Source organism: Fistularia commersonii, chromosome 33 (genome assembly GCF_037954325.1).
Source record: "Fistularia commersonii isolate RoL2024-O1a breed Wild chromosome 33, RoL_Fcom_v1.0, whole genome shotgun sequence".
Lineage (NCBI taxonomy): Eukaryota > Metazoa > Chordata > Actinopteri > Syngnathiformes > Fistulariidae > Fistularia > Fistularia commersonii.
In genome coordinates, this window is record NC_141316.1 from 4,008,291 (window position 1) to 4,296,648 (window position 288,358).

The 288,358-nt window shown below is 39.9% G+C and overlaps 2 protein-coding genes across 12 annotated transcripts; both read right to left on the bottom strand.

The window, feature by feature from the left end:
* Window positions 1–37,313: 37,313 nt before the first annotated feature.
* Window positions 37,314–185,900, bottom strand: cacna1g (calcium channel, voltage-dependent, T type, alpha 1G subunit). Of its 11 annotated transcripts, XM_086141011.1 has the most exons (38): window positions 185,750–185,900; window positions 170,435–170,568; window positions 154,096–154,193; window positions 133,451–133,610; window positions 131,205–131,499; window positions 129,953–130,045; window positions 128,341–129,202; window positions 126,803–127,203; window positions 114,747–114,898; window positions 114,086–114,271; window positions 111,617–111,731; window positions 110,397–110,552; window positions 108,383–108,448; window positions 101,845–101,938; window positions 100,674–100,852; window positions 99,877–100,203; window positions 98,855–99,031; window positions 98,042–98,142; window positions 91,167–91,290; window positions 87,524–87,592; window positions 84,498–84,682; window positions 76,059–76,185; window positions 74,461–74,586; window positions 74,290–74,379; window positions 74,006–74,198; window positions 72,303–72,353; window positions 58,096–58,247; window positions 56,853–56,962; window positions 54,670–54,803; window positions 52,301–52,371; window positions 51,083–51,161; window positions 50,728–50,849; window positions 49,173–49,589; window positions 47,461–47,613; window positions 45,453–45,575; window positions 43,403–43,610; window positions 42,187–42,356; window positions 37,320–39,050 (listed from the first exon to the last, which is right to left on the bottom strand). In XM_086141011.1, the coding sequence occupies exons 1-38, from the start codon at window positions 185,840–185,842 to the stop codon at window positions 38,064–38,066; spliced, it is 7,380 nt and encodes a 2,459-aa protein (XP_085997137.1). In that variant the 5' UTR covers window positions 185,843–185,900; the 3' UTR covers window positions 37,320–38,063. The 11 variants fall into 11 exon arrangements, with proteins under 11 accessions (XP_085997128.1, XP_085997127.1, XP_085997126.1 ...); XM_086141002.1 differs by lacking the exons at window positions 72,303–72,353; window positions 170,435–170,568; window positions 185,750–185,900 and having other exon boundaries at window positions 37,314–39,050; window positions 58,096–58,244; window positions 154,096–154,242; XM_086141001.1 differs by lacking the exons at window positions 72,303–72,353; window positions 170,435–170,568; window positions 185,750–185,900 and having other exon boundaries at window positions 37,314–39,050; window positions 43,403–43,607; window positions 154,096–154,242.
* Window positions 185,901–277,094: 91,194 nt separating this feature from the next.
* On the bottom strand, window positions 277,095–278,711 carry LOC147214723 (voltage-dependent T-type calcium channel subunit alpha-1G-like). Its single transcript, XM_086141012.1, has 3 exons — window positions 278,637–278,711; window positions 278,185–278,293; window positions 277,095–277,687 (listed from the first exon to the last, which is right to left on the bottom strand). The coding sequence occupies exon 3, from the start codon at window positions 277,675–277,677 to the stop codon at window positions 277,261–277,263; it is 417 nt and encodes a 138-aa protein (XP_085997138.1). The 5' UTR covers window positions 277,678–277,687; window positions 278,185–278,293; window positions 278,637–278,711; the 3' UTR covers window positions 277,095–277,260.
* Window positions 278,712–288,358: the final 9,647 nt, after the last annotated feature.

Below are 288,358 nucleotides of genomic sequence, written 5' to 3' on the forward strand. Positions count from 1 at the left end.
CAAATTGATATTTTCCCCTCTTTGCTGACGTCACCCCCCCCCCCCCCCCCCCAAAAAAAAAGGAGATCAAAACATCAGAAGGAGAAGCCTAATCCAGGGCAGTTTCAGAAATAGACTGCATACTCCTGAGAAATTGGATTTTTAGCTTGTAAACACTCAAAGCCATTCTCATGGAAGGTTGAGTGACAAAAAATATAGAGGAAAAATAAGTAAATATATATCCTTATTGGAACCTCTTTAAACAGAAGTCCAGCTTTGGGTTGCAGGTGCAATAAACTACAAACACGACTTTCGACCCCCTGTAGTTCCCTGTCGTACTTGTCAGAGTCAGCAAGATCAGAAAGCTCCGGCTTGATGTTTATCAGCACCGCAAGTGGTGCAGAGTTTGGCTTTTGTGACCCCAAGTCCACGTACGAGTCCACATACCCTCGCCACTTCATCCATTCGTGATCTATACCACTTATCCTGCGCTCAAGATATGGATATCTCACCGATCATTGGGCAAGAGGTGGGGTTCACCCTGGACTGAGCGCCAGCCAATCAAAGGGCCACATACAGAGACATACAACCAATCACCCTCTCATTCTCATGTCCCGGGAATGGAGGGTCCTGGATGTTTTGGACTGTGGGAGGAAACTGGAGGAAAGCCACCCAGACACGGGTGGAACAAGGATACGCCGCACAGTGAGGCCCTCTGCTGGAATTGAACTACAAAACTTTTTGCAATGAGTGGGGAGTTGTTAACCATTGCACCACCTCTTTTTTCCCCCTTGTAAAAATGAATTGCCTACCTCTGGCGTATTCTCTGTATCCTCTACTCTCACACAACTAACTTAGTATCGTCTTTCACAACTTCCATAAATCTTCTCTTTGATCTTCCTGTCACTCCAATATATTCACTATCCCTCCTCTGTACGCAACCCAACCATCTGAGTCTGGTTTCTCTGACCTCTCCAAAACATCTAACATGTGCTCTGATAGAATTATCATGATCCTATCCATCCTTTTCAGTCCCAAAGAGAACATTAACATATTCATCTCTGCGACCTCCAGGTCTGCTTGCTGTTTTTCTTCAAAGTCACTGTCCCTGGACCATGCAGTATCGCTGGCCTCACAACTGTCTCATGCACCTTTCCTTTCATTCTGGATTACCCCTGGAATTTTTCTCGACCCGTTCAGACCGGCTTGAATACATTTCTTCACCTCTTCTCCACAGTCTCTGCTGCTCTGGACTGTTGAGCCCAAGTACTTGAAATCCTCCACTCCCTGTAGCCTCACCATTCCACCCGGGTTCCTCTCATTCACACACATATACTCTTTCTTGCTGCGACTAACCTTCTTTCCTCTCCTTTCCAGATCATATCTCCACCTTTAAAGGTTTTCCTCAACCTCTTCCCTGCTCTCACTACAGATCACAATATCATCTGCAAACATCATTGTCCATGGAGGTTCCTGTCTAACCTCATCTGTCACCGCTGCAAACAAGAAGGGGGCTCAGAGCTGATCCCTGATGGAGTCTAACCTCCACCTTGAACTTCCCTGTTACACCTACAGCACACCGCACCACTGTCTCAGAGCGAGCATACATGTCCTGCACCAGTTTAACATCTTTGCCACTCCATATTTCTTCATATAATACAATAGTTCTCTTGGCACCCTGTTGAATACTTTTTCTCGGTCCACAAAGGCATGATGCAGGTCCCTCTGACCTTCACCATACTTCTTTATTTGCATTATCAAAGCAAATCCTGCATCTGTAGTACTCTTTCTAGGCATGAAGCCATAATGCCGTTCAAAAATGTTGTTTCTGCTCTCAGTCTAGTTTCAACTACTGCTGACTAATCTAACCAGAGGCTCTGCAGCTGCCTCTCCCAAACACTTCAAGACATCCATGGATATATCATCAGGAAAACTGCCTTTCCACTCTTCATTCTCTTCAATGCTTTCCTCACTTCACTTTCACTAATCTCCTATTCTGTGGTCTTTAATAGTCACCTCTTCTACCTTTGCCACTTCAAAGTACTCTCTCCATCTTCCCATCACTCTTCTACCATCTGTCAATACATTCCCCTCTCTGTCCTTAATCACCCGGACCTGTTGTACACCCTTTCCATCTTTATCTCTTTGTTTTGCCAACCTGTCCAAACTAAGATACAAGTCATTGCGCACGCTCTGTTTGGCCTTTGCCACCTCTCCCTTTACCTTGCACTGCATCTCCCTGCACTCGTGTCTGTTCTCTTCAATCCTCTCAGTGTCTCCTTCTTATTTCCCAACCTCTTTCTCTTTGTATATGGCACCTCCTCATTCCACCACAAAGTCTCATCTACTTTTCTCCCAGACGACATACCAATTACTCTTCCTCTTTACTCTTTCTTCTCCTCTCTCTGCTTCTTGTTTTTCCTCTTCTCTCTCTGCTGGGAATACTAAAATGCTAAATCAACAGAAACCAAAGGGGTTTGAGAAGGCTGGATGACTTTACCCAATTTTTTGTGAAACCAGGCCCACAATATATCTTTTGGTCAAGGCCCATTGATCAGTTTCTCATCTTGTCTCTTTAGCCACACCTTCTTAAAACAAACCTCAAAAGCAGTCAATCGTGGGATTAACACACATTTGTCCAAGGTAAGAGAGAATGACCCTCACATTCAGCTCGAATGCATATCATAATGACAGTCTCTGTCTTGACTGAGCCGGGTTTGACAGGGGATTACAGGCGCTCAGTGCACTAATCTCACAAACAAGATCTTAACATTGAATAGATTCACTGATTGACCTTCAACCCTTTAACTGGGAGGCTACGATCACTTGGGACTGAATGTCATTGTGATATCAAGTGTGTGTGAGACAGTCACTGAAAGCCAATGGCAGCTGTTCTGATTGTGGAAACTGAGATACTTTATTTAATATTAATCATACTTATTTGCATACACTGCATAACTGGTGGAGTAGTCACAATCTGATCTGCTTACTAAAAAATAAATCAAAAAAGAACCTAAACTAAAATAATAAATGCTACTGGTCTGTTATGTGTTGCTCATCATTCTGCATCCAATCTCACTAAACCCGCAGTCAGACATATACACCGATGGCTTCCACAATATCTTTTTGGCAGTTATTACCAGGGAGGTGTCCAATCCAGAAATTATCTAATTTAAACTCAAGAGGCACTGAGTTAGTCATGATTTGAAGCAAATTATTTTTACTGATCATACATACCTGATAAAGTCTGGCCTGCAGATTTAATATGCTTCGGTAGAAAAATGGGGTTTAACCCCAGTGTGAGGTGCAGAAAGGAGTGCGATAAAAGCTTACCCTCTGCTAAAATTAATGCTATTTTTTTTTTGTGGAAGGAAAATCAATACTACAGTTTATGCCGAGAGAAAGATCAATGGAATCCATGCAAAGTATATAAATATTTATATATATGTGCGTGAAATGTATATGTGTGTATTTAAATAAAAATTTAATATAAATACAAATAATTATATTATTTATATTAGAATTAATTATGATATATTATTAATAATGATAAATTGACATATTATTATTATTATTATTATTATTATTATATAAATAGCCCATAGATATCATGGATATATATTTATATAAATATAAATACATATATGTAAATAATTATATATGTATATATTCATATATTTTTTAACATACCCCGACAGTGATATCCAGCAGAGCTGTGTGTCCCTTGCCATTATAGTTCATGTGAAATGCATATATCATAGATGGCTGGCTGTATGACTTTGTCACAGCAGGGGTCAAACTACCTCTGCATTCTGTGTTCATCCTCCTAAAATGAGAGGCTAACTCTAAAAAGGATTAAAGCAGCGTTGATGAGCATCTATTACAGGCAGTTTAGGGCGGCATATCTGGTTAATGATGTTGTGCAGCCAACTGCCGCAGTCATAAAAGAATTTGCAAAATGACTCCTGTCTCAACCTCATTAACTGGAGTGAACACATGTAAGAGCTGGGTAAATGAAAAATGGCAAACTCAGTAATATGAATATTTGTTTTGTTTTTTTGTTAAAGGGCAACTAGATCACTCACACACACTTAAACATGTTTGCCTGTGATTTATTTTGACTAGACAGAGTCAGTGAATATACCTTCGAAGTGAATAGCAACCATGATGGGCACACACACACACACACACACACACACACACACGCACACACACACCTGTCGTTATAGTGTGAGTGTGCATCTTGGTGCCATTTGATGTTGAACGTGCACTGCGAGCATGATGCATACTCTTCCCAAAGTGCAGAGGGGACGGCAGCAGACGTCTGCTTTTGGTTTGTGCAGTGTGAGAATGAATCAGGTTTGTCAGCACAGCGGGGGGGAGGAGGAGGAGGAGGAGAGAGGAAGAAATGACAAAGTGATGTAACCATACAAATAAGCCACAGTGGAAAACATGATGTTGAAAACATAGCAAAAAATCCAATTATTAAAGCATGTGAAAAAGTTCTATATGGCATAAATCAATTGCCTTAAATATATTACATTGAAAAATAAAAAGAAAACATTGTACATTCTTTATTCCTGTTCTTTGAGTTTGATCTGTTTGACACGCCAAGGGAATAGGTCTCAAATATCTAAAGTTGGCAAGAGGGGAAAAACAAATAAAGCTCACACCAGGTTGAAATATGCCCAAACATAGAAAATGCAAACAATAAAATGAGTCCATATAAAGAGCGCACATTGGGGATACAGAAATATAAAACAATGTCAGTGGTCTTTAGTGATCTGGAGGACAGAGGGCAGAGTGGACCAGGTCCGGAGGGGAGCATTTGGGCCGATATGGACAGGAGGGTAAGACACCTAGTGGACACTGTTCGTACAGCAAGTCTGTGGTGTTTGGGGAAAAATAGATGGTCAGTGTGAAGAGAGGAAGATTCACTGCTTGGCCGTAAAAGACAGCCAAACAGTGAAATGTTACGATGCAGTTTTATAATGACCAATAAAGCCTTGACATTTTTCAGCTAACTTTTTTTGACCCTTTTCATCATTTCGGATTTTTAAACAAAGTCCTATGACCTTACTGAATTGAAAGACTCCCACTGCAACTATAAGACAACAGAAGTTTTTGGCATCCATTGAATGTATTGGATGCCTTCCAGGATTTAAATACACAGAGAAAAGATTCCTTGAGATTCTGGAGTGAACTCCTGTGTTTGTTTCCCCTCGGAACTCAATCGTTACCCCAAACTTTAAGAGAGTTTAAAAATACAAGTCGAATGTGAGCTTATGATTATATTTTCAATATTGTACAATTTCATGTAATTAAGAAAAGTGGTCTTTTCAACAGCCTAAAATAAGTAAAACAGTTACCTACCAAAGTCAATTCTTTATAACAACTCATTTTTAGACACTGATTCCAACCGCAGTCATTAAATCTCATTTTACCATCTGGCTGGAGAACTGTATTGCACAACATCAATCTTAATATCAGGGATCGTTGTCCTCGTCCAGAGAAAACATATAATATTTCAGTTGGAGGCCCAACTATTTCCAAATGCTTGCGTCATGGTAATAATATCTATCATCTTAATTATTTTATGATATGCTGCTTTATTCAAAACCATTTTATACATTATTTTTATGAATGCACAGAAACCAACTTGTTTTACAATTTCTGTGCAGAAAACAACCACAATATATGTTATTATAATTCAAGCAAGGTGTATCCTGACTATTATTTGTTGTTTTTGCCTATAAATGAAAAACTTAAAAATCTTCAATTTAGGACATAATGTGACTAATGATGAAATAAAATGGTTTATCAATTTACTTATTTGATCCATATTTTGAGTAGTGAATGTAAAAAAATACCTATAGCAGTTCATTAGTCTAATAAATGGCTTTTTCTGATTATTTACCACACATTTGAGTGGTGATTTAATCTCATTTAAATTTAAGTTATGGCAAATTAATTAAATTTAATTCAATTTGATTTAAGTAAAGTTAAGTCAATTTTTTTTTTTCTTTCTTTCTGTCATTCTTTGAATTTTTTTCTCCCCCTTACCATACAACCCATATATAGCGTTCGGTTGAAAAAATGTTCAGGCATAAGAAATAACACTTAAGTATAGTAGACAATACTCCGAACTGTAGAGCGTATTGGACAATGTGTCAAAACGCAAGGTCGTCACTTTCAACAAAACTTTCATTATCAGGAATAAATGTGCTTTACCTGTCAAATGAGGACCCTTTGACAAGCCAGTGGGTGGAAGTGTCAGGATAGCACTTTTTTTTTTTTTTTTTAGCGGAAGGGTTATTAATCCTGAGTGAGTAAATAAAGTCCATTTCTGTCAAAGTTGTCATTAACTCAATGAAAAGTGTTCTCAAGTATTAGAAGTCTTACTTCGCCAATGAAGAGACGTCTCACTCGCTATAGTCACAAGGACAATCAATCCTCGTTCACAACAAACACAGACACACATGTGCGCGCGCACACACACACTGTTCCATATGTGTGTAAAAATCATTTTGTCCTGGTTAGAAGGGGATTTCAGTCAACAGATTGTTTGGCGCTTCAGTGTATATCGGCTAAGATGTTCAGCCAGTTACAATGTAATCCTTTTTGTATGAAGAGGAAAAATAGGAGGTACTATTACTTAAAATCTGACAAGGACAAACATGCTTTCGCTTTTTTCTTGTTGCAAAATTAGTTAACATTATTCCAAAGATCTGTGGATGGATTCAAATTTGGGTCATGGGGCAGGGGAATCTCAAACTCCCTGTCCGGGTCCAGTCCTGTCTCATTTATAGATCAAAAACAAGTTCTGGGAATAAATAAAGGTATCAACAGAGGCATTAAAACAGCATCTCTGTCTCTCATGAAGGACAACTGTTATCAAAGTCTTTTTTTAAAACATTATTTTGCCTCGAAATGGGAAATAAAAGGTCTAAGAGGGAGGCACAGCTCTGCCTTTCTGCAGAATTGCATTGGCTGTTTAGAAATACAAAGTGGAACCCAAGTCTAAGTGAGAAACTGCTGGTGCGCTCACCCTCCTCCTCCAGCATGCTGCTTGGCAGCGTTACAGTTTGTGGACCATGAGCTGTGCGCGGACTGTGGGCACAGAGCTCTTCCCAGTCATACACCAGGGACCACAACATGATCTGACCGTCTGCTGCTGTTCCAGAACTCGCCTGGGTTTTCTCAGTTCAGCGCACAGATAGAAACGAAGAGCACCAAGAATAAAAGTGGTGTCCCTGCTAGTTAAAACACATTGCTGTGTTCTTGACCTCAACTTACAGCACAACAGTGATTCATTACTTTTTTTTTTTAATAAAAGTTCTTTAATATTTACTGCGACAGTGACCCCAATTGAGGTGGCATGTTTGCAGTTGGGATAAAGCAAGACAGAGTTGATGTACAATACCCTTTTTTACTGAAAATAAATAATACTGAGGAATGTATCAACACTGGCAATGAATAGAAGTCATGCAAATCATAAAATAATACATCTGAGAGCAGTTTGATGTATTTATCTAGCTTTTAGCATGATGAATAGATTGTATTTCCAGATAGGAGATCGTCAGTATATTTATATGCATGATTTGGATTTCCATTGACCTACTTTCATTGACGAGCTTAGACATTATTATCATTTATTGTAATAACATATTATGCTGTAGCCAGTGGCTCAGGACAGTGTTAAGTAAACAGTCTATTAACAATAAATAGCAGCAAAGTATTATACAGTGAAATAATGAAAGTGACATGAATTTTACTGTGGTGCAAAATGTCTTCATTTTAATAAAAAGTTATTGAATGAGTATGGGGGTAAAAGGCTGCATGGTGGTGCAGTGGTAAACACTGCTGCCACATATGAAGAAGGATGGTTCAATGTTGTTGAACCTGGGTTTCCTCCGAGTTCTCCAGTTTGCTCCCATCATCCAAAACATGCAGAACCTCCCTTGGAAACACTAAAGTGCCCAGACATGAATGAAGGAGTGGATGGTTGTATGTCTCCATACATATAAATCGCCCTTGTAGTATAGAGAATAAATTAATGAATTATTCAATATATTTAGGTAAGAGGAATGTAAAGGAATGGTATTCAGTATGAGAAATATGATATGATATGATGTGATATGATATGATATGGGGTGGGAGGAGTCAAAACACATCATGGCAACTTGACTATTCTTAAAGATGTTTTACCTCTCATTGAAGAATCAGAGACACTTCTTCAGTTCTTACAGACTGAGAGATTTTACAGTAGAGGACTGTCTCAGAAAATTAGAATATTGTGATAAAGTTCTTTATCTTCTGTAATGCAATTAAAAAAGCAAAAATTACTTTTCATTATATTCTAATATTTTGAGATAGGACTTTTGAGTTTTCTTAAGATGTAAGCCATAATCAGCAATATTAAAATAATAAAAGGCTTGCAATATTTCAGTTGATTTGTATTGAATCCAGAATGTATGACATTTTTGTTTTTGTAATTGCATTACAGAAGATAAAGAACTTTATCACAATATTCTAATTTTCTGAGATAGTCCTGTATACCTGTATAACAGTAGGGGCCAAGCCTTGGTCTGAGTTGAAAGAAAACGCAACGTCCATAAATGAGTTATTGTAAAGCATTCAGGTTGAATGGGGTTGCTATGTTAATGTGCCCGTTGTTATGGTTTGTGTTGTTTGGGTTACAGCCGTCATGACCTCAAAACTCAAATCCACTTCCTGCATTAAGATTATGCAATGATTGACCACGACAAGGATTACAGGGAACTTGTGTATATTAACATGTAGACATGTATTTACAAACACCAACAAATAAATGTGTTATCCCTCATAAACTTAGTGTGTGCTGTAGGAGTTGTATATTTGGACCGATTATTTTTGCACAAAGATGGATGGTACGTTGCGTTGTTTCCTGAACAAATATTTGATAAGTTATTGTACCCCAAAGACATGATTGCAGAGAAGGATTACCTAAATTGTTGACTTGAAGTTGTTGCTAATGTAGAACTTCTTGGAAATGTTCTGCAAACTGCCTTTTCCAACCTGAGCTCAGTTTTCTGTAATTGCCTTGGCAATGCTTGGCTACCCATCCTTGGGGTTTAACTCCTGATGGAGTACAGAGCCGAGATTTGTTTGGTTGTCGAGTTGGAGTTTGGTCAACCATTTACTCTCCTTTTCACCCTTTTCCGTTTTCTCTCCTAAATCCCATAGAGGTTAACATAATTAAAAAAAAAAACGATTGTGCGGAGTACACCACCGACATACAGAACTTGGTGAGAATACTTGAATGACCCTGGTTGGAAATATCCTCTGAGGACCTCAGAATTCTTATGGAGCACATCACGAGATAAACCTGTTTTTGATTGACTAACTTCCAGATGTTTTGAAGATTCAAAGCCACTGCGACTCCACAGCAAGACATTGTGTGATAAATCGCTGTTTTTTACTGTCTGTCTGTGAAACTCTTTAAGGTTACAACTCTGTCACATAGTACATCAGAATGCATGGAGAGTCATCTGAAAACTATAACTGTTAAACTATGTGTGATCTGAAGTGCATGCAGAAAGGGTTGAGTCATGGTGGGCTGGCGAGGGGTCCGTTGTCCAGAGCTTTTACCACTAATGGATGCAGGCACTGTGTGGAACAAAAAAAAAGAAGGTGACACTGATTTCTGTCTGATTTTTAAACTGATATCATATACGGCATGGCTGGTTTCTGACCGCCTGTTTTTATTCTGTTTCATTGTATCAATTTTTCAATGCTAAAGCAGCGCATAACCATAACAGAAAGTTGCCTAATCAATCATAAAAGTGACAGTTTGATCCAAGGGCTTAAGATATTCCCTTTTGTCAGGCTTTCAGTAACGTTGCAGCTGTTCTCATTTAGATACCTCTTTTTTTATATTCTTAAAGATACACCTGAAATAATGAAATCTGAGCAACAAGCAGGCAGTAAAGCTTGAATCCTCAACCTAAAGCTTCACCTGGAATGCAAATCAAAGAGTACAGTTGCTCTTCATCAGGAGTATCTTGCTGTCTGCCAAAAGTGCAAACGTAAATCAGTTTCTTTTTAAATCTCAAAACCATGAATGGTTATATTATATTTCATATTCAAATGCTGAAATAAGATTTATTAGAATTTTTACTTGGTATAAAACTTTCCTTTCAAACAATTTTCGAGCTCGCGGTTGATTTAATGTTACATACCACACAAAATGAACCCATATATTTTTTCTCTGAGTTGACCTCAGATAAGCACATGCTCTGTTTCAGGACAAAAAGCAAAATTCAGTACTTGCATAAGGTGCAGAAAACAAAGGTGTCTGGGAATTTTGCACAGACAATCAGCAGTGACATTGCAGGCAACTGTTGTTATAGAGACAGCAGAGGATCAGCCACCTTGGCCTTGGTCAAACTCTTAACAAAAATCCCATTTCAAGTATCGCCAAGTAGTATTAGTATCAGTCAAATTACAGAAGGAGAAAAATAAATATGTAAACATCATGTTTTGCTGTTGGTTTCTGACGAAAAAACTAGGATAATGGAAATAGACTAGAAGAGTTTGGCTTGAGAATGAGACAATTTGCAAGTTGGGTCTCATTGCCATGGCAACCCCTCCAGAAGTATGGGCACAAAATATCTAATTTGGGTTAGTTGCTAAATTTGGGAAAATAAGAGTTAGAGGTCTCTCAATTGGTTTTGTACCGCAATACCTGAGTATTTGCTATAAATATGTGCTGAAGTCACAAAGTTGTAAAAGAAATAAAGGGATGAATGAATACATTTTATTTGTAAATAAATTTAAAGAAATGTAATATTCATCCACAACTCTAAATGACAGAGTAGTATTGCAATCTGTTTTCTGAATATATGCTTTTATTAATTCAGTCTTTATCTATGAAGAGGGTTGGGAGGGAAAGCCATCCCAGCTGTCACAGAACCAGAGGCGGAGGAACGTAGATTGATTCCGGCTATATGTTGCTCTACTTTGTTATTAATGAATTCTCCCAATCACACAAATGGGCACTCAAATCTGCATGTGTGAAATGTGCGCATAGGATCTATCCAATGGACTCTTGCAGACTATAAAAAGCCTTTGTCCAGGTGGCACTCTATTTATCTCTACAGTGACTGATAAGTTTACCTCCCATTTAACCTCCCTTCCTTCTGTGACCTTATATTCACATGAAGCGGCAGAGTGATAACGTCCTCCATTTAAACACATCTTTCATCTTTGATAATGATAGGCTACTGAAAGTGAAGCAGTCCCAGGCATTCTTGCACCGCCAGGAAAATTGTGTCTGGATGCGGTTTTGTCCACTCAGGTTCTTGTGCAGATGGCCTTACGTTTCATTTTCTGTTATCCGCTCCCCTCTCCGTACCCCAGCGCCAGATAACATCTCATTTCCCTTCTTTGCTAGTTGTACAGAAGCATCTGACCGGCCTTTGTTGAAATCTGACACCTATTGGAGCAGAATCTTGACTAGTGACCGTTTCCTAACATGGTTGCATTCATCTCGCTTCTGGCACTTGTTCAAAACTCTCAACCTCTGTTTTGTATTTATTTTTCAATAGCAGAAATCTGTCTTCTTTCTATCATGACATGGTTGGGTGAACAGTAAAATAACCTTCTAGGATTAATGATGGATTAGGGATTACATTTTTTCAGGCTGGTGTGTTCAACATATTACAATAAGAAGGTTAATTTATTTTGTGTGTGAATCCATCAGATTTGTGATGTTAGGGCAGATATCCCTTGTTGCTGAGCTGGGTGAGTTTCCCGAGTGTTCTATATGGTGTGTCTGCAGGATTCGTGCGACAAAAATGTAAAGATCAATCTAACAGAGAAAAGCATTATCCAGGCGTCTAGAATAGTTCAATGTGTGGACCACAAATACACTAACCTATACAACTTCATTACGAGAAGAAAGTGCAAATTCAGGCCACTAACATCGAATCCACAATGCAAGTGAGGGACCAAAGTAAATAATCTTTTCATCAATGGCCCATGTCCCATTCTCACAAAGACAAAATGACATTCCTATAAGCTTATTGATTGGTGCTTTGAATGACGCCGCTTTTTAAATCAAACCCATGTTTCCCAGACTGAATGCAAAGCAGCGCAATGACCCTGGGAAGGGCAAACCAAAACATTTTGCTTTCAACTGCATCAATCAAGATTCAAGATTCAAGATTCAAGAAGTATTTATTGTCATATGTATAGTGTGGAAACAGTGTTTCCCTGTACAATGAAATTCTTACTTTGCTGTCTGCATTTCATTTGTGTTTGTATTGATACTCAATAGTGTAAACATCACTATAAATATGAACGTGTTGGAAGTGCAAAGGTAAAATACTGAGTGCAGTTTGGTGTGCAACTCACAAAGTGCAGGTTTAAGGATGAGTGCAGTTTAAATGGTAGTACTTACATTTGAAAATGAGCTCAGCACCGGCTGTGCTGTGCTGCATGTAAACCGCAGAAAAGGAAGAAGAGTGTTGACTGTTTAAGAACCTGATCCTTATCCTTATCCTAACCTTCTTTGTATCAGGGGCTAGTCTTGTGCACGAAAATGTTACCGCAGTTTGAGGTGCGGGGGTTCAAATAATATATTCACAATATTTAATCTAAATACGATTCCACTTTAAATTAGGCAGTTACAATAATTTTGCACTATAATGTCACTTCACCGTAATGCAGTCTGCGACGTGTCCTGCGGTTTCATTGTTTGCTCATTCCTCCCGAAAAAGCTTTCCAGCGACTTTTGTTTCTGGCTCATTTGTTTCAAGGGCTAGCTTGTGGTAGCTGATGTGTGAAATGGCACGGCAGGGTTAATTGCGGCAGTAAGGTGGTAACAGCAGTTTATCAAAATAAGATCCGAAAGGTCTAATAAAAAAAGAAAAAAACTATAATTTTGTAAGGAAAGATTTTCTTTGCGGATCAGTACACAGATGCATAATTTTGCCGGTGAATTACTGAAATAATGTGCTTTACAGGTATCTCTCTAATCAGAAGGTTGGAGGTTTGATTCTGCGTTGCCCTCAATGGCCTGGTTAGATCCTTGCATAGCAGTTCCGCGGACATTGGTGTGTGTGTATGTGTGTGTTTGTGTGTGTGTGTATGTGAGTGTGCGTGAATGGCTGGATCCAGTGCAAAGCTTCCAAACAGCAAGGTGTGAGAGCGCTACATAAGAAGGCAACCTTAAAAAAAATTGTTTTCAAATCTTGGCTACAAAGGATCTGTTAGAGCCAAATATATTATATTTGGGATCAGGGATCAGCTCTGAGCCCCTTCTTGTTCGCAATGGTGATGGATAGGCTGACAGATGAGGTTAGACAGGAATCCCCATGGACCATGATGTTTGCAGATGACATTGTGATCTGTAGTGAGAGCAGAAAACAGGTAGAGGAAAATCTAGAGAGGTGGAGGTATGCTCTGGAAAGGAGAGGAATGAAAGTTAGTCGCAGCAAGACAGAATATATGTGTGTGAACGAGAGGAACTCGGGTGGAGCGGTGAGGCTACAGGGAGTGGAGATCAAGAAGCTGGAGGATTTCAGGTACTTAGGGTCAACAGTCCAGAGCAACGGAGAGTGCGGAAAAGAGGTGAAGAGACGGGTCCAAGCAGGTTGGAATGGGTGGAGAAAAGTGTCAGGGGTACTATGTGATAGAAGACTTTCAGCCAGAATAAAAGGAAAGGTGTACAAGACAGTGGTGAGACCAGCGATGATGTATGGACTAGAAACTGTTACAATGACCAAAAGACAGCAGGCAGAACTAGAGGTTGCAGAGATGAAGATGTTGAGGTTCTCTTTGGGAGTGACCAGGATGGATCGGATCAGGAATGAGTCTATCAGAGGGACGGCACATGTTAGATGTTTTGGAGAGAAGGTCAGAGAAGCCAGACTGAGATGGTTCGGTCATGTACAGAGAAGAGATAGTGAATATATTGGTAGACGGATGCTGGAATTGGAGCTGCCAGGCAAGAGGTCTCGAGGAAGACCAAAGAGAAGATTTATGGACGTAGTGAGAAAAGATATGAAGGTAGTTGGTGTGAGAGAGGAAGATACAGAGAATAGGGTTAGATGGAGAAAGTTGACTCGCTGTGGCGACCCCTAACGGGAAAAGCCGAAAGAAGAAGAAGAAGAAGAAGAAGAAGAGCCAAATATATTATAAGTGACTGCAACCAATGATTGGCATCTGATTCATCAGGTATAACCACAACTATGTGTATGTGTTGTGTTCACTGTTGTCAACTCAATTACAGTTAGAAGGATCTCATAACTGCAAGCCTAAAGTACAAAATGAATATGAAGACACACCCCTTCTATTTTTCCATTACATCTTTGATGAGTGCAAGCTGTTAGATATTTCTACTGTGTCGCATGATGCTACACAGAGCAAAGATACTAGATTCAGCCAGGTTTTGTCACTTATCCTGGCTAAATGTAGTGAATACTTAGTTGTACAAAAGCAGGAGGTTTCCATAAGCTTGTGTGCAGTGTTCCTGACACGCTCCAGGCCCTGCTAAAAGCCAGTCTAATTATTATCCTGCCTGATCTGATCAATGTAATGTCAATCCAAGATAAATGTACGTTTTCCAATCACCGCATGGTACTCTGTATCTTGGCTGTCTTTTATCAACCCTTGTTAAAAAATTCAAAGGTTTATTTTAATTAAATAAATCATTATCATTCATGTGATACTCATTATTACTGTCATACTGACAGTTAAATGTTTTTTTATCAAGATCAAAAGGTTCGACTGAATATTATTGGAGTTGTTATGCTACCTTCACTGTTAATTCTAACAGCATCAATAGGAATATTGGAGGCCTATGTCTTATGCTTATTTTAGTCAATCAGCTACAGTGTGTGCGTGTATGTCACGCATGTATGTGTGTATGCATATGTGAATGTGTGCATCTACTTACTCATTCATAAAGTCCATTAATGTCTGCTTAATGTTATTCTTTCAAGTTTAAATGGTTTTTCAAGAATTGCTTTGCGCAGAGAGAAGCACTTTTTATCTTGAATGCTTAATGGCTTAATGAATGTTTTCTCTCCACCACACAGAGGTTATATGCAAATTAAGATATTTTTTAAATCCTCTACTTTTATGTTGTTTCAAGTAATGTCCTACTTGGCCTGTCTTCCCTTTGTTTACTCTTTGTAGGACTGATATGTCACACGTTTGTATGTCATGTTTATGCCGTGTGTAAATGTGTTCATAAATCAGTCAGTCAAAAGAAAAATTAAGGTAAAATGGTTGCAAAAATGCTGCCTCCACATTTCCACGTTAACAGTCCGGCTCAATAGTCAAGGCAACTAAGTGTGCCTCAAAGGAGCTGCGCTCATCCTTCATGCTTGGTAACTTCAAATGTATCCACAGAACAAGGTCGATGGGCTCCCGTCTGTGTGCAGCATCTCTCTGATTTAATACAGAAGGCTGAGTCACGGGACCGACCGCTGGACGGCTACTGCCTTGAGGCATTTCCTGCGATGAGGTCAGATCACAACCTGGGTTTTGGTGAGAGCTGAGCAAGCTGAGTACATCACCATGATTTGGTGTAACCCACTTCACATCACAGGGAATCTTAAAACGTGCACAACAGATTCTGAACTCTAACCCAGTGGCCTCTGTTGTAGCACAAGCTGAGCTGAAGGAAGCCATGGTCATTGTAGATCGGCCCTGCTTGATCAAGCTATATTTTGATCTCTGTCAATGAAAATGTTTCTTTTTCTATCAAATGTTTCTTTGACTTAATTAAAAGATGCCAGTGCCGTGCTAGTATCAAAATTGGCCAACACCAAAGTGGGAAAGGATAAATTTCTTTTCAGCTTTGCAAATATCTTTTCTAAGCTTACGAATTACGCAAATGGTTTTGAAAACAAAACTTACCAAAGCACATACAATTTAAATGATTAAACTAAATTATGCTTATAATTTTGGAGCGGCTGGATCAGCTGGTTTGAGCGGTTGTCTTCGAGCCGAGCATTCCTACTTCAGTTCTTGAGCTCCTCCTTGCCTGATGAGGTATTTTTGCTCCCCTGGGTTTTGCAAGTGGCTGCCCACTTTTCATGGTTTTTACATGCAGGTGTCAAGTTTTTTTGCAATATGTATTACAGATTAACTACCAAAAAGGAACTACCAAAAGGAACTCAATGGCTCCAATAGTTTGTGGGGCTAATCCTCATGGTGTCTTCTCTTAACTCCTTCAAATTTTCACTTATTCCTCTGCTGTTTTTCTTTGTTTCAGTTGCATCCTGTTCTTTTCTGGAACAGTGATAGAACAAGCATCGCTGCATCTTATCTGACCTCTCGCTGTATTTTCTGCTCCATGAGTGTTTTGTAAAATTAGCTTTCACGTTGAATGGAGAGCCTTGTATTAAGTTAGTATAATTACTTGTTCGCAGGAGCTGAAACAAAATGAAAAAAATCTTTTAAGCCAGGCGATGCACTGGGAAAATGTCATGGTAACAGCAGATAGATATGCATGTACCGAATAGTAATTATTTTGTAATCACTGGTGGAGATTTATTTTTTTCAACCAGCATCCACAGTAAACCACGGTTTATATGGGCTGAAATAATTAGGTTGCTGGGATCTTTTCAAACTTCAGTTGTGCTTTCCGTTTTGAATGAATACAAGCACATTTCCCATTACAGGAAATTGCAATGTAAATTTAGCTTTTTTTATAAAAAAAAAACTAAAAAAACAAAAAAAAAAAGACGAAGCAAGCAAAAAGAAAACTTTTCAACTGGCTTCATGATTAGAATTTCTTACCTCCAAGGAGTTTGCAATATAGGATATATTTTGAATAAGAATAACCATTTCCAGCTGCCTTATTTTTCTATGTCTCTGTACTGTAAATTCAATGAGTTAAGATTCATTCCTCCGTAAACACTTCTGAGCTTTTGTCTCTGCAGTGCTACGATATCCAATGCATCCTGTGCATATTTATTTATACTCTAAGAAGCCATTTAAAGTTCCAGAAACAGTAACTCCCACTCTGTATTGTCTGCGTTTCTGTGTGAGCTCATTTCCCATAAGGAATAATTATGGAGAAGATGTATTAGGATTATAGCATAATATCATTATGCAATATGCAAATAGCATTATTTGCATGACAATCAGGAGAAATACCAAGACTGTAGTACAATACTGCCATGACGATGAAAAATTGTGACTTTCATACGCTACGAGGTTTAAAGACTTAAGGAAATCTAATGTTTTGACAGAAGGCTCTTCTTTGTGACTTGATCAAATGAGTCCATTTAAATCCCTCTGCTGAATGGATGACTCGGCATTGGGATTGCTGACACTGAAGATTAAATATGTGATTTCTGAAGAACTGGTTAAGGATAGATGAAGTAGGTGTTATTACGGGGGGGTTGAAGATGGAAGATGCTAATGAGTTGTACGGCTCTTGGACTGAATGAAATATAAAGTCAGTGCTGTCAGTCTTACTCACAGCTTACCATTGGAAGTAGAGCAGTAGTAAAAAAAAACATGTGAAAACCTCGGCTGTTTCAAAGTAAATTATATCGATTTAAGACCAGACGGGCATACATAATAGTCGAGAGGGGTTCTTCAACTGCAAGAAGAGGGAAGGCGATATTTTCGCAGTTGGGAAAGATGGAGACATCAGTTCATGCATACTAAAGACAAAGTTGAATTATTTTAAAAGAACAGAATTGTTTCTCTGAGGTATGCATTTCAGCACAGAAGTGATTGTTTATCTTTCCAAATGTAAGCAGAGGGAAAAGTTAAGAGTAAATGCAACTCATGCGGTTTGGGACAAATCATCTATTACTGGGGTTAGATCAAATGGATGAAATGAGATTTAGGGATACACCTTTTTAAATGTCAGTTACTTAAAAAAGGAAGACACTGGTCTGTGATGCTGAAACTCAGCAGATGGTTCCATCTCTCCTGCACATCTTTTCACACCTTTTCGCTCCAAAAGCAATCAGACATTGAAATGTTGTCTAACTTTTTGGCTGTGTGTTTTATGCATGTAACATTTTAAAAACAAAATAAAATAACACAGTGATTCATAACATTGGAGATCCAACTAGAACGCTGAAGGAGAACATACCTAGGTAATACAAGGCAACAACACAAAAGATGTGGGTCGAGACGACAGAGGTTTTAAATAAGGGGAAAATGAGCTGTGCCTCCTGGGATCTCTGACAAATAAGATGGACAGTCTAATGGAGCAAAAGCTACAAAGTCTTGAAAAGAAGGTGTTTTTCGATGGCCTTCAGACAGTTCAGGTTACTCATCCTTATTTCAGGGGTAATAGGAGAAGAATGACCGAGCAGAACGAGACTGTTATTCTCCTGCTTCCTATAGCAGGCTAAATAAATACATGGGCAAAATAAGACATAAAGTGGAGTGCAGTGGGCATCACCTCCTGAAACAACTCAATGGTATAAGTGGGCTTGGCATAAATGGCATATAGATATGGCGAATATATAGCATATATATATATATATATATATATATATATATATATATATATATATATATATATATATATATGGATGGATGGATGGATAGATGGATAGATAGATAGATAGATAGATAGATAGATAGATAGATAGATAGATAGATAGATAGATAGATAGATAGATAGATAGATAGATAGATAGATAGATAGATAGATAGATAGATAGATAGATAGATAGATAGATAGATAGAAACAGTCAAGCTCAAAAGTATTCATCCCCCAGAGGTAGCTGCATACCTTGACAGACTCTCTCTCTCTCTCTCTCTCTCTCTCTCTCTCTCTGTATATATTTATGCACACACACACAAACACACACACACACATATATATATTTATTATATTTTTCCCACAAATAAATACAGCTCTTCAAACTCATGTCCTACCTTTTAAAATATATGGATTAAATATTGTCATGTTTGCCTGGCTGAATCAACCATCACCCAGAGGCAGATGAACTTTTAATAATTCAGATTATTTTTTTGCATTACAATGAGCTAACAGTTGAAAGTGATTATCATTACCACTTTAGCAAAAGTTTGCAACAATCAGATTAGTTCCTCAGGTTATTGCTTATCGCGTTGGCCGAGAGCAGAAGTCGGCATTTTTGAACAGCAGTATTGCTTCATGCCTCGAAAGAGGACTACGGATGCAGGATTTGCTTTGAAAATGCCAATAAAAAAGTTTGGTGAAGGTCAGAGGGAACTGCTTCACGCCTTTATAGACCTAGAAAAAGCGTATGACAGGGTGCCAAGAGATGAACTACTGTATTAGATGAGGAAATCTGGAGTGGCAGAGATGTTTGAGTGGTGCAGGACATGAATGCGAGATGTGAGACAGTGAGGTGTGCTGTCGCTGCAATAAAGAAGTTCGAGGTGGAGTCAGGAGTCCACAAGGGATCGGCTCTGAGCTGCTCTTGTTTGCAGTGGTGATGGACAGGCTGACAGATGAGGTAAGACAGGATTCTCCATGGACCATGATGTTTGCAGATGATATTGTGATCTGTTGTGAGAGCAGAGAAGAGGTTGAAGAAAATCTTGAGAGGTAGAGGTATGTGCTGGAAAGGAGAGGAATGAAGGTTAATTGCAGCGAGATAGAATATATGTGTGTGTGTGAGAGGAACCGGGGTGGAACGGTGAGGCTACAGGGAGTGGAGATCAAGAAGTTGGAGGATTTCAGGTATTTGGAGTCAACAGTCCAGAGCAACAGAGTTCAGGTGAAGAAGCAGGCACAAGCAGGTTGGAATGGATGGAGAAAAGTGTCAGGGGTATTATGGGATAGAAGACTATCAGCCAGAATGAAAGGTGTACAAAGACAGTGGTGAGACCAGCGATGTTGCACGGTTTAGAAACAATGACAATGACGAAAAGACAGGAGGCAGAGCTAGAGGTCGCAGAGATTAAGACGGTGAGGTTCTCTTTTGGACTGATGAGGATGGATAGGATCAGGAATGAGTCTATCAGAAGGAACATGTTGGATGTTTTGGAGGGAAGCTCAGAGAAGCCAGACTGAGATGGTTCGATCATATACAGAGGAGGGATGGTGAATAAATTGGTAGATGGATTCTGGAACTGAAGCTGCCTTGCAGGAGGTCTCAAAGACGACCAAGGAGAAGATTTATGGATGTAGTGAGAGAGGATATAAAGGTAGTTGGTGTGAGAGAGGAGGATACAGAGGATAGGGTTGGATGGAGGAGGTTGATTCACTGTGGTGACCCCTGAAGGGAAAAGCCGAAAGGAGAAGAACAAGATTCAAAGAGCCATTGTCTCTTTCTTTAACCGCCTCAAGGGTGTAAACTGCAACACTGAAGATAATCCTTGAGACACACAAACACAACCATACTTGCACACCATGTGATATTTCTTCAAAATTGTTTCCCATCAAAAACTGAAGCTGTTGGTATTTATTGGTGGTACTCTGCAGCTGACAGGAGATGGACTGTGTTAAGCGTAACGGAATGGACCGATTTGAGCCCAGGCTTCAGGTCCCCCCCCCCACACACACACACACACACACACACACATACACACACACACACTTAACCTGCTCTATCACGCACAGGAATGAGACAAACTGGAGGATAGGCGTGTATCCAATGTTGGTTCATCGGACTCAAACATTTTTCGCAAGCGCAGACTAGTAATGACAGAGGGGACAGAGTGCTTGCTCTTGTTTTGGCGGTTTGCAAGTGTCAGCTATACTTCATCAATAGTATTGAGCTCAGACTATTAATCTGAAGGGAAGTAGAGATTGATTTTCCCAAAGGAGAATATGTCACATAGGATTTTCTGCTTTGAATAGTTCATGTGCTGTGTCTCTGTAATGATGAGAGAAGCAGCAGGGATGTTTTTGATGCTGAGAACTGACCTAAAGGCCAACTCTGCAGCCAAGACATCAATAACTGCACTCTCCTGGACTTATAAGTCTCTTTTCCCGCTCCTAAGGGTGGCTTTCCATCCCTACTTTTTCCTCTGCAAAGGATGAGCGCGCCCCCTCCAGCCATCCTGTAGCATTCATCGTGCAACATGCTCTTGTTAGAGGCAACAAGTGCAAGTACCTCCTGTAAATTTATGATCAATTTCATTACCGTGAAGTGTCAATGTAGCTGCAGATGGACTTCTTCCAGTGGGAACTCATTTGAACTAGAGGGCAGCTGAAAAGGGAATTTGATTTCCATTAATGCAGTATTTCCATATAGTGATTGAGTCATACAGATAGAAGTACCCTTTAAATGTATTTTAGATTCATGAGGCCATACCTTTATTGCTTTCTCCACGTCCAAAACCTCAACAACCTGCAGCTACATCAGCATTGTATTATTTGAATGGTATTTTGTCCTGTTAGGATTAGGAATGACCTCTATGACTCCTTTTACCGGCAACTGAGCCCCCATTGAAATGTAAGAGATGTAACTCATATGTCATAATACTCTCATCACTTATATATATGTATAAGTGATGAGAGTATTATTTTTACTGCATTATCGTGCCGCATCAAATGCATTAACTCACTGGCAAACAAATTAGGTATTTGGTGACGAAACATATTAGTCTGGCCCGTCTACAGTTCTTAAAGCACAGTAAAGTGAATGGAAATATGCAACACATATTTTCTTTCTTTTCTTTCGTTTGTTTGTTTTTTTTTCTTTCCTTTTTTATGTTTGCATCACTCCTATTATTTTTTCTATATTTTTTTGTTTTTTGCTTTTAAAAGTTATTTATCTATTTATCTCCATAAATAAAGCGTGTGTTTAGCGTGTGTGTGTGTGTGTGTGTGTGTGTGTGTGTGTGTGTGTGTGTGTGTGTGTGCGTGGGCCCATGCGTGAGTGTGGTAAACACTTGATGGGTGAACAGATGAAGAGAGACAAAGACAACAGAGAAATTTCAAGGTGAACATGAAGCTGAACAGAGGACGGAGTAAAATAACGTCAGCGATGAGCTGTTAAAAAGGTTAATGATTCACCAGCTGAGGGACAATTGATCCCTTGTAATCCTAAATATGCAGTGGGAGCAGAACCTCAGCGTAGTGATAAAGCTATTTCTGCAGCCAAGCCTTGGTCCGACAGGGTATACAGTATGTACTTGAGTGTCATATTTGTGTTCAAGTTTTATCATGTATATATGGTAAACACAGTATCACACATGTTCTTTAAAAACAGAAATACAAACACACCAACTGTGTAAATTGTCAGATTGTTGAGCCATATCAGAATGACTATTTATGGTCAGAGACACAAATCTGCTGCAAGCGAGACTCATTTGTTGACCCTAAAAATAACTTGCAATAAAGTCAGTTAAGTCGCTTTGTAAATGCCAGAAGAAAATACAGCTAAGCTGTTCACAGACTATATTCTGAATCTTTTGTCCTTGGGGGCTCAGTGGACCAAAGGAAGGAGAGATGCACATTGAAGAGCTGCTGTGGAGAAAGAGGATGACAGTAAGGAAGAGGTGGCAACTGAATCATAACAAGTATGTACACACATATGGAGAATTCTTAATAGGGCCTTACACTTATGTTTCTGTTCCCTGGTTGGAGAAGAACAGTGTCCAGGGTGCAAGCCTTCAGGGGCAGGATCATGTCTCACTTGGAGTTAGTTTTAAAGAGAAATGTTACACTGAAAAAAAAACAAACAGTTACATTTTAAGATCATCTATATATTTGATGCTATGAGAATGCTACCAAAAGATTGCCGTGGGAAGTTTTTGAAAGGTCCATTGATGATCATCTTGGCTTACCCTGCACCGAGTGCTGGGCAACTCCAGGCAACTTCAGTTGACATTGAGCGAGCAGTGATGTCGATCACCAGGCTGAGATCAGCAAAAAAAAAAGGTGCATCTTCTTACCTGCGTGGCCTAATGGATAAGGCGTCTGACTTTGGATCGTAAGATTTGAGTCCCTTCGCGGCTGCACTTTAAGCAATTTTTCCACTATTCTGACTCTAAACTACTGTACCATCCAAATCGTGCACACTTAGAACAGAATCAGCTTCATTCATACACAGTGGCATGGTTCCAACTGATGCTTTTTTCTGAAGTGAAATACAGTTTTTAAAGATGACAACTAAATAGCGCAATAATTAAGCCGCTGTTCTCTTTGAGAACCGGCGAGCAGATCTAAGCTTCCCTTGAGTGTCTCCAGGATTTCTGTTGGGGCAGGATATAAATACATATTTCTTATATTATTTTATTCCTTGCCTGGCAAGATAAACCTTGCATGTTCCACTGACAGTGTACCATGTGTGTTGCATTTTAAAATACAACTTGAGGCTCAGATTCCCCTTAAATCACTCATCAAGCCCAAGTGCTACGCATATCCTGATCTGACTCATGAGCGGCTCATGATTTTTTCAATTGACATCCACTTCGCTCTGCAGCGGTAAATGGGCCAGAGACATGTCAGATTAGGCCAGATTGGAAACGTAATTAGGTAATTCTCCCTGACACACGGTGCTTGCAATGTTTTAGAAATATACAAGAGAATTGATTCCTTTTGGCGGCTGTCACCGGCAATTGGTTGATTTTGTATTTAGACTCCATCAGCGGGTGACTGAAATTAAAGTCTATCGAAATCCAACATATATTCCATGTAATATCAATAGGTTTTTATGCTGTAATACCACAATTTTATTAACGTCAAGTTTACTTCAGCCAAAAAGCACTTCATCTGATTTTGGTTGGAGTGCCAGGCAACCATTGCACTTTTCTAAATTGATTTTTATTTAATATGTCTGACCTTAAAATAAGTTTCAGCAGTAGTATGGTTCTGAGTCTTGCATCCGAAGAATAATTTTGAATCTGATTATAAACTCTCTTTGTTCCAAACAGTCTTTGAAAGGCATCATTCTTATCGGACTGTAGTTTTGCTTTTGCACAGTATCGGAAAACATTTCTTTAATGTATTTAGAGTTTGCGGTGGATAACGGCTGACACCGCGGCCTCCACCTATTTTGTTTGTTTCGTCCCTGCAACCTCGCTCCTTGTGGAAGTGTAAAGTGAAAATCGCTCTCCATGCTGTGTATGTCCTCAGATCACCGCGGCTATGAAAACACACCCTGCCCTATCAGGACACTGAAATCCACTAATATTATACATAGGGAGGCATTCTTGTTTTGTATTCAGCAAAGATATAAAAGAATATCCCGAGCCAAAGCAGGGTTCACTCTCTCTGCAAAACATGAACTCCTGACAGTGATTTGTTTTCCTCATGGAAACAATTTTCAGAAACTCAGCTCACTAATGCCTCACTGCAAAAAGTCTCCAGTAAAGGTTCCTGAGGAAACTGCATCGGGCCCTGAGCAGGGTTTGGTCAGAGAGCAGCGCTATCGGTTTGAATCGGAGCTTCACTTGCTACTCAGCAAAAAGTTTCTCTCTTCAACTCTGGTAACGTGTTTAAATTGTGAAGATTATCAAGGCCCTTTTCTCATTACACCAGTCAAAATGTAGTAATGAATCAAGTGGATGAAAAGCTTAAGAGGGCACCGTCATGAATAATTCTCTCCCTGATTTCCTGTCTTCAGGCTGTGAGAGGCATATTAAGAAAAAAATGGCCTGCTGAACTTTCTGCCTGTCAGTAACAGTTCACAGTTTAAAATCGTGGAGTTGGACTGAAAGCCAAAAATGATAGGTAGGTCTGGATTTTTTTTTCCATTAAAATAAATGTATTACAATTTTCATTTTAATCCAAAATGAACTTTAACATCATTCAAATATGGATGTTTTATGTTGAACTCTATTTTCTCATTGTTTGTTCATTTTCAAGAGTTTAATGTTTTGTTAATTTTTTGAGGGGTTTAAAACGTTATTTATGTTTGTTCAAAGCTTGATATTCCACCCAGTTATACCAATGTATTCTGCTGCAATGTAACCTTGGCAAACCCATACAAAGGAACATATAGATTCAGAATTTCCCCTTTTTCTTTCAGTTGATCCCCTCAGGGGTCAACGTAGCCAATCATCTGCATCATCTCATCCTCTCCTCGGCATCTTCTTCTTTAATACCAACTAAGTTCATCCAAGCTGAAGATGTCCAAAGCCTCTCTTTCGCCTCCTGCCTGGCAGTTCCAGCCTCAAACTCTGTACTATGTTTACTGTACTACTCTCTATCCTGCTGATACTCCACGGTGTATTTACTGTTTGGCCCAGAAATATTTGGACAGTGACACAATCTTTATGATTTGGGCTCTCCGTGCCACCACATTGGATTTGAAATGAAACAACTACAATGGAATTGAAGTGCAGACTTTAAGGTTTAATTCAAGGGGTTGAATGAAACTATGATTAAACATGTAAGAATTGTAGCTATTTTTACACAAACGCTCCTCATTTCAGGGGGACAAAAGTAATCGGACAAATAAACATAACCCAAAGTAAAATGTCACTTTTAATATTTTGTTGAGAATCCTGAAGTCTTGAACTCGTGGACTTCACCAAATGCTGGCGTTCCTCCTTTGTGATGCTTTGCCAGGCCTTTACAGAAGCCGTCTTCAGTTGTCCCTTGTTTGTGGGTTTTTCGGCCTTATGTTTTGTCTCGAGCAAGTGAAATATATGCTCCGGCCATTGCAGAATATTCCACTTCTTTACTTAAAAAAAACTCCTGGGTTGCTTTTGCTGTATGTTTTGCATCATTGTCCATCTGTACTGAATCTGTACAGAAAGTATATCCCTACACACTGCAGAATTCATCCGACTGCTTCTGTCTTTTGTCACATCATCAATAAACACAAGTGCACGCCATACATGCCAGTGCCATCACACTTCCTCCTCCATGTTTTACAGAAGATGTGGTGTGTTTTGGATTGTGAGCTGTTCCAATTCTTCTCCAAACTTTCTTCTTCCCATCATTCTGGTACAGGTTGATCTCTGTTACATCTGCCCAAAGAATGCTGTTCCAGAACTGGACTAGCTTCTTCACGCGTTTTTTAGGCAAAGTTAATTCTGGTCTTTCTATTTTTGAGGCTGATTAATGATTTGTACCTTGTGGTGAATCCTATGTATTTACTCTCATCTTTATGGTAGACTGAAATACTGATACACCTACTTCCTGTAAAGTGTTCTTCACTTGAGTTGATGTTGTGAAAGGGCTTTTCTTCACCATGGAAAGGATTCTGCAATCATCCACTATTGTTGTCCTCTGTGGACATCCAGGCCTTTTTGAGTTTGCAGAGGTTTTGGTTTGGCCACTAATTTCTGCTATCTCTCTGATGGATTTCTTCTTTTTTTCAGCCTCAGGATATTTTACCTCACATCTATTAAGAGCTCTTTTGACTGCATGTTGTATGTTCACAGCAACAGCACCTGATCCAAACAGCCTTCTGAGTCAATTATCCAATTACTTTTGGTCCCCTTAAAAAAGAAGCGGATACGTATAAAAGAGCTGTAATTCCTAAACCCTTGCTCCAATTTGGATGTGAATACTCTCATATTAAAGCTGAGAGTCTGCACTTTAAGTCCATATTGATTATGTTATTGTATCCTGAATACGTTTTTGTAAGCAGCTAAATTTACAAAACTTGTGACAATGTCCAAATATTTCTCGGCCTAACTGTATATGTCACTTTAATACTTGCAGTATTACTGCTTGCACATGCAATATTTTATGTAAACACATGGATCTGGACAATATTCCTGTTGCCTTACTTTTGTCCTTCATATAACATTTAGCTGTTGATTTTATCTATTTATCTGGACCACATGTGTGTCTATGTGTGCATGCTTGCAAGCAAAAGCTGTGTGTATGCGTAGTGTGAGTATGTATGGGAAAAACACACTCTAGGTGCACTCTAATTTTGTTGTTTTGCACTTTACAATGACACTAAAGCTATTCTATTCTATTCTATTCTATTTTATTCTATTCTATTCTATTCTTCTAACACATTTCCTTTGACAGTTAAGTACTTAAAATCATTTGCCCTCTTTTTATTTGTTGTCGAATATCACCTGTCAGCCTGACAGGCTTTGTACCATGACAGGTACAAATTATATTTAGGATTTTTCACAAAATTTTGAAAACTATGGAGATAAGAGTACTTAAAAAAAAAAAAAAAAAAAAAAAAACGATGATCAAGGAACCAGTTGTCCTGTTCTACAGTACATCCAATGTGTGCAAATTGAGGATTTTTCAATCTTGGCATTTCAATGTTGAAACAGCCTGCAAACTGAAAATTGCTCAATTGAAACAGTTTCTGCTCTTAAACAGCAATATCTTAACTTTTATAGCGAGTTTGCGGAAGTGAAGGTTAAAAGGTTTCACTACTTATCACTGGCGCTCCCTTGCTGTGGAATCTTCCCAGCTACTTACATCCTTTACTGGCCTGTAATAAGTTCTTGGTCTTCTTTTTCCGCACTTGTCATGGTTTCCTTTCATACTAGATGAAAAGCACCCTTTGGTCCAGGCTAGACAAAAGCTTTACAGAGTATAAGTCAGTCTCATACATCATAAAATCTTCATTTTTGAACATTATTACAAGCCGAAGCAGCTGCTCTGTGGGTTTCATTCAGAGCTTCTGTCATTTGTGTTATATGTATTGGAATTTATATTGTTGTCATTGATTGCAACAAAAACACCAAACATAACTGACAGAATGTTAGTGGCTATGCAGTGTTGGAGGAAATGGGTTGAGGCCCAAACAACTCAAGGCTCATGTGGCTGATTTTGCTTTATCTGCGTTATATATACCACCATTTTGACATGTTGTTTCCGCATCAGACTAGCCAAGCATTAAGCGATCTCAGTAAGTGCACAATATTTATCCATTTATGATTCTTACAGCGCAGCAACAGTATTGCCAGGAATACTTGAAAGTCATTTCCGAACTCAAATGTCTTGTGAAAAAGACAGAAACGCCCTGTGATGCCGAGGTGTCCCACTGGTAAAGCTGCATAGCAGCCATTCGCGAGAGCAGTCATCTCTTAAGACTTTTCCCAGCAGAGTCGTCTTGTTCTCCTGCCTGCTTTCTTTGTTTTCACTTCATGTTCTTCTACCTGGGTTCCCTCCATGGCTTCTGTCTTCTCTCCATTCTCTTCTCCGTGTTTTATCCGTGCTCGCCTGCTTGGGATCACTACTTCGTTCTCTATGTCTTCCCTCCATGTCTTCTTTATATTTTCCTGCCTGGTAACCATATCACAACACCTTCCCGTTAGAAGTAATGGAAACCCCAAGAGATTGTGACACCTAGTCACCTATTCACATCTAATACAATGCTGTGTATAGAATATAGTTGTAACGCAAAAAAAAATACAACTCTTTCACCTGCGGCTGTCGTGTTTAGGAAGGTGTGCTTGATCCAGACACAAGGACACTCAGGAGGTAGGGCATTTTAAGGGGTTTATTGAACGAGGAAGGTGAATGGAGAGCTGTGGCGGGCCGGGTTGTTTCCTGGAGTCTCAGGAACTAGTGAGAACGGGCGTCAGGAGTCACAGGAACAAGGAGCCGGCAAGGAGCGGGGCCGGCCATCAGGAAATGGTGAGGAAGTGTAGGGAATTAAATGCAGGGAATACTGGAAGACGCGAGGAACAACCTCGTGTGTCGGCATCTTCAGCAAGAATCATTCATCTGCTCAGCCCCGGATCCCAATCTGCACTGCGATACAGTAGCCCTACCATTAATTTAGCCGCCTCAATAGATTGCAATAATATTGATGTGCTGCTGCAGTCACGGTATTTGAGCTTTCTTTATACATCCCTGCATCCAAACTGAAAGTGAAAACACAAAGACTCATTTGTATGGATGAGATGTCCTTTGGGGAAGTTTTATTTTTGTGTGTTTTTATTTACTATTCCCTTTGAAACTAATAAGTGAAACAAAAAGGGTTAGACACACCTCACTCCTTTAGCCAGTGTACAATATTGACGGCTTCATTATTAACAACTGCTTTTATTTGTTTGTTTATTTGTTTTTGTATGTAAGCCTTGGGATACAGAGTTATTTGCCCAATTTTCAGCTTTTTAGCGCAGATACCTACACAAGGTCAGTCTGCTCTTTTTACAGATCATCAATCTTCGGTCTATTCACTTATACATAAATGTTTCTTTATTAGGGCTTGCCTTAGCATTACATCACCCTTAGCTCCATTGTAGAAAATACAATATATATTTTATAGAGTACCTATCTGAGCTGTGATTTATTTTAAACCTTCAAGATAGATAGATCGATAGATAAATCTGAATTATCTTCTAAGAGGACAGTGCACAGTGTTCTTTCGCTGCTAGCTCCAACTAAAGAGGACTAGAGGTCTTTAGAGGACTGAAATAGGATGAGACGGCAACCATATATACAGAAAGTATGTGCCACCATTTGATTAAATGAATGTTGAAGAACAAAAAAGTAAAAGATAGTGGATAAACTCCTCGAAAGACTGAATGGAAACATTTCACAGTGTCCTGCCCCTGGTCATCTTCACATACACGCACTCACACACAGAAATGTCTGTAATTCAAAGCAACTTTGATCATTACTTTGAGAAATTCACAAAAAGTTTCTGCAGCGCCTCTTTGAGGGAGCAGATCATTACTGTGTTCTCTCAGTATCACAACAAGGTCGGGTATCCCGTGTAATAATGTGTGTTCATACAAATACAAACTCTTCAGACTTCAAAAGCTTTACTCCAGGACATCAGTGATATATATAGACAAAGTAGAAATCTACAGAGAATTGCAATGAAAGTAAGGATAACAGTGGCTGAGGGCTGAAAGATGTACAATTAGTCTAAGTGATACACAACCAATACATCCGTTTATCAAAGCTGAGGCCTCACAGACTGTTGGAATTGATCGCACTGATGTGGATTGAATAACATGGTGACTTTTGGTCTTTAATTGTTTCCTAATTTTTTTTTTATTTACTTCTTTTATTACTATTTTTTTTTCAGTCACAAATTTCAGCATTTTTTTACTGAAATTGTACATAGAGACAGACACAATTCCGATATTTGTATTTTAACTGAGATATATGTTTGGTGTGTTTTGGTGTCATGGTAAAAAACTGTGCTTTTCGGGAAGTAGCCAGTCTCACTTATTTTCATTTCAATAAGCAAACAATTTTTATAAGTGTTTCTCATTGTAAAATATTGTTTCTTTTGTTTTTTTTCTTGTATATATGCACGGTATTTTTCAGACTCTGAGTCTATATTCCCCACTCATACCAGCTGCTGAGGCTTCATTCATACGCTATGTATAAGTATATGTATATGTACAAAATATGGCCAAAAGTATTTGCTCACCTGCTTTGCCTTGCATATGAACTTAAGTACCATTAAGCTCTCCATACACTTTTCTTGAGATAATCTGAAGGCCACATGACGTTTGAAGGTCTATAGCCACTGACTAAAAAAAGTTAGCAACCTCTTCGCACTGTGCACCTCAGAATCTGCTGACCTCGCTCTGTCAGATTATGTGGCCTACCACTTCATGGCTGAGTTGCTGTTATTCCCAAACACATCCGTGTTCTCTTAGTACAGCTGACGGTGGAATATTTAGGAGGGAGGCAATTTCACAACTGGATTTGTTGCACGGGTGGCATCCAATCACAGTTCCATGCTGGAATTCATTGAGTTCCTAAGAGCAATCCATTCTTTCACAAATGTTTGTAAAAAAAAGTTTGCATGCCTTAGTTTTTGATTTTATACACCTGTGGCAATGGGAGTGATGGGAACACCTGATTATTTGAATGGTTGAGTGAATACTATTGGCCATAAAGTGTATATGTATATGTATACATAAGATATGAATGAAGCTCCAGTAGTGTGTAAACACACACACACACCCATACACATACAATTGTAAAAGAGGGGATTTATCTACCCAAACCAAAACATCAAAATCAGTGCCATTGTCGGAGCAGGAGAGTGACAAGGATCTGGGGTGCTGTCCGAGGTGCTGATCTTACTGCGGGCACCGCAGGCAGCAGGGAGCTTTCCAGGCGCAATACCAGAGGAATATAGGGAAACACTGAAATGTAAAATTTTTCATTTTTTTTAACTTTTTTGGACCGTGGGAAGATACATACACACATGCACACATGTATATATATATGTTTGGATTATGTCTAAATATTTATATATATAATTTATATATTTATATATATATGTTTCCAGTCACAATATCGAAGGAATGAAGTGAAACACTGAAATACACTGAAATATAAATATATATATAAATATAAATGCATGTTTGGATTTTATATTTATATATATATATATATATATATATATATATATATATATATATATATATATATATATATATATGTATATGTATACATGTTTCCAGCCGCAATTCCAGAGGAATGTAGGGAAACACTGAAATATAAAATTTTTCTTTTTTTTTTTTTTTGTTTTTTGGGATCTGGGAATATACATACACATATGCACACACATATATATATATATATATGTGTGTTTGTGTGAGCGTATGTATACATATATATATACATATATGCATGTTATATATTATATCTAAACATTTATTATATATATATATATATATATATATATATATATATATATATATATATATATATATACATGTATATGCATGTTTGGATTATATCTAAATATTTATCTAAATAATATATATACATGTTTGGATTTTATATATGTATATACACATATATGCATGTTTGGATAATATATATATATATATATATATATATATATGCATGTTTGGATTATATCTAAATATTTATCTATATAAATATATACACATATATATATATATATATATAGAGAGAGAGAGAGAGAGAGAGAGAGAGAGAGAGAGAGAGAGAGAGAGAGAGAGAGAGAGAGAGAGAGAGAGAGAGAGAGAGAGAGAGAGAGAGAGAGAGAGAGAGAGAGAGAGATGCATGTTTGGATTAGATACATGCTGAATTTAAATAACCACTATCTGGACATCCAGGCTGATCAATTTAGCCTCTGATGTGGCCTACATTACCTTCACCTTTATTACTTGAAAGGAATTCATTGGAAGAAATTGAATCTGCAATGTCAGAAGAACTGAAAGCCGGTCTGACCAAGAGTGCGCAGTTGGTCCATTTATTTATTTATTTTTTTTAATCACAGTATTGAAATGCACTTTTTTCAAATGAGGGCAGACAAGGCGTAAAAGTAAAGAGAAATATGATACTTAATTCCCACATCTAAAACAATCTCATCTGTTTTTAAAACATTTTAAGTTGCAATAAAGTTAGAAAAACATTTTTGAATAAGCTGCAGTGTCAAAGCAAACAGAATAAGCCAGTAGTGCCGCTGAATGTTGTCCCTATGCATGATAATTCGGAGCCACATCATTCAGCGGTCACCCACAATTCATCCCCTTGGTTCATGTGGTTTGGGACAAAGGACGAACTCTATTTTGTGTAAGTTCACTTGCACAAAATAGACAATTAATAGAAACTTCAGATGTGTGCACACACCCAGAAATCCCTGTTGTGGTCTCAACCTAAGAGTCAACATGAAAAGTCATCAACAAGAGTGTCTAATATCAGAGTACATCAATGTTTGTTTGATGTCAAATGCATACATTTACTTATCAATGTCTATCTGTGTTTGTCTGAATGAATTCATTTTGTGGTTGTTTGTTTGATTGTTTTGTTTTTTTTTATTAAATAAATATACTTAGTTAGCAATGTGTATGTCAGGGTATCACACCTGGGTCCAATTCGTAATCGGCGCCAGCTGCAGCAGATGCCCCTAATCAAGATCCCTATAAAGGGCAGCGGCATGCTCTGCCTGGCGCCTGGGGATAGTGGCTTTCACAGACCACTGCGGAACCCTGCCACGACTGGACCCAGCCGCTCGGTGTAACACTGGACCCTGCCGTGACCCTTCCTGAGATCCAGTCGTGACCCTTCTTGCCTTCACCCCCCCCTGTCTGGGGGCCCGTCCTGCCTGCCACCCGTCCTGCAACCCTGCCTGCAACCCGTCCTGGTAAGACCCAGCCCTGTGCAACTCTGTCTCGGGGCCAGGGGCTTACCAGCGACACCCTACCTGCTGTTCCACATAATAAAGCGCTTTCAACCCAGATCCTGCTCTGAGGTGTGGTTCCCTGCCCGTGTCCGCCCCTGCGGTTCGTGACAGTTTATGTATGTATGAATACATATATGTCTTTGCATATGAATGTGTCTATGTATGTAGTAAATGTATACTGCTCAAAAAAATAAAGGGAACACTTTAACAACACACTGTAACTCCAAGTCAATCACACTTCTGTGAAATCATAGTGTCCACTCAGGAAGCAACACAGATTCATTTTGACTTGTTTTAAGGACATTACATCAAAGTTTGATCAGCCTGGAGTTTGTTTTTACACTTTAATTTTGAGTGTGATTCCTAATCCGGACCTCCATGGGTTGATACAATTGATTTCCATTGATCGATTTTTGTTGTCCGCACATTCAACTGTGTAAAGAGCAAAGTATATCATAAGAATCTCATTCATTTAGATCTAGGATGTGTTTTTTTTAAGTGTTCCCTTTATTTTTTTGAGCAGCGTATGTACATAGTCATACATTATATATATTTAAATTTTGTGTTTATGTATGACAGTGTGTACGTATGTGTTTTTATCAAATACATTATCAATGTATGTGAATTTGTTTATCTGTGTATGATGTATTTATGAATCAATGTATGCATGCACGTATTTGTGCTGTTTTTATGTTTGAATGACAAATGCTTAGTAAGCAATGTGTATTTGCATGTTTACATGTAGGTATGTGTATGGGAGCGTGTTTACACATATGCGGGTATTTATAGAGGCAGGTTTGTCTGTAGGAGTATGTTTGTATCTTATCCCTTCAAGTGTTTGCATTTGAAAAAAGCTGGAACTCTTATTTTGTAGATATTGAAACAGTTATTTTACTACACTTTGAAAAACTGAAAGAATTTAAAGCTGTGTGCACAGCAAGTTACTCTGCTCAAGATTTTGAGCTCCAGCTTTACGTCTGAGCTCCTGCAGTCATTCATGCATGCTTTGGAGAATTTCATCAAGGTCATCACTCATCCACATGAGTGTGCAGTGGACAAAGTCGATCCTTGTTTTTCAGTCAGGGATTTTGAAGTAGAGATTGCTGACCTAAAGGCCTCGGTGATGCGGATAACTAAGGTAAAGTCACTGAATGAAGATTTGGAAAGACTTGCACGACAGCAACCGGAGCAACCTGCAAACCAGCTGCTTTTCAAAATTTTGGAACACGCTTCCTGTCTTGCTACACACTTCAGCATGTGATTATAATGACCACATTTGGCTCTACGTGTGCATGTGAGCAGTCATTCTCAAATCTAAATAACATCAAGACCAACCTATGATCACTTTTAACAGATGAAAGCCTCAATGCCTGCATAAAGGCATTTTTAATTATGTTATACAGCACTTGACTAATAATATATAAATTATATTATTAGTCAAGTGCTGTATAACAACATAATAAATTGAGAGACTTTATTGTTGGTCTTATTTGAAAATTCACACAGTTGTATTCAGCGTTAAGAAATAGAATATGGCTGTGACAGAAATATACGTCTGAGTGGACCATGTTCCATGCTTCGGTGTCTGTCTGGGAACAAACCTTGGACAGATACTTGCAGGCCAAGCAGCTTCGTAGGTCGCCGAGGCAAAACTTATTTGGGAATTGAGGAGATTCTGGTCCACCATCCAGTGGTTTGGGAGGGCGAAACAGTGCACTGTCAAAGCTGTGTAACGTGAGAATGGTGCACTGCTGATCTCAACTATAGATGCTACAGATTGGTGGAAGGCATACCTTCAAGACCCTCTCAGTCGGGGAAATTTGGGGTGGGTCCACCTATTTCTGTGGCTAGAAGTTGCCATGGTAGTCAAAAAGCTCTTTGATTTCAAATATAATTTAGTTCATCTCTGATGTCTCCCTGAAATCCTGAAAGGGGAAATATAGCAGGAGAGCCGCGACAGGTGAGACAGGAAAATCAGCATGGGAATATAGAGAAGATTAAAAGAATTGAACTCTAAAGAAAGGAAGAATGAGATTGAAAGCTCAGTGAAAGTGAAATAGATTGGTTTTGAAATGTTTCTGTAGGTGGGTTTGTGTTAAAAGACTTTGTGGGTGTGAAGTTGGAAACACATGACAAAACTTTAGCTATTCCCTAAGAGAACACAGGAATGAAATGGGAGCATAATGTTGTTGACGTTAATGAGATCATATGTTGCAAGAGATAAATGCTGCTTTTCCAAAACCTCTATTTTCCTCACTTGCTACCTTGGCAGGCATGCAAAAGAATGAAAAACAAACAAACAAAAAAACAACTCTCTTTAAAAATTCACAATTAAAGTTCTAAAAATGTATGTGGAGGCTCTCAGTCATCTAGGTCATGGTGAATTCTTGTTGAAAAGTATTTGTCGTGAAATGTCTTCAAGAATTTTCAAGTCCAGTTTCCACTACAAGACAATTTCAACAAGAGCTTTCTATTAAAAATGTATATCTTACTTTCATTAAAATGAACAGGTATAATTTTTGAAAGAACTTTTTACCATAAGCAATCACAATAAGCTGAATATTCATAACTAATCCTTATCAAAGTATTCACTGCACAACCTGAGACCTGGCTGCCGCTCATTGATTTGCAAACAAGAGCAGTTGTTTGCAGGTGTATATTTCAGGTGTTAAAACTGAAAGCTTGTTCTTGGGTAGTAAACACAGGATGGTGTATATATTCTTATATTTAATGCATTTGATCATCCCTGGTTGGGTTGCCTGGGCAAAGGTATTCAAATCACTGATAATGTTTCTAAGTTGCACCAGGAGGTGTTTGTGGAACCAAAAAGTTCTGTTTAACATTCAGAAAAACAGGTCGTTCTACAAATATGTCAAAAAATCAATAATAAAATTTATAGTTTGAATTAGATCTCAACATATTCTGAAGCATTTTTTTAAATTTCACTAAAAATCACCATTGCATTACATAATAGCATGTTTCTAAATAAAAGGTCTTAAATGAAATCCAGTCTTTACATTAAAATAATCTGTTTTCACAACTGACAAATAGTTGAGTGTCACCCTTACTTTGGGTTTGTGTTGATAGTATAAGTGTTGCACTATTACTATTGATGCTAAAATATGACAACTGGTGCCACATTTATATCCTGCTGACATGTCAGAGCCCACTGTGTGTCTGTGTTACATCACCCTCGTGGTGGCACAGCACTTATGCAAATGCTCATTCACAGAAGTTAAAAATAGCCTAGTTATGTATGGATTTATTCATCTCTTCAAACATTTCAGACTGCATAAAAACAGTCTGGAAGTCAGTTCTTTTTGCTGCCCCTGCTGGCAAACCAAGGTCTTACACGACAGTTATGATGGCAGTTATGATGACACAAGAACACTAAAATGACTGAAAAAAAAAATATTATTTTGGAATACATTTATCTGATTTGTGATTGAATCATTGTGTCCTGTTTAATGTCACAGTTAATGTCCTTTTATGAATTCCCCTCATATATTTCATTTATTATATTATATAGTATAATATTTTCTTATAAGTAGGATATACTTATAAGTATATCCTATTGTGTTAATGCATATAAATACTCCCTATCCACATCCTTTTTCCTTTAAAACATTTCCTTTCTTTGTTGTTTTTACTCCTCACCAGTGTTACTTTCCCATGCATGTTTCTGGAATGACATTCCTTTTGTTACTGAATCATTGTCACAGTCCAAACATAATGCATTCCACGGTGAACACTATGTTTTATTGTTTAATTGCGTAAAGAGCTTTTTTGGCCGCATTATCTATTTGATTTTTTTTTTACAGTGTGAAGTAAAAAGGACATTGTGAGTCATGGTCTGATATCCAAACAGATCTATGATGATGTGGATTGAAAAATACCGAAAACAAAGAGTCTGCCTTACGTTTGCCCCTTTTTCACGGCGCGTCTCTGCAAGCATACTTTTTGAAGGTACGTTTATGGGTTGAGCGTCACATGTAATTTGAATTTGTCTCTTTCTTAATCATGGTGATAAATCATTGTCAGTTATGATCTATAGACTGTTCTTACCACGGGATGCTGGGAGGTTCATCTCAGGTCAGGTCATTCCTGTGAAATGTGATTCGTGTCCCGACACTCGATGAAATACGAGGAGTGGACATTATTACCCCCTCCAGAAGGAGATTTTTTGAATGCTGGCAAGGTCTCTCACTTTTCTTCTTTCTTTTTGCACACACGTCTTGCACACACATATGCACGCATGCACAAATGCACGTACTGTACCAGTAAAAAGTCACACATAGTGTTGGGGGAATTTCACACTTCTTTGGAAACTCCAGTCATCAATCAAACACCATGGTCTAATATTTGTGCTTAAAAATCCAAGCTCAGTTTAATGACTTGTTTTTTTTTTTTTTTCATATATTTATATATATATTTATATATATATATTTATATATTATTCCTACAAATACATGATTTTCAGCACTTTGAAAAACGTTCACTGTCCTCAGTAAACCAAGAAAGCTAGAAATATTCTACAGTGAAAAATAACAATTAAAAAAAATAGACAAAGACAAACCATTTTGACAAAAAAAAAGAAAAAAAAAGAAAAACACCAAAATGAAATAAAAAAAACAAAAACAAAAACAAAACAAAAAAAACAAACATACTGTACAAACACTATGGCCCAATAATTTAAGAAAATAGTGTCTCTAAAACGTTCATATTGCTTTGAACCTCCACTGACTGGGCAAAGTCCACCCTGTGCAACACCAGGCAGTTTGAAGAGCCAGTTCCAGATGTCACGCCAGAGGTTACGGGGTCGAGCTGCAGCCAGTGGCATGCAGGCATAGCAGAAAAGAGTCACCTTGTTACCTCATCTCCGCTCCTGTTTTGGCAGTAACAATACAAAAAAAGACAAGGGGTGGTAACACTACTACAGTACTGCACTCCATGGGTACCATTTGTTGTAGTTGTACCATTACTCTTTACACGGTATCACTACGACTATCACCATCACTGATACACAAAGTGCATCGTGCGTTTGTGTGTGTGTAGAGGGCTATCTGCTGTCCTGCCGCCGGTGCATCTCTGGTCATGTGTCAGGGATCAGTGCTCAGGATTGGTCTTGTCAAAGGAGAAACTGGGAAGAGTCAGTAGCTTGGGGTTCGGAGAACCGCCGTCCTGCCCTGAGCCCTCTCCGACGCCGAGGTCAAAGGAGTCTTTGGAGTCACTCGAGGGCGCTCTCCTCCTCAGGCAAGTGTCCCGGTTTGGTAGAGGAGGGGGCATTCCTAACCCGCCTACGCCTCCGAGCCCGCCCAGGCCTGGGTAGAGGCCAGGCTCCAGTCTGTCAGGGGGCTCCACGGAGATACAGGGGGGGCTCATCTTCTTCTTCCGGCGTGGCGAGGCCACTGAGATCTGAGTGGAGGTCTGGCTGTGGTTCTGCAGACTATCTGCCCTGGACACGAAGCCAGAGGAGGTGGATGTGGTGCTGCACGGAGGGCTGGACTCGGCCAAGGAGCAAACCTCCACGGAGTGGCGGCGCGGGTCATCCAGCCAGGAGTGAGGGCGGGGGCGGGGCAGCAGCGCGCTGCGGGCCTGCGTGTCGGCGCTGTGGAACCTCTTCAGCTGCCGCAAACACACGCCCCGGCTTTCCTTGCAGCCGGCGTAGCTGCCGTAACCCTCGCTACCTCCACCGCATCCGTCGCCCCCCAGGGCCTGGGCCTTGAGGGCTTCATCGCTGCCGGCCATCCCCGCGCGGGTAATAAGGGACACCTCCTGATCCGCCGAGGCCTCGTCCTGTTGTTGTAACCCAGCCGGCAAGAGCGGGGGAGGCGTGAAGGAGGCAAGGCAGTGCTGGGTATGCACGCTGCTGGGGCGGGGCGGTTTGGGGGAGGCCCCCGGGGTGGCAGGGACCAGGCAGAGAGCAGGCTGATGGTAATGATTGCGATGGGTACAGGGTGAGGGAGTAGAGGTGGAGGAAGATGAGGAGGAGTGGGGTGGCGGGAGACCCAGAGCAGCCGCATTCACAAGTCCTTCGCTGCTCTCCCCCCCGTCTGAACACAGCGCCTCCTGAGAATCAGTGGACACTGCAACCTGGAAGACCGGGCATATCGAAGGAGGGATGGAGGGGGGTGAGGAGAGGGGATGAGGTGGTGTCGGAGGGATTCGGGGATGAGAGGGAGGGATACTGGTTAGTGTGAGCTGATGGAGATGTGAAGCAGTAGTGTGGGAGAAAGTTCACAGTCTGTTCAGCACTTTCTAGCCCGCGCCAGGGCTACTGCGGTTTTGAGGCAACTTCAATTTCAGACCTTTGAAGACTTTTTTTTCCTCTTTCTCATTGTGTACGTGTCAAAGAGATATTTTTTTTAAAAAGAATCTAAAACAGACCCCGCCAACCTGTGGCTCCCGAGCCGCTCTTAAGTTCATGTTGAATTTTGTATTTGTGTGTTTTTTTACTTGCGTAATCATGTGCCGCTCCAGCAAAAAAAAAAAAACAAAAAAAAAAAAACACAAAAATTGACATGAACATAAACAGCCGCATGTGGCTTGGGAGCCACAGGTAAATATCTAATAATAGACATTACCAGCTGAGATATCAAATTGTAACAAACAAACAAAAAAAAAAAAAATTCTTAATCAAAGAGGGTTTACTGGAAATGCAGCATCATACTGTGCCCTGCTGAGTCCACAGGTAAAGTTGCATTTGCTGAAGGCAGCCTTGAGGGTTTTGTCAAGAGACAATTGGCAAAGTCTCTGCAGGTCTCTGCAGATTTGTTATAGAATATACTGTAATTTCCGGACTGTAAGCTGCTACTTTTTTCATAGGCTTTGAACACTGCAGCTTGAACATTCATGCGGCTAATTTATGGATTTTATTTTTTTGGACTAACAAGCTTCATGCCGCCAACACATTTAACTTCGTCGGCGACAACGAAAGCGAGACCGAGGATGTTTGTGACCAAGTAATTCTGAGACTGCTCAATCTCGACGTCTCGAATGGTTTTAGTGCGAAGGAGGAAGATGAAGATAGCGATCAGCTGGAGTAGGACAAAGTGAAGATAGAAGATGGACTTTTCCTTCTGTTATTTATCATTAATCTTTTTCATCAGCCGTGTTACAGGCACTGTTCATAAAAAAGCATTTCCGGTACATTATTTGTGGACCGGTATATATTTAAGTTTTTTTTTTTCTTTGTAAATATCTCATGTTACAACATGGATACCTGCGGCTTAGACAGGTGCACCCACTATATGTACACCTATAGATATTTTTTTATTTTTTTGCTGGTGCGGCTTATATTCAGGTGGGCTCAATTGTCCGGGAATTACGGTAAATATGGTAAACCACATAAATGGTAGCACCGTTTTATTTAGAATTAATTATTATTAAATGGGGTTTTGACAGAGGAGAAGCTTATGAAGTGCAAGCAGACGTGAGTGGATTCTCAGCCAAACTACCTGACCCTCCAACCTTTGACCTTTCACATCAAGTGCCCAATAGGTGGCACCGGTAAAGAAATAGATGTCTCTTGCATGTAGAGGCCAACAGTCAGAGGGTGAACATATTACGACTCTAAGGGAAAGAAAGTTTGTCAACAAAATGGTCACTAAAACTCTCAAAATGTCATCAGGAGCTCATGACAGGCTCCCATCCATCCATCGAGCTTCGGGGAAAGTAAATGCACTCGAATTTGGTCAATTAAAACATTTGTTTGCAAAGTGGAGACAGCAGGAGTTTTTAGAGGTCTTGAAGAGTGATTTTGGATCGATGGGTTTTCCGTGCATGAGCTTCAGTGGCGGCACCACAGCGGCATCTAGTGTTCGGAAATGAGAACAGTGAGGGCAGGCCAGACACCAGCCACAGCAGCAAACCTCCGGGTAACCATGACAACAGAGCCGACTAAAGAAGGCCTACAGCGCCCTATATTTCCAAAGTTTACCTTGGAAATACCTACAATATCTGTAACCAGGTTGACATAGGTGTACTAAATTGAACGACATTTTTTATAAAATGATAAATAAAAGTGCATCACTGTCACAGTGTGTGCACGGAATAGTCAAATGCACAAGTTGTATGTTTTTTTTTTTGTTTTGTTTTTGTTGTAATACCCTGAGTTTTATAGTAGCCAGCACACTGTTTCACAGGTTCTCTCTTGTCTTCCTGTTGGTGAAATCAAACCTTGTCTGGTTTGGATACATTCAAGTAATTCAATACAGCTTTCTAGATTAAGAATCTAGAAAAAAAAGAGCCTCACTGAGGAGCTTTGTGGCTGATGCTTATCAGGAGGCAAACGTCTGGGCAAATGAGTGACAACAGGAATTGATCAAAAAAAAAAAAAATGGAGGCCTGCTTATGTGTGTGTTTCAATCTTTCTGCCTCTCGGGTAATGAGAATGAAGTCCTGTGTTTCTGAAAGGCCCCCATTGTTGCTAAAGTTGGCTTTTTCCTCGCTGTTTCAGAAACAGGAGTGTCTGTGTTTGAGTAGCAGCTTGGGGTCGGGCGGTTTCGGGGCCCGACTGAGCTGAGATCAGGGAGTAACGGGTTCGATGCGGGACATGAGACGGCAGGTCAGTTAGTGTAACAAGGGAGGATGGAGAGAAAGAAGGGAAAGAAGTGAAACTACTGAAAATTAGAAAGAGCATTAAGAAAAAAGAGCAAAGTTGAACCTTTATATGACTGCTTTGTCAAGAAAATGAAAAAAATATGGAGCAGTGAATCCCAGACGCCAAAAGATGGAAAAGCTGAAATTGATCTTTTTTTCATAATTAGTTGAAAAATATAGCATGTTGAAATGTACTTATTAATTGATTCCAATTTAAATGTATATCTTATTGAAAGGGACTTTCTTTTTTAGTTAGCTAAGTTTCAAAATGTATATAATATCTCCATACTTACTGATATCCAATGAGGGAAAACAACTGGATGACATATTTAGATTTTGATTTCATACTTACAATCCTGTCACTGCAAACCAGTGGAGGCAGGCACATTCATAAGAAATTCTGATTTAATACTGCTTTGGAAGGCATACTTAAATATTAATACCTCAAGAAAAACACATGTTTTCAAGCTGGAATTTCAATTATGTTTCATGAGAACATATTTGGGCCTAAATATTCCCTGTGGAACATTTGTTATATGTGTTTATCAGAATATAACTGTATTTTGCTGTCAGAATGAAACAAGATTTATGAAGCAGTGGTGCGCTCGTGTAAGGAACTGCTGGTCACCTGTCTGTGGAGCGTGCGGCTCAGTGTGTGTGTGCGTCTGGGCGGGGGGAGTCGCGGTATACTCTCCGAGTCTGAGAGGCTGTGGGGGCTGATGGGCCTGAAGAGGTCTGAGGGGACGGTCAGCTGCTGGGAGACCTCATCTGGCTGGGAATGCACAGAGGCACTGGAGCCTGGGAACAGATTGAAAACAAACACGCCAAAACATAAAGAAAAAAACCAACCCGAGGGTGAATTATCTGCATATATGACTGATCGTTGAACAGACACATAATTGGCACGAGTGAAACACTGAAAGGATACTTATTGATACTTATATTACCTTGTAATGCACCTTATAAACTACAGATTGTAACACATGTGTTGAGTCTCAGCTATTGTAGGTGTTGTATTCTTTTTAACATCCTTTCAAAAGCAGATACGCGTAACAGCCACGCGCCGCGATTGTACTGAACTATTTCAAATTACCGCTGATGCTGTAGGCTTAACAACAATCAAATAAATAAGTTGTTCTGTCAAATGGCAGAGAGAATAAATAAATAAAAGCAACTTTAAATTAGCTTAGAGAGGCACTTGTTAATGTTAGTAGTAAGAGGTACCAAGTAGCCAACAGAATTTAACTTAAGAATACATATATTATTGAAGAATAAAGTAATACAGGACTGTCTCAGAAAATTAGAATATTGTGATAAAGTTCTTTATCTTCTATAATGCAATTAAAAAACAAAAATTACTTCTTCATGATATTCTAATATTTTGAGATAGGATTTTTGAGTTTTCTTAAGATGTAAGCCATAATCAACAATATTAAAATAATAAAAGGCTTGCAATATTTCAGTTGATTTGTAATGAATCCAGAATGATTGTTTTTTTTAATTGCATTACAGAAGATAAAGAACTTTATCACAATATTCTAATTTTCTGAGACAGTCCTGTATATACCGACACCCCTTTCAAGTAAGTTTGAAAGTTTAATTTGATATTTAAAAAAAAGAAAAAAAAAACCTAATTCATGTTTATTTTTGACTACAAAAACAAAAAAAAAGGATTGCTAAAATAAAATCTCAAATATCTATTTCAGTTTCACAGCAGAATGCTTTGTTACCCGCGTAAAACATTAGCATATAAAACAAGAATTCTGCAATTCCGTTTTAATCTACAACTGATTCTTTTTTCCTAATGGGTCTTTCTTAAAGAAATAAAATTGCAAGAACATTACCAGAGAGGGCCTTGTGGGAGGCCATTATGTGCTGTTGCCCCAGTGTCTGTGCTCGCAGCTGTGGTGACGTCGGGGCCTGGCGCCCACAAGGCTTTGGAGGGAGAAACATATAGCTATCGTTGGGCAGGGAGTGCGTGCGTCCCACCGCGGCCTTCTTGACGCTCAGCAGGTTTTCCTCGGGCGGCTCCCCAGGATCGAGCCGCTCCTGCTGGGGGTAAAACAGACAGGAGTCAGCTTTCCCCCACCGGAGCGAGGCGAACAACGTCTACTTTTTTTAATCTAGCCACTCATTCTAACAATTTCTAGAACACACGATGGACAGAGAGGCAGCGGTTGTCAGCAAACACGGTAAACACACATTTCAGTTGACTGGCTCAGAGCTGCCACAGATCACAGAATCTAGACCTTGCTAAAATTTAACTTTATTTTCCGATGCCGGCAGTTATGTCGCCGCAGGAAAGCCTGCTCCGTGATTGTGTGTCAGCTGGGGCAGTGTCCTTCAGCTTGACACGTTACAGGACCGGTTTGCATTCAACACAGATACTGGAGCTCCCAGCGCACTTTTACACCCTCGCGGCAAACACATCGATCATACGACAAGTCACACAGGAGCGGAAACAGTCACGCTAGAAACCGACACAAAAGAATACTGACAGGAAAGGACTGCGAGGAAAAAGACAGGAGGGGGGGGGACTCACATTTAAAGCACATCGGGAAGAAAAGACGGGGAAATCGAGAGAAATAGGGAGGAATAGACGGGGAAAATAAAAATACACAAAGGAACGGACGCAGAGGAAAGAGAAAATCAGAGATAAGGAGAGAGAGCTGTGGACTGGCGGGTGAGGAAGCGCACTAACTCTACTGGACTGGAAAGTAACACACACCAGGCTGGAAAGGTGGAATGACAAAGTCGGAGTACACACGGTTAGATTCACCATGGTCTTTCAAAATCACTTTACCTCACCTTCCCTTTCTTTTTTTTCTTTTTTTCAGTCCTGGAGTCATCCAATTATCAGTGATTTCACATCATACGCTGTCTTTTTTGGCTGCTTCTTAGAACTGTTGATATATACAGGTAGCTTGATTTCGTGCCATCAGCGGCCGGAAAAGGTTGCGGTGACCCTCTAAGGGAAAACGTGACTATAGGATGGAAACATCAGCCTAATCGGTGGCTAATTACAGCTTGATAGGCATATAATGATTCGCTTCATTATCAATTTGGGATGTCCTTCGTCAGGATGAGCGGATCCTCCGGAATGGGATTTTACAGTTGCACGTAGGGGAGCTGTCCGTCTGAGCTCACACACACGGCACACTTTCACAAAATAAACAGTCGGGGATCGTTAAAATGTCAAGAAGACGAGACCGATTTTCCAAAGGGGTTTATTATTTATCATTTAAGACATCTGAAAACACTTTTGTGCTGTCACTACCTCAGACATATCTTCGAGTTTGTCTTTTAACGGCCAGTTCATTTGCATGACTCATCCGCTTCAGTTGAAGTGGATTTGCATTTGTTTCTTTTACACTGATGGATATTTTTATTCACGTCTTATTCAATTGTCATCTATGTGTGTTTGTATGACATTTATTTTGTTTTTTTGCTTTTTTGTCCCCTCGCTGATCGGCCGCCGAGGCATGTTTTCAAAGAACGTGCTCGCTAACGTGTTGATTTATGAATCTTGTAACTTGCAAGTGTCTGACTAAAGAAATTGCCTGAATCTTTGGTAGGAACAAGTCATAGTTACCGAGTATTTGTATTAGAAAAAAAAGAGAAATCACATGATTTGACTAACTTTAACATAGAAATTACTGCCAATTTTTTTAATAATAAATGATGAACACACCATGAATGTGGTTTCACTTTTTCACAACGGGGCTTGGTTTGGCCAGTTACGTTTTTTTTTTTTTTTTGCCTTTTTGAGCTGCCAAAGATAATCCTGATAGTTGGGGTGAGATAAGTGACTTTGGAAGATCCTGGACAGGAATCACGACAAGATACTGCTGAAGGGAGGAGGACACGGGGTAAAAATTCCGAAACTGTCAGTACGTTGCGTTCCAGGCTGGTAAGAAAGAAGGGGTTAATATCATCAGGGGCCGCGTCTTCTGTCAGAGCTAGGGACCAGGATATCTCAGAGGCCAGAGACAGAGCTTCCATCTCCGCTAGAGGGATCTAGGCAGGAAGAGACAACGGCTGGTGAGCAGAGAAAAACAAATGCAAGCTCTGAGCAACATTTACAAACAAAAGGATTTTATATAAGATCAAAAGCAGTTGGAGACATATGATGGAAACTATATATACATATAAAAGACAATGACAACAAGGGAAGAGTACAACTATGAAACCATGTGGGAATGTATTGCTTTTTTAACCTTGAAAGTCAAGTCTTTCAAAGTATTTCCGTGTCTTTTTAAATCAATATGAGCACGCGCATATGCACAAACTGGCATACATCCACACAGACACATGCACAAAGACATGCAAATTAAATTGTGCTGTTAAATAATTGTCACTCAGCTGATGATGCAAATTACTTTAAAAGTGAAAAACAAACTTATAGGCTTCTAAGTGGAGTTCTGCAGAGCACAGGCACAATGTGTTTCAATGAAAAACAAAACAAAAATTAAATGGGCAAATGGGCCGTCGGTGCAAACCGAGTATGTATAAGGAGATCAGTTACTTGTAATTATAGCATTCAATTGCCACTGAAAGATTGAACAAGGCAGATGTTTGTCATCTTACTATAGCTAATCAAAATGAGGAGGTCAATGTGAAAATGAGGCGTTCGGATACATCAACGTGAAATACGTTTCTAATTAATAGTTTATACCTTGAGTAATGTCACGGCAGTTTAGAGTATAATTCGACTATGGAGATGGTTTAGAGGTGAATATATACACATGTATATGCCTGAGCGAGTCTAAGTCAGAGAAGACATGAGGAAGGGAATGAGATCATGGCAGGGGCTGGATGTGATGAATTGCACCGCGGTGAGCTGGTCAGAATGGGGCAAATATCCAATATGGAGGACTGCCAAAACTGAAATGGTAATGGCTATAGGGCAGCCTGATATTTAGAAGCAATCACATAGTCTGCTCCCTATTCTGACAACAGGGATTAAAACCCCCCACAAAAAAAGAAAAAAAGGACAAAAATTAAGAAATCTGTTCAGGCATTTCAATTAAATCCTAATTCTCTTACATTTGATAGTTTGCAGTAAAAAAGAGTATGCAGATTAGAGGGGTATTTTTGCGTAATAAATGTGTTTAATACAACACATCATACATTTATCAACAAAAATGAAGGAACTGTGCAGTTATACACATTTATAATTACTGCAATTGTAAATCCATACAATAATTGGCATCACCTATCAGATAAACAGTATTAAGTAACTCTTAACGCCATTTTAATTTGGCATAACTTTCTTTGGCTGATACTTTTAATGCATTTCAAAAAGTGTAACTACATGGCTGATTTTATACTAGTACTGGATAAGCGCGTGATTAGGTGTTTGCTGATATATCAAATATGAAATAATACTGAGAAGTTAGATGTTTACTAATAAATTACTAATGTAATAATCAAAAATGTGTTCATGGTAAATCAAATGTCGAGACGAGGCCGTATTATGGAACCGTGCATTACGCAAAACTTGATACACAAATTTAAGTCCAATTAAAAATCGTGCAAAATGTTACAAAGTGACAGCAGCTAGATTACAATAAGGGTTTTTTTGATTAGTTAAGGAGCACACAGTCAGTTTTACAGCCTTTAAACAAAAAACCGACAAGCAGGTTAAGGACCACTCTGAGAAAAAAAGTGCAAAAGCCTTGACTTTCGATAATCCCTCATGAAATTTGAATACTAAAGAGTCGCTTAAGAAAAATCTCACAGTAAAGGAGGCCCTTGTGTTTATATTTAACAACTATATATATTTAGAGTCTATTTTTGCAGTACGTCCTCCTGCATATGCAGCCCTACATATTGGAAAAACAGGTTCAACTGAATGAAATGGAGGAGGTGAGTCATCAGTGGTTTCACTGTTGTTATTAACCTTCTTGTCTGTGCTGTGCTTGCTTGGCTGGGGGGGCAGGGCGTAGTAGTGGCAGATAGAGCCGGACAGGTTGTCCATCAAACTCAACTCCCCCTCCATTGAACCCTGGATCACCAGGGAGACCGAGTCAAACAGCGCTCTCCGTTGGACAAACTTGGATAGTGCAGAGAGAAAGGACAGTGGAGCAAGGGATACGACAGAAAAGAGAGTCAGAAGGAACAAGAGCCGATGAAAAAAGAAAAAAGAAATAACAGATATACATGAAGAAAAAAAGAGCAAAAAGAGAAAGAAAGAAGGGGAGAAAGACAGAAAAAGATAGTCGATCAGGTAGAAACAAATACACGCACATATAGCAGACACACATACACACACACACACACACACACACACACACGTGCACAATGCAACAGAAACCCATCCAAGTAGGTGCAATAAACACAACAAATGCTGAAAATTATTAGCCGAAAAGTACTAAGGTAGAGTATGTGTGGAAGAATAAATACATAAATAAATCATGTTTTTTTCAGATACCTATATCATAACCTTATTAGAAAATACCCCAATACACTAAACCTTTATTTAATGTACTACAGTAGAAAGAATACCATCACTCAGATGAAGTTTTTTTGTTTCCACTCCTTGCATTAACTAGCTGTCACTTCTTTGGTTTATTCCCAACATTTAGCCACATGAGGGCAGTACAACCCTGCAGCAGCAGAGGAGGCTCAGCCTGAACTTTTGGAGAGAGACTGAGGAGGACAGAAAGCATCTGAGAAGAGAAACATAGCGATAGTAAGGCCTCTATTTCCTATCACTAAAAGTTCCCCGCTATCTGGAAATAGCTGTTGAAAGTGAACAACAAGGCCCTGTGGTCCGGCTTTCCCATGGCACTGTGACCTATCTATGACTGGCATGTCCTCTTTGGGGACCAGCCACACACACACACACACACACACACACACACATACACACAAACACACACACACACATACACACACACACACACAAAAACGCACCCTGGAAACCACCCCGTTGAGGGTCAGTATAGTAAACACAAAATACATTTTCTCAATGTAAATAAATTATTGACTTTGACATGAGGAAAACAACCTGGTCTGCATTAAAAATACAACATTTCAGGGACTCTCTAGTGCTAAAATGCTCGAAATGAATAATAGGACTTCGACCTGTAAGCTCTAACCGGCAAGTTTAAAATTAAAGAACAACAAATACGACCCAAGTTGTGAATAGCGAAAACATAACTACATTCTCTTATATTTTGAAATGATGCCAGACTATTCGGCCAACGTGTCCAAATATGGACATATCTGCAAGAGTTTGCTTATATGTGGGATAAATTTGTTGCATGGAGACTGAACAGCAGACACCACGGCCAAGGACTCCATTATTTCAGAAACCACGCGGTCTGCCGAGGCCCCTCGGCGTGGGCTGGAGAGTGAAATTGGGGTTGGAAGTCCACAGACAAATAATGAATGGAGACGAGGATGTTATCTGACTGGCCTCAGAGCTGAAGTAACCTCAGAGCATTCATCGTGTCATCCAGGGTGCAGGTTTGGATGATGAGCAGCAGATCCGTAGCAACCAGTTTCAACACTACTAACCCAGGAACGCATTTCCAGGAAGTAGACCGGTAACTTACTGAGCGTTTCAGCAGACTTACACACACAAGCGCCACAACACAGATTCCTCACCTCCATCGGGTTATCGAGGCACAAGTGAGGGTCCTCTGTGATGTTAACTGAGTCTCTGGGTATATCAGCGGTGGGTGAGTCCATAGGACCGTCCCGTTCCTGCTCCCTGTCCCCTCCTCCTGGGGACCTCCACGGGGAGCCCCCCGAACTGGACCTGTCTAAGCCCAGAGGGTTGAGCTGTGGCGACCTCGTCGCCGCGTCCCCTCCGTCATTCTGCAGATCCAGTTCCATCTCGGCCTCCAGCTCTGCCTCCTCCTTGGCTTCCTTGTTGCTCTCCTCCAGGTGCTTCATCAGCACGGCGATGACGACGTTGACGAGGACAAACTGGGCGGTCAGGACGAAGGAGACGAAGTAGATGGGAGAGACCACCGTATTGTAGCAGGTGCCTGTCTCCTGGGCACAGTCCCTCAATGTGTCCTTCAAGAAATGTGGAAATTAGACTTGGTTGGATTTTCTTTCTACTGACCCCAACAAATGATGTCCGGGTTACTTATTTTTTCATGCTCGACTCTTTTGTAACTTCCCCTTTCGACATGTTTATGTATCCACAACTATTTGCGTCACCTACTCATCATTAGTTCAGATTAGAAATTAGAATCACTTTGCAAATGCATTTATGTTTCCCCAAATTTCTTCCCCACATTTCACAAGACCAGCTACTTTGTATTCAGGGTTTTTAGCTTTTTTGCACTTTTCTTTAAATACTACTTTTTACAGATTTGTTTCCCTTTCCTGAACTATTTCTATTTCAGCTTTCATCTGCATGAGTGCTGTTTAAAAACGACAGTACAGGACATTATAAAACAAGTGATCACCTTTCATATTCCTGGTGTCTTTTATGCATACATATTCATTCATCCATTATTTACACTCCTCATCTTGCATTTAGGGTTGCAAGGGGGCCGGAGCCCATCTGCAGTTGGGCAAGAGCAACTAGTTGCCAGTTGGTCAAAGGGCCGCATATGTAGCCCTTCACTCTCTCATTCACATATCGGAGCAATTTAGGGTATCCAAAGAACCTACTGCATGTTTTTCTAATGACCAAACCAGGGACCTTGCTGCTGTGAAGCATACAAGCTAGCCACTGCACCATTGAGATATCCATATATATAAAATGGGGGTGTGCCTGAGGCAAAGAATGATGGTTACTTATTTAAGACTTGAGTTAGAAAGAGCATGGGAAGAGAATCTCATGGTATCAAAACAATCACAGAAAATATTATTGTGATGTCATAATATACGGTGTTTTACAAGTATCGTCAGGTACAATGCCCATTAACGCCCCCCCACCCAAAAATACATCACTGAGAAAACAGAAGGTTTTGTTCAGGCTTGAGATGCATTTGAGAGAAATTGTATCGCAAATGTTTTAAATTATCATCAAAAGAGCAGCCAAGTGACTAGACGCCTAAAAGCAGGGCGGATACTGGCTTGTACATAACGGTTTGTAGTTGACATTCTCACACATTATCACTGAATCTTCCTCCTGTGTTCCTGCTTATTTTTTTATGTTCAGGTGCCAGGGGTAATTTCAACATATACCAGTTCGTTTCACCTTCATTATGCCGTTCCAGTTGTCTCCGGTGGAAACTCTGAAGAGCAGCAAAAAAGCCATTCCAAAGTTTTTGAACGTGGCGTAGCGACCCAGGCCTTCACATGGGTGGAGCTCGTCACAAACTGAGAGGGAGAAGGAGGAGGAAGGACAAGATGACGCGGGACGCCGACACCGAGAAGAGTCAAGGAGACACGAGATGGAGACTTTCTGAGTTTTTTCTTGCGGTGTGACCACATCGGCCGAAATACAGTATGAGTGAAGTATTTCATTAAAAAAACCTTTAGGGCTTTAGCTACATCTATTAATGCACGTTTGCCCGACTGTCACTATACAGTACACATATGACAGCTCTTACTCAGGTCGCCGAAGAGCTCGACTCCCAGTGCAGCAAAGATGAAGAACAGAAGCATGAAAAGGAGTCCCAGATTTCCCACCTGCAGAGAGAAAACAGGAAGTGAGAAGTATTAGTCATAAGAGAGAAATCCCAGGCAAAATAAACCAATAACGCAGAGGGAAATAAACAACTCATCCAGCGAGGAAGCGTGCGGAGAGCAGAAAATGTAAGCGAGGGGAAACAGAGCATCTACTTAATATTGTAAAAAGAGGTAAAAAAGAAAAAAATAAATAAATGACATGTAGAGGCGTGTCAATCATGTCAGAGGCAATATAATGTAGCAGGTTTAATACAGAGGGGGGTTCAGATAATGAATAGTTTTATGGTTTACTGCAGCTGTCGTTGCAAATCAACATGACCCAAACTGCACACGCGCTCTGCTCTCAGATTTAATAATTACGAACACTTTTGAGAAGCTTATGAGTGAAATTAGCCGGGGACAATCTCTCTTATTCCATCTGAGCTAAGACAGAGGTGCTATCAAAGAGAGCCGGGAACAGAAGGCTGCGTTTTATCCCAACAAAACAAACACTGCGCAAGTTGTTTTAAAATATCAAAACTGCCACCGCCGAGCCCCGGCAGCCATCAGTCAGAACAAAGACCCAAGATGCATTCACTTTCATCACAGCGGGAGGCTAGCGATGCAAACAGGAGCCTCTAAATTTGGCATTGAGCTCACGGGAAATGTTGATCCCCAGCAACGGAACAATGATTATCCCAAAAAAACAAATGATCCTGTGCGAGGAATTTTTAGTGTTTCGACCCTACTGAGAATACAGGAGAGTAAGAATTTGGAATTCAAGAACAGCAAAGCAAAAATTAAGGAATAATAAATTTAAATAAACATATAAATAAATAAATTGACAACATTGAAAAAAATAAAAACATAAAAATAAACAAATAAATAATCAGGCACTGGCTTTATTTCATAAATGGTTCTTCTTCAAATGACGTTAAACTAAAACTTAAAATTGAACAAAATCAAAATCAGCACCCATCATTTATTGTATCGTGTTGATTTGGTAAGTTTTGTGTTGGAGGAACATTTACAGTCACACAGAAATATTTGAAAAAGGCATGCAGCAATGTTTGCATTCTGTGTAAGGACAAAGTATTCATGATGGAAAAACATAAACATTAATACAGTAAAGCCCGACCAATGAAGTGTTTGGTGTGTACCTGAGGCAGGGCTTGCATAACCGTGTCCAGCAAAGCTCTCATTCCCACCGCCATCTTTAAGAGCTTTAAAACTATGGAAAAACACACACAATGATCAGTCACATATGACTTCAGAAACCGTTTAACCTTAACATTGAATTTTGTCGAATTTCATGGAAATGGATCTTTTCAGGGAAAAAAAATACTGTCCAAATGGATCTAAGAAGTGCTCTAAAGGTTTGTGCAGATGCTGACGTTTTCCTTAAACTGGTAATCTTTGGCCTCGTCTTCAAGTACAATTCCATGTATGTCTCCATTATGGGATATATTAATATTCCATTTGCAAGATTGTTTTGGAACAAGTCAGCGAGGTCCAAAGGAGAGGGCGTTTTCTACTAACTCTTGGATTAATGGCGCTTGACACCCAAAATATTAAGTGTCTAAAAGCTAAAAAACTTTCAAGGGTTTATAAGTCTTTGTCTGAATTGTTTGAAAAATAAATAAAAGACATAGTGCTCAGTCTATCACGATCCGGTGCATCATTGCCAAACATAACAACAGTAACTAAGGGGAGTGAGAAAAGACAGAGCTATTGTTACACATCTTAATCAAAATCAAAGCTGATGAAATGGAACATGGATCACTTTGCATGTTATTACGTACAAGTGAAAAAGGAAAAAAAAAAAAAAAAAAGACACAATTTGCCCTGTTCTCTGATTGGTTTGGAAGTGACGGATTTTTCAAATTTCCACTTTGGGTACGGGACACATGTCGACACCGATTGGACTAGAAACAGCGGAGAGTACAGTGTCGGCCCGGCAAGGACACACACTGACACTTTACTCGGGGGTGTGAGCTTGAGCCTGGCCTTCTGCTTAAAAATAATCAATAACAATTTCCATCCCTCTACTTTTATTATACACCCAGCAAGCAGACAAAGCATATGTGCCTCCCTCTGCGTCTCTCCCAATTTGACGTTCTCCTTTTCTTTCCCTTTTGTTTTCTCTTCCCTTCTTTTGTATTTTACAACCTGGCTTGATAGTATCAGAATCATCCTTGCACATGGGCGGTTCAGCGTTTCCATCCGCTTCTTTCCTGCCAGGACCATCTCTTCAGTGCCACAATCAGATTGCACAAATCCAGTGACGGATTTTGGGACAACAGGATGTGTCGCATGGAGATTTCCAGCATTGCCATGATAGAGGTGACCTGGCATCTCTACCCCCCCCCCCCCCGCGCTGAAACAAAACCCTGCCGAGTCTGACATCTCCTATGACGCGTTCCCTGACATTAACAATAAGACGGCATCATCCCTTGGACCAATGGAAAATGAGACAATGGGAGTGGATGCCGATGAGATGCAGCCGCAGACGTTCATCATAGACCTCCCTGCCACTCAAAGACGCCACACCCTTAATTAAACATATTAATCCTTAATGTAATTTTAAACCGATGACTCATGTTGAATATTTCCCCTCCATGAAAAGAATGCAACAACTGTTTCGTTGTTCCATTTTGTGAACATGTTTATTATTGGTGTTAATCTGGACACTTTAACATTAGCGGTTCAGTTCGTGCTGATGATATTCTGGAGCTCAGGCGGTTAATCAAGGTTTTTTCGGCCCCAAAATCTTACCATTTTGATCAAAAGCAGCTTCGCCGAAACAGGAAAAAAGAAAATATCCTATATTTTCAATGTAATTTGGTCAATAATAAAACAATAGCCTCCTAACGGAAAAAAAAGTCTATTTAGAAATGTCAGACCGGGCGGTATTTCTCTAGTTTTCTTCTTTTTCTTTTTTCTCTAAGTCCGTTCGTCCATATTTTGTTGCAGAGCCAATCTCAATTTGCTTTTTTCAATTCCAACGAAGTGGCCTTTGTGAAGGACACAGAAAACCTCCTCTACATCTTCCTCGCTTCTCTCTTCGGCCAAACTCCCCCTCTCCCATACGCACAGATATATCCTCTTGTTCATTTATCTCTCCTTCACTTCAGCTGAACTTTCTTTTTCACACTAACATCCCCTTGCCCCTCTTTCCAACTTCTTTCCGTCCCCTTATAATCTATTTTGAGGTCAGAAGTTATTAATCATTTCTGCTTTTATTCTCCCCTCTCCCCTGTCGTCCCTCATTTATTACATATTCCCTCCATACCTTGTCTCAGTTTCTCGCGGCCTAATTCACTTACTGTCACTGCGTGTCTTAGCTCTGCCCCACCCTCGGCTATCCTCCCCTCTTATCCTTCATTCTCGCCATCTCTCCTCTGTTTATCCCCTCAGCTTGTCAGCTGGCTGTTTGACCTGGTGTGACCCGCCTTGCAAAAAAAAATGACAGCGAGGTGAGTCCCCGGGCGGCAGAGGCATGTCAGGGGGTCGGCGTCAAAATTCGTACCTCGCGCAATCCTCAGCACTCTCATGATGCGAATGATGGTGGGATTGATGGGCAGCGAAGCGTTGACCTCGATCTCCTCCAGAGTGATGCCCATGATGGACAGCAGAACGATGGCCAGATCCAGCTGGTTCCACCTACACGCACACACAAATCATTGGTCACTGACTCATTTCCTTTGGCAGAGAGGTGCGAAGTCGCACGGCGGGGAGTCAAAAATCTGGCGACCTTCGATTTATTAACCAGATAACTATCCAGGTTATTACTTCTGAGAGCGTTCCCGTTGCTCTTCCCGTTCCAAAAACACTTGTCAAGATTGAAAAATGTATTTTCAATGATGTCATGGAGGTTATGCCTGATGTATGATGTCAGTAAACTTAACCGTTAGGCTCTGTTTATAAATTTGAATAGTTTGGTGAGGAAGGAGAAGCACAGCGTCCAACAAAGGAGACGATGGAGAGCATTTTGGGAAGTGTAGGTTGTAATAGTTCACAGGAATGATTAAGAAAAAAAAAGTATGTTTTGGCTCTAAGATGGTGACAGCTCTTACTTTTAATGTAATGTGTGTTCAGGGCTTTAATACAAATTCCCACTTCAACACAAATTGCTTGGTTTTATTAACATAATAACACTAAAAGAGACAGCGAGAGGGGAAAAAAAAAGAATCAGTCCACTTCATTGGGTTGGAAATGTATAATACTTCTATCATCTTTGGACGCTGTCCAATTTATTAGACTCCAAGCCTCAGAGTAAAGTCTTTTGTTAGCAAAGTGTCTTGTTGTAGGAGCTAATCACATGAAGAACAAAGCATGTGATGTAAACTGCCAGTTTCCACTTGGGCTTATTTCTGGGTGGATAATGAGTCTCCCTGGATATTTTCTCATCCTCAAATCCAACTTGCCTGCAGTTGCAGTCCTTTGTGAAGAAACAAAATCCATATTTTCTTTTTTTTTTTTTTTTTTTTTTAATTTTGAGCCTGCGAATGTGCGCGTTTGACACCGAAAGAATAACGTGTCAAGCATCACTTTAACGGTTCAGAAATAACCGAGTCAAGCCCGAACCGGAGTCCGGCGCATAAAGTTACTGAATATATTTGGATCCGGACGAAAGCTCGAGGGAGTGTGTCACCGAGAGGTGAGGCCAGTTAGCATTACGGGAATTGTATAATGCCGTTTAAGTATTTCACAAAAATAGACGGCCTTAACAGACCAAGAGTTAATTGGCTCGAGATAGTTTTTGCTTTACTTGAGATCATTGCGAGAAAACCTGTGTGTAAAGAATGTGGAATGAGCAAAGTTTAGAACGACATTAGTCATTGATAAAGTCTGTCTGGTTCAGCTCTGTCAATTCCATGTGTCGATTTCAACATTTGGGGTTAAGTTGAGTTGTGTGTGTGTGTATGTGTGTGTGAGAGACAGAGAGGGGCCGCTACATCCCATTAAGTAGTTGAAATTCATTATAAATCCAAATTCAACAATCTTCAAATGACTCCTCTTAGTCTTATGTGTGTGTTGTGTCTGTGTGGGTCTGCATGTGTGTGTGTGTGTAGCTGTGTGAGCATGTTCGGGCGATATATCATTCTTAACCCCTGCCAAAATGTGGAAGGAAAAAAAGGATGATGGTCAACTCAGACACAAAACTACATGATGTGATTCCTGTTGATCAGATGGAGTCCAAGAACACGCCTTCACTAAGGTGTGTGTGTGTCTGTGTGTGTGTGTGTGTGTGTGTGTGTGTGTGTGTCTGTGTGTGTGTGTGTGGCTGTGTGTTCAACGGTATTAATGAGATGTGTGGCAGTGCATGTTTGCTATGCAGGGATTTAATTGTGTTGGTTTTGGTTTAGTTTTCAGTGCTAAACCAGAAATATCAAAGCTCTGAAATCATTTAAGGTTGTGTGCTTTCTGGACGTTCAACAAGTGCGTATAGTATATACCTAATATATACCGTTCCCATGAAGATCCACCCAACAAATAAATTAAAGCTCTGCTAATGTTTTCTATATGACTTTTTGAGGAACAGTAAACCTATGGAAAAATCAAAATAAAAAATAAATGTAAAAAAATAAAATAAGAAAAAATAACATAAAAATAAATAAATCAATACACGTAAAAAGTCAAACCCGATGTAAGGTGACAGATAATAAAGAAAGTTTAGTACATCATTCATGCGTGTATCGAAATACTGACTTGTCCTTGAAGAAGCGTCGGAAGCCGAAGGCCACCAGCTTGAACACGGACTCCAGAACGAAGATGAGAGTGAAGATGTAATTACAGATCTTCAACGCTTCGTCAAGCTCCTGAGGATGAGGATGTGTCGTTTAGGTCATCGTGACATATCACCACATCTTTACAAAGCATTACGTCAAAATGCACGGTCGAGTTTCGAGCGCACGTAGTCGCACGGGTGAATTTGCCGCAGTACAATCTGCATTTAAGGTCTATACCTGCTATGAAAAGGTTCTGTGATGCAAACCCCGCCGCCCTTCCTCGGACAAACCACATGACTGTGAAACAACTCGCTGCGCTGTCTGTTTTAACAAGTGACCTTTAGAAGAGAGACGCACAGGGACCGGCGCGGCGGCCAGCAGGGATTTGCCCATAGCCTCACTGGTGGCCATCCATCCACTCAGTTCTTTCCAGCAGTTCCTTTTAGCCGTCGTTCTCTGCGTTCTAGCTAATTCTCTTCTCCTCTACAAGAACGTGTAGAATTTTAGTTTGCCAAAGCGTATTCATTTTCATCGACTAAAGTTCAAACTTAAGCCCAAGAGACCGCGAGAGCCGCTTAGAGCTTTTTCGGGGGGGGGGGCGAATTAGGTTTCACTAACAGCACTATTTACGGCATTGTCACTGCTAGTAAGTTACCTCAAAGGGAAATATAAATATCGCATAAAGTAGACATGAGAGAGTTTTTTTCTGGAAAGGATGCCAACAGCGAAAGACATTGTTGAGCTGCAATAAATAAAATGTGGAAAGAAGTACTGGGTTATATCGAATACTTTCAACTTTCTGCTTCGGGATGAAGTAATTGATTAAACATGAAAATAAATATCAGCCTGACAGATTTTTTTCTTCCATTCAGGTAAAGATAGTCTGCAACCACATCAAAGATAGCATGAATAAATGTGGGTTCATTGTTTAACATGAAAGATATTCTGCTTCAAAATAGATTAAAAAGAAAACTGTGGCAAAGGGACTGCTTTCTTTCTTCCTTCCTCCTTTAAGCTTTTTTGTCAGACAGGTGGTTTTTTGAAGAAAGTAACATGAGGGGCTACGAAATGAGAACAGAAAGAACGAGAGCAAAAAAAAACCTTTCAACTCGATGCCGCGTTCTTTCTTTTGATGCGTTCCGAGTTGAAAATTTCCACGCAAATGAGTATTTCCAAGCGGGGGTTACGGAGATCATTTGGACAAACAAAGCCCCACGTCTGACCTTGGGCTGCTGGTAGTGTTCCATGGACATAGTGATGACGTTGAGCCCGATGACAATGGTGATGAAGAGGTCCAGGTAGTGGCTGGTGCACATCTTGTGGATGATCAGGCGAGTGGGGGAGTAATCGGAGTAGTAGGGTTTACTCTGAGCTTCTGTTGGAAGTGGGAATTGGCGGGGGTGGGGGTGGGGGTTTGGGGGGAACGGGGTAAGAAGGGGAGTTGGGGGGGGGTTGACGTTCATAAAGTGAGATAGGAGGTACAGCAACGGGACACTGAACAGACCACTCGAGTTAAGAATTGGAACCACTGAAGCTGTTATTAACGGAAAAAAAAGGCGGTTATTGAAAAACAACATGAGCGGGGTTACTTCAAACTGTTGACTCACATTACCAACAGGAGATATAGAGAGATTATACAAGAGGAGGGCAAATCAGCTCAATAGACAGACTGAGGGAGACATTCCAGCCAAGCCCTCCTGTAGCTTACAGTCACTGCAAATCAAATCAAATATAATCTGCCCCGATCAACAATTATTTTAATGAACTCTCCCCCTGAGTGTGGAGGGAGATAAGCAGCTCAATATGTGTAAGTGTGAGAGTTCCCTGAGGAGATGTTTTTTTTTTTTTACATTATATTTAGTGCTGGCACATAACCGTTCCTCCCTCTGTCTCTCTGATCGCCATGTGCATTGGCCTCTTCTTGTCTCTCCTCCCGTGAAAAGGACATAAAACATGAGATCTGTTCCCATCCATAACTCTGCTCCCACCGTCCAGAAGGGGGATACATGGATGGTTGCCGGGATGAGGAGGAGACGGGAGGCTAGACCACTCTATCATCAGTGAAGGCGAGGCTCTGGGACATGTGGGGAAGTTAATGGCGTCGACACGCTCAAAGGCGAAAGTCCTTTGGGTGTTGTCGGATCTCGCTCTCCGCTCAATTAGTCCCAGTGTGCTGAGTCTGTGGCTGTACCGTTCCCGCGAGGGAATCTGTCTCATGGTATGTACCCAGTGGTTTCCCCATTGATGCGGCGGAAATTAAAGGGTATGAGACACTCGCAGTGGCTGAGGTGTTGACCCAATAAAAATGCCCGCTCATCTCTACTGTTAAATATACAGTATAGCAGCATCATTGGTGATTCCCTGCCGAGTCGTGTCTTGCGATAAACCCAACCAGGGTCACACTATAGCAAGTGGCGGGTTGAGGAGTTCTGATACATTACTACATGCTAACTTTCAGAACCGGTAGCGTTGTTTTGCCGATGACGGTCGCACGATTTTAAAGTTTTTCAACAGTCAGTTATGTACCCTGACGGCTTGGTTCGTTCACTTTTGCGGTTTTCATTTCATACAAATCTACAGGTTTTTAGGAAACCTGTGTCTCTCGATTTGATGGTTTTCTTATTTATTTATTTTAACTTGGGACGTGAGCTCGAGATTGTCTTGAGTGGATATATAACAGACAAAAGCAGAGTAACGCTTTTGTCCGTGTGACACAATGGCGTGGACACTTTTAAAGAGAAACAGAACCATAATGAGTAAGACATTACTTGACTGCTGTTGCATTTTATATTTATAGCAAATTAACAATTTACAAAAGAAGACTGCATTGCCTTAGCAAGAGCGGGAGTCTGCATTGACAGCTAATTACAATGACGTAAGTCAAACACGGGGGTAATATTTTACTGAAAATCGAATCAGATTGAAAAGGCAGACAATGCGTATTTTAGAAAAACCTGTTTTGAAAAAAGGGTCCTAGTTCTGTTTGCTGTTAAGTTGAATCAAGGTTCCTGCTACAATGCTGCTGAGGTTTGGCAGAGGTCTCTACTTCAAGACCGTTCTTCTTAGTTCGTGTCCGAGGTCGTCTTTGCTGAGAACAACAGTTGCACCTGATGCTAATTACCAATATTGAAAACAGGGGAACCGAACTTGAAGGATCAGAGGGAAGTCCGTGTTGAAGTGGCTGCTCCCATGGAGATGTGCGTGCTCAAAAGTGAAAATAATCTGGCTTCTGGTGGGCTTGTTCTGGCTTTTCAAATAAATCCACTAAATCAGGATGACATACTCAGGCATCTGCTGTGCTTTTCAGCACATCACACCCTACAGTTTTCAGCATGGAGCAACACTCCACAATCGACACGGCTTGATTCTTCCAAATATGGATAAACTCTGGGACATTTCACTTTACGGTCCAGAGATCAGACTGTGATGAAGTAGGTCTGGTGTCGCGGGTACGTTTTTCGATGCTTGTTTCTTAGAATCGGGTCAGTTGCGCTTGTTGGTCACAACGGCTAAGAGCTCCTCTTATCCAAATCGTCCATCGTCTGCGGGTGAGGAAACGTTTTACTTCGTCCTACTTTCTATCTGCAGGTGTACAGTGTATTCATTTGCTTCCCTTCACATCCTCCTTCATTCTCCCTTGTTAATTTACTGGTATTGCTTTGTTTATCAGGACCAATAAACATTGTGATTGACATACCCTAGCCTACATGGGTGTTCAAGGTTGACCATGTTCCTGATAAGCTGCCAATGAAATCTAAAACGAATTTTAGATTGTCCAAACCTTTTTCTGTTGTTGTTTTCAAGCAAGAAAAAGAGGGAAGATGGGGAAAAAAAGCAGATCAGAAACCAATCATAGTGACTTTGTGAGATGATGAACAAAATTAAAGAAATACAAGAGACAGATCTTTGAGTGTTTTTTTGAATTGGAGCGATTTTTAACTACCGTTCGCTTTGTCGCGCGTCGTAGGAATGTTTTAGAATATGTGGAACAGTTTCATTGTGGTCCTGTTTCTCAAATGCTAAACGGAAAATGTATTCATTTTTTTCCAAACAGAATAAAATGATAAATTTCCCTATAAAGCACAGCAGCTACTAAAAATGGACAAAAAAAACACTCCGAGTGAATGTATAAACACTTGTGAATCGAAAATGAAGATGTTTTCATCAACATTCTGATCCACCCTTTGTATACTATCCCATAAAACATGATGGTGAAAACTCAGCTATTGATTCATTTCATCTGAGAACAGGCCAAGGGACTCTTTTCTATGCATCGCCCTTAATCATATGGATGGCGCACGCTTTGACAAAAGACAGTGGGTAAGAGGGAAAGCAATGGAAAAAAAAGAGAGACAGAAACCTTTCGGCTAAAGCTCAACCAGACTCTCCGGGGGAGAAAGGAAAATGTGAAAGTTTAGGAAGCCAAATTACACCGACTACCCTGACTTGACTGCTCATTTCATCTCCACAGGGAAACAAGAGACCTGCACTTAAGGGGTTTTATGGCCCCTGGCTTCGGTTGTTCACGTTTCAGTTGAGGTTTAGTAAGGTAGCAGTGGACCAGCAAGAGGGATTAAACAATAATGAGCAATTCCTTTCCCTCAACCCTCCTCTCCAGGCAGTTTCTCTGCTATCCTTCACCAATGTGGTTGGTGTAGCCTCCCCTCCATATCAGGCCACCGTCATGTGGGGGAAACACAGACACAGAGGGTTAACAACCTCTCGGCACCACATCACTATGCCAGCTTTTCATATCCCTTTGCAAGCATGCATTTTAAAACTGTTCTTGAAACAAACTTTTTGAGAAAACCAGGACAAATATCATTTGGGAATTTAGATCTTGTTGTTCTATCGTTGCAATGCCTGTACATTTTTGGGATCCGCGACCAAAATGGATGCCATTTTCGTTAATGCTCATCACCGAAAAATGAATCCCATTTTGTGTTTGCTTGTGATTAACACAATTTTTTTGTTTGTAATTGTTTAAATTATTATTATTATTAACATAACCGTTGTTATTTAGCTGCACTCTTGTAGACTTTACAAAGATCTGAACCCCCTCACTGATGATCTGCCTGGGGTCCAACAGGCAAGGAAAGAAAAAAAAAGACATAGTCATATTTAAAATTTTCCCTGTCGAAAACCAACCCCAAGAGCCCAAGATTTTGATTCCATATTCATCTTTTTGATTCCATGTCTTACCTCACCTGCTTTTGGGGAGGGGTGTGTGTTGAGGGGATTGAATCAGGCTCAGTCTTGGAGTTGCTTTTGGACGCGGCCACGCTCAAAAACATAATTCATACATTTCTAAGGCGGTCTTTGTTGGGAAATACAGACACACCGACTCTCCTTAGTTGTGGGACCGATGAATTAGAACACCACAGCACAGCACTATGGGGTATTCTGTGACCGTGAGCACAGGCTGGGTTGACTTATGAGTCTGGAACAGGGTGGGCTTAGGAGTTCCTAGAATGTGGTGATCAAGTGAAGGCGTCTAGAGGAGGTAGTGACGGGGAAAAGGGTGTTGTTTAGGTAACTCTGATGAGGAGGAGGCCTGGCCATGAACAACTATGATATGATGAATCTCCCCTAAATATTTCTGGAGGTAGTAAGTTGCATCAAGGATTCATAGTTTCCAGAACATCTTGTATTAAGAAATGTGGAGGACTGAAAGATTTAATGCATTGGATGACATGGAATGACTACAAGAGACTTAAAAATCCTTGATGATTAAAGAAATGGCAATGAAACAAACAAAGAGCAGGGCAAAGGCCTTAAAAACAGCAATGGTGCATTTTCAAAGATAAACGACCCGAATTAGAGATTAGCAAACGTTTTCAACGGAATGTTGACATTTTCATTCATCTGGGGGAAATTGGGATGCGGCAGCTGCTTTTATGCCCCTGTCCTAAAAGGTGACTGACTCACTACTAAACATTGAGACTCAGTGTCTGCTGGGAAATAAAGATGACAATAAAAAATAAAATCAAATGAAAAAAAAAATTAAGAAAATTAATAGATTTAAAAAAATAATAAATTGATAATCAAAAAATAATATATATATACATATATATATATAGAAAGAAACAAAAGAAGCACCCTTAATTTGCTATGTCTGGTTTTCCAATGTTTAAAATCCGGCAAACACTGAGTCTAAAAGAACAATTGTCAGCATAAACAGTTACTGTCAAGCGGCCAAAAGAATAATCAATTGGAATTCCCTGAATGCTCTGCTGCGATGCTCAGATATAAAAGAGAGAGTAAGAGACAATAGTCAAAGGGGAGAAAGAGACAAAGACATTAAGAAAGAACAGAAATGACTCAAACTGGGAAATAACAAAGAGGAGCAGCAGAGCAAATTGAGGAGTCCAGAAGAAAAGAGGCAAATAAATAAGACATGACATCATTCAAAATGACAGGCATGATAACCCACACGCTCATCTGTACTCATTCAAACACACGGACACGAACACACACACACGTACACACGGGACGCATAGACACACACACTCACACACATAGCGCTGGTTAACGTTGTAGACTGACACACCTCTTTCTGAGTCATACTTGAGCATGATGGACCAATTGAAATGGGGGTTTGGATGGTGAAGGCAAGCGATTGGACGGCGTGAGTGGAGGGCGAGTAACAGGGATCAGACTGATGACAAAGTACAGACCGATGGGAAGCTCTTTAACAGTACAATGACACAGCATTTTACCCCTTTCTTCCCGGACGGAGTCTATGTGTAAATCCACAGACACGACATTAAGTCAAACACAGTCCACGATAACTTACCACCACAAAGAGAAAATCACCGATCGCGGTCATAAATCATATTACTATTAAAAGTGTGTTCCCTTTTTGCAGTTGTTAAGCTTTTATTTGATTCAGTGTCCCTCCTTGCTCCGTTTACACTTGAATGCAACACTGATCTTAGATCAGATCGGGCTTTCGTCCATCACAGCATGAACCAGACACTGGATAAACTAGGATCTTATGATATTTCCTGATTTCATCCACCATGTTTATGGTAAAATAGCTCACAGGACTATCAAGACCGACCATCATTAGTATTTCCACCCTCTGATACCTACTAACCACTGAAGAAATGCACGTAGTATGACGGCATCAATATCTGCAGGAAAAAAAATGGATCTGTTTGTAAACTGACGAGGCAGACCGTTGCACAGGACCTCTGGCCATTAACCTGACACTAATTACATCAGAATTCCCAAAAATGTGTAACCGTCAATGAATGCAAACATCAATTTCAAACAGTCAAAGGTAATTCTCTGATACTTAGAGCAGCACAGTTTTGTGGCCACTCATTTTATGATTCTTGAATTTGAGAGTTGAGAAAGTATTGGAAAATGTATGTAGAAAGAAGGCAGATAAAGAAAAGATTGGCAAAGCAAGTTGGGAAGATCATTAAATTTGACCATAAACAACAGGGGTATTAATAATTATTTCGAAAAAATAGAGGGTCAGCGGGTGTTTCTTTGTATATTATCAAAGATGTATATTAACACACTTTTGGATGATTGAGTTCTTTAGATTAAGAAATTGATAAATTTGAGAGATCAAATGATTCTGTCCTGTTTTTACCTACTTTTGTCCATCACTTTGGTCAACTTTAGCTGAATTGAAACAAATATTGATATATGTTTAGTTTTGGTCAAAATGCCGTCACGATTTTGCAGGGACTCCAAACATTTGCTAACAATGACCCAAATACACTTACCTGAAGCCGATCCCCAGATATCAGGGGTTTCATACAGACACCAGCTTGAGACCCCAGTGTTCCAGTGTATTTCCCCCCATGTGTTTTCTTTGTGATTCCAACCGTGTTTTTGGATTTCTGGACTCAGCCCTTTCCTCACCCATTTGGTCACTCCTGCTTGTCTTTTTTGCTTTTTGTGCTCTGACCGCAGATGAAATAAACCAACTCTGATTTAGAACCTCAAGTGATGTCATGCTGCAACGGAGTCCAGAAAAGTCACAACCAGTTACAAACACATATTCATCTTACCACGCTATTCTAGACAGTACATCTATCACTTCAGTTTGGTTCTTTGACTGTCATTCTTTTGCGATCATTAAAGATGAATCATAAGTGATAAATAAAAAACAGTTGAGATGTCGCATTTCGTCTAATATTTATGCTTATGTAATTCTAGTAAGTACTATAAAGGGTCCTGCTAGACTTGGCCCTCAACCACCGCTTGGTGGACAAATATTTAAGTTTTCAAGGTCACGTGAAGAAACTATATACTCTCCAGAGGTTATGGCGGGGGTAATCAATGAGTGGGAGTGTGAAAAATGAGTTTACGGCCTGACGTGGGGTCCAAGAACCACCTGATGCAAAGTAGAGGTTGGTAATTTGCCAACACACAAGGATGATGGCAACCTGCGTGTTTCCTGCAGCATTTTAGCGCGGATTCAAACCAAAATCGAAGTAGGAATGTTCGGTTCCAAAGACGCTTGCTCTACCTCCGGCTCCACGCCGCCCCTGAACTTCAACTTCATAACACCTCTTATACCGAAATGCGATGTATGCCAGTTGATACCAGCTCTAACAGTCATTAAACTCGCCACACTCTACTTGCCTGCAGCGTTGGTGAACCGCAGGCATAAAATGCCCTTTCTGATATAGATGATTAAAGACTGGTCTCAGATCAGTGGCCAGTGACAGACATAATCTGGAAACTCCCCGGGCCAATATCCAGAGCTCTGCACTCCATGGTTTGTGCAGATGTGGCCGGAGCAGGGTTCAGGTTGCTAAATCATCCGACTTACCGCGGATGATAAGCAAGCTTTGACAACAATACACTTGGGTGGTGTTTTGATTACAACCTATCAAAGTGATGCATTTCACAGGGAGATTTAATTTAGAATAAAGATATCAGTGTGCCCAGAACAATTCTAATTCTAACAACAAAACACAAGAGATCATTCATCCAAACTGTTTTGCAGGAACAGTTATTTCAAAGAAAATAGATAGTTAAAGAAATGTATTTCAGTCTACCATAATATGATGGGTGAATATATTAGTTTCTCAACTTTCTTTCAACAAATGTTGCAAGTATTTTGGGAATCCCAATACCAAACAAATACACAGTAAAAGTAATCCCAAGAAATCACATTCATCAAATCAAAGCTATTTTTGTTTTTTGTTTTTTTTTAATTAGCTGTTTTATATTTCCATTTTCATTGTTGTTTTGTTCCCACCCTATATACTTTCATAATAGCGCAACTAGTATATCCAAGAGTAAAAAGTAAATAATGTGATAGCTAAATAAATAAAGAAACAATCACTGATATGTCGTGCGTGTGTTTGGTTTCTAACTAATTCCGACACAAGTTCCTTGAGCACATTGATGGGCTGAACAATCATAAAAATCAATGAAGCTATTTAAAATGATTGGAGGTATGGATTCACCGTTTGCCGCAAATGAACAAGCAAGAGCAGCCGCCTTCCTCAACAACGCAATGCAAAAAAAAAGCACATCCATTCCTGGTAATGTGGTGAGACGAGAGGCCAAATGTTCTGAGTTCAGAGGGAAAATGAATAAAGAAACTATAAATGTCCAATTCAGCAGATCAAAAAAAAACAGAACGGCTGTCAACTGCATCTTTAAGACAGAGTTTAAGGTTTTTGAGTCCCTCACGGACAAAGTCAAGGTAGTGAAGGAAACGTCAGCTCTTTCGTTACTCGAGTAACCAACGTGCAGGACTAGGCAGCGCTGCAGTTTAAGGCAGTCTGCCGCTCTACCCTGCTACTCTTCTTGACATTCTTCTTGATTAAATATTCACAGCGAAACGTCCCACCATGAAACATTCATCAAGAGGGTTGTTGGGGCACTTTTCTTTTTTTTTTCTTCTCTACCGCAAACTACTTACAGCTTTTCAGTCAAAATAAGTAATTACTATATGTTGTTTTGCAACCCATATTAATGAAACATACTGCCCTTGGTGGATATTAATGAGCTGTAATAATCATTATATGACTTTTGATTTTCCGTCTTTGACACAACAGCCACTCATCAGTCTCTTTGTTGTCACCTACTCGATGTGTATCACTCATCAGTCACTCACGGCCCTGGATTTATGAACGGCTTCATGTATTTGATGTTTCCAGAGGGCAAATGGGTTTCATTAGCTAATTTGCAGGATATGAGATCGATCAATCGCGCGGTCGAGTCAGACTGTACTATTACACATTACTGGTCAGTTGGATGGAAACAAGATAATGCGACTCCATGCCCCTCCAGCGCTGGCAGTGACATGACTTCCTTTGGGCGCTAACACCCATAAAAAATTCAGTATATGTTACAATTTTCCCAACACTGCACTGACACCATGTAAAATCAAAGTCGCGCACCCCAAAGGTGCAACTTCAAGGTTTCGTACCGAGCCAAAGACTACCTTTAAATCCTTCTCGCTCAACTTTCTGCCTCAGTATCACACCTCACCCCTGAGATTTTTTCCCAACTCTCTTTCTCCCAGGTTTTCCCAGCTCTCACTCTGACTCTCTCCCTCCCTAAAGATCTAGTGTTATTAATTACAGCTCTATATCTGAAGGAATATAAGACAGAGAGAGGTGCAATGTGAGACTTCCGTTAGATTCATCTCTGTTAGCTCTGACCCAGTTACAGCTAGGGACCGGCACCAGCTGGGTTGTGTGTGTGTGTGTGTGTGTGTGTGTGTGTGTGTGCGTGGGCACGTTTGTGCATGTTTAAGATAGAGAGACAGAGCAAGAGAGAGGGAGAGAGAGAGACAGAATGAAAGGGAGAGAGCAGATGAAAAACAGCTATAGATGTCAAGCCCCTTTGCTGTGGTCCTCAGATATATGATGTTTGAGGATGTGTCAATTTCAACAACATGAGAGAAAATTATCATTATCATGATTTTTTTCTCCACTTCTTTTTGATCACTGGCTGAACATTGACAGAAAATATTTCCACAAATTACAAGATCTTAATTTTTTCATTCAACTGAAGTTGATGAGGGTTTAAGTATTGGCTTTGCTATAGTGACAGTATTGAAGGCATTGCAACAGCACAGCTATTGCAAATAAAGCACAAAATCACAAGCGCTATTTAAGTCTCAAAGTGCTTTTTGCTTCCATTCTGAAGAAAAATTATTCCAGCCTGTAGGTGTCATACTGAATCTGCCCGCATAAATTTAATAGGATCTTGCAAGTAAACAAACAATGCCCCTTGGATGCCTGTTAAAGAGAAATATCATTCTTTACTGGAAACTCTAGGACAAATCAGAGGAGAAACATTTAACAGTCTTTTGTTCTTTTGTTTTTAAATAAATAAAAGTTGAACTATCCAGCGGCCAATGTACAAAATACCGTTTCAAAAACCATAACCATTATTATTCATTAGTTCATTAACCATATCGCTTAACTCTACCCAGCTGTCATTAGGTAGGGTTACCCTGGACCTGTTGCCAGTCGATCACAAACACAGACACAAAACCATTCACTTCCTCGTTCTGGGCATTAAAGGGTCTCCAGTGAACCAAATGCATGACTTTGGATTGTGGGACGAAAAAGAAAAACATCGATAAAGACATGGGGAGAACATGCAAACTACCATGCCACCCATTTTATATATATATTATCATGATAATTAATATCATTCGGTGTTTTGTGGAGTTTAAATATGTATACATCTATCCAGACACATTGTTTTTATTCGGAAAAATTGAGCTCTTGTGCTCGACGTGAGGGGCAGGTGTTTAGATCTGGTGCGTTCCTCTGGGAGCTGACCCAGCCACAGCTACTTGGCGAAAATTGTTGATCTGTCCAGCCTGTTTTGGGGGTCCAGAGCCATCTGCTCAAATGGCAGAGACACAGATCCCTCAGACTGACCTACAAGAGCAACATGCACACACACACACACACACACACACACACACACACACAGACATGCTCAGACTCACAGCGGCGGCGCTTGCTGGCATGCTTGTTTTACCCACCGTCTATATTTTCATCTCGCCTGTCTACCACCTTTGCACTGCGTTAGAAGAAGTCAGCGAATCAAGCAACAACTTTTGGTAACCTTTTTCTCTTTTTTTTTCACTTTCTTTTTTTTGTGAAAATTGTCGTTAATTGCGAAGTACTGTTGAATTACATACAAGATTCTCAACAATTGTAAAATCATATTTTCCTTCCTGGGTCACCAAATCCGATCAACTTCCTCCATCTATCCCTATTCTCTGCATTCACTTCTCTCACACCAACGAACTTCATGACCTCTTTTTCTCCATCCTTTGGTCTTCCTCAAGGCGTCCTGCCTTAGTTCCAACCTCAACGTCCTTCAACCAATATGTTCACTCTCCCCTTCTGTACATGTCTAAACCATAACATTCAGGCCTCTCAGACCTGATCTCCAGAACATCTAACCGGCCCTCTGATGGACTTATTCATGATCCCATTGATCCTCCTCCCTCCCAAAGAGTTATTATTTATTAAGCATGATATTTTTCTCCACCTGTTCAAACCTGCATGTTTCTTCATCTCCTCTCCACACTCTCGATTGCTCTGACTGGTAGCCCTAAGTACTTTAAATCCCCTTCCTTTCTTACCTCTACCCCATGTAACCTCGACGTTCCACTTGGGTGCCTCGCGTTCAGTACATAGTTTATTCTGTCCTGCTGTGGCAAACCTTTATTATTCCCCTTCCCTTCCAGCTCTCAACACAGATGTCATCTGCAAACATCTCAGTCCATGGAGATTTCCTCTGTAACTTCATCTGTCAGCCTGTCCATCACCACTGCAAACAAGAGGGGCTCAGAGCTGATCCGTGATATAGTCCCACTTCAACCTTGAACTCGTCCGCCACACCAACGGCACACACGACATGCACAACTCTAACGTACTTCCCAGACACTCCAGACTTCCTCATATAGTACATTAATTCATCTCTTGGCGCCCTGTCATAAGCTTTTTCCTAGATTCACAAAAGTGCAAATGCAGGCTCCTCTGACCTTCTGTCAAAATTGTAAAAGCATTTACTGCATCTTTAGTACTCTTTCTTGCGGTTACAAAAGAGAAATTATTCTAGCCAAAAAAAAGGGAAATCAGTTTACATTATGTTTAAAATTCAGAAAAAAAGCATTGAAGGAAGTATAATAATTTGACAGATTCATGCAACTGAATTGAATACTTAATAATGAATATGTGATTTTACTTTAAGGTTTTATGTACTACTTCCCTCCCAGAGCCAGCTTGAGTTTTCTAACTCTATCCTGAGTTGTACATCTTTACTAGTCAAAGTATCAATTGTGACTGTTGAATTTATTTAACACTGCTTTACACCTTTGCTTCTTTTGTAGTGGCCAGCAGCGGACAACTTATGCAATTTTAAGTAGAGATCTGCGGCAAAATGACCCCGCATCTTATTGGATTTGTACTTCAATAAAGATGGGTTTCTCCAATCATCTCCTCTATTTGTTCTCTTCATCCTTCTGACCTCTTCAATCGGTAAAGCCAGTGAGGCGCAAACTGTAGACTCCAAACACTGATGCACAAACACACCTGCCCCCGCCACACAAACTGACCACCCAAACAAAAATGACAAACTGTGTGGAAGCTATATCTGATGTGATTATTTTTGGTATTTCCCAGCAGCGATGTAATTACCTTTGGGAGAAAATATAGCTTGTCTCCCCGGGTAAAATGCTGCACGGGATAGAAAGAAAAGGTGTGGCGGGTCCTGCCTTCCCTTGACGCTCATCCAGAGGGACTTGGGGATGAGAAAGACTCCTGCATATTTTACAACCTCTTCTGCCACCATCTGCTCCATGACACACTCACGCACGTGCACACACATCCATACCAATACCCTCCGGCATGTCTGTTTCCCAGGAATATGCCTCTATCAACCAAACGTAGCATGACGCACAAACTTGAGGCAGACAGAAACCGTAGCTGTTTAATGTGCCCCTCAGTAGCTGCCGCCAATCATTTTTTTTGAAATTGCCATGGAAACAAGTTGGAATACTTGTCGTCCAGAAAACCAGTCAGCAGTGAGACAGGACCTGTGAACCTTTATGCACAAAAAGAACCAACTCCTGTTAAGAGCCCACTGCAGTGTCTCTTAAAATATATAAATATGTAAGAATAATAAAAATAAAAAATGCTGTAATATTTGTGCTTTCCAGTAAATTGGTCATGAGATTTGGACACATTTATACACTTTGGCAAGATCATCCTTTCTATTTTAGATCATGATTTAATAATTGAATCCCCCTGATGCGAGCTTTATCATTTGTCAACAATGAAACAATTGTAAGTCTTCATAAGTCAAACCAAGCGTTTACACCATGACATGAGAAACTTGCAGCTAAAAAAGTGAATAAATAAAAAAAATCATTAAAAAAAAATTGAGGTAAAAATGAACTGGAATTTACCACGATTTATTTACTTCAACTGTATTTACATATTGTGGCTAATAAAGTTTTTAACTTTGCATAGACTTAATGGAAAAGTTAGGAAATCTATTCATATGACTCGAAAGCAATTAATTAAAGATTGTGGATTAAAAAAGTAAAAATTTAAAAAACTATTCTGGACTGATGTCCTTGCACCTCCTGATTGTATTTTCTGGTCTCCCAGGCTGCGCTGTGTTTTAAAATGTACTCATCACACTCAATCAAACAATTCAGTTTTACTAAAAGTGGTTGATAGACAAAATTAAGCGAACTTCTAAGCATCCACCATGGTTCATTGGCTAAAATCTGGGCTAATGCTTGGAGCTGCTCTACTTGCTAGAGTGGTGCCTGAAGTGGTGTGAGTTGTCTGGTGCAAATACTTGAATCTTAAAAATGATCGGGGTGAATAAAGTGACATTTCGTTGAGGCATTCCTGACAAGCATCCCTTATAGTCATTGCTTCAGTCACATCATCATGTCATTATTCTGAGTTAATGTTAACTGACAGTTTCATGACTTTTAAAATGCTACCAGTTTGGCAGAAGCAAACACGCCAATCCAGGATGATGAATATGATACATGTTATGCCAGCGAAATAATTCACCTCATGATAATTTTAGCATTTGCTGTCCGCCAGTAGTAACTAGAACTCCATCATTTTCCCCTTGCAATCTAATTAGACCATTATTGCGTTGTCTGGTGGCGGTGGTGGTGCAGCGGTGCAGTGTTTTGGACAGTGGATGGATCGCGGACGGTGTGAAAGAGCAGTGAGAGACAAAGCCACGACAGAAAAAACAGGTAACAGCATGTCCAGCGGACTGAGGGCTGATGGGAGAGAGGCAGGGGGGCGGGGACGCAGGATGGGGCCCTACCTCCCGTGATCATTGAACTGAGAACCCTAGCCATCATGGCGGGTGGTCGTGGCCAGTGGCGGTGAGGGGTGGGGATTTAAGGGACAAATAAAACATGCTGGAAACTCTGTACCTTTTAAAGTGCCTTCAGAAAGGGCCCAACTCACCCCCGGAACCATTAAATCTAGAGGAATGAAACTGCGTTAGTCAGGAAGAAGCAGAAGAAGGAAGGAAGGAAGGAAGGAAGAAAGACAGGAAGGAAGAAAGGAAGGATGGATGTAAGTTAGAATCAGAAGAGAGTCAAAGAGAAAGAAAGAGGGAAAGAGGGATGGAGTAAGGCCAGAAGGAAGCAGTGAAAGTTTAAGCTGGTTTATGTTCCTGTGTCTTGTCTTTCCAGTAATTCTGAGTCCAGTTCTTTGGATTGACACGATACGATGTTATTCCACGAAGCTTCAACAAACCACTTCCAAAATCATACCAGTACATCCTATTTTCCCTTAGGAAACTCGGTATTTATCCACTTTTAACCCCAGACATCTCGATACTGTTTTATAAAATTATTTCCTGGCAATAAGACAAAAGACACCGGGAAAATCAAACAAACAAAAAGAGATACACAGCCAAGAACTAACTGGGGAGAAGCAAAACAGGAATGCTAACATGTAACTATGACAGGTTTTGTGTACTTTCAAAAAAATCTCTTGAATATAAAGTGTTCATATGTTTGGTAGATAGAATGAAAGTGTCTTGGAGAGTTTCTCCCCCGGTCAGGATTTCTCAACAGATGCCTCCTGAAAAAAGCAGGATCAATCTCAATCTGTATTTCTCAAGAGTTAGACGGAAACATTCTCACCGTCATGTAAAAGAGTCGTATCGAAGGAAATCAAAAGAGGTATTTTTCCAGCATCGGGAAACCTTTGGGGTCCACTGCTCCTTGTAGAAATGCAGCAAACAAGTGCCTTTGGGATTGCTAAAATACTGTAAGTATCGGCACTGAATCACTCGAGAGGTCTAAAGCTAGGAGAAAAACTGTACTTTGGGCATAGGAGGCAGTGGAAAGAATAAAAAAAAAAACAACCAAGCAGTTTGTCACCAACTCCTATACAGCCGGAGGGGAGGGGAAACAAGCTGTGAATTCACTTTATCTCCTAAATATCTCACCCAGTGATCTAAGATCTTAGTTGAGGGCCAGTAAGGGGAAACTCCACCTCCTTTTCTTCCACTTTTAGTGTATTCCTGCCCCCGCGGCTGTACTAAACCACATGCAGAAGAGGGTAAGGGAGGGGGGGGTCATCAAGTTTTCGATCAGGGCGGTTAGTGATCAACCACTTCCCCCCCCTCCCTCTAGCTCTGTATACCCACCACCATGCAAGCCCCGTTTTTCGGCACTCACTGGACATGCTCCGAGGGCCCATCCCAAGCACGGCGTCTACGGTAGACCAGGCGGGGGGGTTGGGGGTTGGGGGTGGGGGTCGAACTAATATTAGCAGTCAGCTGTCCTCACTCTGCAAACCAACCAGTTAAAGAAGCTTTTCTTCAGATCCAAATCGATCAATGAAACAGCGGAATTGAAGAAAAACCTTCAGAAACTGCGTTCAAGTTAGCAGAGTTTGAACAGGTGACTTAAGAGGTTTGGTTTGAGGAAGTGGGGTGGTGGGGTACTACCGCAGGTTAGCAAGTATTTTCGAAACTAGATCACTAATTGCGTTTTTCTAAAGTCGGCCAAACCAAATCAAATTGCAAAAATCAAAAAAAAAAAAGAAGGCTCAGGCTCAAATCAAGCAGGACTCAGAAAGATGTGGAAAGACTACCGACCAGCCAGCTCCTTCTCCTTACTCCGTCTCTTTTTCTCCATGCGTTTCAGTCTCTTCTCCTCCCTGCGCTTGGCCTCCTCCGCTTCTTGGTGGCGCCGGCATTTGTGGAAATTCTCCACCACCACACCCACGAACATGTTGAGCACGAAGAAGGCCACGATCAGGAGGAAGGAGATGAAGTAGAGCAGCATCCATGGATTGTAGTTCATTACCGGCTGAAACACAAGCGGAGGTATTTTTCTTACCGATACCTTTTCATGAACCGAGACCTTTTGCTAAGCCGAAGGCAAGCGGTGGAATATGTACCTGCTGGTCAACTCCCACAGCATCCAGTCCATCATACATAATATCCACCCAGCCATCTTTTGACGCCAGAACAAACAGAGACATCAAGGCCTAAAAGACAAAGGAAGCGGAAGTGAATTGTAAACATTCTGTTCAGTGTTTTTCTTTGTTTTACCCATTTAATAGTTTTACCTGTCCCAAGTTGTCAAAGTTGTACTTGTGTCGAACCCATTTGTAGTTGGCTTGCATACAATCTGATCTGTTGGTGACGTTCCTTAAATCCTCTCCTTGACACACGAAAAACTTGCCCTTGAAGAGCTGAAAGAAAGGTTTGTGTTTAATACTGCGGAAAGACTGAGTCCATGCTGAATTGTAAGCATTGTTTGGTTCCACCGTATGAGTGGCTGAGGTCAAAACTGGACATTGCAATGAGTAAAATGTTTACTTTCTTTACTAAAGCATGCATTGTTCATCAACTCCCACTATTTAAATAGCAATGTATCTTACATACCAACAATCTATCAACATAAAATATACTATAGAAAATGTTTCTATTATATCTTCTTTTTATTTCTTTATTCCAACCTCTCAATTTCCCTAGATGCAAAACAAGAAATGGCTTTTGTTTGTTCCATTATAATAAAAGTGATAAACTCAGAGGGATTGACGAAAAAATGCAAGGTGACATTGTCAAACCCGGGAAGGAGAGTAAATTACTTTGGTTTCTCTGAGTTGAATTCTGATCTCTATGTGTACTTTTTGTGTGTGGTACAATCAGTATAGCCGACACAACAGGCTTGACCAATAAAGTGCAAAGCAATAACCAATTACAGATGAAAATCATGACAGATCAATCAGTTTTTTAAAGTTCTAGCACTGACACTTGGAAAAAAGTAGTGCAATATGAACTCTAGTGACACAAATTTATTTTGCAATTAATCTGTGTTTCTGTTCATAGCAGCTATCATACTGTTTCACAGTAGCTACGAGTCATATCCCTTTATGCAACGACAGTCGAAATTGGAACAGGAAGTTCGAGAAGCCATTGGAAATTGCAAACGATAGGGGGCAGAGCATCATATTAATCTAACAAAGTTTAACAAATTTTATACAACTGGGAATATTACTTGCCACACATCACATTTTCTTCCTGCTTCAAGTAAATGCAGAGCGCTAGACTTAACATTAGATGTAAATACACAAGAGAACCACATGCATGTACGTCATTGCCAAAAAAAAAAACACTCGCCCCCGATCTTGGTTATGACAGGCTTGACGCGGGGCAATAGCTGGAATTACATACCTACCAATTACAGCTGAGGAGATGAAGGTCACGCAGTGATTACCCACACATAACTTTTTTCTGAGTCATTAGGAATGGTGGCCTGACTTGTACAGTAGCCTTTTACTAAATGTTAGCTTCCAAACAGAGGCACGTGGTGTGATTGCAGTCATTATCCCTTCATGACACCCCGATACCCAAATGGCTCATGCATATAAGCATGGTGATGTTAGATGGATGGTGGCCTGAGTTATGCCAAGGGCACTACACTCGTTAGTGCTGATAAGTCCTTGGGCTGTTAGCCATGAAAGCCCTCATTATGACCAGATAATCATACATTAGCTCAGCTCATGAGTACAGCGATAATGCAAAAACTGGGTACTGATGAGATAGTTTGGTATTTACAACATAGATGACGAACAATCGAAGCAACTCTTATTACAAGTTAAACTGCGGCTTTAAGTTACAACTTGATATTTCGTTGTTTCATTTGTTATAGTCCTCTTACCTGTACTCCCAGGATACCAAAGATAATGAAGAATGCGCAGCAGATGACCACAATGTTGCCAATGGGCTTCAGTGAAGACATCAGGGTCTCCACAACCAGCTTCAGTCCCGGCGCTCGGCTGATCACACTGAAACACAGCGCCGTAGGGATACTGGTAACCTCCACGGACTTGTAGGATTTGTATGAAATTTGAATTTGGACAACAAAAGAACAGCTCATACCAGCTGGAGAAGGGATGCCTCAAGCTTTTCCAGCCCTCAAACCCTTTATCTCCTAAGTCCCACCTCACCAGCATATATGTATGCATGTGTACGTGTTAGACTTTTATATACTGTATAAATATATATATACCGTAATTTCTGGACTATTGAGCGCACCTCAATACAAGCTGCACCGGCTAGCAGATCGCTATCTTGGGCTTCCTCCGGCGCACTAAAACCGAAAAAGTCATCATTTCATCGGTCCAATGTAACGAGGATAAATGTTTTAGCTGCGTGAAGCTCATTACCCCCCCCCCCAAAAAAAAAAAATCCATATATTAGCCGCACCTTTGTTTGAGTGAAAAAAGTCGCGGCTTATTGTCCGGAAATTACGATGTATATATATGTACATATAAGTCTAATTTACCAGTTCCATGGGGAAAAACATTGCTTCCCCTCACCTCTATTACCATTCTTTTTAACAGCCAAAGAAATGGCACATTTGATTTAGCCAATGGCTAATGAGCATGTGTAATTATTGCAGGCATGGCGTCCGGCCCTGCAGCTGCACTCCAAATTATGTACAGCCTGCCAGCTCAGTTCATACACATCATCTGCACACACAAATCGCCTGCACTAAACTGCACGCACCTAGTCACACAATCGATTGATTAGATGATACAAGACAAGGCCAGAAGGGGAAAACAATGACACTGATACACAGTCAAAGAGGCTGTCAGGTTGATGATCTGCTTTGCCTTTTTTTGGCAGTCTTTGTCCGCATTGTATGTTTCCTCCAAAGGTGACAGTTGAGTGAAACAAGAGTCAATAGCACATTAGGAGTGGACATGAGATAATAAAGAGAAAGGGCTAACCAAGGGCTCTGATCAATAGGCCTGATCAGGGAATAACGAGGCCATTGCTGCACTTCATTAGTTAGCACTTGACTGACTCTCTTGATATTCCATTGAAAACCTCGATGCAATGCAATACGGCTGCTGCCGACCTACTCTCTTTCCAAGGCTGCAGCTCCAAGTATCTCCTATTGAGATCAATTCATCTTTATGTACGGTTCTAAAATGTGTTACTTCCCAATTGATCCAAGCGTTAAGTTACGTACGATTTTGTTGGTATTTCCGAATCAGGAATGTACCTATAATTTAGGCCGTTATGGCATTTACGCTGGGTAAAGTAGAATTATTGGAAAAAAAATGACTCATAGAAATAGCTCTCTTTCTGGCAAATGTTTTCATGTATATTTCAAACGTGTTATATTTTACTCGCTCTCGACCTACTTAATGTCTCTTAACAATGGAGTGGGTTTATGCATGGCAAGCAATGTGTCAGTCTCATCTTGTAATACAGATTTGTTCAATCAGGATCTTCTTCCTCCTCACTTAAATCCTGCTCTGGAGTTAATCTTCTCTTTACTTGTCGGTAACAAGATATCAAAACCAGGTATAGGGTTTGATGCGTCTGGGGAACAAAAAAGGAGATCGACCAACCGGCGAGAAAACATTTGGTGCTGGAATTGCTTATTTGCTGGAGTCCTTCAGCAAAGCCTTTGACAATAATGCGAGTCTTAGAATACAGGCATTTTTCCTTTCCAAATTATGGCCCAAAATTTATGGCTGCACTGGATCTCTTTGGAAATTGTGAACTTCATAAATGTTCTTTTAAATCTGTCGACTAAATTTGAAGCAAAATGAGAGAAAAATTAGAAAAGCAAATGCACATGAACAAATAGGAAGCATTAGAAATGTAAATCGGTGTGTTCATCATTGAATGACAGCTGCTCGCTGGCTCACTTCCTCAGATCGCAAACTCAAAGCAAACTTATTCAGCATCACGACGTCCCCACATCTTTATTCCTTGCATATGAAAAAACCCTGAGTCAATTACCGTCCCTAGTTGCGTCAGCGTGCATTGTAAGTTTCGACAGACACCCTGAAGTGAAAAGGCGAATGAAGGTGGTGAACGGACAACAGACAACCCCTTTTAGTACAGACCCAGACTGACGAAGAACAGTGGAAGCGATCTGGTCCATTTGTAATTTAAAAAAGGATAAGGATACGGATAAGGAGATGCTGGTAGGAGGAAAGCCAGCATCAGCTTCATATAATCATCACACAGGTGACAAATCACCCATAATGAATACAGATGCTCTCATGTCGAACAGATGGGTCAGTCAGCGTGTTTAATATGAAATGAATGCAAATCAAATGCCATCGCCTTTGCACATCCGCTACGTTTCAGAGACCGGTAGCATCTTTGCCAAGATGCAGCTGCAACAACATACTCAAACACTTTATGGTGGGTTCTCCATAATTTCTTACTTTTCTTTTTTTGTGCGCAGGTGGGGTAGAGCAAGAAGCAACCTTGCATCACACCTGCTTATATATTCTATCCTCCACCTGCACATCCCTACAAGAGAACAAGTAGGGCAATAAGTAGCAGATGTGTTTCCACAGTGCAAACAGTGGGTGCAATTAAACATCCCAGGAAGATAGAAATAGAGAATGGAGGGAGGAGAGGAGGGCTGCTAAGTTGCAGGGATGTTGAGGGACTAAAAACTGAAGCATTTTGCCGTGTTCTTACTTTGCGTGTGCTTCTAATTTTGGTGTCTCCGTCAACCTTGCCGGATAAATTCCTCTACGTTCCCTTCGCTTTAACCTACAGGCGTCCTTCCTCCCCAGCCCTTCAAAACTTTTCTTTGCTCACAGATCCGTTGCTAAAGGAGCAAACAACTCTTAGTCCATGAATTAAGGTATTGTCCAAACATAATAGACATGTCTTGAAGAATGGTAATTATGGGGTGAGTTAATTGGCCATGGTCGGCCCTGTCAGAAATGAGGCATGGTGGCCCAAAACGCACATTAACTACCCAGTGGAAGCCTCGGGGGGGTAATTACATTATCAACAAGTGAGGGATGAGCTCAAAGAACAAGATGACAGGGGTCAACAGCAAGGGAACGTTAAGTAATAAAAAAACAAAAAAACAACAGTTGGCTGACTAACCTCGAGATGGCGCAACGTCGGCCAAGATTCTGGCAGATACAGTTAATGCTCATGCAAAGACAGGGGTGGGTTGAGAGATTTTGAACGGGAACTTGTGGTTGGTGTCATTTCATATAAGAGTTGTTTTTGATAACAGCGGTTTTAACCTCTGGCTTTTTCACACTGGCAAGCTGTGAGCCATGTAGCTGCAGGTCTGATGCGTAGCTTTTGAGTGTGTGTATGCACACACAAATGCACATAAAAAAAAAAAAAAGGCCCGAAATCCATCAATGTATCTCCGACGAGGTGCGGCCTTTCTCACCAAAGCCCTCCGGCCGATTAGAAGGCAGACGCATTCCAATAATCCCATACAAACTCCTCAAACTGTCAGAAGCTCAAAAGTTGGCTACCTAAGTGAGACGCTGTCAGGAGTTTTTACACTGTGAGCACATAAATGGTTGTCGATTGATTATTACTCACAGGTCAGCGGCAGCATTTCCGATGCCTCCTGTGTGATCCCAAACCCTCCCCACTCCCCACAGACCCCTCTGTGCTGCCAGAGGCAAAAACACAGACAAGCTCATATTTAATTTATACGCTCTGCAAGTGTGAGCCTGCCACAATCGAACTGTGATGGCAGAAAGCTGAAATTGAAACTAACAAAACATTATTTTACTCTATGGATTGCAAAACTGAATCGGACACTTTTTTTTCCACCATTTTTCTTTATAGCTTTAGGTGTTTTGGTAGTATTAAAAATGCAGTTACATATAATTGCATGGCCTCTCGCTTATTTTCTTTTTTTACATGATTTTTTTATTGATTGTTTCAACACTAACAGAGCAAATATGTCTCTTTACTCTCTTGTAATGGTGCAGAAATAACAATGTGTTTAATTTTCCTAGTTAAGAGACTCCTGGCCAAAGTGCAGCCTCTTTAAATTTTCCTAGGGTAAAGCTATAACACCTTTTTTATTTTATTTTTTTTTTTTAATGGAGAAAGTACATGGTAATTGGAGCAGTCTTTTGTTTCGGAATAGTAGAATTGTATGGACACTTTCCCGGTATAAGCAGCTTAAAATTTAACGGTAACTTTATGATTGTCATCCTACATACCGTACAGTATGTGCTGACTCAACCAAGAAACTGCCTTTCCACTCACAAAGGCGGCTGGTAATTTTCTTTATTTATACTTTGTACATATTTAAGGTTATAATCCAAAGTCTTTCATTTTGGAATATAATGGTACATGTATTAACATCAGCAGAATTTTTAACTGAGACCTCAGAATTTTTCATTTGAAAATACTGCGGTATAAAGGGCTGCATTGAGATTGCCCACTCCTTGAAAAGCCCCCATTAAAATGATGAATTATGAATCATTTAAAACTTGCAGGTTTTACAGAAGAAAAAAGCTTGTCGAACCTTGTCACTGGTATCATTAGAGTATTCAATTTTGATACAGTATACTGGTTTTCCTAAGTTATTTGCATTCAGACAAGTACGACAATTGGAGAATATCCATCCATCCATCCACCCTCTTTTGCTTATCCTGCACTCAGAGTCGTATATAAAGAAACAACCATTCACTCACTCACTCACTCACTCACTCACTCACTCACTCACTCACTCACTCACTCACTCATTTGGGGCAATTTTCCAAATTTTTATCCAATTAAGCTGCATGTTTTTGGACTGTGGGTGGAAACTGGAGAACCTGGACGAAACCCACGCAGACACGGGGAGAACATGCGAACTCCCCTTCTCAGATTCAAACCAGGGTCCTTTGTGCTGTGAGGCATTTTTTTAGCATCTTAATTTGATGTATTTCACGAGACATTACTTGAAGTAGATCGCAGTAGGTGTGAGACAAAATTCATGTTACTGTCTTATGGAAGATAATCATAAATGGCATTTGTATACTAAATGGATGCATTATTTGATAATGTCAATGAAACATGTATATCTCAAGCACTGCAGCATCAGTCTACACATTAAACTATTATTTTTGTATAGTACTGAAACATTAATGATGAAATTAATGCAGCCCCTATTTCATACTATGACACTTTGGTTTTGATGCTTGTAGTTACAACTGAACCTTAAAAACACATCATTTAGAAACAATTTAGGAACTAAAATGGCAATGAAGCTATTTGGGACGCACCCAAGACATTCGCTAATGACATGCAAGCTGACCGCACGTCATAAAATTGAAATGTTTCACTTTTGGTTTCCCTTGTCTGTTGGTAAGACATTTGGCACCTCAGCTGTGCTGCCAAGCACTTCCCTTTGTCTTTTCCTGTCTTGCTTAGTCCTCTAGGCCTGCCTTCGGTATGTCTGACTAATCCTATTTCTCCTGCTGTCATTTTGAATTTTCGTCAAACTGATGATGAGACTTCCCAGGGAAATCCCTGCCCTTTGCTCCCTGGAATATTCTCACCAAACTGAAAAATTATCCCGTTTCCTCCAGTAATCGTCGCATATTTTCTAATCTGACTTTAAAACCTTCCCCTGTTCAACATTAATACAGTCTCGTCCCTGCTGCCCTCTGGGGATTAAACAGGGCAGAGCACACGGCTGAGAGATTTCGACAGGATCAGCAGCGGTTAGGATCAGGTGCTCTGTTTGAGTGTTCAACTTGTCACACTTGTAAGAGATCTAATTTACAAAGCAAGCGCATTCTCTGGAGGCTAATTAAAATTTTACTCTCATGGGTTTAGAATGAGGTCGTTTTTTTTCAGCTTATTAAGTACCAAATTACATTACAAATCATGAAATATTTTGTGCTCCATAAACCCTGAAGGGAAATCTGAAACTAAAGGAGGGCACCATGGAAACTATGACTAGCACCCCGGAAACCACCAATCGAGACTGGAAATTTAGCAAATTCTGTTTGACAAGACATTTTACAAATGAACCTCCTGCATTCCGCTGGGTTCGTTTTGGGGTATTATGTTTTGAGCTCACAATGACTTATTTATAAAATGCAAAGTCACTGTAGTTTAGTGTGAGTAGTCCCACGATTGTGTCTGCATAGTTTTGTAATACCATGTCCCCAAATGGAGATTACGGACTTAATATTTTCTTGAACAATATCGCCAGCGCTGATCTTTAACTTTACCTTGGATTCCCTTGGAGGATGAATTTGCTGCACAAATGTCATTTAGATACCTTCCCTTGAATTAACGTGCCGCACAAATAAATTGCTCTCACACGAGAGATGAGAACGTTCTGGCAAAATTCAAGACAATCCTCCAAGTTGTCTCATTGCAGAATCACCCCCTCCAAAAATACCCAGCTTTGAGTACATATTCCATATGACGTAGAATATAAACATGAATGCTTCTAACCATTCATAATCTACTCCTCCAGCTGGCCATTAGCAACGGATGCAGCAAACTTTTGAACTCATAAATTGGATATATTTCTGTGAAAATCCCCCCAAAGAGCTGTAGTAGCTCACTATTTTTCTAAGTGCCAGGGCAGCTGCTTAAGAGATGAACTGGACATTTTACATATTCCCTTTTCTTTGTGGTGCAGTGAAGCACTAGTTAGACTCTAAACAAATGATCAAATGATCAATTTAAAACAAATGATCAAAACACAAATAACACTACAGGTCTCACGCATATTTGCATGATCCGAATTGTGTTTTGGTCAGTTATAATTGATAATCTTAGCAGCATGTTACATTTCAGCAAGATGGTCCCTCGTTTGATTCTGACAAGTGACATCTCTATGTTGTATTTGTATGATGTCCATGTGTCTGGTTGGGACTCAAACCGTTTTTTCCGTTCTCCTTCCACAATCCAAAAATATGCAGTGGGTTCATCAGAGATCAATTTACCTTGGTGTGTGAATGAGAGATGGAAGAAGGTGACTCAGGTGATCTCTTTAACATGGAGGTAAAAAGAAATATTTTTAGCAACAAACAACTGGAGATTATTAACTCGCTGACTGCACTGGATAACATTGGCACACTGATATTTGTTGGAACGATGACACAGCCTTAACGGTCCAATGATTGTCAATTTTCTCTTGACCAAGTTCAGAAACAAATATTTGCAGATAAGCAGCTTTTAACAGCAGCCAGGCAGGTGCTGAGTTTATGTGCAACCAACCCATCCATGTTTAATGGCGTGTATAGCAGCACATCATCAGCATAGCAGTGGAAGCTGGTTTGAAATGAGCCTAGAATCAGACCAAGCAGTATCTTGGTCTGATCCAAGCGTTTGTTTTCATGGAGTGAAAACAACGATGGGACTAGAACAGAACCTTGTGGTACCCTGTGTCTCAGAGGAGGAAGCTCTGAGAAGGTATTATTAAACAGAACACTAAGAAGTCTCTCAAAAGATGTAAATTATACTACTGGAAGACTTGAACTTGACATGCCAAAAAAAGTGCTCCAGTCTGTGAAATAATACAATGCTCATGTGAAAGTCTTCTCATAATTTAACTTTATTTTGGTGCGATATTATCAATTATATGCTAAATTTTAGATTTTTTGTACAAGCACAGTATACTTTGAAAGTGTGCATAAAACTGCAGAATGGTTAACCTTGTCCCTTAATAACAAAATTTGCATTCAATGCAGATGTAAAGCAAACATTTAGAAACTCTTCACATTGCACAGCCGGACAACGTCAAGCAAGTAAGTCAATCGTCTTATTTTGTCGAGAGATTGGTCAAGTTCAGAAAAATATTTTTTGCTGCTCTCCTCTGAAACCGTAATAAGTATTCAGTAGAGGGCAAAGCCTCACCTTCAGGTGTCGAGACATCAAGCATGCAGCTGTGAGCCCAGTCAAGCGTGAAAACACACACAAGCAAAAGGCTCAGCACACACAACCACAGTGGGTTTTTTTTGATTCACGAAAAAACAATGAATGTAAAGCACTACTCTGATATAAAGCTGTCTCTGCCAGGGACAGTCAGTACAAACCTTGCTTCCATTCCCTATAAATAGTGATTGTAACACCAGCTCACACTGACAATAACCAATGAATACACATCAAAATAAGTGACTGTGCAATCTTGTTTCAACACACACATACATTTGAAAAGCTTCCAAATAGTGTGTGTGATATTTTGAAAAGCCACAATGAATCATTAAATAAAAAAACATGTATACCCGGGTGCTCTGTTAATGGCTTTTTGGTGTATGAATTTAACGCTGGCAACTACTGTTTGCATTCTAAGTCACACATCTGAAAATGTGGGCTTGTAAATTCCAGCATCACTCACCGTAACGGCCTCAAGGTTCTTAGTAGCCTCAGGACTCGGAGCATGCCCAAGATCTTTGTACCGGAGTTGGAAATGAAAGACACCAGGATGTCAATGACCGATATCATCACCAGCATCCCGTCCAGAATGTTCCAGCTGCTCCTCAGGTAGGCTTTGTCACCGAAGCACCAACCCAAAGCAGCAATCTGGGCACAAACAAAACGCAGAGATATGCACTTTGTTTTTCTCATGGGAGAATGGTCTTGTTTGGATATATTAATGATGAAATATTAATCCAATATGTTAGAATAAATACATTGCTTATTGAAGATATATTTGGTTGTGTTTGGTATCTCACCATCTTGAATGTTTAATATCTTATATTCACAGTTTATTTACTTTTCAGAGATTGTTTATTTGCAGCTTAGCAGCGGAGTTCCTAGAAGCCGCAAGCTTTCCACCATTTACAGTTCAACAAGTACCACTTTTCTTTTATTCAAATGTAATTTGCATTCCAGAAATTGATTTTTTTTCCCTTTTTTTTTACCTGAAATTTATTCAATCAGGCTAAACAGGCCATCTTTTCCTTTATTTTATTGCATATTTCATGCATTTCTAAACACCTACTGCAGCTGAATCAGGAGAGGGAGGAAAATTGATAAAATGTATCATTTACATTTCTTTGCGCACATCAATGTGTATCAGTGCACGTTACAGGAAATATGTGTATGAGAATTAGAAATGATGATTAACACTGCAGTGACAGTTCAGACAGAGTCTGCCAACTTACTCATTTGTGTAACTGGATTTCAGCCTACGAAAGCAACCGTCGACTTAAAGGAATTTTACATTATGTTTTTGAAAATAAAATAAAAAGATGCCTTTTGGATCGGTATACGGAGATGAGAATAGAATCTGCGTCACCACAACTGAGTGACTCAAAGACCTAAAAAGCATGAGCTGCTCACATCTGTATGCAAGATGATAAGAAAACAACTCTTAAGATGATTGCTTTGGAGTTTAGGTCAGATCAACTGACACTGCTTTCCTGTCTACAACAGTAACAGCAATCCAACAGTAAAACACTCATCTGGTTACCATAAAAATGTACTTGACATTTAATCAAAATTTTCAGAAAGTCTGCAGAAGAAAATACCAATCGATGCCTGATTCCATCCACTGCTTTAATGAAAATACTAGGAATTAAACTGTTGGGACAAGAGAATTTTCTGGGTCAGTCCTCTGTCTTGAAGAGCTAGCCATGGTATTTCAGTTTACACTAATTCAGTCCAGATAAAAACATGTTGATTGGCTACAGTTTACAATCCTGACAGCATATTACTTTGTAATTCAAAGAAGGTAAACAGGTTTGTTTTTTTCCCCACCTGAAAAAATACCATCTGAATACCATCTTCATTTTCTTTTATATTCAAATATATATCAAATCTGGTCATCATGAAATCAAAATAAAATATCTCTGTGTCCTTTTTGGAAACATGAGGTGTTTATATCTTAAAAAATAGTTCAGTCTTCAATGTAAATTATTAGAAAGAAGTGTAAACGACTTAACAGCGATTCCTCTCATCACACAAGCTATCTTTAAGTCTTGTTTGAATCTAGGTTCAGTTGATACTCATAACAGTTTAGTCACTGGGATCTTTAAACTATTGAAGAGTTGGTGTTTTTAATGAATTGTCACAACATTACCCTGAAAAACAATGAAATAAGTAACTGATAAAACATATACAAATAAATGAATAAATAACTTACACAGTTCTGTTCAACAAATTGTGTTGTTTGCTGACATTTATCCTGGGTTATAAATCTCTTGGTGACACCTTTGGCATTTCAGTGAGACAAGCCACCTCTAATTTCCCTGGTTTCATCTTTAAAACTGCATCGTATCAAGTTACCACATTTTAAAATGCATCACTGGACTTTCAGTTTGATGAAATATTTATATTTTGCTGTTTGTCTACATTTAAAGACCTTGGTAGTTCTTCTGCCTCTGGCAACACCACATAAATCAATTAAATGAAATGAACGGATCAAAAGTTTTCCTGATGTTATCAAAGAAAAGAAAACACTAAAATCCCTTGGCTACAGAGTAAGGACGATCATTACACAAAGAATCAGTGATTGTGTGTTTTTGGTTCTAGAAACATACACCATCATTGTGTGCCTTACAGGCACATGGACCATAAATGGACACAAAGGGTGCAAATGAGTGACAGCGATGAACTATCTTTCCCCTCTGCCTCCTCTTGCATTACCATTCACAACTGGCCCATTTGAATCCTGGCGAGACAGTACTCTGTCTAAATTTATAAAACAGCTCTGAGAGTGTGCATGCATATTTTGAGAGAGAGAGTGTGTGTGTGTGTCTATTTGGGTCCCAAGCTCCTTTTTTTCTCTTCTGTTCCCTTTCCCCCAGCTCATGTCTGTTTTCCTTTGTGTTTTGGGAGTTTACTACACACACGGGTATCTTTGCAGCTTTATACCTGAGTCATTTTGGGAATGCGGTTCGAGTTTCCATCGCTTACATTATCAGTGAGTACATTTGTTGTGTAGGTTTTTCAAGGCTGCTAATTTGAGACAGAACTGTTCTCCTAAAACTCATGACATACCTCATATTTTGTTACACATTAAGACACCTTGCAAAGATAGAAGTTACAGAAGACTGAATTACAGGATCATATAGAGACATACACTTTATACGGTCACGGTCAGCATCCCTTTTACCCAGATATCAAAATTTAGAGTAACTATGACACGATAAACCGCATTTTGGTTTTTCATCTTAAAACATGCAGGCAGGAGGTCTCAAAGAAGACCAAAGAGAAGATTTCTGGACGCAGTGAGAGAGGATATGAATGTAGTTGGTGTGAGAGAGGAGGATACAGAGAATGCGGTTAGATGGAGAAGGTTGATTCGCTGTGGTGACCCCTGAAGGGAAAAGCCGAAAAAGAAGATCTTGAAACATGCAGGAGAATTGATTGATCGATTGTGCAGAGATGTTGTGAATCAGTCGAGATACTAGGACTTACCTTGACAGTCATTTCAGCAACAAATATGGCGGTGAAGATGTAGTTGGACAATGTTAAGAAGATACGCTCCTGTAAGGCAAAAAGAAAAATACTAATTATTCCAAATCAGTATTTTGATGGATCATTTGTATTTCATATTGTTATGAATCAATATCTTTACTGTCTGTGTGCAGCGATAGGTGGTGGTGTTGACGGTGTTTGTGTGAGGGGTTGTTCTTATTGGGAGTTCTAAAAAAAAACAAAGGGGATTATTTCCCTAAAAGTTTTGAGATGCTTTTTTGATGGATGGATGGATGGATGGATGGATGTATAGATAGATCGAGTCTCGGTATTAGTTAGCATTCCTGCCCTCAGCCATTTGGGGGCTGAATGTTCCTCCTAAACCGATGCAAACTGGGCCTGTGTGTGAAACGCTGAATACTAAATTATCATTCTCCTTCATCTTATTATTATTATTAGTAGTAGTGGTAATCGTAGTAGTATCTACTTCAAGGTTACAAGGCAACAATGGAGTCTACCTTATTATTTTTGTACAATGTTTTTTTTTTTTCACAGTTTAAAAAGTCCAGTGTATTTACTTGTCATCCTCCAAAATATTTGATGAATGCATTGAGTTCCATGTCAAACATACATTTTAACAAAGCCTTAGGCCACGATGAAATATTTGTCTTAAAGCCATTTTTATCGAATAAAAATTGTGTAAAATAAGCTTTTAGATAGATGCAGCAGGACAGCGTGATGATATCACCATATAATGTACACAAAACTGCTCTCCAATGCTTCCCTGTTGCCTGGGGCAGCTGGCAAGCTGAAGGGAGACTGTTTACTAAGCTAAACACCAACTGAAGAGTGAAAACAAGAAGACTAGCAAGAATCAGATCCCTTCGTCTGCTGCTTATTTAACCTACTTCCCCACCATCTGGGAAGATGCGACCCTGGTTTAGGTGGCTGTCTTTCCCACGGCCCCTGGCATCCACTGCACATGCTCAGAGAAACATGAAATTACATATGCATAAACAGAACAACGTCAGTGCTGTGGTATGTTTTTTTAATTTTTTTTTTTTTTTTTTTTTTTGCAGGAACGGCATGCATGACAGCACTACAGATAATTGAGCTGAGCACGAGCTTAAGATCCAGCCATTGCTTACTGCAGCCGATATGTTAACATCACTTCCGTGCTTACTAAATGTGTGAATGTCAACTTTGTTGAGTCCTTCAATGTTTCTTTCGCTTTTGAATAACTTTTTAACATTAATATGAGTCATCGATTTCAGCTAAAAAGCAGCATTTCTGTATTATTTTGCAGACATGACAAACAAACCTGCATCTACTCATTGCATGTAATGCAGTCAGAAAATCTCAAATTACTTCGACAAGCTGGTCTGTATTGACTATACAAAGGAATTTTAATTTCTATAGTTTGCTTATCCCATCCTAATTGCAAAGAGATGCGGCCCAAGTCTCTGCTGAGCCTGAATATGTTTCCATTTTCTGGAGCAGAATTCTGTAATTATACTCAATTGTTCAATCTGTGAACAGAGAAAATGTCTAGAAAGTGTACTGATCTGCAAGGATTTTAGCAGTTTTTGGTTGTTATTTTTTTACCTATTTATTTATCTATTTTTTATTTTCTGGCCTGTAAAGAAAAAAAAAAAAGTTGTTTCATTATGTCACGTTGTCTTCCGATCACTGACTTAACTGCGTTTAACTGGCAACAGGAACCAAATGCAACTGATGGCATCAGGAAAACAAGGAATTCCTTAAGATAAAAGTAAAAGCTCTCGTTTTTGCATATGATTTCTTATCTATAATTGTAGTTTCCTTCTCAGCTTGAACTAGCATGCCTCAGTCAGCCATTATAACGTCAGCCAACAAGGCTCAGCAAAATGGTAGATCTTTATTCGTTGGACTGCTCTGAACATTTTGGAAACAATAACCACTACCTCACTTCCAGGAGGTAATCTGCAATCACCGCCTACAGGTTGTCCTTGCCAGCCCCGCTCACTGGTAGTCAAATCCTGTCTGACTTTTAAGGTACTAAAGATCCTATAACCATAACCATATAATGATAGCGGCAATTTGGAAAAGTAGATCCCTGTGCAGCAATTTGCCTGTGTACATAGAAAAAAAAAAAAAAAGGTCTCGCTTAATGCCACTTTTAATCATACGATTACAAACTTCCTGAATTCCTGGCTGACAGAAAGCGCAATCCACAGACTCTGGACGATGATGAAAGCTTTCCTGGAAGAGATATCCTTCGTATGTTGTACCGTCTCTCGGTCTTAATCTTGTCTGGAGCAGATGACGTGGATAACAAATACTTAGTTAGATTGTATTTTATACTGCTGAGGCTGCTATAATTCAATTTGGAGCTCTAGACGCTGATGTATTGTCCCCTTTCTCAATTAGGAAAAATAAAACATAATTGGTGGTATAATCACCCCCTATCATTTCCACCGGGCGACACAGAGATAGTATCCAGGCAACATCGAGCACCAATCCAAAACAACAACGGGTCACTGGCCAAATACAAAACTGCTTGACATAACTTCGAGGACGATAATCAAATTATTCATTCTGTAGGCTAGAATAAAAATCTTTGACTAGACAAAGTCTGCAAAGCATCCTAGGTGAGGTAACTCCCTGCGACAGAGTGTATTTGTTACTAACGGAGGAGCAATAAATGATACATGGTTGGTTGTTATATGGGGCTAAACCAAAATCAGGCAGTAGAAATCGATTCACAATCAGCTTCATTAATTCATAACACACACACAAATAAACATTACCATGAAATACCCGCCTAGTTAAATGAGATGCGGAGCGGAGAGACGCGGCCCAAAAACGTAATGACTGCTCATTTTCTTGTGGTTGGCTGTTTTCTGCGTCATGCACTTCATCTCATTTGAATAATGGCCTCATGGCTCAGACTGGACATGCACATGGGTACGTGATGTGCATTTGCGTGTGCGTGTTTGCACGTGTAGAGGTGAAAGAAGACATCATCTTATCAATATGTGTGTGTGAGAGAGAGAGCTCTCTGCTCTGATGAGACTGAATGGCGTTATGGGGCGGCTCCCATTTGTTAAATATCGCCTTTCCTGGACATTAGCCACGTACACTAGCCAAAAGATAATTGAATCAATTACGATGGCACCGTCTCCTCCGCATTTCAGCTGCAAACGCAGCAGAACAGAGCGAGCAGGACTGAAGCACAATTAAGCCTATTTGCCAAACACCTCGCCCAGCGAGGAGAAATAAATAAATAACCATAATAAAACACTGATAATGATTGTGTTTTTGTAAGTAGCAGCTGCTATTGCTGGAAGGAGGTAAAGATATGCAGTTCGATGTTTATGCGTGTGTGTCTCTGCAAACCAGCCAGCCAACCCTCCTCTATGTGAGATGGTGCATTAGCTCAGGGGCGATGATATGAAGGATGCAGGCTACACTTAACCAAAAACTATAGGCCTGCAAGCAGAAAGGGAGGATTTCCCTGCATACAGAATGTTATGCAACAATCCTCTTCAGACCAAAAACTCTCAAACTTTGCCTCTCAGGGCAACTGCATATTAAAGTGTTTTCAAAGTATACAATGCAAATATTTGTTGGGGTTACAAAAAAAGAGAAAAAGGAAACCTACGGCACTGGCGGGGTCGATGCGAGGCCTCTCCATGGCGATGGTGATGCAATTGAGGAATATGATGACTAACACCACATGGTCGAACATCTTGTGCGTAATGATTCTGTTACACAGGATACGAAACCTACAAGAAGATAAAATATAAATTATTACTGTTCCTCAGTGGAATGTTCTGCTCATACATACACACACACAGACATATACAGTATATATATATATATATATATATATATATACATATATATATATGTATACATATGTATACATATGTATTTACTTAGGGCAATTTTTAATCACCATTTTACTTCGTTGTGGATTCAGTGCATTTATGATGATGCGGTCAAGGACTTTAAGGGTCTTAAGTCATTTCATAAGATGAAGCACAGGCAGACATACTTTGTCACAGCCTCATTAAAAATACAGAGTACTTAGATACTTGTGGTCTTAATTCATGGCTCTGAGTCCTGTTTGCTGTGTAAAATATGACATATTTTACCGTCTTCAAGGCCATTCATTCAAATTTCCACTTCCACACGTAAATATGCCATCCAGTTCGACAGAGCTCGTCTTACGGACTGTAATTTGTAATGAACCGCTGTAGAATTAGGAGTCATTAATTATACCTGACTTTCATTAGCCGACATGAAAAGATACCCAGGCTTTTAGCTGGTGACAACAGAGCGAAAGAAAAAGAGGAAACACTACACGCAGCTCCGGGGGAGGGCGGGGGGATTAAACTGTACAACAAATCCACTTTGATGGCTCATATCGGTGTAAATGTTGAGCGAGGGACGGATATCGTGTGGCTCGGATCTGAATTTTCAGCTTTATTTGGCAATAGACTACTACTGTGTCAACACACGCCGAGCGTGTTTGACTGTGATGATTATTATTCATATAGCTAATTCCCCCTTGACATTTGCACTCCAGAGGTGCCTTGCTAAAGAATTCATGTGTTTGACTCATGCAGGCAAACATGGAGGATACAGTGCATCTGGTGCCATCTCTTGCTCTGTGGTTCTATGGGCCAATATCTGGCTGAGTGCTATAATGCAATGACTTCCAATTCATTCATGTAGAGACACACTGACACACAGACACACAGACACACACACACACGAAGCAAAGTGAACCATTGAGTCAGACCTGCAAAATATGACATTGTGATGTGTTTGTACAAAAAGATTTACCTGTCGAAATAAAGTCATTGATGTTGATTCCAAAAAGAGGACATATGGAGAATAATACAAAATACATATAGAGGGTAATACAAATACTATATATATACACTGCTCAAAAAAATAAAGGGAACACTTAAAAAACACACCCTAGACCTAAATGAATGAAATATTCTTATGAAATACTTTGCTCTTTACACAATTGAATGTGCTGACAACAAAATCACACAAAAATGATCAATGGAAATCAATTGTATCAACCATGGAGGAATCACATTCAAAATTAAAGTGTAAAAACAAACTCCAGGCTGATCCAACTTTGATGTAATATCCTTAAAGCAAGTCAAAATGAATCTGTGTTGCTTCCTGAGTGGACACTATGATTTCACAGAAGTGTGATTGACTTGGAGTTACATTGTGTTGTTCAAGTGTTCCCTTTATTTTTTTGAGCAGTATATATTATATTACATTATATTATATTATATTATATTATATTATATTATATTATATTATATTATATTATATATAATATGTATATATATTAGTCACACACACACACACACACACATATATATATATATGTATATATATATATATATATATAATATATTTAAATTATATTATATTATTATTGTCCATATCAAGGTGCTCTATGAATTCTAAAATGTCATTTCTGTAATAGAAAGTTATAAAACATCTTGATGAAATATCTATTTCAATAATGGTAGGTATTTGATGTGTTGAGATGACACCAGGAGGCAATTAGTCAGTGGAGACGAGCGAAACTTCTTCTACAGAGTAAAGAAAAAAAAAAACGCACAATGCAGAGAAAAGAGAGCGTAATTCAATATTATATTACAGGACACCGCAACTAGAACGGCATGAAGATTGCTGTGAAACCTCGAATTTCATTTCGCTCTGCGAGTCTGTCCGTCCCACTTCCATTAATTCACCCTACTGTTCCATCACTTTTGGAAATAGCAGGCAAACAACCAGTTGAATTGTGTGGCGTAGGATTGATATGAAGACTCTGCTTAGAAGCAGGGGTGCCTAATGATGCATTTCCAGAGCCATTTTTGAAATGATAAGATGAATACCGTCATAAAAGCAGCTTGAGCTACATGGACGGTTGGTTTAATTTAATGAACAAGAACACATGCAAGTCTTTTGCTGAGAAGAAACGTGTTTGATAGAGTTGAGAGAAACTTTGGTCGCAGCATGCTTTGTGTTTACATTAATTCAGAATAACCGCTGTTTTTGTTCCCTTTGTGTTCCGTCTCTTAATGTTTATTCTATGGCACATTCCTCTGCTTTGGTAATCTTAAATCGAATCACTTGTGACCACAGCAGTGTTTAATTTGTGGTCATTGTTAGGTTGCCCAGACTAACTTTCCATGGCGACTAAATCCAAGGACCCGGTTTACAGCACAATATAAATATATTCAAACCATCAATCAGATTGGATTTCCCATTTAAGTGTTAAGAGGTCTGATGCTTGAGTCTCCCTCCCTCTTTCCACAAATCACAATTCAACTTCAAATAGCACTGTAGTGTCATGAAACCTGTCGTCAGTTTTAGTCTGAGTCAGCTGAAAAAGACCTCAACTACGTCGGGGGATTTGTTGCAAGCTACTATACTGTTCATTTATATAATACTCCAACTGGACACACGTGCATTTGAGTTTATTGTTGTCAGGCTTTTTTAGTAAAATGAATCACCATCTGCCATCCATGACGCCCGTTTACATGAGAAACAGTCCAAAAAAAAGGACAGAGTATGCCAATCTTGAGTCGGTTGGCCAGGAGGTTTCATAAAAGTATAAACGCCCTCTGTATTTCTGATGGCTGAGAGACTTTGGATGATAAAGTTTAATGCAGGAACAAAAGTGGACACCAAGGGGAGGAGGAGAATTTGAATTAGGTGATTTGATGGAGTTTATAGATTTAATGGAGTGTTAAAGGGACTGAGATATACCGTAATGAATTTGAGAATTAACTACGGACTACTTTGTGAATATGAATCGCCAGTGCAGCCTATTTTTTAATTGATGTTGCCAAAGTTAACAGTCCCAAGCAAATTACAATGAAAGCTCCAAAAATGATTCTGGTGCATGCAAAAGTTTTGTCTAAAATGCTGAATTTCAATGCAAAAACATATTTGTTCTGAGACATTATCAGTTCTCAACAAAGGGGGGGTTCTTTAATATTATAAGATGAAAATACAGGTACTAGTACTCTCAAAGTCCACCAAAACGTCAGGGGATTTGGAGACCTGCAGTATTAGACCTTATGTTGTTGAAAGTAAATTTATGGATTACAGAAATGTTCAATCCACTTACCGCATAGTCTGGCTTTTTATTTATTTATACATTCATGTTTTATTGTTTCTGAATCTACGCCCTGCCAAATGCAGCTGTTTTTTTTTTTTTTTTTTCTACATTGATGTGTTACAGTGAGACAAATTTAGTATTCTGTGAAAGATGCTGTTAGCGGCACAGTTCCCCGTCCACAAGGCACATCAGTATGGGAGGAGACACACTCCCGAGACCAACCCCCCCCCAAAAAAACAATCTCAAAATACATCTTGAGGCAAGTGAGATGCTATAGCTGGCAGGGTAGAAAGAGCCTGCGAGCTTCTTGACACTCACCTCAATTAACCCGCCACTAGCGCAAATCTTACAAGCAATACAACAGATGGATTTCTCAAAAAAAAAAAAAAGAAAAATGTAAAGCCCAGGGCTTAGTCTTACACAGATGATGCAGCATCAGGAGCAATTAGGTCCGCAGTATCTTGTTTAAGAACACTTTGACAGGTCGGTGAAGCAGCCGATTAAAAAAATGGTCTACTGTATCAGATATGCCTCCTGTGTAACAGGTGGTGACCTAGCTGCTCATCCAGGACAGGGGCCCCATTCACACATTCACACATGCAACGCAAAACTGAAATGATCTGGGCTTTATCCAGATGGGATGTATGAGCAATAGGGAGATTAAAACGGTCTTAGCCAACCATCTCCCCTTGTGCGAAGTCTGCGTTGTCACAGATTCAGCCCACAGAAGTGCTTTCTTGAACAAATTTGTGCAATAGGAACAGGTGCTGATGTTAATGTTACTGCAGCAAAATAAACAACATCACTGGAGAAGAAACATCACATCAGCCAGTGACACCAGAGAAACACAATGTTCACCCAAAATAATCCCGAACTAGAGAGATGACAAAATGCGGTCCAGTTGTTATAAACAACTCAATGCAGTCACTGCAGTTTGGAATTTTGGGTGATATCCTGATCACCTGAGACTGAGTGCTCTCCAAAAAGTCTTTTCATGAAGCTTTGGACAATTGGTCGGGGGAGGATCTCCAAAGTAGATTACAACAGAGGTGGCGGGAACTAATTTATGTTTAAAGATATTTTAAATTAGTGTAACCTCCCCATCTTTATGTGTTTTACCATTTTTCTTACGCCAACAGGGAGAGAGGTTGTGTGCATTACTCAGAATGCAATACCCAGAATTCTATTCTTGTGCAATCCAAACAAAATCGGAGGTATAAAGTGCATCACCTCCTGTGTGTATGACTGCCTTCCAGGAAACAGCTAACAGATGCCAAGACCAGTTAATGTTTTATTCAGCCATAGGTTCAAACATTTTTATACTTTGTCATTTGGCAAAGGGAAGTAGCAAAACTGAAAGTTTCGACATAAAAATGCCACAGATCATTACTTTCACTGTTTACTGTAGTTCTAAATCTCCTTCCCTGCTGGTCTTGTTCTATTCTTGTCTGTAGTTTCTTATCTATAGCCAACATGACCCACTCCTGGAACAAAGTTTAGTATAATTCACATTATCTAATCATATATTTTATATGCCATGCTCTACATGCCCTGCATTTCCGTCTGCACATACATCCACAGACTTTGTTGCTGATAGGACCCGTGCTTGCAGCGAGATTATTTAATTGCAGCAACTGTATCCCAGCATGTGTACGTATATACATTAAAACACACCCTGCAGTAACCATCAGTAAAATCAGCAAGCACAAAAGCAGGTCGAGGTGAACTCTGATCCAAGAGAAAACAGCTGGACTCCAGCCTCCCACCAGCTGCTGTCTCTTGATGTGATTGTGAGCACAGAAGAGTATCCATGATGGTTGGAGGCTAGAAAGGGCACCATGCTGGGTGTGTGTCCTCAACATCATTCTCACCCTTGCCTCCCCCCATTATATAACAATGACTAGCACAATACCGAGCACGAAGCGGTCGGGGCCAGATCATATAAAAATGTTCAAATTCTACTGGTTCACTGAAAAAAATCAAATGAGATGTTTTTCACACTCACACTGATTGCCCCTTACCCATTATTTTGTATTTTGTTATAAAAAAGAAAATAAAAGGTTGTCATAGGAAAAATGGGTTCCATTGAAAGCAGGATTAACAATTGAAATATTGTATGTTTGCACCCACTGAGATGTTTTTTTTTTTTTTGAGGAAAGAAAAATATGTAGTAAATAAGACATTACATTACATTACATTACATTACAGTCATTTGGCAGACGCCTTTATCCAAAGCGACTTACAAAAATTGCAATTCAGTCACCAAGATTCGAAGTACCAGTAGTTGGAAGTCAGAAGTGACTAATCAACTACCCATTTCAGAACCATATACATACATACATTCATTTTATCGTTTTTGTTTTGTTTTTTTCAGGGGGGTGGGGGGCTAAGTGCGATTAGTAAGGTAATGCTTTCTGTGGGGTAGTGCTTAATAGGGTAGCGCTGTTCTGACCTTGTTCAGGAAAATGGCTACAATATTCAAAGCTACAATGGTCAGTTACATGCAAATCTTTGAAATGCAGATTTCTAATGACCAAATTGAAATGAGCACAATTAACTTTTGTATATTGGTAGAGGGAGAAGGATTTGGCAGCAACCATTCCTACCACGCCTTTACTGACAACCCGAGAAGTTGCCAAAACGCACTATTCAAATTCGAACTCTTAGATCAGCAGTAAAGTAAAGGGAAACTGATTTTCAAGTTGAGTGCAGCGTTGCAAACTTTTCACTCTTGCACCTTATTTATTTTTAAAAGTAGGTCTAAGGATGTAGATACTTCCTTTGGTGCATATGAGAGTCATTTGATTTCAGACGCTGAAATGCTCAAGGCCTGAAACTTGCGGTTGCTAACGTTAAAGTTTCCGATGGGTGGGTGGGAAGTTGTTTTTTTTTGATGTTTAATTAGCATGTTGTGATGCTGTAATGGCAGTCAGGAACCCAGCGTACTGCCTTCACCGGCACATCCTCAAAACAGACAACAGAGACACCCAGATCAAAAGCCCTCCAGGGCGAGGGGGTGGGAGTGCGGGTGTGGAGCGAAGGGAGGAAAAGGAGCGACGGATTCGGCACGTGGCTGAGATAACATGCAGATCCCTGCCCTCCCTCTGGTCTTGCGCACTCAACCCTGACATGGCAGATATTTGCAGACGGGGGAGTTCTGCAGCGAGAGTATTGGTAAGATTCAATACTATAAGGAAATCCATTTTAAAAAAAGACTCACAAACATAAATTACTCTCAGTGCTGCAAAACATCGGTATTCAAGGGTTTCCTCCAGAGAACAACAACAAACCGTCAGAGTGCAGCACTCCCTGAACCTCTAATTGTTTGGCAAAAGCATGGCGGAGGTCTGCAGAGCTGTGAAACCTACCTGGACTCTGGGGGGAAGAGATAGAGCGACCAGGTGTCTCTCTGTCGACACCATTCCGGCTGTTTCTTCTCCAGCCAGTGGAACAATCGGCCGAAACGACCCTGGGGCGAGACAGTAAACGTGGAAGTTTTTTTTTTAATTCTTTCTTTCTTTCTTTTCTTTTGTTTTGCAGTAATGCACAAACCGGTCTTAAAAGGGAAAACTAATTAAAACGGCATTCATCAAGTAATTCCTCCTCATCAGGTCTTTTGGTAATTTGAATATAAAAGAATGTGGCAAGACACGTGAGTCAAATCACGGAGTGATGTGATGTTTATTTACAATGTCCGATACTACATTATTCAGAATATCTATGCAACTCTATATTAATATAACTTATTATTAACCTGGTCTATAAATGAACTTAAACTTAGTTCTAATTCCTGAAGCTTAGTCTTCTTAAAATCTAATCTCTCAACAACACAGCAACTCATTGGCAGCAATTTGCAGCTCGGCCACTCAAATCATCCATTGTTGGCGATGGAACGTCCGTGCAATACGGGAACCGGTTGGATTAACCAGTGACACAATCCAAGCCTACCGATTCAGTCATTGGCAGGAAGACATACTCTCTTTTCTGGATGCACAAATATGAATTTGCAGGAGCCAATTTTGAAGACTAAGATGTTACACCTTTAAAAAGGGTCTCGTTTTCATCTTATAAAATGTGGCTTGGTTGTAGCGATAACATCTGATTGTATGAGGGTGGGCAATGTAATTTTGTCAAGGAAGAGTCCAAAGCGCCAAAAAGTTTTAATAATCACTCTGACTAACCAGGTTCACCTCCTCCTCGGCATTTTCATCTTCAGTGTTGTCTTCCAGAGAGACGTGGGTGGGGCCGACCACCGACGGAGTCCCTTTTCCGTTGCAATCGCTGTGCTCTGTTCGAAAATTGCCCAGTGAAGGGGGTCTGGAGCTGTGCATGCTGGCTGAGCGATACAGGAACGGCACCTGGCAGAAAAATCAGAGACGGTTTTTAAGTATACAAAAATCAATTGTAATTGCAAATTGGTCTTCGTGAAGACGTTTGCAATAAACATCCAAAACAACAGGTGAAGAATCAAACAGAACTTTAATGGGATGGAACTGCGCTAAAAAGAAGAAAAAACAATCACAGACAATTATCTGGATTTGAATTTACTCTTTTTACTTGCAAACGACCTGAATGCGATGTATTTTTCGAGGCTAATATTATCTATCTGGTACAGTTTCATATTTGATGGTTTGAAAGTGAAAAGAAATCCCGGTGTGAACAAAGTATAAGTTCAATTTCCCCTTCGTGCTGCTGTTCATTTTTCCCGCTGGATTACCAAAGTTGAGACGATTTTTGAAAATAAAATATTTTGATATGTTTAACAAAGAGCAGTGCGACCCTTGACCCATTTCTCTGCATGCCCAAAGCCAGGGTGCAACCCTGAGAGCAGAGTTAAACACAGGTTCAAATTCAACAGTAGTTGAGTTTAGTTGATTCCGGAGCCTCAGTGAGAGAGCCATTAACTTAGTTGAGGGCTTTCAATTGCACAACCAGACAAAATTGCACACATGGCCATCCAGCAGCCCATCAGAAAAGGTTGATGCTCTGAGCTTTGTTTTTGTCCACAAGTGCGTGAGTAGACTGAGATTCAATGTGTCCTCCCACTCTAGTTGCCCGGGGTTCAGTGCAACATTATCTGCTGCATGACATTCTAAGAAAATGTTTGTTGTGAGTGCATAAAAAAGATGAAATGTAATATAATTGGTGCATTATAGACCGTAGATATTCTGTCATTCACATCGACAACGCCGCAACTGTGTACCTGCAGGAGCGTTTCAGGAGGCAAATCCATGGAGCTCCTCGTCTCCACTGACTCCATCCGCCGATGTCGGGGCCCTCTTAGCGACTGCGACATGGAGTCTGTCCTGGCTAGAGATGCATCATCGTCCTCCATCAATCCGCCTCCGCCCTCGCCACCTCCCTCATCAGAGCTGGAGCCTCCCTCTCCTGACAGAAGTGAACGTCGCTCCCCTGACTGACGCTTCGGGCGTTTCAGTGACGGAGCTCGGCTGTTGGAGCTGGATCTGCGGCTGGTCCTGCCACTGCCTGAGCTCCAGGGAGCATAAGGAGAGGCGCTCCGGGCACTCGTCTGAGTGAAGATAGTGGGATTACATCCCAGATGTGAATAATCAACCACAAATGGTATCAAACTTGTACTTATTGCCCTTATAGCGTTCTTTCATGCAAATGAATCAAGCTGGATTGGAATGACGCGGCTTGACAGGAGCTGAATAGAATAGAGACTCCATGCTGACAGACAGACAAGAACAGATGTGGCGATCTTGGCTTATTCTCCTTTATCCAATCATCAATTTGACAAATAATGAGTGGCAGCAGCAGTGCAGCCCCCACTAGGGGCATGCCACATTAATCACAGTCAATCCCTCAGCTCGCTGCACATCAGTGAGCCACACAAACTGAATTCAATGAGACACGGGTGGTGGAAGACCCCGACACTTCCTTTTACACATGTATTAATGCGGGGAACAGAGTTCCTCCTCCGGTGAACTGGCACATGATTGCAATGTGTGTGTGTGGGGATCCATAAAAAACACTTACCGGCGACTTTTCATAGGAGGCTGGGTCTACGGAGACGCTGCTGCCTCGGCGGGACTCATAGCCCAGGATGGGGTCGCCTCCGGCAGGCAGCTTAGGGATGGGCATGGGGGTGGCCGCAGTGTGGGTGATTAACGGAGGGGTTAAGCTGGTTTTCAGGTCCAAATGACCATTTACAGGCACTATTGGGAACAGAAAAGTAACGTTTAGAGAGCAGAGGAGGCATATGCTGGAGGGGAATTAAGATTATGGCATGTAGTGACATACAGGAAAAGAAAAGTATGAGGCAAAGTTAAACAAAAGCATAGGAAAAAAAATCAAATGTTCTGACTGAATGAAAAAAAAAAGAAATGGCAGAAATGAGGCAGCAAACAAGGATGGGTGTCTAAAAGTTACACCCTCGGTTATGCAACACAGAACACTTAAAAATGGATCCCTCAAACAGTTATTGAGCAGCATGAATATTTCAGTGGGGCATTAATCTTATGGGATGCGTGGGAGAGGATATTATGTTTGGCAGCGTCACAAACACACAATATGCAGAGGGTAATGCAACTTTAATAAAGCTAATTCCCTCCATCTTCAAACCTTGTATCCAAGGCTGAGCAGATGCATATTAGACTCTTCCAGCTACATAAGCAGTTTTAAACGGACCATCTGAAGAGACTGACAGGGAGGAGATTCTGTTTGTCGTGGAGTTGCGGTGTTTTTATTTGGCTTTTCATCCTGTAAAGACGGTCATTAGAGGGGATGGGAACCGGTGTATGAAAAGTTACGGACGAGCCTACAGGCTCAGTCTGATGATGTGCAGGGGAGGCAAACTGGCACGTGCCCGCTCGTGCGATCAGAAGCCACGGCTGAGGAAGAGACACTGACCAGGTGGAGGGAATGTTGATATATGATATACTTTGCCGCTCCATCACAAACGCTGATATTTATGTTTGCAGGAAGCTAAACACGAGTAGTCTCCAGGGATTCAGTCGAGATCGTGATGAAACAATGCTCGCAGTTAAATGTACAAACACGGGCGGCTCAGATTTTGCCAGTTGTTGAATTATGGGGTGGGGGGGGGTGTTGAGGTCTGTCCAGTGTGTTTGTTTCCAAGCTTCCCCGCCTCCAGCAGCCATGTGATGTGTGCGGTCCAAACACAGCACTGTACATTTGCACGGCTCACCTGCAGAGGCTGACAAATCCTTCTTACTGCCATTGACATCCTCCATGCTGCGTGCAAAGGAGTCAACCTCGGAACCTGATTTAGAGGCGTCGCCCTTCAAACACAAAGAAATAATATATATAATTGAGGGGAAATGAAACATGAAAAGGTTATTTTCACGAAAGAGCCGGGAAGCAAGTGAATTGATATCGCCTAATAAAAAAAGAAAAGAATATTCTTCTTCAGCCTCATGTCAAAATTATCAACCAAAATTAGGGCTGTCACAGTAGCCATTTGACAAAAATGTAATTAGTTATTACACTCAGGGATGTCAAAAGATAAAGCATGAAGATGAGCAGTTATGCTTCATCATCAACAAATGTTATTTTATTCTACAGCATCTCTATGTGCAGGTACATGTGCAGTGATAGAACAGAGGGCACATTGATCAAACAAATGCTACTTTAATATGTCACTCAAATATGTAGGTGCTGGAATCCAGTCAGAGCTTTTTGAAATGCTCAGATGGCAAATTTGAACTAAATTTGAACTTGAACTAAGGACTCCATTCTGATGACAAACTAAAGGTTTTAAGTTTTTTATGTTGTACCAGATATTTCCCAATGAACTAAAGCAAGAGGGGAATTCAAATTCAGAATTCAAATGTCCATTGCTCCTCATTTCAATCCATTTCAATTGGATTGCATTTCAATAAAAAATGACTTGTGACTCCTATTCGGTCGACCTGGAATGCTCATTTGGTGACAGCCCTAATCCTGCTTGTAATTTGGTCTTTTTTACTTCAAGAGAGACACCTTTACATACACAGAGAGGTACCACATACTGTGTTGTCATGCAAAGACAGTGATTGGGTTTCACTGAAAAAGCACACTAAAACACAAGCGGTAGTAAAGATGAAGGCACGTTTCAGAGTTAATCTGATCAGTATGTTGTGACTGGTGTAGAGAAACAAATTCCCTGCTGCCAAAGAGCTTCGCACAACACACAACCCACACTCATCCACACACATACTGCATACATGTTTATGCCTGGTTTAAATCTCCATCATTGTTGTAGACCATAATACCAAAGTAAATCTTGGTTTCTCTTTATTTTCACTGGCTCTGTGCTCTCTCTCTCTCTCTCTCTCCTTCTCTTCCCTGCCTCCAGCCTTTTCATTCAAATTACATTCTATGCGCACACCTACTGCAGTGAACCTCGCAGTCTGCTTGTTTTTGTTGCACCATGCCAGAGCCTGCAGACTCTATTCATATGTTGCAAGGATGCCAGGTGGATGAAGGATTCATTTGATTCTGACCTGTTGAGTCAGAACCTCCACAGTAGCACTGTCTCTGGACATAATTCTCATGCTACACCCTTGAAACTAACCACCACTACTTTATATTCTTTTTCTGAGATTGACAATACAGGTGGAGGTTTGATCAGTCTCACATTGTCTACTTTTTTAGACATACGAGGTGATAAAAACGATTCAGTGAAATTTGTGGGTGTAATTGAATTTCACATTGCTCTTACTGGACTTCAGTGAGACTACAAATTTTAGTCTTCGGCGAAAACAACGCTTCAGTTTTAGTCATTCCGATCTCCAATCTGATTCATAGGATCACGCTGATGAGGCAAGTGGCCTGATTCTACCATCATGGGTGGGATTTTAAAGACCCTCAATCCGCTGAGGGGAGGAGGGAGGAGAATGCATCAAAACAAGATTGCCCTCGTCCTCCCAGAGAAGCTGTTTTTAGCCTTGTGATAAGGTGGTGATTGTGCAGGGGGTACCCAACCTCTTGGTCAATGTCTGCTGAGATTGGCACCGACCCCCCTCCAACAAATGTGTGTGCAGTATATGCAGTAGAAATAACGAATGAATGAATAAATGTATGTTGTTTAATTTAGTTGTTTGTTTTTTTTCCTCGCAGTCTGTTGAAGGTTGATGGAATTGAATGAAATAAGTAGGCGGATTATCAACACTTCCCTCTGTTGCTCAATCCAACGAACCTAATTCACTACTTTTCAGATGTGTATGTGTTTGTGTAAATGTGGGTGTGTGCGGTTACTATTTGTTAATGTTTAGGGATTAAATCTAACTAATAATAATAATAATAATAATTATAATAATAATAATATCAACTCAGTTTGGATTAACCTATAGCAATTAGGATATTACAACTAAGGGCATTGAAGCAATTAAGAATATATAAATAAGTATATATCATAAAACAATGAGATCCCTTAACATATAGTGAGGTAAAACTAAAGACAAATATACTTTGATGAAATAAGGGACTGATGTAAAACACGATTATGATGATATTAACACAATGCAAAGCCACATTAAATAAAACTCAAATTATAATTTAATAAATTCGAGCTGAGTCCATTAAATGAATTCTACAGTCTGTCAAAAGAGAGCACTTGTTTGTCTTGGTAAGATGTTCCACCTACAAAGAGAATAACTATAAAAAATATATATATACGGACCATTCAGTGAACCAGGCTTTAGCAGTCTGAGGGTTTGGACAAAAAAAAAAAAATTGACACTGACCGCAGCATTACAGGTAGCCAGTTATAGGATGCCAGTACTGCGGTAATAAACAGTAGTGGAATAATTCTACCCGACATCTTGCAATATCCTGGTTGAATAAAATGACAGTATACATTGTAAGGCCACACAGTTGTCACCCCCTGAAGGCAACAGGGTGCGGTGAGTTTTGCTTGACTGACCTGTTGATGGTTCATTGGGCTTTAAAAAAGAGGCACATGCTAAAAGATTTAATTTTGTATTTTGCAATGGAATTTAGGTTACAGAGTAGGGTTACATGGAAATTAATGTTTTCCAATCTTCTAAAGTCAAATCACTGAAATTTGAAATGTGGTCCCCTTTTCACTGACTTTTAAAAAAGTAAAATCATTTATTTATTTATTTTTATTTTTTTCTCACAGGTATTTGGGACCAATAGTGCATACTGCTTGAGTATGAAAGGTTAATCACTGATTTACTTCACTGATCGTGCAGTAATATCCAGCTCATGCAAAGACAGCAACTTCATTATTCACAATTACTCATTTTACTTGGCATTTCCACTAGAGACATTTAAGCTCAACTTATGTTATTGTCTGATGATATTGATGTTATTGTTATTTTCCCTTTCTTTCTAATATGGACACAATAATGTCTTCTTTATTTGGGCATGTATTGGCATTTTAGAAGCAATTTGACTAAATACAGTCTACATTATCAAACCATAAACCATACTGTATCTTTTGTTGACTGTATCTTTACAGTTCCAAATTTTCACAATATCAATATAGATGTAGATATACAGGTGGATGGATGTAATAGCTGAAGAAGGGGAGAGCTGGTCTCAAGGGAAATCCCTGCTCCTGAAATAGCTGAGCTATTTAGATAGTTTGTTTACACTCTGCAATCCTATTTTGGGCCGGGTGGTGGGAGTAGGAGATGAGCCAGACCAGGCCCGTTGCTGATAGCAAGACAATAATAGACACCAGTGGGCTCACTGGTTCAAAAGTATTCAAATCTATATTGATATCAGCGTTGATAGAGGAAGTAGGCTTGTGTGTGTGTGTATGTGTTTGCACACGTGCACGTCTGTATCCATGTTGGGGAGGTCATGTCCCTCGAAGATGCTGAACTTGTGGGATCCAACATCTTTGTGAGATCTAAATACTTTGACTCTGCATGTGGTTGTGTTTGAGGGTTAGGATATTGTTTAAAAGTCTGACAATTGGGATTTTGGTAGGTGTTCAGGCCAGTGAAGGTATTCGGTCAGTGATATGTCCTAATATATGCTTGCATTGCACAAATTAAGGTTGAATGTGTTCATATATGTATTTGTGTGTGTGTGTGTGTGTGTGTGTGTGTGTGTGTGTGTGTGTGTGTGTGTGTGTGTGTGTGTGTGTGTGTGTGTGTGTGTCCATCTGTAGACATCCACCAATATGAATGCATCACAGTTGTACAGCAGTAGTAAGCTGTAATCTTAAAACTACCTACAACACCGTAGGACATTAAAATCACATGACTGATTATTTTAATGACAAATTAAATTGGCGTCTGTTTCCAATGACGATTCAAGTTTACCCTGTGTTCTAAATGTTATAATCAGTGGCGATATTAAAATAAAAGAATACTGACTATTTTAAATGATCCCACTCCCAGGACACAGGAGGGAGATTGGCCTGAAATAGTGCGATGGAAAAAACCCCCACAATGAACCAACACATAAAAAAAGTAGAATGTGTCCATCACAAGTAAATATGGTATATATACTGCTCAAAAAAATAAAGGGAACACTTAAACAACACAGTGTAACTCTAAGTCAATCACACTTTTGTGAAATCAAACTGTCCACTTAGGAAGCAACACTGATTCATTTTGACTTGTTTTATGGACATTACATCAGCGTTGGATCAGCCTGTAGTGTGCTTTCCCCTTTTCGTTTTGAGTGTGAACTCCATTAGTCACACTCAATTGATTTCCATTGATAATTTTTGTTCGATTTTGTTGTCAACACGTTCAACTATGTCAAGAACAAAGTATTTAATAAGAATATTTCATTGATTCAGGTCTAGGATTTGTTATTTCAGTGTTCCCTTTATTTTTTTGAGCAGTGTATATTTTGCATAGGATCATTAATGACAAAAACTTCGGACAAATATCCATTCAATACTCAAAATGGTGAACCTTGTTGTGGTACTACTGGCCTTGCCGGGCAGCATGTAGTGAGGATACTTCCTCTGATGAACATCTGCATGAATTTTCAGTGGATCCATCTGACTGTATCGTTTAATTGTAATGTATATATGAAAACATGATTTGACATTGACACTCAGTAAAAATGTAGTCAGAGTGATAATGGCTGTGCCACAAGCTTTGCTTAAGGATATTTTTGGATTGCAATTGAATTGATTAATTGGCACTGGCATTTCAATGGTCTTTAAATAGTGGATATTGGATTGAGATTTTATACTTGACATTGTGTGAAATACACAGTACTACAAGAACAGAGGGAACACAAAAGAATGATGACTGATTTAATTTCAGGACCATTCAGCAAAATCTACACAGGCTCCCCAGTTCTTGCCCAGGCCCCCTAAGGCAACTATATAAAAAAAAAAAAAAAAAGGAAGGAAAGTTAACCTACTGGATAGGATTTGCCTCAGTTCTGGACAGTGTTCAACAAGGCCTCATTCCTCAGAGTGACTGGGCCTGCCTCTCGAGCCTGAGTCATGCAAACACAGTTGATCGCCCTTCTGCTCTTTTTTTTTTTTTTTTAACTCTCATCCTCCAGACCTGTGGATTTATCTAAGTGTTGGGGGGCTCCAAATAAGCCAGCAGCCTCATCTCGCCATTCCCTCTCCCCCCTCCTGACCGCCACTCAGTCTCTATCTTCAAGCCAGATAAAACAGAGACTAAGAGAGGGGAGACTTTTGGCAGCACCGGTGAAGTGTTCATACCCCAAGGCTGCAGAAGGGTGGAGGGCTGCTGGGAGGTTAGCGATCAATCTGAGGTTGAATGTGGAGTATGCTTTTAAAGAGGATGAGAGAAAGAAAACACGAGCGTAGGAAAGCGATGAAAGTGTTTAAGTACCACCCCTTCATACCATCGCCTTAACCCCTTTGGAACAGTCATTCACTGCATAGGTTAGTGTCAGCAACATGGCGTCATGCAAGAAGCAGGGTTTGAGGGCTTTCAGATGCCACACTGCCTCCGGCATAAGCATTGAATGTCCTTTGTTTTTTTTTTGTTTTTTTTGTAAAAAAGCTAACAAAATGGAATTTTGGGCAAACTGCACAGAAAATAATTGGATAGTGTTCTATGGGCGTCAGTGTGCAGGGAAGTCATTTTGAGGATGTGTTTTTGACGAAGGCATTGAGTGCTACTCTTATGAGACTTCTGCTGTCACCTCCACACATTTAAGTGCAGTGTTTAAGGTAAAAGTCATATTTTGTTTAAAACCTTGTGAAACATGGGCTTTTTTTTCCCCCATTTTGGGATCAACACAACTTGCATGTTGTATGATGAGCTTAGCTCTGGTATGTGTGAACTAAATAGTGTGATAGCAGGGGAGGGCCGCTTAAATGAAAGAAGAGTAAACCATCAAATGTGTTGTGTGATTGATATTAATTAAGAAAACCCTTTTTACAGCTCAAAGCTACTTAACTTAGACAAGGTAAAGTTACAGAAAAGGCTATGCAATAAATGAACCGAATATAACATACATAATACATAAACACACATGATATATCCATCCAGCCAATCAAATGGGCAAAAGTTCTGCCATTAATAAAAATTAAATAGATCATTAATTCATATATTTGTTTATTTTGTTTGTGTTTTTATTTTGGGGGGGGGTTAAGACCTGGACCTTCAACCTATGGTTTTTGAGGCACTCGTGACACACCTGAAAAGCCTCAATGGAGAAGGTCTGGGACAACAGAGGTGGAGGGAAGTCAGAGGGGAGGGTGAGGTAGGGTGGTTAGTAAAGAAGGTGGAGGGAGGGCAGAGCTGCAGTGCTGTACATACCCCTGAGTCTACAGGCAGCTGAATTAGGCTCAGCTGGGCATGCAAGTCCTCCCGCTTCGACATTTCCTATAGTGGAAGTGTTCGGTGCAGCCGGACAGGAAAGGGAGGCGCACACAGGAGAAGAAGCACAGACATGATACATGGTACCACAGAAGTAGACATAAAGGAACAAGGAGAGTCAGGCTGCTGTAAAAAAATGTCCTTACCATGCCATAGCAACATATTAAAACAAACATTCTCCATTGCACACGGTGCATTAAGACCCAAACATCAGCAGCGTCAATAAGAGGTAAGCGTGAGGTGGCAGAAGATTCAAAGTGAACAGACACTATTTTTGTGATGATTTATTGGTATGCGTATGCATGTATGTTTATATGAATTCATGGATGTATGAACGTATGTATTTATCTGGAGATCTTGTGAAACTGCACTTCCCATACCAAACGCATGTAAGTAAAGGCCAGTGGCCTATCGGCAATCAACAGGCTAAACAACAACCATACTTATTTAGTATGCGTGGATATACTGCTCACTTTTGTGAAAGGAAAAGAAGAAAATAATACGTTTGCTTTTCCCTATTGGGTGTGGTTGCACTCTTCACAGTGGGTATTGGAGTGGCAGATGATTATTACATATGGAAAAAGAAGAAACCAAATATATGCACTGAAAGGATGGGAGAAAGTACAGTTGCAAAAGGGGTTGAAGAAGAAAAGATGGAAGAAAATAGAAGCTGCATGTGGTTATTTTCTTTCTTTGTTCATGAACAAATAATGATTCTGTACATTATTATAATATCCCTGTGCATGTTTGTGTCTCAGCTCCAGAACTGTGCATCTCTCCCGGTTTGGCTCACATCATTCAACGGCCCGTTGCTTGGCAACCTTGACACAAGGAAAGTTTGGCTGACTAAAAATAAACTTGCAGAAAAGGGGAGGCAAAGTTGAGAAGGGAGAGGGAGAATAAAAGCGACAGCTCTGTGATGATACAGGAGAGCAGAGGGGAAGAACAGAACCCTCACTAATAGACCTAAGGGCTTTTTACATTTTATTGAGTGTTTGTGTGTGTGTGTGTGTGTGTGTGTGTGTGTGTGTGTGTGTGTGTGTGTGTGTGTGTGTGTGTGTGTGTGTGTGTGTGTGTGTGTGTGTGTGTGTGTGTTTAATGTGGATTTCTCTCTCTTTCCATGCCTGGCTGTCAGCAGGACTCACACTTCACTATCAAAGATAGGATGAACATTCATTTGTATTAGTTTTTATATGGAATAATTTTCATGCTGTCGGCTTGTGCTGTTATTCACAGCTACTCAATATCCTAAACTCAAAACAACAGCCTTTGCTGACAACAATATCCTACATGACCACATCCTGTTGGCAAACTATTAGTAATATCTCTATCTTAGGGCAAAATAAACATAATTAAGAGACTGAAGAGAAACCGAGTCGGTGGGAAATATGGGCCGACTCACCCTGTGCGCTTATGAAGTAATTTATGGTATTTTAGTCGTGGCAAATGAGTTGGACAATGATGAGAGGATGCTGAGAAAAGGCAAATTTAGAATATATGTATGCATAAAAATTCAAATGTCCTTAAAATATCCCACTGTTGAGAGTGCAAGACAAGGTTAACATGTACTGCGCTCTAGGATTTTTCATAAGTAGTCATAGAAACCATCTTTTGGAGGTGCCTGTGTCTTCACTGGGAAAAAATGTACTGCACTGACTAATTTGCCCTGATATCTCAATCAGAATTTCAACTAGGAGGGAAAAAAAAAAAGAAAAAATATGGATTCATTTTCACCCTCTGCAAGAACTATTTGTTTCGAGCCCTGGAGGAAAGCCATATCTCTGCAAGAGTAACAAGTCAAGATAAACAATCTCATTAGTGGCTGATTCCTCAGGCATGCTTTTAAGAAATGAGGATTAAAGAGTGAGTTGTAAGCAAATAGCTCAGTAATTTAAACTGGATGCTACCTCTGCGCTCGGTAAATGCGGCGTTTGTGTGTGAAGGGACACAATACCTCAGTTTGGAAGCCCTCGACCAGGATGGCCACCAGCAAGTTGAAGAGAACATAGTTGCCAAAGGTCATGAGGGCAATGAAGTAAAGAGCTGCTATAGGAGAGGTGGAGGCCATGCCGTTATATAACACCTTGTTCCAGTCCTCCTGGGTTAGGATCTGGACGGGAGGCGAGAACATTTATGGAAAATCATATTACCGGACAGCCATCGTTTGAGCACTTTAAGTGTATTTGTTTAATATTCGATTGTTGTCTTGAACCCCTCACGCCTTACTGATGCAATGCCATTAGCGTGGCATATCATGCAGTCATCACCTCTGATAATTATCCCTTGTAAAATGTCCGCCTAAAATTCGCCACACTTTGGTACGATATGAAACTAAAGAGCAACTTACATGACCCTAACCAGTGTGACACAGCTGCTGAGATCATCATAAAATACAACACTATGAGACTGAACCTGGAGAACACAATTTTATCAATGCAATGGTTTGCTGCTTGGCCTCGGAATTGAAATGTATTACTTTTAAAAAAAACTGAAGAAACTCATTTTCACTTGGCTTGTCTACATATGGTTTTGGAAAAAAAACGAAAAACAAAAAAAAAAAAAAACTAAATACCCTATTACAATTTCTGTTTTTAACAATGCAAACCTCCTTAGTTCTGGAAAAGAAAGAAAAATAAGTAAATGAGAATAAATAGATAAAACAACATGGAAAATGTACCCCTGAGTTTTAATGTGAAAAGACCAAGAAGCACATAAATGATCATGTCACAGCATGAGAACATGCGTGTCAGTAAAATGTTCTATTCTGAGAGACATGATGACACTTTACAACGTCCTCTGCACGACATTTCACTGAATTATATATGGACACTATTAATGGTGACAAATATTATACATAGGTTTCCCAGAGAAAATGGATGGTGGTTGGAGCCTATATGGGGTCAGTGAGTTGATATGCTAATCTAAGATGACATCATACAAGACACAAGACCACTCCGTCTAACTAACATACTGGAAACGGAGAGAAAATGTCTTGGGAAAAATGAAGGAGATGGTAAAAGGCAATGAGATGGGATGGATTTGGGTGTTTTGATATATTTTATTTACCAAAGGGGAATTATCTCCTCAATGTGACATGAGGGACCGGCACATGTCATTCACCAACAGAACTTAATGCTACCTGCTTGAAGACTTTTCTAGGAGAACAAGACTCACCTGGAAGACAGTAACTATGGCCCAGAGGAGAGAGTCAAAGTTCTTCCTGTCTGGAAGGGTGTCTCCGTTCTTCTCTAATCCAAACCTACAACCAAACAGGTGCATTCCCAGGATGCTGAGGAAGAGAAAGACGGTACACACAAAAAGAAGAGGTGTTCATCTCACTAGAACAACATCTGCATACTTTAGTACTGTTAGTTTTAATCCTGAAAAGATGGGGATGTGACCTTAAACTAATTATACTATATAGTTAACTATACTGCTCAAAAACAGAAAGGGAACACTTGAACAGCATCATGTAACTCCAAGTCAATCACACTTCTGTGAAATCAAACTGTTCACTTAGGAAGCAACACTGATTCATTTTGACTTGTTTTAAGGACATTACATAAAGGTTGGATCCGCCTGTAGTGTGTGTTTACACTTTCATTTTGAGTGTAACTCCATTGGTTAGTAAATTTGATTTCCATTGATATTTTTTGTGTGATTTTGTTGTCAACACATTCAAGAACACAAAGAACAAAGTATTTAATAAGAAAATTTCATTCATTCAGGTCTAGGATGTGTTATCTCAGTGTTCCCTTTATTTTTTTGAGCAGTGTATATACTGACTTATAAGTCCAGAAATGTCATGTGTCCTGGTGTCGCCTCTTCAACTTCTCACCTACATGCACAGTGTGGTTACAACATGGTTTCTAGGGAAAAAAGTTAGACAGCTCAGAACATTTTCCTCATTTCCTCAGTCATTGAATTTTGACAGCTGTATCATGGACCGAGTTTTCTGCTGTGTCTCGCCAAGACACTTGATATAGAGAGTTGTTCTTTTATCTGTGGGAGCAGGAGATTTCTCTTTAAAACCGCTGCAACCCCCGTCTTTTCTGTTTTTTTTTTTTTTTTTTACTTCTTGCATTTCAGCAGATGTAGAGAAGAAAGAGATGAACACTTTCTGCTTCCATGCTCCGTGATGAACAGCTCCAATCACAATGCCTTTCTTGCCTTACACACCGGACGCATGGCTTTTCTCATTATCTTGAAGTGCACTTGGCAATATTCTAAACGCTGATTGAAGCAGAACACATGCTGATGACTTGATCACCTATCATGGCTCTGGTCAATACACTATTTTATGAACCAGCATCTCCATTAATCAGATACTTAAAAAAATGTGAGGGATCCCTGTACAGGCCTCTGCTGCATGAAGTTTGCGGATCCTCACTGAAACGCTCAGATGCAGGGTTCTGTCTCGGTACTCTCTCGGCTGAACCTAAAGTTTTCATATTTCCCATGAAGCATATGGTAAGTTAACCCTTCATTGATTCATATTTTCAGTCGATGTTGAAGGTTTTTGCCATGAACACTCACAAAATATGGAAGTTTATTTTTCATATTTATTCATTATTCATGTTGTTTTTATATTTATTCATTATTTATGTATTTTTTCATTCATTCATATACTTGAATGAATGAAAAATGGGAGGGAAGTGCAAGTTAAAAAATGTCCAGGGTGTACCCTGTCTCTCGCCCGATGACAGCTGGGATAGGCTCAAGCATCCTCCACGACCCTAAGTGCACGATATGAGGCAGAAGATGGATGGATGGATGGAAAATAAATAAATGATCCAATAAAAGTTGGATTGCCATCTAGAAGAGCAGGAAAGTTTTATACCTGGCTATACACACAGCCGAAAAAAGAAATGATAAATATTAAAAAAAAAAAAAAAAAATTAGCAAACCAAAACATTTATGCTAGTAATTAGAATAATGAGCATATAAGAGTCTAATTTATTCAAGGTGTCTTCCTTTTTTAAGAGAGCTTGTCTTTTTTTCTATCATCCATTGCACTTTATTAAATATAATGAAGAGTGTAGTTTAAAGATGCGTCAGATGAAAGGGCCCCTCAGATAACCTCGCTCAACGACTTGCTCGGCAGAAATTAAATTTAATTGAGAGTTATTATTTTATCTGAAAACCTGACTGCATGTTGTGCATCACAGGCTTAGACAAAAAGAGGGTTCGGCTACAGCCGAAGGGGGGGAGGTTGTTAGAGAAAATAAAGAACCACTTTTCTGACATACTGTAATCTAGGAGTTGAAGTATTATCTTCTCTGCTCTCTTAACACACGACCACAGCTGCGCTTTGATTCTGTTCCCTTGTGTTAACAGTTTCATCTACAATGCTGATTCCAGGGCATAAGACCCTCATCCCTTCCCTTGACTTCCTGCTGGAATTCATCTATCCTCCTTTTTTTATTTATTTATTTATTTTTTTTTTAGTAGCTCAGAAATTAGTTCTTAAGAAGTTGGCAAGATTTAATGCATTGCTTTTGTTATTTTCTTTTCTCGCTTTGAATGGATGGATGGATGGATGGATGGATGGATGGATGGATGGATGGATGGATGGATGGATGGATGGATGGATGGATAGTTAGGTAAGTACGTAGGTAGATTTTCGTTCCTCTCTTTTCTAACCTGAAGATAAAGATGAAGAGCATCAGCAGCATGCAGAAGGTGGCAACGTTGTCCATGGTCTTCATCAGCACCACCAACTGCCTCTGAAGTGCCGGCATGAATCGGACCAGTTTAAGGACACGCATCAGTCGGAAAGTCCTCAGCACAGACAGGCCTCCACCCTGCTGACCCACGATCTCCCACACACTGAAGGAAAGTACACAGTCAACTCAAAGACGCGAAATCCGATAAGAAGTCAGAGTTCATTTCAGCTCTTTTAAGTGAAATCAAACCAGCAGAAGGCGCTCAAAAGCAGAATTTAATGGAAAAGAAACAAGATCTATTTCTCTATTAAGGATTTGGTTCCTTTTGCAAACAGAGCCAACCATAAGAGAATTTGGAAATGAGGAAGTTCATCGACTGGCATTTCATGATGACCCAGTTTAGCAGAATATTCCAGGATGACACTAAAAACCACAGCAAATCACTTAAGAGATATTTGTACTAGTCAGACCTTAAAAGATCATTCCTGGAGTGCTTCAAAACCAATTTACCGAACCGAACATTTTAGCTATAGTGTTTGCATAAATGGCAAGGTAAGGCTTTTCTATTATGGGTTGCTGAGAGCAGTTTAGCATCGCCTTGAACAGTACGTCTTCGATTTGAATTCGCAAGAGCTCACCTGATGACGACAATGATGCCGTCAAAAATGTTATACGGGTTCTTGATGTATCCGAACGGCCCGTAGACTAAAATCTTCAACAGCATCTCTAAGGAGAAGAGGCTGGTGAAGACAATGTTGCTGATCTCCAGAGCATTGGTCAACTCTTCAGGCTGGGGAAAGGAAAACGGGGGAGAAATTAAGCGATTTCTTTTTTTATTCTAGATCTTAACAACACCTATGCTGAAAACTGCGCCCCGCAGGTAACCAGCATCAGAGAAAAAAACATCCTCCGAGAAATGAGGCGTTAACGCAACAGCCTGAGCTACGTAAGCCTTAGGAAATATGATAATTTAGATTTAAATATGATAAATCCTCCTTTCACATCCTTTGGCTCTTGTTAACAATACACATAGCAACCGTTATCTGGCACCAGGACAGACGTATGTACGAACACAGTGCCGCTGCAACAGATGCCTGGGACGTCTGCTAGAAACCCATCGGGGAATTGCGCTGCCACTCATATGTAGATCAAACAAACCCTTGTGTGTTCGTGCGTGTCCGCGCATGTGCATTTGTGCACACACAAACAAACAAACACGAAAAAAATAGAAAGCAAGGAACGAGACTCAGCAGACACAAAGCAGAGATAAAAGACTCGACCGATCCAAATAAGGCACCCTATGTAAATTAGACATCTAAGTGGGTATCTGTGATTATTGACGAGGAGAAAAGAATCGGTGCAAATATTGCTGTGTATCCGTGGACTGGGTATCACCCTGGCTTCATGAAGTCTTTCATCTCTGCGCAATAAACAGTTTACGCGACTCAAACATGGTGTCACGGATATACATTACGCTGACATGACACAGAGAATAGAAGGTGTCAGAGGCCTGATCCCTGTCCTCGATGTGCGAGGCGGTATGCATACAGTATGTGTGTTACTGTTGTTAACTGTGTATATTTCAGTCTTAATGTCCCAAAGTGTGTATGGATAAATACAGACACCGTCCAGGCAGATACACTACCCCCAGGCTGAACCAGGAGGTAATGTAATGTAATGTAAACACAGTGTGTTTCATTAAGCCTGTCCTAGTGGGCTGCCACTTATCACTGTACACCAGCGCTGTTTAAGCAGCGATTGCTCAACATGAGCATGGATACACGGAGAAAGGAATACAGAGATTAACATCACAAAGTGAAAAACAGCTCTTCGTGTGGCATTACGGCACCAGTTTGTCTAGAGGAATTAAGCAATAGTGACAGAGTGTGACTTGTTTATTATGAAATATTGTCACGGCCAGTGCTGTTATGCTACATCCAGGTCATATTGAAAAAGATGCTGCCAGTGTGTGGCTTTAAAAGCATAATGGTTACACTTTCATCTTGAGCATGTTTGTGAAATTCAGGGAGTTGATATTTTTCAGAAAACTGCAATATATCTTTCAAAAAAAGAATTGTTGCACAGGGTAAATATTTCCTAGGAATCTCTTATTTGAGGTTACCTTTACAGTGTGGCAATATCAATCAAAACATATGTCATTTATCTTATCAGGGGTTTGGACTTAATGCAATGAAACTGTGCCGTACTTCACTTAAAAGAAAAACCACACCAGTGGCAAAAGTGCACTGGGCATCCTGAACGCCAGAAAGACACTGAGCAACCCTCCTTAAGAAGGTATTGCCAGGTATTACGTCATTATTTCCACTTGGCGTAAATGCAACAATAGCCCCCGAGACAGTGAAAGTCCAACAAAACCAACGAGCAATATTGCACCATAAATTACAGCCTTAAGCTATGAATTTCACTACTTAAATCCCACTTTTTACTGTTGACATTTTTAAGTGCTCCCATATTAAGGATACAATTGGGAGTCATTACCTTCTAAAATGGCAAATTATGAAATTGTTGACATATTAACCCAAATTGTACAAAAAAAAAAGTCTCATCCACTCACAAAGATCACATAACTTCAAATGTGAAAGATGGAGGATTTGTGACAGTGTAACATTTGATAAACACTCATAATAGGGTGACTTAAGAGGAACAATGGTAGTTGGAATAATATTTGAGTTAGAAATATTTATCAGGTTGTTGACTCTATTGATAATCCCAAATGCATGAGTATGGGCAAAATTAAACATGAAACAGGCTACAAGAAAACAGGAAATTGTAAAACAATTCTAGTGGTCAAAAAGTTATGATGGGGGTAAAAAAGGGTGAGGGGTGCTTTTGTGGTGGACGTGATGGTGGTGTGATCCGCGTCAAATCATTTCTATTCAGCTCCTTATCATGCAGTGCACCCAAACATTGCGGGAAAACATGAATAGAGAAGATTACATACATCCCTGGTTCCTTGTTGAAAATAATAATTTTTCGTCAGGCTTGTCGTGCATGTCGTTTCCAGTCAACCCTGCTTCCTGAAAAACAACCTATTTGTCATTGTTTGTGTCTCTTGCGTCGTCTCGGGGTTTCACGGATGAATCTATTTGTTTGATCCCACTGCCTTATTGTGTCCTCTCCTTTTTATCGTGAAAAATGTCCCAACAAATCCCTCACAAGAGCGCACGCATTGTTTGATAAATAGAAGTTCAAAGGGGTAAATGAGTGCGCAAGCACTCATATGCCCGTGTTCTTTGAAATTAATGCTGTCACGCACGTATCTAAATGCGCACACTAGAGGTGTGCACAGAAAATCCACGGGAGCGCGCTGAAAGTTGCACGAAAAGCCGTGTGGGCACATACATCCACAGGCAGCGCAGTTGAACCAGCGCGGTTAGCTTTAAATCCACATGCATTTAGACTAATCAATCTGTAGTTTGACCCCAACAGCAATAGTAATCACTGGGGATTTTATTCGATCCCTGGGGAAATTCAAACAGCATGTTAGAAGTGTGCCGTTACATGCTTAGAGGATTAAAGAACATAGGAATTAGACTTCAGGCCCGGATGTCAGAGAATCACGTGGAGCCGCGTGGATTCCGTCTTCTGAAAGTCCTTCCTATTTATTTATTTCAGTTTGCGTTCATGAAAACACCCGTGACCGAATGTGTGTTTGACTTCTGGCCTTGCACCAACGATGCACATTAAATTATTTTTCTCAGTCCAAACTAATCATGTCATTACATTATATGTATGCAAATCAATTATTTTGAGAGACCAATTAAACATTGAAACATAACTTGACTACAAGCCTACATGTAATCTCTATAATAAATGTTTCGCAAAATCCATTTTCAAATACGGCCCTGAACTCCGATCAGGCAAGGGAGCAATTCAAGTGTTGTCGATGACTTGCAGCACACGCTCCATCAACCTGACTTGCAATTGCAATACACGTACTTTAGTAGCGGACGAGAATAAATGTGAATGATGTCGCTCGTCTCCTCAGTCAACCCATCCCTGACCCACGTGGTACACTCGCAGGCGGTGACGGCATAGCATAGGACAATTTTGATGGTAAGTTCAAAGTTAGGAGGCCATTTTGCCTTTAGCCACCTTCACATTACATTCGATTGAAAGAAAGAAATACATAAATAAATATGTAAATGTCAGTCTGAGGTCATTGTGAAAATCTCTGTCTTTCTGGATTAGTTTAAATTTCTCTGTCCCCTGAAGTAGCATTTCACTTTTCTGGCAGGGTGGATTCGAGCACGCTGGCCTGCCGTGCTAATGAGTAACTTGTTTTAACTGAATGCGGATTTATTTATACTTCCCCTCCAGATCTGGACAATCAAAATTGGTGGGTTGTGGAAATATGATGTGCAACTTTGCACATATCCTCACCCATCACATCTCTTGCTCGTCCAAAAGAAATGACAGGCCGAAGATTACTTCACTCATAAAGTATTGCTTTCCACCGTAGTGTTACATCAAAGTTAGAATTGAAGTCACTCCGAACATCCAGATTTTAAGCATTTGTCCAAAAGCAGTCACAGCCTTTCAGCATTCGTCCCTCTATCATCTTCTGCCGGCTTTCCAATTTCCCGGTAGGCATGATCCTTTAGGCTTCAAGACTCCGGTGCATATGGAACGCCGCTAATGTGCCTGACATTTACTATGTCCTTTGCTGTCAGCTTGATCCATGGAGTGACTCGAGCTTGTTCGATTTTAGGGATGAGTCAAGCAATAATTCTCATGCCAGGAAATCGCTCAAATATGATCGTCAGCATTATCTGCAACTTATTGAACTTACGAAGTGCATTGGTGTGAATCCACAAACTTATATTTCTGTGCTACTGCGGCACTTTTCTTAAAGTTCTATACTGTACATGGAGAGTCAAACCTCGGGGGGGTAGCGAGTTTGAAATCATGTTCTTTTCATGTGAATAAAATTCACAGAATTCAACATTATTGATAAATCAACTTGTCATTCTTATATTTATTGTTTTATGTCAGACAGTATCAGGACAGAATTCTTCCAAGTGGTGCTCTTTCTTTCAGTCAGATCCTATGGGCATTAACTGTGTTTAGACACATACCACATGCATAAATCCTAGTGTCACAGCCATCATTAAGCACCCACACACACACAAACACACACACACACGCACACACACACACACACACATCGGCACTGCTTTATACGAGTTGTGGTTGATAAGGCAGAACAAAAAGTACAGTTTTTATTAGGTGAGACTTGGACGGCTAGTATGGCCTTGAGGTCCGCACTATTATTTTTCTCCACTGTTAGAGTCTTGCCGTCTTTCCAGACTGTATATTACAGATTTTCCAAAAAACACGCTAAATTATTGAAAGAGAATGAGACCATAAAAGACTTGTGCACATAGAAATACAGAGAACAACACGTAAAAAGAAAAAGAAGTAGAAAAATGCACCCGCTCACTCTTGAATGCTTATGTTGCCACAGGTTCACCGGATAAGCTTATCAAACATTATGAACCTCTTAATTGACTAATAGCCAGTTGAGTGTGTGTACTACCTAGAAGGAGATGAATGTCTGCACATGTGTGAGTGTGTAACCACTGTTGCTTTTCTAATTGCTTCCTTCAATGGCTGTTTCCCTGGTAATGAGGCTGCAAGGGCAGGGAAGTGATAGGGAAAGTACGTTTGATGAGGAATAGTGTAATCTGCTTAGTACCAATGTTATGTCATCTAATCGTTTTGATGTAATCTAAACAGGATGCTGTACTCCAGTCAATGACGCTGCACTATGGTTGATGCATGCATGCGTGTGTTGGTGTGTGCATGTGTGTGTGTGTGTGCTTGTGTGTGTGTGTGTGCTTGTGTGTCCCTCAGCTGAATCAAGGGGCTAAGAATGGTACAGAGGAAGTTACATCATTTCATACACTATAAATGTATCGTTTACTTTCCTGTACCCTTGATTGCAATTTAACAGCAAAAATAGTGATGGCGTATCTTGCATGACCGACTAATCATATTCAGCCCAGTTTCTCAATATGCCCACTGGTGTGTAAGCCAGATCTAGACCATATCAATCCATTCACAAAATAAGCACTCAATTGAATTGCTATAGTCAAAGTCTAGTTATCGCTTCATGCTCCACAGGGATCACTTTTAGTGCCTTCATTTTATTCAGCTTGGCAAATGCCGGTCTATCCGACATTAAACAAGCCTGCCATAACATTAGAATTGAAAATTGCCACTGGCCATCTTTTACGAAGAGTTGTATGGTTCACTTAACGTTGACAATGAGGCGCTCACCACTCATTAAGACTGCAGTTTTTTTTAAAGCAAAAGCATTTTATTTTTTAAAAGAGAGGAAAAATGGTTAAATTGAAGGCTCAGATGGACACATGGTTTTATAAATATGTTGTAAAGCAGTCATTTATCAGTATGAGGCAAAGAGTTGGTATGGAGTAGTTCACAATCAAATATAACAAAATATTCCTGATTTTTCAATCAGAATTTATCTCACTTATATTTTGCTCTTAAATATATATACATAGTTATATTTCAGTCTGTAGCCTTTTAACTCCAGCACTTCATGGCTAATTTTGCCGTAACATCATGATCAAGCTCATTTCTAGAGAATGGGAAATCACCAAATAAAATGGGACAAAAGGGAAAAATTGTGCATGGCTGGAAACAAAATGGAGAAAAAAAAATGCAGTTATATGGTTCAGGGGCAGATGAAAAGGGGAAAAACTATTTGGATGCAGCCATGATGTCAGACAGCAGAAAGACATCAATGAATTCTGAGGAGACCAAAAGAACCAAGGAAAGGGCGCAAGTGGTTTGGCACACTCAGACCCGTGAATCTTACAACTGAGGGCTCTTTGCAGCATCGCTGGTCAAAGTGCTCATTATTACGGCTATCAAAGTTGTCTGACAGACACTAGGGGCGCATCCAAATCCTAAAAGATAATTTCGAGAGATGGGGAAAAAAGACTAATCATTGCAACTTTTCCTTTTAAGGTATTTCGCAACATCTGAAAAGCTCTGTAGCAAAACAGTGAAAACATGACACAGCAGCTCAAGATCCGGATGCATAAAAGAGAACTTGTTAAGTTCGGCTAACATGTTATTTGACATCTCACTGAACCAGGAAATAAGTTTATCCATTGTTTGATCACTCCATTGAATCCCACTTTTTGATTTCACAGGCTTCAGGGCTTGAAAAGCCATCCCTGTATAAACCCGGATTTGGAGCTTTTGTTGCATCATCTATGTCTCACTGTTATACAAATTAGAAAAACACTTTTCTTAGGCTTGCCTTGGAGGTAGGCCAGCTTCTTAAGATGCCAACTCTGCATTCCTCATCGAGGGCAGGATAAAAGCTACATAAATATTGTTGGTTGGAGCAAGAAGCACAGAATGGGTCTGACCAACAGTGAGGGACTTTTAAACAAGTTGCCTTGAATTTCAGTCGCTTTGAAACTTGCTCATATATACACAAATATATATATTTCAGCAGTGAATTACGCATATCTATGATAAATGTGGTATTTCTAATTTCTGATATTATGACACGGTGTTCTATGTCCCAGTGAGTTGCTTGTGTCTGTCCCTGTATTGCGTGTTCAAACACTTGACCCTTGAATGTGCCCCCGTCAAAGTAAACCTTGCCTCTATCCTTAAAAAGTCAATAAAGGTGGACATGCACACACACACACACTTTACTGACAAACACCCATTCTTTTTCTTTTTTTTTTTTTGGAGCACTTAGAAGTTTAAAGACCAAATCCATGTACTTTACTTTTCAAGTGAATAGCTTTCAAGGTTAATAAAGCTGCCTTTGGAAAATGGAGACCAAATGACCCAAACATGACTTCAGATCACTTTGTGCTCATGTAACAGTAACTCGCTGAATCGACATTTATGTCAGTGTTAAAAAGCTTCCACTTTAACTGCAAAAGGAGTTCCCAAAACATATTATGCATTTTGCCTCACTTCTCCTTGAATAGCGCTGCTTCGCCTACCTTGTTGATTCTCTTGACTACTCTGACATCAGTGATTTTCACGGGAGTGAAAAGAGAGGATGGGACAATTTCACAAAAATGATACCGGTGATGACGAGAAGCTCAGGGTCTGGATACTGAAGAGGGGAAATAGATGAATAAGCTGTTTCTTTGGTCATCACGACAGAAGGAAGTTTCTTATGTAAAGAACAAAAGAGGTTGACCTCCCTAAATAAACAGACAGAGGCTGTGTCACATAGTTGGCAGACAAACAACGATTCCATCATCTCCACCATAAATGGTAACACTCTTAAACTACACAGGGAGATAAAGCAGACACCCTCTCCTTACTTGTCCAACTCGTCCTCCTCCACTTTCCTACCCATCACGCTCTCTATCACTTCACGTCTGAGTCCTTACACTCTGTCATCCCTATCCAACACTCTATTTAATCATCTTTTTATCCCCCCCATCTCTGAGACACGCACATTTAAATTCACCGCGATTGCCCTCGTGGCGAGAGCCTGTACGAGCTGTTTTCTCAGGAGCCGGGTGTCTGAGTGCATGTAATTGGGAGTGTGTATTTAAGAGATAGGAAGCAGACAGGGGGGCTCTGCTATGTGTCATGGACAGTGAGGGTTCAAGCCCTGCAGCTTCATACACTCAGGGTTCGCTGGGCGACAACACGACTGTGTTTGAAGGACACCTCCGGATGTACGTTCGATGTTATGATCCATCTAATGGAAAGGCCGCTCGGATTTCGGAGTTCAGTTTGCAGCCGGGTGCATTTTGCAGTGAGATGTGTGTGTGTTGTTTCAGCAGAAGCTGTAAGTGTGTTTTGGTTAATCTTTCAGTGAGAATAATTGTCCAAGGCCATCCAACCCACAAGTGAGGGCAACTATTTTCTTTGTTTATAATCTACTATTACTATTTCTCATTGCTTCTTTGATTACTGTATAAATGTTAACTCTTTCAGTAAACTGAATAATTGACCCAGTGTCACTGAGATCCATCCAAATGTTTCTTCCAAGTTTACACAATAACAATACAGTTGCAGACATCTCAGTGGAGAGAAATAGCCGTTATTGGTCATTATTTAAGAGGAGCATCTGTACATGGAGGAAGTTATACCTTTTGCATGTTAAACATACACTAAACCCAAATGTATCTGTGATTTTGTCATTGAGAAGATTAGATTATTTTGATGAATAAATATTCTTGGTTTGAAGGTGGCACAACAACACTGAAAGAAGAGCCTCCTAACTGAGACAGCAACACCGACTCTACATTTCATATTAAAAATGCCAGTCATGAATTTACTGGGTTGCGGTAAGGAGTCAATATTTAATCTTCTAGGATGAGGATTGAAAACTAATGACTCGAAGCCAACATTATTTCACGATAATCAAATAAAGACCCACACCAACATTCCAAGAGGTACACAAATTATTGGAGTCTGGCATGTTTTTTACAATTCTAAAATTTGATAAGCATTGAAGTCCTTAAAATACAATCAAGTTTGTCCATCTTAATTGTCATAAAATATAAATATATGCCAAATATTACTCAGACTGTGGTCAAACCATTGTGTGCAATTTTGAGGGCACAAATCCGGTCCTCAGTCTCATCTTTTGGGTTGCAATCAGGGGGCCAGCTCACAATTATCATTAAGGGGCAAGCGCTACAGGATTGCATGTAATTGGTCACCATAGTAACACTAGGTCCTCACAAATGTGGCGTTTTAGAATGTTTGAAGAATAATTAATCTATATTTGATATTTAAGAGTCAAAATTAAGGAAAGATCATTAACATGATTGAAAAATGTCTCAAATGAAGGCACAACAGTGTAGGACAATGTGCCTCTGCTTTTGAAATGAGATTGGTGCCATAAATAAAAGTTTGTATTTTATATCAAATATAACTTGGCCAATGTATGCCATATGCCAACATTTACATATTTTTCATGTTTCTACTTGCATCTTAATATTTTCCCAGTTGCACACCTGCTTGTTCTATTCCAACCAGCAGGTTGCAATTTAATCTTTTTTGATTTCAATCAAAATAAATCACTTATTAGGCATACAGAATGCAGGAGTGTTCTAAATAACTACATCCTTCTTGTTTATGATCTGCTTCATTTGTAATTATCAATATAATATGTAACAATTACTAGCACAGCATCTGATTGACTTAACAAGTTTAATTTAGTTTGTTATGATGGACTCTGTGGTGTATCTTCATCTGGTGTCTATCTCTCAATGATCATGGTATTTTGTCAGATTCAGGGAGTGATAAATAACACCAGAACTATTAAGGGTATGTTTGCATGTGTGTGTGTGTGTGTGTGTGTGTGTGTGTGTGTGTGTGTGTTTGTGTGTGTGCGTGTCAAAACAGGTCAACATGTCTGACAAGCTGTCATACTTAGAGTTGAAACACCATTTCTGCAGAAGACACATTTCCCCCACATTCAAAGGGACAGAGTGACTTTTAGCTAGTAAAGTTGGAGAGGTTGCCTGTACATCAAAGGGAGGTGTGATTTATTACATTTTAAACTCAATGCATGCTCAGATTTAGGATCATTTTTTTCTTTTTTTTTCAGATTTGTTTTAATAACAATAATCATTTCAGTAAACCTTTATTATTTGATTGAAAATTATTATTCTTAAAAATATGATGTAAAGTATTGAGTGGGAGATAGTCCTCCTTGTATTCATATTTTTAGTAACAACCTATTATTTTTGAGGAAGGATCACGATGACCAATATGTGAACCTCCATTAAATATTCTAGGTTGTCCTTCAATTAAAAGGAAGAGATCCAGCAGTGCTTATTCATTCCAAGTAATGACATATAAAAGAGGAGTTGATGGTGGAAGTTCAAATGTGTGTCACACAGCATTTGGGAATACAAAAAATTGAATCTCTCCAGATATTACCAAAGCGGTGGCCCCGTGTTTCAGCAAAACCCTAGCGGTGAAGCTGGCTGGGGGATCAAATAATACTAAAACCAAGCCACTTCACCATGTGGACAGAATTAGAGAGGCTTAGTGATCCCTGTTTCTTTTGGATGTTGAAGGACTGGCAATCAATGATCCGTGTCAGTAAAGTTCTCAGCAGCCTGTCTGGATACCGGCAGGATGCATTTTACCCCGAACCAGGAGCAAGGAGAGGAAGGGAAGTGAACGGAAAAAGGAAGTGGTAAAGTGGGATTAAAACAAATTAAGCAATAAAAATGTAGAGACAGGAGGGAACAATTGCAAAATAAGGAGTCTAAATAGCAGTTCAATTGTTTGGGAGTGATGATGTGTGTGTGTGTGTGTGTGTGTGTGTGTGTGCGTGTGTGTGTGTGGTTGCATGCTAAGGATTTTTGGCATCCGTATATCTTTATGGGCACTGGGTCAGGGACCACAAGTAACCCCATAAACCTGCTGCACAACACCCCCCCGCCAGATACACACACAAACACACACATAAACAAAACAAACATTTTGTCACTGAATTTACCTCCATTATATAACTTTATAGAAGCCAATCATGCAAAAATGAAAACCCTGATACACCAAACCCACACCTCAGAGTTTTGCCATAGCATTAGACAAATGTGAGATTTGGGCACATAGCTTATATGATGAGAACATTTAATTGGAAATATTTATACTTCATAAAAATAAAAACACTGATCTTTTAGGTTGGTTTTGTTTGTCTCTTTCAATCATTTATCCTCCTTGCGCATCCCCGCGCACTAAAATTCAAGACTCTAAGTATAAAATTGTATGGAATTCTAGAACCGCTCCTCAATCTATTTTGACTCAAGCGATCAACCATACACCAGACTCCAAAGTTATATCATCAGGTCATGCGTAGAAATATCTATATTTATTCGCTGTTAATTTTTGGGTCATAATTTGCAATTAAGGAAAAAAGTGAAACATGAAAAAATAGTAAATCATGTTTAAGTTGACATTACAGTGAGAAAAATATCATTTTCACCACAGGACTCAAGAATAACTTGCAGTGTAAATGATCGTTTTCAATAATTTCCCGTAGTATGGGCGATGACCTTATCATCCATCTTTCTCGGGGAGGGATTTGACCCATCTGTTAACAAACATCCAGAAATAGCGAGGGGAGGCTTTTAATTTGTTGGTAAAACACCTTTGAAAATAGAGAAAGCGGTCGGAGTGTCCAGGTTCTGAACACGATTGCGGACAATATATTCCAGATGAGCTCCAGATGTGATCTGGCCACTCTCAAACGTTTAAAGTATGCACAATCCAGGCATCTAGGTATGAGCTGCATGTCATTATCAAGTGCAAAATGGATTAAAAAGAGAATTGGAAAACACCTGCAATCAAGCTCTTTCTCGCCTGTTACATTTCCTGCCCTTCTCTCCTACACTCTCTCTTTGTATTAAAAATCTTGCATGCTCTATTTCCTTCAGTTTTCTCTCTCACATGGCTGTAATTATTCTCATGTAAACAAACAAGACCAGAGAGAGACATCAGGAATTCAAGTTGGGCCCGGGGGAGCAGCCCGGCTTAAACAATCACACTGAGTGACACACACACATCCACAAAGCGACTATAATTTAAACTAATACCCTGTCTTATAACCTTCCACCCAAATGCTCAGTGCGCAAGCTTGTGCTCTCCATTTTAGATACTTGCAAAAGTGCACGGCGGAACGGACGCTCACCTGCTCGTGATACTCGATCCCCATGCTCAGGGTATTGATCAGGATGGCGATCATAATCCCTCGTCCAAAGTACTTGCTGTCCACGATTTTCCTGAAAGTGTCACACACCAACCTCCAGAAGCGAACCACCTTTGCGGCTGTTTTTCCCAGGGTGCGCTGCTTCTTCCTGGGCTGTCTACTTCCTCGCCTGTCCCTGTAATGGTGGTCCTGGGAGAACTCATATATGCCCTCACTATCCGAGTCTCCGGGTGTCTCGTTGCCCTCGGTGCCACCCTCAGATTCGTTGGCGAAGGCCTTGGCACAGTAAGGGCAACTCTCCGGGTCAAGCGCAAGCGCCGCTGTGTCCATCCCGCCGCAGGTGGGGCTGAGGTCTCGTGCAGACAGCTGGCACGAGAGCTGGGCTGCGACCCGGTCAGGAAAGGTCAGAGGATGAAATGGAAACAAAAGAAGGTGGAGTGAAATTAGTGTGATTGTGATAAATTACACCAACTGAGAAGTTTAGAGAAAGTGTCCAATCCAATCAAATGAATTAGCGGTAAAGAGCAGCATTCTTTATACTTTCGTGTGTGTCGGAGATTGTGTGTTTGGCATTGATGGACAGTGAACGTTGTGTGAGTAATGTCTCGTGTCCACAGACTGAGCTGTGGCCTGGCTGGAAGGCGGCCAGTTTTCAACCGCCCGCACAACCTGGGCAGACCTGGCCTGACTTTTGCTGAGCACACTGCCTTTTAGAATTTGGCCAGAGGCAGAAGAAGGTTGTTGCCAGCTCTGGCATGAAGCATTAACATTTATTGACTGTAATTAGAATGTTCTCTGTGTCAGGAAAAAAATGTGGACAGTGCCACAGTTTAAGACATAATTACAACAAATTGATACCAAATTTCATCAAATACTAGATTGCATAAGGCATTTTTACTGACTGGATGTGTTACAGCTGGCACAAACATTGCAACAGACTGATTACTGTCGTATTCTTTAATTTCAAAATGTATGCAGTCAAGTTTTTGTACTTTTGTATTATGACAATATTCAGTCAAGAGGAGCGTGCTAGATCGGAGGAGTTTATTTTCATTTTTTATTTTTTTCTCTGTCATGTGGATTTCAATTTTCTCAAACTCTAATTCTATTTTAGGAATCCAGCCAATGTGAAAATAAATAAAATAGATAAATAGATAGATAAATGAATTAAAAAACTCTCCCTGTTGGAGTTACCAAGAAGTCTCTTGTGTCAAAAGGAATCTCAAAATTAGTGATTCCACTATTTCAGTATTTGTATCTTGCTTTCCTGAAACAACAAGAAACAGCATGTTATGTTAGGGATATCAACCTCAACAGGAGCGGCATGGAAGCCTTTTTTGAGTTAATGAAAAGCATCATGACGTCCATTTTCTTCCTCTTCACCGGTATTGTGATGGGTAATACCCAGACGGATAAGCTGATCTTCAGCTATTCTGGTCATCGACTGATTATACTGTGCATTTCAACTTAATAGAAAGTAAAACATTTGCAACTCATGAAATCCTCTTTGGTTTGCATACCTGCAGGATTGTGTGTGTCCACCAAGCTCGGCCGCCTTCTCCCCTGAGGCATAGGGGGAATATTGAGGTTAAAGCTGATATTTGTGGCGACACTCCCTCGTCTGGACTCCGCTAGCGCCCTGGCCTGCAGTGTAGGGTAATTCTTTGGCCCGGGAGCGGCGAAGGGCACAGAGTTCCTCTTCATTGTCCTGGATGTTGGAGCTGGAGCTAGAGCGAACGAGCCCAGGTTTGTCGGCGATGGGGTACAGTGAAGAGCCTCCAAGAAGAGTATGCTGTGAGCGGATCCAGCAGCTCCGACGGACGGATTGAAAACAGTTGAGAGATTGGTATCGGAGGCTGCTGCTGTCACTGGAGGTGGTGATAAAGCACAGGTGGTTGCTACAAGAGTCCCCCCCTTGTTGTTGTGCGGTACAGCTTCCATTTCCCTTCCATCCAAGCACCTGATGTGCCCTCCTCTTATGCTCCCGTTCCCAAGATGGTAGTGATGGTGGTGTTGATGATGGTGCACCATGGGATGGATCGAAACTGACCCCTGCCTGGATGACTTTCTCCGCCTCCTCTGGCTATGGGTACGCTGGGATTCCGTTGCAGGTGGCGAGGCGGGTATGTTGAGTCCGACTCTTCGAGCTAAGAGCCTGCAAATCCGGGCCACCTGTTTGGCTCCCTTGCGGATGATATGGGCCAGGTACTTGAGTAGTTCATCGTAGCAGGAGCCGGGCTCAGAAAGGGAGGCAAGGGTGCTGGCGTTGGACATGAACCGCACCCGCTGCTCTTTCATCAGCTGGCTCTCCCTCTGCTTGGTCTCGGAGAACTGAGTCGCAATGACTACCAGGCACAGGTTGATCATGAAGAATGAGCCAATCTAAAGACAAGTATGGGAGTTAATTATTCCCAAAACAACACATTTCTTTCCAGGTGACCTCACGGAAAATGTGTTTTCACGGAAAACACCAAATCATTGTCATGTAAATTATTTGTTGGTGGTATGTAATATTGAAAATCTTACGGTGCCACATGACAAATAATGACATTTTTTAATTCAAATTCATTGCAGCTATACAAACTGTCTTTTCCAAGTCACCTGACATTGATTGCTGTTTTTAAAAATGAGAAGTCAAAATTAGGATGCACTTTGGGGTGTTGTCTTCGCACAAAGGATCGCTAACAGGCATGTCATCCCAGGATATAAACCCCAACTGACTGATTTTGCACTTCTATTCGTTTTTGTATTTTTATTTATTTTCAATCTTTCACTCAGTTATGTTTTTATAACAAATTTTGAAATGTGTTAACATTTAACCCGAACCCTGGACAAAATGCTTACCTATGCTTCTGCCTATACATATGATAAACACAAAACAGCTTCAGGGGGGAGACACATTTCTGTTGAACCTCATAAAACATTGTTTTCTCACAGGGTTTCTACAAGAATAATAGTAAAATAATGAACAAGTAATGATGAAAGTCCTCTAAACTGCGAAACAACACGGAGCAAGAGATTCCATGTGTACAGCATGAAAGCTTCCTAATTGACTTCATGCATTTCAATGAGATGCGGTTGCCTGGTTCAGTCATCAACAAGTACAAACAAACACAAGCTGCCTGCACTTACAATGATGAGCAGAATGAAGTAAATGAAGTTGTAGAAGGAGTGTGCATCCATTACGAAATACATGATGTCCACCCAGCCTTCAAGTGTGATCACCTTAAGAGGAGCAGACAAAAAAATAGATGTATCATGTTAGACAGCATAAAAAAACAGGAGATACTAGAAGAAAACATACTGAAACCTTTCGCAGTACCAACGTATAGATTAGACCGTTTGCTTTGCCTCTTGCGGGCAAACTGAATCAACTAAATCATCCAAAATCTGGCCTCCATCCGACAAACTTAACTCCCTCCTCCCACTTACGCAGCAATGAATGGACAACAATGGCTTTTCAAATGACGCAGAGATAGAAAAACCAATGATCTGGAGAAAAAGGAAGTAGCAGTCTGCTGCTGTGGATGTGGTGACCTGCTAATCCTATAAAACTATTTCCCTGATGCTTCAACTGCTGGGGAAATGAGCTAATCCCCAAGCACCCTTTTCTCGATCTTCTATTACTGCCGTGCTACAGTCAAACCACGGGAGATCGACAGGCGGATGGTTGCGGCGTCTGCAGCGATGGGGACTCTGTACCGGTCTGTTGTGGTGAAGCGGGAGCTCAGCCAAAAGGCGAAGCTCTCAATTTACCGGTAGATCTACGTTCCCACCTTCACCTATGGTCACGAGCTGTGGATAGTGACCAAAAGAGCGAGATCGCGGATACATTAAGTTTCCTCCGCAGGGTGGCCAGACTCTCCCTTAGAGACAGGGTGAGAAGTTTGGTCACCCGGGAGGAGCTCGGAGTAGAGCCGCTGCTCCTCGGCATAGAGGGGAGTCAGATGAGGTGGCTTGGGCATCTGGTCAGGATGCCTCCTGGACACCTCCCAGGAGAGCTATTCCGGGCATGTCCATCTGGGAGGAGACCACCGGGAAGACCCAGGACATGCTGGAGAGACTCCCCAGGCTGGCCTGGGTACGCCTCGGGGTCCCCCCAAAGGAGCTGGACCATGTGGCAGGGGAGAGGGAGGTCTGGGCCTCACTGCTCCTGCTGCTGCCCACATGACCCAACTCTGGTTAAGTGGGGGAAGATGGATGGATGGATGGATGGATGGATGGATGGATGGATGGATGGATGGATGGATGGATGGATGGATACGGTCAAACCAAACTGCCAAAGTTTGGTCAAAAATGTCAAAAATGGGTAATGCAGTCAAAAATGGGTAATGCAAAATTTCCGATTTTGTCAAGCGTTCTTTTTCTGAATTGGACAAGTTACCTGAAAGATGGCAATCCAGGCGTAGCAGATGTTGTCAAAGTTGATGGCTCCCTTGAAGGGGTTAAACATACCAGCAGAACAGTTGATGTAGTACTGGTTCCAATTGACACAAGTGCTGTTATCAGTGCTGTTGTAGGAGTACATGTCCAGGGTGCATTGCAGGCCGGAATCGTCATATAGCTTGGGTATTGAAGCACATTCCCTCATCCCATTGTCTCTGCGCTGGGAGCAGATAAAGGGATTCTCATCGTCATTTTCGGTATGGTAGTACTTCTCCAGCTCCAAAGAGAGGGGGCTTTGGGTTGCAGAATGAAAGAGAACATTGCATGAGATTATTGGTTTAACTCTGAGGACCTAACTTGAGTGTGTTGGTGTGTGTGTGTGTGTGTGTGTGTGTGTGTGTGTGTGTGTGTATTGCTCCTACAACTCTGTTGCAGTGGTGCATTGCAGTAGAACAGCAAGTGTGTACTATATGTGAACTTTTCTTTTTTTCTGATAAAGAAAAAGTAAATGAGCATATAGACACCTGGATATTCACTCACAAATGGCTCACTTCATTAACTTCTGCTTTTATATAATGAATAAACTAGATATAATTTGCACAATAAATATTCAAATGGTTGTAATTCATCTTCATTATGTTTCAGGTATTCGAAATTTCCATTATAGATTGGTGCAGCTACATGCTTCAGGGTATAATGATAAAATGTGCATTTAGTGCTATTCCCTGGCACTAAAACATAGCATCGCATTTTTCTATTATTTCCCCTATTTATTACTCTTCAACCGCGACTTGTATCTGTTGTTTGTATGTTTTCGTGCATCTCAATTGCCTGTTTGAAGCAGTAAGAAGGAAATGATTCCAATCCTTATTCTTACTGTGGATATTGAATTGAAGACCAATTTACTTAAAAACGAAACGTGCCACGGTTTTAATTTCCATGCAGTAACACGGCAGCTGATTTGACTGATTAAAGCTTCTTCAAACAGATTGTAGGAAATAATCGGTGAAGCCAGCTCTGATTATGTTTACAAACCTGGAGCCAAATGGCTGGGATCCATGTGTGTATTTTTTTTTTTTTTTTTTTCAGGTGAGCACACAAGTGTGTTTTCATGCCACATCATCACCCTAAACTGAGTCAATCTTATTTATGTTGCAACAAATCAAAACAGAAGTTACCTCGGGGGACTTCTTGAAACTCCAAGTCTGCTCTGTACAATACGATTACAACTCTATTCTATTCTAACCACAACACATCAATTTTCCAGTGCTGCACAATATATGTGAAAGTGTGTGTGCTGGCAGCTTGTAATAATTGCATTATAGCCTCAAACATTGTATGACCTGACCAGACCGCTTTTATCGCTACTCTACCTTGCACACAGTTATTTATGCATTCTTAAAAGCCATTTCACACTCAAAGAGAACAAATATTCTTTGTTGACCTCCAGCATGTTTTACATCAGTTTTTCACAGGCCCATATGATGAATGGGATGCGGTTCCCGTTGGATGCTCTCACATACTGTCAATCAGCAAAACAAAGGGCCTGCATCAAGCCAGTTAATTCTTCACTACTTGTTTGCCGGAGCAGTAAAATATATATCAAAAACATGAGATCAAGTGAAACCGATGTTAATTTTTGTCATCTGGAGCAGATAAATAGGGCTTTCAGATACAATAACATTAAGAATTTGGTGACAACAAAACATCCAGCGACATGTATTGATAGTACCTGCAGACCTAGATCAGCTGCAAGATATCATATGTTATATTCAATTAATTAAGGCGGGATGTCGGAGAACATTGATTGCAAGATATCTGCAGATTCATAAGTGAATATAACTTAGTATCCTTACAGAAGGCTGAATAATGTGGTAATTTCTGAAAAATGATTGAAAAAATACTCAACAAGTGTGCCAACATTTCTGTTTTTTTTCATGATTTACATTTCCTCATCTGTGTGCATGGCTTCAATGCTTATACATTCTAAATGTATTCAACCTTGAGAATTTCAAATTCACTGATGTCATCTTAAAAAAATGGGTGGTCAAGTCAACTCTATGCAGATTCTCTGTGATAAAGGTTGTTTTCATGGAGAAAAAACTGAAACCGATTGCCTTTCATTCACCTCTGTTTGACATTTTGGATTTTATCTATGTGGATAACAAAGTATCAAGCAGAAAACATGCTATAAGGATTTGACTTTAACACTGGCTAGTCGAACAGAACAAATGTGAACCTCACAAAGAAAAGTTGTCTTCCACGAAGCAGCGGTTTCGGAGCAGGCCGGCCCACAGCTGGACGCCCACAATTCCAAAAATAAAGAAGACGAAGAAGCAGAGGAGCAGCACGTTCCCCAGCATGGGCAGGGTGTCGAGCAGCAGGGTCACCAGAATCCTCATACCTGCAGGGAGAGAGCAGGTCAAACAGCCGGCCGTCTGACATGAATTTGGTGTGTGTGAAGGAAAGAACCCTTGTACTGGAAGAGGCACTGCAACACCTTTCTGAGAATTTTTTATTTTTGTCCTCTTTAATTTAACTAGTTGAAATGGCCAGTGTTCCAAGGGCTTTTCAATTTACAGCTATCCACAATCTTCATATAGTACACTCACAGGAACAGGTGCAGAAGTTCTCGTTATTCATTAAATAACATTTTATAGTTTTAATGAATATTTTATGAGCACAATAAATGATAATACAGTACAATATAGACTGGTTTAATTATTCTTTATAAGAGTAAGGGTGGACCTCTAACACATCTCTTCTTATATGCTGGTGTTTCACAATGGCTGCTTATTAATTTTATCTCTTACTATAAAAGAATATTTGTTTACCAGCTGATCGATATTTTTGGGGGTATTTCTTGTATCAACCCCTGCTTTCTCCCAATGTGTGTGTGTCTGTATGTGTTTGTATGCATGTGTATGTGTGTGTGTGTTTGTGTGTGTGTGTGTGGGGGGATTTCCTCAATTTGCTGCAATCACACCAGATTGCTCAATTTCCACTCCCGGCAGCACCTCTTAGCCACCCTGCTCTGTCAGAGATGCTTTACTGTGATCTTCCTGTCTTCTTGTCATTTCTTGTGATTTCTAACTCAGCTGCAGCTTCAAAATCATCCTGCCCTCAGCGAAACGCAAAAACTCTCTTCCTCAAGAGCCCAAACTAAGTCCACACCCATTCAAAAGTGAAAGACAAAGGTGCTAAATGATCCTCTTGAAGTCCGTGTTTTGACAAATACGAAGTCATCCCTGTTGCAGTGAGTCTTATAATGATGCATTTTCCCCTTATTTAAACATTGATGACAATCATAATCAGTTTATGCATAATTATTTTCTGCTACAAAGCCATTACGCAGCTTTCTTTACACCTTAGCATCAAGATCAGTTGAGTGGTTTGTTGGTCTGAATGTCACCCGTCTCCTTGACTGCTTCCAATCAGCATGACCTCCTGAAATAACTTCTGAAATAACTTTTTTCAAACATTTTTCCAAAAGGTCCTGGCGAACATTAGACACTGGCTTCTCACATTATCAATCAATCGTCATCGCAAAATATGCAGACTGCTTTCAGATTTGCATTCATTATGAAAATCCATGAAGAATATCTGTTGAACCTTTTCCAAACAGATGTCATCCTTATCTCGTGATTTTGACACCACTAGTTGAAATCAACAGTTAAAAAATTGTTTGCAATCTTATACACTTTTATAATATAAAGTTCAAATTTAAAAGTTCACTAATGTAAAAACACATTCTTCTTCAGCTGCTTCCTTGTAAGGTATTCATGGTGCAGTGTACGGACAAATGGCATATTTGTTAAGAAATGTCATTTATGTCCCCTTTTGTACCATCTATTTTATTTATTGATCTGGTAACCTCTGCATGCTTCATGATCATTTATCCCATGACAAGAGGTGGACTTTGCAATTTATGACCATCTTAATTCCCCCCAAAAATCAAAGCTTTGACTACTTTACTAAGGAGGCCAGTCAATGTACTGACCACCTTTGGACGACCATCAAGCATCAGCATGCTGTTACATTTGAATCCAGTCCTGAAAACGCACTGTGATTGTTTGTCCTGAAAAACAAATAAGATCAAAACCCCATCCAGAGAAATATAACTTTTCAAAAAAATGCACCAAAATAAAACAGACTAAAGGTCATCAGTCCTTAAATTAAGTGGTTGAAAAGAAAGCACTTTAAATACAAACAATTAAAAGTCTCAAACCAGCTGTTTTCCTTCCTCAGTTTCCAGTAGCATTGATTCCGAGATCTAGCTCATCAGAAACAAACTATTGCATAACCTGGCTTTGGCTTACATAGCAGAACTCCCGCGATCCTACTACAGCCGTTGACCTCTAGGTTATTCTGATCCAATTCTTTCATCTTCAACCTCATTTGTATTTCAAACAAGCGGTGGCCCTGATTCTGGAGTTGTTGTGCCAAAGGTTTGGAACAACCTTCCCAGTTCCATTTGATATGCTAAAAACCAGGCTTTACCGGATTAGCTATTTTATAACAGTTGCTTTTAGTTTATCTTTAGCATTGTCAAATTAAATAATTCATTATCTATACTTATCCTGCAGTCCGGGTTGTGGGGCAGCTTGACCCTATCTTAGCTGTCATCGGACAAAAGGCGGGATGTACCCTTGACTTGTGTCAACATTTGTTTTCACCACTATTATCCTAAAATATGGACTAGTTTGTACGTTCCTGTACAAACATGAACCTATTCTCAATTTCTAACTAATGTAAGATCATCAAAGATATCCTTATATGGGAACCACTTGTACAAAAATTCCACAAACAACCAAAATGCACTGTAGGCTCTAGAAAAGATGCTGGAGCGCTTACAGTCCTTATGTGCTGAACATGAGATTTTCCAGCAACTGTGATATTGTGGAAAGACAGATTGATGGAACCGAAGCCAAATGTAAAACTGCAGAAGAAGAAAAGGCTGGCGAATACACAGTGGGCAAAGTTGGTGTCACATGGAACTTGGATTACAACAATGATCAAACCCAGTCACTGGATCTGCTCTAACCAGCCAATGGAGGTGAAACGAGCTCTCCTGTGAGAACTCGGGTGGTAAGTAATTTAAACTAAACAAAAACGGTGAGGACAAACTATGTCTTTTTGATTATACAAGTGTGATTCCCTGTAAAAATAAGATTGGTGTTTTCATTTCTCATGAGGGAGTTCTCACACGGGGAGGAATTTGGGGAACAAGCATATTTCTTATGCTTAGCATCAATATTAAGCAGGCATTTGCAGAAAAAGAAAGGATGTTGTGTAGCAGCATCCTTCCTGGAAGGAATTCAGGGTGAAAATAAATTCCAGAGTCAAACGGAAGTGCTGAGATTTGTCAATAGTGTGAGCGTTTCAGAGGGTTCTGTAGCTGAAGTTAAGCTACAGTGGAAGTCACTTGCATCAGTGGTTCTGGACAGTGTTGCTTCAAGCTTCTGACAACACGCACTTACGCACACATTTCCTACCACCCACACACTCCCTCTGCTAAATCTGGTCGTGTCCCTCTACTGTTGCAGCTCAGATTCTGCTGGTATTTTTGCACAGGGGTTCTCTGTCTATATCAGTAAACCTTGCTCCCTCTCAACCTCCTTTCATCCCTTTGTTGCATCCTTGCAATCTCTTGGTCTCTTCAATCTATTCTTTCTCCCCCTGTCTCTCCATTTCACTAAGCTTGCTTATATCTCTCTATCCATCCCTGCAGGCTACCATCGCCGCACTAATCTACCGAGGCAGGCGTCAATAATAAGGATCATTTTTTTGATCAGGGGTTTGCTGGGTAATTGGAGAGACCAGGCCTTGTCTGTCTGGCTGGCAGCCACTCAGGGGCAGATGTGGTGGAGACAAGGACACACAACACACTCAACTTATTCAGGTGAACTATAAAGAAAATTCAAGGAATAGTTTGAAAATATTACAATGTGTTTTCACTTTACAGCAAACTTTATAGATTGTATTTTCAGATCATGTTCCCAAAATCTACTTTCTATTACTGCTAGGAAAAACGTATGGTGTGTGTGTTTCCACCTAAATTCTTCAAATGGAGCAAGTTAGATGTCTGACGCATATGTTTTGCACAAAGTTAGCCCACCTATTTTGACAGCTTGATCTGAATCTTCTGTAGAAAATAACATAATAATGAAAATAACAATCATAATACTAATTGCACATAGACATACAAGTCGAGGCCTCTATGGACACCATAATGTAACAATACTTTATACTGATTTTTCTACTTTAATTTGTTTTCCCTTGCTCCTTTAATATCATGAAAATGTGTTTAATACTAATACTTTCTGTAGAATATATTCATTCGACAAAACTGAGAAACAAGCAGATTACCCACATTGAAGTTACTGAGGTTTATGAATACAATATAAGCATGATATAATTTGATTTAAGCAAAATAATGATGGCCAAAAATGGGTTTAAACAAACGTCCCATGATTTGCATCGTTACAGCTCCAAATGTGTGTGTGATATCCCTATGGTTCAAGCAATAGGAAAAGCTTTACTAAAGTAAAGTTATTTCTGGACACCTTCTGTGCTCTGTCCATCTTGTTGTCACAGGAATTCGACAGATATCAATTTTAAAAGAATTATTAGATTCCTAAATCCACCGCAAAACACAATGTATTATTTTCCAAGACATCATTAATTCTTTGGGCTGCAGCTTTATCCGAGCGCACAATCAGACTTTCTCCGGCCAGGGGTTACTATTGATCAGTCCCTGATCAATGGAAAAAGGTCTATCCAGTGAGTCATTGATCTGAGACACTTTCAATTTAAGAATTACTGCTTGAATTTGCCTATAAAATTAATCTTTTTAATTGAGATTTCGGAAGCTCATAACCGAGTATTTAGGTCAAGTTTCAAAATATATGCAAAAAACTTAAGATAATCTGGCGAGAGTCGGCCTGCTATGAGCTGCAGTAGATGATGGAGGGTTACCAAAGTAAAAGGTGCACCTGTATGCAGTGAAATCAGAGCAAATAAAAAAAAACTAAAATAAAAACAATTAAGGTTTTGTTGTAAGATTTATGAGATCTGTGGTTGGTATTTCATTAAACGATAACCACATGCTTTTGTATGAATTCAAAATGAATCCAATTCACGCTGCCTTTCTGTTCGAAAAGAATTTTTACTCTGAAATCAAAAGCACTGTGAACATTTTTCACGCATTAAAACACGTCAACAAATTTGTTTTATGCTAGAAACAAATCTTTGTCGGGAAAAAAACTAATGTTTGGAGACCAGCGCGAAGCTCTTGTTTTTCGCTTTTGTCAGCGTCATTTCGATAGCATTACTGCGAGATTAAATAGTTATAACAGCTGCTTGATGTTCACTCCTTGTGAACGTGGTTGGCACGGGAATTATCTTTGAGTGTGAAGTTGGCAAACAAATGCCTGGCCCAGCTGCACTTACTACAACACCAGGCTGTAAATCAGTGTGTTGCTGCCCTTTCCGGTTCATTGTTTTAAGCCTGGCTCACCTCTGCGGCTGGGCGTAGCAACACAAGGGTTTGCTGCACCTGTATCTAACAGTGATGTCATAGCTTGGAAACCCTGGGGAGAAGCGGTACATCACTGCAGCAAAGGGTGAAGTTACCACACGCTGATGAGATTTGTGAAAGTCTATTCAGTCTTTTCTTAATGAAAAAGAGCTCAAATCTGTCTGTATAGAATATAGTGTCTTGCAGCGATAGAGTGCATCTGCATGGGATGACAGAATTGAAAACATACATTGTGCTCGTCATCGGACGCAAATTCTTCTGTGCCTTTGAGTAAAATAATATTGAAAAACATGTTACGGCCAATCAAAAAATGTTTTACTTAAATGTCTTCTACATGTGCTTTTCCCCCCATGATGTGTTTATTTGAAGGCATGATTTTGCACAGGCATATTGTAACAGTAGAAAGCCCTTTTTTTGTTGTTTTGTTTTATCTCTTGTAGCCTGGCATTCATTAAAACCCTTTCTGGTTTGGATTTGTTGCTTTCAATAAAACATGTGCACAAACCAGGCAAAAAATGAAAAGCAAAGTCCCCCCCCCTCCACACTCAACCAGCTTTTATGGGATTAGCACACCAAACAGCATGGGGAACTTTTCATATTTGCAGATTTTAGATCGTTACGTGGCAGCAAACGACGATACAAATGCGAGGTGGCAGCAGATGGAGAGATACGTTTTGCAGAGCCCAGGAAACGTGCATGTCTGTGAGCCGAGGCAGGGAGTGGATGAAAGAAGGAGAGGAACCAGGTAGTTCTGGGGGTCTGGGTGGGAAAATGATTGTTTGTTTTAAGGATCTGTAGAATTCCATGTTTGTTGCATTGTCTTTCAAGGACACCCTCTTCTCCTAACTGAAAACTCTTGAACAGAAACCACACTCAGGTGTCAGGAAAATTACTAAAAGGTGCAGTAATCGCGGTGCAGCAAATTGATTAAGTTTTAGAGGAATTAAATTAGTATCAAAACACGCAAGTGGTGATGTTCATGCAAAAACTGAGATAAGAGAAAAGGGCTTGATAGGTCTCATTGATAAACATTATCTGAATAACGCAACAGGTCCACTGTCCCTTGTATCCTCGGTTCATATTCTCTTCAAAAAAGAAAAAAAAAAAGAAAAATAGGAGACAACTGCTGTTCATCACTGCCCGGGAAACAGTAAATAACTAAATAAAATAACTAAAAGCTTTCAAAACACAAGATTTAGCTTATTTGAACTAGCTGAAACAATATTCTCTGAGTGCAGTCGTCAGTTACATTCAACGCTAAGAGATGAAGAGAATATCTCCCGGAAACCCACATAATCAGGCTGTGAAGGAGTTATTTAACGATGTTTACACGGGAAACATCCTGTCATGATTCAAGGGAATCGGTTCGGCGCAGCAAGCAGTGTGAGTCGCTGCCGGTGGCCATTTGTTCAGCTCACAAAGGCAGAGCGCTCTGCTACGAAGGCGTGGAGGCTCACACACCCGGCACACCTGACTCGCTGCCTACAGCAGCAACTTTCCTCTCTCTTGTCATTAGTGAGCAACCTGACACGCGTGTGCACGAACACACACACAGCCATAAAACCCCTAACACATACACACAAGGAAGCAAATAAAGTGATTGCCCGCACAGTGCAAAGTGCTGAGCTTTTCGGGAGCTGCTTAGCCGTTCTAGAGTTTACTGGCAGTGGCCGGGATTAAAGGTTTGAAGGATACTGACTGGTTACACATGCTGCCATTTAGTGTTCGAGATATGTTGTCACAAAGAGAATTTAATGCTAAAAAGGCAACATATTTAGATGCCACACCGCTGACATCGACAACCCACAAGAATATTGGTGAATTATTCTTTGTGGAACATTTCGGTCACTATTCGAATGACTTTTTTTTTGTTTCTTTGTTTTGTTTTTAATAACAACATCCGAGTTCAAATTGATGAAAAACAAATCATTCAGAATTTAAATCTAATTAATTTGAAAACAATGACAATACTAGTTAAAATAAAAACTTGATTCATCAAAAAAAAAAAAAAAATGTAATGACATGTACATAAGCAACAGTAGATTGGTCACAAAAAATCTACATCTGCTTCAATAACAAAAATAAAATTGGTAGATTTATATTACCTCTCATAATCTTTAAATGCATTCAGAGTGGATGATTTTTGAAAGGGTGAAAAGCACCTACTGAGTAACTGTGTGGTCTTAATTTCATGAGCAAACTACTCCATGAAACATATTCCCTGTGTTCCCATATTCCCATCGAATAAAACTAATGTCATTTAACTTTTCTCAAGTTTTGTGCATTTAGTGAGGAAAGGAAAATGCATTTCAGCGTTTACCTTTCAAATTTAACTGAAATGCAATTCAGCCCTCACCTTAATAATTCACTGGAAACATGAAATACCCTAAAGCATGAATTCTATTCATTCTATTACTGTTCTTTTTTCATGAATTGTAAAGGTATAAATCACAGTATATATTGCTGGGTAATCCAATTACGCGCTACTCAGGTAAGTAATGATATGCATTAACCTAAATAATTCAATCTTAATCCAACAAATATACTTGGAATGTGAAGACTGACGTTTGAAATGTAAAGGTAAAAAGGGGATATAAACTGATTGGATATTTTCAGTGTGCATATCTGTGACACATCAGTGTTACAAAACTTTTATAATACTTTTCTTTACTCTGATAGTCTCTTACCCTAAGGGGGTTTGATGGAAACTATTGTATAATCAGTGTGACTGACAGATAAAACACACCCTTGGGAGCTTAAAAATGAAACTACAAGTTTGACGACAAGTTTCAAAGATACAGTTACAGAGACAGGTATCGGTGAGTGATAGTTAGCATTGAGATTTTTTTTATAGAAATCCACCATGAATTATGATTGAAGGAGAAGCATTTCCCTCAATCATATTTGATGGCTCACTGACTTAATATCTGTTTTATAAGTGAAGGGGATCCCATGATGTAAAGATTAATGATTCTCTTAACTCCTTTTCCTGGTATTCACCACAATACGTTTACACGATGAGATTTTAGAACATAAACGAAGGATCTGGGGATGGATTATAGTGTGCTTACAGAAATGTATCTCCACAAGCACATAATGCATGCGTAGCCTACTCTCTTTAAATGCTGAATATGCATTAATACCAAAGTAAGGCTTGAAAAGTTGACGATAAAAGCCATAACATTTTTGCACCCTTGAGCTTGTGGTCATATGACACACAACGCAGTCATCTATTGAGTCCCCCCTCCACCCTCCACCCCCACCCATACTCACAATCCAAGCCTAAAACTTAATGATTCGTTCCTGAACTGAACCAGTTGGACATTTCCTTCAACAAAATAGGGTAAATTTTAGCTTTATTTTACCTCAGAGGATCTCGTTGGTGAGCGGTTTTGTGGCGCAAGTTGCAAGAGTTGCTCACATAAATACTTTTAGAGGTTTTTTCCTTTGAAATATTTGCAAAATTTCATTGGTTGGCCTTCTCTTTTATTTGACTTCATATGAACCCATTCTGTGACATCGTTTTGATTCACCCCCTCACCGCTTTATTTCATAATAATAGTCTTAAATTGGGTTTTGCACATTTGATACCTAAATCCAACTTTTCAGTGGCTGATTCCACTGAATGCCGCAGACTGACCTTCTTCTCAAGTCTCTTATTGGTTTAAATATATGTGGAACCATGTGATGTACTGTCATGGCAATTTCACAAGCTTCACAAGAGTTTGAAATACACAAACATGCATTTTAAGACAAAGTTAATCTGTAATTTAAAGGTGTATCTGCTTCAGATTAGTAACTCACTGGACAGCCCTTTCACCAGTAATCAATCTCTGATCAATATTCATCCCTGGTTGTAATAAGTGTTATTGGTCACAGAGTTTATGATGCTTTAAACATCACTGGATTGCATTTTGCGGGAGGTAAAGATTTTTTTTCATCCTCCGTCCCCTTGATTTTGATTGATTTTCCCGTGGTAGCACGGTGGGAGACCAAAAACATTTCCCTCATTGCAATTTGAAAGCTATTTGACCACGTAGAAGAACAATGTTACAGCACAGAATTTATCAAGACTCACTTTTGATGGTATAAATCTCAGCATAATGACATTCCATTTACTGACGTAAAAAGAACTTGGAGAACCTCGCTTTTATGAACTTGGAAAGAGACCGAATTCTCTGAAACTCCACCAAACCGAGTAATGTGCTCATTCCAAGTGATCGACATTTCATTTTCAATAACAATCATCGCCTCCGCTGCCTGTGCTCCCTCTCTAACCTCACTGTGGGCGGCCACTCCATTGTAACATGGCTGGCAGGCGGGTGGCTGTATGAGATCGCAGAGCCATCTGTTTACAGGCATATTACGCCTGTTTCCTCTGCCCTCCTCTCCCGGTTCAGCACCGACCCAGCCAGACTTTGTAATATCTGCGCACTGAACTAATGGCCTCTGAGTCGAGAGTTGGCGTTCACCAGCGTCTCCTCTCATTTGCTTTGAACGGATGGTAACTAGCTCAATGTCAACCGCTCTTGACGGAGATGACTAGACATCCCTGAAATGGAAAAGCGTCTTTGCATAAACAAGTGACGTGACCTGAAACAGAAGTATTTGCAGAAGAACAAAAAAATGATGGTGTCGTCAGAAGACAAAATTCCATTCAGACTGTGTTAGCCTGTATTTACTTTTGTATAAAGCAGTTTGTCTCTACAGGCCCTGAAAGAAATGTCATTCAAACGCCATCAAATTCCATTAATCCACAGTCATACATTAATTTTCATCATACTATCATGTAAGAAATACTATTATTTACTACAAGACCTCATTGCTAGCACTTATGTATTTATATTGTCATAAAACATTACAAATACTGAATCATCATAAATCTTGATCTGTAAGTAATTTATTGTTAATGGAAATGTCCAAAGCCAAAGAGGCACAGAGGAAACATGTGAGGCAAACAACGACTCATCCATTTCCAACATGATGCACGAATAACAAACTAACCTCAGCTCAGGATCCAGCAATAAAGAGCTTGCTGGGGAATTGTCTGACTTGGTTAACTGACTAAAATTTGTCTGGAGTGTTCTTTAGACCTTAAAATCTCATTTGGGCCACAGTAAGATTCAATTTGTACTGGCAGCTCATGAAAAGTGACAGCATACTAGAAAAAAGTCTTGATATGCCTTAGAATTAATTGTAAAAGGTGCTCCAAATTGAACAAAGCATGTGATAATATCTGACACCGGGCTTTAAAAAATAGCAGGAGATAATTTATTTCTGTATATCACTGTGTGTCAGTATGAGTGTAAATGTCTGTGCAATCACAACTTTAGATATTGTGCAAGAATTGGAAGAAAAGTCAATTTAGCGACAGTACAATATAAATGTTGCTTTTGCAGTTATCGGGTGTGTATCATATAAATTTGCCACAGCTGCGCTTCGTTTGTGTAGCTTAGCTTTGGAAAACCCACTTCTTGAAAAAAAATTAAGGAAAAATGAAACCTTCGTCCATTATGTCTGACTCATTTTATTACTGCTGTAGTCCGACTGTTCTTGGGAAAACAGTCACTAAACAACATGTTGATTTCCTTGAGAGCGGCTATTTATTGTAACACAAACAATTTCAACTCAGAGCTGGGTACTCAACAGAATTAGTAAAATTGTTATCTCACAGAGACTACAGAATTGTCAGCGGAAGAAGCAAATGTAGTGGTGGCAGTATTCTCAGACTTGAAAAAAGCCTTCAAAGCTGTTAACCACAAAATTATGTTAATTAACCTCAACATATATTTCTTCTCTGATGAAAAAATCACTTGATTTCAGTCCAATCTCAAGAATGGAGAGCGATTTAATTCTACCCTGTTAAAACATCAGACTTGTCAAATGGGAAGTTCAGTTTTAGGCCCCTTATTTTATAGTTTATACATTAATGATTTACTCAATAGCTGCAAAAGAGCCAACTATATGCCATTGAGTCTGCAAAACCTCCCAAGACGGTCGCAGAAATACAATCAAAATAAATGTATATCGTGCCACAGAAGACAGTTCTTATTGCTGTTGGATTAAAAGAGACGCCAATGGAAACGCTCTAGTAAAGGTTAATGAGTTACAGATAGATCCGGTAGCTGAGTTTATTTTTTTACGCGGCACTTTAGATTCTCAATTCAATTTAGATTGCCAAGTGAAGAAGCTGAGCGAAACTGTCAAAACCAATTTAAACTAATTTGCCTCATCAGACAATAAAAATCCTGTAAGGCAGCAATGCAGTACATGCACAGCATGTTTTTCTGTTTTCACATTGTATAACCATTTGGGGCCAATCTAGTCATTCTAAAAGAGGCACTAAAAATTATGGATTACAACCTGTACCACTGAAATCCCCACCTAGGAAATCCAATATTTTAAGTTTGACATTTTTGCATGCTTCTCATTTTTTAACTTTGTTTTCAGGTGACTCTTCATGTGACTCTTCAGGTGACTTCCAGGTGACTCTAACGCAACTGGTAAACAAACAAAATTGTGGAGTCAGAACTGCAACAACCAGAAATTGTAGAACTGAGAAACACAGAACAAGATTCAGAGATTCATCATTCTTGCTAATGGAAGAGACCTCTGAAAATCATTAGCACCTGAAATCAAAACATTGACAGAAATCCAGGTTTTTAACCACACATGCAAAACAATGGCTGAAACCAAAACAAGCCTGTGAGCATTGGCTCTGACATAATGCTGTACTAATTTAGTCTTCTGTCTGTTTGTGTCTTTGGTTTTATGTTTTGTATTGTAATGTTATTGTACAATTTTAACTCAGCACTTTAAATTTTGTTTCAATACTAAAGAACAACCAAAGGCCTGAATTTGCAAATTAGCCTTAGGGAGAACACATGCATGACATCTGTTTTGTGTTGTATATGAAACAATGTTTCACGCATTTGCTCATGTTAAATACATGTCTAAATTAATAAACTACAAAATAAACTGAACATTTAAAATACTACACTCCATTTTTAAAGTCTAACGGATGAAACAACATACAATGCTCAGAGCTGCGGTTCCCAGCATGACGTGATGCATGCAGGGAGGCTCCTGCGATCCCTGTGGTGTTTAAGATTATGTTTGTTATTTTCTTTACTTATTCTCACTGGCAAAATTTTGTCTACAAGAAGAGGCTGTCAAGTAAATATGGTATACAATTGACTATAAATGTTTTTTAGGGACATTCTTCATAGTAATGTATAGAAATATATATTTTTAAATGCAGGTAAACATTATTTTTTTCTTGCTACTGCATACAGACTGGCTTATGTTTCCTTTGCACATTCAATACTCAAATTTAGAAAAAAAAAAAAGTTCTTCTGAAAGTTGATCAATATATCAAGGTACCGTTCTTCCAAAAAAAAAAAAAAAAAATAGACTAACAACCCCACAAACATACATTTTATTTGTCTTTATTTGTGTATTTATTACTATGTGTCACTAATATGCTCTACAAATATGACTGGCATGTTACATCACTCTGCTTTGTCAGGGGAATTTACTATTTTGGAAAAGTATATACTCTACTGACATCTATCCAGCCTTGGTGAATTGTCAAAGTCAAAACACAACTCGGAAAACAACAAGCTAGACAGCATCTCTATATTGGGAATGAGATTTCTTCATTCAGCCCAAAGACCTGTGTTTGACAGACCTGGTTCAGTCGTGCATGTAGCAGCGATCTAAGTTCAGGAGGTGCCGACCTGTTAACGCGCAGTTTCCAAATCAAGACTTTTGAGAAGTGGACTTTCAACAATCCATGGCAGCTCAAAATATGTTGCCGGAAAAGAATCTGAGACGCTTTCTTTATTTGACCATCAAGTCACTTGCAAGCAAAAAGCAGCTGGGGGAGTCCTTGTCACTTGGCGATTTTCTCTGCTACAACTGAGAGTATTTTGTCTTCAGCTGCTGACAGCAACACTCCCACAGAAGGAACCCCTTGATCTCAACCCCCAATTCACAACAGCCAAAGTCAAGACAGGGGTTGTTTAATGGTTGTTTAGGCTCCTTTATCAGCGAGGAGAACAGCAGAAGCAAGGACATTTTTGAAACCTCTTTAATTACAGTACAACAATGCATCGTTGAAGGAGAGAACGTGCGTGCTACGCGCAAAGGGGTCAGAGACATTATTGCTGTTAGGTGTTATCTGAGCAGAAGTTCAAGACTGAGTGTATGAATAAACCAGGCACTGTTTATTTGCGTGCAGAAATGGATGAACTATTGCATTACTTTTGGATAAAATACCCTGGAGCAACACTGCATGTGTGTTTGGCCGTTTGCTGAAAGTTTGGCTAAAAGGCACATGTGGCTGAGCAGTGAGGAAGGGGCTATACCAGATTCAAGCTCATTAGGACTCAGAATCGTGTGTGTGTGTGTGTGTGAGTGTGTGTTGGGGGAGTTGCCCTGTGATATATTAATCAGCAATGCTTTTCTCAAATGTGACTAAGTCACACATCATCAAAGGTATCATCAAGTTCATGAACTCTGTACTCTGCACATACTGTTTCATGTGTCTCTCACTTGTAAAGCGTCTTTGAGTATCATGAAAAGCGCTATAGAAAACCTATGTATTATTATTATTATTATTATTATTATTAACTCTGGGCAACACAATTGTGTGTGTTTGGCTGGTTGTTCGACGGGGACATTGATGTTTCCATTGACTTCCTTACCAGTGTGTACCCCTCATTACCTTCTATTTCATTTTCTTTTTTAAATTTACTGTGACTCCCACAGGAGCATATCTGAGATTGTACCAAGGCTGTTTTTGAACTACATTTATTTGTGAATGTAATTTCGTGGATGACTTGCATATGCCTGTGAGAGGCAGCGTGTCCCTTGAGGAACATTTGACTTAGCTGAGAGTCTCACAATCAGTGGATGCAGAAATTTTCATTATAATGTATGTTGGAATCAAAGTTTCTGTCAAGATGTTTAGTCTGAAATCTAAAATAAAATTAAAGACTTAGAAGATTTCAAGTATTCAAGTATCGACTGTTGCAAGCTAAGTAATGGTCTTCATGATCAAATATCCAGTTCATCTTAGGGAAAATAAAATAAAATAAAATAAAATAAAATAAAATAAAATAAAATAAAATAAAATAAAATAAAATAAAAATTGAGAAGAATAAAGACCAACTAATTCTCTGGTCTTGAAATAAAGGAGCTTTCATCGTGAAAGTAGGGGAAATTGTGCAGGGAAGTACATTTTGATAGGTTCAAGATGGTGCCTCAACAAAATAGGTGTATTGGCAGGTGAGCCAATATATATATATATATATATGCACACACACACACACACACACACACACACACACACACACACAAACACACACACACACACACACACACACACATATATATATATATATATATATATATATATATATATATAATTGAGGTAAGAAAACTTTAGCTTTCGCTGTTTAGGTGTCAGCTCCGCTCTTACAAACAACAAAAATGAACAGACTGTAGTCTGAAAGTCAGCATTAGATGTTCTCTTTTTTGAGCTGAATAACTTGATTTCATAAGAACAGCCCTGCACTCTTCTATTTGCAAGCAACAACAGTGGATTAGAAGTTAGAAAAGCAGCAATTGGAGGCAATATATATGTTAATCAGGTATTTAGTTAATGTGCAGAGCAGAGAAGGCACTCCTGAATAACTGTAAAAGGAAAAAGGCTGTTGGGGTAAATTTTTTAGAATATCTTTTTTTTGCCATTAAGGCGTGTACAAACACACCAGCAAATATTGATTCTGGACTCATGAGTGACCAGCTGCAGCCCCCCGCCACACACACACACATTTATTTTCCTGCTTTCATGTGGCCGCTGACAGGCCTGGACAAGGTCCCTGTGGACCAGTAGTACTGGATGTAAGGGTAATAGGCTTGGCGATGGCTTGGTGATGTGAAAGTGACATGGCTCGGTGTTTTGGTTTTGCTGGCAGCCTGTAGATGAAGCATGCTTAGTGTATCTGTCACCTCCACTCCAGCCCTGCCATGTCAGTGCACCCATCAATGCCAAAATGGGGACATGGACACCAGCCCAGGAATGATGTGCCCACTAATACAAACTTCAAAACCTCTTGGTGTGTTGAAACCTGTCCCCGTGGAGACTTAAGCTAAGAGGTGGAAGGCAGACAGAGAAAAGAATAGTTTTAGACATCTTATCCAGGTGTATGCGGCTCACATATTTTGCAGCAGTGGTCAAATAGCAATGATCGAATTAGCGGTAGATGGAAAGTTTACATCACACTGCACTGACAGACTAATAAACCCTGCTAATCTGCCAAAGCACAATGATATGATGTTTAATGTTTCAACTGAGACATTTCCTATCTGGACCATGTCAGCATGTGATTTACTGCATGACACCTGGTCTTGATATTAAGATGCCACTGTATACTGGAGGACAATAAACACATTATACTCATCCCAGGGATTTACACGCATCATTTATTTTCACAGGATTTATGATATTTAAGAGAGCCTACGCTGTTTATCAGCATACTCAGCTGACATGTGGTTTTGGACTATGAAATATGTGTTCTCATTTACACTGTCTCTTTTTTTTAATTCATGCTGATTAAATATTCATTGCTTTTAATGTGGATGAGCCCACTTAAAATGTCCATGAACAGGTCTACCTCAACCCAAATCATAACTAATCATGAGTGATAGTGATATAAGTTGTAAACCTGCCACTTATAGATCATCCCATGCTTCTAAATTAAGCTTCAGAGCTATTATATGCAGTTGATATTCAGAACTGATTTCATGGCAGAGTTGTTTACAAGCTTATTAAACAACCAGGGTGATCTCTAATATGTGAGATGGCCTTTTAACATCAGATTACATGGTGAGTGCACATGAACTTTTCAAATACTGGTCCGGCAAAATTAGGCAATACTGTATTGACGGGCCGTCAATTAGAAGAATTTTGGTAGTATAATACTGACATTCAGCGTTGCAGGTTCAAATCAAGTTCAATCAACGTTACTTTTTGTACCTAATTGTTTATGTATTTATTCAGAATCTATACTACTTATCCTGCATCTTGCATACCTTAAAAAAATACTTACAAATCAATAATTGACAGAAACGGTTCTGAAAAGAAACATCAAAAATGTCAATATTTGGTGGAAAATAGTTACCTAAAAAAGATGTTACCTGAAAAAATCCTTGAGAAAAAAATGAAATTAAAATTGGAAAATAAACATTTTTGATTGAATATATTGTTACATGTTTGTTGTTTTACTCAACTAGTATTGGAATGACTTTCTTGAAAAGAAAACAAAATCTTTAAAATATAAAGAGGAAATTAGGGCACTTAGAGTGTGGTCACCCTCAAGTGGTTTTGTACTTAAACTTAATGAGACCTTCACTGAATCCACACCACATCAGTGACCCTAACATGCAATTTAACAGATGTCATGTCACCGCCCAGTATTGTGGTTTGAAGATGTTGTGGTCTATTTCAAACAATTCTGTGACATCAAGTCAAACGTAAAAGTTGAACAACAATGCTCTTACCGCTTTGGCCGTGTACAGTTACCCTGCATTGAATCAGCTATTTGTTTTGATGCAGCCTGACCTGGCTCTCGCACTGTCGTTAAAATGAGGTTTCGAGAAAAAAACAAACACCCATGTGTCTTTTCAAAGACTTGAAGCTGACTTTACTTCCAATAATCATTTGCAGCTTTGGCTGCTTTCTATGCCCTCCAGCTATTATAACTGTATTAGACACAAGCACTGTGACACCTGTTAGAGTGTGCACTTTGACACACATTATTCCTTGTGTTATACCTCATTTGTAATTCCCCTGCACCAATTAGCAGCCAAAGCACCAGAGATATCCAGAGCTTTGAAAGAGGAACTTAAAGCTTTGCCCTTTTACCATCGTCTTTCTACCGTCCCAACAAGCACTGAAAAATGGAACATGAAAGAAACCTTACTCAGAGCCTTGCATCCCATCAGACGGGGAGGAAATGAACTTGACCGGGATCTAGAGCAACGCGGCATTAAAATTCAGAATGTGTGGCTTAAAATAGCCCAAGTTCTCCAACAAACAACCCCAGCCAGAGTTATGATGAATGCTAAGAGTCTCTCCATAGGACTTGATTAGGCTGTTGAAGAACCGAACGACGGGTAGAAGATAGATATCAACACAAAACACACAGAGCCCCTTCTCCTGCCCCGAAAATCAGCACTCTTCCCCGATGACATTTTCCCTGCAGGGACAGAACCAGACCAAATCATCTGCACGTTAATGCCGCTATTAGTCCTGTGATTAGAATGACGAATGGTTGGATACATAATGAGCACATTTGTGTTTATGGTTGTGTGTTTCCAGAGTGTTTAAGCAACAGTGAACGCTTACTGTGGCCTTTATAGACTTGAGTTTGAGATTATTGTAAATATTTGGTAGGTGGGGGCTGATGTTGCATTCCTGCTTCTGTGCAGGGTAAACACCTCAGTTCACACTCATGAACACACACACACACACACACACACATTCACACACCCTTGGGTTAATCGCAAGTTTGCTGCCTCTTCTGATATGATTAAATAAAACAAACATGGCGGTAGATATGATATAGAAAAATTAAAATAGATAGAAAATGAATAGGTGTCTGTGTGTGGGGTAGAAAATGTGTTCACTGGAAATCCAATATATGCTGATCTAATGCTGATGGAAGGTAATGAAAAGAAAGAGCAGAGGAGCGTGCAACTTTTTCGTCAGGGTCGTATGTTTGCACAAATGTGAGGGAGGGTGATAGAGGAAGCACGCGAGTCTTGGATGTGTGCACTTGCATTGCGTTGAACATGTGTAATAGACTTGCTATGACCTACAGTCTTTTAATAAAAGGCAGTGAGATGGAAAATTGCACATAAATCTGCCCGAGTCCAAAGGCAGGGACAAGTCGAAAGACAGAGAGGGAGAAACTAAGCAGAATACTAAGTGTAGATCAACATGTCCCTGACCTACATTCCGGCGCTGTTCAATCAACCTTCATAATTACCAATTATACCAAGTTCCATGACAAAGGGCGGATATGTACTTAGTTAAGGTTTGATCAATCTCTTCCAGCTTGAACCACAGAAGGAAGTCATTTGTTAGTAAAAATGCTTTCACAATAAATAAAGTCTGTTTGATTTTTCCACTGAATTTGTCACATGAAGAGCAATGTTTAACCTCATTTACTCAATCCGATCTAAAATGCCCGGATCAAATGTGAATCAAGTTTACCTCGAAAATATTTCCGAAATCAGTCAGAACCGTTTAAAAGGAACAAATCTGCGCCGAACATTGTGGCGGATCCTAAAAAGAATGGCGCAGCATTTATAACAGGGTCTTGGTTTTGACAATGCTGCTCCGTCTCTTTGGTCCAAACTTTGCTTGCAGGTCAGGAACAAATGAAACATCACTTCTCTAGAGGTCAGTAAGGGACGAGGGCATTCAACATCAAATCGGTATTGTGATCATTTCAAACTTTTACCTTGACTACATTAGGTTATCTTATGAATCCACTTTATTCTCAGTGATGTAGATTTATTTATTTACTGACTTAACTATTTATGTAATTATTTATTCATTTACTTCAATGTCATTCTTTCTAAGGCTAAACCAAACCTAAACGGTGGACGTGAAGCTCTTTTTTACGTTAAAGCTGTTTGGGTTTAAGCCTATTTGGTGACTCAGTGTTTGACCTCATTTGATCCACAAGCTGTTTGCTTTGAGAAGGCAGACTAATGCTAGTTGGACTTGGACAAGGACCGAAGCACAAGACTGAATATGATTAACTGACGCGGAGCAAAATGTAGGCTGTCGGGGGTTCTCAAAGTGAATTTTTAAGAAGCAAATGTTCAACACAAGATGAGGAGCATCCCAACACTTTACCTCTGATCCATGGCGAACATTCACAACGAAAGAGCTGCTTGTTGGCGCATCTGTTGGAATACCAGTGATCGCACCCTTCACCCTACCTTTTTTCTCCATCCAAAGCCACAGCCCAAAATTTTACCCCAATAGCTTATGGGAAGTACCTCCAACATCCATAAATGCATATAACACAACATTTTCTATAAAAACTTTAGATAATAAGGATCCAATATTCATGTTTTCAGTGCCTCAGTACATGGAGTACAAACTAGATCCTACTTACTAGCCTTATTTTTCTAGTTGGTAAGGTAAACTCCAAGATATCGTTTCCCTGTAAACTAAGGCGTGGAGCATTTGCAAACCCAGTTTTGGCAAAATACACAGAACATTACAACTAGAAAAATATATTGCGCTCTTGAGTCTTGCCTCAAGTAGTGCCAAATGTTCAAATTAAAATTCCACCCAAGAATTTTACTCGGGGGTATCTTCAAACTGCATCAATTAAAAGAGACAAATCAAAAGTGCAGCCTAATCCGTCTAATAAAATAAAATGTATCCTTTTCACAAATTCTTAATGATATATAATAATGCTATTTCGGTCTAAAGCAGCGCCCCACGCACCACCAAACACCCCAACCCCTGCTGTTGAGAGCCACAATAAACGTTGAATGTGGGATTCTCGGCAAGGTAATTATTAAATTCTCAGCAGTTTGTTTGAAACAGCCTGAGATTCATTTCCTTTCATTCTGCCATTCTGTTGGAATTAGTGACAAACATCAGTAACTGGTGTTGACAAGTTATTGTCATGTCAAATTAAAATACTCCTCTCATGACTGAACCGGAGGTGAATGCACCCCCCAAATGTGCAAAAACACCCATACCTCTTTGTCTGTTAAGTGTCTAGCACTTTTTTTTGTTTTTTTTAAATTGTACACATTCATCCCTATTGAGAAATGACAGTCATGAGCAGGATGTGTTTTGCAACAGCAATATATGGAAGATGATATTTTCAGACTTAGGAACTCTGTTGTAAAACAGAATCTTTCCTTTAACCAAAAACAATGATGTAAGATTAAAAAAAAATGTCCTTACTGAATTGACAAACTCTTTTGCCTTTAAAACAGAAGAATAATAAGATGACCTATTTGAGTCTGTATTATATTAGTGCATGTTTTTTTTTGTTTGTTTTTTAAGTGGTATTCATTGAGATGTACTTGGGGAGATCTTATGGTAATGATGAAATCATCCACCGCCATCCAAAAAAACTGGGCTTCAAATAGACTTAAATGCCTTCTAATCCTTAACCACTTGGTTTCAGTTTTAGCTTCGTGAGATGTTTGTTTGTCTCCAGACTTGCAAAGCTCAGAGGACAGCGTGGCCTCACACGCTGCCAGAGTGTGAAGTTTGAGAGGCCGGTGGATCTGTACTCACTTGGCACTCTGTTGATGGCCCTCAGAGGTCTCAGCACGCGAACTGTCCTCACTGCTGAAAAGCTGACGCTCTGCAGGTTGAGGGAGTATTCCAACATCCTGCAACATAAGGAGGGGGAAAGAGAGTTGAAGTAGACATGAAAATCAAAAAAAAAAAAAGCTTTAATTTCAATCACAGCATAACCTGCAAGGTATTATCTTAGGGGAGTTAAAAACCCCAGAAAATGTCAAGGCAATGTTAAACGCCGATTATATACAGTATGTACAACATGCTCTTCCACTATTACTGGGCAAGTAGTAATTAATCTTCTAATGAGCCGAATCACATTTACATTCCTGTCTTTAGAGACAAATTCAATACATGTGTTCTGGGAAACAATATGCTTTGATTCCAGAGTGCAACTGCACCGCATGTGTTTGTGCTTGTATATGGAGGGCAGCATACATGCAATGTTTGCGTGGCTGATAAACACACGTGAAATCGCACGCGCCCTTGCACGATCGACCTTCAAAGCTACGAGCGCCATGCGAGTTCCCTCCGAGACGTCAGAGGCGGGTGAATCACTCGTCACCGATGGGGAGAACGAGGCTTCCCTGTCCACAAAAGAGCAACATCAGATGTGTCTGATGAGGCGGCAAACACCCTTAATGGGTGCTTTTCATTGGCTTGAGTGGGATGGGATAGGAAGTTCAGCAGATGGAGTTTAAGAGGAGAGCGTGAGTGTGGAATGCTTGAGGAAAAAAAAAAAAAAATTATATTTTCATTGTTTCTTGATCTGTGGTTGCCATTTACTCTTCTCACACTCGCTCTGGTCCGTGATGTGTGTGTGTGTGGATGTGTGCGTGCGTACATGCACGCGAAGCAGATGCGGAGCACATGGGCAGATGAAGGAATTCCCTCCTCGCACCGACTCCAGGACTGTCTGTCTGACAAATTTGCAACACATGTCGGACTATGCGTGTGTAGCTGCGCGGTCCTCTCGGTCACCTTAAGCGGAGAGACTCCTTTAATGAAAGTAAGAATCTGTGCGTGTGTCGCTGAATGAGTGTCCTCTGGTGTGTTACACGAAAGCAAATACTCCTGCACACACACAGCCGGAGCTGACAGATGGCCTGCAGGCCAGAGTGAGGAGGTAAATGGGCAGTGACAGCGATGCCCTCCCATCACGAGCCGAGACGCACCGGGGATGCAGCTGGGAAAAGGCAGATCACATCGGCAGCCGGTGTTGCATTCACTATCAGAGAAAACACTTCCATGAAAGTGAAAAATACCTTTCTGGTAGCAGACGCCCACTCACGAAAGTCTAACTGCAAGTTGAACCTTCACTACACTTTGATTGTACATGAATATGTCACTTCAAAAGTCCCCGGATGTATGATGCACTCTGTCAAAACACTTTTATATTCCAGCTCCAGGGCACTGGGAGAAATCTTGTAAAAGAATAAAAAGAAAAAAAAGCCGAATTAAACACAATTGAAAACTATACTTGTGATCACAATACATAATTATGTGGTATCAGCGAGTGTAAAGCCTGCCATATTTCAATGGTCCTGGTCATTTGTTTTACCGTACGTTGTGTTTCAATTACACAATATATAACTTCATCACAAACATTTGTAAGCTGTTTGTAAAGTTGATGCAGCAGGGACGAATAGAAAATGGCGAAAGTTGGCGCTAATTAAGACTGAGATAAGATATTAAGTGAATAGTGAGTAAAAACTGATACCCCAATTGCTTTTGGACCAAAAGCAGCAAAAAAGCGCATAAACGTGGATAAACTCTCATGTCATCTTATGTCGTACCTCTGCACAGTTGTGCTGTCAAACAAGATGCTCGGGGAAGCTTTGTCCCTTACTTTTCGGCAAAAATAAAACAAGACGCGTCGCATCCTTTGTTGTAACTTCACACCTCAAAAACACAAAGCATTCAGATGCATCTGCCATGTATCCTCCAAAGACCTTTACATGCAATAAAATGAAGACTTATGCATTCAAATGGAGAGTGCCACTGCTTTGTAGCAGCCACTGCCCCTCGGTGCCAGCAAGTTGACTGAAAGTGATTTTGACAAGACAGATCAGTCATTCCTTATTAATTGGGTCGAGTCAACAACCCCCCCTCCAAACAGATTACAGCTCAACAGAGGTCAGATTGGCATCATCTCGCCATAAGAGACTATTCACTGAATATGAATCCCTTTGGGAAATTAAGGGTAACATTATCGGCATGCTAAAGGGAAAACTCAAGTTTAATGTTGCTAAAAATCCCCTGAGCGGGATAATATAAATATCAAGGCAATTTTCCTTCATACATGGTTTTATAAACAAGAGTTACGTAAACAAACTTAAAAGCGGATGATGAATGAATTTCTGCTGAAAAATAGTCCATGCAAACACACTTGCTCCCCGTGATGAGAGCCAGATGAAGGCTGGTGTGCTCAGTGAAAACTGACCCATCTCCTCTCATCTGGATTGAAGAACTGGTTGAGGAGAAATGGAGTGTATTAAAACAAATGATGGAAACGGCAGGAAGTTATGTGCTATGTTTTCGTCAGAGTCCGTGCCAGTGTCGATGATGCAGACACAGGGAAGGGCAGCGGACAGAAGGATCAGAGATGAGAAGCACGACGGGAGAGGATCAACCTTGGAGGGGGGATCGTGTGACAAAAAATTGTCAAATTAAAATGTGTGAAGCAGATCACCGCACTGGAATGGGATCATTAAAAAAAGAAAAGAAAAAAAAAACATTTAAACATCTCATCTTGTGATGATCGTTAAAAAAAAAAGAAAAACAGACATTTTCACGTCTCATCTTGTGATAAACAGTCAGATGGTACTTATGCAAATCTTGAAATATAGGGATCCTTGCGAGGATAAATGCAGAGAAAAATATATCGAGATTCCAATAAAGCATGGCGAAAGAAGCACGGGAAAATATACGTATGTGAATAAAAGCAAAAACTGGTAGCAAGGGATGGAAAGATGTGATTATTTAACCTTTCCTTATCCTGATTCTTGCATAATTCCACTTTTGGTCTGTTTTGGCTAAGTTTAAAGACAAGTCGTGCATATTCATTTTTCATTTTAAAAAAAGGAAAATTGATTATTGATGCAAGTTTTTGGAGGTGGAAGGTGTTCCATTGCAAAGTTAATTTTATTGTTTTGCTGTTCTTCCTTTGTTTTGTTTTGTTTTCTTTTCTTTTTTGTATTTTTTTTTCTTTATATAACATGGGAGAGAGCGTTTCTGATAATACAACTTAAATGTTTTATTTTTCCCAGTAATTAAACACTAATGCGGGTAGAGGGCAATCACAGGACTGTCTCAGAAAATTAGAATATTGCGATAAAGTTCTTTATCTTCTGTAATGCAAAAAAAAAAAAAAAAAGACTTTTTCATGATGTTTTAATATTTTGAGATAGAATTTTTAAGTTTTCTTAAGATGTAAGTCATAATCAGCGATATTAAAAAAACAAGAGGCTTGCAATATTTCAGTTGATTTGTAATGAATCCAGAATGTATGAAATGTATGTTTTTGTAATTGCATTACAGAAGATAAAGAACTTTATCACAATATTCTAATTTTCTGAGACAGTCCTGTATATCTTCATGCACATATATGTATATATAAATGGGAATTTATATATACAGAACCAATCACTGATATATCCCGCTCATATACAGAAAATCGAATTGGTGTTTCCGTGTGTATTCCAGCATTGTCTGGGGCACGGAGGTTGGCGAACACAAAGCCTTCTCGAAGCATCGAGAGCCTTAAAAAAGTTATGCACACAGACTCCGAGCCACCCAGAGACCTATAATAGGAGAGGTGCGTGAGGCAGCTCAGGAATTCCGAGCAGTGTGTGTTCAGTATTTAACCTCTCGTCTCCTGTCCTCACTTAAACCTTTACCCGTCTGCTTTTCTGTCCTAACCCATTTATTTCTGAAGTAAGTTCAACCATTCATCTTCTTACAATTGTAACTGGCCACCAGCTCTGTGTCTCTCTGCAAAATAAAAAAATAATTGACTGACAGATTAAGGTAATGGCTAAATCTGTGTGGATCTGTTTATCGAAGGCTAGTCATAAATTTCTTGATCACAAACCACAGTGGATGGGCTCAAAAAAGCTGAATGAGGGCAGATATTCCTGTTATATTTTTTCTTGCCTTCAAGTTGACATTCTTTGTTTTTTTCATATTTTTCATATTTTTTTAATGTGTTCTTACTCAGTTTGAGGATAGATATTGCACAAGTTGCTTGAACCATGAAGTACTTTAGTCTGACATCAGTGGATCAGAGAAGTGAGTTCACGCAGCAAGTCATCTCTGCACCAGCAACAGGACTTGAAACGCAAGAAGGCTACCATGTAGCATGATGACAGAGGAGTTCACCATGGCAACTATTTTGAGGTTGAATGGAACTCAGTTTTTCATACTCTTGTGATGGGAAGTGTTAGTCTTTACTGACCGTAGTGACCCATGGAGATGGTTTGGTGATGTCTGGATGCAGCAGTTAGATAGCATCAACTACAAACAGCATTGTAGACAGAATATAAGATCTGATCGGAGAAAAATGCAATTTGAGACTTTCAATAGAACACGGTAGTCTAAACAGAGCTTAAGTGAAGAAACAGAAATATCAATAGCTTGTCATCATATTTCTTTGGGTTAGACATTAGGCTTCTCTTAGCTCATTGTTTTGTTTATTTAACTTGCACTTACATTCCTGGGTGTTTTCAGTGACAGAGCTTTAATAAGGTGACTGCAGTTGCCTGACCAGAACGGCCAAAAATAACAAAAGTAAAGTATCTTTTGAAGCACGATATGCCATTTGCTGTTTCAGAGACAAGCTTAAGCTAAAGTGGAGTGTGGGAGGTAGTCTACTGGGCTACAATGTGTTCAGCTTGTTCTCTTCTTTTTGTTGGAAGGACATCCCAACACTCTTTTACTGTCAAACTCAAGCTGCGATGTGTGGAAATTGAAAGCAATACCTTTAAATTTAGAGTATAAGCAAAACGCTAGGGGTTCAATAATGCACTGAGATGTAGCCAGGAATAAATTGCATGTTTTTCAGGGATCCCAGGACTTTTTTTTTTTTATTGGTTTGCGGCAACAGCTTATCCAGTCACCTTTTAAACGTCCTTGGAACCGAACATTCCTGGTTCGATTCCCGGCTCCTCTTAGCAAGACACTGAACCCCTAACTGCTCCCCCGGCGCCGCTAGATGGCTGCCAACTGCTCATGGTTCATCCATGATGGGTTAAATGCAGAGAGGATTTTGCCACAAGGACTGAATAAAGTGTAATAACATTTAAAAAAAAAAATCTCCGAATGTTCATTCTTACTGTTGATAAAGATTCTAGATTTTCACCATCAGGCTTCATAGGCTTCCACAGTAACATTCCATCCCACCGCTTCTCAATTCTTAGGAACTAACTCATCATTCCTTCCTTCTGATATTCTTTTAGTCACATATTGTTTTCATTCCTGTCGCCTCCACATCAGTGACAGCAAGCTGTCACTTTGGATGTTCTTCAGCGAATGAATTATGACTGATGGCTGGTTCCTTGAGCATGTGAGCACAGTATGTGTGTGTGTATGTATTTGTTTGGGATTTTAAGGGGAAGTAAAAACTGCTATGTGCATCACAGGAGTAATTACCCTTCATGCTACAACTCACACTCGACAATACATGTGTGCGTCAGTTCACCGCAGGGAGGACAGATAATAATGATGAGTCTGCTAATATGAAAGAAAGTGCATGTAGTATCATTTGGCAGAAGTGCAGCGGGGAGAGAAAAACCGCAGAGAAAAGACAGATGGGGTGTTTTCATGCTGAATAAGAGTGAAAGCCTTTCATCAGCATCATGTTCTGCCACATTCATCCCACTCAGATGCTCATCGAATACAAATGTTTACCAAGTTATTATTCACCGAAATGATGAACCTCTCTCATCTGCCTGGACTGGTCGGACAATAACACTGTTGTACAGGAGACTGAGCAGAGTGGACTTCAAAATGGGAGTTTTCACAAGGTATGAGCAAGAACGGGTTTGTCTGCAAAATGTTTCTTTTTTTTTGTGTGCATCAATGTCATGATTATTATGTTGTTATCGCACCACTGCTTTATTAATAGAGATGAAAACAGTTCATGTTTTTCAGTTCATATTCATCTTTTCAGTGATGGTGGTCAAGGGAAATAATGTGTTGCTCAACTTTGTAAAAACTTTACAATACTTTGTACAGTTCATTTCATTTACATTTAATTTAATAGGCTAATGAACCCAAGATGGAAAACTGAAACTTAAATTGCATGAACAATTATACTGAGTGGAAAAGAAATAGAAATAAGAAGTTGGCGTTCAAAGACACAGCAGTCTCCTTGCAGTTGTTTTTCATGTATCTTGTGTCTCTCTGTAAAAACAGACTGTGATGAAAGTGGATACAGGGAAGATCTTAGGAAAGAACGGAGTTCTTTACAAAATTTGTTTTTCTCACACACGCTAATTTTTTGTCAGATGTCTTGCCATTGTCTCTTAGTGTGACATGTGATTTCCGACACAAATTTCTACATATATGTGTGTGTGTGTGTGTACGCACACACATATACATATGCACATATATAAGTACATATATATAAACTTCATATAGTTATGGCTTTTGTGTCATAGTAAAGAAATACCATTGGGTGTTTTGGGGAAAAAATTTAAAGGTTTCCTCCTGAAATAAGACCTGTCCTGAGACAATTTTCAGAAAGTTGGAAATAAACTGCATTTAAACAGCATTTCTCTACCAACCATCGCAAACTGCAACAACCTGCCTTTAAATCTACTTTTCACACATTCATATCCTGATGATGAACTATTTAAGCGTCTGATGATAATGCCCTTGTATTTAAACAGCATTTCTTTTAATCCATGTCTACTACCATTTAACCTTGCAAAATGAAAGGGGCTACAAGACCCGCTGCAAACAGCATGTATTGAATTGACTTATCCATCACTTTACTATTACAATCATAAAGACTCTTTGTATGAGGACAAGCAGCAGCGTGCTAAGGTCAAACAAAATCAAATATGCTAATAAGGGACTTCTCTAATCAAATAGAGGTTTACAATAAAACATGGTATCTATTTTTTCTGAATGTATTTATTATTTTCACGGCTATCTATCAAGCACAATAGCCAGAGGCAGCTTTCCAGCTTCCATAATAATTTAGAGTTCTAGTGAAGACACATCCTCCAGACAGGAAGAACAGATGGTTCTCGGTGGTCCTGGGTCAGGGGATCACCAGACAGCCGAGATGAAAAATTGCGATGCGGTGCTGTTCACGATCATAACACTGTGAAGTCTCAATTTGATTTGCTCAAATCTCTGCTGTCTCTCAAAGAGCGGGATTGTTATTGATAGAACCGTTGATCGGCGCAGCTTCCGCCGTAACTCATGTTTCACCACTCCTGCATGAAATTTCCAAACATTTACGGTGTTTTCTGAGCTCCAGGTTTCACCTTCCTGCCGTATCACATGGCTGAATATTGTAACTGCACAGCATGGCGGGCGGGTGGATGGCCGGGGTTGGGTCGTGGGGCTCCACACGACTCAGAACTCAAATAAATTCTTCTACCTCCTCTGCATGTTTATGTTTGCAGTTAATAACATGTATACCCTCTAAGCTCCATCACACCTCCATTCTCCGGATGAGCTTTTGCTCGTTGCTCTCAGAGACTTTTTCCACCTTGTCTCCATTAGTATTCACCTCCTGTGCCGGAAACAGGGTTTCCCAACAATGACTAATGAAAGGAGAATTTAATTTTGGAACACTGTGTGAATCAACACTGCCACCGAAATACTCCTCTCTATTATTACATTTTGATTTATAGTACAGGTAGCGGTTTTAATGCAAATGTATCCCAGTGAAGCTGTAAAACATTCTTCTCATATTTTAGCTTAATTTTCTGCAGAATCCACCTCTCTCCTTTGCAGCTCTCAGTGATGAACTCGCCCATCTGTTGACCTGCTTGTACTGGAGAGATAATCTAGCTAATGGAGGAGAACCCGTGGACAGAAGATGTAGCAGTGCCGGTACTGATGCGGTCTACCTTCAACTCACCGGGAGAGAGAGCGGAACTGTGTCCTCTGGCCATAACATGAGTGCCAGCTCTCTCTCCTTTTCATACTGAATAAAGCATTTTGATTGCATTTTGAGAGAAACTGAACAAAACATCAAATTCACTTTTGAGAAGCGCTGTGTTTCTGCCAAATCTGGCATATAAACAATAACCCCATAGGCAATATGAGACTGGATAGAAGTCAGGGGATACTCTAATTTATAAGGCGCCCTAACACAAAGTGGATAAAAGTGGACAACAACATTGAGGACCATAACGCAAAATGGCAAGAACGGATATATATCCAGATGATGTGTAAAGTCAATTATCAAGCAAAGGTGAGAAGGGTTTGGAACCGGGGGGGCTGGCAAGCCATATTTCTTATTTAATTTTTTATGCGTGGGCCAACTAGGTATCATGTAAATTGAACAAAATGAAAATTGCTATTTAAATATTTACATTTTTTTGGCATTTCAAAAAATTAATGATTCATTAATGTTAATATAATGTATTGACATTAATTTGGATGTAATCATCCCTATAAAATTAAACAAAAGGGAAAAAATATGGAGTTTCTGAAATCAATATTGGTTGAAAATACTAGAAAAAAATTAAAAAAAAAAAATTTTGAAAAAATATTCAAAGAAAATAGTTTGGCGGGCCGGATACAAAAGCAAAACTGGACGGATGTGGCCGTAAAATGCCCAGGTCTGGTTTAGAGCGAATATCTCAAATCACACACGTTCAGATTCTACAATAATAAATGTTGCGTGAGATATTAAATGACAGGATGTTTGTGAGCTTCCGTAATGTCTGACTTCATTCATACAGAGGATGCTATAATTGTCCTTGAGTGATATTCCAAGCCGCAGTAATTGATGTGTCTCAGATGAAGAAAAAAAAAAAAGTCCCTGGCATTTTAAGCTGGGAAAATGCTTTGGTGTTCTCACACCCTTAATGACTTGGTGGCTCGCCAGGTGTCTGATGGAAGATTATTCACTAAGGAGTTGATAGTGGCCAAAAAAACTTGAGAAAGCCATGAGCTAGTCCGTCATCCGCAGGGTAGACTGAAACATTCTCCAGATAAATGAAGGTAGCTGCTGGATAGATTAAGAAATTGCCCGAATTGCATTTGAAGTTGACTGCACACGAACGCTGTGTGCATAATATCTTTTCTTCCTTCCATCTTCTCCCACAAGGCCAGAAGAAAGAAAGGAAACTGAAATTAGCTCGGATGGTGCAGGTAGCTTTTACAAGGTCAGAATGATTTACATGTGAATATACAGAGGCAGCTGGAAACGGAGGCGGCTTATATAATGCGTTTACATTCTAATCTCGCCCTCGGAAAGAAAGATAATGAATGTGTTCTGCAAAATATGATAGAATAATAATTTAATGACAGTAGAATATTGTTCCCAAATTGCCCTCTTTTCCCTGCAACATCTCTTCCTTCCTTAAAACTCTTCGAATCACCCTCGGACCATCTTGCACCTCTTTCCCACTTTGCCTCCCTCAGTTTTCTTGTGACTTCAGGATCCCTTTGTCTCCACGTCCTCAGGCTCATCATCCACACCCTCACCCTCCACTGCCCCCTTAAACCGCACTGGATGCCGTCCAAATTGTCATCAATAAGTCATGACGGGGAAGAAAAGAGAAGACGCCGAGGGTTAGCTTCGGAGCTTCTCATCCACCTCCTTCACTAAAACCCAATCACTGGTTTGAAATCCAAGAGGATGTGTTAAATATTTAAAGCTAGTTAAAGGCTTGCATTTTAAATATCTATACATCATGGAAGGACTGACTGTGCTGCCTTGATAGGATTACCAGACCACTGTAATATGGTCTGATGTGTTTACAAATAATGAGGACTTATTTGGTCATCATTCCTCATTTATCGCATTTAAATAAATGTTGCACAACTATGAGTAAAAGTTACCAATGTATAAGAAGTCATGGAAATAACAATCAAAACGTATCATCCCGAAGTTCATATGTGCCAAAGTGGTAGGTATTTCAGATGAGTTTCTCCCGTGATTATAAACATGTATAATTCATGTGATAGTTTTAAGGGTGATATATAGAAATGACAGAAGATGACAATGAATGTATATAATGCATATGATTTAATAAGTGTTCATTTCAATCTCTTACTTTCTTGCACGCAGGCGAAAATTCTGATTATAAAACAAAACAGGGAATTTTTATTTTATCCACCTAATAGCCTGTTTATATCCCTGTATCATATTATTGCACTGATCTCCTGACTGTTTGGTAATTATAGAAAATTACACCAAAATGTAACAGGGAGCCCAAATGGATGATCGCAGCCAGAATGAGTATTTTCAGCTGTTTCTGCCCTCAAACATCAGACCACATTAAATATTTAGGGAGGGTGATGAAGCAATCAACCCACTTGTCACCACCCGAACCCCCAGTCACCCGTCTGTCTCCACGCAGGCGGGGACGACTAACAGAGAAAGTGGTAAGTCGGATCGATGCTCGGTGGATAGGATACATTGTCTGCTGCAATCTGCTATTCAGACTTCCTCGGGTATCGATTAGGACGCCACTGCACCGATCAATACAAAAAGAAATAACAGGCTTTTGACATTTTTTTTTTTTTTTGATTTTTAGTTATTTTCTGAAAGAAAAATAGCATACGAATATAACGGCTATATTATGCAATACAGCTCTTAAACTAGATTTATGGAAAACTCCACAACTATTGGGACTCCTCATGAATGATGATTTCCTTCAAAATGCATATGCATATCCATCTTTTCCTGAACACTAATGCCGGCATGGAAACCAAAGTGTCATCTCTTAGAAGATACAAAGGATACTCATTAATGGTCAAATCACCCTAAACGTTGATGAGTTTCTTACAACAAAATTTTTACTAAAGTGTCTTTAGGAAGGACAAATCAAAGTTGTGTAGGATGAAATTCGAGGACAAAAACAATTATAAAAAAGCAATATATTGGTAAGGGGAGCGGATGAGAACCTAATGGAACAAGCTTGCTGCAACCCTCTCTTTAAGATATATCTTATAGTTTGTTTAAGATGTAGCAAATCATGTTATAGTTGTGTTGATAATAATATTTCATCTTCAGCCAGAGATTTAGTCACAGACACAACTCTGGCAGAGAAACTAAAGCGATACAAAGGAGTAATTTGAATTATGTCATCTGGGCTCATATAACTAATTCAAGTTGACGTGTTTGCAAATTTTTACACCGTTTTAGTCTGTTCTTACAAAGCTGTTCTTGCCAGAGTAAATTTTGAGCTTTGGAAATGACAAAGTTGTTTTGGTAATTAGCGATACTGGCAGCACAATAGTTTTTAAGTCTGTTGATGAGCAGCACTGACCCCAAACAGTTCCCTGAGACCACAGTGATTTGAGGATGTGTGTGTGTGTGTGTGTGTGTGTGTGTGTGTGCGTGTGTATTTGTGTGTTTGTTTCCAAGTGAAATTTCTCAATGAAGAATGCAATTACTTAAATAAGAAAAAAAAAGGTCTGCTAGGCGAAAGTTAGTGCACATTCATTTTTAAAAAAGTAAAAAAAAAAGCAAGAAAAAAGAATCAATTGAAATTCAACCCAAAGGGGTGTAAAGATGGATAAAAAAATCTTACCTTTTAAGGTGCTATATGTTTCATTAGAACTAATAAAATCAAATTTGATGTTGGCAGGTAAATAACTTTCAAAGTGGCCTGACTGATTCTCTTCACTCCTTACTCTCACTGCTGTGGTCAGCATTCATCCTCTTCACACACTTGCAGCTTCAGGGTGACACACACACACACACACACACACACACACACACACACACACACACACACACACACACACACACACACACACGTCCTGCTTCCCCTCCAGCATTCATAAGCTAGAAACTACCCCTCTACCTGTCCATCTGTCCGCCCATCACTCCCTCCGGATAGAGAGGTGATTAGGAGAGCCTGCAGACATGCTGAAAAGGCAGCTAAGCCGTAATTATCGTCTTGCAAAGAAACGAACAATTCATCAGAGCCTTCTTCTGCAGACTTGCCAACTGTTGCCAGGATATATCAAATGCCTAACAACCAGCCATTACCTAGGTTACCATTGTCTCTGTATGCCTAACAGCTCTCCATTCTTTTAATTTATTTATGGTTTTTTTTTGTTTGTTTTTTCCACACACACACACACACACACACACACACACACACACACACACACACACACACACACACACTATATATATATGTGGCATATAGAATTGGGCTCAATTTTTGCTGATGTTCATGCTCTGAAAAACTCATATCTATTTTGTTGACCTTTTTGTGACATTTTACATTCATTACACAAAAAAGTGTGAGGACTAATATGTTGCTATACAAAAGATGTATTGATTTGAAACCAACAGGTCATGGTTCCATGTTATGACTAATGCAGATCATGCACTGTTTCATGTTTAATTATCAGATCTATTGCTCTATGTCAAAGAACTCCCTTTGCAGGGAGTGAGGGATTTGTAACACCCGAGCCAAGGTTAGTGGTGTAGCATGTGAAACGCATGTGATCCAGTCATTGCTGCTTTTTCTCTGCAGTTCAGAAACACATCAAACAATTGTTCCGTTTGTTCAAGGCCAAGATCGGTATTTCTTTCACTGGACGCGGTGGTTTGGTCTGAAACGACATTCAGAAAAGGGTTTCACACTTGTCATTCTGGATTCGATCAAAAAACAGAAAAGTTTGAACCGAACAGGGGATGAAGGCACTCGTAGTTCAAGCATAAGGGCATTATCTGAATGTTTTTTTTTTTGTTTTTTTTTTTCTCATTAAACTGCACACATCTACTGTACACGCGCAAGTTCAAATTGTAGTGCAGGTTAGATTTCACCAATCTGGAAAACAGTGTGTTCAGTAATTACAGCTAGCTGGCCAGTGATTTCCTCCCCTAAGACATGAAATGATACTCTTCCACTCAGCCCTGAAAATACGTGAATCCCTTAAGAGCCTTCATTATGTGCACGACTGCACAGAGACACGTGCCCCTTCGAAAGATTTCATGAAACGACGATAGTAAATACGCCGCAGATTCCTTTTTCTGGTTCGAAAACTTTGTTCAAAACGGCTGACAAAGAAACAATTCACGGCGTATTCATCGAGCAGAGAGAACGAATGAGACGAGAGGTCGCGGGCTTGAAGGCGAGACCGGTGGTCACCGGTGGAAGCAGATGGTTTTTCGTATTCAGGTGAAAGTGTAAAAACCCTTTTTTACAGCGATCTGGTCGGAGGACATGTTGTGTAATTTATTTCAAATATACTGCGGCCTCTGGAGGATTACGCTCATGTGCATTTTACCTACAGATTAGCAGAAGCACAAACACGCCTGTCAAATCCATTTGTTCATGTTCTTATCTCACATTAAATATTTCCCCCTTACAATTATGTGAGTATTTGATGTTAAATTGCGTGTGGGTGTCGCCCCTTAAGAAATCAAATGCTGACGCCAGGCTTGACATGCTCATTAAAGTCCAGACTTGTACATTTTCAGTTAATTTGTGTTAATTTTTCATAATATGTGCATTATCTCTGGTAATATTTTATATCTTCTTCTGTGATTTATCCCCAATTTTCAAGTGGGTATGCAAGTATCATACCGGATTCTGTTCCACAATGTGTCAAACACTTAAAAAAGAGCACATTAAAATGTAATTTGCAAGCAGCAAAGTTATATCTTTATGGCTCCGGGCGACCTTTTGCTGTTTTTTTCCCTCCAAAATCTGCACCTGTTTAACCATGACTGCTTCAAAAGTTCACTCCCTTTTATCCGTGAGGTTCTTATCAGTGGATTAGTGCCTGAATATCACACATTAAGGTATTTCCCATCAAGATCCTTCTGCTACCTTGGCACTTCATCACTTACTCCCCGCTTTGCCTCTGCTTCTCTTCAGCCAATAGGAAAACAGCTCTTGCTATCTCGCTTGAATCTTTTAATTTAAAAGCAGACGGCAATAAAACCAACAGGCTTGTGAATGTGACAGTTGATGCGCTGCTGCATCAATCGTCGTCTGAATTTTGACAGAGAATGGTTTCGCACATATTCTTTGACACACGCTTTCTGCGCATAGTACCTACTCAAAGACAACAGAAGCTGTGACAGAAGGATGGCATTAAAAAGCAGCAGGGATGCAGTGTGATGAAAATGTCAGACCAGAAGCAGTGGGATACACTCTGTAGCATGTTTAATCAAATTACTGAAAGAGAAAGGGAGAAGGAGAGAGTTTCTATGTGTGTTGAAAGACAACTTATGTTGTGACCTTAATGTGCATTCCTAAATTTTTTATCATATCAAATTTTGATTATTTCAACTGAAACAGCGATAGGATTTGCATAATTTACACCACCGCTGGCATTCAGGATGATCAGATGAGAACAGTATGATTTTTATCAGGAGTATAATTCGTATGCAGTGCATCTTCGCTGCACAATATTGAATTGGAAGGTCATTTTTAATTCATGCTTTACTTGCTTATGATTGAAATACCAGACTTTGAATTGAACACCTTTGTTTGGAAAAGATGTATTTATTTATTTGCCAAGTGTGAATACATTTGGTTGTTGATCAAAAAGGAAAAAAATGAGGGAGGTGTGTGTGTGTGTGTGTGTGTGTGTGGGGGGGGGGGGGGGGGGGGGGGGGGGACTGAAAAAAAAAAAGTTTTAAAGCTGGTTGAAAATAATCTGCGGCATAACAAATTTGGCATGGGCCTGATGGAACCTCAGTGGGATCAAAAATCAGGGAGCTCTATGCAATTTTGGTGTGTAATGCGTGTTCAGTATGTCTCGAGACTGGAATGCTGTCTACTGCCAGGACTTGAAGTGGAAATTATTGTCCTTTTTTCACATATTGGCCGGAATCAGCAAGGCCAAGTGATACATTTAATACAATTATCGGCACAGTAATTCTTAGCTATTTCCTTATATATCTTCACGCAAAGACAAAGATATTCATGCTAAATATGTAACATCTCAATAGACTGATAGATCAATAGATAGATTGACAAAGAATGTGACAAATTAATACTTCATTTGAAAAAAAAAAAAACTTAAAGTCTCCTTGTGACTGATCAGTTTATCCAATGATATTGCAGAAGACACCCAGTCGCTGCTGCCGTCTTATACCTGGATACCTTCTGATCCCGGAAAAGGTGCAAAACCCAACAGGCTTATAACAAATCCGACCTGTAACACTTACAATTTATCTTGACACCATATATGTCACCTTGGTAAATAAATAACTAACTAAAACATGCACACACACACACACACACACACACACACACACAGACACACATTCGCAGACAGACAACCCCCTCCTATTAATGAAAGTGACAAAATCTGATGCACTTTTACGTTGCACAACAAGAAAGGAGAAACTAGAACAAAACTTTTTGTTTCTTCTCTGTCTAGAACTTCTCAGCTACTCCCTATCCAGGCATTAAAAGAGCTGAAAATTCTGTCAGTGTTGAAAATCACTCTGCAACGGAAAACATGCAAATGAGGCCAAACAATGTGGCTCAATATAATACATGTGATAATAGGGAGCTGATTCTCTTGTGCTTGTGGCCAAAATATATATTTTTTATGTATTTATGCATTAATTCATTTTTATATATTGTTTTCCTTTCTATAAGAATCAAAACCATGACTTGCCAAACACAAGCCTACATGTCAATATTTTTTAATGATACCTGCCTGTTTTTTGAAAAGTCTACAAGCAAAGCTGAAAAAAGTGGAACTCGGAAAGAGTTATGGTCTTTATAAAGTGCAAATACACCGAAAAAGGCATTTTTTTAAACTGCTTATTAGTATTTGGTGCTTATTTCCACTCTTTGACAGAGTCTAAGCATTTTAAGGAGGGCACGCGCTGCCAATCTCGTGAGATTATAATGGTTTTAAAAGAACGGTGCGGTCCATAGATCATATTTTAACAGGCCGATGCTTCTCTTCAGTTAGATTTGATTTAACAAGCAAAGAAACTCCTGCTGCTTCAACACCATCACTTTAATAGCTAAAACAGCTTTCAGCCTCGTAATTCTCTCCCTGCTCATGAACGTGTCTTTCTGGTTCCCGCAGATTGATTTCCACTCACGCTGCTTGCACATGTTTGTATAAGAGCTGAGTCTCATCCAGGGTTTATGCATGATTGTTACTGGCCACTTGTGTGATTTGCATCCATGTGACTCACCCAGCTAGTACTATGAAGAAGTCCAAGCGGTTCCATGTGTCTCCAAGGTAGCATTTCTTTCCAAAAATCCCCAGGGCCACCATCTTGATCACCATCTCGATGGCAAAGAATGCAAAGATGAAGTCATCAAATTTCTAAAGAGACAAGCACAGATAACACAAATCAGTATTAGTGCAATAAATAAAACAAATAAATGAATATTGATGACAAAAATGTGAAAACCAGGGATACAGCAGTCGCTGTTTTCATGAAAACTACCGAAGTTTGCTTCCTTCACGTCAAAAGTGTTGGAAAATGGGTCAGATACAGTTTTCCAGAGGAAAAGAATGAACTGTCTTTAAAAATAATAAAATAACAGTTCATTTATAATTTTCTTAACCCTCATTGTGAGAAATTCTCACAATAATAATTCTCTTCAGTTAGATTTGATTTAACAAGCAAAGAAACTCCTGTATAACACAAGTTGTATTTGTGTATATGTATACGTATATGTATATGTATATGTATTTTTGTGTCAGTATAAGTTACAACATGTCACACAGACAACATCAAGTTACCAACTCTATACAAACACACACAATCTTCCAGTTGTCTGTAAAAGTGGGCAGGAAAAGCAACCGCTAAACCAAACCCCGATCTTGCATGTCTGAGTCCTTCTCAGAGATACGTCAGCGGGCTGCATACTTGAACTTTGATTGAATTTCAAATCAAATGAAAAATAGCTTTTGATGGGGAGTATGTGAAGTCATATAATGGGCCGCAACATTTATAATACTAATCTGTATTCCATCCCACAGTCGTCACAGACTGAGCCTCAGGTATTCAAGCCATTATTCCACTGGACTGCAGGAGAGAAATGAGGCCCAGTGCTGGAGATTAATAGGGAGAGAAATAAATAACAATTATGATAACATAATCTTAATGTTAAATATAAAAATGAGTCAATAAATTAGTAAAGTAAGGGGACTAGACATAAGGATGAGAGAGAACATTGCTTAAAGTTGAGAAAAGAAATGAATGAAAAACTCTGGAAGCAGATCAAGGCACAGGACACCCACAGACCAATGAGTCATCCAAACAATAACACAGAAAAGGAGAAATACATTCAATTTGTTTTCCTTCGAAACAAGCTGCTGCTCTGAAGTTCACACTATGTAAAATGTAGAAGTTGACCGGGAATGTGTCCGTATGCTCTAATCAGTCACAAAATGTTCTCATATCTGGAAGGGGGAAACAAGGCTTTTGCAGCAGTGAGTTTGCTATTCCTTGGTAATAAAGGAACCAAAACCCTGCCGAATACTTACTATGATTTCATCCAAATAATCATCTCTGTATAGCTAAAATGGAAAGATCATTCTATTCACATTATTTAATCTGAAATGTATCTTTCGAATAAACAGGTTTATACTGATTTATTCATTTTTGTCAAAAAACAATTAGACAAACATGGCATAATTGATATTACAACACAGATTCCCTTTCACAAGCAGCAGTACAGAAATGAGGATTGTTTTTAAGACAAATAGATGGTAATTGAAATGAAAAAAAATGCAATGTATAATGGGGGAGATAATCTCTTAATCATATGATGAGTTTGTGAATTGGGGGGTAAATTAAGAAAAATGTATAAATCTTGGAGATGGAGAAACAGGCTTAACATGCTGAAAACGCAGTAACAAAGCATTTGAAAATGCGCTTTACGTCTGTAGACAATCAGAAGAAAATCTTCACGAGGGGGAGAAAATTAGAAAAGTGAAGATCCGTTGGCAACTACAGTGTGAAATCATGCACAGCTTTATAAACCCCTTTTAAAAGATTACAGATTTTTATTTTCATTATGAAAATAAAAAAAAAAAATGTAGAAACCCAACCCAACCACCATCCATCGTCTGCCACTTATCCTGCGTTCAAGGTCGCAGGGGATGCTGGAGAATACCCCCAACACAACCCTTATGTTCAAAAAATAAACATTCAAGACCTCTTTTTCGATCCACATTTAAAGAAGGGATGTCAAGGATTGAGAAGGAGACTTTTATGGCAGGGACACACCGTTTTATCTTTTATCTTATTTTTTAAACTTCGTTTTAAACCATTGCCATCACAAAGCTTATTCAGTGTCAAGGATTTTTTGCATTTTTATTTTTCCACGATGACCAAATCACCAGATAATGTGCTTTTATGGATTACATTTAAATCCACTTTTTCCACTGGTGTTCCTTTTGACAGGAAAGACACCAGACAATAAAGTACATCAAATGCAGAGTTTGATGCAGAGTTTTGTAACAGTATGTAAATCTCTGACAGGCACTGACAAAACATAAACGTTTTGTGTTTTGATCCCCACAAGAATTGTCTCTCACCTTATGTTTGGGATCAGAACTGCACTACTGAGTACATTTGTGGCAACGCAAGCCATTAGATAGAAGTGCTGGGTTAGGATCCTTTAACAAAACTGCTTTGACAGGGTTCTACGACAAAACATCCTTTAAAACTGCTCAAACATAATGTTCGAGCGCTTGTTTTTAATTGGTTTGGTTTTAAACAGAACTCGTGGATGTAAACCACGTTGAACAGTGTGGGTCTTTTTAATAACAGAGGGAAGTCAAAGAGTAAATGCTTACTGTCAGATTCAGTCATTTTTACCGAGACCAGGCAATGGGTTTGCTCAGTAAAAGCTTACATAAATGAGTAAATGAAGAAATTGACCATTTAAAACAAATTGCTGGGTTTCTGAATCCACCATCATATTTTATTGCCCTCTACAGACAAAACAAACTGTGGAGCTCTGCACTCAATCACACAAATACATACACACATTTGCGGTATTATTTTGCAAGACTTGTGTATATTGTGATTATCAAAGAAATGAAGTGGTTTCTTTCCCTATATATTACTCAAATGTGAATGGGTAAAAGCACGGGTAACGCAGAAAGTGCCATTCTGGTGTTAAAGTTGTCCACGGTGATGATAGTGGATTGAATAATACAAGATCCCCTAAAAGAGATAAACTTTTGACTGTAATATGGAACATTGAGTGAGCGCTCTGCTTCCCTCTAACACCCGACCCTTCCATCTCTGCTCTCTTTTGTTTAACAATGAAGATAAAATCTCCTCTGGCCATTAATTACCAACCCATTTTGCATTGTCTTCAGATAAACACGTGCACACAGATGTCAGTAAGTGCGCAAAAACACTTCGCCAACAGATCATATTATAACGGGCTTCCCCCAGGCATTCCTGATAAATTGAGTCAATGTCAGCCAGCTCAACTCTTCCTTCTGTTGTTGCTCCAAACACACACACTTGTATAGTCGCTCGACACACAGGAGGGATTAAGATTCATCAAAATCAACGAGACATGTTGACCCGAGGCGTTCTTAGTGGAGCGTAATAGTGGAGCGGCATCAGGTAATACAGACTGTGTAATCCTGATATCGATTCTAACAAACTAGTATCACAGATCAGTGGAGCGTGACGCACATTGCATGATCCCGATGAACACGGATCGAGAGAATATCCAAACATAAAGAACGAGCTGTTTGGACATCGCATCAATCACTGGCTCCATCCAGGTTGTCAGGCGTTTGATTAGGCAATTACGATCATACATACTTTCTATAAAGATAAATCAGTCTTTTAAGCCGTAGGTGGCAAATCGAGCCTCTGTGTTTTCAATTCGCACGCGGTGTTTTGCTCTTTTACTTGTTGTTTTCACAACTCGGGCTACATTTTTAGCAGTTTCTCTGCACACGGTTGCTGTGGCTTCTCGAGTTTTTGGTCAAGCTCTCTACACTTCTGGCCGTCTTATTCTTTGGCACTCTTGTTGCTTGTTGCATCGTCCATCATCTCCCAAAAGGTTCTCCAACGAAAGTAACCTCATAAGCTTTTATCTGAATGTCAACTTTCTTGTACTTGAAAGTTAGATCTTACTTTTAAAAACCATGAGAAGAAAATTTAGGCACTGGCAGATTTGGAGTTATATTTTAATCATATCCTTTTATATCTGCAATGATGAGGCAAAAAAGGCACCAGATAAGCTTGAAATCATTAGGCAATTCCACCTAAGACTTTATCTGGTTTACCACTTTGTGGAATTTCAGACAATATTTCGAATTAAAATAATTGCGCCATTCACACATATATAAACATTTTTTAAAAGGTTAGTCTTTGTAGAGCTACTTTTCTTTCTCAGGTCTTGTTTTTCACTCATCAATTACCTTGACCGCTTATCCTGAAAATTAGGTCATGGCGGCTGGAGCCAATTCAACCCGACAATGAGATGTGAGGTTTTTCCTGGGCTGATTGCAAGTCAATTACAGGGTTGCATCTGGAGACATCCCAGTATTACAATCTTACATTCAAACCTGGAGTCAGGTCACTAGTCACCCATGCAGGAGTCACTAGTCACCCATGCAGTTCACTAACTGCATGAGTTTAGGACTGTGGGAGAAAGTAATGATTCCAGTGAAAATATGATTCCTTTGGTAGACGCCAAGAATAAGCCTTTTGGTACAAGTTCCCTTCACAATGATCACGGCTCTGGGCCTAAAACATCACATTTTAAAAATGTGTCACTTCTGGATGCACTCCTGGCTCACATTGCCATCTGACCCTGCGAGAACTGGTGTTTGTTTAACACGGTCTACTTTTAACGGGTTTAAAAGCGATCATTTCTCTAGCCAAATGCAAGGCATTACTCTCGATTAGGTAAAATGACAGCCATATCAGGTGGTTTCTTGCTTTTGCTTCTTTTGTTTTTTTATACCTAAACGAAGGGTGTGCTCTCTGCGTGTACGTTGTCATCACGGTTCACTGGCTGTGTGTCCATGTGAAGACCAAAAAAAGTATAGAGCACACACACCTGCCTTCAGGGGAAGAGACACCAGTGACCTGTGTTGAACGGCTCAGTGATCACACGCACCCCAATTTCTACAATCCACTGCTTTTTTTTTTCTTTTTTTTCTCCTGTGAAGACATCTAAGGAATAAAAACTGGAGCTAACATTTCTGTATCATTTGGACTATTTCCAGAGGAAATTAGGTTACAAGATGTGATAAAATCGTCAAGTATAATCCCTGTGCATACAAGTTGTGATAAAATCATCAAACATAATCCCTGTGCAGACAAGCGTTACACAAATGGATCTCTTTTTGGTGTGACAGACTCAGAATTTTGCCAGTTAATGACAGCAGAGAACATATGACGATTATATTTTAAAAAACGAAAAAACAAACTATTAGACTCCGATCCTACTTTAGTGAAATTGTTACATCTGATCTGATAATCCGTGGTTGTGCGACATATTGGCAAACCAGAGACCCTTTTAACATGCAAAATCCAGATTCAGGTTTCGCTCAAGTGTTATTGCTCATTGTGCTCATCGCCGTGGTGGTTTTCACTGCATCAGCCAGCTTTCATTTGTCAATGAAACACTGTTGGCAGCACTGCAAAGTCTTTTCTCTTCTGATTTTATGTGGGAGGCAGGTAGCACTGCTCATCTTTCTATATTTGTTCCAAACAAACCAGTACTGCTGTTGCCAAAAATGAAAAATCTTCACTTCCTGTGTACCAGACTGAAGCTATAAAATCTTACCAGACAGAGATGTTTCATAACACCTGTGAAGGCATCCTGTAATAATTGTTCACTAAACAATGACGCATGAAGTATATTTAATTAAAATGACAAAGAACCGAAGAAGCTTGAGAATTTTTTTCAGAACACTTCAACGGTCATTTTGATGAGCTATGATGCGCACTTTAGCAAAAAGACAAGATTTCTGTTGAAAAAAATATATACCGAGGGCTAGTCTAAATTCAAAACAAAATGGATCATGGTTTAAATGAAATAATAACAATGTGAGCAATTATAACTAATTTAGGCTTGCACGTCCTAATCTTATTTTATTCTGTTTTATTTTTATATGTTGTTGTACAAAAAGAGACCTCACAGTCTGACAGGGCTTTAGCGGATGTTAAAGTGGTGGATCATTAACATGGTGAGGTCGGGGCATTTTCACTTTGCATAGTATACTGTAGGCGATATAGAGGTCATACAAGTAACTATTTAATCAGCTAGAGTCCCCTGAGGATTACTCTGTTCACTACAAACAAATGAGATATCATCACAAATAGAGACTTTTAATAAAATGCTAAGTATGAAGAAAAAAAAAAAAAACAGCTTCATTGTACAAACCAGCCTTGTGCTGCAGCCATTCACTGCATATATTGTGGTAAAATACATTAAGAGCTAGTCAAATGGAGAAATATAAAATACGAACAGTCATCAGGTTTTCTTGTGACTTCAAGCAGCTATCATGTTTGTGCTCTATCCAAGAGATCTCTGAAGTGAAGGATTGAATAGCTTGCACGCCTCAACTTTCAACTCACAGCGCGCGTTTGTTGTTCTGCACATCGTCATTCCTTCTGAAGAAAAGATTATATACCTTCACACTATCCCACATGGGCCTGCAGCAGATTATCCATCACAGCAGACTGTGTTGGTGTACCGAGCCATATTGGCATCACGAGCCGGAAAGTTTTTTCCTCCGTTGGTCTTAATTGTTTGTAAAGAGCGTTGGTACGTCATGCTTCGATGCCATCCTGTATCTAATAACTGCTTTGACACTCAAGGAACGTACATTAAGTGCTCTCAGCTTTGGTGATGAAGTGGACTCGGAGCATTAAGGCTTCGTTCAAGAGGTGATGAGAGGGCGTGTAATGTTGGCGCTCACTTGACGCATTGATAACACAGCGGCGCTTGCCGTGTTCTGTGATTTGTCTGAGTAGATCTGCCAGGCGAACACGCGTGTTTACACGTGTTCTCAGGCTATGCAACGGTGTGCAGCGTCATTGTTTAGACTCCGAGGTGTCTGAATGTTGTCTGTGTCCGTACGCTGTAATTGCATGTGAGAGAAAGTCACATAAGCGTACATTTGGAAGGTTCACTAAGGCCTGTAGTTCTTTTCTATGCATAGGCAGAAATTGGGCGAGACATAATCACAGTAATGGGGGAGTGATGCGGCTGCTCTGGGAGAGAGGGAGGCAGTGGAAGGAAGAGATAAGGGGAAGATAAAGATGAAGGAGCGATCAAGTCAGTTGTAGACAGCAGAAGGAGGAAGAGGAAGAATGCCAGTAGCTCCCACAGAAATCTCATCCAGCTGTTACAGCAGAAAAATGAGTGGGGGAGTAGATAGCGGTGACAGAGATGAGATCCCACTTCTCTGTTTTGTTCATCAGCACAAAAACCGAGGAAGTTCACTTGTAAGTTGGCTGTACGGCTTGACTTTGACTCTGCAATTTTGTGTTTATTGTATCGCTCTTTGGTGAGGTTTTGCAAATGAAACTCGCCCACAGACAGCGCAGAACATTAGGTTTGCCCTCCTGACCCAAACAGGTGCCATCCATTCTGTGAAAACACTTTCCCTCAACCTTTCCTCCAAATAAGTATCAGCCACTCTGTATGCTAATTTTGCCTGTCACAAGTTTGGATGCTATTATCAGTGGGGTCAGATGCTTTCATTTGGTGGGACACACACACACACACACACACACACACACACACACACACACACACACACACACACGCGCACCTTTGACCCGAATCCTCACGGATGATGGGAATGTATGGCTCATGTGCTGAGTACAATAGGAAGGGCTCACTCACTGTAATCTGCCATTCCCTTGAGATCAACTCCTCACAGGTGTTGGAAGATAATATTGTGAAAAAGTCTATTCATCTCAATCAAAACCATTCATTGCTGCCATGAACAAGAAACACCACCTAATGTTACTTCATTCTAGAAGCTGCCAACAGGATGAATGTTGTGGAGTTTTACCGCAGACCTGCAGCCATCAGATTCAGGACCGCAGTCCCAACGCTACATTTCTAGGAGTTTTCTCTGAGATCCAAGTTCTGACAATAAGTACAACATTTGCTGTTTTTTCTGATAAATGCCTCTTGTGTTCGTGCGTGCTACTTTGTCCAAAATCCATCGAGTAATTTTCTTTCCCAAAATCTATTTACGTTAGTCTGGCAATGGTTCAAATCTGCCAAGGTCCAATTTCACTCTGCAGATTACCTGGACCCCTTTCTTTTCAGTCTGACACCCAACAGCTTCACCCTGCCTTGCAGATCACAACCAATGGCTCATAAGGAGCAGGTTCAGTAATAGGATTGGCCCATAGTAACTGATGAACCAGAGGCATCAACTGTTGCTTAGGTGAAAAACCTGAAGGATTTAATCACTTTGAGGGATGAAAAAAAATATGCAATTATTTTGATTCAAAGAAACCAATTTATGATGGGCTTCTGACAATATTTGATAGCAGCAAGGCATCTGTATATACTGTATTTATTTGTGTCGCAAAACACCATGAATTCTCTAACTCCGACTGGGCATTTATCATGTGTTCCAGCTCTGATTAGTTGTTGCTTTGGAGGGGTTGTTGTTCTAATTACTTTTACATTTAAACCTGTTTTGTGTAAAAGCCCTTTTCCTTCTATAGCATTTATTAAATGAATCGGGAAACCTGAAATTAACCGTAAGACTCCCAAACACTTCACCTGATTGATATGTTTTGAGACGGTCATGTGAAAAGTTATTTTTACCAAATCACTTGTTTATAGAATCATCAGAATAGCAGCCCAAAAGCTGCAGTACTAATTCTACCATATGCTGTCTTGAAACGCCTGCCCATTCGGCTTACAGCAACTGATTTGTCTCTCGCTATATTTTTTAAATGTGTTCGAAGTCACTAGATATGTAAGGAAGGCTTACGTGCACAAAACACCCAGACTTGACACATGTCAGCATCTCAGCATGGAGTCCAAATCAATGCCATTTCCTTTCTCTGTTTTATGTTCTCCATTCAATATGTGCTTCTCCCTGTTTCTCCCCTCGGTATTCCGTACACATTTACACCTAGTATATCTACCGTTATTTTATTAGTTTTCCAGTACATTTTCCACTCAGGTCTGAAAGCTTCTACTGTAGCTACATGTAATCACATCACTCAAGCCCGACACTTGTCATCATCTTGGTGAGCAATCCATATCGAAAGCTTCTTGCCACTACCGGCTACCCTCTCTTCTCTCACGCTCCCTCCTATCTCTTACCTCATTCTTGTCTTTTTTCCCTTCTTTAACCTGGTGCTCTTCCCATATCTGCAGTGATTGTATTAGTTTTCCAAAGACATCGTTTTGTGCTGGAGCTTCAGGGCAATGAAGGTTAAGTGGGTGCGGCAGCATTCAGCGCTATGTGATCCCTTGAAATCTCTCCTTTGGGGAAACAGTGGGCAATTCTTTATATTAAAGTTGCTATACTCTGCCCTTATTCAGACATTTCTTTGATGCGGCTCCACTGGGAAAATCGTTACACATCACAAATTGTTTTACCGGCATTTGAAGTTAGGGGTTATAAGAGTGTCTTCTTAGTATTTTATCAGCAGTCCGGCGAGGTTAGTTTAGGTGTTGGGAAAATGTTATCCACAATGTTACAAAAAGCAGGAATATTCTTGTATTTAATAAAGACTGTGGTAATATAATTAAACATTAGGGTTTGAGTTTTTAATAAATTGGGATGGTTGATACATTTCACAATTTTTAGATGTATTGTCAAACAATTCAGGCGAACGAACAAAGGACCTTTGTTGATGATCATGAAACAAAATTCAGACCATTGTCAAAATTCAAAGTGCCATGCACTGGTTGTAAAAGGGGCATCTTCAGTCTGAAATAAGTAAACAGGAGCCTAGGGTACCATAAATATAAACCTTTCTAAATGCTTTGTTAGTACTCTCAGTTGCAACAAGAGTAATTTCGGGTACTTGGAGGCCAATTCAGTTAAATTATGATAGCAATATAATCCCCTAAAAGAAAATGGATAATGTTTCTATTAGTCCGTGATTTGAAATGTTGTAGAATGCCTTTGTTTAGAGGAAGTATCTCTGTAATAACCCTGTTTGAAGGACATCCTGGATTAATTGGATCAAACCTAGATAATAAAGACCTTTTATACCCTTACTATGCGTTTCTAACAGATTGTGCTGGATTATAACGTTCCAGTTTCAGCACTGCCATCACTTCCATTAGAATGATACGACATCCTGCAGCGGTGTCATCCTAAAACTGTCAAATTTGTTGAGCATGGGCAGAGAATTTCCTCCCCTTTTTAAAATGTAAGGAAAAAGGTGTTAAAAACAAATCCTGCATTGTTGATGTCCTTTACAAGGAGGTATCAGGGGAAATTAGTATTTACACTACAAAAGATATGAGGTCAAATGTTTCCCACCTCGGAGATCATTTACACCTGAGTTTCTGAGTGACCTAGATGCATTCTAAACAGCAACTCCAGGGTAGATGGCCTTTTTTCAGGTGAGGTATTCTTAAGAACTTAAGTCCCAAGGACCAATGTGACATTCAGAGTTATATCAATAGTTACACAAGCCAATAATTATGAGTACTGATAAACAAGTCATTACAATGTAAAAATGCCAAACATAACACTTTACACACTTTTTTTCAAATGCAAAACATTGCTTTTTCTCAGAATAGTTTATATACTGAGCTATTTCGTTATATTCAGGTGTAAATTTGAAATTAGCGGTGCCGGTAAATATGTCGGAAAAGTCCTGGAATGGCTGGAGGTTCTCATTCACCCCAATGCAAGTATTACATACACAGCCATGATCACTTATACCTGAGGCATCAGGTATAAGGCACTGTTGCATCAATATTATGCTGAGAGGAAATTTAGCGCTTCTACAGAACAATCCAAACAAATATCAAAACTGCTGTTGCCACTTTTTATTCTTATTTTTTTATCATTTTTCTTTTATCTTCACCAACTTGGTCAAACAGTTGATAGGCCAGCAGTCATAGCAGATGAATTATAGTTGTTTTATATATATATATATATATATATATATATATATATATGTATACAGGATGCATGATTTAATGCCTGAAAAATTACTTCTTTTTTTTTCGGATCATCAAAATAGTTGGCCAAAAACACTTTTGTGTCTTTTATACATTCAGACCCTGATTGCAAATATTATGCATGATGCTTAAAATGACAATAGGATATTTGATTACTTATTACTGATGTGATTGCCACGGTCAAGACTTGTGAATTGCATCATCATTCTATCATCTGTCTGAATTCGTCACTTGATGGTACAACCTGTCATGTCGTCCAACTTAAATAACTTTTTTTGCTACGACGATTCTTGCCACCTAGAACACTAGATTTTAAATCAATCGACTGCATTTATTCCACTATAAGGAGGATTAATAGTCACATTAGTTGCACTTATTATTATGCAACACAATGTCAAAGCTCAGTGTCATCATTTAGCCCATGCATCAGTGGGAATAAAGTTTGAATTAGTCTGACTCTGGACGTCTGACATAATGTAAACTTTGGTTACCTGCACCTTATTTTTGGCCAGCCAGTATTGTATGACCATGAGGTATAACATACAAAATCTGATAGTATCAAGAATCTATATATTATTTATGTTTATTTTGGTGAAGTAAATATATGATAAATTGAAACATAATGTATTAAAATATCATAATATTTTGCTGTGAAGTTGTATGTTCAAAATATCAAATGAAAAATAGGAGTTAAGAGCAACATTAGATAACACTGTAGATTTGGACTGAATTAAGTGGAGGAAGAGCAAGTCCATGCAGTGAGAGTACATTCTCAAGTCACCGGTGTCCAAAACCAAACTGAGTCATGTCAAATATAATGACATCAGATTTATGACTCACAGGGTGTTTGGTTTGTGAGCTCAGCTTTGATTGGTCCAGCTCTGCTCTTCAAAAACCACAGTAGCTTTGTGTGAAATGATGAAGCTGAACACATTCGATGAAAACAGATACATTTTCATCCCTTTCTTAAAAAGAACCGATAAATCGATTCGACCATCACTTGGTATTGTGCAATTTGTGTGAAGTTTTAAAGCCGGTTTTACGGAGGCGGAGAGAGCAAGTGAAGAATGGTTCAAAAACAATAGTGGCTGTGCGTTCAGTGAGATTCAAGGCGGACAAAAGTTAAGCTTATAGGGCTTGATATTCCGTAACACATCGATAAAAAAAGATTGGGAAAATGAAAACGGAGGAAGCAAAAGATTAATTAATACGGAAGAATGCATTTAACCCTAGGCTGTGGATCCATCTGCACTCCGGAGAAGAGAACTACTGAATTAAATCACATCTCATATCGTTGAGCAGTTCAGTGCTGAGCTGGGGTTCCCCTAGCAACAGTATCCGTGAACCTGCGGGCTTCTTCGCTCTGCTTCCTTTCTCCATCATCCTGTTCTCATTCACCTGAAAAATTCTCCCTCCAAGATTAATGTACTTTCCTTTTCTAACTCCTCTCTTCTGCTCCCATCTCTCTGTCATTTCTTCTCACTTGGTCTTGGATTCAAATGTTTCTCTCCTATTTTTCTCCTCTCCGTTCTTTCACACTCATACGTTTAATTTCATTCTCTTCCATGCCTCTATATTCTCTCCATTCTAATTACCTTTGCTGTTTCTCTCCACCTTGTCCTTCTCATTCAAATTGTTTGCTCTTGTCATTTTCTTTCTGCTCTCTCATTGTCATTCACCTGGGATGAATTCATCTGCCACCACATATTCTCCACATCTCTCCTCACAATCACACAATCTCACTCAGAGTGTGATTAAATTTCCTGCTAAATGTCATTTGCTTTATGAATAAATTAACTTGCAGATTTTTAGAACAAGTCATATGTATATATATATATATATACATATATATGTATATACAGTATATACAATACACACTAACACATATATATAAATATAAATAGAGCAAGAGAGACAGGGAGAAAGTGTGTGTGTGTGTGTGTGTGTGTTAGATATGATAGATATCTAATTTTGGCATGAAACTGCTCAATTTCACTGAGTCAGTGGACGGGAAAATAACAGGGGCTGTTCTGATTCAATCTATTTGGAACCACTTTGCAAGAACATTATCCCTTTACTGCCCAAGACCAATGGAGCCAGATAACAAAGATCTATTCTCCCACACCTCACTGTGCTACACTTCCCCATCCATAGCAGAAAAAAACTGTTTTCTCTCCTCCGCTTTAACAACAGGAACAACAATATTTGTTGGTGTGTGTTAGGTCAAAGGAAGGCCATAAATTGATGGAAACGCCTCCACATAATGTTTTTGTTTATTTGCATCTGAGATCATGTAAATGGAGGGAGCTGCAAAGGCCAGAAATGCTACATAATATTTCAGAAGCACTGTCTGGGACTCTGACTATAATGCAATAAATAAATAAATAACATTTTATCCGTGAATCACTGTGTTCCTGCTCCCTGTCATCCATTTTGTTAAATTTGACAGATCAGGACCTTACATGGTTTTACACATGCTCAAAGCTTTTCACTGTGGATGTCATTTTGCTGTGGGTCAATGTGTCCTAATTAGTGTTTTTTTTTGCTTCACCACCAAAATATATGCTATACAGTTTAGATATTTCTCAAAAACATAAAAACTTCTGCAGAATAATCAATTTCTCTGGTTCAACCAATTTGTGTATGCTCAATATATCTAATTTGACATATTATGAAAACAGAAGATGCTATAAGACAGCCAACCCAAGCCAACTAACAGTTTGACAATAAACAAATAATGTTCACAGTCAGGGGACAACAGATATTCCTAAATATTACCATTTACTGTTTCATATGCAAGTTTCAAATTCAAAGGTATTGATTGTGCAATTAAAGGGACCATTTTTTTTTAACTCCACAACAATCATATTCAATTTATTAAAAAAAAAAAAAGAAAATTAAAATTAGGCACAATATGCAGGTTAATCCTGGCCTATAGCCTAAGATACTCAATGTATTTAACCCTTTGTGTTGCTCCTATCCTGAGCCATGAGTCATGCATATACAGGTTTCTCTGGCTGGCTTCAGCGTTCTGATGACCCTTGGAGCTTCTAGATCATCTGCATTTCCCTTTGCAACAAGTGAACACATAACATTAACTTCAGTTTACTGTATTGAACAAAAGGTGGAGCTGGAGAGTTTCTGGTTAAAAAGATCAGGGCGATCAGCTGACAGGTGTGTTTATGCTGATTTCGCTATTGATCCAGGCATCATTTCAGAACCAGCAGGGATGAATAATTGTGCTTCATTGTTTACATCTGCCCTTATTGGGGGTGAAGTCTATGAATACCCATGACTACTGTCTTGACTTGACTTTGGAATGAGTGTTGCATGAAAACAGTCCTGAATTGATATTCTTACTGGTGCATATTTCTGTTTGTCCTATTTTTCTGGAGTTAGTTGGTAGGAGAGAAGATAATACAGAGAATTGGGTAAGATGGAGGAGGTTGATTCAGTGTGGCGACCCCTGAAGGGAAAGCCTGAAGTAAAAATGTTAACCATGTCTACCAAGACCTCGTTGCATCACATTTCTTGTGAATGGTGTTTTGACTGTATGAACGCAGGAAAGCAGCAAGGATCAAGTCAAAGACATGGATTCAATATGGAAGATAAAGGTTTTGTCAGGGGTAAAGACTAAAAAGTCAGGTTGTATATTTAGCATCTTTCTCTGACAACACTTTTTACACTATCTAGAGTTACATTTTTATATTTTTTTCTCAATAATGATTTGGGACTGTGATCCCAGTAGTCAATTCGAGATAAAGCCAATGCACCATGACATCAGTTTTCAAAATTGCTACAGGCTGTGCTGCTCCATGCTGCTGCTAGTGTTCCGCTGGAATGTGCAGTCAGTGAAGATACTGAATGCAAATGCTGGTTTAGCATGGCAGAAGTATTTTATCTCCCATGAATGTGTGTGTGTGTGTGTGTGTGTGTGTGTGTGTGTGTGTGTGTGTGTGTGTGTGTGTGTGTGTTTGTACCACTACCACTTTTGGTAGTTTTATTAAAGCCATGTTAGAATACCATCTTCTACTGTTCATTACTTTAACTTTTTGAAAACTGATAGCATCCGTAAGAAAAAAATGACCCTTTTTTCAAGGCCACTGATTTTGGGAGCTTTGATAAGATAATGAGGGCATTGTTTAAAAGGCTTTCCTGGAAAACAATGCTTTTTTTTTTTTTCCAATCTTCTTTTTGTGTTCCATGACTGGAAAATTTGTCAACTTTTTTTTTTAGGTTCTCAAGGTTTTCCATAGTAAAAGGAACACTGGTTACCCTTGTATATTTACAATAAATCACTATGCTTTTCAGATTTACTATTTTGAATAAAATTACAAAACAAAGCAGTGAAATATAAATACCAGATTTGTTCCTACCTTCAGGATCTGGCATCTCTCGGAGTTGCAGGCGATGTCCTCACAGGGATGAAACATGCCAAGAGTAGCACAGTTCAGCAGGATCACCAGCATGGATGCTCGCTCGAACCACGTAAAGAAGGCAGTTAAGGAATATAACAGGCAAACAACGTCCGTTATATCAAGTCAAAAGCTTTAAATAACAATCCGAAAACAACACTTCATACATTTTATTTGCATTGTCCAGTGACCTCAGCCTGTTTCATTTTGAAATCCCTTTCAGAACGTGCAACACATCAATATGCTCCCTCTCCTAAACCTAAATATGTTTTTGAATGGGAAAAATTAACCGGCTTGTTATCTGACACCCACTCGTGGCTGACTTTGCTCCTCTTTCTCCCGCTTAAACAAACACCTGTTTGCAAAGGCAAGCCGGAGATGTTGTTAGGGACGGTGCTTCGGAGGCATTTGAAAGCAGGGGGAAAAAAAGGGGCCGGCTTAGGAAGATTAAGCCACAGTCCCAAATAAAGAGTTTGAGAATGTGCACACATCTTGATGGATAGCACAAATATTTGATAGTCCATGGAGTTGAAGTTGCTATCTCTGGTTTAGTGAGGCTAAATACCTCTCTGAGATATGTGACATTAATTAATGATTAGAGAAACATAGATAAAGTTGATACTGTTCAACTGCAAACCACACACGAAATGTGATGCATACGAGTTGCATTCATAAATGCAGACACAACCAAGTATGTTATGGATGATCTCTGCAGCCACAGTCAGCACCCTGCTGCAATCTGGTTAACTACATTAGACAGAATAGACTGTCATCCAAGAGTGTGTGCGTGTGTTTTATTTGTTTCTTCACAAAGGCTGCGAAGATAAATGACCTGCCTGTCTCTTATCATATTAGAAGCACTTGCACATTCATCCCTGTGACCCATAATGCAGCTGGGTCAGCATGGCCCCTCAGCCTCTCAGCCCCCTCAAAGAAATGAGCCAGACTTTTTAATTGTCAAATCAATCACAAGACACCCGAGCAGAGTAAAGAGATGCAGTGAATAGAAAAGATAGCACCTCACTTATGTCAGTTCAGTCTGTGCGTGATAGTCAATTATCGGTGCAGTAGAGATGATATGAAGAGTGATTTTGTGATTAATGTATAACAAAACAAGCAAGGCATATATAATGACTTACAATGACTTACAATGACTTACAAAGGTCAGAGGATCATCACAATCAATGTGATAGTCATTGATGATTTAGGTGATAAACAGTCAGGGCTGATCAAAATACATAAAGGATCATTCTACAAATGTAAATAGATTTTCTTTGTGGATGGATGCCACAGTACTTGAGCGGAACAGGACACTTTTCACCTTGCATTATCGTATTGTGTAAAACATCCTGTTATTGCCCTTCACATCTGTAAAAGGAATTACCGAAAACCAAAGCCAATTTGCATGCATGTGCCAACCCGCTTGGCCAATAAAGCTGATTTGTCAAATGGCAAAAGTCAGCTCTATTGTCAATTTCTCCACACGTGCCAGATATACAGAGTTGAGAGGACATTTCTCACTATAATAATAATAATAATGGCGTGCACGTTAAACAGTAGAGTGCATAATGAACATTAAACAAAATATACATTTGGAAAAGTGAAATGAGTATATGGAAACTTTAGCTCATGATTATTCAAATAGGTACTTCTTCGATAAAAAAATATGTTACTATTTCAAAAGAGCTGAGAGTAAGAAAACAGCTCACCTCTGATATGTTAGAAAAAAAAAGGTTAAAACTTGTTATTTCATATTTTAGTGGGCCATATACAGGGGTATATATAAGAGGTTGTTTCTCGAGATTGAATTTATTTTGTTTCATACATTTAGAAATTATTTTTACTCTTACAATGTAGAGATAAAGTAAAACAAGATTAAAACAAAAGTCATTTCAATTAGTCCAATTCTAGGCCAAGGACAGAAAAAGATAGTCAACAACATGCCAAAAAGAAATGCAAATACAATGCTAGCTACATGAGCTTGACGGTGAAGAAAAAAGCAAACAAAGTTTATCTGAAATTTGTATAAGTGATACTCCTTTAAAAATAGTGTTTAGACATAACATCCCTACCCAATGCCTCCAAATGGCAAAATATGATGGGTGACCGAACTAAAACACTCGGTATAAATGCTTTACAAATCATAGTCTTACTGTGAGCCCTATTTTTAAAATCTAATTCCAATTTCTGTTAATTTCCTGTCGACCGCTGGTCTGGGGTTACACTAAGTCGTTGTACGAAGCCTTCAAAACTTATTTCTCCTGTCAAAGTGATAAGTATGCTCGACAAGATAATTTTTTTACATCCCTTCCGTATGAGAGCCATCTGCAGTGAAATACAATTAAAAGTGAAGGGTCTTAAGAGTGTTTTTACATAATCAAATGGCAAAGGTTTCTTCAGGCCAAATCATTGAACAGGATTCTGCAAAACCCAAACCATGAGAAAGAGAATATTTCAGGAACTCTACAATAACCTCAAAACTGAAATGACTGATGACACTTGGACTGTAATTTGCAGCACCTCAAGACGGAAAGTCTCGAAGAAAAAAACGAGATGTGGGGGGGAACGGGTGTGTGTGTGTGTGTGTGTGTGGGGGGGGGGGGGGGGTCACAGGTTCATCCTGGACCGGTCGCAAGTCGATCACAGAAACACACGAAGACACTCTCCCTTCACATGTCTGAGCAATTTTTGGTTTACAATTAACCTGCTGCACGTTTGCACAGACAGGGAAAGAACATGCAAAACTCCACACAGCATGTGAGCCATAAGAACCAGCCACTGCAACACTGTGGCGCTGCGGTGGTTAGCGCTTCCACCCGACGGCAAGAAGGACCCCGGTTTGTTTTCGACAAAGGGGACCATTCTGTTTGGAGTTTGCATGTTCTCCCGGTGTCTGCATTGATTTCTCCGGTTTTCTCCCACAATCCACAAAGATTAATTGGAAAAAATTGGGAAAAATTGCCCTGAATGTGTGGGTCCGTGTTTGTCTCTGTATATGTGGCCCTGCGATTGACCGGCGACCCATCCAGAGTGTATCCCTCCTATCGTCCGATGACAGCTGGGATAGGCTCCAGCGTCCCCCAAAACCCTGAGTGCAGGATAAGCGGCAGACGATGGATGGATGGATATTTGTTCGACTTAAACGGGAAGTCTGATATGTCCAGTGTTTGTCTCCATCCCTAAAGACTTCCCTCTTTCCATTAAATGGCCTCTAATCTTTGGCACCGGACAAATATTATGTACTGAAGTGCTTTGCCAAGAAATACTTGGCAAAAAACAGATCCACTGCAGTGGTTCTCACAGAGTATTGAATCGGCGTATCGAATAAGCAATGCAAGGTGAGGGACTTGAAGAAGGTTAGCACCAGGAGCCTCACTAGCCGGATTATGTCGCACACTGGCTGATGCACAGAAGGAGCCAAATGTCCAAAGGGATGCAATTAAAAAAGATCAGTCAGTATGAAGAGTGGGATGATTAAACGGGAAACAAAAACACTCCGGAATTGTACTTGGTGGCATTAAAAGTTTTGGGAGCGCAAGCTGTTGTTGCATTGCACAGAAACATCGACAAAAGCTTGCTAAAAAGAATGAAGAAGGCGGGGCTAATTAAAATAATGAGCTTCATGGGTGTTTATGTCAAGGCTATGAGACCCCGCGCTTTCATCGTAGCTAAAGTTACCATGATCCGAGCTCAGCAATGCTATTTTTGGTTCCGGACAAAACAAAACAAATTAACTAAGTAAACTTCTCCTGGCCTGGGAATCTAGGACATAACGGCAGGTTCATCACTACTGTCTCCGGGAGAAGAGAATGAAACTTGCCCTCATTAAGACATTTTGTTTACTTTATCCGCAAGAGTCAGCTTGAAAACTTTACGACAAAGCTGACAACACCACAACACCACAACAATTTAGAACTCAAATTAAACAAACAAAGTAATAATAGATTAGTGTTTGTGCGCCACAGTCAAATTGAGATCTTACGAGCGAATAAAATGTATTATTAATATCAGGGTCTTCGAAAGGACATCTTATATTCATGCAGACTCCTAATACAGCATGTCCATCAAGACGAGAGCAAAAGAAAAGGCAATTACAAATAATTTTATTCTTACGACTGTGTCTGACACGAGTCTGAGGAATGGTAGTGGAAGTTTGTCATAAAAAAATCTGCTTCTCGATGCATCTTTTTTTTTTTCCAAGGGCTTGCTATATATCCTGAAAGCTTTAGTTGATACCACTGTTTAAATGGTTTGATAGGTTTATGAAATATGGATCTAATAAGTATTTAAGCGCAATTTCATTTTTGAATTGAATGAATGCCTATTAAGTATATCAATAGGTTTGTTGTTTGACCAGCACTGTAATTTGCAGCATCAATATTTTTTTTTTCCAATTAGTAGGCCAAATTGAAGAGGTATTTAAATAAATCTTTTTGTAACATTACCTGATTTGTGTCAGAAACTTATGCAAAAATGACTTTCAGCAATGTCAAAGAAAAAAAAAAAGTAGAGTGAAGTGTAAAGATGAAAGATCACAAAATGTAATTTCCACATGAGAAAAGGAGGTCAACAGAGAGGTTGGGGGGGGTTGATTTCCTCATCGAGAAATCATTCTAAATAAATGAAGTCACAAGAGTACTTCTGATCACATCTGCAAGATCTAAAAGCATGTGAAAATAACTTGCCATGCAGGCACTGCAAAAATGTGGAAAGAATTCATTGAGGATGGATGCGAAAAGCGCTGAAAGCCTCACAGGCCTCAGCATCAGGTGGAAAAAGAAGACGGGTTGATTGAAATGCCCTTGAAAACTAATTAAATAAAATGCACAGGAAGAATTATTTACTCTAGCTTAAAAAAAAAGAAAGGAGGGAATTTACTGGAAGAAAGAAACCCTGATGAGAAAAGAGATAGGGATGAAGCAAAACATTAAATATGAATCATGTGACTATTTAAAATCAATAACTCTTGCTCATTCACTTGCTCTGTCTTTCCAGCTAGGGGACTGTAATTAAATAGTAGAAAAAACAGTACCAACATACACCTTCACTGTGTCAGCGTATAAACAAGCGGTGAAGCCCCGAGAGACGGATGCAATTAGAGGAAAGATACACAAAGATATGCTCTGTCGAAAACCCAGAAGGGGAGAATTTGGGTCGACATGGCAAACACACATACCTTCATCACAAAGGAAATATGATAAACTTAACACCTGGAAAAGCATCACGTTCCGCTGTTTTGGATTCTTACCACCCGTTCCCCCGAATGCCTTTCTTCTTGTCTAATGAAGGAAGAAATATGTATGCATCATGTCCCCCTCCTCCACAGCCTTTCTTACCACACTGCTGATTCACTCTGATCTGATACCAGGACATAAAAAAAAGCAGGGGAGACAGGTGTGTGTGTGTGTGTGTGAGAGAGAGAGAGAGAGGGGGGGGAGATCAGGGATGAAAGAAAGAAAGGCAGCAAATTTATAAGAGTTTGCTTTTCTAATAAAGTTTCACGTCATCTCATCAAGTTCCCCACTGCTCGTATTTCTTTCATGAGTGGGGAAATTAATCCACCGCCGGGAGAAATGATCTGGATGCAGCAAGACGGCAATCAATACAGACGAGGCTTCCTGAATTGATATTATTAATTTTGTTTACTATAAGTCAACCTGAACGTGTTTCAGCATCCATCTCTGCTTTCCACAACGCCCAGGCTCCCAGTACAGTCCCTCACTGAATCAATATCCTTCACTGAGGTGCAAAGCCTGACATGATATTACAGTAAAACCAAGCAGACTGGTCATCATCTGATCCAACATTTGTTGAATCGATTCCCTCCTGCACTGGTCGCACATTCGTCTCGAAAAATGAGGTTACATCTCTAGAACTAGGTCTTTAATTTCAAATGTATCTGGAATATGCACTTCTGTATTAATTATACCATTAGATACTCCTGGACCAATCAGTCTGCTTTTCCTGAGAGCTGCCTCTTCACATCACTCCAAATCTCATTAACACTTCAATAGGTGTTTCAGATGTATAGCACCATCATTATTCAACTGCATAATATAAACTACCCATTAAACTCTTCAGAAATGGCTTGAAGTGAGTGGTACTTTATAAAGTATATGGAACTTTTTAATGAGAAAACAGAGGAAATACCAGTTAGAATAAAATCCCACTATTACAATAATGTGGAAAATGCAATAACGTCATATCAAAAATAACAAAAACAAGAGGATTATGGATTTCACAAAATATATGTTGGTTGTGACTGCACTAAACCATGTTATTTTTAGACCAAAAAATAGATAAATGTCAAAAATCCAGTACACAATAGCAGCTTCACAATAACATCTTCAAATGTACAGTAATTTATAGTTATTTTCTCTGGGAGGTATAGCTTGCTTGGTGCTCAATGAGCCATCATTAATAATTTTCCTTGTTGGTGTCTGAATGGTTACATATTTGAAATGACCTTTCAAAATGAACAAAGCGTGTTTGAAGAGATTATCAAAATACCATAGAAGATGACAAATTTTATCCTACGTGAGTTTCGGTGGTATACCTTAGCTGATGCCTGCCCCTTCCCCAGAAAACATGTGGATTTGGGCCCCAGTGAAAACTGCTTACCCTATAAAGTACCAACCCAGCGCTCTCTGCTTGACGCAACCTGGTGAAACTCTGGTTCTTGCAAAAAAAAATTATAAAATTGTCCCGCTGATCCCTAAAGAAGAACCGCTCAGGCCTTTCTTCTTGATTAAAACCCACTATACCCTGAAGTTCAAACGTGATGCGCCAGCTAGCACAAAGATTCTAGACAGGTAGCATCTTGGGAAAGTAAAGTTAGACGAAGGAGAGGTGCAGTGACATTTAACCAAATGTGTCACACTGTTGTCTTCCTAAAAAGAAAATTAACCAGGGTTTGGAAATAAATCTCTTGCACTTGTAATTCACCTTTTATAAGGTGTTGAATTCTATATAGGAAAAGTATTTGTGTGTATCATTAATAATTGGTAATGCAGGACCATTGGTAATGCCGCTGCAAGCTCCTTGCAGGAGCTCCATGGCCTGGATGGTTGGGAACCTTCAGCACTGAAATGTTAAGAGATTTTCCTTTTTTTTTCTTCAACATATCAAAACAGTAACAAAATGTATAACTGCTTGATTTTACAAACCGGCGATTAAAGAATAACCATGATGCATCCTTGATTTAAAGCTGACATAAGGTCTTTGTCAGACCTACAGGTCTGGCTGAACTCCAGCAGTAAAATGATATACCCTGTTTTTCATAGGCCAAAGTAATATAATTCAATAATGGACAATGATTCTGTCATAAATCATGCCCATTAAAAGGCCATGGTTACATACATTGAGTCAGTATCACGATGTGATAGTATCTAAATGCCATTCCCCTGAGGCTATTAAACAGCGCCGTCTATGCAACGTGTTAGAATGAAGAGTAAAGAGTTGTCAATACATATTATTTATTTATTATTATTATTATTATTATTAAAATCTTAAATTATTATTTTTGGTGGGTTTGTTGTGTAGTCAGCAGAGGTTTGTTATATCACTTAGTGCCAGGCAGTATGCCTGCACCACAATGTTGTTTTCCCTAGCTGCTGATAAAAATACTTGAGAAAACACTATGGAGGGCCCTGTCATTTTAGCAAAAACAACAAAATGTCAAAGGATCAGAAATCTTTGGGGAGACACTGTTTAAAAAATATCTCCAAGAAGAAGAATGCTGACAACCAAGTCAGACTTCTCTCTTTCAGCTCATCTATCACGGCCTCATTCACTTTTCCTCCACAGCTCATGACAACCGGTCCCTCTTTATGGGTTTATTTTCTTGGAGAGAATAGTCTCTTCTTATGAGGACAAACTTTACAAAGGTAAAACACCAACTATTTGAAGGTGAGTGAAGCAGGATGGCAAGAAAGCTCAGGATGAAAAGTCAGGTTTATCCGTCAAGTCCAAGAGCAGAGCTGTGAAGGCTAAGAAGCTCGTACCTCTCATCAGCTCTCCTTTCCCTTTTCTTTGTTTGTCTCTTCTTCCTGCATTTTGGTCTGGTGTGAAATCCTCCCTCAAAAAAAAACAAAAAACAAAAAAAAAAACTTTGGGGTGGAGAAAGAATGCTGAACATGCGAGAACGACATCTTAAAAAAAAAGAGAACAAAAAGAAAGTGCTAGGATGTTCATGAAATATTGAGGGTGACTGTTTCAGCCCTTTGTAATGTGGCGTCTGTCATCGCGCATGAATGTGTGTATGAGTGTTGATGTGTGAATGCATGTATTAATCTGGTTGTGACAAAAGGATCACTGTTGTCTGGGGGAAGGAAAACAATACTGCAATCGATCAGCCTGCACATCCCACAACTTTGCCACCCTTCTACACCACAATTTCTTCATGGTATTGATATTCAATAATCCAAATTACCGAAATAATAAGTGGTAGCTACTTGTGTAAATTCACCGCTTTACGGATCTCATGTTCATTAGTGGGGAAATGAGTTTGATTCACTAAATATTCATAAAGGGATATGCACACTACAAACTTCTGTCTTACACAGACCTCTCCAAGAATTAAAGTATATTTTTCTGTAAATTTTAAGTTTAGATTGTTTATTTGAAATGAAGACTTGGTCCAGTCGGGGTCCTAATCGATCTGCAGTTCTCCCGAGTTCCAGATTGGATTTTATCTAAGTCACAGTCACGGGAAAAAAAGCATCAAATTGGTAAAGCAAGACATCAAACTCAGCTACAACCAAAATGTTACCTATAATCTTGTCTTTGGTGTATTTTTTAAAATGCAATCTAGTACACAACAGAAAAAAAGCATAACTACAGCGACTCCTCTTAGAAGCTTTTAACCAATTTTTGGAAATATTTTCTCTCCTCCAAAATATACACCCAAAAATCTTTACGAAACCTGTGAAGAGAGCCTGTGGATTACCTTCAGTATGCAGACCCTGACTTCTGGAAAGAGATTTCCTTATGCATTTTTTTCCCCCCAATGAAATTCAGCTTTTCAGCTCAACTGACTTGTTGCACTGTATTTGAGTAAAGGCAGACTTGTCAATGGTCAATATTTTGAAAATCCATCACATCAGATGAAAAAAAATCTAGATTGTGAAAACCGCATTACAGACCCCCGTGTCTTCAAGATGTCCGTCCAAGCTTCAGATGCAGGTATGAATTGGAAAAAAATGTAAATATAAAAGGAGATAAAAATTCCCACAGGTCTTGAAAATGTCTGAATTTTTGACAGTAGACTGCCAAAAAGTGAAGCTTAACATTAGGCTAATAAATAAGCTTCTTCAGCTACAGTGAGTGGCGCAGCTCTTAGCAGCGGTACAGCCAATCTTGACTCATGGCATGGAAAATCCTGCCGGTGTAACACTGCATTCCCCCCGCTTGCTGACAAGGTTTATCAGAAGCCTGAGTCAGGAGCTGGAGAGTTAGAAGTCAGAGAAATAGCGGAATATTGTTGCACCGCCTGTATCAGTGGGTACCGTATGTGAGGCGGGTTGGAAAAAACAGGCAGGAGCCGAGTGGGGTGGATGGAGCGGAAAAGAAAGATGAGATGTGAAAGACAGAACCTGTGTGAAAGAATGAGAGATGACGGGAAGGAAAGCAAACATTGCAAACCTGAGAAGCGAAAAACTGGCAGGAAGTAGCAATCCTCTAGGATGTATTACTCAGAGTGAGAGTCGGGGGCTTTAGAACCGACCACGTGGGGAAAACATGCACAACCTGGCATCAGCATTAAACTTACCGAGTCACAATAATGATAAACTCAGCTTTCACCAAAAGATGTAGTCCCTTTACAGCGGAGACTAGTTTGCTTCGTGGTCCCTGCTCTTGAATATGGATGATTGCAGTGAACACAACATTATACCAACACGACGGGGTCTCTTGTCGAAGAAAAATATGAAGAGATCAATCTCAATATAAGAGTGCTGAGAGACAAGAGTTGGCTGACGGATAGGGATGTCAAATTTGAGCCTAACAAGTTTTTCAGCATTGCCCTTTTGGGGTATAAAGGATGTGGCCTTTGCTGACACATGACGCTCAAGGTTCGTCACAAAGAGTTTAACTTATGGAAAATTTGCATCAAAGTGGCAGTGGGTGGGGAGGAGATTCTAATGGACCTAATGCACAAACATCCACTTTAAGATGCACATGCATCTTTCTCATCAGCCAGAAAACAACCCAGTATCAGGGCTCTGTGGACTGTGAGTTGCTAAGCAACGCAGGCTTTCATTGGGAAGTACTGTGAAAGTCACGTCTCTATTGCTGTGGTGTCTGAAACTAAAGTGATGGAGCAGAGTTGTCACAGACACCGAGTAGAACTTTGAGCAAGAAACTTCCTCCCCCCGCATCCAGCATTTCACTTGTACTCAGGCTGCTGCAGCTGCAGAGCCATCGGTCCTTGATTTATTGTCAAAGACTAATTTTGGATGACTTTTGCTGTCATCTGGCCAAGTAACACATCTACACGGGAAGGTTTTGGAAAATATATATGACTATACTTTAAGAGGCACAATCATAAATTATGCGGTCATTTATCAACAGCTAATGGCACCATTAAATGAAGAAAACAAGGGCATTGACTGCAACTGTGATACTATGGCACAGATATTCTAAAATAGTTTTATTGATACTTTTTCAACTGAGCAGGTCTCATCAATACTGACATTATAATCAGTGACAATATATTTCAAATTTCAAATTGACAGAGTTCAGTTTCACTTATTGTACAATTTTGATGGCAAAGTGCTGTGTTTAGAGCCACGGCGAACAATTACTAAAATGATAGCGTATTTTCTGTTATATACTTTGTAGGAGCTGCTTTGGTGGGAAAATACACAGAAATATAATTTCACGCTGTAGTCGGCAGAGTGACAAAGATGGAAAATTGCTGGAAAAACAGCACTAAATGCCATTTTGAAGTCATGTCCTGTATGAATATATTTGCTCAGTGAAAAGTTAGTAGAAAGCGTACAGTAAACTGAACATTAATTTGTAGCTGCTGCTTGTAAACCAAAGGATAAGGATTATAGTTTTGTGATTGAGCACAAAGTGAAAGCCTGGTAGTTTCAGGATTTTGGAAGAAAAACATGTTTTTTTTTCCAGCTGACATTGTCTATAACTGTCACAGCTGCACTCTGAATGTGGACATCTTCTGTGCAGACGGTAGCTGCCCACACACAAACTTTCCACTTGAGCAGATTAAATAGACAACACCTTTTTGTAGTGTCAGACTGAATTTATATTGTTTGGCACTATTTTTTCCCCTCTGGAACAATTTCAAGAACAGGATTATCTATTGTTTAAAGCATATCTACTCATTTAATTTACACCCTTTATTGAATGTATCAATTCAGAGGTTTAAATGAAAAACATGAATCTTTGCTGAGGATTAGACAGTTTAGTATAATGTTTATCTTGCTTCTGATTACCAGTCTCAGCAATCTTAATAGAATTACAATACAGTCAAACATTATAGCAGACAGACTGTTTGTGGTTTGACCCCAATAATTGAGTATTTGAAGAGAGGAAAGATGAAGCTGGTGCAAATACTGGTTCAATCAGGACAAACCACCACCATAACATTAAATGCCTTGGTTTAATGTTTTATGGTACAAAATTACTACAGATACTTTCTTAATACTGAAATAGAATCACAGAGATTCTCTCTCACATATACACACACACAGAGCTCCTGGTGGACAGTGCTCTCAAGTTTCTTGGTTAGCAGATGTGCATTCGTCAGACAAGAGCCAGAACTATATCTGGGGGCTTGAAATTTGCAGACCCCATGAATTCCTGCAGAAGTCACTCCTATGCAGTATTACTTGTGCATACCTTTCAATGCATTTTGTACTGTAACGATACATACTGTATACTTGGGACAGGAAAATGGGGGTTTTCTTGTTATTTAAAAAGAAAATGAAAAAGACACATTTGTTTTATAATTGTAAGCCATCTATGCAACATCAAATTGCCTCCAGATAATTATGCAGAGTATTAAATGGTGTGTTTTTTTTTTCTTCTTGTGAATCTGAAACCTTAAATGTCAAAGTCAGCATGTAATCAAAAGGTACAACTTAAGACATTCATTTTTGACTGCTTTGATTGTTCGGAAAAAAAAAAAAAAAAAAACGGCTTCAGAAAGGCAAAGGTCGGGCACTTTTTCAATTCCCTGCTGTTTTTCATTAAATGAGCATCCACTCAGTCACTCTCTCAATTTCTGTCCTTAAGATACAGCTGTGGCTGATGATTTCATTCATAATCCAAGCTATTCAGAGGCCTCCCTCCATTCAGGGGAATTAGCATTGAATGCCGGATGCACAGAGAAAACACATATGTAGACACAAGCGCCTAGGGAAATCTGGTTAAATGTCACTGCAAACAAATAGAATCCAAATTCTTTGGGGAGAGGAAAGAGAAAAACACACGTCATGCAGCATTGACAGGTTAGCTGGAGGTCAGCTTGCAATGGGAGGATGGAAGAAACAGTAAAAAAAAAAAAAAAAAAACGGTGAAAGTGGAAGAGGAAAGAATGCCTTAACTGAAAATATCTGAATAGAAGGAAGTTACGATATGAGAAAAATGCAGTTCCGCGCCAGAGTCAGCATGATTAACAGGAGGTCAGCTTTATCAATGTAGCTAATCTGGCCTCGGACCAGATGACAGGCTAATATTAGGGAAGTAAGCAGAGGCATGCTACTGTAATTTTCATGTATTTCACACAAATGCAAACACAAAGACTCACAACCGCACTCACAAGTTTATCACATCATAGCTCTTGCACGCTAAGGGATATCCATGTGTCTAAATATTTAGGGAATGGGAAAAGCCAATTAGTAATCATTGCTAACAACTTCTTTGCATGCCCATATAAGCATTTGATAATATCAAAACAGAGGAAATGGTGACCTGGATCCATTAGTATTGAGTGGGTAAAAAAAAAAATCATGAATACAGAACTTCACTGCTCCTCAGTATGTTGGAGGAGGACTACTTTTTTTTTTTACTCACATTTGATGCTAAGCTATTACTGAGTATGAAAGAGGCGCACTGATTGTGTGATTTACATTAAATATAGATCGTACATTGATCGATATTTAATCCATGTCTTGAGTCCAAATCCACTTAAATTTGATTGTCACCCCCCCGGAAAGAGCAAATTATTGCTAACATGTATCGCTTTTGCTGAAGTAGCTTCAGACTTCCACAAGGTTAGTTTTCACTAACTAACAAGTTCTTGTGCCGTTTAAAACTTCCTCTCTTGAAATTGTCAAAAGAATGAAAGTCTCATCCCGAAAAATCGTGGGTTAAAAGCTCCTGTGACAAGACTGAAGTCACTCTTGCTACTCTACAACAGTTCTAAGCTGTGAAGGCTTTTTTTCTCAGCTCAAGGTTTTTTCAAAGAGAAGAGCACAGGCTGTTTTCATTGTCTTCTGACAAAGTTCACCCATAAATCACAAACAAGCCCATTTTCTTTTTCTTTTTGTTTTGTTTTTACTATTCTGGGGGTTCCTTGCCAGGGGAGGTTACTGCTGATTGGCTGCTGTTAAATCAAGCTATTAGAGTACAGACTCTGGGGAGAGATAGTGGGTGGTGAGCATTTCATTTTATTCCGGACGTATTTTAAAAAATAGTTAAGAAAGAAAAGGTATGCGCAGCTCTGTCTTTGCAGATTCACGTTCTTTGTGAAATGCAAGCATTTTATCATTGACATGACTGAACAACCAGACTTAATGGTAGGATGAAACACCTGACCTAATTAACCGTCTGTAAAACTAGTTAAACAAAAATGACATTAAGATGCAATACATCACTGAGGGTTATTTCCAGTGATCGGGGGAAAGTAGCTAAGAACTGCCTTTTGAAGCCACCAATGATTGTGCTGTTATTCTATTCAGTAAATGAAATGATTCCACGGGATTTGCAAAAACAAAGACTGAAATTTAAGGAGACTTCCTTCTATTGCTTATTGAGGCGAAATCCAAAAAGCCAAAGGGAGACGCATTGGACCGAGAGCTCACCACAAAATTGCAATATCTTTAGCAATGACTAAAGGTCAAGGCAAAATTCTCCAAACTCGAAAACATCCAATTGTCTGTGACATGTTGCACTTAAGGACATCTGTAGAGTAATTGGTTTGAGGCCCTGCAGCCAGGAGTCGTCCCATCTCCATGGTCAGTTTTCACTTAACTTCTGCTTTGGGCTTAACACAATAAAGGAGAAGAGAGGGCGGAGTTTCACCCATAATATACACTAATGTGATTGATGACTGGTTTTAACAAAGCAGAGATCACGTTACTTTGTGTTATAAAGCTTCAGTTTGATAAATGACTGCATAATGTGCTAGCTTTCATTTTATTGGACTTAAAAAACAAAAGTTTTTAAACATATGGGACTCTAACTGAGAACAAAGGCTGGTGATCCAGAAGATCTTAATCACAAAAGTCATTGGGTAAAAGACATTCAAACCAGCAATAACAAAAACAAATAAAGCATTAAAAAGAATGTGATTTAAAAAAAAATTAAAACTCAGGATGATGCTCTTTAGGAAGAGAAATGCGTTAAATAGCAAAAAAACAAAGACTGTCATGCATTTAAAACAGATGCAAAGCATTTTTTGAAAAATGTTGTTTGTCTTTTGCTTTCAATCAGCTTCTAACTTTGATATATTTTGTTCAATATCATTACTTTAGTATGTTAGTCTGGCAAGGAGACAAAGGTGAATTCCCCTTTTCATATCTGTCTGGCTGTCCTCTCATTCATTTTGATACTCACTGCTTTTGCAAATGAAAGGCCGTTATCTCACATGGACCGAGTTAAGACTAACAGGCGATGCCATTTTGTAAACAAAAGACAGGTGCCGTTGTCAAAGTGAACTGAAGATGCAACAAACCATAGAAACACACATAGCTGGTCTTTTTTTGTAGTTAAGCTGATGAACTGGGCGCACTCATCTCCATCTGAGACAATCTTCGGAGGTCCGCCAACCGTATCTGTTTCAACGTATTCTCTGCTTTCTTTTTATTTCTTTCTCCATTCATTTTTCTCCACATATTTTTTGATGTGTGATGTTCAAATCCAGCTCATGTTTACAAAAGTGGCATCATTTTAGGTAATTGTTAATCCATGGCAAAGCTACGTCTACCATTCTACTCAATACTGGCAAACAAACAAGTGTAATCTGTGGAATACCATTGTGTCTGCTACTGAAATAACTTGAGTCGGCACAAAAAAAAGACATGGTGAATTTACAATAAATATAAAAAAGAAGAAAAAAGACATATATTTTTCATGAAACATCAAGAGTATGAATCCCTTTCATAGGAAGACTATTTTTCCAATGCTCTCTCAGTCTAATAGTGTATAATAAGTGGGGCAGGGAGGGTGGTGTAATGTCTGGTGGGTTCTGCATTTTGTCTGGTTCTCTGTGTACTCAATGTATCAGTCAATCTCCGCTTGGCTGCTGCCTGTGACCACGACATCATGCATAAACACACATACAGTCATTGCAGCGGAGGCCTGGGGAAGCTTATGGCCTCGACAGCAGACTTCACTGACTAAACTCTGGTCTCTCCTTCCAGCCAAGCCAATCCTCTGGCACTGAGAAGCCCATTATACAAAGCAAATAAGCCCATGCTATAGGCACCGATAGCTTTTTGAGCCAGGGAGAAAGGTAGGCAGCAAACGTGTGTGTGTGTGTTTGTGTGTGTGTCTGAGAGAGCGAAAGAGAAAAAAAAACTCATAAACCCCAGTGACTCTAAAAGCTTTGCCAATCTGAAAGAATGCCTTGCGGATATTAAGTCCTGGATGACTCCAAACCCTTTGTGTAGCTTTTAGAAAACTCCCAGGTCCTTGCTTTTAGCCTCTTCTGCTATCAGAAAGAAAAAAAAAAAAACAAAAAACAAAGAAATGGGGGAAGACTTAGCAGAACTGATCAGTTCGAATTGTTCCCAAATGCAACAACAGAACTTTTGAATCTTCAAAAACAGAAGATTCTTTTGACGTACTCTGCCTGCTCGTGTCCTGGCAGAAGCACGTAGCAAAACCCAAACAATAACCGACAGCTATTGAAGAGAAGCTCTAAATAACCTCTACAAAACCTACGCACCAAAGCAAAGGCATCCAGTGCTCACTAAACCACAACCTGCAGAGTCAGACCCGTGGAGCCTGCTGGAGCATTCATCCATCTAAAGGTCACTGAGTGGCAGAAAGTCTTGCCTGTATTAATAACAAGACCCTCAGTCATCGCATCTAAGGTCACACAGCGCAAGAAGAGAGAATAAAATTCCAGCGGTGTCCATTTCTCCATGACAACAAATAAAATGTTTACACTCTTGAGCTGGCAGCTCCTTGTTGGCGGGGATCTGGTTTCTATGGAAATGTAGCTTGCATCGCTCTGTTTGGGCATCATAAGCTTTGAGTGTGTGTTGATGTACAGTAAAGGAATGTGTACACATGTGGCTGTAATTACACATGCACACACACAGACACACACACACACACACATATAAACACACACACACACATGCACAAACACAGATGCAGGAGAAATGTCATGTGTTTCAAAATTGGGCATTTGACCAATGGCTTGCCTTCAAAGCAGAATTGACTTTCCTGATTTGCAGTTCAAATTCTATTCTTTTTCAAAGTTTCCTCAGACAACTGGGCAGTAGGTTAGAAGTTAATAACAAATATATGTCTGAGTAGGTCATATAGTTTTATGCCTAATTTTCAACACAGTTTTGTCTGTCCTTAATCCCATATAAAGTACAAACTACACAGACATGCAGTTAATATCCAGCAGCGTGTAGATCCCTCCTTATGCAATATACGGGAAGAGCCTCTTTGGTACTTAATTTTTGCAAATCCATCCATATGATCTATTCTATGATCTCTCAAATCTGCATAAAAAAATGTACATCTCTCCATAAAAATCAGAATAGATAATTAAAAAGATGACAATGTATTGGTGAAATATAGAACCATCACAAGAATCTGCATATTTGATGACAATTTCCACAAAAACATCACCTTAATACACACAAACACATCTTATCCTCGTGCAGCACTCACAGAGTGATGAAGAAGCAGGGGAGTCACTGTCGGCAAGCCCTGTAATGAGGGAACACCCAAAACTGCCAAGGGAAAAAGGAGGCAGACGGAAAGAAAGATGGATAAAGTAAGCCGGGGAAAGAATCGGATAGATGGAGTAGAATATAAACAATGGGAAACTAACAAAGAGGCAGAACCTCAAAACACAACGGCTCTGTTGAAAGACAGAAACCAGCAAAAGCATGTGAAAAAAGGAACAAAAAAATGGCAAAAAGGGGAAAATCGATACGGACAGCAGTGAAATGCAACTTATAAGTGATCAAGAAAACAGACTGCTTTGCACTTTGTTCAGTTAAACTTACATGACAGTTGCTTTTCTTGTTGCGTTTTCTTAAATGAATTGTTTTACATGGAGCCTGTAAATGCATACATTTCCACAAAGAAAAAAAATCCATTCACTTTAGATAAAACCATTTATTCCAAATGTTGTGCATCAATTGGTCATTCTCTATTTATGAATGAAATAGAGTTTGAGGAAGAAGTGCCCATTTGAAAAAGGGACACACCTGCTGTTTTTTGTTTTTTTTTTTGTCTTGAGATAGTTGGCTACAGAAAATAAAATCATTGAATCAAAAGATACAACTTCACATCAGATTTGTTTGTTTTTTCTTCCCTCGTCCCTGTTTTTTCCTGTTCACTGTGGCCGCAACACTTCTGCTAAGCTAACACGCCACAAGTGTCTCGGCAAGCGGCATTATCTTTCCTTTTGGAAATGACAACTGGGACCAGTGTACTGATCATAATGGGAAGAGAGGCTCTGTTCACCCAGTGAAGACAATATTTCTCAATGTTATCTCTGTTATGGTTTGCTGACCAACCAGGATACACGGGGGTTTTTATCAGTCAGCCAGTGTTGCAGTAGCAAACAATATTCTATCTGACACGGTCTCAAAGTACAGAGGCTTGACAGTCCTAGATATCAGTTTCTGCTAATTAATTAGTTTATTTTGGATTATTTTAGATGTATATATTGCCAGCTTTGTGACGTTTGAACATGATGAGGAACTGGCATGCAAAAAAAAACCTTTGCTACGTGTCCAGATGGCCATGATTTTCAGTAACAGCCGCTGTTTTTCCAATATTAAATCACTATTTTGTTTGAGACAATCAACCAATTTTATGCTTTCTTGTTACATCTATTCGGATTATACCATAGTTTTGAGAATTGTCTTCTGTGTTGTTTTGTTTTCCATATTGTTTTTCATCCTCTTCCAGAGATTTTCTTTTCGTCTATGAAACCAGTGATCTCCTGTGAGACGTCTAAATAAGTAAAGCCTTTGAGGAAGGAGTGTGGAGCAGGTGAAGCTTAGCAGCAAAGCTCAGGACCAGGGAAACCAAAGCCACAACAATGGATGGGGAGCAACAAGATCTCTCAGGACCCGGAACTGTGCCAAGGGAAGAAATAGGAGAAAAAAAAGACCAGCTTGTAAAATGCGTAAAGTCAAACAAATAGAAACAACCCTTCCAATAGGATTATCCTACATCCTAAAATCACCTTATTACAGACAGTATGAAAGGATGCAGAACAGTCACCGTGATGTCATTCTCTAATTTAAACCCTAATGGTTGAAAGCCTCTGAGCCAGAAACAACCATTTTGATGAGATGAGGGTGGTGCTGACAACTTATCAATCTGAGGAGAAACTTGATTTATTACCTATTTATTTTCAATTCACAAAATGAGCCATGTGCTTTTTAAAAAAAACATTTAAAACGACAAAGTAAAACTGCATACAAAGATTGTGTGAGGACTTCATTTCTACAGTGCTTCCGCTACAGTGTTTCCTTGTGGCTGGTTTTTCCCACGAAGGCCATTAGGAGTAATACAATTTTATAGCATTTAGTCTTGTGAATTTGCTTAGTTCCTCTTCCCCTCAAAAGGGTCTCACACACATATTTAATTTATTTATTTATTTTTTTATATAAAAGCTCTGCCTTGAATGGCATTCAGGTATTTTTGTTCAGAGCAAATGTTTCATAATGAATTTGTAATGCAACCCTTATTGAAATGGCATCTATTGCACCACCTAATTCATTTGCATTGGTTTGATGTGTAATAATGTGATGCCTGGAAACACCTGTTAAAACTCAAAATAGCTCAAATAGCTCTGGCAATCAAAAAAACAGATTTTAATTGCCAGGAACACCTGTGCATCGCAAAAGTAGTTTAATATTTATGTTTCTAGATCCTGAGATTCACTTTATGTAATTGGATATAAGAATTCAAGTTAGTTGAAAAAGGGTTGTTGAGAAATCAGTGTCAATTATACACAGACCTGTTAGTTGTACCAATACTCACATATTGTTTTATTCGTTTTTAAACCCTTTTTTAATCCCATGCAGGAAATCAATAATCCACCACGTTCATGTCATTATGTCTGAACAACAAGCAACAAGAACTTTCATTTCCAAAATGTCGACTCTTACCACATTGCGAAGCAATGGTCACAAACATACAGCTTATCACTCGCACCAGTGGATGTACGTTAGAAATACATTTGTTAGACCCACTGGTGGATAATAAAGACTCATCACAAAGTCAAAGAGCCAGCTGGGAAAAGCAAACTAGCCACTTGGGCCAATCAAATAGATGTTGAGTAAATCCCATTGGTCGGCTAAAGACATAAATGGCCAATAATTGTCGCACTACACTTTACGTGTTGATGTGTTATCCTCATCACCCAACATTATTTTAAATATAATGAAAGAAATTGGTCCATAATGCCCGTCATTGTAGAGTACAGGCTGGTTGCAGGCAAAATTGAGCTTTTTTGGATATGTGATTTGCCGTACTAAAATGTTTCTCCGGCTCTGTTAAAGCAGTCATTTTTCCCACTGCTATTATAACCCAGTAAACATGTGTTACGAATTGAGAGAGTTACTAGTTGCTGCAGTAATTTCAGTGATCACTACTAACAAGAATTAATGGTTATACACAGGAATTGATGAAGCAGCATAAGTTATTTACCACCTAATTCCTCACAACAGCTGCAAGTAGTTCTGTATATGTCTACTAGTAATTACGGTTGTATTGATGACTGATCTGATTCTTTTAAACAGCCCTTTGGATGGAAGACTGAGTAAGAGAGTGACAGGATTCCAGCAAATCTGGCTGTGTCACATCACTTTCCAATACAAAATGATGGTAATGACAACCTACTCAGTCATAAGAAGCTGTGTGACTAGACTTTTTCCCCTCATTTCAAAATCATAGTACAGCACAGCAAAAAGCGTGTTTTTTTGAGCTGAAACAGGCAATTGAAAAACAAAATTTGGTTTTAGGACAAAACTAAAAGTAAGAGAATCCTGTTGATTTGTTCCGCTTTATAGGGAGTCTATAAATGGCAGTTGAGTCGTGACTTACAGGATTTATTCATTTATTTCATCTTTTTGTACTGGGGCTGATCTCTATGGGTGAAATTTTTTACTCTGCTATCATTTCAGATGAACACAATTTCTGAGCATCATGATGGGGACCGCAGCCAGAGATGATAATAATAATAATTTATCCTTTGTTAATACCTCGTGAGGGAATTCATTCACTGCAATTAACCCATCATGGATGAACCATAAGTAGTAGGCTGCTGTCCATCGGCACCAGGGGAGCTGTTAGGGGTTGCGTGTCTTGCTCAACAACACTTCGACACACTAGGAGGAGCCGGGAATTGAACGAAGAACGTTCGGTTCCAAAAACGATTGCTCTGCCTCCTCTCCTCAAAGGAAGCTAGATCTCATATGAAGCTATTTATCACAGTGCGGAAAAAAGAACGGTTTGACAATAAAAGTGACAAACTGCCCATTTGACTTGTCTCGCGCACGTCCTGGACTCAATATAGGCCAATGAAATATTCGCCGATGTCATGTGACAGATGAAACTAACCATTAGCAGATTTGTCAAAATACACCTTCAGAAGGTTTATATGTTGAAACCAACTTCTGCAGACGGGCTGCTGTAGTTCAACATGTCCACCCAAATCAAACAACTCTGCTCTTTGATCAATGCAAAGCATTTTTTTTTCTACTCAGGAAATGCAGTCAGTGCTGCTGACACACCGCTGCTACACACTTCATGAAGTTGGCTGCAGCTGTTTTTTAAAGATTCCAGATACATTTAATTTAAATCTTATCAATTCTGCCACATTGGTCCTTCTTTTAAGTCATAGCTACCAGGGAAACCTGCAGTATTTCTGCTGTCAAAAGGGGATTAGCCCTGCCTGTAGTTTTACTCTGGAAAAGTTTTATTTGAAAGTGTTGATAGGTGTAATTAATAATATCAAGTAAATGGCCAAATACGAGCTGTATTGAATTAAGAATTTATATTTATAATTCCACATCCCAGTAATGTTTTCAATGTTCTGTTGCTAAAACATGGGGAAAAATCATCACATGCTCAGAAAAATTGGCCATTTTCTCAAGGGAAAGTTATTTCTATGAGTAAAGCTCATTTAAGGTTATTATTGGGCTGTGAATGGACCCTCTAAAGTTAAGTTAAGTCATGCAGGTTTATTACCTCTCCACTTAGAATTCACCCGCTTATTTTTTTCTTTTTCTATCTTAAACCGATGTTCATATCCATGCCTCACCATGGTGATCCACAAATATTCTTTCCCCCCTCTATGAAAGAGGAGAGCTTAATCCTGAGACACTTTTCCACTCACTATTGTTTCCTTAAGTTTCTCCATACTCCAAATGCCAGCTATGGATTACCCTCTCTCTCTCTACCCATGTCCCATCCAAATATTGCTAGATTTTGGGGCAGCACATAAAACCACTGCTAGACTGTGCTTTTATTTGCAAGCTTGTATTCTTATGTTGCTTATAGGGCCTTTAAGCATATTGTGCATCCCTCTAGGATGTGACTGGCCAGACCAGAGTTGAAGGAATGAGTGAAGCCTGACTGAGCAATATTCCTGCCTTGTTATTCCTGAGGAAAACCCACAGCTCTATGCAATATGTTGGAAAAAAAAAAGCTCGGCATATAGAAAGAATCCCAAGAAATAAGGCATGTGGAAGGAATCTAAGTGCATGGGTGTCAAAATTTCTGCAAAAGGAAAAGTGTTTAGAATCTTACCTCTTCAATGTGAGGCCTTTTTAAGTGACTCATACAGCTCTTTGTTGGAGTGCAGCCTTACAGCTGCAAAACTAACCCTGTTAAGTAGTTTCAGATTAGCATCAGTAAGACATCTTGATTGTGGTTAATTCACTGGGATCACACTAAACAAGACACTAATGAGTGATCTATCTCGAACCGAGAGACGAAGCCCACTTTGTTAACTTTCAGAGGGTTACCGGTTATTAGAGATGTTAGACCGGCGTGGCTGGGGAGTGAATCATTTAAATGGTATTATGGTGTGAACAAAATATTTAAGCTATGACCTTAAACCCTAGTCTTTTCAACCGCAATTGACGAAAAAAAGGAAAAAAAGGGTCCGATCAGCACAAGTTGATCCAACTATTGACAACAGCTGTTGTCAATAGTTGGATTAAAGCAAATAAGGAAACACCTTGCCCGCCAACTCCTTGCCCTCCTCTGTCCCCCTTGTCCAAATGTTCAAAGTAAAATGTGTTGGAGTAGATCAGGAACCCAATTTGAGAGTTATAGTTATGATCTGATATCATATTTACAATATTTTTCTTCAGGACATCGAAAATGCATCTTTGATATGTGTATGCCTGCAAGGGGAGCAGCTGGAGGACAGCAAAGTACAAACCAGAAGCCTGCTGCCTGCAACCTGTCTGCTCAGCAGTATCCGTCATATTTAAAATCCCGGGACCAAAAACATGTTCCTTCATTTCTTTCAATAACTAAATGTCAGAACAGATTCAAATAATTGTTTTTAATTTTACAGGGATTTTTAAATTATTAAAGATTTGGTCAATTTGATTTCATGTTTGTTGGTCTGATAGCTAATCAATGTAGTTGTATATGTATTTGTGTAAATACTGTTATATACTGTATTGCGCACATCAATGACAGAACTAGTTGTGCTGTCTCCTGTGGTTTGGTTAGCAAGTTACCAGATAAACCTGACTTGAATTAAATCCCATTCTATGTAGGGTTTTGGCACCAGTCAAAGTACATCATTTGCAGCTTTAGCATACGTGACCCTTCTACCCTGGCCTATCTTGGAATAGGAGGTGTTGGGAAAGAGTATTATGTTTTGAGTATGGTTTATCAACTACAATTGGTTTGTGATATTTACAAATATGAATTGTTAAACATTTAAATGGTGATCAAGGATGTGCATTATTTTTTGCACCTGATTTTAAATAACACAGTCGTAATCAATGATACTCTTTCACTTGAGATCATGATACTGAACTTCGGTGTCCTGACCTAATTTTCTGTAAATAATGGTTCCCAGTTGAGTGGGTGTTTTGTCTTGGTTTTCAAACTTATTGTTAATTTACCTTAAAAGAACTGCTCCATACGGTTTTTGTTCTCCTTTGTTTTGTTTGGGGTTTTTTTGTAACTCAATCCCTTTCATCAAAATACATTTGCAACGGACAAAATACAAATTGACAAGTCTATTTTAACTTTTGAATAGACAAAAAATAGCACCTGGATATGATTCTATTGGTAGCTTCTAGAGGATAAGGAACTAAAACACCTACACCTGGACAAAAGTCTACCATTAATCAGTGCAGAGAAACCAATAAAAAGACATTGTACATAAAGTGACAAGAAGATGGAAAGGATAGCTTACTGAGCATAAGTCAGACAAAAGAAAGTCACACTCACACACACACACACACACACACACACACACACATTGTGCTGCTGTCAAAGTTAAGTAGCTCCTAACACTTTGGCAGCTGTAATCAATTCCCATTTGCATTACAGCCAGGGTTCTCATTAAACTGCTGGTCCACTTGGTCTCCACTGAGAATCTATCCATCAAACACACACACACACACACACACACACACACACACACACACACACACACACACACACACACACACACACACACACACACACACACTCTTCTTGGAGTTAGAGGAAGTAGTGGCCTAATCCCTGCATCACTTCATTCACAGGCAAACACACATAGGAATGAGGGGTGTGAGTGGAGAAAACAGTGTCCTCAAGCCTGGCCTATTGATCTGCATGTACACAACAAGGGTTCTACATTTAGAACTATTTGGGGAATGTGTGTGTGTGGTTTACAGCCATTTCCTCCCGTGATCCGAAACGCTGTTTGTGCACAATCACCTACCAGCCAGCCCTAAAAATTGCCAGCACGCATTTAATTTTCGATCAATAACCGTTTGCGCAACATCAAGGTCACAGCTGTTTGATAGCAGCATACATAAATTTCAGTAAACAGACACTTCCATCATTCTCCTGTCCTTTCTACATTAGTACAAACCGTGCGTGGGCGGCTACCCGGGGGCGGCAATGTGGAGGTAGCAGGTAAAAAGCAACAGGCGCCCAAGGCTCCCACTGCACCTTCCTCTGCAGAGATGAAACGTGCTTGCAGAAGAAAACTGTGTTCCATTTGCTCAGCAAGCATTTGTTTCCATAACCGCAGCACAAGATTTTAAAGAAAAATCCAACCCGGCGCAAGGTGAATCCTAATTAACACAGGATTCCCATAAAGCTTCAGGATTTACTGTCAGGCTTGTCGGAAACTCTGAAACAGAACTGGCTAATAAGCTGAGGAGAGCACAGAGGAGACAGCGGGGTGGTTTGTACGGGATATAATATTTCAATCAGCTCTGAAGCATTCAACTTCAAGACGCCTTCTTCCAGTTGCAGGAAAGAGCCTGTCTGCATCACATTCTGGATGAAGTGCGGCTTTGAGGAATCTGTCACTTCATATTTGGAAATACATGCAGTTGATTGCACAAGTGAGAAGATCCAGAATTTTCATACCCATCTTCCTTATTCATCACTACTATAACAGTATTGTTGCTCACCGGCAGCCCATGTTAAGCAACAATTCTTGCAAGGATATGGTTGATAAACTTGTTTGGTTAAAGGAAAAAAAAGCGCATGAGATTCTGCCTTTAAAGAGCTCGAGAGATATTTCCTTAGGAAAATGAAGAAAGTCCAGCGAACAATGAAAAATGTACTTTATACACATATATTGGTGGGTTGAAAGTATATTGTGAAATGTTTACGTCAGCAAAATCAGCAAAAAGAGACCGAAAGATTTAAACACCAAATTTACTCTAGGAAAAATAATTTCAAAATTATTAACATTTGTAAATGAAATTACTTACATTCCTTTGATTCTTTTTTTATTTTTTATTTTTTTTTATTTTAATTTTTCTGGCAATTTTAACATGAATTGCTTTCACTTTTTCTGGTAATTTGTCTTTGTTTTTACATTACAACCACCTGATTAAACACATAGCTTTTATTTTTCTTTTTATATAAACTAAGACATGTACTTGTTGAATTAATTTGCTACAATGAGTGCACCAAGAAAAAAGGATGCACAAATTGTGAACCCAAGTAGTCCAAAAAGATCGAGAAAAATTTGCAGCATAGTAATGTTAGCCAAGTGTTTACTAATAAGAAAAATACTGGTTTGGAATAGGAAGCCTTTTTTCTTGGTTTGTTATGTTAAATGCTGAAATTTATTGTTGGAGCAGCTGCGTTGTTATTGTAGACTTATTTTGGTGAGTTGCAGTGAAGCGCTGATTAAACTGGCAAAAATACTGTTTTTAAGATGCTTTCCACAGCATTTTGATTACATTTTAGCAAGTAGCAGGTTCTCCGTAATCCCCCGAACATATTTCTTGGCCGGAGTTGTATAAAAATGTAATTATGGGCCCAAGCACTGGAAATTTTCTCCAATTGTTTTGTTATTTATTTCTTTTCGCTTCTCGCGCTGGTTTGAAAGAAGACACTTCCAAGCGGGTAAAAGGTGATGTCATTTACATGTTTGAACCAATCGGATCAGGCAGACAGAGTTGCGGGGGGAAAACCAGTTAAACTAATCACTATGAATTGTAATCTGTCAACGCCATTCCAAGGAAGCAACATATACGTGATACAACCTTAGCACACTGAAAAATAGTAATAAAAAATAGTAATCCCCCATGCATACCAGGAGACGATGCGTAAAATGATTTCTGCTGTCCAAATGTGGGGCTATTTAGAATTTAATTTCTAAACTGTCTGCGCAGGGAAAGTAAGGTTTCCATTTGCTCCTGTTATACGAAAATAATGCGTTGATCTGTCAAAAAGTGCGCTGACTTTCGGTCTCTCCTGGTTCTTATAGAGCCGGACGTGCTGTTTACTTTCCTCATTCATTCATTCCACAACAAGGCGCTCTACGGTGGATTTTAAATAGCAGAGATTTATCTCCTGATGAGACATTATTTTGTTGCCCAGAGACAATTTAAAAATTACCGCTTTTAATGCCAATCAGTTTTCTGCTTTAACAAGAGTTCCTGCCCACAGTAAAACATTCCACAATGTCAATTTCTTAATTTTCTCTGCTCGATCTTGTGACAGTACGCTCTTGTTCCATCTGAATTTGAGTAAAATGCTTGTAGGTGTTCCAATCTCCTACAAAAAGTAAAAAAAAAATAAAGATAAAAATGAAAAAGCCCCTCCATATACAGAACACTGAGATGTCAATATTTTACCTTTTTAAAGTAAATTCTTTCAAGCTTGAATGAAATGTTTAAAATATTTTCTCAGAATTGCTGAATGGTGTTTTGGAATTAATTTGGATATAAGCTATAAAAACACTGTTTGTATACTTTACTCATCTGGCATCCTGTATCAGTGATCAGTTTAATATCCAACATACAGAAATGTTTTTTTCAGGAACAGAATAATTGAGCATTTCAGCCATTACAGAGAGACAGGAAAATTTGTATTTCAGGTTATTAACAAATGCATTCCATGACTATGGACACAGGCCCTTTTCATTTTCCTTCATTTGAAAACACTATATGTCCTAGTAAAGAACTATTTTCATTTAAACAAAAAGCATTTATGTACTGGCAATTAAGATTCCGATCATAAATCAAGTCTATTTCTAAAAGAGACATCTTAGAAGGCTGATATCAGCTGATAAAATCAGCTTACTGGAATATTGCGCTTGCTCTTTTTAGATATGATGGTATTTTATAGGGCTTACTATAGGGAAATATCAGTCATATTTCAATTCAGATTCAGTTATTTCTTTATTTTTTTTAAAGGGTGAATCACCATTACTGCTTTCTGTTAAAAATAAATGAGCTCATCTGTGTCTAAGTTTATATATATGAATAATTCCAAAATTAAAATGCAGCCAGTTAACTTGAAATATTTTTTATTGTAAGAATCCTGCTGTCTGTTAACTTGAAATAATTTTTATTGTAAGAATCCTGCTGTATGGAATAATTGCAGTAAGTAATGATCATGGTCTAATCTAATGTACAGTAATAGACAGCTGGACACCAATCCTCTATGAGAAAAGTAGAATGTTGATAAGATTAAGATGCAAACACAGTTTCCAGTTTACATGTTTGCACTGACTCAGAATGACATCATTTCCCAAATAGACAGTTGCTGAACCAATATTAATAGAAACAAATTGCATTTTGGGGCCGAGAACAGGCCGTGTGTCCTTGCCTCACTTCTCAAAACCATTATGAGCAACCACAGATGGACGTCCCTCCGCCTCTTTATCCAAATGTGACTTTTTATCTCGATCTCCATTCATCTCCGTTCATCCTTCTCAACGCCTATCTTTTCCCATCCGCTCACCTCTGCATCACCCATTCTGTCGAAAGTTCTCCTGGCTTGAACACGGGGGTTCTTTAACCTCACCCCCCTCGCCAAATCTTGGGCGCCTTCCTCGATCTATGACCGCATTTAAATCAACAGTATTCATCCAATCTTGACCTAATTAGGACCACGCTCAGATGAGGAAACTACGCTCTAAACTGGATATTCCAATTAGCTAAAAGCGCGTTACGTCACATTCAGAGTAAGCGATAATGGAATTAAGATGTGGCGTCTCCCCGGTCTTATTCACATTATTATTACTTTCATACCTTCCACCACACTGACATCCAGTCATAGATAGGATAGCATTGTATGACACATGATTCGCGACAGCCGAGACTGCTCGATGACAGTTTCCAGATCATTACCAAACCAAATCACGACATGAAAAGATGGGGGATATTGTCAAAACGTGGTCAGAACCATTTTTCGGGAGAGGCACAAGATCTCATGATGTGTGACTTGAAGGAAATGGAAACGACAGCCGCTTCTTTTGTCAAGTTCAGCCGCCAAAAATATAGGCTTAAAGAATAGTGTTTTGGAACAACAAAAGAAAAACATCCAAAGCATCCTAAACCACACCGGCTTCATGACAAAGCACTTCAAATAAACACACAAACACACAATAGCGTTACACACAGAATCACGCACACACAAAAAAAAACTGCCATGCTTGGGAGAGGAGTAGTTGTTATAAAAGAAATGATTAAAAACCTTGTCGTCAGTACAGCAACAGTAACATTAATGCTAAAACGCATACCATTGTTATAGGAAAGTCAGAAACTGGCATAAAGAATCAGAAGTAATGTGAGAAGAAGTCTGCGATTTTGTTCTGCAGCATGTAGACACATTGTCCAACACCTTAATCCAAAAACTTTCATTTTTTTTTTAATGGATAAATGTCACCAGTCCGATTATATCGGTCTATTTCGACGTGGTCGATAACCCCTTGTCTTCAAATGAAAAATCACATACAGCTATTGTGTGTGTGTCTGTGTGTGTGTGTGTGTGTGTGTGTGTGTGCTTGTCAGCGTTTAATCATCCCCCATGCACCCCAGTGATTCAAGTATCTCGAGGCACTTTAATGATAGGAGCATCATGGAGTGGAAGTGGGATATTTTCTCCAGCCATCCAATACATCCTCAGCAAATCTAAAGAACAGCAACCCAACTAACAAACTGTTGTGACTTCAGTGGTTACCCTTCATGCTGCCAAAAAATTCGGCTGCGAGAAAAAACTGAGAGCATGTAATTTTGCTGCATTTATGGGATCAGTTTTGCAGAAATGAAATTTAAACCTCAGAAATTAGTCTTCGCTCTTTGCGTGAAACATCAGATTGTGTTTTCTGCTCTTTTGTTTGGGATTTTTTTGCTTCTTTCATAAACTTGGCAGAGTCACTAATTCTTCATCTCTTATGCGCCCATCATATGTGGTAGTTTTCACACGTAGGACTTGACAGAAATTCCAACAACATTCACAATGAAAATTTTGTTCAAATAAAAGTTATTTTTTTATGCAATCATTTGACAAAAAAAAGAAAAACACCTACACCTGTTTGAGTATGACAAAGAAAATGTCTCAGGCCCTGAAGAGACGAACATTCTGAATTAAAAGACTATTTAAAGTTTGTTATGAGACGCATGATTCAGGAGTTTTTCTTTTTTTTTTTTTTTTATTTATTAGGTTTTTTCCTGATCTTAAAGAATTGTTTCTTTTCTATGGATCATGGAGTTTAGCAAATCACTTTTATAGAGTATCATATTAATGTTCAATACTAATAGGGCTCAGTATATCAGCATGCAGTTGGAATAGAAATGGCAACTTTGCAGTCTTTCCAACATTGCACATTTATAGAAAGTCCTTATGAAGTCTATGTAAAGTTCTGAGGGCGGAATGCAGATGGATTGCAGTGAGTGGGACATCATGGTTGCTGCATCTCTCTTTTGGGTTAAGTAGTTGGAACTGCTATTAACCTTTATTAACCTTATTATTTATTTATTCATTTATTTATTTTATTTATTTATTTTTTTACCAGACTAGTTACTGAAAGGATGAGGAAGAAAGACTCAAGCCAAGAGAAGATTACAAAACAGGGCTAGCTTGTCAGCAAACAGCTTGTGTGATGATAATTGAATATGAATTGGATTTAGAGGCATCCATTAAACATTTGTTTATACATCTGCATGTTCTGGCCGGTTCAGAATATCACCAACCAGCCCAAATATGCTGGATTTCTCAGAGTGAAACAAGCATTGGCAGTAAGGTCTGATTGGAGGGTGTTATTGTACTGTCACTTTGAGACAAAACCTGTATAAGCATCATGTAAGGACGATGTTATCAAAGACAATTTTCTAATATCAACATTAAAATGTTTTTTTTTTTACCTTTTCCCATATTATGATCTTGTACTATAACTTCTCAAGCAGATTATTGACATGACCTTACAATGAATGGGCTGCTCAAAGAGAGGGGTACATTAACAAAGAGTTAGATGTTGATATTTGGCAAACCTGTGCCCTCGCTGTTGATCTACTGTAACAGTAAAAATTGAGACACAAGCCGCAGACTATATTGCCACCAATAAACAAGCAACATTTTTACTTCACGAGGCAATAAGGCTTTGTCGATTAAGCAAGAGAGGGAGTTGCCTATCTCAGCTGATTATCCTCAATAGTTTCTTGAAGTTTAATTAATTTGCCCTGTTTGGAACAAGCAGCATTAGACTCCATCATGATGTTCCTTCCCACTGCATACTGCGACAAATATCCAACACTGGGTTACTTTTCATTCTGACCTTCTCAGCGCACTTCAGCTTCAAGGTATTAGAATGCATAAAAAGAGAAATCTACACACTTTTAAGCACAAAGAAGAAAGCTTAACAATAATCTACTCTGTATACAGTTACCTTTCAAGTCATCAGACAGGATGATGCTTTCAACTGAGAAATTCAGATGTAATTCTCTGCAGAAGTTTGGAACAATGCTAAGTAAGTAAGCCATGAGGCAAGGGCCTATAAGGGGCTATGCAGCTTTTAGACGATAGCTTTGAGGGGAAAGTGGAGATACCTCCCTTTCTTTCATCATGTATTTGTATCCGACCCTCCTCTCTTACACTCTTTGTTCCTTTCTCTCTCTGTGTCTCTCTCTCTCTCTCTCTCTCACACACACACACACACAAATCTGCAAGCGTTGCATCTCTCTCCCCAAAAAAGCAGAGATGCTCATTACGTGCACGAGTAAAAAAGTGTGTATCAGCAAAGAGGCATTTGCAAGAGAACATACAGTAGACTTCTGGAAAGAAAAACTCACACACACACACACACATACACACATACACTGGCCAACCGCATCTGGTTTGGGTTACGACGTCGATGGTGGGGAAGTGTATTGGCGCCCCGCTTCCATTGGTCCTTAGCTGCCGGCATTGGTTTTAATTGGTCGTCTTAGTGCCAGACCCTCAAGCACAAATACACACAAACTCAAACATGCATGCATGCACAGCCCCAAAATACCCCAAGCTGAGGCTGATAGGGTAAGGTTTAAAAAAAAAAGAAAAAAAAAAAAGAGGAGGAGGAGTACTGGTCATTGAAGCCTCAAAGTCAAGCAGATTGGAAGTCAATTCTCCCGTTCATAAATATGTTCAACTTAATGTTCTGCACGATAAGCAGACATATTAATGCCAGGTATTGAAAGAACGTCTTGGTAAATCGGCGCAGCAAGTTGTAAAAATAGGAACCAATTGTTCTTGCGGTAAACATAGGACAACCTATAACATTCCTTCGTCTTCCTTACCCTGACAAACATTCATTTGCAGTCACTTTTATGTATCTAGAGCTCAAGGACAAAAGACAACTGGCTCGGCATTTAAGGGGAATCATAACTTCCAGCATGTGTGTGAAACATTACATTCATGGACGTTTTATAAATTGTGAAAACTCCAAGGTTGACATTGGCAATTACATCACTTTTGAGAGAATTCCAGAATTCACACCCAACAAATATCAAATGCGGGTACATTTTTGATTTCGAGGGGAAACAAATTTGGTGGTAAATAACCTGTTATAACACCATAGAGCAAGATTTAAAAATGGCTGTAATTTTGATGTGTAACTGCTGACGCAACTTTGACCCTCACGGTTCATCCAAGCTACTCAATTCCTCTTTAAGAAATAACAGCAAATCTGCATCATGTTTTTGCCCTTGGTTAAATCGGTGTTGCTCATTGTCGAAGATTTGGTAACATACCTCTGGAGTTATGCCACCAGAATAAAAATGAACAAAGAAATTCAGGAGGTGAGACTTTGTGTGACAATGATGTTTCAATACAGAAACACATAAACTCTCAGGCTTCTCAAGCTATGCTGTGAACTAAAAAAAAAAAAAACCTCAAGGGGAACAAGAAAATTAGAATAATTTGTCTCAGTGATGGTTAGTTTGACAGCGCGAGTATGCACACATGCAAGCACACACACACACACACACACACACACACACACACACAAACACTGAAAAGACAATTCCTTCCCTTGCACATACAAACATACCTCCATAATAGCATCAAGTATAACATTAGCATAAGGTGCATTTTAGCCATAGACAGAGACCACAGGAAGCACCACACAGCGCCACAGAAGGACATCAAACTTTATAACTCCTCCCCTTTCACGTTCCAAGTGAATGGATGTAATGGTGGAACCGTCCGGCGAAAGAATTTTCTTCACGATTAAAAAAGTTGTATTGTATTCTATTCCAAGTATGTTTAATTTAAGAAGTTTTACCAACTTAAACAACGGTTCATTCATAATCTGTACCGCCTATCCTGCATTCAGGGAGGTAATCCAGCCGTCATCACCCTGGACCTGTCCCCGATGTCGATCACAGGACCACGCATCAAAACATACCGCCATTCCATCATCTGGCCAATTTAGAGTCTCCATTTAACCTATTACATGTTTTTAGACGGTGGGAGGAAACCGCACTACTGTTTTAAACATGATCATCATAATATATGGCAGGAGACTTGAATCTAAAGATTGCAATCAAACTCAATATATAGCCCCAACCACCAATACAGACACCACTTAAGAATAAGCTGCATTGTCTAGACTTTTCAGACCGCAGTTGTCAGACTCGTCTGCGCAGTGCAGCTGCTGCACTCATCGCTCGGAACAATCTAACAAGCTTCAATCAATAACTGGAATCTTATTGGCAGCAAAGTAGCATTGAGTTTCCCCTTTAGTGAAGGTATGCAGACATGTTTCTCTCTCCGGACTTGATGTTTTTGCTTGAATGTGGCTTTCTAAACCAGAGGAAGATGACAGCTTAGGAAAAGACGAAGATATAAATCAGACTTTTTGGCCGAAGTGTGTCGAGACTGAATGGATATAAGTCTTGATTGTTAGACATGACAAACAGTAGATATTTTGCTACCGGGCAGCACATCAGAGCACAGCCTCGGAGTTTGAGTAAATGGAATAGGTTCTCAGTGTGGATTAAGAGCAGTGAATAAAAAAGCCACCCAAAGAGGGCATGTCATGCATTGAATCTGGATGAGTTTGTGAGCAGGACATTTACTTTTGAAATTATAACAGAAAGCGCAATGGTCAGAGCTGAAGCAGACACTTATTACTTAACCATATTCATACTAAAATTCATAGACTTGAGATCCTTATGAATTGAGTTTGTTTTGTCAGGAATCATCTTGTGAATCACGTCTATGTCCAGTATCAATAAGGGTTCCAGTAGAACTCTATTACAAGTCTCTCACCAATTACTACAGAATAATTGAGCTACTGTGAGTCCAAGCGATCTGTGCAGGAAAGAAACAGGGAAAAAGAAAAAGTTCTGGCAGCTCTTTATCTGCCCTTTGTCTTGTAATTAAAAAAAAAAAAAAAAAAAAGGAAATGTGATAACATTGAGTCGACAGTTCAAAAAAATTGAAGAAAGAAAGAAAGAGAGAAAGAAAAGGATGAAAATTCGACATGAAGCTTGGGTCTCCTGTGGACTTGTGGGTGGTAAAAAGAAAAACAGTTTATGGATTCAAATCGTAACTGCAGAATGATCTTTGTAAAATTTGTTCCATCTACAACGGCTCCAAAATGTGGATTAATAGTGCTTCAAGGCTGCCTTATTACCTCATCACAGCTCAAAAGCTCCACTAGAAACAGCATATTTAGTGATTTATTGGCATAATGATGACAGTGTGGTGTAAAACTGCACATATGGATCTGGAAATGTCTAAAGTTGAGAAATTGATTACACTTTAGGACAGGGCCGAGGACAGTTTCTACAATTCTAGAGATGCTTTGCTGTGACTGCCAATCATCATTTGAATCCATTAAAGGCTGAAGTTATGAGCCACCTTTTGCACTCACCCACCGTTAATAAAAATAAATTAATCTGTTTAGTACAAAGAAAAAATAAGGAATAATTGAAGCGCTACTTTTAGCCCTTCAATTCATCAGAAGCACTTCTTAAATGCCAAAGATTTTTATCAGAATATTCCACTAAAAGATTACCCTGAACCCAGAGGTTTGACCAAATGAATAAAAGATCAATGATAAAAAAAATACACATCGCAGGAGTAAGAATTATAAAAAAAACCAAAGATTGGCAGGAAAAGAAAATGAGAGGCAAAAATGTACGAGCATGCACCGGGTAGAGAAGGAGCCTGAGACAGAGACAGCTCTTTGATGTGTCAGACTGCGCCTTGGCTACCGGTGTCACTTCTAATGAAAGCTGGGCAACCGTGTGTGTGCGTGTCCATGTGTAGAATGGAAGGTCTGTGCAGCGCTTGACTCTTCATAAAAGTTCAACAGTTCTTTGGAGAGCGACCATACTGCACCGCAACGCGGGGCCCAAAACCTGCTTAATGTCTGCTCCAAGTGTGCACGTTTGCGCACGTGCACGCGCGCACACACTCATATACCAACAGCCCATAAAGCACGCAATGCTGAGATCATCTATAAAGCCACAAATATGGGCAATCATCCTTTAGGAATAGAACACATTGATACTGACATGGATACACGCACACACACACACACACACACACACACATTCACATACACACACACACACACATTTACAATGTGCAGCCACAAACTTGGCAAATGTCATTAGTCTCGTCATACAGTCAGAACCATAACCCTAATGCAAAAAGGATGGAAAGTATGACAATCATATTTCCTTGCAAGCAGGACAAAAGCAGAGTATTAGATATAAGTTAAACTTGATAAAAAAATAACTCGGGACGCAAACAGCTTCACTCTGCGGAGCTTTGAACAGGAAGCAGGTATGACTCAGACCGCTGCTAACTAGACCATCATTCACTGGACGCTTCAGTGTACCGCATCCTCTGTCTTCATTCCACTGTATCTTTGCTGTGAGTGCGTGCAGGAGAGAGTTGTACACCACCTTGGGTTAACATATCTTATAACATCACTGCACAAATGTTGACGTGTCTATTATCTACATTGGGGACACTAACATGGCTTCATAGTGTTTGTAGCTTATACGTTGCGTGGGAATCTTGTAGCTTACACATTCGCAGACGAGCGTGCACACTCTTGCTGGACTTCATACAACGCTATATACATAAATAACAGAATAGGGTTTGGGGGCCAATGACTGTGTTAGGCTACACATGTGAATAAAAAAAAAAAAACATTAAAAAAAATACATGTATTATGTAATTTCATTACTACTGACATCTGTTAAAACAACTGCAAAAAGCCACCTCCTCCAACTGAAAGTCAAATTTGTGAAAGCTGAGAATGGGGGCAGAGAAATATGTTCATAAGCACGACATTAACCGGTTAACGTCCTTCAAATTACCTTATCTATAAAGTAGAGGACAGATTATAGTTTGAGCTGATGGTGGTGGTTACAGAAATCCAAAGCAATAGTTGAGATATTTTGGATTGGAACAAGGTGGTTAACACACTGACCCAACACCATACCCACATCCAGGCTGCAAAACCAGCTAAAAATCCATTATCCTTGTCCGGCCCACAAACTGCTACATTTTTGCTACAGCCCTCATGACACGGCTTAGCGCTGTCAAAATGTGAAAGTTTAACATATTTTTTGTATGATTTAATAACCGCCTTACATTTCGAATTCTTAAATTCAGGTTATGTAGGGCTGTGTACATTTTCTTGACACGTTTTTGCCGTGCAGATTGTATTTGCGCACAGGGGAGTGAAACACTCCCTTGCTAAAACTATTTCAGGGTTGTAAATGCTTTTCAAACAAAGCAGAGCATTGTTTTAGTGCAATAAATAAATGTATCAGCATATTTGCATAAGTTCATATTAAGGGAAGAATATCCCAATGGTTTTATTGCGTTAGAAGTATTCATACCCTGCAGTTCTTTTTAAAGAAAAATAACTGTTAAATACACTTTGTGTATTCAGTCATTGGTTTCATCCACTTGAATTTTACTGCTTAGTGAAGCAGAGTGAAGCCTTTCATCAATTTATAAGTTATTTTACTGGAGTACAGAATTTGTGTATTATATGAATATAAAACAGGTTTTATGCTTGTACAACAGATTTGAAAGAAAAGGTAAAGATTTATTTCACTAAATAGCATCAAAAATGAACTCCAATATTCTACAGTCTATCATATTTGGAAGGTGAAGTGCAGACAAGAAAAAGTAAAGATACACAATACAAATACACAAACCAGATTAAAATGAAAACAGAGGGTAGATAATGTGGCCTCATCCATACAGACTACATGTTGAATGGATGAGATCCCTGGACTGAAACAGAGCATTATTTTGATGAGAGGCTCTCCAGTTTCTATGTAACTGGCTGATGTTATGGATGATACACATTTCACAGCTGTTCACTGATCAAAGTGTAATGCTTTAATGCATTAGGTTGCTGCAGACTGGGAGACTCTAGCTTCTCGGCTAGGGTACTTATCCATCTGCTATTTTCAAATTCGGCACACTTGACTTCACCGGATTTAAAGTTTAAACAAATGACTTGTTTCTGTTAGAATACAAGTATCTATTAAAGATTGCCATGATCCGACAAAAAACTGCAAAAATCAAGATTTGTTGTCCTACTCGTTTGTTACATTTCCGAGGTTTAGTGAAGACAAGTCGGTACTCTGAGCACAAGTTGCCAGGCCCGCTAACCAATCAGAACAGAGGAATTGTGCACAACAATCAGTCAGAGAGAATATCTACTGCAACTATCTATCTGAAGAAAATCTGGGATGTGAAGCCGAAAATTAGAAATTTAAATCGCTGTAAGTATGCCCTCTGACCAAATCCCATTGTAAGTTTCCTAACAGCAGAAAGTGTATTTTAGTTTATATTATATGATAAATAAAGTGTCAGCGTTCAATCCACATCACTGCTGTGACAGCAGACATCTTGTGCCCAAAGCCACAATGGCCATTCCCTTTCCTGCAACTGCAATCGAAAGACTGGCATAATCCTAGGCTTGGCTTGCTTCAATAAGCACAGGATTTGATGTAACATTTAGGAAAACATCCTGATTTGGTCAAAAATAGCATCAATGAACAGGATGGTAGTTGTCAGTAAAGTAAATAGGCAGCACAGCCCTCGCCAAAAAATTGGACGGCACCTCACGAAAACGGGTTGAGGGAGTGCTGTGCTGAGACTGCCTCAATTATTTAGGCCGGGGTTATTGCCACCTGCTGCTCAGACACAAAGAAACATGTACAAACTATGCAAAATGTTACTGATGGAAAACATGAGCTGTGTTTTGAATATTGAAAAAAATGGATGATGCTTCAATTGCAAAAAACAAAACAAAAACAAAGCCTGTAACGGTTGGTCAACAGACCATCCTGATTTGATCCCAAAATGATGTATTACTCATATTTCCTTTTTTTTCACTGAAGTAGGATATAGCAGCTTTACCTGGGGCTGCGCTTTAACATACCTTCAGTTTTACAGCCATGTCACTGAGTGCTTGGTTAAATTTGGTGACACAGTCAAGTCACTGTAAAATGCTCTCCTGTCATGACAAGAAAAAGTAGACGATGAACTGATAAATAAAAAGCAGGAGATCCCCAAAAAATAGAAATTAAAGGCAGAAGTTTAAGAATCAATATAAGAACAGCCTGATGATCACATGTAAACTGAAGAGACCTGAGATCATTTGTAATCAGTTATCTAACTATACATGACAGCATCCACCTTATTCTCTTTCATCCCCTCTTTTATCAACACCTCTTCCCCATCCTTCAGCCTAAGCTTGAATTTTTGTGCAGCTTGACAGGTGATGTGACCATATTGACATTAAATCATTTCATCCTGATATGCTTTATGCTCCCAATGAATAGCACTTTAAATTGGAACCCTGAACTCATTGTAATGTTATCCTGACAGTCAAACCTATACACACATTCAATTAAATATCATTTACCGCCCTCCATAGTGTGCGGGAGAAATGGTATCTGGTATCTGGCTCCGTACGGTACATTTACACACAACATCCCACAGTGTTTTCAAAACCTTGCACATTCTTATTACTATTGAAATGTTTTTTTTCTGCATTATATGACAATGTATGTCTGTGTGAGAATGTGTTGTGTGTGTGTGTGTGTGTGTGTGTATGTGTGTGTGAGGGGTGGGGGTGAAAATCAAGGTGCTGGCAAGAAATAAATTGGCTTTCAAAAGTGCATTAGAAATGAAACAGAAAAACAAGTTGTTTTTTAGCTATTGAGGAAATGCAGACTGATACATGATTCATAAACCACAGTAATGGATCCTTTGCTTAGGACTGTTTGTTCTTTCAATAAAACTATGCATGCAAAAATATACAAAACCAAATATACACCCACAAATCGTATCTGTTACTCAGTGTTCTCCTTTGGACCCCTAATGGGTTTATTTACACATTGTTTGAGTGGGAGTTTGCTGTAGGAGCTGGGCCTTAGAGCCTGAATTTTTTTATTGATGAAAGCTGCCCACATACAAAAACATCAGTTGATAACTGGATTAAAACTAGTTCATAACCAACCCTTAACTGATAAGAGAATATTGACCTGATCACTTCAATAGATATAGGTAACCAGTTAACATATCATTTGATTATGAAATTGAATAGGTGTGGTCTGATAACTACACTCCTAAAATCTCTTTTTATTTTTTAATTTAAAAAACCTGATTGTTTGTCTTCTTAAAGGAGAGTTTTAATGGAGTTACTGTTTGATTGTTACTCTCAATTCATTACATGCAGTTTTATGGCAGATTTTGTTTTCAAATTGTGAATAAAATCTGCCATTTATAAATGGAAGCGTTCTTCCTCCCACCTATCAGCAAGAACTTTTGCTATCACACAAAATGCTCTTCCTTCAACAATATTAATTTTAATTAGATTAAATCGAGACCTAAATTATGCTTGGCTACATCTAATTTGGCTGTGATGGCAGGTGCTGGTTTATTGGAACTGATATTATTTTAAAATATTCCATCAAATTCATATGCAACTTTGAAAATTCTGAAATAGTGAAAGTACATAAAAAAAAAGTATTTAAATATTTGGTGACTTATTTGAGGAGATTTTTCAATTCGGACCGCACTGATGAGGCAGAACAGCCACATGAGTAGGTGAAGACATTTCTATATTCCAACATCTGAGACATTTGTTTTTCCGCTATTTGTCCGAGTTATTAATACAAGCCTCTACTTGGTTTTGAAGAAGGTCAGAAACTCCCAAGTTATTCTCCAGACAGTGAGCATTTGATATGCAAAGGGTATATTGTTAAAGGGTAAATTGAATAAAATGAAAGATTGTTGTTGTAGTATAGTGATTGTTTTCCAGAAGATGTATTTTAAGTGGATTTAAGTTTACGAGAAAAAAATTATTTTCTTCTTGGGGAAATATTCAAATGAATGATTGCTGGAAGAAGGACGCTAGAGTCTACTCTGAAACACCAGGTGTTTTTCTGTAAACAGTAAAAACACTTCAGAAAGCAAACACTATCAATACTCACTCTGCAATTTTACTTTCCCCTTTTTTCAACCACCCGTCACCCACCACGCCTCCACCCACCGACTCATATACCCCATCTCTACCTCCCACCGTGCTCTTTTTGTGAAACTCTGTAAAACTGTCAACAAGCAACTTTTTAGGAAGCAGCAATTACAAATGAACAGAGGCTTTTCGCAGTGTGATGGGGGAAGGGGCGAGGGGGTTACACAGGCGTCTAAGGCATTTTCCAGCGGGAGCAACCTCAAAAATGCTCCTCATCACTTCAGATAAAACGTTCTTAGAACAGAAATAACTTGCAGGAGCACAGTGTTCTACTTTTCTGTGAGCTGGATTAACATGGCTCCACGGGGATTTGGAAACATGTCTTGTATCAAGCTCAGTGTGTGTGATTAGTCCGTTTCCTAAATTCCCACATACAGACACCTGCCTGAAGGCATCACCTGTTAGACACAGAGAGTCACAGGTGCCCTAGCATACTGCCTTAGACAATAGACGATCGAGCAGCAGGAACTGCGGGAGACCGTAGTCGTACAAATCCATTATTCTCGTAGTATGTGGACTGTGACCTTGCAATTGGCAGTTTGGCAACCTAGGATAGCAATCTATAGAATGAGTGAACTATCAAATGTCAACAATGTGCGGTCAGTAGCGGCTGCTCAAGGCAGTGTTTTGAGCAGCAAGTTTTATGAAGTCACTTTCCGCTATATTCTTTCATCACAAATGTCTTGATGCATAATCAATTTTCTGATCACTGGGGTACCATGACACAACTCAAATTAAGAATAAATGATAAAACATTTGAATGATGTAGATCAGTGCTGGGCAAACTTTTTGGCTCAGGGATTGCATCGATTTTTAAATTTGACAGGCGGGCCGGATCAGCACAAGATACAATAGATAAAAAAAACAAAACAAACAAAAAAAAAAAAAAAGCATTAGCTAACAGTACATATCAAACTTGTCTGACATTTCCTTTGAAAATAAAACCAGCTTGGTTTTGAGGGCTCTTACATTTGCTTGCATTTCATGCACAAACCGATTTTTCCCTTGTAGCTTTCCATCCAAATCATTCATGTGTGTCAGTGTGTCCGCAGTAAAGGCTAAATCACAAAGCCAATCCGTGTCATTCAGGAAAATTCTCAAGTGTTCTCAAGTAGCTCCAAAAATGAAATAATTTCCTGTTTGAGCTCCCACATTCATTCATCCAATCATTCACATCAAGTATAAATTCTGCGCCAATCTTGGCGGGCCGGATGAAAAAGACCAACGGGCCGGATGTGGCCCGCGGGCCGTAGTTTGCCCAACCCTGATGTAGCTGATTATTCAATTTTACCTCAGCAAACCAATTTGACAAATGCTTAAGAAAGCTGAAAGAAGGATTAAAAGAAATGAATGCCCATTTCAATCCAAATCCTGTGTATTTGTAACTGATGAATGTCTTCACTGTCCCACACACCCAGATCGAACTTGAAAAAAAGTAATGTTTTGACACACACTTTCCACATTTATACGAATACTCAAATATCTGATGGATGGAAACTCAAATAGGAACGGTTCAGCCAATACCACTTTATCCAGTAAACATTTAGTTACCATTTCTGTGGTTTCAGTATAAAAATAAACTAATAGATCAAAACAAGAAAGACTCGAGATTCAAGGCTAATGATGTTTTTTTCAGCATTCTTCATTGTGGCCATAGAGTTTGCAGAGAAGAAAGTAGGAGATATTTTCCTCCTTCAGTTGCCTCGGGGAGAGAGAGCGTCTCTGACATGCCGTGAACATGCTAATGGTCTCACTTCCCCAGCTACACCTGGGTATCACACATACACACACAAATAGAAAACACAAAACATGCACAGACAGGAAAGACAAAGCAAGAAGCCTAATATTTGACACAAAAACAAGCCGGTTGATTAAAAAAAAAAAAGAAAGAAAAAAAAAAAAAAGCTCTAATGACAACACATATCAGCATCACATTAATCCCCAGGCTTAAATAAATTGAAGTCCGTTCTCTCAACCTCAAACCTCTTTAAGAAGGAATGAAAATATCTTTTTTTTTATATTATTCCTAAATCCAAAACAACTACTGCTCAAATCTTTAAAAGTGCTTCCTTTTTTTATGATTTAACAATACCAGTAACAATGCTTCATCAAGGCAAAGTTATATTCATGGCCAGAATTTAGCTGTCAACAATTTACGTTGTACAGTAGATACACAGCATCACATCGTCATCGGGTAATAAGTTCACCAGTAAGACCAAAATCCTTCTTGCGTCTATTGTGCCGTCAAGAAAACCAGCCACTCCTTCAAATGGATACTGATCTGTCTGACTGTTCTTGGCGGACGACAATTACAGGACAGTAATGAAGATAGAAATGGGAAATCCACACTTTACAGGAGTTGACCGAGGGCGCTCCATTATCTGATAAGGATTCCACCACCTAATACAGGAGGCCTATTGGTCAACCCAGAAAACGCCGGACGGATTAGTCATCTGGCCCGGGAACATCTATCAGTCCCCAAGGAAGAAAGAGTGTGAAACTGGGGACAGCAGGCACTAACATGAGCCTGTCCCAGTTAAATGCACTGCAATGGATGGACGGATAACAGCGTATTAATACACGTATTAGTTACTGTTCAGGGATTTGACCAAAAAGTAATTCTTGATGAGAATATGTACAAAAAATGACAGTGTTTAAGCAAATTTCTGCATTTAGCCTGTCCAGATGTCATTTCTTTCTATGTAGCAGTCACCCTTAACTGCCATGCTATTCTGTGGAGAATTAAGTCACAGTTGAGATGTGGAATTCATTGTATTAAGCTTATTTTGCAAAATGAAATTCTGTATGAATATGCACTTACGGGAATCACTTTGCAATATGACAGCTAACCTGTCATTCGTGATAGGAGCAAGCAGTTTATTCTCCATTCATTTCCAAAATGTACCACTTATGGGTGAATTCCCTTGCAGAGAAAGCGAGGGTGCGAGGCGGATAAACCCACATGAGTTAAATGGACACAAGTACCGATTCTGTTGCGGTGGTTCAGCAAAGTGAGGGGAGACCTCGAGACAAAAGAGATTAAACCCCACTTCACGGACATGAACCGCATCCAATTAGCGGCATTAAAAATCATGAAATTCATATACATACTAAAATATGCACAGGTGCTTCCGAATGTGAAGAGCTAGAGGACATGAGGGTGTACAAGTGGGCCGTGTGTGTGTGTGTGTGTGTGTGTGTGTGTGCAAGGACCAGCTGAGTCACATGGTTGAATGTGTTGGGTTTTTTTCTTCTCTGAAAAGTGAAAAGGAGGATTTAAGTGCTAAAAAACTCCTCTGCTTTCTTTCCATGGCTCTGTCTGCCACCCAACTGGAAGAACACAAAGAATTAGATTAATATTTCAGCTGATGTTCCATTCAACCCTGCTGAATAAAGAACACATATTACAGAGCAAAGTGGGTCTTTAATTCACACCTTTTCTTAAAGAAAATGAGAAACACCAAAACTTTAATAAATTCTACAACAACTTTCTCAAGCCAATTGATTTCCATATACCTTTTGAGAGGTTTTGTGAGGAAAATTCGATCAAACGGGACTGTTTCTGGAAAATTGTTTTATTTGAAAAAAGCCCCGAATCTCAAATGTCTTTAAAAATGGCATTTAAATGTAGTTGTGGGCTGGAATAAGGAGGTGGGCAAGCAGAAAGAAAGAGGAAGGATTTGAGAGAAGAGGGAGGACAAAAGATGGGTAGGCATGAGATGATGGATTCAAGGAGAGAAATTAAATGTTGACAGAAAAGGCAAGCAAGAGGATAAATGAGGAGGGCTGAGAGGATGATGTGCTGTTGAATATAAGGCTGCTTTGGGAATATTAGATGAGATGAAATAGGGGCACATGGGGGTGGTTTGCACCGAAGGTCAAGTCAGGACAAGATATTTCTAGCCTCAGTGGAAAAGAGATAAAAACCATGGCTATAAACCAACAATATTAACTCTGTATGGAATTAAATGTGAATCCAAACCAAAATTTCACTTTGTGAAACCTGATGAACCATGTAAAGAAAGCAAACAAGTGAAGCAGAGTATCACAAGAGTATCACAAGAAGTTGGCATAATAAGTGTCAGTTTTATGTTCATCTTGCTGCAAATGCCTTTTTAGTGCAAGTGCATCTCATTTTTATTGCCAAAAGAAAGATGAGAACATCAAGTCTGTAAATGTTAAAGCATCTAGATATGGTCGTAATCAAATTATCCAAAGACAGTCCTGGGAATCTGGCTTCCTGAGTATTGGGTGGACGTATATATTAGAACTCATAATCTCTCAACAATTCAGCCTGTGAGTCCACAATATCAGGTGTAACAGGAGTCCAGTTTTTAAAATTTGGCCAAGACTTCCTTTTCATGGATTATCCATATTTATACTTCAAAGCTGGTGGAGATACAAGAATAAAGTTGGAGCCAAGGCTCTGTTATATATATATGCCCTTGGGACATTTTTCACATTTTTATAACTATCAAAGTAATTGTTGCATTTTATTGGAAATTTTTCAATACACAAACAATAGTTTTGGGAGGACTTTAAGGTTCACATAACTTTCCATTTTCTTTATCTATTTTCCTGCTAGAACCATGTTCGCCTGCACACAAACAAACCGTGATCCTGGAGCTAATGCTGCCCCGCTTTTCAGTGCAAAAAGGTGAATAGTTATTTCAACTTAAAAAAATATCTGGCCATCAATCACATAGAGTTAATTGGAGGAACCACTCTGAAGACCAGAGGCCTCATTTATGGGCCAAAATCCCAGCGACAGTGTGTGAAAACCTTGTGAAGACTTACAGAAAACGACAGAAAATCTTCCAGACCTGTCATTGCCAACAAAGGGTATATAGGAAAATTTTGAGATGAACTTTTGCTCTTGACCGAATACTTATTTTCCACCATAATTTGCAAATAAATTCTTTAAAAATCAGACAATGTGATTTTCTGTATTTTTTTTTTTTGCATTCTGTCTCTCGTTATTGAAGTGTACCTATGATGAAAATTAAGAATAAGAATAAGAACAACTTTATTTATCCCGAAGGAAATTGTTTTGCCAGAGTTACGAGAAAAATACAATAATAAATAATAGTACAAAATTGTATAAGCAGTAAAAAAAAAAAAAAAAAGGGAGGATAAGAAATACAAATAAACTATAAAGTGTCTTAAGTAACTAGTGAAACCTATAAAGTGTCTTAAGGTCTTAAGTAACAAGTGAAAGATAAGGAGTGCACAAGAGTATGAAAAAATATTGTAAATGCAGCTGTTATGAAATATAGCACAGTTATGAACATATACAGATAAATGATTACAATTTACAGTAAGTGGGTGAGATTTTTTTTTTTTTTTTTTTAAGTTTTAAGATTTTAAGATTCCTGCGGCTGAAGGGAGAGGAATTAAAAAGTCTGATAGCCTCAGGTAGGAAAGAGCTCCTGTGGCGTTCAGTGGAGCTCCTCGGTGGTATCAGTCTACGGCTGAAAAGAGCTCTGATAGGACGTCAGTGTGGCGTGCAGGGGGTTATGAGCATCAACAACAAATTACAGGCCTCTGTCATCTTTTTAAGAGGGAGAACTTGCACAACTGGTGGCTGACTAAATACTTTTTTACCCCACTGTATTTGTGCGTAGGAATATTTGTAAATTTAAGCACAACTCCTACCATGTATGTGGTCGAACAATGAAACTACAAATAGGATGCACTCAAAGTCACAGTGTTCACCAATCTCAAAAAGCACAACAGGCCTGCGAAAAGGCTGATGCCTGGCTAGGCGCATTTCAGAATCAGCCTAAAAAAGTCAGCCACATCATTTTGGTTTGCTTTTTGCTTCACAACTCTCCCATCAGACAAGGCGTCCATCTCCAATAACCCACCAGAGCTGACCAGTGATGCCTAACACACAACATGTCCCGCCCTCTAATGCTGCCACTCAAATATGAGAGGATCATACAGAGATTTTAGGTAAGTGGGGGGGGGGGGTTCAACATGTTAAAGTTTATTTATTTAACATTTGTGATGTATGCAGCAACGTGTTGACATGCGGTAGTGTTCGCCAATGTTTATCAGTGGATCTGCTTTTGCAGAATTGCCGAATGGGGTTTGAATGGCCCCATCTGCAACCTCCGGCTCCTGAGCAAAGGATTGGCTTGACTTTGTCAGAGAGCATCACATTATTGTGGAGTTTATTTCACTTTGGCCAACTCAAACTATCTAAATAAATGTTTGTAACGCCTTAGCACAGTTTTTTATCTGTGTCTCCATCAGGAATAATCCCACATAGTGCCGTTTCCCAAATGATGCAGGCAATACAGCTATCAATGGGTGAAAGCTGAGTTGATACTGGTCCTCTGGTTAAGGATAAATGTTGTCCGCGGGCCGTGACACAGTTTTCGCCAATGTTTTTAAAATCAAACCTTTTCTTTTTATTTCTGAGTGATTTTTCTTCCGATTTAACAGAATTAACTGCAGTTGTGACTTGGTCCATACAGTATTTTTTCTGTTGTTGGTCACACCTGCATTAAGTGCTCCAAACAGTAATTTTTTGGTTTGTTCCTACTTCCTGCAAGTACCTCACTCTCCATTTCAGAGAAATTCCTCTTCTTTGCTGTTTTAGCCACGATTTTGTAGGGAAATTCATGCATTTTTAAAAGGGATTGCAGCAACCATGTGGTCAATCGGAGGTGTTTCTGAGCGCAAATGAGCCTTAACATGCACAAGCCTAGTAATTGAGAACTGGTCAGATTTATCAACAAAGATAACTCACTAGAGTGCGAATGACGGGTGTCCGCACATTGGATAAATACAGATTTTTTTGTTTTTTTTGCAGTCACACACATTCTAAAGTCCTGCAAAAGAATTGAGAACCTTTTCCAGGCACAGTTGCTAAATGAAGCCCCAGGCTAGCGAGCACAGAAGAGCAGCTCTACGGGAAGCCCAGGATATCCCTGGTTACTGTGTTAAAGTTAAACGCATTCTAGAGAGTGAGTTGCAGAAACTATAGAAGTCCTTCTGGTCAGACTCTACACACACTCCTTGAGAGGGTAGCATCAGGGGAAGATGCAACCTCTGGAGGCTGGTTGTATTAGTAAATACTTTAAGGGTATTAAACTTTTGAATAGAAAATCAATACAGACTTAAAATGACGAAGGGGTGCGCTGGTAGGCTGAGCCATGCTGGTGACCCAGTGGCTGGGTATGTGCCTTTCACTTTTTGAAACAGTGACTAATTCAAAAATTGCCAAGGCTGCTCCCTCGATAATAAACTGGAGAGTTTGGCCAGAGGTCAGAAACTACGTCTGACAAGACAAACAGGTCACATAACCTAATGTGCAGGTTTTCTGGAGTTATCCACTTGTTTCTACAATGAAGATTATGCTCAGGAGAAAATAAGTGTTATGTCCTCCAACACAAATATATACTTGAAAAGTTTTGTTTGATCATGTAAAGGTTGTATTGATATCATTTTACACAGGGAAAGAAGTTTGCTATTTGAAACAGGGAATATTGTTGGGTGAACTATTGTTACAGGAGCACGGCGACAGTCTCCCCTGCCCATAATCCTATCGCACTGTGGTTCATCAGGTGACGAGTCAATAAAAACAAATGACATACAAAAATAAATATGAAAGATGAATATTTGTGTGTATGTTGTGTGTACAGTTGACCCAGTTACCTCTGACTTTTTAAATCAAAAGGGTCAAAGTAATTTACCAGATTGAGTAGGATAGCAGCTTCACTGGTTTTAGGTTCTTATTGTCCAGCTTTAAACACTCCATACACAATGTCTTATTTCTCAAATATATAAAATAGGTGTGGGTAGAGTCTTAATCTATGACTTGGCAAATTGTTATTTGATGCTCTTTATGGGTCTTTACCAAATCCCAAATCCATGATGCTGAATGTAAATTCTGAATTGTGACATGATCAAATGCAGACGTGTTCCTGAAGTGTTTATGATAGTGGTAACTTTAGTTATGGTTCAGAATTAGCGCATACACTTTTCACTGAACATCAACAAAACTTATCACGTGTCACTTCCAATGCAACGTGCAAACTCTCAGGCTTAAAAGTTGAGTTAAAACAGTTCTAGAGATTAGAAAAACACAGGAGGAAACCCCAGTGTGTGTATTGCTGGGGAACATACTCCAGCTCTCACACACCAACCAAAAAAAAAAAAACAGAGAAATGAAAAACTCACCCTCCTAATGAAGACAAGAGAGTGGTGAAAAGATATTACAGCACTTTTATGTAAACACTGTTGTGAGAAATGGGTTGAAGGCAATGTTTCAAAAAAGTCACTGCACTCACAGCACATAATGCCAAGCCGCAAACACTTCACACAAAACAAAATTCTGAACCCGTACAGCAGCTGTCGTGAGGAGAGCAAATGGCAAACATACACATTGCATCAGATTCACTGTCTTAAATGCACCAACTTGAAAAAAACTGTCTCCACAACAGCTATTTGTAAAAAAATGATTTAAAAAAAAATCACATTTTGACATGAAACACCTACATCTCTCTGAATTGTAGTCATGCAAATGAAACAGAGCAAACATATACAGCTTTTAAAGTCTAATTATTATAAAACAGGAAGGCTCATGTGCAAAGTTCTCTCTTTTTTTTTTTTGTTTTCATATGCATAGTACCATTTGCTGTGATGAACTTGTCTTTATCACAACACTAATAGGTGCAGGATATAATTATCCAAGAATTTGACAATATACACATACACCAAAAGCCTCAAACAAAAGCTCAATTTTTAATATTCTCAAATTTACCAAGTGAAAAAGTTGAAAAAAAAAGTTGGAATCAGCCCTGTGTGGGCCAATCATGGCTGAATGGGATGCATTGGACGGCTATTTGTGAGCGTATTTAGCGATGAAACTCGGCTTAGTTTACAAGACATCATTGTCTGTGACTGGTTAGTGAATCTGGAAAGGTGAAGCGCTCATTTCATCACATAGAAACAGAGATGTTACTGCATCTTGACCTTAACTGTTGGTGGCTCAATTAATTACAGTGATATCAGAATAAATTAAGGAGATACGAAAAACAGAGTGTCAGCTTTTTTTTAAACGAACCTTTGTATTCATGGGTGTTTTGTCCCTACAAATGAGCCCAAACATTTGCCCTTGAGCTTGGAGAGCATGAAAATGCTTCTCTGTGCACAAAAAGGGGCTTTTTTATTTTTTTTAAAGAAGCAGTGTACCTCATGACTCATGCTGTTTGTTTAATCTGCCTGGAATTAGAAATGAGTTCACACTTTCCAAAGGGAATCCCTGTGTAGCTACTATATCTTCATGAAGGTCATGCTCAGTTTTCATACCACTTCCTGTTCCCTCTTATTCCCTTTCTTTTGACTTCTTAATAAAACACTATGAATTGCTCAACTTCTAATGACTAGTTATGAACAGTGTCCCCAAACTGACCGCATTCCAGCGAAAGTCCTCTTTACAGATTAGATTTAGATTAAAGAAATAAAGATTTTTCAGGAAGAATTAAGATCCTGCGTTGCACAGTTCAAATGTATAGTTGTCAGCACAAGCCTATTAAAGTAATGAATCCATGACCAGCACAGGATATACAAGCAAGAAAACTCAATCAATACACACTGACCATGCCTTGCAATTAACTATAAGAGCAGCCGTCAGGAATAAGCCATTATGAGGTCAGTGAGATCAGCGCTTTTACCCCCCCCAAAAAAAAAAAAAATCCCCACTGCATGGTGTGTTTGTCTGCATGACATGTTTTGCATGCATGCTCTATATCCTCATGTTTTGCTGTGTTGGTCGGCATGGGTGGCAGATTGTCTGCGTCTGCACTTCAGTGTGGGGAGAAACGTAGCCCAAATCACAACCATATGCAGTGTATTCACAACATGCAATAAAGCCCCCACATTCTAGCCAATCAAAGGTCTCTGAAGTCATATATTAAGTAATTCTGTGTCTTGTCTTTGCACAGTGGCTTACAGGCTGCTTAGACATTCAGCCACAGCCACCAACAACATGCAAATCAAGTGGGACTTCACCACAATGCCACCATGAAGGGAAGATGCTCCAAAATGGCTGCCATCCGAAAAGACGAATTATCGCGAAAGGGCAAGTCGTTTTAAGCCAAAAATGTAATTTGGTATTTGGGTTCTGACGCAGGAGTGATTTTCACAGAGACTAGGATTTTTCCAACTCAGACTTCCTTTCTACGGTGTCTTGAGAGGTTCTGTCAACAAGCAGATAGTAAAATTGTCTTGTTGAATGTGGATTGAAGCCATGCTCGTCTATTGCCAACTCGGCCCGCCACCCCCACCCAAAACCGCACACACGTATCGCAGTGAAGTGTGGATGTGATGCCACACTCCGGGGAAGTATATACACTGTCCTACTTGTTGCTCGCAGGCCTCTGAGAATAACAGATAGCATTAGATCTGAGCAAAACAACTTGCAGCCCAGTCTGGGAAGTCAAACAAAGAGAGAAGGAGGGATTCCAGTAAGGAGAGTGCGACGGCAGAAGGAAGCACAACAAGTCTCTTCCTCAGGACTTTCTCACTGTTTGAAACTTGGTGATACATTTCTCCATCTGTCCGCCATGACGCCTATCCTGTCCTTACATCATTCACACAAATGACCCGAGCCTTCCAGCCTAAATCGAATGAGCAACAAAGTTGATTAAGCCCTTGAATAAAAAAAGGCAGTATTAACAAGACTTAAATCTTCAGGTTGATCTAGTATTCTATGAATCAAAAATGCTTTCGCCAAATGATTAGATCTTATTATCACTCGTGTTTGCGCGCCTCTGTTTATGTTGCATGGATCAATAATAGGTCAGACAAACAGGGTAAGACCCATTAATATGCACAAGAATGTACAAGTGGAAATCTGTCAGAGGATTATATTCACAACATTGTTCTTTCTCATACAAGCAGTAATAAAAATCCCAGGAACGGACTGCTTTGTTCTTTCATTTGATCTTTTCCAGACTAAAATGGGCATTGAACTGAATTTCATGTGGATGCAGAAAGAGGAGTTCCATTTGTCAAAAATATTGGCTAACACTAGTGAGACAGAGATAAATGATCAGGTTTATTCCCTGGATTCTGTATTTTACTAACATGCAAAGTGCCAGCAGTTGCAACACCGGGTTTCCAGCTCAACATATCCTCCAGACATTAGCAAGTCCCTGATGTTCGCATGGAAATCAAATAGAAACTATATTAATGGCCATCTCCGGTGCCAGCCTGACTGGATCAAACTGAACCAAAATTTGGCTCGTACTTGTCAAGATGCGAACCAATCTGTAACTAGCCAAGCTAACCATCAACGCAACACAAATTCCATAAGGATTACTGCTTTTTAATTGGCACACCTTAAATAACTGGCACAGTCACTGGTTTAGAAGGTGGAAAACTACTGCAGTAAGCATATTTAGCTGGCTGTTGCCTATACTACTATATAACTATAACTTTTATACATCATACATATTTCTTGAAAAGCATTTAAACTCCGGCCTGCAAAAACAGCTTCAAACTCACCGCAGACTCTCTGGGCTCCTTAAACTTGTTGAAGCCTTGTTCTCTCTGTCAGTGCTGTTTGAACATTCTGCAAGCTTCGGCGGCTTTGAGCTCACCTTCATGTGTTGTGAAGTTTTTTTGTTTGTTTGTTTGTTTTCTGTGCATTCCCAAAAAAATTATAAAAAAAATGAAAAAAAATCGTTCCCCACCCAGCATTACACACAGTTATTGACTGGCAAAAAACAGTGCAACATTCGCTCCCAAAGGCCATTCCTTTTCCTTTTTCTCAGGAGAAACATCCAAAGATAAAGAGAGAAAATACTGTAGTAATATTTGCCCGGTGGACTGATTCCAAACAAATACAGTTTGCTTACAAATTGTTAATGGGAGTTTGAAATACTTTTGTGGCCTACATATGCCTATGTCGCTTTTAAATGGATTCCAGCACCAGGGACACGAGATGATGTACGAGATGAGTGGTCTGATGTGTTTACATGTCTAAATCCATGATCCCCCATGAGTCAAATGGGAAAAAAAATAATATTGCCAGCATGTCTTTGAGAATGTTGTACTAAGGAATTTTTTTTTTTTTGGGGTTTGTCGTATGAGACAAATATAGCATTGATATCGAACAACTTGGAAACTGAGCCATAACTATTCAAAATCAATTTGGCTTCTCATTTTTACTCTCTCTCTCTCTGGGCAGCATTTAGAATTAAAGCATGTATATAAAAGATGTGTAAATCCCTGAAATGGCGAACATAAATCTGAGTGATCTGTAAGCACTGTCAGCCAACGATGAGCTGGAGGGGAAGAAGGCAAGTAAGCGATGATCTTTATCTAGATTATTTTGGGTACGTGTACACGTGAACGTCTGTGTAAGTCTCTGCCGGATGAGTCATCCTTAAACCTAAACACCCCCTATAATCACAACATCAACATAGCACAAGACGCTAGGCTATGACACAAACATTCCCACACACTGAGCTGACTGGACTGGTACATGAGTGTCTTGTCTGTGGAAGATGGTTTTATTATCATTTCACTTTGCTTCTTCAGGGATTGTCTTATGCGGTTTTCACCGAACAGAATCTTTCTGTCACTCTCAAATGTCATCGAGAGTCAACGATAGCGTCCCAGCAGGGATTTTGCCGTGATGCTTGAGCCATATGACCAGCCAGGGATGTGGAATGTACATAAAACAGTTTATTTTATGGCAGGCAGGAGCTGATCAGGTAAATATCTCTGTTCCACAGTCCAGCTGACAACAGGTTACAAGGCTCGCAGGTGCATCAAGTTATGTGAGCACATTCATTCATGTTCAGGCCAAATTCAGTTTATGGAAATGGCAAGGATGCCAAAACCCCTTGAAGAGCCCCCTCCAGCTTTAGAAGTCAGTTAAACGTTCACCTCATGTGTCGGATTTGTTTTTAGGACTCAACCGCAGCACGGCAGACCACAGTTCGGAGGAGGAAAGAGGAAGACGGCAAGTCGGGGTCAGAACCAGGAGATTGGGCAGAAGAAACGCTCGATGGTCTCATAGGAAGAAGAAAAATATGATGACTGGGAGGGCGTGAAGCTGGTATCCTGGTACTGGCCCTGAATGCGGATGATCGGGTGAGTGACAACAGGTGTCCAGGAGACAGAGCAGCGGAAAATCACAGAGTCCGGGTTGAGCCACCCATACATCAGAAGACTTTGAAAAAGACTTGTGGAAAAGTATCATCTCACATCTGTTCACATATAAAAACAAGTTTTTACGGTTTTTAGTCACCGACTTAGGTTTTACAAAGACTTGTGAATCAGGGTCACTATTTACAAGACTACAACTAGATTCTTTCAGCAATATTTTTCTCACCATGCAATGTTTTCACTTGGTATTTGCAGAGCCTCTGCTATTTCAGTCCATCGCTTTTCGTTCTCCGCTCAGTCATGATTGGCCGGACAGTTGACATCGCACAAGCTGGGCTGTTCGGCCCACAGCTCCACCATCGGTTCCTGTTTCTGAACGAAAGCGGGACATCTTCCACCATTCCTGTTCTTTCATACCGCTAACAAATACCGTCTCTGCCGCCAATATCACTCTGGTGATTGTTTGTCCACCACTTTTTCTGTTTCCGGTTTTGTTAGAGCTCGTATATTGGTTCTGATGTGTTATGTCACTGTAATGACTGAAAGGCTTGCAATTATATCAAGCCAAGACGAGGGAAAGGCTGATCTAAAGCAGTTCAGTTTATCACCTTACAGTCAACAATCAAGATGACAGGAACAACGCCAAAAATTTCCTTCCAACTATCAGTTTTTAGTGCGATCGGGGAAATCTTTAGGTGGAAGCCCACTATAAGTGGCTCTGTAGACGCACTGGGTTGCTCATGATTTATCTTTTTCCTGGACAATCTTACAGATGACTTACTCCATATTTTAACCCAGGTAAGTCCCAAGAAATTGTACCTTTATTCCCCTGAACAACACCCCACTTACTCACAACAATGCTGTTCAACCTCGGCGCTGCAAAATACCTCTTCCATTAACATAACAAGGCATCGCAACTTAGACCAGCCGCCAAGCCTGACAACTCTCCACAGTCTGCTCAAAGTGAAGAAGCTTCTCAAAAAAGAGGTGAAATGTCTTTAAAGAAATTTAAGTCAGTTGTCACAAACAGATTTTGACAAGAATTAACCGTGACATGGGTGACTGAGAACCTCCACAGACATGCTACAGAGACTAATGTCTGTAACAAATAATCTAATCACAAATAATCCAGGTGATTCATGTCTACACATAGATGGAATTGGCGAATTATTTGATAAACTTTGAATCGGCCTTATCGCAGCAGAAAGCTCTTATATGCAAAAGACGAGTGACTCACAATGTCTAGAGCAAACTCAAAAAAACACACAATGGCAAAATTTAGATACAGCAAAGTGTGTAGCGAAGTGTCCATGTTGGTTCCAACAGAGAATATAAAACTCCCCTGGTCACATAAGAAATAAAGAATAATTTAATGGCCTGGATGTTTTGATTATTATTGATTATTATCATTATCAATATTGAAAAAGAGAACGTCCGAACTTTTACAGCCCAAGCACAGAGCAACCTCTGGTCTGACGTTCATTGTAACAGTGCAAACAGGAAGTGCCAGTGGCTAATAGAGCCTTGCTTTCTGTGGTAAAGATTCACCCAAATGCAAACAAATAGGGATAAAACAAGGCTCAGATCTAGTCCACATCTAATTCACTGACATTTTTCTTCAGCCAAAGTACCCGTATTGATTTCTCAGAAGTCACTGCCTTCAAATTGCTCGCTTTATGTAACAATCCAGAAGTCACTGATGTTTATTCAGTTACATAATCCCAATATTTACATTCTGGAAGCAGAGAAAGTTTATAATCTGAGCTTGTAAAATCACACGGATAATTGATCAATAATAAACCAATAGATTGAGTTATTGATGCAGCTGCAGAAAGGCTCTGCCTGTGGTCAGTGCCACTTCTCTCTCCATCTTTATATAAATGTTTGGTCTGTTTTTTCATTTACAGGCCAAAACAAGATTTATGAAGGATTTTCCAAAGACTCTGACATGATTTTGTTTTTAGAATGGCTCACATGAATGACATCTGAATCAAGGAACGATCAGAGCTGTAAAATAAAAAGGACAGTAAACCAAACATAAAAACTATCATGAAGGAATTTCCATCAAGAATAATGCAAGTCATTAAAATGATTTCAAGCCAAAAGGAGTGGTTGATGTGATGGATGTCAAGCTGAGGAAAACAGTCTTAGTCCCGAGTCCCGTCCCTTTCAAGTTAGCCTATGTGTGTGTGTGTGTGTGTGTGTGTGAGAGAGAGAAAGAGAGGAGCATGTCTGACCAGACTGTTTGTCTGCCTGTCTGCTGATGTGAAGAGGATGTGTGTTTGTTTTGGAGACATGCCATCGCTGTAGACAGTGAAGACGGCCATTAGAGACGGCAGCTGATTAGGCTTGAACGTCTACGCTACTTCACTTATCTCCCTCTCTCTCTTACACACACACACACAGACACTCCTGCTCAGATAGCGAGTGATTGGTTTACAAGCATCTTTCAACCTCTTGACCACTCTTGAACGCATGAGCCCGTGCATGTGTGCGACTGCATGAGATGAATATGAGTTTATGCACAAGGGGTTGGATTTGCATCTTGGCATAAAGGTACTGAAGAAACTCTGCAGATATGTTTGCTGTCAAAATGTGCTGCAGATTCTAAGAGATGGACACGCGGGTGCTTCAGCTTGGGGCTGGAGTCGAGGCAGCGGTGATTAGAGACATAAGCAGCCAAGAGACACACACTTGTGCTGCGGTGGAGTAGAAAAACCGAGGCATCTTTTCACCGTGTCTCTAATGAAGCACCATGGATATTAAATTAGTGATCCGTTTCTACATCTTCTCTTGGCCGCCTTGGTTTTCTTGGCCAAAACGCAATGCAGATGAATAGCAACCAAATGACAAGTTCAGTATGTTAAGGTCTCAAACTATCGATATGTTTTAACAAGGGCTGTCAAAATTAATGCATGAATACAGATAAATTAATTTGCATGATTATTTTGATTAGATTAGAGTGCAGAGTGAGAAAAGTCCCACAATTTCACTCAATGGCTTGGATCAGTGGTCCAACGCTACCTGGTGGCAAAACCAACTCAATCAACATTGATGACACTGAATGTGTATTGCTTTTCTGGATGGGCAGAATAAGTAAAAAAAAAAAAAACACGATCTAAGTGGGTTTCTGAAATTCACAAAATTAGTGTAATGGAGAAACACAAATCTACAAAAAACAGCAGAGTAACAGTCCCACTGTTACACCGGTTATATTTGAACACAGTAATTACATTGCAATTATTGAAAGTGGACAAAATGGAGAGGTTTTTAGCATGTTATTTATACTGTTAGCTATGTTAATGTTTGCTGCATTGCTGATCTGATTTGGTAAGGCTGCACCTGTAAAATCAAATCACCTCTCAAGTCCGGTTCTCACTGCTGGTGTCAGCAGAGGCCGCTGCTCCAGTTGATCAGCAAATGTTGCATGGTGACCTTGAACCGCGATTATTTAATTTTACATTTTAATACAATGTAGTAAATTTAAAGTAAAACCAGTTCCTCTACACATGGACCCATACATCAACCAGTCAAAAACTATCCAAGCAGTAATATGTTTAGTCCGGACTAATTATTATGTACTAACTCAATATTTTTTAAGGCTTAGGGCGGTCATGTGGAATTTTTCTGCCCCCCCGTTGTGGGCATAATAAATTGTTTCGACAACTGGGGCTGACATTTTAAAGCCCAGACACATAGTAAGGGTAAGAAAGAAGTTAAATGACACATCCGCGGACCGGAATATCTTTTTTTTTTTTCTTTATGCAAAGTCAGGTTATAAATCATGCTGACAGACTTGCTCCAAGTAAGCATTTACTTTTCATACATCAAGTCATTTCAGATCACAGATTTCTGTCAGCGGCAAAGCTCCGAGCAAGCAGCCTGATGTGGCCCCTCTCTCTATATTCAGCAAGCTTCAGTCGCGATTTCTGCTCTACCATGATGGATTGGAGCAGAAGTGGACACCCTTTTGGCACCTCGAGTGCAGTAACTCTCTATAAAAGCAGCCTGTTTTGGTTTTGCAAGGGCAGAGACTGGTCCCGCTGGGCCACAAGTCTACGATCTCATCCAAGAGGTCTCCTGGGGGAACCAGAAATAATGACCCATGACCTACGACGCACAGGCTAGGTTGTGGGACGGGCTCTCTGACGTCATTAAAAAAATCTCGATTAACGGATCCCGTTTCGTCAGTGGACCGACCGAGTGGGGACGTGGAGAACGGGGGAATAAACGGTATAGATGAGAAGAGACAGAGATCGCCGCTGACAAAAGGGAAGAGATGTAACTTCCATGACAAATAACAGTGCGATGGAACCGAGCAGGCAGACGAAGACGAAGAAAGGCGGTGGGAGGATCACAAGATGAACAAAGAAAGGGGACATGAGTCAATTGACTCTCTTAGGGACGTGATTGTGACCAAACGTTGCGATTTTTCTTTGATCTGGAGAGATGGTGCAAATTGCTGCAATATGGGCTATGAAAATGTAAGAAATTTGCCGTGGCAATGGAGCGGAAAGCGAAAAGGAGTTATTCACTGGAGCTGGTGAAGAGAGGTCTCATGCCCGGGAGAGAGGAAGTAGGTAGGGAGAGAAGGGGTTGCAATATGGGAGGGAAGAAGTACAATACAAATTAAATTCAAGACGGAGGAAAGGGCAAAAGCAGGAAAAAGCAAGTTGTGGAAACCTCCCATAATCATGTTATTTTGTAGATTTCTTAACTGTTGTTTTGGTTCTTGTAATGAGGAAAAAAAATAGGTTTTACAATAGTGTCATAAAACATATTGGGTTCATTAATAGCGAAAGACGGTTGGGATTTTTTTTTTCTGACTTCAAAAAGGACACAGGTCAAAGCATATTGTTTTAAGTGGAAAAAAAATGGAAATTACAGAATTTCCAAACTAAAGACAGATTTTTCTTCCTGGCGGACTGACCATTCACTCTCATGGCTCCAGATGTTTGATGCCAAAATGTTTATGGTTTTAGAAAGACATCAAATTATTCTAAAACTATTATGTCAGTAAAGGTTCATTAGAGTTAAGTTGGCGACGAGGTACACACACACATGCTGTTGATGTTATGAAAGCAAATTAATTGCTATTTGTACCTATGAAGACAAACATATGTTACCTGTTATCCTCGTAATATTATACAAAGGACAAGCCATTGATTATATTATATTTATTGGAAGATAAATAATACTTCGTTTGTAGGAAGACAATTATTCTGTTTCTTGCTGGAAGGGACAATCAATTCTAATTTCACATTGGTGCTCTATGTTCAAGTCCATTTCAGAACACACTGTCTGACAACTCTTAGCGTTTAAACACAATACTACTTGTGAGCTGTTACTTGCCTTCCTCTGTATGGTATTCGTGAAAAACAAATAGAAATCCTAAGACTTCTGTAACTGTTGATTAAACCGTCCAGTTTTAAGGTAAGGTTTAGTTAAGTAGAAAGACACAATGAGAAGAAGAGGAAAAAGAATAGCTTTGTCATATTTAATGAAAAAGGTAAATGGAAAAAGTCGAAAGATTAGATGAACAAAATGCATAAAAAATAATGAATAAATAAATAAACACAGAAACAATATTCCAGTAATGAACAGGTGCTGGCAAACAGAATCCATGTCATAACAGAGCTCTTCTTTGGGCTTCAATGACAAGATGTAACAAAAGAGGTACTAGACTTGCGCTTTTTCGGACCAAGTGCCAAGTGAAGCTAAAAGTCTTCCTGGACATTTTACGAGGCAGTTTGTGTGAAGTAAATTCAGATGCAACAGGACTATCAGTGCAGTAACACTGCACAACTGTTGTCAGTTTTGTTTGTTTGTTTTGTTTTTTGTTTTAATAAGTAATAACACTTTCCTTGTTTTCAATTAAAGCCAACCAATTACAAAATGCAGTCCACTTTCCGCGAAGTGGGCGAGAGGAGGAAGGGTCAGCACTGTGATCACAGGGCCGTTGTGGCTTCGTTTCATTGGATACTGAGAAAACAAGTTGCAGAATTAATACAGGATCTTACTGTAGTGTGTTTGCCTCAACCGCTGCTGGAGAATTGGAGGCAAACATGTTGAATGCAACAAGTAGAGATAGCCACAAGGTTGGGGTATGAAAGGTAGGGGTATTACAAACCTGACAAGATTTAGATTTCAATTATAACAAGCAATAAATCAGCGTTGAGCCATCCTCGAACACTTTCCAGATGTCGAAGAATAGTCAGAATGATCCAAACCCACCAGATCTATGAAGAGTACAGCCATGAGACAAGGCTCTTGAGTGACAGTCTGGACTTTTCAAACCACAGCAAACAGAGCTGCCCCGACTTCTTGTGGCTCCGTAGAGTTCCACACTCATAGTATACAATTGTTGGAATAATTGGAGTTTGCTAGGTTGAAATATACTGAAGATATAGAGCACTGGATCTCATAACAAAGACTCAGATTCAGTAAAATTAATCTGGATTGTGAAATGCTTATCTTTTAAAGCAATGACGGATGCAGCATTGAAACTATCCAATGAAAATTTGATTGCTGATTTTTTTCGGTTTGTTTTTTTCATGAGTTGGATGTTTTGTTTGTTTTTGGAAGCTTTGAATCAAAGTGTGTTTAGTCATCTCATTTAACTTTCTTTGCATTATCCTTGTAGGCTGCCATCTGTAGCTTTAACATGGTTCTCACGCCACACAGGGACCTTTTTCCGGCTCCCCCCCACCCATCTCCCAAACACAGGGCACTGCCTCCCTCATGTTTTCCCTTTATCACTTCATACAAGAGTATCTCTAGAGGTCTGGGCCACTTTACATCACTCAGTGACTCTAAGGGTCAACTGGGAGGTAAAAACAGTCTTTCTTAAGTGAGCCATCACTTCAAGCCTCTCCTTCTACTCCTCTTTGTCTGCTCTGTCATTCCTGTCTGTTTCTCCCCATGGCCAAATATATCTTTTTACGTCTTTATCTTCCTTACTCTCCTCTCTCATTTCCACAGTCCTTCGGCTTCTCCCTCCCTCCCTCCCTCCCCCTCCTCCCATCTCTCTCTCTCTCTCTTTATCTCTTTATACCACATCACAACAAACAATAAGTCAAGATGGACCACCACAGCCTCCCACAAGTTCCCATAAAATGCACAGGCAAAGAAGAGCGTAGAGGGATGAGGACCTGGGGAAGGGGGGGGGGATTGCCAGATAACACTGACATAATGAGATGTAATGACAGAGCAATTATGGGGGGTAAACTGGGAGGTAAGGCGGTGACAAGATTGAAAAATGCAGGTGAGGTGAGAGGGATCAAATGTTAATTCCGTCAGAATGGGAAAATGACCTGTATCAAATAGACACAAAGCCAGAGTGAAGAGAAGGAGAAGAGAGAGGAGGTGACAGATAAAAAATGAGTCAGAGACGGAGAGAGAGAAAGAGAGGGACCGAGCAAAGTGAGTGACTCAGGAGGGAATTGATTAGCGGACTGGAACGGTGGAGAAATTCCTTTACGGCTAGGAAACTACAGAGAGGTAAGAAACGCGGAGAAACGAGGGGAAAAAGAGCATAAGGGGGAAGAAAAAAAAGAAAGGGAGATGAGGTAGCATGGTCAGGGGAAATGCAGAAAGTGAGATGAAAGAAAAATCGGTGATTGGGTTGGAGGGTGACAATATTGGCAGGCTGTAATTTAAGGTTGATCATACAGAAGTACAAAAGAGACTAGGCAAAGAGGTGGAGTGATGCAAAATAGGAGCATACACACACACACACACACACACAAACGAAGACACTACGCTTTCCTCTGAGAATAAAAAACAATGTGATCCAAGGCAGAGCTCTCCTCAGACAAAGCACAGCCTCCTTCCACCGGTAAACCCTGAACGGTCAAGACACCCTGACTCTGGCTCTGTAAATCACACACATTTCACACAAGAAATACAAAATTTCTCCGCTCAAGTGTGATTATTCATCTGGGTAATTATGTTAATATCACCAGCTTCGGATTTAAGTATGTCATTAAATGGCATGTTTTCGTCCCGATAATTGATAATTACCCCGTGAATGAAGATGGATAATGGACAAATAACAAAAATGCACACGCGCTCACACACACACACACACACACACAAACACACACACACAAATCAATTATAGCAGTTTAAACAAAATAGTCACCTATTGTATAGGGTCTATACTAGCCCTGTGTCTGGCTGGAGTCCACATTTCCACAATTAAATAATTTCAATGTGCTTAAAGTGCATGAGAAATAAAACTGGAAAGTTCTAACTCAGCTTGGACACCAAATTATCAGCGTCATCTTTAATCAGCCTCCTCTACACACGTGGGTTTGATTTCCAGATCACCATCCGATGGTATTTGTTTTTGTTTTTTTTCTGCGTGATTCTTTTTTTTGGGGGGGGGGATTGCGTAACCATGGTAACTCAAAATACTAATTTTACACTTGTCTTGATCTGGATCCATGTTTGCACATTTCTGAGGTTTAGCCAAAGCTATGTGAAGAGTAGTGAAAAAACTGAAGGAAATGTGGAGTAAATAAATTTGTGCCTGTTCTCCTTTTGTTCAATAAATGCATAAAAAACTGATGGGATCAATAAGCGATGCCGCCGCTGTCCTCCATCCATGTGTGTGGAGGGAAGCTAAACCATGTTCTAGCATTACAGCCCCATCTTGCTAACCATAAAATCAGCTTCAGATCTTAACTTACATTTCTCATTCAGCTGTCATTTTATCTAATTCATCCATTTTTTGCATTAGCACCCGAAACACAAACATATAATGACCCTAACCAAATCTCTTGATAAATCTGATTTTTTTATTTTTTTATTTTTATTATTATTATTATTATTTTTTGCTTGTCTAGTATTTCTGTCAGTGTGATTTGACAAAGCTCACCTGATGGCATAATACTGCTTCTACAGGCTGTTATTGGAGTTGTATTCCAATTTAACTATAATGCAAGTGCTGAAGTGGAATAAGTTAAAAACAAAAGAAAAAGAAAGAGTTTGCCTTTTTTACAAAATGTTTAAAATGTCACAGGGTCTCCGTGAAAGAATGTTTTCATTTTCAGCAAAGGGTAAAGCAAAAACCCTTATGCAACAAACAGCCGGGACCATATTGAAGTCTTTGATTCCCGAGCTTAGCATGTCATAAGCCTGTAAGGGGCATTCTGTTTTTATCAGATTATGAAATGCAGCCAATACCGCGGCAGGAATCGTGTGCTAGCAGAGAAGCAAGGAATGTTAAACGAGTCAGTCCAGGCCGTGAAAGAGGCTGACATGAGGCTGATTAGATCCTCTCTGCTTTGTTCTGCCCTCCAGCCAAGGAAACACCAAAATTACTTGTTATTGTTGCGCCACCGCCAGACACCACTCCATGTCTCTGATTTTGGACAATGAGCTTTCTCTTCCCACATCAGATATTACAGTGGGGTCCCACAGTGCCTCAAAATGACTGTGTCAAACTCCATAGACTTACACACAACACACTTAGACACACAGAGGGAAACGTTCAAATGTGCACACTTGATGTTCAAGGCTTACAGCTATTTGTGACAGGGGTGTCGATCTGGTTGGATTGTATGCGTTTCCGTCAAAGTTTGGAGAAATGACAGAAGAAGAAGAGAAGAAGACGAGGAAGAAGAGGCCTATGAGGGGTGAGAGTCAAGCAAAATCCTCATTTAAAGCAAGCAAGGGTTTTTACAACCAGCTGAGGAATGTGGACATGAATCGTTTTTTATTGTCTTACAGCAGTGGCCTTCCAGCAGCAGCTATCTATTCCATCACATCTGAAGCTCTCTGGTCACTCCTTCCCCTCTCGGTCACTGTTCCACTTTGGAACTTGCTCCTTCAAATATATACGCGAGGTTTTTCGAAGTAGGTGAGGAGCAAGGTGGGGACCTGCCGCTCCTAGAAGAAGCAACAAAGGTAGAGTTTTGTTGTTCTCCTGCCTCGGTTTTCACGAAATTTTCAGACCCGACCGCAAGATCGATGATGTCATAGACTTGTGAGCCTAGGTAGCCACTTTGAATGTTTAGGTGACTTACGAAGTAATATGACTTCCTCTTTTGTTTCAGATTTGCATGCAAGTGTAAATGTTATTAGCATAAAAGTATGCTTATGGCATATAAGTTAAGTGCCTGAACTTGGTCTGACTTAACAGCGTAATCTCTTGTAGAATGATTGATTCCATATTGTAAACAATAAAATAGCGTCAAGTAGTCTTTCTTTCTCTCTTTATCTCTCTCTCTGTATGTATATACATCTGTATAAACACATACAGTATATACGTGTATATGTATAACACGACAAAGTTACAAGTATTTGTGTGTGTGTGTGTGTGTGTGTGTGTGTGTGTGTGTGCGTGCGCGCTTCCATATATTAGTGTGACGAGCGTTACCATATGTTTGCATAGTAGTATAGTATACAGTACATATGTTTCCTTGAACCGGAGCACATGTCGAATGTGAGTGCATGTTTGTGTGTAGGTAAGTGTGATGGATGACTGTGTCTGCAGCAGTAGCCGGGAGAGTGTGTTCGGGGTCGACCGAGGCTGCTTGTGATACACTCCCTCTCCCCCTCTCTGCCAACACATATAGTAGCATGTCAGCTATGATAAAGCGAGGCTACACGGAGAAGGGTTCCCTCAGGTATACTTAGCAAGCCAAACCCACCTCACAAATGCACTCCGTCATTACGTGCAGGAGGAAGGGTGTAAAGACAAGCCACACATACAACACACACACCCTGAACACAAAGCACACACACACACATCTAGCACAAGTGTTCCTTTAACACGCAAAGCAAAGGCAGTGAATCGACTACATAGTTACTCATCCGCATAGAATAGTCCCGGCCAGTTTGTCAATATGACAGCAAGTTTGTGTCATATTTTCTTTGCAAGTGAATGATAGCATCCTCTTACGCAGACAATCCATCACGCATGCATACACACACACACACACACACACACACACACAAACACACACAACAACCACACAATACATTTTATATTATATTATATTATTAGTTTTTGGCTAATGGGTGCCTATGAAAATCATTACATTTTCAATGAAAAGTTGGCCAATAACACCATATTGATATTTTGTAGTATTTTGTCCGCATAGCCTTCCTGGAAATTGTACCCATGAGTTTTAATAGTTTGCAGAATAATTACTTTCGCTTCAATAATACAAAACCTCCATGCGTAGTGATTACAAAAATTGTCCCAGTCAAAAAAAAAACAAAAAACATGAGTGCATCAGGTATCTGATTAGAAAAATGTGAATAAACATAATGCCAAACATAACATAATGTAAACACATGTCAATGCTAATTTTCCCTAAATAATGAACCCCTGGTTTTTCACATCTGCATGCAAGACAACAAATCAGTTTTTAAAATAATTGTTTTTGGAATGAAAAGGAATGCAGATCACATCAGCGTTCTCCTCAGTTTGTCTGGAACGTTAGGTTTAATTTTGTTTATGTTTTCATTTATTTTTTCAGGGGGCATCTGCAAGAAAAATTATTCATAATGTATGAGAGAAGATGCCTTGTAACAGAATACAGCTACTAGGTACTTTCCATCTGCAAGTGGTTCTGTCTACATGTTTGCCTTCTACATGACAATATCTCTTAATTTCACATCAGAGATTGATTACTTTGCACGTTAATACAAATTTTTTGAAGGTGCTGAAATGTGAATTTGATGTCTTTAGATAGAACAAGCTTAACATCTGTTGTACACTGCCATATAGTGCTATGCTAATTTGTAGGAGGGGGATTTCTTGTTGGTGCAAAGTAAACATTACTTAAATCTTCACACTTGCCATATCAAAAACAAGATGGCCTGGTAACAGGATTTTCCAAATATTTTATCGATCTAAAATTTCACCTAAAAAAATTCATTAGTTCATTTCCACTGAACTGATGTGGAAGTAGACCCCTCGAAACCTGAGGAAGAATATGACCCGCTAGCCTTCATCATCACCTTAGAGTGACATGGTCTTAAATTTTAATTACTACAGTGCATAAAGCAAAAAGTGTGTTGTTGCTGCTCTGCCCCACATCATACTTTATCATTCACCCAACTACTTCTCATCATCTTAAAATGTGAATGATTCGACTGTTTGATCATCTTTGCAATCTCTCCTCAAGCCAGAAATGAGAATGTGATCTCTTGGGAGACCAATTTGTTAAACTTCCTGTGCAACCAGCCGTTTAACACACTTTCTCCTATTCATTTAACACCAATCTCTTCCCATCCGTCTCTATCTCCTTCACTCAATCCATCTCATCTGACATCAAGTATAATTCATGTCTAAACAGACGTGAAAATGTGATGCCTGGGAATGTGTGTGTATGTGTGCGCGCTTGCGTGTGTGTGTATGCAAACACAAAGCGGGAAAATATACAAACTCATCCAACAGCATGGTCACGATACAAACATGCATAACAAGAAAGTAACAAATGGCAAAGCAAACCTCCTCAGCATCTACTCCATCATTCTTCCACTCACATGACAATAATGAATATTTCATCAAACTAGTGCGTCTCCTCAAAACCACGACCGCCCTGTACTCCTACCACACATGAACACACACGCGCACGCCATCCGCCCACACACATGCTCTAATATTCTTCAGGCTCATTGACAGTGATGTTGCTGACTCAGGTCTCCGAGGAGGTTAAAGGCCTTCAGTGCTGCTGATTGGGCTCCTATTGTACGCGTGCATGAACAGACACACAACCAAGCTGATGAGTGTCAGCTCCAGGCGCAGGTGCAGACACACTTTTCATACCTGCCAGAGTTTCACCTCTGCTGTGGGAGGCTTTGCATAATGCTTTGATCAAAAGCTCTGGGAACGATACTTGATGCCCCAGCCTAGCCTCCCATTGAGCGCGTGAGCATTTTTGTGTGTTTGTGCATGTGCCAGCGTAGATACGTGCATGAGTTTGCCTGATGGGTGAAGATGTTTCATGTCATACAGATATGTGCAGAAAGAAACTGTAGCCTAGGATGGAACAGAGTGTGCATAAAAACTTTCTTTATCCTCTTAACGGCCAATGATTCAAATAAAAAAATAGAACATTCTGAATGTAAGATTTTATTCCAAAACTAAAAAAATATTTTTTTGTAAAGCCTGCCCTGTATTGTGTCTTTCTATCAATTGTGCAAGAGAACTGTACTACTAGCCACAGGTAAACAGACTTTGTTGCATTTTCAAATACACACACACACACACACACACACACACACACACACACACACACACACACACACACACACACACACACACACACACACACACCACACACACACACACACACACAGAGTGCTTTTCATCTCTCCATTTTTTCTCTTACTTCCACCTTATCTGCTTTTTGTCAAAGGTGTTTGTTTTTTTTACCTTCAAGGGTCACCCTTGGAGTTTGTCCTGAAATTCCATTCTTTTACTTTCTTCTCTTCATCTTTATGCTTGGATAAAAAACAGAACCATATACTCTATAACTCACTATATATATATATATGTATATCTTTTTTTACTCTGAATAATACAAACTGCCAGTGAATGGATTAAGCTACAGCAAAACCACAAAAGCCATGCAAACTTTTCAATGCAAAGCTTGTTGTTACCGCTCTCCTTGCTATTATGATAGGCTGTAGAATCCATACCGTGATTATATCATTAGTTTTATTCATTTCCATATTTTCTCTCCTCCCAATGTTGACTTATTATGTGTGTCTTTCGCCTGTTAGAATAAGAACGAACAGTCAGTCTGTCAGCATTTCCTGCATGTGTTGATTGGCTTCATTATTTTTTCTGTATGAGTGTTTTAACATGAACATAAGGAAACATATAATGCATAATGTGAAATGTCATTATTTCCTTAAGGCTCAGTCTTGTTTGTGTTCCCTCAAACAACAGTATCTTCCAGTCATTGCAAAGAGTGTATGTGAATGTGTTTGTGAATGATTGAATGTGCAGGGTGATGTTTTATAGCAGCAGCCCCTGCATCACCTCAGCTCAATTCATTGATGGCTTCCATTCACAAAAATGTGACCGGAAGAAAACTCAGATTCCCGAGTTTGAAATTCCTCCTGCCCGGAGTCCAAATAAACATAACATTTTTTGCATTCATAGACATATCTGGCGGCCTGATATGACTGAAAAACAGACACCAGCAAAACATTTCCTTGCTGTGATATGAATACGCTGTCCATAAACAGGAGGCATCCAAGGTGGCGGAGAAGAATGCTAAAGAGTAATACGTTTGCAGTTACAGGATGTTCCACAGGACTGGAGCAGAAATGAAGACACTGACATCTTCTTTTCCTTTTGGCTGCTCCCTTCAGGGTTCCCCAACAGCAAATATCTCCCTCCATCTAACCCACCTCTGCATCCTCCTCTCTCATGCCAACTAACTTCATGACCTCTTTCACAACATCCATAAAGCTCCTGTTAAAATACTGGTGTAGTTGTCAAAATGATGTGATCGATCTTTATCCGAGAGCTGGCTGCAGTGGAAAAATGGAAAATCATAATATTCAGACGCCCACTTTATCAGATTCCACTTAAGATTGGAATATGTTACCAACTGTAATCATTCTTGCTCATTTGGAGGAACTGCTCATTTTCAAAAAGATATTTCTTGGTTAGACAAGCTGTTAATGTATTTATTTTATTTTATTTTATTTTATTTTATTTTATTTTTTTATTCAGGAAAGCTTTTACCCGGCATAGCTCTGCAGTATGTCGTCGACCACCAACTGATACCATATATCCTACCATCAGACCCACTGGTCCCAGTCTTTTTGCCTGAGGCAGTAACTCAAGTGGATTATGTTTGTAATTATATTTTTCCATCGATAAGAAATAAGTCCCTTTGTTCCTAATAGTTGCCAGTTTGTGTATATTTTCTGAACTCTATTCCTCATTATTGCTTCTATTTTTTTTCTCAGTGTACAGTCCATTGTGTTGCCTCCGTCTCATCCCTATAATTGTCCTCACTTCAGTTCATTTTTGCTCCAAACTCATAATTCCCACATTTTACCTGCTCCAGACACTCTTTCACTCTTCTACGACAAAATGTTTCTTCTTTTTCCATAAAGGATTTTCTCCGATATCCTCTCAATGATCCCCCTGTTTCTCCCGCTTGCCCTCATGATGCACCTTAAAGCAATGGCAGATAGCTACACACACTGCGCTGAGACAACACAACACACACACAAATGCTTAAGCAAGTTTCACACACTTTTCAGGGAGCTGAGTGTAAAGAGAAAAAAAGTGTTCAGTGGGTGGGCAGATAAGCATAGCTGAGGTAGACTGTCTGCCCAAGAGGCAAAGCTGGGGAGAACAGGTGAGGCTAAATTGGAAGATGGAAGAGGATAAAAAGAAGGAGCAGAGGAAAGTGAAGAGGTAAGAGTTTAACAAAACCACGCCCAGTCGTGAAAAGATCTCCAGCCGTCCGAGCAAAACAATGGCTTCATCCGCCGCGCAGTGAAGCAGACAGCTGAGAACAAAAGAAACACCAGAAAAAGCAGATAGGAAAAAAAGAAAACATTGGAAGAAGCTCTCGGTATATAAAAAAACATGTCACCATAGCAACCCTGCCGGAAGCGGGAATGTAGCATACCAGAAAGATGAGAAAAAAAAATCCTGAAAAGTAGAGAGGGGACAGAAAGGAAGGAAAATAAAAGTGGCCGGAAAGGGGAGGAAAATACTGGAGGATGAAAAATTGACGAATGGAGCGAAAGACAAAGGATAAAGACACAGGCGTTTATGGATCGGTGAAGTTTCACTTATATATATATATATTTTTGGAGGGTTTGGGAGGCTAAAAGTGATCAGGTTTCAGAGTATTCTTATGTAAACTATTAACAAATATGTATCATTACATTTAGATGTAAATAATGTGAATAAATAAAAATAAAAAAAAATAAAAATATTTTTAAATAAATAAAAATATTTTTAAATAAATAAAAAAAAAATTTAAATTTCACAAATGAAATCACTTTACTTGCTACTTTACTTTTTACTGTATCTGCGATTTTGCAAGCACATTTAGAAAGAGCTTATCTAAATAGCAGGTGTTAATACGGCATGTAATATCAACCAGGACACTCAGTGTTAAACAATGGTGCTGTAGAAAAAAGTGAATAAAAAAAAATACAAGCAGAGAAAAGGAAAAGAGTATTGAAAAAGGAGTACTGCTGTATTTCAGCTGCAAACTAATATTGCCTCGTTTGATATTTAAAAATCAAGCCTTGATGCATCTGGTAAATAATTGAAAATTGCTTTTGCTACAAGACAAAAACGACAAGCTGGCATTTTAGGCAACACGCAAATTCATTTACATTTTAACAAACCTTTGGAAATGCATCTGGCGCCATCCTTTTCTTCGTTATTCAGCAAAAGTAAACCATTTATTTCTAACTTGCCCCGAGTCTCCGGGGACCAGAGACAGAAAAAAGGAGGCACATTTTGTGGTTTAAATAAACACCACCAAATGTTAAATCCTTCTACCGATTACGAAAAAACCAAACACCTTCCTCCATCTCTCCTCATCTTCCCCCTCCCATCACTTCTACTCATACAATCCCTCACCTCTGCCCTCTCTATTTCTTCATTCCTCCATCCTCTCTTCATTTTCTTTTATCCCCGGTGGCCATATCGCCTCCTTTTCCCCCCTTCTCAATCTCCTTGGGGTAAAGATGTGTTGAATAATTCAGAGTGGGACCTGATTTATAAGAGTGCTTGTAAGTGCCCAGACATCTCAGTCTTGCTCATCAGTCTGGCGGGTCATTACAGCTATAGAACAGCGAGGCTGCGTAATCTCCAATGACACGCTGCCGCTCCCAAATTGGTGTATAACATCAGCATGGAGTGTTCCAAACACTTGGTTGTGGCCGGGCAGCACATGAAATGGCACACTGCGATACTCTTATCCAAATGTTATCGCACTCGGGCAGGGAAGAACATAAATCAGTATTACACTGAAAAAAAAAAAAAACCTTTGTCTCTGTTTTTGATGATTTTAAACTCAATAGAAATATTGCATAGTCTTGTATCATCTGAGGGAGAAAAGCTATCATCCAAACAACAAAGCTCTCTGGAACCACATTAAAAAAGGAAGATGGAAGCGTTACCCGCTTCTTCCTCACAACTCACATTTTCCCGGTTTCTCTGCACCTCAAACCAATTCCAATCAAACTGCTGATTTTTTGCGCAAAGGAATACCTCTCCGTTCTTGCTGCAGCAGCAGCGCGGAAATAAGATTCAACCGTACATTCATTAAAAAAAGGATCATCTGAGGTTAATTGAGGTCCGAGCATTTATTTATTTTCTTAACGGGTTCCGTCTCATCAATCCTGGAGGTTGACGTGACAGTGTCCATGCTAAAAGCAGAATGCCGCACAGACATGTAGCACAGCGTCTTTAGAGGAAGTTTCGGTTAAGTTAAGTGCTCCAGCAGTGTGTGTCAGTACTAAAGTACACAACAATAGTACCCGGATCAGTATATTGAACCTGCGATGCTGCTCCGCATGACGGCCACAGACATCTGGTCCGAGCTGGAAATGGCTTCAACTAGCAGGGGTCTGTTACAGAGCGTCTATTTGAACTGCTCATGCAATGTGAATGATATGAATTAAAACACATAAGAAAATGGTGTGATGCCCAAGTGTGAAGGAGAAAGACGGCGCCACGTCACAGTCAGAAAGAGACCGCACGCATTCATCAGAATGATAGGCAGAAAACAAGAATTGTATATGAAATGCAGATGAGATGAGCATCGGGTTGCAAAGGGATAATGTTAACCCCCTTGTGTCGATGCAGACTGACCGCAAGGCCTTCAGAAGACCTACACCCGGTGTGGGTGACAGTGAGATGGAGATTATGCAAGAATTGTTGCTGCAGGTTATCCATTACTTAGCTGACACATTGATTGTTGACATAATCTGCACAAACTAGTATTTTCAGCTTAAAACACTACTCAATCGCTGTCTTGAATGACTCAACCACTGACTTGACCCGGCGATTCACCGCTACGTATCTTTGTATGTTAGTAAAAAGTTTTAAAGTTAGTTAAAAAAAAATCACCCGATCAAATGCCTATCGAAACTTTCTTTGGGTCCTTGCAAAAGATAAGATATATTTGATTTCATTGCTCATTCAGACTAGATCACAAGTTTATTGATAGGATGGGACAGATTCAAACATAACATGCGCATCCATGAATTGGATAAGCACGATTTATTCATTCATTTATCTTTTCGTGTATTTATTTATAATTTTATTCAATTCTCATCTTAATCTGCGCTCATGATTTATCCAGGCCACACCATCGAAGGAGGGCCGATAAACGAATGTTTTGCTTTTTGCCTGTAGCTGCATCTGATGTAATTTCTCTCAAATTGCAACATGTAAGTGTAACATTTGAAAAAGTCTAAAGCTTGAACACATGAAGCCTTGCTACATATGAAAAGAAAACTTTTGGAAAAACCTAGTAACTATAACATCATCCCCCACCATCTCTTGAGCCTTGCAGGTGTTTTCGATGCAAGCACACGTGGCGGGTCATATGGGTAGGTCACACCACTGAGGTCAAAGTATTATATTCAGTCCCCCGGGGACAGCAAACCTGGATCAGGTGTCAGGGATGATAATTACAGTTAGAAAAGCGTCCCTCGGCTCCCAAGAGAAGATACGTAACATCCAAATACACCTGCAATAGGAAGGTTGGGGTCCTCAATTATGCAAGCACACAGACGATGGCTGTCTAAGGATGGACGGTGTTATCATTAGCTCTGCAAGTACAGAAAACGTGAACATGATCCTTACAAGTGTAAAGAAGGATGGGAGAGGCACTGCTGCAAATCTCCAAGGAGAGAAAAGGCCAGTAAGATGCTTAACTGACGTATAGCAGCACATCAAAAACACACCGGCAACATTGGATGGATATTAACCATTTCTTCCCTCTGTTCATACCATCTGCTTTTCCTCAACATGGCTCGTCCAATTGGTCTTTGCCGCCTAGATAACTTTCCTTACGGGCCCAGATTCGCCACAAGTGTTCATCACCGGCGGGACTGTAGAAACTTGGCTGCGGAGATAATCTTTCCTGCATTGCAGGCTTGGTTGAGTCATCTCTCATTCCCTTCGGAAATGCCACCGTTGTGGTTGAAGGAGCTCAAGAGCAAAAGGGGATAAGAAGAATGAAGCGAATAGAGCAATGGGTGACAATTACCTGAGGGATAGTTTGAAAGAAATGCCAAAAATGAGCCCAAAAACACATTAAAATCATGCCTAAGTATATAAATTTGGCTAATCCTTCTTATACAACAAATTGTACCTTTGCAGCCTTGCTTCTCCCAGGCCTCATAAACGCACACTCAGCAGGTTTGCCAAGCTGATCTCATGTTCATGTAATTCTTGTATGTTTCACAGCTTTTTCTTCAGGGAATATTTGTCTCCTATTCAACCATCTAAATATATTCCAGCACCGATCTCGGAAGGGAAACCACTGTCAACTGAAATATGTAGCGACGAGCAGTTGACAGGTGTCCCGCGCTCTGCGGCGACGGGCAGATGGAATCCATACGTGCTCATTTCAAAAAAGCCAAGACAGGAGAGCGTCCGCCGAGCTAATCAAGCAGAGATACTGAGCAGTATCGGAAATGCAGCTTACAGAAAAATGTGGTCTTTATTTTTGTCGAAGCCCCACAGAACCAAGCCAACAACAGATGCAAGCCTGCCAAACATCCTTTTTACATCTTATTTTCGTGATTATTTGCCAGTGTATCTATTAACTGGAAATTCTGATGGTTCGACAATGAATCGCAACGAGACAAAAGAAATGTCATCATTATCCCACAGGCACATTATCATTTATCATTTACACATTACAATACATTCTTTGTTCCTCGGATCCTCAATTTGTTTAAAACAACCATATGCCATACTTCATCAAATTAAATTATTTTCTTCTTTTCTTCAGAAATCTCATAAATACAACCCATTCCATTAGGTTGGTTGGAAGGCTTGTTTTTGTAACTTGTCTATGTTTCCATGTGTCTATCCAAATTGCTTTACTTCGTAAATCTGATTTGTGGGGTCACATGTTGCCCGGTCTAAATGTATATATACTGGATTGCGATCGAGCTCGAAACGCTTCCTCGCCATCTTCTTTGCTGTACTGAGCTGGTGCAGGCAAGCTTGTGATTCAATTTGCCTCAACTGCTTCAAATACAGTATTAGATTTTGGATAATCGCGTTTTAAACCCAAATGTAGGGCAACTTTAGAAAATTCTGCAAAATAAAAAGAGAATAATACATGCATACCTCCATTCCATAAGGCCCGATAAGTGCACCCTGATTATGGGAGGCCACCAATCGAAAATTTCTAATGCTGTTATAACTTTGGCCATGACTCCATAACAGAAGTCTGAAATTAAGCATGCAGTAACACACTGATTAGTTTAATGCTGAAAAGAAACAATTCACTTTGAGCGTATTTATATGTTGATCCACACGTTTTTCAGACACTTAAATACAATGATCAAATAGACTGATGACTTTAGTTTGATTTCAGAAGAGCTATGAAGTTGCATTAAATGTGTTAGATCTGTGAGACTTGCAGTGAATACATTTTTATACATTTTTAAAAGTCTGCACTTTTCTCAGCCGGTGGAGGCTCTACATGAAATGCTCCAGAGTTGAATCATTGGCCTGTTCAGTGGCCAACAGCATTTCCTAAAGTCAAAGGCTTTTGTGTACCAATGTAAATCTACAGTTGGTTGGTACCCAAGAAAATTGTCTGGCTGCTATCAAACCAAAAAACCAATGTTGACAGACTACAGTACTTTTATTTAAGCACAAATTGATAGAATAAAACCTGGCAAGACAAATTCTTACAGGATGATGGTACGGTGGATCAAGATGCCCCTCGACTTTAGGCTCCAATGCCTTCAGCCTTGGTCACTCTAGATCTTTATTTACAGAATATAATATCAATATCACACTGACCGGTAATTTATTGACAGCGTGAAGCTTACAAGTTATCTCGTCTGAATCAGTCAATAAATAGGAATTGGTGACATGAGGATCTGGAGTTGATCTCGCATCTGCATGAAAATAAACACAATTTAGGAAGACCATGTCTTCGGTCGATTTAGGAAATAAAATCAATTTACCTGTTTTATGCTTAAAAGACATGAATGGTATTTTACTTGTGTTGTAACCAGTCTGTCAATAATTAGACACGAGTGGGAGACCAACATTTCCAAAAATTAGTGTAAAATGTCCTCTGACAAATATCTAACAAGATCCCTGAATATCTTTATGTCCTGAAGAACTCTTAAATTTGAATGTTTTAATATGTGCTGCTTGTGAAAGACTTTAACACACATCAAGCCTTGTAAAACCCTAATGGTCAATTTGTTCATATGACCACAAATATCACTTTAAAGCATCCAACAGTTACCTCCTGAAATGTTCTTAATATTGCAATGTGAAACCCCCTAAAAACACAACAAAATGATACACATTTAGATATGTGGTGTGTTAACGGGAAAAGAGTATGAGAGCAACGTTTATTCTGTACACACTGAGATGAGAGGAACTACCAGCGCTCCCCTCCGAGCCATGGGCACACACTTTTATTTATGAATTTAATTTGTGTTTTTCTTAAAGAGGCACTTGGCAAAATGCCTCGACTCAGAGGGGAGTTAGGACCCAGAGGAAGGCAGCCGGGGAACACTTTAAATTAGAAGCAGACTTCCCCATCTCTCTCTCTCTCTCTCTCTCTCTCTCTCTCTCATCCCCTGGTGTCTCTCTCTCTTTCCTAAAAGACAAAGACAGGGGAGCAGAAGAGTCTGGAACTGTTTTGTAGCCACATCTTGTTGGAAATCCTGAACAGTGCATGTTAATGAGAAACACTGAAACCACGAAGCCCCCTTCCCTTCACCCTGCAGTGTGTGTGTGGGTGTGTGTGTTTGTGTGTGTGTGTTTCAGTAAGTGCAGTACACACCCCCAGACCAACAGAGTACGATGGACAAACGATGAGACTGCAGGGGAAGGTTTCATTCAAATGCATAGCCACCTATATGGCACCTCTAACATATATAAATACCGAGAAACACAATCACAAATGGTTACACATTGTACAAAACTGCCATCTTTCTGTTTTTTCCACACACACACACACATTACACACATTCACACACAAACCAAGAACACGCTTCTCCAGGAACCAGACAGGGTTCCCCACTCAGTCAGCATCTGCAAACTGTATGCAGTCGGCCAGGGATGATTACAAAACTCACACACAAACACACATGCAACAGCGCAGCAAGACCTCCCCATGTGTTTTTTGGGCCAAGCTATGCTGCCTGTAACTCATGAAGACCAGACCTTACAATGTGGCACGCAGTGATTCACGCACATCTCCAGACACACACACACTCCTGGAGAAAGAGTTGAGGGAATGGGGGATGATATAGCAGTGACTGCGAGAAAGTATTAATCAAGACATAAAGCAGATCACGCTCCATTTGTCACTCGGCACGTGGGAAGGTTTACACCCTCAGGTGAGACACACACATTTCTTTACCGGAAATGTTACTGTCATATGTGTGCAAAATATGAATTTGCCCCCCGCGAATTCATATACCGCATGTCAGCATATAACACATTTAATAAAGGATGAGGGACGAACTCCGTGCATTAATATATAATTTGTTTGTGATGCATGTGTTATTGTTAGCGTTTTCTATTGTTATTTTGTTTTATTTGGAGTTTGTTTTTTCATTTCTTGTTCGATATATTTCACTCTGTTTTGCTTCATAATACACTTGTGTACTAATATGAAATTAAGGCATTGACAGCAGTGATATCAAGCTCTTTGGACATAAATTACATCCCTAAAAAACTGTAAAGATATCAATCTCTAACAATTCTGGGAATCTGTACAAAAACACTGCAATATTAGTTATGTGTAAAAATAAGGACAGACATCTCTATTTTTATTGTACCTTTGATTTTCAAAATAAGAACATCAACAGCAAAAACCTGTATTTTATTGGATTGAATTTATTTAATTTATTTATAGTATTGAATTATTTAATATTTTTTACCATTTAAACGTTGTTACCCAAAAGGCACGTTTTAAAGGGGAGCAATAATATGTGCAATTTAAACTTTATTTTAGATATTAAACAAAATATGACATTAAAAAGACGCAGGAGTATGATGGGAACCAATTTTTCAGGTAAACAGCTAAAAACGATTGATTGATTTTCTGCCTGTCAGTTCAAATCCAAATGTCCAAATCTGAGCTCAAAATGTACTTACTTATGAAGGTTTCCTGTCACATATCTGATTGGATTTAATTGTAACCCAAAGAGAATATAATGTCACTTATATATTAACAGGAATCCAAAGTCACACTTTTAACATTGCCTTAAAAATGCCCTAAAATTTAAATATTCACCCCCATCTCTGCAACTTCTCTACACATCTCTGTCAATGCTTTCTGTTTCATAATGCAAATCGACTGCAAAGTTAGACTTGAAAAGTGAGTGTTTCCAGCGCTCAACAATAGGCGACATCCCACAATATTAAAACTGGAAGGAAGCAATTACAGAAGTATAAAAAAGACAAAGAAAAAAAAGATACTTTCATTGAAATAGTGCACTCTGTTCGAGGCGGTGACACAGGAAAAGGTGTGTTCCATTAAGGTGTGTCCTTTTGTGAAATATTATTCCCCTTCTTTCTGGCTTTCCCCGCGGTCAAGGTCCCCTCGCATTAACTGGGAGGTGACATCTGCGGATTGTCTAGAATTGAAAAACCTTTCAAGGTTCAGGTGGATTTCCTTTATTAGTTGAATACATGAAAGTATGAGAGAGAGATTTAACCTCTTTCTTTCGGATAAAATGTAACCATCCTGCGGCCCGGACTGTTTGAGATCGAGCCGGGGGACCTAAGTACTTTAACCGGGTTCCTCTTACACTACTGTGCATAGTTTTACTGTAAATTAAAGCCAGATTTTTCTTTCTTTTTTTTCTCCTCTTGGTGGTGAGGGGTATTTCTCTTCAGTGGGAGAACACTGAGCTGTATCCTCATTTTGTCTGTACAGCCTGTGGATGATAAGGCAGCTCCCGGTGACATTTTTTTTTAGTATGTCACCTCGTGGCCGCTCTTAAATCTAGTAAGCTCCAGGCTCACGAGAGTTGATCCCAGTACAGGTGTAGCTATTACAAGGGTGCCAAGGCTTTGCAGTAGAACAAAATGCTATGATCTGATTCTGGAGCATCCACAAGCATGCAGTCACCCCCGGGACATTAAGCTCTAATGGCTGTGAAACTGTAAATGTCACAGTGATTTGGGCCAAGTGCCGAGGGGAGAGAGCCCAACTGTACGTGTGTGTGTGTGCGTGTGTGTTTGTGTGTGTGTGTGTGTGTGTGTGTGTGTGTGTGTGTGTGTGTGTATGTGTGTATGCAGTTGTGCACCCACTGTCATGTAAGAGCCGGTGCCTTAACAAAACAAATCACAGTCAAAGTGAAGTGACGTGAAGCAAATTAATTAGAGTCTTACAAAAGTAAGCACACAAATCACATACACCTACATGTACACTTGCGTAATGCACCGCTACACATCAGACACGCAACACATTTAAAATGTCAGATTTAAAAAACACACAATAAGCCGCACCTGTAGGTATTCCAGTCTTGAGCACTTAATGCACAAGATAACTTGAATGTAAAACCTATAATGGGAAGGAGACCTTCACCCGCAACCATCTGTTATGGTTGCAATGAGAGTGAAACTTCCTTAATATGCATTTTACATATGCTAACACATTATTTATAGTGATGGATTTTTAATAGCCTTTGAATAGATTCCATTTAAGAATTTGGCTTGAGCCAAAGAACAAGTGGTTACCACACTGCATTGCGGCCATGGCTCAGTAGTCAAAAAGCTAATGTTACTCTGACATATAAAGGCTGACTTTTACAATGTGTCCAATTAATCTTAGGATGTTAATAGGAAAAAAGAGCCTCATATGCGCAAATGACCTCATCGCAAAACTGAGACAAATGTGAATTTTGAAGTAAAAGTAAAAAGACCACATACCTCTATAATGACATAATGATGATGTAAACCTAGCACCAACAATGATTTTGTATTTCTATGTTCCTTTATTATATGTACGAATTGGAAATATTGCCTTCAATCACACTCAGATGTTGTGCTTTCTTTTATTGTGCTTCTCTTTTTTGCACAGATGAGAAATAAAGTGTGTTTTCAAGTCATTTTAAAACAGCAGGAAATAAGAAAAGGGGTCAGGTCATGCCTGAGTTGGCTCAGAAAAAGGAGTCTCATTTAAGATATAAAATGCATGCATTATTGAAAGAAAAAAACTGAAGACTAGAAACCGACTATGAAAATGTGTACTGTGCTGATAAATCGAGTGATTGAATTTAATTTAATAATAAATATCATGTTTATCACCTTTACTGAAGAGCCTCATTCCTGCAAATATGGAGAAACACTCAAAGTTAAATATGCGTAGATGTGGTTGCTAGGATATGACTGTTTGGTTAGCGTATTTGCAAATAGTGAAAATTAATGACGGGTTTCTTCATCAAGCCCAGATGCACACCACATTTGCTCATCAATATGTGGCCACAATTAAAAGAAAAACACTGTCTCCTTCCTTTTTGTGGGCTGTTCCTTAATTACACACATCAGATGCCCATAATGACCGAAAACACAAACACACTTTGCTTGTACACACAACCACACACGCCCCCTCTGGTGGTTAACCCGCTGTGCAGACATGGCTGGTAAAGTTCATTAGCTTCCACTCAACCTCCACCGTATCTGCATTAACTGGGACAAAAGAGGCTTACTGCATGTTACACCAAATGGTGCGGTGAGCTCCAGGCACATTGTGTAACCAGAACTCTAATGGAGTGACTCACTAACAGGACATCTACTGTTCGACGTTAAGTGATAAACATTTACATTCAGCAAACTCCAGGTTTAGGTGCTGGTGCTGGTAATGCACCTACAGGAACTGCAGTGCACCTCCGAGAGCTCCACACATACACATTACGACACACACACACACACACACAGACCTCCTCGCACAGCTGGGATCAGAGGCCAACGGACATATCATGATTCTTATATAAGCTCCCCAGAGGTATTTATATCCCTCGTTTGTTATCTATAATAAGACATCTCTCTTTTCACCAGACTCCTCTGTCCTTCTGCAGAGAAATACTGATTACTGTCCTGATGACTTGACAAAGAGGGATTGAGACAGAGATACAGGCACAGAAAAAGTGTGTGTGTGTGTGTGTGTGTGAGAGAGAGAGAGAGAGAGAGAGAGAGAGAGAGAGCAGCAGAAGGAAAAAAAAAAGCGCAGAAACTGACAAGAAAAAATGCCCCCCCCAAGAACATGTCTGTGTTAGTGTGAATTATTGACAGCGCTGGCAAATCCACGGTGGGCTGATTTGACAGTCAACCCATGGGACACTCGACATGTTTGTCCGAAAGAGGGTGTGTGTATGTTGGGGTGCCGAGATAAGGCCAGCGATCAGTCTGGTGTGTGTCAAACGCCACCTGCGTCCCCAGTTAGTAACAAAGCCTAAAAAGGGTACTTCAGCCAGACATGGCATCTCTTGTTGTGTTGCTCAGCAACTTATCAACTTGCCTTATGGGAAACATGTTGGATATGTGAAGATGCGGTTATCATGGGGGAGAGAGTGGAGCAGGAATGTGTAGAAAGACAAGAGGGGCTGGCGGAGATAAGACGAGAAAAATTGCGGCACTGTCGGGAAAGGTGCGGTGGGAAGTCGTAGAGTTAAAAAGTAGAAGGGGAAAAGAGCACAGAGGTGAAACAGAAGAGGAGAAACTGGGATATGGTGGAAGACCAACAGATGCAGCCACAGCAAGGCAGTTAAAGATAACTCAATTCAGGTGCACAATGAGATTTTGCAGTGTAAGTGTAAGTGAATCGCTCACCCACCCCCGTCTTCCTCCTGTTCCTTCAACCCATCTCCTCCTTCTGTTGCCACAAGTCTTCGACAATACCCTAATGAGAAAAAGCTGGTAGGAAAATCTTGGAACCGGTCCTACATAAACTTACAGCCATCTCACGGAAAAGCCCACGGAGAGGAGGGCCGAGGAAGAAGAAAGAAATACACGTCAGACAAAGGCAAAAAGCGCTGTAAATGTCAGAAAGTTCATCTCGGCGCTCTGGGTACAGTGAACACGCGTAAAGACGCCCGCTACGACAATTTCCGTGGTTCTGAATCCAATGAACCTTTAGCCAAATTACGCGAATGCATATTTTGAAGTCGGCGTGATCACGCAACACTCTTTGTGAAACCCAAGGACATTGGGGTTAACAGCATGAACCTCGCACCAATTTGCCCCGTCTATGGAATTACATTCTGTCTTATAAACACACACAGGAAGTAGGATGAGATGTTACGCTTAGTCATGTGTAAGATATTTTTTGTTTCCAGAGAAATAACGAACGTTTGTTTGTACGCTGATTAGCACGAAAAAGAAGAGAGTTTGTGATGTTGTCACAGTCTCGTGCTCGCAATGTGCAGCCTGCGTGCACAACTTTATTTTACAGCTGCAATCCAGCGGCTGTAATAACAAATTTGCTGTGTTTTGCAATTGCGCTGAGCTCCGGTCTTAGAAATAAGCCCGCTCACAGGTTCGCACAAGGGGGCAGGAGGGCTTCCATAGCTACATCTTGTTGCAAACAGATTAACATTTTTGGACCATTAGATATCAGGCAATGAATGAACCCCCAGCATTTCACACATATCTCGACTACAAATATCTCTACTACATAGATACAACCATCAATAAGAAACCAAGACCAGATTTGTCTCTTATCGAAGGCTTCCGAGAGCGAGCTTTGAAAACTGTTGCATTAAAATTAGTCACAAAAAGATGCCATTTTATCTTGTTGCTTTGATCAAAGAAGTCTTCAAGATTTAAAAGAAGAACATTTTGAATCTTGTAAAAAAAACCTGCAATATGACACAGGTGGGGATTTTCACCTTGTCCATTGTCACTAGGTTTACCTGTACTCGTCATAAAAAAGAAAAACAGTAATTCCAGCTGCTTTCTGTTATAAAATAAGCGTTTTCATTCTTTCATTTATTATCTCTATCTCATATCCTGTCTTTACGCGACTATCCCAGCTATCACTGGGCGAGAGGCAAGGTGGACCGGTCGCCGGGCCATTGCACCACCATATATTGAGACATAAAACCATTCACTTTCTCATTCACAAATCAAGGCAATTTAACGGTCGCCAGTGAAACAACTGAATGTTTGGAGATTTTGGGAAACACCCGAAGGAAACCCACGCAGACACAGGGAGAACATGAGGACTGAAAACTCCTCTGTTAGAATCAAGCCTTCTTGCTCTGAGCACTAGCCACTACACCACCATGCTACTTGTCATCCAACGGAAATCTAATATTAGACTAAGAGAAGCGTGGTATCTTATGATAAAGGGCGAAAAACAACCTTGTCAACCCGTTTTAAAAAAAATCAACCACCACGTTATAACCAGAACACACCAGCTGAACAGCTGGATTATATTGCTTTTAAACTGCTTAATCACAACGGCTATTTTCTGAAGCGACAAGTGATTAGCAGCAGAATATGTTCACGCTAATTGTTCCCCCTGTACTAATAACTGAATGCAGATCAGTGATGATTTTGTTGTCTGGAGACAAACACGCAGTTGACTATGAATTGATGTGAAGATATTCAAAGAGGAAGGACGCAGTGACAACTAACACTGAGCAGGTTAGTCGCAGGCTGGACATCGAGTGATGAGCGTGTCCATAAAAATCTTTGGTTCCTCTTCCTCCTGTCATCAGATTCCTTTGGTCTCCTCTCTTTTCCTCTCGCTCTCCACCCTTTCCCAACGTTGGGGAGCGAGCCTGTGGTTTTTATTCACATTTTACTCACAGAATTCACATTAATTTGTTAAGTAGGCCACCAGAGTCACGGGGGCGGAAGAACACCGCACATGTCTGACAAGAGAAATAAAGCAAAAAACAGAAAAAAAAAAAAAAAAGACAACTACCACTGCCCCCTCAACATCAGTCACACACACACACACACAAGACATTGGACACAAAACACATTTAAAATGCTATCGTTAATGCAGGAAAAACAGAAATCTCAACAAATAGCTCAAACAAGTCGTTGGAAAATGTACCTGTACATTTCAAATTTATTCTCGTGGATCAATGAACCGAATGTTAAAGCAGAGCAAATGTAAGCAAATGTAAAAGCACAAAAACACATGCTAGATGCGCACCAGAAGCCGCCCAGCACCCGACACACACACACACACACACACACACACACACACACACACACACACACACACACACACACACACACACACACACACACACACACATACACACACTTGCATGCACACAGTGAATGTGCTTGGTGCTGGCAGTCTGCAGTGTGGTTTGCTCCTGATTCACTGTGGTCAAAGTCTCACCGGGTGCATATCAGGTTAACCAATCTACCCCTGCCAACACACACACACACACACACACACACATACACACATACACACACACACACACACACACACACACACACACAGGCAGCTGACAGGCCCGCAGCACACAACCAGACCGCTTACATTTACAGGTTACCTCACAGAAACCAGGTTACGCAGGTAATCGAGGGCTCATGTTGCCTGCAAATCATATGAGTGACAGCTTTACCAGCTGTAAAATGCAGCATGACTCTATACAGGACCCCTGCATGTAAAACCCAATGATCCATTTCTCTCTATTCTAAAGGGGATAGACTGGAAAGCAACAGTAAAGATAGGCAGTTTGGTGTCGTTCTCCCTCATATTTCCTCATAATCACTTTTGGTAGGTGGTCCACTATTTAGGTTTCACAGTCGCTGCTCTAGATCTCACATAAAAGCTAGTATTCCGATAATGGTGAGCGTGAAGCCACAGCATGAGAAATGAAAAAGAAAAAAAAAAAGAAAAAGAAAAACATTGCCGTTGGATGGAATTACCTGTAGCCTACTTAATGACCCACATGGTAAACTCATAACGTATATTTCGACATTGCCGTTCTCCGTTTTTATCGTGCAGATGAATAGTTGTTTTATAAACTGTCACGTACAGACTTTCCCTGCAGTCATCTCTCCACTAACCATTAGTGCTACGAAATTTGACATCCCCTTGTGGTTCTTCAAATTCAAATCCTACCAGTCAAGGGAAGATCGGGATGTTTTACTGGGGAAAAAAATCGAAAGGAAGTACGAACTTCCATTTATTTAAAACATAAACCCAGTCAGCCAAAAGTGAGGATGTTTTGAGTTTCAATTAACCGTGGAGCATGTAAAATAAGCAAAAAGCAGTTGACATATTCTCTGGCAGAGTTACATGACGAATCATATCTGCTCTGCTCTGTATCTGCGGTTGTCTTGCCCTCTGAGAGCGACGACTTTGTCCTTTTAGCTACGCTATCGATACTACCAACATAATCAAACATTGCTGTTTTAATTTTTCTATAGATATTAATTCTAACTTGGCGACAGTTAGGTCTAATTACTCGCACATCTTGACTTTCTTTGGCTCATACAGCCTGAATAATGAGGGCGCTTTGACTTTTGCACTCCTAGTGCAAACTTTTTGTCTTTGGATCTACTGCAAAATAAGAAGTTGAGGTATAACTTCAGGCAAATAGCTAGCAGGAGCAAACTCAGTGTGAATGATCAGTGACGGCTGCAATTCCTTTCCGTTTTATGGAGCATTATAGTGGGTTTCGAGTCATTGTTTTGCTCCCCTGCCAGAGACTTAACAGCACCGGTTCATGCCCGTGGCTCTCTTTGTGCCGATTTAAGTTCCAGCGGAGCTGGTTTCGGGGCTGCAAGCTCCAAAAGACCATTCTAAACTTCCCGCAGGAGCACGCGGCAGAAGACGATGAGGCGTCTGAGGCCAGGAAATCAATCAAAAAGTGAACACTTTGGCTTGGTTTTGAAGAGGAAGTAGTAAACTTTCATTTGTTTGCACTTGGAGGCATGTCCACAACAAAATCTCTCCCCCCCTCCTTAGAAGTGGGTTTAAAAGATATGTTCCCTTTTGCAATGGATCGTCTTAAGGCAAAAGATTTTTACCTTTCACCGGGCTCGCGCACGTGGCATCATGCTGACAGCACCGGTGGACACAGGAGCTCTCAATAAACCCTTCCGTCATAGCTTACTTCTCATGCATGTAGCAGGAGGAGTTTATTATAATAAAATACAGCGCAGAACTGTACAGCAGCTGCTACCATAGGAAACAAAGCCAGCAGTTCGAATCCTTTATCCATGTTGCTAATCAAGCGTTTGGGTCAGTCCCTGTCTCAGCTGTCCTCACGAGCGCGCCGCTCCTGATTTAGCAGATGAGAGCAGGGACAGCTGTGTCTTCAAACAGATGCCGGTTGCTAAGACCCAAAAGAAGCAATGGGGGAAATATTACAAATATACGCCATTGTGAACAAAGATTTTGCTAACATTCACAATGCGCTGGTTTAACTGGTAAAACGGGCGAGTTCAGTGTTTTACATCTCTCTCAACACACGATAGGAGCCGTTTTGTGCAGGTAAGGCCTGATGATGACATTTTGTTCATGTCTGTCTGGGAGATTATCTCAAAGTAACCAAACAGTAGCAGCAGTTTGTGACAAGGCTTGGAATAGTAAGTGTTTTTGTTTAAAAATACAGATGCTTTAACGGCGCTGAAATGTCCCCCTGCTGTGGAAGGGTAATGCACGTCCGTCTGTGCACCAAGAGTACGCCATTCCCAGGGAAAGCGGACCAAGCGCCAGGTGTGCGGAGAACGTAAAAAGTTCTAATGAGCCGACCCGGGGCCGAATGTATGGAGCCGGAGCGATCGAAAGGGTACAAAAAAAAAAAAAAACGAGTAGCACAAAGGAGGCTTTTCTTTGTGCTCAGTCTGTTTGCAGTTTAACAGCTTAAACAAAGCTCCTCATTAAGAACAGACCTCATACTGAGTTGTCTACTCACACCTCGCTACAGTCTGAGCTCTGCCTCGGCCGCGCTCCCTCCCACCCCTTCCCCCATCCCCCCTTTCTTACCATCCCTTTCTGATTGTCAGTCCTGTTATTCATCAATAACTGGCACTTAAAAGCGTGGCTGCGGTTAAATCAGCGAGTTCCATATACATACTGTTTAGTGTGTCACGTCGTATCCAATAAACTTCACGAATCACTTTCCTCGAGCCGTCTTTTCACCTTTTAGTATGAGAGCTTAACAGATGTTGGGGGATCCGATATGGACGACAAACATTGTGAATCCCCCCCCACCCGCCCCCGAACGCCACCCAAAAAATAGAGTTCACACACACCCGCATGAACACTAGATACAACTACTAAATGTCTAGGACTTTCACCTTTGGCCTGCTCTGTCATAAGTGCTTTGAGATCCCTTTTGTTGTAATTTGGCTCTGGGCAAATACTACTGAATTTACTGGAAGGGGACTGAATTATTTGAGTTCTCTGATTGGTGAAAATGAGACTAAAGAGGCTATTCGGATACTGAAAAACTAGAAAAGCAAAGAAAACCAACTGTAATGAACACTCTGGGATTAACAAATCCCAACCATTTCAACAGTGGTGACAGCAGACTCAAATTTATTCAAACAGACTTCAGACAGAAAGTCACAAGGAGGCAGACATTTGTCATGTCAAGTGTTGCAACAAAATTAACGGCCACCATTGTCCCCTTGTGGCTGGATATATGGGATTAAGTCTCAAGTAAAACAGCCAGAACTGTGGTCGTCATCAATGTGTGTGAAAAGCTGCTGAGCAAAACACACTGCGCAACATACAACTTCAGTCTCCAGTTATTGGTTCCGCAGAGCAAAAACGTGACTGACTTCCAACGTCATCCGGACAGTCCTCAAGTGCTTGAATCACAATAAAACATTTTAGATCAAACAAATGAGACACAAATTGTAATGCATGTCATGCCAAGATATATATGTGTATCCATCATTCGACATTGTAACATGTGGAAAAGTCTTTTTTTTTCCTATACCAGTGAGGATCACATGCCTGAGACAATACTTGTAATTTCACAGTTTAGCCACCATGTAAGTATCAGATGTTTCTGTATCCAGCTCCAACTCCATGAGGTTTCCATGTGAGTTCGGGCTTGTTGGTTCTCTCCAAAAATCAGATTAACTTCCTCTGATATCAATTTTGAACTTTTGGCCACATCCCTGGTGCCGATTGCCAGTACTAAGAAACCCTGATTGATTCTACTGATAGGATGCTGATTCTTACCATTCAGGATTTATACGTAGAATGTTACTCCTGGACCGATTTAAATTTATCATTGGAACCAATGGATGAAATGCCAGAATGTGTTTTGTTGGGATGATCTCAGAGGGGATTCAAAAAAATGGCTTGCCAAAACATCAGGCAGACATCTGATTGATTTTCCCAGTAATGGGTGAGAAACAACTGGTTGCAGAAGGTCTCTGATTGGCCAACGATGTGCACATATTATTCGGCCTGCGTGCACACTGTCAGGGGTTCTGTCAGCTGGCCTATGTGTTAGGTAACATGAGGTCAATATTTAAGATAAATATAACTGGCGCTATAAAACAATTTGGTTGTTCAAGTTTTATACAAGGATATATGCTCGGTGAATTGAACTGTCTCCAACTCCCATTCAGACTCTAAATCATTCTTTCCTTTATTTTTACTGCTCATTTAATTGATGGCATCACCGTATTGTATGTTTTTAACTAAAGTGGCACATTTAAAATAAATAACTTTAAATCAAACCAAGGGACTGGTTTGAATTTAAAAAAGATCTTTAAATATCTCAGCTGGGCATATGTTATAGTCACAAGTAAAACTTTAATGATCGTGTGTGCAGCTCTAATTATACACAGTCAAGTACACACAGACTCATACCCACGGCAAGAAGTTCACATGCAAAAAACATGCAAGTCACATCACATGCTCAGCTTCACCCATGCGTTGCAGGCTAAAGCTTTACCACGCACACGCAAACACACACACTAAAAGGCTTTGCATGGTTAAGTAAATAAATACTTCATCAAACATTATTATTCATTGCATTAGCATAGTTCCCGTCATCTTCCATATCAAACACAAAGATTTGGCTTGGGGAGAGGAAATGTCGAATGTATGCCATACATACACACACACACACACACACACACACACACACACACACATATCTACTCATAGTATACCTCTCTTGATGAGCGTACATATGGTTACAGAACTATGACAGACGTTCTTACAGAATTTGCAAACAAGATCAAACACAAGTTGTTGGAAATGTGTTGAAGTTTCTTTGGACCCGGAGCGGGGCAAAAGGAAGAGCAGGGGGAGAAAATGTGAAGAAAGTTGTTGGTGGGTAGAGGTCTAGTTTTTCCTCACAAAAAAAAAAGAAAAAAAAAATGAAACTAAAATCCCACTTGACTCTCCATCTTAGACAGTATAATATGTACTATTTCTTTATTTTCCTTTCCCTTAACATTCTTTATCTCCTGGGTTGGGAGGCTGTCAGAGGAGGCACCCTTCATCACTCCCCAGCCAAAGCCGAGGCTTTTAGCTCCAGGGGAGAAAGAAAGCGAGGGAGAGGAGAGAAGCAGAGGATGGAATCGAGGAGAAGGGGGAATCAGCAAAAGGGAGGGCAGGAGACATTTTATGCTGATTAAGTAAGTACTTGCTTCGCCTTCCATTATTTGACAGATGCATCACTGCAACGAACAACAAATGTAGAAGCCGCTTTCACTAAAATTCAGATGAAGAGAGCAAAACACGAGGAAGAAACTGATCAGTAGCATATTTCAAGAAAAAACGTCCTCTCCCATGAGAGTGAGAGGTTTGTCAAACATCCAGTGAGGCGTTTTTCTTCTTGACGACAAACACCTTGCCCGGTCAGGTGTCCTCTCTCGCTGTTCCGGGCCATGTAATCCTCTGCTTAAATAGGTGCGAGCAAAAGGATAGAGAGCTCTGGAACGGTTCCCACACTCCCCTCCGCCTCCTCTGTCTTGGCACAACATCCAACTCCCAGCCAGAGAGGAGACACCTACGGGAGTCCTGTGGAAGCGTGCTTACACAACCTTACAGACTCTCGCGAGCGCGCGTGAAACACGCTGAAGCTCCCGCTCCCTATCATACACTGATTGTTCAGGAATCATTTGCAATGCCAGCAGAGGGAATTTCACGCAGGCAATGTGCCGGGCAAAACATCACTCAGAGCACGCACCCCAGGGGTCTTCAATTAGACCCTAAATACCTCAGCAAGTATCCAGGGGTCCTAATTACTTCAGACTGTTGAAAATGGCCACGGGCTGCCCGAGTCCAGCAGCTTATCGAGGACACGCCTGTTTAAAACAGATCCCGGCCCTGAGATCAGTCGGGTTTTCCTATGTTGTCGGCCTACAGCACGAGAGAGGAAGCGGCATCGGAGTCGAGGCAGAGTTGCCTGCTGGTGGTGCTGCGGATGTATTTATAGCAGGAGTACTAGAGAGGCTACTGCAGGAGTAATCCTCGAACCAGAGAGACGTGGTGTGGGGAGGCAGCAGCAGCAGAGGTGGCCGCGGATCAAGGGAAGAGGAGTTAAAAATATTGCGAAAGATACATCTGCTCTCTGGATATCGTGTGTGCGCAAACACACACACTCAAACACATCCACAAACACACACATAGATGCACGGATCAGTCTCAGTAACTTTACATGCATTGCTGGACCAGTGACCTTTAAGTTAATCAGTACTGATACACACTAAAGGGGGAACATGAAGAAAGACATTGATTCAATAAAAAGCGTACCCGCAGGGATGGAAACACACATACTGGCACGCACACACACATAAACACACTCACAGAAACATTCAAACATAATAAAAGCCCACTTTGCATTTCATGGCATGCAGGGAGAATGACATTCATCTACAGATCAGCATCAGTCCATCCACTTAAATGGATTGAAAATATTTTGAAAAACTGGAACTTAACCAGTTGTTGGCGCTTCCACATCACAGTTGAAAAAAACGTGCTGTAGGTTCATCGGAGACCATAAATTGCCCAGATATATGAGAGAGTGCATGTGTGTCTCGGTATGTGGCCCTGTGACTGAATGCTGACCGGTCCAGGGTGAACCCACCTCTTACCCAATGACAACTGGCTCCAGCGTCCCTGCAACCCTGACTGCAGGAGAAGCGGTATGAATAAAGAAGAAATGTAACAAAATAAAAATCCCGTTGTTGCTAAATCCCTATAGTCCATAATTCTTCCCCTTTCATGAAATCAAATCCATAATGCTGCACTCCCAGCTGATGAAGCCATTCAAGAGATCTTTGTAGAGAAACAGATTTCATTTTCATAGAATAGGATTTCTAGAATGAATTCTAATGATCTACAAACAAAGGTGGTATTTTGCTCAAAGAGTATATTGCTGTTAAGAAACACGTGGAATCGAATGGAAAGTGCGAAATGTGGTAAAGGAGTGAAATCCAATGAAATCTCAAAGATCTCAGTTGAGATGTGGAATGGGTCAATTCCCAGTCAGTGTTTTCAGCTTCGGTTTTAACAATTAATTGATGAATCAATGTGTACTGATTACCTTAAGTGCTTGTGTGTTTAGTGCTTATTTTCATGTAAATGGATTAGTCAAGCAAGCAAAAAAAATTAAAAAAAAAAACAACTTGGGTGGGGCTTTACGATCGCTGACGTGGCAGCTCGCGTTTGTCTCATTACAAATAATTTGTTTTGTGGAAGACTATGAATAGTTCGACCTTCAACTTGGGCTTAGTATGGAATCATCCTTCATTATTTCAACCCACACTGACCTTTGGGACCACCAAGAAAAGCTTTTCTCATCCAAAACAAACTGCATCAAGGCTCAATCCCAACCAAGACAAACCTTCAGGGTCAGACCGAACATAGGATCTCAATGTCCAAAGATTGATCAGGCGCATCTAAAACACCTACTGTGGGTCGGACCTAGAAGGGAGGTCCAAACAGAACAGGACAGGTTGTAAAAAGAGTCACAGATACTGTGTTATTATTAATATACAGCCTTGAGCTCCGTTTGATACATCCAGCCAATAAACTGGAACCACCACATAAACAATGGAATGTGTAGCACTAATATGTGGGTCCCGGGAGGAGGTCGCTAAACTGGAAATGTTGGAGAACCCCTGACTTCGATAAGAGTACCATGGGTTGCCTTCATTCTCTGGAGAGCCTCAGGGGACACATGTGCCCCTGCTGCTAAAAAAGAAAGTCTATTTGTAAGACCTTTGAAGATTTGACATTTGCAGACGTGGAAATCAGCTGGGAGACAAAGAAAGAAGGGAGAGAATGACGGAGGGATGGCGGGGGAAGAGGAGCAAAGTGTGAGAAAGCATCGCGGGAAACATTCCTCCAGGGTTGTTGGGGGGGTTGGCAGAGAGCAGTGGAGACGCTTGGCTGACTTAGCATCTCAATTAAAAAGGTGACAAATAAAGGCGAAGCAATGCAGAGGTAGGTCAGATGGATGGATGGATGGATGGATGGATGGATGGATGGATGGATGGATGGATGGATGGATGGATGGATGGATGGATGGATGGATGGAGGAAAAAACCCAATGGCATTAACTCATAACCCCAATGAGGACACAAACCCATGCTTAGAGCCCAGTAGCCCTGCAGACACGCACACACACACACACACACACACACACACACACACACACACACACACACACACACCCTGGGGTGTGGACAGGGACAGGCTGCAGAAGAAAAGTCTCCAGTGCCTCCTCTGTAGGATCTGAACCGGTGCAGGTCCGTACATATGTGTATCAATAACACATTCCGATGGCAGGAGTGATTGAATAAGAGTCCATGACGTGGATGGACCCCACCTAGCCGTGGGCTATTCGCCCCAGGAAAAGGCCAGCGCTCGATAAGAGGCCACTCCAGGTGTGTATCAATAAACTCATTTTTTATACAACACCTTTCAATGTATAGTATGACCGGTCATGTGAAACCTATCGATTTTCATCGCTTGTTCCGCATAATCGATCAGGGGATCAGGGCACCAGAGCGCGAGGACTTGGGTGGGGTGAGATTTAGGGGGCAAAAAAAAGACAAACACACACACACACACACACACACACACACACTTTCATCCTGACAGGTGACACTGAGAAACATGGGGGCTGGAAGGGATGGCTGGGGGGAGTGGGAGGGCAGTCAGTGCGTCACATTGCTTGTAGTTGCTCATCAACACCTAATAACACCCGTCAATGTGTTGCATCTCAACGCACGCATACATGCACGCGCCGCGCTCATTCACAATTTTCCACCAGGCTCTGGAGGTCAGCTGGACAAGCCGCTCAGGTGTCTCTTACCTGTCGAGAGTGGAGCATCTCTCAGGTCTTCTATGTGATGTTCATGGAGGAAAGAAAAAGGATATGGGTTGCAGACCATCTTCAGGCACCAGCTCCGGGGTCGGGTGGTCTGCTTCAGGTAGAAGAAGACCACCGGGGCCAGGGTGGGGTAGGGCAGGCTTTCCTCGCCGCACGCAGACGCGTCCTCCCCGGCTGCGGAGATTCCATCGGGCGCCGGAGGCGCCGGCACCGGCTCCACCGCCATCACCTCGCTGCGCTCCCCGCCTCCGGTGCCGATCCCGGACAGGTCGTTGAGCCGGATGAAAGTCCTCGGCAGAGAGGAGCGGCCCTCCGAGCCCCTGGCGTCGGGGACCCCGGAGAGATTTCCCCCATCCTCGGCCATCATTCACCTCCTGCTGTGATGATGCGCGACGGTTAAACACATGATTAGATCCAGGAAAAAGCCGCCGACGAGCAGAGATATGTGCACGGTTGAGACCCGTGCGTAACAAATAAATAAATGAAATGAAATAAAATTGGATTATAAGGATTGGAAACGAGACACAACAAAGACTATCACGTCTGCCGATTCAAACTCTGAATGTTTGCAGAAAAATACGATTGTGTTCAGCAAATATGCACGCACCTCACCGAATAATAAAAAAAAGGATTGCGCAAATTGTTTCTGCAGGAGTACATATGACCAAAACTGGCTCTGGAGCCCTGGAAAAATCCAAAGGCTTTCATTTTCATCAAAAAACAACAGGCATCTACGTTAATCGCTCATCTCCAAACTTCGTTTTTTCTGCAAATCTGATGGTGACATTAACCGGCAATAATCCTAACTTTTTTTCTTAAGCAAAGGAAAACGAAAACAAATCTTGCAAAAGCATCCCTGCGTGAGCGTATTTACCTGTAACGGACTCTGAAAATGTGCCCAAAGCGCGCTCAGTCATCGCATGATCGGGTTTGGGTTCTCTTCTTTTTTTTTAAATGTTGTAGCTGGAAAAGTCCTCACCAGCCTGAATGAGAGATGAGGAGGAGAAAAGATGGGAGCAAAAAAAAAAAGGAGAAGACGGAGGTGAGGGTAGATCTGGAGATCTTCCTGGGTTTTCTGCGCGTCTAGCGGACCGCCGTTTTTCCAAGTGGCGCGTCGCTGCGCGGGTCCGTTCCGCCGCGCACCCGCAATCCCGGTCTCCGGTGTCCAAACCTCCCAAGGGGCCCCTCAGGGAAACTTGGAAATCATCGATAGGATGAATGGATTCGGGTCTCCCTCTGCTCCACGCACGACGGGCTATACACGATTATGATCGCCGCGCACAGAACTTGCACCGCGGTTCTTCTCCCACCTCCTGATGGACTCACCCGTCTCCACATAAAGAAAATAAAATCAAAAAAAAAAAAAAAATTCGAAACGCTTTCCCTCGCCGGTTTCTTTCAAAATCAAGAATCCGGTACTTTTATCGCATCCACAGGCTGTTTTCAGGCGCTCATTCCGCATCCGCGTTTGAGAAGATCCGGGGAGATGCTGGTCCACATCCTCCCCGCACGACGCGAACCTTCGAGATCAGCTCGATGTGGCAGAGGCATTCCCGCGCCGCACCGTTGCGCATGAACGCCCGGGCGCACTCCGGCTCTCGCTCCTGTCTCCTCCACACTGCGTTCTGTCGGTTCCGTCCATCAGCAGAAGCTCACACGGCTGGATGGGGGTGGCGGGGCGGGAGGGTGGGGGTCGGGGCTTGGGGTGGGGTGGAGGGTTGGGGGGGGTCCTAACTTCCAGCTCCCCGCCCAGTAAAGTGCCCGATTTGCGCCAATGGCAGCGCGGCCTGCTCCGGAGCTGCGCCCTCATTGGTCGGAGCTGAGTTGCACAGTGGCGAAAAAGGGAGGATGGAGGGGGGGTGAAACAGCTGGAATCTTATTGTCAACTGTCAGCCAATGAAAAGCGAGGGAGTGATGGCATCTCGGCTGCGGCGCCTTGTGATTGGCGCAGCGCTTCATTATGGGGAATTTTGAGGGTGGGGGGGGGAGTTGGCACATGGTGCAATGTGACTCCAACTGAGTGAGCTATGTGGTGATATGTATAATAGACTTGTTGCCAGGGTGCGAGAGTGGGAACACACACAGCACACAACTCCACCTTGGCCATGTTGTGCCTGAAAGTGGCTGAAACACAGTTATGGCAAACTGAAGGACCCGCCTCTCCACACATTCATAAAACACAGCGATGAATTCAGTAATGTTTGACTGACGTTGTTTTTCTAGAGACCGAACACTCAATCAAATCTACAAAAACCTTTTTGTAGATTTAAAAAAAAAACACCCTGTCCAATCACAGTATGTATCATATGTGAAAATCCAAGCGGCCCATATGGTTGAAATGTCATCTCACGTTGGTAATTTTCACGTATCAGAGTACAGTTGGTCTCCAAAGTGTTTGTGATGCAAAAAGGTTCTGACATTGTTACAAAAAATATGAAAAAGTGTGTGTGTTGCTGACTGTGTGTTAACTGTGTTAATAACTGAACATTTGTATGAAGAATATTGGGTGTTTTAGAATTGCAGTACACCCACCCCTACGAGAGACAGTGTGTTACATCTTATAATGCTTTTAAGACTTTAAAAAAAAAAATTGCTGCACAAATATTTGACAATGCAGTGACTATGATTCTTAATAAAAACACCCCAAATGTGTGCTGAGGGGACTTGTTTGATTATAGGAGCGCAGGGGGAGATGCTCCGTCCAAGGTGTACCAAGGAGAAAAAAAAAACATTTTTCCGAAAAACCTGGCGATAGTAAAAGAAAAAATGACTGTCGAGCAGCATTCACAGAGACACACACTCTTGAATGAGCACTTATTAAACTTCCTGTTTCTCCAATGTATTTGTCTGGGGCCCTGGGCCCTGCGAGAGGGTTCTGATGTATAGCCGCTGGCCACTAGGGGAAGATGTTTCCCCAGGTCGTCTCTCTTTCTCTCTTTCTATTATTGTTTCTTCAACTGGTACCACAGTAATACAAAGTAATGAAAGCAAAGAGGACAGTGCGCAACAACATTTCTTACATTTTCACGCACTAACTTTCTTATTGTATTGAAAAGCTCCCTCAAGCCAACCTCACGTACGCACAGCACATAACTCAGTAAGTGTCACGCTTTATTCATTTATTTGATTTATTTATTTATTTGTTATACTGTACATTGATCTAAAAGCAAGAAATCAATGAGGAGGACCAATTTCGTTTTCATAGCCGCTGTGGCTGATAGCGCCATTGCGCTGTAGCAGATATTAATCACCGGGGACAATATTCCCAACTGTTTACACTGAGCTCGCGGTAAAAAGGCTGAGAATCACACATGTGCATGCACATGACCTGGAATTCCACCAGGACAAGGAAAAAAAGGCAAGGAAAATGTGAGTGTGGTTTCTGTCAATGGGACCTGTTAAGACTGATTACTTAATTGTGTAATACTTTAACAGAGGACTCATTAAAACATATTGATCCAGCACTGTTTGAACCTGTAGGAATCAGGCCTCCGTTCAAGGAAATAGTATTCCACTATGCAATCAAGAGCAAGTTCTGGGCATAGCCCATCTAAAAGTACAACATTAATTAATAATAAGAAGCACAATTATGCATCAATTATTCATACAATGGAATAAAGAATTGGCAATTCAACACTGAGTGCCTGTGAATACTTCCCAAGGCGAACTTTTATGAGTGCATTGATGGATGATGTTTGTAAGCGCGGGCCAGTTCAAGCTAAGACCCCAACAAATTGAACTCCCCCGGGTGAAAGTTTCTCTAAATCAGAGAAATTCTTGATTGGAGTTTTCAAAGCCTGACGGGGAACGGAAAAGTCGGACTGGAACGGGCCAAAAATGTGTCAGCATCACGCTGCTCTCAGCCTTTATCTATTTATTTCCACATTAGCACAACACCTCGTATTCTCAGGAGTTAGATGGGGTACAGTTTCACAAAACATGAGAATTCACAAATGAACCCATTCATTTACATTCTCTGTCTTTTGTCTTTTTTCGACACGATATCTCCAAAGCCTGATTTTAGCCGAAACGTCAATGAAGCTGCTAATATTCGAGCTCCAAGTTTCGGCGAGGTGTTGCATCCGAATGCGTGTCCGCAGGTACCTAGACTTCTTCTTGACCTCATCCTGTGCCTCTTATGTGAGTGTGAGTGTGTCCTTTCATTTCACACAATGTGCTTTGTGCGTTCTCACAGAGATGGCAGCGGAGGGTTGTAAGTAATGTCTTTTAAATTGGACTTTTATAGACTTGAATAAGGCCGGGCGGACAGTAATGAGGAATTTTGAGGCTTTTACTTTTACCCTATTGTTTATCTCAGGTATTTGTGAATATAAAGCTATCCATCCTAGTCGGGGTTACGGGGATGATGGTGCCTATCCGGTCTACCATTAGGCGAGAGGCGGGATACACACTGAACTGGTCAGCGGTTAATCGCAGGGCCACGTATAGACACACAACCATTTACTCTATCATTCGCACCTCTGGGCAATTTTCCCAATTTTTCCAATTAATCTGCTGCGCGTCTTTGGGCTGCGGGAGGAAACCGGAGAACCCGAGGAAACCCACGCAAACACAAGAACATGCAAACTCCACACAGGGAGGTCCCCTGTCGGGCTCCCTCGTGACGTGAAGCTGAAGTGCTAACCACTGCAACCGTGCTAAAAACCATATTGGAAAATTAAAGTATTACTCGATTAATTACGGTTCACACTTAAAAGACATTTTTAATTTATTTATTTGATTTGATAATTGAGTTAATAACACAATCCGTGTTCAAAATGTGAGAGCTGAGGTGGCAGGTTGGGGGAATTAGTACAGTTCCTTATACAGCAGTGATGGTTTGCATATGTTTGCTTTTTTTTCGAGACTGGGAGATTTGGGGAATCAAAGGTTTTGTTTGATGGATATTTTTTGTGTGATGGCTTTTTGCGTTTCGTTCCATACATTTTTGGTGCTACCTGACTACTATGGAAGACTCTTTTTGGAGTCAGGGATGGTGTATCTTGGAAACTAAACAACAGTGAGAAAGTGGTAATACAATTTTGCCACAGAAGTCCCCTTTTTGGACTAAAAAAAACATCACCTGATTCATTCAGGATTAACATCAAGGAAAAGCCTAGTAAACTCTCCAAACTTGTAAAAATCAACAACTAGGCTTTGGAGGGCTTAGTATGTATGAGATTATGTAGTATCAGGTCGGGGTCAGACTTCAACTTCAGCTCAGTCAGGCTGATTGGGCTTTGTCATCGTCGTCCACACATACGGCAGCTGTCGACCATGCTGTGTGTGTTGATGTGTGTGTGTGTGTGCATAAGGGATATAAGAAAGCCTGAAGGAATTAGTGTAATATCATGGTAACAAGTGTTTGTACTTTAGTGAAGATATCATCATTCATCACTACTTTAGCTGTTCAAGACTGGCGTTTCATGCATGACAAATCGATTTCTCTGCTTCCACCTCTAAACGGTTTTGAACCAGCTAGCTGGATAAGAGAGTTCTTGGACTGAACATTAGACAATTCCTGCTAAGATCGTTCTACGACATGCAAACAAAGCAGCAGATGTGCAAATGTTTTTACCGTGCACCATCCACTAGACAAGGTATCTCAGTTACACACAACAACATAGCTCAAATTGTCATGAAATTTGGTAAGTCCTTCCAGGAGAAGAAGTCCTTTACAGTAATTACCACATTTTTTTGCGCCACCGGGACCTTTCAAGTTCCAAGATGACAACTCATCCACCTGAGCCCTGCTGTCCATACTGCATAAAGTCATTTTAGGTTTATAACTCCAAATTATTTCCATGTATGATTTCCATACTGTTGCTTTCCATTTTCTCACTATAGACTGAAAAACTTGATCTCTGCATGTAATAATTCTGACAGTAGTTCCTTCATGTCTGGATGCAAAACTGAATGATACCGAAGATCCAATCCACTTTGTCTGGCAGCCGCAGATATACAGTATGTCAATTAATTCTATATGGGGCTTTTTTGCCTGATGTGATAATGAGGGGGATAATGTGCACACTGGTGTGTGTGTGTGTTTTTTTGTTTGTGTGTGTGCGTGTGAAGACTGTTGCTTTGTAAATCAGTGTGACCTTTGTTTTTAAAGCTTGTAAATGTTATGCACCAGCAACAGCATCTTCTGACACCACAATGGGAAATAACAACACTACTCACTGCTATTTACAACCCCGGTGCCTGATTTAACAGACATAATCGAGTGTTAACTGCTAATTCAATTGCTCTGAATCTTGGCATGCGATCTTGTTTAAATGAAGAGTGTCGCTGATCTAATTCAACACAAAATCAGTGGTGGAAGTACATTTTGATATGAAACCAGAGTCAAATGAAACTGACCAAACACACCCATTCACTAAGGCACATAGTGCAGGAATGGGCTTTCAGAGTGCAGAAGAAACAGACAACACCTGATCGAGAAGAAATCAAGTTTCTTTAAGGTAAATTAGTTATTCATTGCTGCTTGCAGTGACCTTTTGCCAAGGATGTTGCCAAGTCGTGTCTTTGACTTTGGGTTTAAACCCTGTAATTACAATAGAGGAAACTGGTGCACAGGCCAAAATGAAAGAGGCTGCTGATTTTACTATAGTATCCTACCATTTCTAATATGGTCTCCTTTTCATTAATTTAATCAATAGATATTAAGAGTTTCATGGTTGCAGTGAAAACTGAAACAAACTATGTAACTTTGTAGGAACCATTTATGGGACAAATAGAACGAACTTGTCTCACCACAAGTACATTGCCATATTCTACATTAGTAAGCAATTTCATTTTCATTAACCAACACAGAATTCACTGAGAGCTTAGAATTCAAGAATTTACGATGATGTCGATGCCCCGAACCTATATCCAATTCAATCGGTCTCTTTTCGGGGCAGTATTTTCATTATTATTGCAATTGTTTTAGAAAAGTGCTGATTTTGCATCATTTTGCATCAGAAGTGTCAAAGTGTGTGGAGACGGCTTGACCCAATGTGGCTGCAAGGACTTACCTCATCTCATTCATTGAAGGTAAGACAACATGCGAGAGGCACATTTAACACAACAAAATCAGCAGGAAATATACAAACCAAAGGATTAGACAAAGACAAACAGTCTCAACAAAACTACAGGAAAAAAGTCAAGCATAGCAATGACAGAACTCCATCAAGTGCACATTCAGGACAGGAGGCACTGGCTAGGACTTATTCAGTGACACTGATGAGAAAAGAAGTAGCACATACAAGAACATGGCAGAAATGAAAGGATGGAAGAAAGCAAATTGCATCGATGACGGTGAAAGCAGCACTGAAAGGGTCTATGACAAATATTCTATTATTTTTTAACTAAAGACAAAAACTGGCATTACTTTCATGCTTACTTATGGTAAACAGTTTCCACTCATATATCATCATCTTGCAGTTGTTTTACAGGGTACTGAATTCACCTATTCATGCCAAATTCCACACCAATGGTTGCAGAGCTGCCATGGAAAGCACTGACCAGACCATCAGCAACCGGGGGTTCAGTGTCTTTCCCAGGAACATTTTGACATGCGGGAAAAACAAAATGACAACGTAGAGGGAAGCCCACTCTTCCAACTGCTTAGATGGTTCCTGCACTTAGATGACAGAGTTGATACTGGTCTCATGCCTGCTGTGAATATTAGGCAAGGACCAATAATCTTATTTTAATTAAGAGCCAGAAAATGCAAGCAGAGTTGGGGGGGGGGGGGGGGGGGTTGTTCATTTCCTTAGGTAGCAAAATCTGCCCAGCAGCACATTAAAAATTTAAACTCTATCACTTCTGTTAAATCCATACAAAACCTGCCTTTTTACTGAGGGCTATTTCTTGGCTGAAAGTCATTCATCAAGATGTAGTTCAGCACATTTCTGTCGGTAAAGTGCCGCATTTCCCACAACTGTTCCTTTAAGTACCTTCTAATGGTGTGTGAGGGATATTGCAGGACTGCCCCTCGGTAACTATCGATACACACAAAACAAACCCTCACTTGGCTAGACAGTAGAGGACCGAGCGGCCGTGCACACCCAATAGGTGATTGCCTGCAGGATTACTCTTCTCTTGATCTGATGAATGATAAATAGAAGAGTGTGTTAGTTTATTTCAGCCCACATGCAAATCAAAACAATACAGTAATCCAATGCACTTTGTGTGACTCATGCCGCATGTGTGTGTGTGTGTGTGTGTGTGTGTGTGTGTGTGCGTGTTGTTTTGTTTTAGATTTTGGACAAAATCAACGATAGTGTCGGTTATTTAGAAACAATGCAATCCCTACAATTTGTCCCATTCTCAACACGAGGTTGCCGGACACACAGATCTGCCACCATGGCGCTTCTCTGTGACTGTTCTCCTCTCATCTAAAAATCACACCTGATCTGAGTGACGCTGCTTCGCATGTTGGTAACCTTGGTGATGTACCTGGGAGGCACCGAGAGGAACATTTTGAAAAGAACAGAGCGGAACAGGGATTCACAATTGAAGGATGAAGAGTCGGGGAAGACAGACGACGGGGAGGAGCAACGCGAACAGAACGACACGCGAGGAGGATACAGAGTCAAGATGAAGGCCATTCAATTTGGAAATATATAGATGGATTTAAAATATTTCAACATGTTTATCTGGAAATTTCATATAATATAGATATATGACAGTGAAAAGCCAGATATGAAACCAAAAGGGCCTTTATCGAGAGTGGATGCCGGAGTGAGACGTGTAAGTCTTTCGAGACATGATGAACATTTTCAATCGGGTGGATTTATTTTTTCAATCTCTTTCCTGAATAGCTTAAAAAAATGCACGATTTCGAGGAATAAAGATGGGAAAGGGGTGGGTTGAATACAACAAAAGACCATGATATGGTCCCGTCACGATAGGGAGGCGGAAAGAGGAGATAGAGTTTAAAACAAAAGCGAAGTTATGAAAAAGAAGTAGTTTGGCAAAGACTGTGCCCTGATGACTAATAGATAGGTGCTGGGATGAACGATCCACATTCTACTTTTGTTTTCCCTTTGATTCCCTCCTCCTACCCCTCTCTGAGCCTAATTAAATCTGCTTTTTCTTCTTTCACAAATGCAAACTGATAACCAGAAGTCGCTACTGCATCACTACAAAACTGAGAGGGAGGAAAAAAAAAAAGTTGTGACAAGAGGGAGAACCCTGAAGGGCCCTCAGCGTCTTCCTCTTTGCCTTTTTTGTACTTTCATCTCTTTCCTCTTTGAGCGTCCTCCAGTTCTTTCAGCGTTGGCTCCCCCCATAGCACCCGGTCCCGCTGGGGGTCCTTGCAAGTCAACCCAGGACACGCTGCTGTCTCAAGGTCTGGCCCTCGCTGTGCATGTGGGCGTGAGGAAACAGTCCCATGATGCAAGTGTGAATAATGATGCACAAACAACACAAGGTCAAAGGACTTGTTTTTCTTTTTTTTTTTTGTTTATGTAAATACATCTTTTAATGTACATTTTTACATAGCCTGGCTGTTGTAATGAGTATTTACATAAATGCAGACAGATACTGGGTCATGTCTGTATAATCCCACATATAAATAATACCACATACAAGAATAAACTAAGGGTTTTCCCCAGGATTATGTATGAATTATCCTTGAAGTAGGACATGTGTCTGGGTTACACAGTTATATACATTATCGTAGCTGCACAAAATTGCTCTGTTAGCGCCAATTAAAGAGTGTGGAGAAAGAGCACTCACAATGTAATGGAAAGAAAAGATGCACTTTATCTTTTTTCTTTGAGATAAAATGACTTGGTCTTTGGCGCTTCCTTAGCTGCTCTATTAGACTAATATGCTCACAATGACTTCCCTGAATATTGCACTTTCAGATAATCGTATCTGTACGATAATTTTACAAGACATTGTCATATTCATTTTTTTTAACGGTTTTGCTTGGTCACCAGGCAACCTGATTTAATGGAAATACATGAAACTACCACACCATTTTGCCACTGGAGGAAAAAGTATTCGGACTATTAATTTAAGTAAGTATCTAGTAAGTGCAGTAAGTGCAACCATACAGTAAGAATTCGATGATAAAAGCCATAGAAGAACAGCAGTCAGACAAATAATGTAAAATAAGAATACAATATTTCTTTTTACACAATAGAGTTGAAGTGATATGTAGCATTGTATGGAAATCTTTAGGTTAAAAATACAGGGACTTCAAGTTTGTGCTTTCCAATTCAGTGACAAATTCTGAGAAATAAGGTTTTACGTTGGGTTTATATGGTTCAAGTCTAGTAAGGCACAAATATACTGAGTTCATATCAGGAGGGGTGAAGTAATGAAATGTTTCTGGATGAGTTACATTTCGGAACAAACGTCACTTGGTTAAGTTCGTGTAAACACCAGGTCTTAAATTAATGTTTTGAATCTATAAAAATGATTTGAATTTGACTCAAACACCCATCAGCCTTTGTAAAGTCCTGTGTTTGCGAAAGCCAATTAAAAACCCATCCTGTCCCTGACGTTAACAACAGTATCCATTTCACATCGCGTGACTGTACTGAATCAGGGAATCCTCGGGGCCACCATGAAACTGGATGCGAAATGATTTACACTGAAGTTGTTTTGGTGCCGCAGAAATGTGTTCGTGACTGAATAGTTCCCTTTTACATTTTCGGATTGGCAGGGAAAACACGGTTGAGGAAAACGAAAAGGCGCTGCTGTCACTGAGGTACCATTTATCCAAACCTCCAACACTGACCTCTACAGCACAGCTTACCGCTTGTTGTACTTCCAGATAAAGGAAATAAATGATGCACCCAACCACCATAAAATAACCAATAGGGTTTTCAGCTATTTCTCTGCAGCAGCCTCTCAATAAGGGGTCTTCAAGCCCCAACAGAATGCCTGCCTTGGTTTGCTCCAGCTGAAAAGGTCATCGCTAGCAGATTTTTTTTTTTTTTTTTGTGAGGATATGGTACTAACATGGAAAGAATTGGTCGTTTATGACCCATACCAATGCTTTTATCAATTCTGCATATCAGCACATTCCTATTGATTTCTTTCAC

What these genes read in the sequence shown, in the direction of transcription:
- cacna1g (XM_086141011.1), bottom strand. Translation starts at nt 185,842, where the DNA reads ATGCTGGTGATCCTGCTGAACTGTGCTACTCTTGGCATGTTTCATCCC. An exon ending in GGCATCATTGTCGTCATCAG is followed by an intron (nt 114,272 to 114,746) that starts GTGAGCTCTTGC and finishes ACTTTCCTTCAG; the next exon opens with TGTGTGGGAGATCGTGGGTC. An exon ending in TTGCTGAAATGACTGTCAAG is followed by an intron (nt 84,683 to 87,523) that starts GTAAGTCCTAGT and finishes GTTTGTGCCCAG; the next exon opens with ATTGCTGCTTTGGGTTGGTG.
- LOC147214723 (XM_086141012.1), bottom strand. Translation starts at nt 277,677, where the DNA reads ATGATGGCCGAGGATGGGGGAAATCTCTCCGGGGTCCCCGACGCCAGG.